Source organism: Rhinoderma darwinii, chromosome 4 (genome assembly GCF_050947455.1).
Source record: "Rhinoderma darwinii isolate aRhiDar2 chromosome 4, aRhiDar2.hap1, whole genome shotgun sequence".
Classification (NCBI taxonomy): Eukaryota; Metazoa; Chordata; class Amphibia; order Anura; family Rhinodermatidae; genus Rhinoderma; species Rhinoderma darwinii.
This window is the reverse complement of record NC_134690.1, coordinates 351,256,488-351,544,845: the sequence shown is the minus strand read 5'-3', so window position 1 is coordinate 351,544,845 and position 288,358 is coordinate 351,256,488. Positions and strand designations below refer to the sequence as shown.

The 288,358-nt window shown below is 42.1% G+C and overlaps 2 protein-coding genes across 4 annotated transcripts in view; both read right to left on the bottom strand.

Moving 5' to 3' along the window:
* Positions 1-60,917: 60,917 nt before the first annotated feature.
* On the bottom strand, positions 60,918-191,865 carry DTD1 (D-aminoacyl-tRNA deacylase 1). Of its 3 annotated transcripts, none has more exons than XM_075864493.1 (6): positions 191,750-191,865; positions 181,870-181,960; positions 178,428-178,663; positions 158,815-158,912; positions 62,765-62,942; positions 60,918-61,836 (listed from the first exon to the last, which is right to left on the bottom strand). In XM_075864493.1, the coding sequence occupies exons 1-5, from the start codon at positions 191,790-191,792 to the stop codon at positions 62,787-62,789; spliced, it is 624 nt and encodes a 207-aa protein (XP_075720608.1). In that variant the 5' UTR covers positions 191,793-191,865; the 3' UTR covers positions 60,918-61,836; positions 62,765-62,786. The 3 variants fall into 3 exon arrangements, 1 of the variants encoding a protein (XP_075720608.1); XR_012883601.1 differs by lacking the exon at positions 60,918-61,836 and adding an exon at positions 69,791-69,929 and having other exon boundaries at positions 62,869-62,942; XR_012883600.1 differs by lacking the exon at positions 60,918-61,836 and adding an exon at positions 102,020-102,214 and having other exon boundaries at positions 62,875-62,942.
* Positions 191,866-286,646: 94,781 nt separating this feature from the next.
* Positions 286,647-288,358, bottom strand: part of LOC142760058 (heme-binding protein 2-like) — a 3,617-nt gene continuing 1,905 nt past the window's right edge. Inside the window, exons 3-4 of the mRNA XM_075862963.1 lie at positions 288,355-288,358; positions 286,647-287,145 (exon numbers count right to left, since the gene is read on the bottom strand). The exon at positions 288,355-288,358 is cut by the window's right edge and continues 168 nt beyond it. Coding sequence (XP_075719078.1) covers positions 286,971-287,145; positions 288,355-288,358 — 179 coding nt within the window. The 3' untranslated portion in view covers positions 286,647-286,970. The remainder of the gene's footprint in view (positions 287,146-288,354) is intronic.

Sequence of the window (288,358 nt, the reverse complement as noted above, 5' to 3'; positions counted from 1 at the left end):
GTTAAAACACTTTCTGAATGCTGTTTTGAATACTTTGAGGGGTGCAGTTTTTAAAATGGGGTGACTTTTTGGGGGTTTCTAATATATAAGGCCCTCAAAGCCACTTCAGAACTGAACTGGCCCCTGTAAAAATAGCCTTTTGAAATTTTCTTGAAAATGTGAGAAATTGCTGCTAAAGTTCTAAGCCTTGTAACGTCCTAGAAAAATAAAAGGATGTTCAAAAAACGATGCCAAACTAAAGTAGACACATGGGGGATGTTAATTAGCAACAATTTTGTGTGTTATAACTGCCTGTCTTACAAGCAGATACATTTAAATTGATAAAAATGCTATTTTTTGCAATTTTTCACTATATTTTGGTGTTTTTCACAATTAAATACTGAATGTATCGGGCAAATTTTGCCAGTAACATAAAGTCCAATGTGTCACGAGAAAACAATCTCAGAATCGCTTGGATAGGTACAAGCATTCCGACGTTATTACCACATAAAGTGAAACATGTCAGATTTGAAAAATGAGGCTTGGTCAGGAAGGTCAAAAGTGGCTAAAGAGGGAAGGGGTTAAAAAAGGACTTTTGGAACTAAAGGAGAACCTACTGGTGATCAGCTGCTCAGGGGGACCACCTCAGTTATGTCCACATGAACTAACAGGGCATATAGACAGGGGTTGGCCTAATAGGAGAACCCCTCTAAATCATCTTACAGTGTTTTTTTTTCCTAAATAGCCTCATACAGTTTTATTACAATCTGTATTAGAAAAAGAAATGAACTCTTGATTTAATTGTTTGCTATTGATTCCTTAATTCCATTTTGACCTATTTTGCTTGAGAGAAATATTTAAGATTGTCAGTAAATATTTTACTGTTTTACTATCAATGATTGCATTATGGTGTTGCATTACTAAGAAACTCAAGCTGCAACAAAGGACAAGAATAAAAGACTATACTTAGCACAACTTCCAATGTCACTTACGACAAGAGAAAAGAAAATGAGGACGTATAGCCTGCAACTGTACAGCTGCCCCCGAGGTAAAGGTTGCAAAAGATGGAATGTAAAGGGAAGATGTGAAATGAATGATGAGGTTTATTTTTAGAATACCAGGCTCTCATGAGATCTAATTTAAAGAAAAGATCCTTTAAACTGAGAAATAGGTGAAAGGGTAATAAAGAGCTCCCCAAACAGAAGCATTGTGTCATTTTTTAAAGCATGTGGGGCAGCTGCACATAAAATTATACTATACCACCAAATGTATTCCTGTATGTATGTCATGATGTCGCAGCAACCTCTTAAATTAGAAATCAACGCACGTGAAACTGGAGAATATTCGTTATATTTAGCTTTTTTCCCCTTTGTTTATTATGATGGTTCCAACCCCGTTGCTTCCCATTTCTATAAAACTGAAATGACCTAAATGAGCTAAATTAAAACTCAAATATCATAATGTAGAATATTTGTAATACAACTTTGGTTCATCAGTATATTTTTACTTTGTGCAGTTGGGAAAAAAATCTCCAGTTATCTGGGCACTAACAACAAGCTGTTGTTGATACGTCTATAATTTTTAAAGGGGTCAAGCGGACTGCATTTAAAGGGGTTTTCCAGACAGTAAAAATTGATGGCAAATCCTCAGGACAGTCCATCAATAGCTGATGGGTCGGGGTCCGACTCCCAGGACCTCCGCTGATCAGCTGTTTTGAAGGGGGTGCAGCGCTTGTGCGAGCGCTGCTTCCTCTTTACTTCTACTTGCTCACTGTAAATCTTTGACACGCATTTAGTGGCAATTCACAGCTATTACAACCTTCTTCTCTCTTTAACTTCAATTGGAAAAAAGGCTGCAATACCTGTGAATCGCCGCTACATCCGTGTCAAAGATTCACAGTGAGCAATTAGAAATGAAGGGCAAGCAGTGCTCGTAAGAGCGCTGCACCCCCTTTAAAGCAGCTGATTGGCGGGGGTCCTGGAAGATGGAACCCGACCCATCAGCTATTGATGGCCTATCCTGAGGATAGGCCATCAACTTTTACTGCGTTTCCGTCCCCATTAATTTCAATGGTGATGGATCCGGTGCTAATGGTTTCTGTTTGTCTCCGTTGTGCAAGGGTACCGTCGTTTTGACTTTGGCACCGGAACCTTTGGTTTTCGTTTGTGTCAGTCAGGGTCCCGTTCCGACAGAACGCTCCGACGTAACGTCGGAACTTCACCCTGGCGCGGATGTAAATGAAGCCTAAATAAGTAATAGTACTTGGTAATGAACTGTAAATTCATGAACCAATCAAGAAAGGTAAAAGGAAATAGTCAATTAAGATTAAGATCATATTAAGTAACGAGGACAGAATGCAGATAATTCAATTCAAGTATTATCTACAATTCAGACATAATGCAATTCAGACATAAATGTGTATAGTGCCATTGTAGATGAAAAAGTCTGCCAAATCAGGATTCATTAACCCCTTCCCTCTTTGGCCACTTTTGACCTTCAGGACAGAGCCTCATTTTTCAAATCTGATGTTTCACTTTATGTGGTAATAACTTCAGAATGCTTTTACCTATCCAAGCGATTCTGAGATTGTTTTCTCGTGACACATTGGACTTTATGTTACTGGCAAAATTTGCTCAATACCTTCAGTATTTAATTGTGAAAAACACCAAAATGTAGCAAAAAATTGCAAAACTTTGCATTTTTCTAAATTTAAATGTATCTGCTTGTAAGACAGGCAGTTATACCACACAAAATTGTTGCTTATTAACATCCCCCATATGTCTACTTTAGATTGGCATAGTTTTTTAACACAATTTTATTTTTCTAGGATGTTACAAAGCTTAGAACTTTAGCAGCAATTTCTCACATTTTCAAGAAAATGTGAAAAGGCTTTTTTTACACGGGCCACTTCAGTTGTGAAGCGGCTTTTAGGGCCTTATATATTAGAAACCCCAGATAAATCACCCCATTTTAAAAACTTCACCCCTCAAAGTATTCAAAACAGCATTTAGAAAGTTTCTTAACCCTTTAGACGTTTCACAGGAATGAAAGCAAAGTAGAGTTGAAATTTTCAAATTTCTTTTTTTTTTGCAAAAATTCATTTTTAATCTATTTCTTTTGTAACACAGAAAGTTTTAGGCGGGATTCACACGACCGGGTCGTTCCCGAGCGCGAGTGTCGGCCGGTAAAATCGGCCATTTTGCCCGGCCGGTTTGCATAAAGTTATGCATCCGTGCCGGGCCGGGCAGATCCGGACAGTGACATCAGCGGCAGCTCCTGAAGGGGAATCCCCATGTGTTCGGGGATTCCGCTTCAGGAGTTTCCCCTGATGTCACTGCCCAGATATGGACAGAGACATCAAGCGCTCTGTCCAGGAGCGGAATCCCCGAAAACACGGGGATTCCGCTCCTTCAAGGAGCTAAAGTGCGGCTAGCACATAGCAGAGCGGGGAGATACCTCCCCGCTCTGCTATAGTGGCGTCGCTACAGTAGTAGCAGCCGCAGCAGCAGCAGCAGCTGCTGCTACTACTACTAGCGGCGCCATCGAAGGTGTCGCCGAGCCAGGGTGCTTTTAACAAGCAGGGGAAGGGAGCCAGCGCAGCGCTCCCTCCACCTGCTGTACACCCCGGCCCTGCAACACAGTGTACAGCGATGCCAGAATGGCATCAACTCCTCCTCCTCACATGCACTCTGCGCTGTGAGGAGGAGGAGATAGAGCGCAAGCGCCGGGAAACCCGGCCATCACTCGGAACACATTCCGGTGATGGCCGTGTAATACCCGGCCCCATAGACTTGTATGGGAGCCGGGCGGCCCGGGTGCCCGGGCAAAGATAGAGCATGTCCTATTTTTTGACGGCCGGATTTTCCGGCCGTCAAAAAATCGGTCGTGTGAATAGCCCCATTAGGGGTCTATCATTCCTAATGCAGCCGGGTGCCGGCCGATTTATGAACGGCCGGCACCCGGCCGGGAAACCCTGCCGTGTGAATGAGGCCTTAATAGAGAAATGCAACTCATTATCTATTGCCCAGATTCTGCCGTTTTTAGAAATATCCCACATGTGGTCATAGTGTTGTAATGGACCGGAACACAGGCCTCAGAAGCAAAGGAGCACCTAGAAGATTTTGGGGCTTCTTTTTTTTAGAAAATATTTTAGGCACCATGTCAGGTTTGAAAGGTTCTTGGCGGTGCCAAAACAGTGGAAATCCCCCAAAAGGGACCCCATTTTGGAAATTACACCCCTTGAGGAAATTATCTAGAGGTATAGTGAGCATTTTAACACCGCAGATTTGTTGCAGAAATGATTGGAACTAGGCCGTGAAGATTAAAATCTACATTCTTTCAAAGAAAATGTAGGTTTAGCTAATTTTTTCTAATTTCCACAAGGACTAAAGGAGAAAAAGCACTGCAAAATTTGTAAAGCAATTTCTCCCGAGTAAACCAATACCCCACATGTGGTCATAAACGGCTGTTTGGACACACGGCAGGGCTCAGAACAGAAAGAGCGCTATTTGACATTTGGAGCTCAAATTTAGCAGGAATGGTTTGCGGAGGCCATGTCGCATTTCCAAAGCCCCTGAGGGACCAAAACAGTGAAAACGCCAAAAAAGTGACTCCATTTAGGCAAACTACACCTCATGAAGAATCCATCTAGGGGTGCAGTGAGCATTTTGACCCCACAGGGGTTTCATAGATTTTATTAGAATTGGGCAGTGAAAATAAAAAGCAATCCTTTTTCTTCAATAAGACGTAGATTTAGCTAAACAATTTTCATTTTTTCAACAAATAAAGGAAAAAAGGAACCCCAACACTTGTAAAGCAATTTCTCCCGAGAACGGCAATACCACATATGTGGTCATAAACTACTGTTTGGGCACACGCCAGGGCTCAGAAGGGAAGGAGCGCCATTTGCTTTTGGAGTACAGATTTTGCTGGATTGGTTTCTGGTCGCTATGTTGCATTTGCAAAGTCCCTGTGCGACCAAAACAGTGGATCCCCCCCAAAAGTGACCCCATTTTGGAAACAACATCCCTCAAGGTATTCACCTATGGGTGTAGTGAGCATAAATGGTGATTGGCAGAAATTGGTGTGCACTCGATGTTGCAGAGTGAAAATGGGATTTATTTCCATAGATATGCCAATATGTGGTTCTCAGCTTGTGCCACCATAACAAGACAGCTCTCTAATTATTATGCGGTGTTTCCCAGTTTTAGAATCACCCTACATGGGGCACAAATCTTTTGCCTGGACATTCGACCAGGCTCAGGAGTGAAAGAGTAGCATGTAAAATTGAGGCCTAATTTGACAGTTTACAAAGTATTGGTTCACAATTGCAGAGGCTCTGATATGAAGTAATAAAAGAAACCACTGGGAAGTGACCCCATTTTGGAAACTGCACCCCTCAAGGCATTTATTAAGAGGTGTAGTGAGCATCTTCACCCCACAGGTCTTTTCCATGAATGATTGCGCTGCGGAAGGTGCAAAGTAAAAATATATTTTTTCCCCTAGATATGCTATTTCAGTGGCAAAAATGTTGTGCCCAGCTTGTGCCACTGGAGATACACACCGCAAAAATTGTTAAAAGGGTATGGCGGTGCTATATATGTGGAAGGAAACTGCTGTTTGGGCACACTGTAGGGTTCAGAAGAGAGGTAGCGCCATTTAGCTTTTGGAGTGTGGATTTTGCTTGGTAGTAGTTTTGTTTGAATATTGCTGGTATTTTAGTTTATAATGTGGGGGTACATGTAAGCTGGGCAGAGTATATCAGTGGCATAGTCAGGTGGTATAATGATGGGGTAAAAAATAAATAAATCCATAGATGTGTGTTACGATTTGTGACACAATCCTTTCTGCACAGGCCAGTGTCGCACTGATAAATGGTGTCCTTTCTCATCCCCCTTTTGGTCCACACTCCGCACCTTTGCCGTTTGGGGAATTTTGCTGGGAAGTCTTGTCCTGGTGTCCTCGCTTCCAGCAGATATGTTTGGACCCTCCCTTTCCTGGTTCCCTAATTTTAGGTGCCTTGATAATTCGCCACTTGAAATAGAATAAATGTCCCCCTCGGGTTCAAAACTGCATATTTTTTCTTTCCCGACTTATTGGAGCCTTAACTAATTTTATTTTTTCATAGACGTAGTGACATGAGGGCTGTATTTTTGTGAGATGAGCTGTAGTTTTTATTGGTACCATTTTGGGGTACATGCGACTTTTTGATTACTTGTTATCCTTTTTTTTTGGGAGGCCAGGTGACAAAAAAACAGCAATTCTGGCATATATTTTTAGTTCTTTTTATATAGCGTTCACCACGCATCATAAATTACATGTTAACTTTATTCTGCGGGTCAGTACGATTCCAACGATACCTAATTTATACATATTTTTTATGTTTTACAACTTTTTGCACAATAAAATTACTTTTATAAAAAGAATGTATTTTTTCTGTTGCCAAGTTGTGAGAGCCATAACTTTTAAATTTTTTCGTCTACGGAGCTGTATGAGGGCTTGTTTTTTGCGAGACGAGCTATAGTTTTTATAGGTACCATTTTTGGATACATGCAACTTTTTGATAACTTTTTATTTCAATTTTTGGAAGACAAAGTGACCAAAAAAACTGAAATTATGGCAGTATTTTTTAGTTGTTTCTTTACGTAGTTCACTGTGCGGGATAAATAACGTAATATTTTTATAGTTCAGGTCGTTACGGTCGCAGCGATACCAAATATGTATGGCTTTATTATTTTTTTCAATAATAAATGACTTGATAAGGGAAAAAGGGCGATTGTGTTTTATGTTATTACTTGAAACTTTTATTGTATTTTTTACAACTTTTATTTTTACTTTTTTTACACTTTTCTTTAGTCCCATTAGGGGATTTGAAGCTCCAACTGTTTGTTTGATGTTCTAATACATTGCACTGCCTATGTAGTGCAATGTATTAGAACTGTCAGTTGTTCACTGACAGCAAGCCGAACAGGCTACGCCTACGGACGGGGCCTAATTGGCTTCCGTAATGGCAGACAGGAAGCCATTGTTAGGCTTCCTGTTGCTATAAATCCTATATGCAGGGCATGCATGCTGCATCATCTGGCACAAATTATGTATATCCTCCCTTATAACTTACGACTGTACTCCCAAAATATATTGCACCAAACAAAAGAAGAACCGAGGAGTCTCTAAGTCAAAAAATACATATCTTTTTATTTAACAATATTACACTGTTTACACAAAACGAGTTTCTAAAAATGAATCACAAATAAAAGCATGGCCGCCACATGGGTCAAATATAGATCAAATATAGTCATGTAGGTAAGGACATATTACGGTATACCTCAAAACAACAATATAGGTAGCATGATGTAGATAAGGTGAGGTATACAGGCTACAGGTAATATGTTAAACTGCTTCAAAAAACGGTGAGAGGGATGTTACTCCCATGCATGAAAGGTACAATTGAGAACAGGACTAAATGTACAATATGTTATAATGTCCAAAGAGGAGAGCTCATGTATGTATAGATACTGGGAAGTTAACCATGTATATGTGAGAGCCCAAATACCGAGAAGCAGCGAACAATAAACCAACGAGTATTATCAAAGTACTAACCCATGTAGCTGAGACTCCAAGAATGGCGGCCGGCCCCAACGCGTTTCGGCTTCCGCCTTCGTCTGGGGGTGGCATCTACAAATAAATCCCTCCTATTTATCTAGCCTAAGGACCAATCAGGGAATGATTGGCCAGGTGAAAATATTGTATAATACAATTACCTCAATCATCTGTGGCGTCATGTCCGCGTTTGTCAGTAAACAAACATCACATGGTGTGGGCATCATGTGATACGCGATGAGTGCGCCGCGTGATGATGTCACAGCGGCGCCCTTCATCCCGCGCACATCAAGATGCCGACTCCTAGTGAGTTGCTAAGGACGCCAGCACATGCGCACTAGATTGAGGCATGTTGATGATGAATCCACCAAGTGTAATATATACGTATAGGGAAAGATTACACACCGTGCAATGGAAATTAGATATTCAATGTTTATAAATGTTTATAAATATACCAAAACCCATAGCAATCTATGAAAATATATGGTTTCTAACGCAAGGAAAATACCTTTGTGATATATAGCACAAGATCTTCAAGAAAATGCATAATAGATTATATTAAAATATGTGACTTTATGTTAAGACATAGAGAAGAAATTAAATGAGAAATAAGCATGGATTAAGCCAAATTGACACAGAATATACTGTGTTTAAACAATACAAATTAGTGTATATACATATATCTTTTGTGGTGAAAAAAAGAGAAGAAAGGAAATGAATGAATAAGTGTTGTATATAACAGAGAAAAATTATTATATATATATATATATATATATATATACATATGCATGCAAATATATATCTCAAACGCATAACACCATATTATATAAAGTGAATATAGAAACAAATATATATATTGTATAGTGATGAGCGATTATTGTCATACTCATGTATATGTATGTACATAAATCATATGCACATATAGTCAGGTGAAAAAAAATATATATATATATATAAAAAAATTCTCTGTGTGCAAAGTACATAGGTGCTAATATAATAAATACATAAGGGTATAAAAATATACATTTCAATACTAAAGTGCAATAGTGCAAGAATTCATAAAATCTACAAAATTGTTAAAAATTATACATTTCATTATTTTATTATTATTCTACGCTGCCATATATAGATTACTATAGGAGTTAGACAACATCTGAAAAGCAAGTTGTTCTATATATATAAATCAATGTAACACAACGCTTCGGCATAATTTGTTGTCTTTCACTGCAGAAATAATGCATCACTGTATATCGATAGTATTTCATACACGTCTACGTCTGGTAAATTAGGGAAGAGAAACTAGGAGAGAAAAGGAACATATGTTAAAATCACAAAAGTATTATTACATCACAAAATTAAATTAAAAAATGATGCCACACAAACACATACACAGTGATCAGCGAAACGCGGCATACCCATGCGATTCGTTTAAGCCTCTCGGCTGCATGGTCTTCAAAGTCCAGATCCATTTACTTTCCAATCTCAATAATTTCTTCATCAAATCTCCACCTCTTATATTTAATTCCACATGGTCTATTCCTCGTACCTTTAATAGTCTGGAATTACAATTGTGATACTGTTTAAAATGGCGTGGAATCGTTTTCAATTTTTCTATTTTATCAGTATCATGGACCTCCTTTGCAGATTCAATATCCCGCACATGTTCACGTACTCTGATTCGAAATTCGCGTGTGGTCAGTCCTATGTATACTTTATTACATGGACACACTGCATAATATACCACCCCGCGTGTAGCACATGTAATGTGCCACACAATTTTGAATGTTTTACTTCTCTCAGAGTCAGTAAACTCTTCCGCACGTTCAATATTGGGACATGAAATGCATCCTCCACAAGGGGAACACCCCCATTTAGGGCCTTTGGTCCCAAAGAATCTAATTCCCTGTGGAACTGGGGTATAAAAACTTCGGACCAAATGGTCTTTCAAGTTTTTAGCACGACGATAAGTTACAGACGGCAGTGTAGGCAATATTTTATTGAGTATCGGATCGGCTTTCAGAATCGGCCAGTATCTCTTTAAATGATCTTTCATCTCTTCCCAACGGGAATGATATGGCGTGATAAATCTCACCTCGTTAATTTTATTTGCTCGAACCGCTGGTTGTAAGAGTTTGTTTCTCTCCGTTTCTTGAGCTCTTTTTTTCGCTTTCCTGATACACTGATTGCTGTAGCCCCGATCCATAAACCTATATTCTAAGTCCTTAGCCTGTTTTCTGAAATCTTCTTCTCTAGAACACGTACGCTTTAGTCTAAGAAATTGACCTGTGGGAATAGCAGCAATAGTTTGTTTCGGATGTGCAGAGGTAGCGTGTAAAAGAGAATTTACAGATGTCTCTTTCCTGAATAGATCAGTTTGGACCATTTTCATCACATTGGATTTTGATGTCCAAAAAATCTACTTGTTTTTTGTCACATTTGTATGTGAGTTTGATATTCTGATCATTCAGATTTAATTCTGCCATAAATTGCTGCAATTGTTCAAGAGTCCCCTGCCAGATCAAGAAGATATCGTCAATGAAGCGGGCCCAAAAAATGACTCGGTTCATTGACGTACCGTGATCTGACAGGAATAAATTTCTCTCCCACAGCCCCAGGAACAAATTGGCATACGAGGGGGCACACGATGCCCCCATTGCCGTTCCCTGGAGCTGTAGGTAGAATGACTCATTGAACGTGAACACATTGTGTGTCAAGGCAAAATCTAATAATGCACCAAGCAGTTTAATAAGCCCTTCCTCCAGATTACTCGTACTCAAGAAAAAATTGGTAGCTTTAATCCCATCGTGGTGTCTAATGCTGGTATAAAGCGATTCGACGTCGCAGGTGACTAACCACATGTCGACATCTAGATGGGTGCATTCCAATTTCTGTAGGAGATCTGATGAGTCCCTGATATAGGAGGGTAAACATTCCACTAGTGGCTTAAGATAATAATCTATAAATTTACAGATATTCTCTGTAAAGTTACCTTGGCCAGAGATGATCGGTCTTCCTGGTGGAGTCTTTATATTTTTATGGACTTTTGGCAAAAGATACAATGTCGCTACTACAGGTATTGGAACAAGGAGTGCATCATATAAATCTTTAGTCACAACTCCATCGTCCATAGCTTGTTTTAGAATTTTAGCCAGTTGTTCACTATAGGAAGAAATAGGGTCGAATGTTAATTTTTTGTAGCATTTTTTGTCCCTTAACTGACGATTCGCTTAGTTTTCGTACATCGTCCTCGGCCACACAACAATGTTTCCCCCTTTGTCGGCGGGATTGTAAATGACGTCTCTAAGATTTTTTAACTTATAAAGACTTTCTCTTTCATTTTTAGATAAATTGTCATTAACCAAAGTTGTTGATATTTTATCAAATTCTTTGGACACTGTTTTCACGAATGTATCAATTGCTGGGCATAGGAATAGAGGTGGAAATTTGGCCGATTTTCTTTTTATACAATCAGGAATGGCTCTTACCTGTATGTCATCTTGTTTGCCCATAAGTGTTTCTAGATCTCTTAATGTAGTCCTTTCCTCAACAGTGTCAAAGATCTGATCCTCTTCCTTATAGTGCCATCTCTTGAACATCAAGGTTCTGGCAAACAGGTTCAGATCTTTTATTGCTGTAAATGCGTCAAATGGTGCAGTTGGTGAGAAAGTCAAACCTCTGCTTAATACATTTATATCAGTTACAGAAAGTATATGTTCTGACAAGTTGATTACCTTGGGGTTTCGATCCAAGGACTCGGCAGGTCTGTTAGCTCTCCTTTTATTGTTGCCGCTATCTTTGTAATCAAATTTGCGTTTGGATCTAGTGGGTCTTTGACTAAGTGTGAGGGACTGTAGTGTTGTTACTTCATTCTCACTCTGAAGTGAAGTGGATGACATAGATGATGATCTGCTCAAATTTCCCTGACGTTCTTTTCGTCTCCAACGATACACTCTATGCTGAGATGCATCATTTTGATCTCTTGAAAGTTTTTTGGTCTTCTTGACTTGAATCTCCTTCTCCCAAATCTCAAACTGTTTATCCAAATCATGGCTGAACAGTGACGGGGCCTAATTGGCTTCCGTAATGGCAGACAGGAAGCCATTGTTAGGCTTCCTGTTGCTATAGTAGCAGTCGCTAGCCTTGCCATCGCATGGCAGGCTGCCGATTTGCTACATACCGCTAAGATGCAGTGATCGCATTGGATCGCTGCATTGAAGGGGTTAATGGCAGGAATCGGAGCTAGCTACATACAGCAACATACAGTAACATACAGCGGACACCCACTGCTGATGACGCCGGCTCAGTTTCTGAGCCAGAAGCTGAGCCGGCACCATCTTGCCGATGGTACAGGAAGCCTTTTAGGCCCCGCCGATGAGCGGGGCATAGGAGGCTTTCGTTGCTGACAGACCGGGAGGTAAGTATTAGGCCTCCGATCGCCTTTGCAGCCACCGGTAACCCAGCGATCACGTTGCTGAGGTGCCGGTGGCTAAAAACTCCTCACATGCTGCGATCTCTATTGAACTCAGCATGTGAGGGGTTAATCGGCCGGATCTGAGGCTAGCTCCGGTCCCGGCCGTTAAATCAGGGTGCCAGCTGTAACATACAGCTGGCACCCCGCGGTGATGGCACTGGCTCAGCTCCTGAGCCAGCTCCATCTCCTTCACGTACTGTTACGTGGAATTGCGTTAAAACACCAGTCCCCATCACGTAACTGTACGTGATTTTGCGGGAAGTGGTTAAACAGTGAAGCTCAAAATATGGATCAAAATTGCATAATTAAATGCCCTTTTACACCGCTCGAGAATCGTCCGATGCAGCGAGTGCAGATCAACGAGACATCATTGATCGACACTCGATTTATCATGTCACACGGAGCTATGGATGGGGACGTTACTCTGAACGCTCGTCCCCATACGTTATTATTGTGTCGGCAGCGCGTCTCCTTGTTTACATAGGGAGATGTGCTGCCGACAATGATAAAATTTGACTTTTTTAAAACTATGCGATCAGCAGATGATCGAGCATTTGCTTGTTCATCTGCTGATCGCCCAGTGTAAAACCCCTTTAATTTTTGTTTTTACACAATTACAAATGCCAAATAGCTCTCCTCCAGGAGGAAAAAACGGTCTCTCAGGTGCTTACTATAGGTGACTATCCTGTAAGGCAATGTCTGACCCTTTATAGAGTCTTTAAATATGACTTGGATTAATAGCCAAACCAGAGCCACCCATCTGTAGACACCACTGTTTCAGAGTTGTGGCTCCTGGTCAGTACAGTACATAAAGGTGCTTTATTTTTAGGCCTCATGCACATGGCCAAATTACGTCTCTATGTTGTACGTGTCCATAAAAGGACAGATATCCATGGAGCCTCACCAGTTTCATACGGGGGCATCCAGAAGTTTTTCTGACGGGTTTCGTATGATTTCGACAGAATAAAAAATCATAGCTTGAGGTATTGCTTCTAGGGAAGAAAATCTCCGACATTTGGCACCTGACGGAGTATCATACAGCGGCACATACATTCCATGTGGTTTTGTACTATGGAGCAGTAGAGGACGCTCTGTACCGCTGTACAGCCTCCTGCTGGTGTGCATGAGGCAGTAGAGCCATTTACTGTTTCTCGGGACCAGCACTGGTATCAGTGGCAGGTATCAGTGATAGGAGCTCTTTACTATCACCAGAGAACAGTCTTATGAATGAAGAACGGTTATTTACCTATGACTATTCTCTTTTATGAAATATACTGTATACCCAAACTGAATGGGATTTTTTAAAATTTAATTTACAAGTTGTTTTTAAAGGGGTTTTCCTGGATTAGGGTTTTTTCCAGAAACAGCTCCACTCTTGCCCATGGGCTGTGTCTGGTATTGAATCTCACCCTCTTTTATTTAAATGCTGCATTACCAGACACAACTCATGAACCTCAATCCTTAATAACAAAATAGAAAGTATTTCACAGGTCTATTGTATAATAAAAAAAATAATAAGTTTAGAAATGGCATAAAAGCTCTCCCAGGGTCAGTCAAGGGCATAACTTCTAGACACAAATGTCTGGTATAGTACATGGAAACTGCAAACGAGTAGCATTTACTCTGTCTATAACGTGATTGTCAGGCTTATCTTCTCTATCTTATATCTTTTCTTGGGCTGTTTTGGTTAAGCCCTTATCTAAATTTGTGCTGACTTTCAGCTTGTGATATCCATGACATACATTCCATTCAGTCAATATAATTTAGTCAATTATTTTTAGCCACTGAATTGAAAAAAGATTAATGGCATGTTAACAGCCGCTTCATTGTAGCTTAAAGGGTGCTGTTGTGCAGAAAGGAACCTATAAGCTGGTCTAAAAAGGAATGACAGAGACTGAGATATTAGATGCATATTTGAAACACTCAAAGCCAGAGTGACTTTTTTTTAAATCTGTCATGGAACCAAGGCAATTTAAATAAACAGATCTATAAGATAACCATAGATTAGGGGTCAGCAGCCTGTGGCATGGGTGCCACAGCCAGCATGTAGGGCATGGTTGGCTAGCACACTTCCCTCTCCTGGTGTATAGCACTGTTGTGCGGAGTCTCTCCTATATGCCCCCCCAAATCTGGTCAGTAGCCGCAGTCTCTCCTATGTTCAGTAGTCGCTCTCCCTCCTGTGTTCAACTGCCCCCAAGCTGGTGTTCAGTAGCCACGGTCTCTCCTGTGTGCAGTTCCCCCTATCTGATGTTCAGTAGCCGCGGTCTCTCCTATGTGTGACCTCCCCCTAGCTGATGTACAGCAGCCTCGTATGCACCACAATTCAGTAGCCGTGGTCTCTCCTATGTGTGACTTCCCCCAGCTGGTGTTCAGCAGCCTCGTATGCACCACAGTTAGATTGTCTTTGCAAAGAAAGTCATGGTCAAGGGTTACACTGAAATGTAAGTTTAATTAGATAATTACTTGGTTTATGTCACATGCATGGTAAAAGTTTGTCTTATATGACTTTCATGTTTGCATGGTACACTGAGTACTTCATTACTGATTTATTTTTTATCGGCACACCTTACAAAAAATATTGCCTACCCCTGCCATAGATAGTTAAACCAGTGGGGGCTTAGAGCCTGGCATCCATCTGAAAAGTACATTTAGGAAGAACAATATGAAGAAACCCCATATGCCATTTCAACTGAAAGCCACCAGTTTGGTTCACACTAGTTGTCAGTGGAACAAAAGGTGATCCACTCCACTGTCCGTTAAAAGAAGCATACAACTACTAAGTATGAACAGGGCCAAGTACACAACATTCCTGTCTATATCCGAACTGATTCTATCCCCAGTCCGGCAGTCTCCATGGGGAAAATCCTCTTATGAGGAGAACAGAATTACAACACAATCATGTGGTGGCAGCAAGACAATACAAGGTTTATATTCCTTGCAAAGTATTTTTAGAAAGCACAAGAAATACATTCAGGGGTCAGAATAAACAAAGAGACAATTGTTTTAATTTCACTTCAATCCAAGTAAAAGTTTAATATAACACTGGGGTAAGCATGATTAACCCAGAGCCTGACATAGAAAGCTTTTACATTTCTGAATAATCTTTAAGGGAGGAGGACTTTGGTTCATTTTGGGTAATATTTGATTATTTTGTATGTTCTATTGTTCCTGCTTTTCATTTTTCACTTACATTACTATTGGTTCTACAATTTAAACATATCTGGATTAGAAGAACTAATTACCCAAGATGTAACATTGTATACATTGAATTACCTGTGTAAACGCCATAGTATGATGGTGACTTATCATATGAATTATCATAACGTAGAAAGTGTTGCGGTAGCCACACATTACAATATTTTAGAAAATAATTCATGTGAAATTAATCGGAAATCAATCTTCTATGCAATTGCACTTCTACTGTGCCTTATCATTGACTCCTTAGGATTGGACACCAATATTTGATCTGTGAAAGTCCAACAACTCACACCTGCTTCGATCAGATGAATGAAGGGCCCCCGTCTTTGTTTACCCAGGCACCGTACATAAAGGTGTGGATGTGCCTGGTGAAGCTCACTGCATCTCCGTCCCATTCAAGTTCATGGGACTGAGTGGCAATACCAAACACAGTCACAACCATATGCACGGCACTGTGCGTGGATAAAATTAATTCAGTTGATCAGAAGAGGTGCTGGTAGTCTGACGCCACTAACCAAATGTTGATGGCTTATCCTAAGGATAGGACATCAATATAAAATAAAACCCCTTTAAATATTATAAAATAGTGCACTATTGTAATGGCCACCACCGGCACCCTTTGATGTATAATTAACAGTCCACTGTGTCTTCTAGCTCCTGGCTGGTGCCGTATCTCTCTTTCACTCCACTCTGTTATCGGGCCTCCCACGCTGCCGGCGCTCTCCTCCTGGCTCTGCCACTGCTGCTTCTAGGGTGCGTACAGGCTCTCCTCTTGAGGGGCAAGTGTGCCTCATATTCCACCAAGCTTTCCATACTCTAGCTTGCTAGCTTTATTACCTCGTGACTCGTATTTGGATTATCTGTTATCGACAGTGCCTAAACTTCACCTTGACGACCGCCTGCCCTAAGCTAACTTACAGTTCTGACCTTGCATTTAGATTCCATCTTTGTACCATGCCGTTGCCAACAGAGACTACACTGGGGGAAGCGACATGGCAATCCACATATCCATAAGGGTGAAAACTTTGTTAGCCCTTAGACTCCGTTCCCCGATTTAGCCCTACGCCACCTCCACCAACACAGCAGGTTCACTATAAATATTTTTTTTCTTTTTGAAGAGAATATTTTTGGGGAAGTTTCATCCTGAAGTTAGTGTAGGAGACAATTATTTGCCTTAATGAGTTTTCTCTTATTCAGAGATATTATATTTAGGGCTCATGCCCATGACCATATTACAAGTCTGTGTGGTAATGATCTGTAATATCTGTAATATAATGCACATAGTAATCTATGGGCCCATACTGTTCCTCTGTATGCTTTCAAACTTGCGAGAATTACATGAGATAATATGGAGGTATTTTCTCCTGAAAGCATTGCTGCTTGGTATTCAACTGTATATTATGAACCTGTAGGGATTCTGTGTGCCACTATTCAGGGTCCATGCACAACACATTGCCACATGCATGAGCCATTATATTGACTTGATGTCGGATGTCATTTAGCTGCTGATTGGTGAAATTATGCTGTGACTTTTTGTTGTGAGAGGAAGACAGGGAATTGCATTCTGTGTTTGGGCACAGAACAGTTTACATGACTGCTGCAAAGACTAAACTCTGAAATACTGATAAAATAAAAAGAAAATATAGATGATTTTGCACAAGACTAAAAGTAGTTCTAAAATGTGTTTTGGGGGTCAGCCGTTTTTATATATACATCGCCCTTCATCTATAACTCAATTGGATATGTTTTTGAGTTTAGTTTTCAATTTTCAGCAAACCATGAAACATAAATTCAATAAACAAAGATTCTTTATAGCTTTGGCTTTAGACAGTGTTTCTCTTCAGCAACAAAGAAAATTTCTATTTTTAAGACTATAGTCATGATGATTTTATGTCTACATGGTGAAAAGCAGAACAATAGCTCGATATTCTTCAGGCGAAGATCCTTATCAGTATATATTTGACTGCTTCAGAAATAATACCACAATTGCATAATAATGGGTGGTCTTGGCTTTGAAGCCAGAAATATTATTTTATATTTACAAATATTTTAAAAAACTATTCAGGATTCTATAAAATCTGACGTTTTTGGCAGAATTCAGACTGATTTGTAAATGCTATGCCAACATTTTGGTCTACAGTATGTTCAAAATAGAGACTTTTGTCTGAATTTTTATTATTTTCAGATTGAGTGAAAATGTTCAAACATATGTTAATGACTAACAGTCCCTATATATAGAACGGGAAAATGTAAATAGTTTTGAGATAAGGAACATCAAAGGATACTGTGATGCAAATTAGTAGACAGAGCAGCACACCACAGTGACAAGGTCAGAGGATGGATACAAGAAAATGTCCTCGCCACTGGCCACGTATTAAAAAATGGAAATACTAAAGACCCCCAGTAAATAAGCTAGAGCAGGCTGTTTTCAAAAACGGAGTGTCTCTTAAAGCAGAGAAAATATGATGGAAGCCACCTATGATATGAGAATGAACAAGCTTTGGAGCATTAGATTGGAGATAATATACACAGTGCAGCCATTGGCTGCGTGCTTCATGCGTCATAGCTTTTTGGGAGAGTGGCTAAGAAATTTGCATGATTTCTCGACTAAAGTTTTTCAAAAGGCTCTTGGGAGACTGAAGTGGAAAGTTCTACAATCTAAGCTTTCGCTCCATCAAAAATACAAGAATTCATTTTGTTGCCATTTCAAGTTACCAATGGCAAAGTCTCCGGAGGGGCGAACAGGCCAGAAGAAGTAAGTTTGACCAGAGCTTTTTTTTTTAAATAAGTGGCTAGATGTGTTAAACCTGACAGTCAATGCTGAAATATCAGCCAGTCACCTTCTTGTGTGAATGTCTGCTGAGACAAGATAAGCCTAATGTCTGATAGCCATGTCATATTGGTAAAGTGTCCACGCCATATGATTTATGGTGTATGAGATGCAGGAAGACTAACTCTGTGGAGGACAAGAGTTATACTTGAGTCTGATAACTGCCAATTAGATACATTTGATAACATATTCCTTAGGGCTGGTTCACATATCTTCGGCCAAGCCAGTTTCATTTCCGTTCAGATTTTTTGTACTACGAAACTGATGACAAAGTTTCCTGCTGGACAGTTTTGCTGCCGGACGTCTCCCTGAGCCGTACAGAGAAATATTGCGTGCAACATTTCTCTGTGGAAGCCAGACAGGTGATAAGTCCTTACTGTATATTATAAACATACTAAAGGTTACTAAAGAAGAGTTACATGATTATTTAAAAGCATCAGATCACTGTCCATATTTAGACAGGTTGTGGAACAGTAACTTTTAACATAGAAGTTAGGAGGACATTAGCGAACACTTTATATTACACATCCTAGCTATTATAAAACATCTTGAGAAGAGAAAGAAAAACAATAGTTACGAAATTGATGGTTACAAAAACTGACATGAAACTGTTCCCCTTCCCAGATGTTCTGCAGCCACTAGAGTACTTTTAAGAATGTAACATATTGTATTGTACACACATCAATCAATCAACATGAGGGTCGATAAACCCCCCCCCCCCACACACACACACACACACACACACACACACACATACACATACAGACACACACACACACACACACACACACACACATACAGACACACACACACACACACACCTCATTCTTCTCAAAGGTGCAAGAAAATGCCGTCTTGCCATGGTGCGGTGTAGAGCTCTAGGTGAACCCACCTTAATAATTGATGGTTAACATATTTTATCATGGCAAGGTTGTTGGTTTAAATTGTAAAAATTAGTCAATTATTTTCAGCCGGTGTTTGTACAAACAATTCCTGTTTTCTAATTTTATAACTCAATGTTTTAGCTTTTCAAGATGGTGTGAACTGAGTAATTGAAAAATGTTGTACCTCGCGGTGTAAGTTTGTTTCTTAATAAGTATAAGCAAGTCTCATACGAAGACCAGTTAAGTTGGGTTACATGTTCTAAGGAGTGCAGTTGGCCCAGGAAGCCATAGAGCATTTTACCCCAATATTTTCAATAGAATACCATCTACATCATCCAGTTATATATGGGATAATCACCGCACTTCTGTAAATCACATGAATATTAGCGGCCGCAGGCCGTGTGCATTTTTACAGGACATGGAACTCTAAGCGGACTTCTAATATTTGTTATAATTTATAGTAAAGCGTACATTATTCCTATAATACACTCCTTAAGTGCTGTGGTACCCCTTTTTGAAGGGCGAGTTTCCTGCCAACTTTGAAGCTTCTCATTCTTTTGAGTGAGGTGTATATTATATTCTTCTGCAGCAGCAGGTACACAGAACTATATAATACACAATGCAACTGCTGAAGAACCTCTTTTGAAATAGAATCGGAGCATTACATGTCACTCAATCAGTAGTTGATAAAGAAGAATGAATTTTCTACAAAAGTGATCTGGGACAGACTTCTACAGGAAGAGATAAGTAGTATTTATGTACCGCTACTCATCTCTGTATAACCGTCAGGTATTCCATCAGAATGTGATGTTTATACAAATATTATTTACAGACGTCAATTCCATTGATGTGTATTGTAAACAAATAACTTGAAATTATACTACAACACAATTTTTTTTGTATTTTTTTTTTGCAATTATACTACAACACAAGACTATTGATAAATTTACAAGCAGAAAAAATAACATCCATGTTCCCAAGACAATTGTTGACCTCGATTAAATGAAATAATTTGGAAATGTGTTCTGCTTTTCTTGGTATCCGTCTCCTCTGAAGTTAATAATTGTTTTTGTAATGGTTACGTTAACGCAACCACAAAACATCGTCCCTGGCTTACTGAGAAGTTGTGATTTAGAGCGAGATGATTGATTTACATAACCTGAACCATTATTTTTAGAGTCTTCTTAATTGTAAGGAAAGGAAATGAAGCCAACTGGAGTGCCCAACAACAAGCCACCGTGCGGGTTCCTCTGATATTATTATAAGAGTGTTTATAATAAAGACTCAGTGCTGGTGCAGGTCTGGCTGTGTTCACCAGATATGAGATACTTCACTGTTTACAGTATCTGTTACACTTGATATGCACATAGAACGACTTAATGGAACCCAGATAACTAGGGAAAGATATAAGTTTATTTACACGCCAGCGCCTGCCATTTAGTAATGGAGATAAACCAGATCTACCTAAAGCTGGAGATGACTTTATATGGTCTACGTTTAGTGCTGTGGCAATGAGCAGTCTCTAATAATGTAAATCACAGCAGACGGGATTAAATGAATCATCTTACTAGATGCTAGCTACTTAGTAATAGAATTTCTGCTAGAAGTGCTGCAGGTCCAGTGTCTGCCAAGTACCATACAAGGAAAAGTTCTCTCCTTCCCCTGTCTTCACAAAGAAATCATGTTTTTCTTGATAATAAACAGGAACATACAGATTAAAACAGCCAGAAGTCAGATTTTTGGAAGACTGGGACTAAAGAAGCATTAATTGCAGCATTTCTATAATATTATTCTACTCCAATTAATGGGGTATTCCACTTTAAAAACTGAAGGGTTAAACAAAAAAATAACTAGCTGTGCTCACTCTTTGAAATGTAAAATTTGTCACCTACAAACAAATGAGAAAAATTAGCAAAAAGCAAACAGTCATTTGTCAGTCTGGAATTTCTGCAAGCTTCTGAAATCGTCTATATATTTATATTGATTTGCGGCTCAATTTTTTTTTTTTTGTTACAGTGCTCAAAAGCCTCCAAAAAAATCCATGTTGCTTTCACAGTTCATAGGGAGACATATAAACACACAAGCAATGAGCTCCCCCTCGTGGTGGGTGCAGGAATCCAGAATTTTAACATGTCATTCTATTGAAGTGTGAAAGGGATTTTGAGTTCTTTTACAGAAAAACAGAGCTCCAAACATTATAAAGTTATATTGTCAAATTAATCTGCTCAAAATGTTAGACCTTTTAGATGAAACAAAAGAAAAAAAATGCATGTACACTTTAGCCCTTTATTGCCATAGATTTCACATAATATCATTAACCCCTTCACCATCCCTCACCACCAGGAATATTAGGAAAAAAAACCTCTAACTCGCCCAGCCCTCCAAGGATATTCAATAATAACCTAATACCATTATAAACCACTAGGTATATTATCAGAAAACACAAACCTGTTAAATACTTAACCAGTTAAACCACCCTATGTAAAAATGTATGATGTGTAGAAAGTAAGTATAGTGTAATGGTGTATAATATAATGGTTGGCATAATTGGGGAGGCCTGGCACCAGCAAATTTGTAAACCCCCTTTAAAAATCCTGCATTTGCCCTTGGGAATAGCCAAAGAGTGGATTTTATTTAAAGAGGCACTCTCTTATTCAGCCCCTTATCCTGAACTTTTCACATGTGCTAGCGCAAGGGGGGGTAGAATGAGGAGGACACAAAATGTGTGCGACCTACAACGCATATTGAATACGTTTTCTCATTTTCATTCTTTGGATTGTGTTACGGGACGGAATCTTAGCAGTGAATACGGGCAATGTTTCTTTACACACTCCTGTCTGTTGGGACACAATGCTTACTGATCTTTATGAAGATGTAGTAATATTTATATTGCTAAGATTTAGCCTATTTATTGCTATTTGCCTATATTCTGTATGTTTAAAGTGGAATTCCCTGTTTCCTTAGAAATTTCCACATCAAATAATGGCAGTACTACATTGAATAGATGCAAATGCTGAGAATGTAAAGGTTCAGTCAACAACAACTTACTCCAGGGACAGGGGCTAAAATATTACAATACGTTATTGAGACAATACAGCTTGACATGAAAGTGCATTTTCTTTAACATTTGCTGAAGTGAAATGTGCACCCATTTTGCCTCAGGGGGATGCTAAAGATGATGATATCGACAAAGGACGCTCTGGCGGGAGGAGATCAGTTGCTAAGAAGTATGTTGTTTTGACACACAATTCATTAACTCATGCTCTGTTAAAATCCAGAAAGATCCGGGGACAATAGCAAATGTCAGCTCAACCAGAAATCCTTCTGAGATCTCAGACGTTACAAGAAACTGACAGAAGGAAGCCTTCTTCTTTCTATATACGTCTGTGGATGACATTTACCATAGTGTGGAACGCAAACGGCATACAATTTATATATAGAACATCGATCATCTGCTGGTCATATAGCTTTAGAAAAGTAAAAGATTATCGTTGTCGGCAGCATATCTGCCTTTAAGTAGTTGCATAAGTTGTAATCCATTATTATGGGGTTATTGGAATCCCTTTCTTTATAGGCAGGAGCAGTATGATATAAGAACATGGAATATACATATGGCAGAGTGTATTATGTTGATTTTACTGCAGGGCAAAGGTGGAGGATATGAATGCCTGGAGCTGCCGCCCTGCTCTATTATCAGAAACCCCCACTTGTGAAGAGGGTGGCCTCAATAATAAGTATAAATTAGTCAGTTTTTGTAAACTTATTTCCATGAATCAATCATACAGGGACACATCTCCCCCAATATCAACAGTTAGTGACACTTCTGCCTCTTAGGCTGTGTTCACACTGGCGTCATGTCTTCTGCATAACGGATCATAATGGATCCTGTTGACATATAATGAGTTTGTGAGGTTTTCTTTTTTTTTTTTTTTTTAGGAAAGAATAGGGCAGCTGCGTTATTAGTTCCACAATGTGCCATCGGCACCTAGCGTATCTGAACCCTGCCTAAGAAAAAATGTAAGTAAATGAATAGGCATGAATGAATGCAGAATGCACATGTAATTCAAAAGCCATTGATCAACAAAAGCGTGTTTATGCAAGTAAACTGCAATGCGGTCTTTTTTTCTATGTTAATGCAGATTTAAGGGATTATTCTATAAAGTCCCAAAACTCTCACTGAGTTCAGTAATAGTTTCTGACCTATTGTAGCTTCAAAGCTTAGACAATAAGCCTCTTAAAGTGGAGCAAAGATGTTAACTGCAAATCTCTAGAGTACAAAGATTTATGTATCTACGCATTTACTTATTTGTAGGAAAAAATGACAGTTTTCTTGACCTTTTGGTCTATAACTTGCACTTTAAGCAGAAGAAAAAGTATAATGTATTGTACATGTATGATAAACATGACAACAGAGGTTGGAGGATGACAGGACACTTTATCTCCTCAGATGCTCATCCTGATTGAGTACTCCCTGCTATTTTAATCCATGTCATTGTAAGTGGTTCTTCCCCTTTAAAAAAAAAACAACATATAAATAAGTTCCTGAGTTGTGCTATTTTGTAAATTCTTCTAATATCTTATTCAGGGTCTGTGTTAACTTGTTCACTTATGTGACTAACCGACGCTGAATGACAACCAGTCATAGCAGCCGATAGCGTATCTCGGCAATATCATTCCGCTTCCTAGAGGCTTTGAATGGAAAATGAAATCTGCATTCTTACATCTTATGGCGTATGCTGCATTTTTATAGGATAAAATACCACCACAAGAAAACATGGCTGATGCATAATTCCATAGGCAAACATGAGCACCATATTCAAGATCTGTCTACACAGATCTGATATGGATCCTCAATACACTCATGTGTGTTAGCTCTTCTGCAGTGTGCACAGATGTGGAATCTCCAACTTCCCAAATGTCTAAACTCTACATCCATATCAGCACAAGGGGTGGAATCTTGGATGTTCCCACCAAAAATGAAAAGTTCTGCTTTAACCTGTATCCTGGTTCTCACACTTATCTTCCCATCTGAGCATTTGCCCCTTGAATCCCAGTTCATATACAGTAGGGACATCATGCATTGACTACTGTGACATCATGCATTGACTACTGTGACATCATGCCTTGAGGTCACAATGGCCTCCTGTGCTTGAGCAGATGATGTCACATAAGAACGCACATGTGTGACATTGTCTACTCAAGTACAGGGCCATCCTAATAGCAAATAATCACAGTACCACAGCAACCTTTAGTTAGCATTGCTGGCTTGCAGAGAAGAGGCCTTGAAGGAAAACGGAGACATAGTGTACTTGGCTACTCTGTCTAATTGTCTGGGGGGCTGACGAAAGAGGGGAGAGCTCCTAGACTTCTGGCAGCCAGCACGATTAGGGGATGCTTACTGCATGGAGGGTTGCCACCACGCTGATGAATTACCGGCCCAGACAGTATTTACATTGGGAGGCCGGTAAAAGTGAAATATTTTGGCATAATAAAACGGGAGTACACAATCGGGTTACTTCTTACACTGTGTTAACATCTGCGTTGAGGGCGCTGTTAGGAGCCACTGTTGTAGGTTCCAGCAAACATTCCAGACAAAATAGAGATAACAGATACCATGGCGGAAATCTGTCAAACACCGTTATAGTGAAAAGGGTTAGTCAGGCACCATTGGTGTCCGTCATGCAACGGATCCGTTGCTGCCATCATTTTAGTTTTTCTGCATCTATGACGGAACAGAACAATGAAAATGAAGAACACACTTGTGAACATAGCCTTATTTGGATTGGAAACTACTTTACAAGACTGCCAAGCCCTCTATAAGTCAGCAGGGTCAGGACTAGATCGATTGGGAGATTGGTCAGGGGCGTAGCTAGGGGGGGCAAGCGGGGCATGTGCCCCGGGCGCAGTTCAGAGGGGGGCGCCAGCGCCCCCTCCTCCTGCACTATAATTGTACCTGTGTCGCAAGGACACAGGTACAATTAGAAGCAATGAATGACCGGGCACGGAACGTGCCCGGCCATTCAGCGCCTCTCCACGAATGAAGCGACTGGTACCTTTTGTACCAGTGACGCTTCCGTCGATGAAAGGCGCTGACTGACTGGCAGGGAAAGTCATCCTGCCCAGCCAATCAGCGCCTTTCATAGACGCTGTGTTCAACCCCCTGGAGACCTGCGCAGAAGAGAGCAGGTCTCCATGGCTGCCGGACGGCGTGGGAGCGGGAATAAGGTGAGTTTGAAATTTTTTTTTTTTTTAATTGTAATAGAAGTGTGGCTGTATCTGCGGGGGGGACTTTGTTTACACGGGGGACTTTATCTACGGGGGTGTCTATCTACAGGGGGACTATATCTACAGGGGGACTATATCTACAGGGCTCGGCTATATACAGGGGGACTATATCTACAGGGCTGGGTTATATACAGGGGGACTATATCTGCTGGGCTATATACAGGGGGACTATATCTACAGGGCTGGGCTATATACAGGGGGACTATATCTGCTGGGCTATATACAGGGGGACTATATCTACAGGGCTGGGCTATATACAGGGGGACTATATCTACAGGGCTGGGCTATATACAGGGGGACTAGATCTGCTGGGCTATATACAGGGGGACTATATTTACAGGGGGACTATATCTACAGGGCTGGGCTATATACAGGGGGACTATATCTGCTGGGCTATATACAGGGGGACTATATCTACAGGGGGACTATATCTACAGGGCTGGGCTATATACAGCTGGACTATATCTGCTGGGCTATATACAGGGGGACTATATCTACAGGGGGACTATATCTACAGGGCTGGGCTATATACAGGGGGACTATATCTGCTGGGCTATATACAGGGGGACTATATCTACAGGGGGACTATATCTACAGGGCTGGGCTATATACAGGGGGACTATATCTGTTGGGCTATATACAGGGGGACTATATCTACAGGGGGACTATATCTACAGGGCTGGGCTATATACAGGGGGACTATATACTGGGGTGGGCTGTCTATAGAGCACCATATACAGGGGTGGGCTATATAGTATATAGCCCCCTGTAGATATAGCCCACCCCTGTATATGGTGCTCCATAGATAGCCCACCCCAGTATATAGCCCCCCCCCCTGTAGATATAGTCGCCCTGTATATAGCCCAGCCCTGTAGATATAGCCCAGCCCTGTAGATATAGCCCAGCCCTGTAGATATAGCCCCCTGTAGATATAGCCCCCTGTAGATATATTCCCCCTGTAGATATATTCCCCCTGTAGATATATTCCCCCTGTATATAGCCCACCCCTGTATATAGCCCACCCCTGTAGATATAGCCCCCCTGTGTATAGCCCCCTGTGTATAGCCCCCCTGTGTATAGCCCCCCTCTGTAGATATAACACCCCTGTATATATAGCCCCCTGTGTAAATCCCAGCCCTGTAGATATAGCCCAGCCCTGTAGATATAGCCCAGCCCTGTAGATATAGCCCAGCCCTGTAGATATAGCCCAGCCCTGTAGATATAGCCCACCCCTGTATATAGTCCCCCTGTAGATAGTATCCCACAAATAGCTCCCCCCTATAGTGCTCCACAGAAAGCCCACCCCTGTATATAGCCCCCTTGTACATATAGTCCACCTCTGTATATAGTGCTCCACAGATAGCCCACCCTTGTATATAGTATATACAGGGGTGGGCTATCTGTGGAGCACTATATACAGGGGTGGACTATCTAGTGGAGCACTATATACAGGGGTGGACTATATGTACAAGGGGGGGGCTATATACAGGGGTGGGCTATCTGTGAAACACTATATACAGGGGTGGACTATATGTGGAGCACTATATACAGGGGTGGGCTATATCTACAGGGGGCTATATACAGGGGTGGGCTATCTGTAGAGCACTATAGGGGGAGTTATTTGTGGGACACTATATACAGGGGTGGTCTATATGGGGGCACTATCTACAGGGGCTCTATGGCAGGCACTATCTACAGGGGGCTCTATGGCAGGCACTATCTACAGGGGGCTCTATGGCAGGCACTATCTACAGGGGGCACAGTGTGTGTGTGGGACACGGTGTATGGTGCTATTATAATTAGAGGTGCAGTGTATGGCGCTATTATATTTAGGGGTGTAGTGTGTGGTATAATGATAACTTTATCTTTATTTATAGGTGCAGAAATGTTGGTAAAGTGAGAAGCTGAAGACATCTGAGTGGCAAACTGCAGAAATGGGCTGTGACCGGGAGAATTCATCATAGAGGTCTGGACCGGATGGAGAAAAAGAACTAGAATCTGAGACGTCACCGGTAAGTCACTTAATGTAAATGTTTATTCTGCCTCTAATCAGCACAGTAGTCACTGTATGATCTGCAGCGAGATGATGGGTGGTATGATTATGATAGGATTTATTTTTTGTGAAACAGCATCTCCCAGCATATCCTTACCATTGTTCGGGCCATGCTGGGAGCTGTAGTTTTACGCCGTACAAACCTATACGGCAGGGGTTGCACTAAATTGAGCTGTATTTGTTCTGGGGCTGTATATATGTACTGAGCTTGGTTCTGGTGTTGTGTATATGTACTGAGCTTGGTTCTGGTGTTGTGTATAGAACCATATTGCTTGTGAAATGTACAAATAATTTTATGCTCGCGTTACATAAAAAGAAATGACACGTCGATTGGTAGAGAAAACAAACACGGCGAGGGGGAAGGAGATGTCGGGAAAGAGGTTGGGGGGGGCGCCAAACTGAAACTTTGCCCCGGGTGCTGGAGAACCTAGCTACGCCTCTGGATTGGTGCCCGCGGGAGATTGAAGAGAGTAAGGGAGCAGAGAGCCAGAGACACTTAGACACAGAGACTAAGCTTCCAGACCTAAGTCACCCCCCCCCCAAAACCACACCCACATTTTACCAGTTTTTGGGTGTATTTACATTGCTGATTTTGTGATGTTTTTTATCTTGATTTGCTCAAAATTGCTGCAAAATGCCACAAAACTGGCAAGTGTAAGTATATTCTAAACCTGGCAGGTAGTTTTAGGTGGAAAAGGTGGCAACCCTAGCTGCATATCTATTAATATTGCTCAAATTTTACATTTCCACATCCTAGCTGACGTTAAGGACGTCATAGGGATTCCAAGTGCAGAGAGAGCTTGGAAGTGTGTGGAGAAGATGCGATCTGCATCTTCTCTGCATGTCTGTGTATACAGATCACTGATAACAGTGATCGAATTGGCTGTTACCATTAGATCACTGTTTTAAGTGATTTGTATAAGGGGATAGCAGGAATTAATGAATAAATAAATTAAACCAAATGTAAAAATAATAATACTAAAAATAAATAAATAAAATTAAAATAATTGTGTACACAACTTTCTGAAACCCCACACACCAATTTTAGACATTCTGCATGACACTAATGCATTTTTCATGGGCGTCAGATGTTCAGAAATTAATACATTCATGTTAGAATATACGTTATCCCCAACAAAACATAATTATCCCCAGCCACCATTTTTAGTCTGTTCTACCCCAGCCATATCTGCTTTTGTGCCTTTACTAAAAAAAAAACTGCGCTTCTTATTATTATTCATTTACAGATGCTGCATCTAAGGGAGGGAGATACAGTACAACTAAAATAGGGTCTTTATTCTTGGTGCTATAGCAACGTTACACAATGTACGCATATTTGGCATTGCTATATATACCCGCAGTTTTTTGGAACAACTGTATTTTATTTCCTGTTTCTGTTAATTTTTTCCTTAAATAATAGATAGATAGATAGATAGATAGATAGATAGATAGATAGATAGATAGATAGATAGATAGATAGATAGATAGATAGATAGATAGATAGATAGATGTTCAGTTATGTATAGAGCATGTACACCAGCGCTACATTCTCATGGAGCACTTCGGGGGAACTTTCAGTCCCTCGTTCTCCTCATCACCAAGGTCCCAGCGGTCGGACCCCCAGCGATCATACATGTGTCCCCTTATCCTGTGCATAGGGGCTACATGTGTTTTGTGAGAAAACCCTTTTAAAGGCCCAAACAGGCTGGTCCTTAAAATGATTAAAATAGGAATAACAACAACTAATGTAATATACTGTATGTGTGGATCACAAGTGACACAATAAATGACTGACAAGGCCTATAAATTGCATTGTAAAATGCAGGATCGGATCGGACTACACAAAGTTTATTTCTAGTCTGAAACCATGGAGACACATTCGTCTGCAAAGATGCTGTATACACAAATATATTTTTAATCAAGCAGTAAAAAAAATGGTTGCAAAAATGGACACAGCCTTTAGGGTTTTTCTAGGAGTAAAACATTGATAGCTCATCCTTAGGACCATTTGTTGTTTACACAGGCACAGGGGCTTTGTTCATACAAGAAGTGGTGCTTGATACTGCAGCTCAGTCCTATTCACTTCATGAGGACCCTTAATTCTGCTAAATGATAGATGATTGTGATTAATGGCCTATTCTAAGAGTGATACATCACTTTTATTGCTTGTAGAACTATTACATTTGATCCAAAATATTCCAATAAAGGAAAAGATGTAGACCCAGTCACAACTGGACTTTTAAGAAAAATGTATTCAGCAGATTGTGTGTGAAAGTTAATAACTGGAAGCTTTGTGTAGACCGCATTAAATAACTTGGTATTCACAGTCCAGTAGCTAAAGATAAATGCAGCACAGAGAACTACCATACAACTGGAAGCATGACTGCTCGTGAATAATAATGAACGACTGTCCCAAGAGGGCAGTTTTTGGATCTTTTGCACTTTCATCCTTCCTACATGCTTATGGTATCAATGAAGACACCATCACGATGTGTGATCCGGTCTGCTTGGCCCTGTATCTAAGCCTACCACATGATAGGCTTAGATAAATGGCCCATGTGTGATCCTGTCTGATTGGCCCTGTATCTAAGCCTACCACATGGTAGGCTTAGATACAGGGCCCATGTGTGATTCTGTCTGTTTGACCCTGTATCTAAGTTTATCCGGTAAGGTTTGAACTGTATAGATTGTTGCACAGATTGTTATTTTTCAATGTTTAGCCCAAATTGCTAGATTTTATAAACCCCATTTAAGACCTACTGTACATATGATAAAGAAAATGGTGGTGACTAAAAGAAATTAAGAAATAAACCTACGATGATAGTTTCAACCATCGGTTGCCAATATCTGATGGCTCATGTTACATGTAAAAAGAATTATATCCTATATAGTCTTGTAAACTCCCATGTGAATGGTCAAATCTACTCAATTTTATTTTCTTCTTTTTACATAAGTGTATGCATTACTGATTTTCTCAATCATAATGTGAGCCACATGTCAAAATATAATATTTCCAAATGTGTGATGTTACAAAAGTCTGTGCACAAGCCGGGGCTTCATCATTGTCCTTAAATATATAAAATGGTCGGCACCCCGTTGTGTTTTATATCACCTCTGTAAGATTAGGAAACATTAACGCACAGTATAAGAAACACATGGAAAATATTTCTTACGAAAATAAGTGTTCTCAAAATCTGCCAAAAGAGATTATTAGATGTTATTTGAAGAAAAATAATGAGTGATAAAAAAAACAGTACGCTAGAAAATGGCACAGAATAAAAAGTCATTCAGCTGAATAGAGATAAGAGACCCTTTACACAAATATGAAAGCAGACCCAATCATTCCGATACAGGAAATATTCAACATTATGTATTGTATAAGGTAAATGTGTCGATTCGATTATCAGTAATAGTTTTACACTCTGTGATAAAGTGATCTAAAAGGGTTGACGCAGTACAAACATTAATGGAATATCACTAGGATATGCCATCAATTCTTGATTGACAATGGTCTGACCATTGTGACCACTACTGAGTGCTAGAACACGGTGGCAGCGACACTAAAAAGGCGTTTTACCAGTTCGTCTCTAGTCAGCTCGGCTATGATTTTTCTGGTTGCCTCAGGGTTGCCCATTGAATCTACTGGGGAAACTTCATGCTACTCCCACTTTATTCTTGTGATAGCCCATGTTTATACTAAGACATCCCTTTTAAATTAGATGCTTTAGCCACACAAAGTAAGGAAAGACACACAAGGTAACAATTATCCCTTTAAGCAAATATGTTAAAAGCAGTTGTCATCACCCTTCCAATACTCATTGGAAACCATTATGGTGCTAGATTTCTGGCCCATGACACCATAACCAAAAATCAACTTTAATTCCCACTCCTTTTAGTGAAAGTACTTTAACATGCACTGGCGGGAGCACAGAAGCCCTAGGCTCCCTACACCACTATTCAGCGCCTTCTGACAAGCTACAAGTGGTGCGATGATGACGTAATTCCGCAGTAATGTGTTGTTCCACAAGAGCAGGGCTTGGACAGAAGTGGTCAGGCCTTGCATGCACCGCTTGATGATGATGGGGACAACTATATTTTTAGTTTTTAACTTAGAATGGCTACTATGTTTTTGTGGGCACAGTGTGGGCACAGTGTGTAAAAATATTAAATGCATGGGTTCACAGTACGTAGTACTATTATTTTCAGGGGGTACAGTGTGTAGCACATATATATTCAGGGAGCACAGCATATAGCACTATTATATTCAGGGACACAGTGTGTGGCAGTATTATATTTAGGGGCATAATGTATGGCACTATTACATTCAGGGGGCAGAGTGTGTGTAGCACTATTATATTCAGGGGGGCACCAGTATGGCCAGCAATCGGCCACCATCGTCATCTGAAGTGTCATCAAGATAGACATCATGTCAACAAACACTAATTATATATGGCACTATTATATTCAGGGAGCACAGTGTGCGGAACTATTATATTCCGGAGGCACCATGTGTGGTACTATTATATTCAGGGGACACAGTGTCTAGCACTATTATACTCAGAAGCACAATGTGTGGAACGATGGTCTTCAGGGACAAAGTGTGTTTAGCACTATTATATTCAGGGGGAACAATGTGTGTGTGCAGCACTATTATATTCAGGGACACAACGTATAGCATTATTATATTTAGGGCATAGTGTGTGGCAGTATTATATTCAGTGGGTACCGTGTGTGGCAGTACTATATTAAGGGGGTACAGAGTGTGGTAGTATTATATTCAGAAGGCACAATGTGTTGCATTATTATGTTCAGGTGAAAATGTGTGGCACTAATATATTCAGGGGCACAATGTGCGTAGCACTATTATATTCATGAGCACAGTGTGTGGCACTAGCGCGTAGAAATGTTCTGCAAAAGTAAGTAGCCAAAGAAATCGGTGGCAAACTCTGCAAAGACGAGTGAAAGCCAGGAGAATTCGTCATCGCGGTTTCGGCCGGATAGAGAAGAAGGAGGACGATTCCAATCAGAGATGACATCACCTGAGAGTCACTGAAAGTAAATGTTTATTTTCCCTCTGACTGTTTCGCCTCAGCTTTGGATTCACTGTATGGTCTGCAGCGATGATGTGCCGGACTGAACTAGTTTGTGAAAAATCAACATCTCCCATCATACATTACCATTGTTCAGGCCATACTGGAATCTGTACTTACACATGGTAGAAACACATATAGCAAGGGTTAACCTAACTTTGCAATTAATCTTTATACTGAGCATTGTTTTGGTACTGTATTTATGTACTGAGTTTGGGTCTGTTGCTGTATTTATGTACTGAGTTTTGTTCTGGTACTGTATACATGTACTGAGCTTTGTTCTGGTACTGTACTGTATATATGTAGTGAGCTTTGTTCTGGTGCTGTATTTATGTACTAAGCTTGTAACTGTATTTATGTACTGTTTTTGTGTACTGAGCTTAGCAGTGTATTTATTTTCTGGGCTTGGTTCTGGTGCTGTATTTATGTACTGAGCTTGGTTCTAGCGCCATATTTATATAATCACCTTGGTTCTGGTAGAGTATATATGTACTGAGCTTGGTACTGGTACCATATTTATGTAGTGAGCTTGAATCTGGTACCGTGTTTGTGTACTGAGCTTGGTACTTGTGCGATATTTATGTACTAAGCTTGTTACTGTATTTATGTACCGAGCTTGGATTTGGTGCTGTATATATGTACTGAGCTTGGTTCTGGTGCTGTATATATGTACTGAGCTTGGATATGGTGCTGTATATATCTACTGTGCTTGCTTTTGGGGCTCTATGTAATAGAAATATTTATTTATATTCCAGATTAATTTATAATTTATAATGTATTTTGAATATTGTAATCTTTGGATGTGTGCGACAGAGCACACAACGTCTTCACTCTGTCCAGTATCAGGACTCTGGGTGCGGCAGTATTCAGAGCCGAAGAGAAGCTGGAGCTGCCATAGAGAAACCAGGAGCAATAAAAGGAGAGTAATCTGGTGTCTGAATATTGGGGTCTGTATTTTCGGTCTGGTCTGAGGTCTCAATTATGGAGTCTGATCTAGGGTCTAAATTATGGTTGTTAGAATATTGTGGTCTAAATCATAGGAGTCTGAATATTTCTGTCTGAATTATGAGGTTTGATCTGGGGTATAAATACTGGGGTCTGAGTTTTGGGGTCTGGTCTGGAGTTTGGAATTATTTTGGGGTCTGGATTAAAAAAAGTTATCCAGGCTTTATAAACTGTGACAGCAAATGTCAGAGATCACTGTTGTGGGCAGTCCCCTCCCTCTATAAAGTCCACTGTAAGGTCCTTATAGTGAGGACAATATAAAGGGATTATTTTGAAAACATTTTTACATTTTGGCAAATTCCGCCCCATGACAAGCCTCGCCTTGACAAACCCCCCATAACAAGCCATTCCCAATAAACCACACTCTGTCAAAGCCAAAGTTTCCCTAGAATTTTTTTTATATGTTGCCAACTATGGAAGCAAAGATCAGTAGCTTAGAGTAACTCAAACACTACAAACATCACTTGGAATAGGTGGAAGTGGTTAACCCCTTAGTGACCACCAATACGCGTTTTTACGTGATTCACTAATGGGCTTTAGGCTAGGCTGACGCCTTTTCACGTCAGCCTAGTCTAAGTCCTGCACGGGTCTCCCGTGCAGGTAGGAGCCGGGGCTCTGCTGTCTGATGACAGCTGAGCTCCTGCTCCAACGCCCGCGATCGAAGTTTACTTCGATCGCGGCCGTTTAACCCGTTAAATGCCGCCGTCAATAGCGACCGCTGCATTTAACTTTGTTTACAGAGGGAGTGAGCTCCCTCTGTCACCCATCGGCGGCCCGCGAATGAAATCGCGGGTCTCCGATGGGGTGTCATGGCAGCCGGGGGCCTGATAAAAGCCCCCAGGTCTGCCCTGGACATATTCCTGTTAGGACGCGCCGGAGGCAAGTCCTAACAGATTGCCTGTCAGATTTACACTGACAGGCAATAATGCTCTGGTATACGAAGTATACCAAAGCATTATAGCAGCGATCGGAACATCGCACAGTCAAGTCCCCTAGTGGGACTAATAAAATCAGTCATCAAAGTGAAATAAATATTATTAATAAAAAGTACAGTAAAAAAATAAATAAAACCATTTTTTTCCATAAAAAGTGGTTTTATTTAGTAAAAGTGTAAAAAAAAAAAAAAAGTACACATATGTGGTATCGCCGCAACCGTAATGACTCCATTAATAAAGTTAATATGTAATTTAAACCGCAAAGTGAACACCATAAAAAAAAAACGCAAAAAACCATGGCGAAATTGCAATTTTTTTCCATTGCCCCCCAAAAAAGTCATAATAAAAATGAATCAATAAGTCCCATGCACCCCAAAACAGTACCAATCAAAAGTACGTCTCGTCCCGCAAAAAACAAGCCCAAAAAATCACTACATTGATGGAAAAATAAAAAAATTACGGCTCTTGGAAAGCGACGATGCAGAAACAAATAATTTTAGTTCAAAAGTGTTTTTATTGTGCAAAAGTCGTAAAACATAAAAAAACCTCTACATATGTGGTATCGCCGTAATCGTACCGACCCATAGAATAAAGGTAACATGTTATTTACGTCGCATAGTGAACGGCGTCAATTTAAAAACGCATAGAACAATGGCGGAATTTCAGGTTTTTTTTATAATCCCCCCCAAAAAGGTTAATAAAAGTTAATATAAAAATTATATGTACCCAAAAATGGTGCCATTAAAAAGCACAACTAATCCCGCAAAAAACAAGTCCTCATACAGCTATGTAGACGAAAAAATAAAAACGTTATAGCTCTTTGAATGCGACTATAGAAAAACGAATAAAATAGCTTGGTCATTAGGGCCTAAAATGGGCTGGTCACTAAGGGGTTAAAATCCCTTAGATGTCCATCTAATGTATATGGTAATTTTCACACTATTTCCAGAGCTCTTACTATCCAGTAATACAGCGAGAGGATGGTTTGTTGCTAGGATACAGTTAGGTACACAGTCTGCAATTCATAGAAGAGGTCAGAGCAAGGGGCTGTGTTTAACATCACATGTGTATATGAACAGTGTCACTGAGAACACAACATAAACAAACCTGTGATGTCATGACCAGAAATGATGCAATAAACCAACACACAGGATGATACTATTTAATGAGCAGTAAAGCAGAACATATATTTTGTTCCATTGCTCGATCAAGTGTGGCTGCACTGAAAAACAATATTCCTATGTGTTAATGTCCCAGTTATTCCTGCATTAAATTAGTATAATAAAACTCATATGTCATATAAAAATCAAGATATTTTTTTTTATATACTGGGATTCGCAGTGGGAGTATATAGATTAGTATAGAATAAAATAAAGATACAGGACCAAGTTTTCATGAAAACATAAACCAGCGTATGAGACATATGCCGTTTCTCTGAAATATCATTTCTCTGCTAGCTTTCTAGCAAATAAAACGCAATCAACAACTGCCTGATGTGCATTGCATTCCAATTATGCATCATTTCTTTACCCGGGGGTTACATCAGGAGATATAAATAAAACAATGTTCTTTTTACGTCAGTGGGATGCCTATGCATGACACAGCAGTCATCATTATAAGTAAATCATAGAAAATAGGATCTAAATCTACTCAAATTCACAGAAAAAGGCCATAAATAACATTTCAGTTCAGGTGCGGTTCTTGCTGTTTTAATGAGCTTTACCTGTGGTAGCTGCAGAACTGTTGAAATTTGCGATAAAACCGTTTGCAGTTTTTGCCATGTAGTTCCCAGATGTGCGGTATGAACCACACCTCTACTTTAGCTCAACTGCAACATCTGAATCCCCCCTAACTGATACACAGGCAAGTTGAAAACGTTCCCAGCAGGATGCAGACAGGCCACAATTCTATATAGGGAGATAGCACAGGTGCGAAATACTGAAGATAAGTCACTCCCACACCTATCATCCATGAGGACGGTGGCTGATTAGTATTACAACTGCACACAGTTAAGAATTCCATAGGGTGCCAGTCACACGGTTACGTGTAGTGCACTATGCTGGCTTATAGCCTATTAGTCACAAGCATACTATCAGATCATGTGCACCACACAAATTACTGACACCCCATTCTCCTCCAACATCACAAAGCCAGGCTGCATCCCGCAAAAATGTTAAAAATGAGGTATTAGTTGATATTAGGCCAAAATACGCAAGCTCGCAACCAGCGACAAGAGTCCTAATTGTCTTGTGTGGAAGCTGGTCGGGTGGAAGCTGGTCTTCAGCAGCGCTGTGTGCGCCTATCAGCGGGGGCTATAAAAAATTTGCGCTACTGCTCACCCACAGACACTGCTCCCAACACAGAAGACTGGTAAGTAAATGACCCAGAATAGCTCCAAAAATATTATTTAAACAGGGATTTTTGGGGAAAAAACTACTTGGTTAACATAATACTAAAAACTTTTATTTTTAGGAGTTTTGTGGGATGACCCCTTTAAGAGACATCAAACTGGTTTACACATTAAAGGGAACCCGTCACCAGCATTTCACCTATTGAACTTTACTTATCCCTCACTGGCCGCTGCTATCAAAAGTTCATTGCCGTTATCCCCTCTCCTAAACTCCTCCTCCGACTGTAAATAACGGTCTGCAAACATTTTGCGCCTGTTATCGTAATAATCCGGAGTCCCTTTGTGCGCACACACCAGAATAGGACATCAATGCACAAGCGCATGATTTTGTGTGCTGGGGGAAGGCGAGGAGCTGCCAATCAAAAGTAAGGCGGTGGGGTAAACTCGGAAAGACTTGAGGAATGAAGATATGACTCTTTCCAAACGAAGATTTGACTCTTTTCTGCTCATTAGCATACGGTGTGGGAACACCAAAAAGCCGAATACTAAAGCTACAGAGCCGACTAAGAAGACAATTATAGGTTATATAGAAATGATTTTTCACCCACTACCACCAGGTATAGTCGGTTTAATAGGTGAAATGTTGGTGACAGATTCCGTTTAAGCTCACTAATAACAAAATATACAGTAGGCTCCTCACTAGTGGCAGCTGTGGGCTCTTTATATTTATTAAAGGGATTTGGAGCTTCGTATCGGAGCATTTTTTTTTATATATCGACTGAACATATTTTGTTTGACCACCAACATAAGGCTGCATTCACACGGCAGTACTTTGCTCAGTATTTGATCAGTATTTTGCATCAGTATTTGTAAGTCAAAACTAGGAGTGGGTCCAATTCATAGAAGTGGTACAAATCTTTCCATTATATTTTATTTTTGTGTAGGTTCCACTCCTGGTTTTGGCTTCCAAATACTGCTGCAAAATACTGATAAAATACTGACCAAAATACTGTCGTGTGAAAGTGGCCTTAGTGTATGTTCACATGTAAAACTAAAAACGGCTGTAAAATACGGAGCTGTTTTCATGGGAATTTTTAAGCATCAAACTTTTTTGCGGCCATTTTTAGAGCTGTTTTTCTATTGACACAATGAAAAACGGCTCCAAAAATGGCTCAAGACGTGACATGCTACTTCCTTTTCTGGGGCGTTTTTATGACGCGCCATTTTTTTCAAACGGCCGCATTATAAAAACCCTGTCTGAACTAAATGCTGTTTTTCCCATTGAAATCAATGGCCAGATGTTTGGAGGCGTTCAGCTTCCGTATTTTCAACCGTTTTTCAGGGCGTTAAAGGCCTGAAAAACGGCTGAAAATAAGCCGTGTGCACATACCCTCAGTCAGTAAGACATATATCCGTCCTCAGACGTGAAAGAAGAGAACACCATCCATCCCTTATTACTCCTGTCCATAGAGTGGAGATTTTAAGCAAGTTGGAGTGTTATAATATAAAATGTTTGTAATTATAGAGTTCTTTATAAAACCAGACATGTATGGCTAGCTTAAAGACACAGTCCTTTTGTTCTATGCATCATTTATTAAAACTGGAAAATTCCCTAACGTCACAAATCAAGACAGATAGTTACACTTACTATAACTATTTAATGACACCGCTATCATGTAGGTGACATACAGTACATTTAGATCACACGACATTTCAGTAGTCCATGTTTAACATGTCTTATGTCCAATAATCCCCTATATCTAAGTGGTCCAAGTCATAAAACCCATTAGCTCTTTTTATTCCTGCACATTTTAAAAGTTTAGAACTTTACAGCCTGCTATTTTAAACACTGGCTTAGAATTTCAACACCTAAAAGTGTTTAAGAGTTTCCCATCACTTCAGAAGATGTGTATACTTGTCTGGGAGTGCTAGACTCTTTTCCTAAAATATTCAACTCAGTGTTCCTTAAGGTCCTCTTGAAGTAGTGGACTCAAATACTAAATACTTTTTGCGGTGACCAGGATAGGCCTCTTTCCATTAGTTACATCTGAACTATTCAATAATGATGAATTAACTGTTGCAACTGGTACCGCGTGAAAAATAATGTAATGTAAAAAGTAATGTCTACAGTTAGTCAACCAAGGACAAAGATCCCTGCCTTCTTTGAGGTCACTGTATTTGCAGTGAACTGGTGTATAAGGACACACATCTGCACCTGACTTCGACCTGTTTAGGGTATGCGCCAGGGAAGTACATAGAACAAAGTGTGGCTTAATTTTTGGTACCTAGGATATAAGGACCCCCTGCTTGTCCACCCTTGCTGTTCCCCATTCCTTGTAGGAGAGAAAGGTGGCATGACCCTTACAATAGTTCCGAATGCATTTCTTTGAAAACATTTCTTATAAGGAGAACAGCTAACCTTAGCCAGTGTCTCCACAGGTTACACAGCAAATTCCAGAGCCACATCTTTGCATGTGCACATGCATGATTGCGAACTACCCATGATTCATTCATGAAATGCTACATCCGAAAGCTTAAAAAATATATATCTTGAGAAAATCATCTACTGATTAATCAAGTTTTAGAAAAGATCTTGTAGACCTCTATTTTTAGTGCAGGATTACACTGGTAATGGTAGGTAAAATAACACAGGATCTACCATTAACAATAGTTAGTGGACACATCTCACCTCCTCCCTCTTCATGCATAGTGACTTCTGCACATGCCACAGAGCATGCCCACAACACTCCCCTATAGAAGTTGCTGGGGGTCCCAGCCAAGGGGAAATTTAGGATTAGCTTATTGTCAAGAGTCCCTTCTAGGGATCATCCAAAACGGAGTAGCTGCAACCTATGCAAGTGAGAACATCTCATTCCATTAGTTTACTTAAAGTAAATGCTCTTTATAAGGCTGGGTTCACACGACCATGTTACGTCCGTAATGTACGGAACGTATTTCGGCCGGAAGACCCGGACCGAACACACTGCAGGGAGCCGGGCTCCTAGTATCATAGTTATGTACAATGCTAGGAGTCCCTGCCTCGCTGCAGGACAACTGTCCCGTACTGTAATCATGATTACAGTACGGGACAGTAGTTCCACGCAGAGGCAGGGACTCCTAGCGTCGTACATCACTATGATGCTAGGAGCCCGGCCCCCTGCAGTGTGTTCGGTCCGGGTCTTCCGGCCGAAATACGTTCCGTACATTACGGACGTAACATGGTCGTGTGAACCCAGCCTAACATATTTTACAGTCCCAGAATTATTGCTTTTTAGGGAGGGTTTGTCCTCACTCAAGAGAACCTTTTGGGGAGTCCATAACAGTGGAGGTGATGCAACAATAGCTATGTAATATTCTTCAAATAATGATAGTGTTGTCATTCCATCTAACAGATCCCATGAATTCAGGACTAAAATAATTCTACAGAACATTGTATGATTTTATTATTATTGATTATTCAGCAATGAAGTAGCTAGTACTGTAATTTTTATTTAACTTTAAGCAAGTTTATAAACTTTTGACTATTTGATCACATGCTCCACCACGGAAGGTGAGAAGGAACTTGTTCTACATATTGATAGTGAACTTCTCATCCAACTGGTGGAGGCAAGACCACTATTGTGGGACCAGACAGATTCCTAACATTCTGACCACATGACACACTATGATTCTTTGAGAAAATGCCGTTTAGAAGTCTGCTCAGGGATAAATAACATGCTGTGTGTAAATAACACTAATCTGAAGTGGCCACAGATGCCTCTCCAGTGCTTAGGAATGGGTTAACAAGGTGCGGGGGAGTATTATATAATTGTAGGATAAAAGTACACACAGGGATTGTTTATAATCTGGTGCACATAGGTCTGCCCAGGAGCTGTATATAGAAAACTAGAAGAATATTTTTAAGAATTACTATTTGCAAAGTTGTTTAACTTTTTATTTTAGATGCACTTGAAAAAGAAAAAAGTGATTGTGAGCCTACCGTTTAACTCATAATTTTAAGCCTAGACAATTTGATAACACGTGTGGCTGCAGATTTGATCTCACAATCTCTTCAGCCAAAAAGCCTGCGTGATTTCATCAGCCTGTTCCTTGGGTTTCATTCCACCGTAATCCCTTCATGTCCCTTCCTGTTGGGTGCAGCGAAAGAGCAAAGCAGAGCGTATACTTTACAGGAATTACCCCATCCCCACAACGTTATGGTTTCTGTTCGTGGGCTTCCCTGACGGAAAGGTCTGACGGAACCCACGAACGGAACCCTGACGCAGATGTGAACAAAGTCTTAGACACAGGATTTTCTCTTAACAAGCACTTGTATAATATCTAAATCACTGGAACTCTGCTTTTACTAGTGTATACAACTCTGGTCAGCATAAGTGAAGTGAATTGACTCATTCCCATTGATAAAATGAAATGAGTAAGTACCTTACATTTGGTAGAGACTGTACAAGCAGTTTTTACACAATATCACATCTTTCATGACAAAGCAGTCAGAAGATGCGGCAAATTCATCAAAGTGGTGCATGCTGTATTACACTCTTCTCTTCCTTATAGCACCTCTTGGTTGACCTAGTTTACACCAGTTTTTTTGCACCACTGTGTCACATTTTAAACCATGCTCCCTTTTACTAAGCCACAATGCATTTTCTAGACACATTTCAATAGTGTCTACTAAGGCCCAAAAATATGTTCCTTTTGTGCAAATCAAAAATAAATTTGTCTAAAAGGCGTAACTTAGGTCAAAATTCTGCTGCAACAATAGTAAATCTGCCCCAAAGAGCCAAAGGAAAAGTATGTGAACAAAAACTGCCCCTTGCAACTGCAGTCCTTAGTTCGGCATTCAACAACCAAATTAAAACTCAAATTATATGAGAAAGTCTGAGAACACGGTGTGTAAGCGTAAGGATCTGAGAGACTTTGACAAGGAAAAAATAGTGTGGCTAGACGAGTTGGTCACAGCATCTCAAAAACAGTAGGTCTTTTAGGTTGTTCCCTGTATGCAGTGGTTAGTACTTACAAAAAGTGGTCCAAGGAAGGATAACAAGTAAGCCAGCGACAGGGTCCTGTGTGCCCAAGGCTCTTTGATGCAAAGGATAGTCCGTGTTGTCCGATCCAACAGAAGAGCGACTGTAGCACAAACTGCTGCAAACGTTAATACTGCCCATGATAGAAAGGTGTCAGAACACACAGTGCATTGCAGCTTGTTGAATTTGGAGCTGCGTAGCCACAGACCAGTCAGTGTGCGCATTCATACCAGTCAAAATGCAACCAACAACGGGCACATGAGCATCAGAACTGAACCATGGAGCAATGGAAGGAGGCCTGGTCTGACCGGGCCGCCATCAGGGCAGTACTGGCGGTACTGCCGTCAGGGGCTCGGCCATACATTTGAAAAAACGGAGGCCAGCTCTCTCCTCTGGTTGAATTAATTTGCTCACAGCGGTGGGGCCCTTATGATTTCATTTTGGTGAACAGGTGACATTATGGAGCCGATGCACGTTCTTTACACCAAAGTAAAATCATAAGGGCCCACTGTTCACATAGTGCCCGTCCCCTTCTCCTCCTCCACAGCGGCGTGACATCATGTGGTTAAGACAAGGAGTGGAGACGTCATAAAGGCAGCGGGAGTTTTGAGTCCAGTGGAGGCGTCATGCAGCAGCAGCAGAAGACTTCTGACACAGTGAGTATGTAATGTCTGCGGTCTGTGTCGGGGTGCTGCTGCACGGAGCCTCCTCACATCATACCCCCCCCCCCCCCCAAAAAAGCAATGACTTACCCATGTCTGTACTATACCCTCTCAGCTCTGCTTCATATTCTTGTATCACTAGTAGCAATTCTTACCTCTTATCTCCTGTGCTGTGTAACCAGAGGGAGAAGACAGGTTTATTGTCCAGTTACACAGTACAGGAGATAGGATCCTTCGCTGCTAGTGATACAATGCGGTGCTTCAGTGTTAAGAGGATGTCATACAGACATAGGTAAGACATTTGCTTTCCATGGGGTAGGTGGTGGGGTTAGATGACAATGGGGGCAGGGAGATGTTATTGGGTGGGGAGGGAAAATATGGTGTAGTGGGAAGGAGAAAATAATGGGAGTGGATGACACTGAAGGAGGCATTATACTAAGGGGTGATAACTGGTGGAAAAGAGAGGATATCTGAAGGGAGAGGATTAATTATACATGGGGAGGTGTAGAGGAAGGAGAGAGGATACCTGGGGGAAGGAGAGAGATCTTAAAAGGGGTTGTCCACTTCCTGAAAACCGATGACCTATATACCGGATAGGTCATCAGTATACGATCGGTGCGTGTCCGACATCTGGACCCCGCATTGATCCGCAACTCCGACTGCCTCCGTGCACCGGATGTTTGGAACGGGATGCAGTAGTTGGAGCCGGAAGCAGATGGCTCCGACCACTGCATAGCGGCCGTTAGGCGGTACTGCAGCTCTGCTCCTATTCACTTGAATACTGCATCTCGGTCGCTATTCTTTGACTGGAGCCATCTGGTTCCGGTAACATCGGCTGGCGCCCAGAGGCAGCTGGATCGGTGCGGGGTCCAGGTGTCGGACTCATACCGATCATATACTAATCAGATTTCAGAAAGTGGAAAACCCTTTTAAAGGCCATCTACACCTCTGAAAATTTTTTTTCTTTTTTTTTTAATAAAATGTTTTAGTGTGTTTTATGAAACTTTGTTAATACTTTTTATTAAAAAATATTTCTACTTTTTGAGATACAGCTGCTTTGTATCCTGTAGACAGAACAGCTGTATCTTTTGCTAAGACCCGAATCAGTCAGTTCCGCGGACCTGACTGGTTCAGTGTCGGCGGGTCCTGCGTGTCTCTGACATCCACCTGTTATCGATCACATCTGAGTTATGAACAGAGACACGCAAGACCTGCTGACACTGAACCCGTCAGGTCCGCGGGACTAACGGATTCAGGTCTTAGCAAAAGATACATCTGTTGTGTCTACAGGATACAAAGCAGCTGTATCTCAAAAAGTAAAAATCATTTTTAATAAAAAGTATTTACAATGTAGCACCAAACAGACTGGTAAACTTTATTTAACAAAACACATTCAAAGGTATACATAGCCTTTAAACCTGAGGTGGGTAGTGAGATAATACTTAAGGGGGTGGAGAAGATATTATCCACATAATTTTTGTAATGTAAACTTATCATTTTTGACCCGGCCTCCCTCCGCACACAGCCCAGGCAAGTTCTCTTACCTTAACAAAGCCCCTGTCACTTACTGTGTGCCACCTGCCCCCCACAAAGCCCGTCACCTACTGTGTGCCACCTGCCCCCCCACAAAGCCCGTCACCTACTGTGTGCCTACTGCCCCCCCCCCCCCCACAAAGTCCCTGTCACCTAGTATGCCACCTGCCCCCCCACAAAGCCCTTGTCAAGGTGTCTCCTCAATTCCCCCTCACCTACAGAGCCCCTTAATGTGTGCCCCCTGCTCATGCCACGTAGTGTCTACTCCCTGCCACATGGCATCTTCCCCCTTGCTACAGGCTTCTTCCCCTTACAGGGGCCATGTTACCTCACACTTCCTCCCTGCCTCCAACATATAGCCACCTACTACCACTCCTCGCTTACCATAGAGACGTTATCCCATGTAGTTATATAGAGGCACCCATAGAAAATTGGACATCTCCCCCACAGAGCCTCAGCAGATAATCCCCACCAATAAATGTTTTGTTATCGATTCCCATATCCACTAGATAGACCATAAAAGCCGGAATGCTAAACTGTGGCGGCAGGTAGGGGTATGGTCGAAAGGTGTCTAACTTAAGAGGTCTGAATTTTTTTCTGTCTTGGGGTCTGAAATTATTTAGAGGTCTGGTGTCTGAATTAATGTTGCCGTGTGTCTACACAGATGACGTGTGTGCTGCGTGAGAAGAGAAGGTGAAAAACATCATAAAGGTGTGCCGCGGCAGTGGGAGATCTTAGGGACTGCAGCAGCCAGAACTACATCTTGGTGAGTGACTCTGCTGTGTACAGGCAGCAGCTTCAGTGCAATATTTTTTGTTTATGTTGCCCCCCCCCTGGAACCAGATTCTTTGCACACACACGCTTTCCATTTTTTTTCCCCCAAGGAGTCTTTATCTCTTCCCTGTCCCTCCAGAGTCCCTGACAGGTTGTGTCTACCCCTGGCCCCTTTCCCATCCATGCCACTTTCTGTTCTCCCAGAAATCGCCTCCTCCCTCCCCCACCGAGCCCTGGCACATAGTCTCTCCACCTTGCCCCGTTACTCCCGAGCTGTCTCTGCCCTGCCCCTCCAAAGAGACCCTACTAGTTTCACCACTGCCCTATCACCCCTTTACGTTGAGCCCGCCCAAATAGTGAGGGGGGAGCTGAATCCTTGGCTGTATGGGGCCCAAAAATTTCTGAAGGCGGCCCTGTGGTCTGATATATCACATTTTCTTTTATTATATCATGTGGACGGCTGGGTGCCTTGCTTACCTGGAGAAGAGATGGCACCAGGATGCACTATTGGGAAGAAGGCAAGCCGGTGGAGGCAGTATGATGTCCTGAGCAATGTTCTGCTGGGTATCCTTGGGTCCTGGCATTCATATTGATGTTACCTTAATAAGTACCACTTACCTAAATATTGTTGCAGACTAAGTACATCCATTCATGGCAACGGTATTCCCTAATGGCAGTGTCCTCTTTCAGCAAGATAATGCTCCTGGCCACACTGCAAAAATTGTTCAGGAATGGTTTAAGGAACATGACAAAGAGCAGAAGCTGTTGACTTGGCTTCTATGTTCCCCAGAACTCAATCCAATTAAGCATCTGTGGGATCTGTGGAAAAACAAGTCTGATCCATGGAGGCCAACCTCACAACTTACGGGACTTAAAAGATCTGCAAAACGTCTTGGTGCCAGATACCACAGGACACCTTGAGAGATCTTGTGGAGTCCATGCCTCGACAGGTCAGAGGTTGACGGCATGAGGCGGACATACACAATATTAGGCCCCATGCACACGACCGTGCCCGCAATCACGGCCCGCGATTGCGGGCACGGCCGGCCGCTGACTGACAGCCGCATTTTCGGGCCGTGCTCGCATACAAAGTATGGGAGCACGGCCCGCAAAATGCGAAAGAACGGACATGTTCCATAATTCCCGGAACATTTCCACGGCACTGACACCCTTCCGTAGTGCTACGGAAAGGTGTCCGTGTTCAATGAAAGTGAATGGCTCCGTTTTTGCGGACCGCAATTGCGGTCCGCAAAAACGGAGGTTTTTTGCTGTCGTGTGCATGGGGCCTTAGCCATGTGGTTTTAATGTTATGGCTGAACAATCTATATAACACAGCAGTGAAGCAATTGCAGCCATTAAAAAGAATGGAATTGAAAGGTTACACATGTTTAAACAGAACACACAGTTAGGGTATGTTCACACGCAGTGAGCAAAAACTTCGGAAAATTCCGAGCTGTTTTCAGTTGAAAACAGCTCGCGTTTTTCACAGCCATTTTTGGAGCTGTTTTTCAATGGAGTCAATGAAAAACGCCTTCAAAAATGTCCCAAGGAGTGTCCTGCACTTCTTTTGACGAGCCGTCATTTTACGCGCCGTATTTTGGCTGCGATACGTAAAATAAAGGCTCGTGGGAACAGAACATGGTAATTCCCATTGAAAGCAATGGGAAGATGTTTGTAGGCATATTAGGGGCGTTTTTTCAGCTGAAATTCGAGTCGTAAAATGCCCGAATTACGTTTGAAAATGGGCCGTGTGAACATACCCTTCGAGTCAGTTCACACATTGTGGAAAATCCGCACCAAATACAGTGGCAGCAAAGTGGAGGAGATAAAACAAATCTCACACACGCTGTGTAAATATGGAGCTGAAAAAACGCTCAGAAATTTACTTGCGCTGCAGTATTTTTTTTCCGCAGCATGTCAATTGTATTTGCGTAAACGCTGCTTATTTGTTGCAGGTTTCCCCCATTGAAAACCCATATTTACAGCGATTAGAGAGAAGGGCTGGCGATTAGTGCAGTGCAATTTTGCAGCGAAAACGCGCCCGTAAATACGGGTGGAATACTGGTGACACCGGACTCGTATTTACGGGCACGGGTCCGTAAATACTGGTCCAATACGGGTCGAGTACGTGTGACCAAGGACCCTTATTTACACCAGTATTTAAGGGAGGACAAAAATACGTTTGTGTGCATGAGGCCTTAATGAGAGAAATAACAAGGTGGAACAACTGGAAATTGTGAGGGTTTCTGTGAAAGTCAAGGCAAAGGAGAAAGTAAAGCTAGTAACAAGAGTTGAAGAGGGCATATTGGTCACAAAAGACTTGCGCAACAAAAGATGAAGCTATACAAACAGATCTGCTACCATAGGCAGCAGCTACAATGCCAGAGGGACTTGTGATAAGGTCAGACTAATAGGCTAAGGAATAAAAGGCTTTGCAATTTAGACAATGCACACTCCTTTGAAAGTAGGAAAATATATTACGGTCTAATAAAAAAATAAAATGCATAATGCATTTAAATGCAAATGAAAAATGAAGATAGACTTTCCAGACGCAGATATGAGATCTCACTGCAACGTTACATTAAAAACCTTGAACAATTGAATTTCGCAAAATTGTCCAGTGTCAGGGAAATTACTACATTTGCCTTTATGCGCTGAGCTGCACAGCAGGTGTTTTGTCACAGTTGACTCTCTTCTTTCTACAGCCAGCATGTCTGTGGGCAGGGAGGATCCGTTAACAGGTGAATTGGTGCGAACAGTTTCTAAATATTAGGAAAATAATTAATAATCAGTGCTTTACTAACTATATTGGAAATATTCATTTTAGAGGAGTATTTTGTTACTGTACCAATGTTGTGTTTTACTAATAACTGCATGCAGAATATTATACAGAACGCTACTGTATGTTATAAAAAAACTGTGTGAAGAATGAGGGGGTTTATCTTTCAGACTAGAAGGGGAAATCCAGTCAAAATGGTCTTCTGATAAAAGGTAAGGACACCGCATGTAAAGTTTAACATTTTCAACATAAGTGGATAAATCAATATTTGATCTTTATTAAAATAGCATATGAAGATAAAGGTGATGTAATTGAACAAAACCAACAATAACAAATTGACCTTGCACTAATTTATTATACAAAAATAATTCTCTGATATTACATTCTGTGGAAATACCTGGTATTGCAACTTTATGTTTTTTTTATAACAGTCTACCAGTCTCTTTTATCTGTGAGACATTTATCCCCTCTCATCCATGGAGAATTTGTTTAGCTGTGCAATGTTTGAGGGGTTTCTTGTATGCTCAGCCCATTTCAAATCCCCCTAAGCATCTCAATGGGATTTTGATTGGGGATTGACTTAGCCATTCAAGAACACACCATTTCTTTGATTTCATCATTTCCTGTAGGGTAAATGGGGTGAATTTATTACACACTCTATGCATAGAAAAGTGGAAAATTACACCAAAATAGTTTGAACTTTTTTTATTTTCCAAAAAGTGGGTATGGCATAGCGGGAGGGGACATGTCAGCCCACAGCCGACACATTTACTATAGATTATACCAGAAACTGACGGAAATGTTGACAGAAATCTACGTCAGCTCATAGCTGCCATAGATTTCCCTATCTGGCACACTGACAACCAAGAATGCCACAAATCTGTTAAGAGGCGGCCGCCTCTTAAGTTTATCGCATCTTACTCAATCAGTATTCATTCCAAATCTACCCCATTGTCATGTTGAATGGTCAATGTTCAGCTGTGCTTAACCCCTTAGTGACCAGCCCATTTTAGGCCTTAATGACCAAGCTATTTTATTCGTTTTTCTATAGTCGCATTCAAAGAGCTATAAAGTTTTTATTTTTTCGTCTACATAGCTGTATGAGGACTTGTTTTTTGCGGGATTAGTTGTGCTTTTTAATAGCACCATTTTTGGGTACATATAATTTTTATGTTAACTTTTATTAACCTTTTTGGGGGGGATTATAAAAAAAACTGAAATTCCGCCATTGTTCTATGCGTTTTTAAATTGACGCCGTTCACTATGCGACGTAAATAACATGTTACCTTTATTCTATGGGTCGGTACGATTACGGCGATACCACATATGTGGAGTTTTTTTTATGTTTTACGACTTTTGCACAATAAAAACACTTTTGAACTAAAATTATTTGTTTTTGCATCGTCGCTTTCCAAGAGCCGTAATTTTTTTATTTTTCCATCAATGTAGTTATTTTTTGGGCTTGTTTTCTGCGGGACAAGACATAGTTTTGAATGGTACTGTTTTGGGGTACATGGGACTTATTAATTCATTTTTATTATGACTTTTTTGGGGGGCAATGGAAAAAAATTGCAATTTCGCCATAGTTTTTTGCGTTTTTTTTTTTACGGTGTTCACTTTGCGGTTTAAATTACATATTAACTTTATTAATGGAGTCATTACGGTCGCGGCGATACCACATATGTGTACTTTTTTTTTTTTTTTTTACACTTTTACTAAATAAAACCATTTTTTATGGAAAAAAATTGATTTATTTTTTTACTGTACTTTTTATTAATAATCTTTATTTCACTTCGATGACTTATTTTATTAGTCCCACTAGGGGACTTTACTGTGCGATGTTCCGATCGCTGCTATAATGCTCTGGTATACTTCGTATACCAGAGCATTATTGCCTGTCAGTGTAAATCTGACAGGCAATCTGTTAGGACGTGCCTCCGGAGCGTCCTAACAGGCATATGTCCAGGGCAGACCTGGGGGCTTTTATCAGTCCCCCGGCTGCCATGACACCCCATTGGAGACCCGCGATTGCATTCGCGGGCCGCCGATGGGTGACAGAGGGAGCGCACTCCCTCTGTAAACAAAGTTAAATGCCGCGGTCGCTATTGACGGCGGCATTTAACGGGTTAAACGGCCGCGATCGAAGTAAACTTCGATCGCGGGCGTTGGAGCAGGAGCTCAGCTGTCATCAGACAGCAGAGCCCCGGCTCCTGCCTGCACGGGAGACCCGTGCAGGACTTAGACTAGGCTGACGTGAAAAGGCGTCAGCCTAGCCTAAAGCCCATTAGTGAATCACGTAAAAAGGCGTATTAGTGGTCACTAAGGGGTTAAAGGGATTTTCCCATCTTGGACATTTATGGCATATCCACAGGATATGCTATACATGTCGGATAGATGTGGGTCCCACCTCTGTGACCCACTCCTATCTCTAGAACGGGGCCCACTTAAACCCGTTCTAGCTTACTCAGCTCCCGCTGCATCCCCACATCCTAGTTGGGTGGTCAGGAGTTAGGGAAAAAGTCGAGCTCAGTGGGCTACCCTGTGTCCGTAACTGCTATAGAAGTGACTGGGAGTCACGGAAACAGCGTAGCATGGCGAGCTACGTTGTTTCCGTAGCTACCGAGTTCCGGAAACAGCTATTCTGTTTCAGTAACTCCAATTCACTTCTATGGAAGCTACGGACAGTGTAGCTTAGTGAGCACTCGGCTATTTCCGTAACTCCCGACCACCTAACCAGGAAGTGGCCGGGAGGCAGCAGGAGCAGAGTAAGCTAGAACAGGGTTTAGGGGGCCCCGTCTAGAGATAGGTGCATGTAATGGCAGGAAGGAGGTGAAGGGAAAGTGAGCCCTAATCTACCCACCGCCCTGTCCCTGCCTACTTGCAACGACCCGCCCTAGGCGACGGGGTACAACTGGGCGGCGGTCCCTACGCTGTCTAAGTGCACGGGAGAACAAACAGGGAACATGCAAGGGAAGGGGCAGTAGCCACGGAACGCCGCGAGGAAACGGAGCGGTGAATGAGTAGTCAGGACCAGGATGAAGTGGAGTATACCAAAGTGAGCACGGAGAAGGAAGCAAGCCAGGGGCAAAGCAAAGCAGGTTAAGCGGAACTGCAGCAAGGCAGAAGCACGGCAGAAGCAGGCTGGAGCAAGCAGCAGTGAGGCCAGGAATCCAGAAGAATTACAAGCACTGAGGAAGAGAACACGGCAGGTAATAAAGGACAGGGGGCGGAGCTAACTCCGACTGACCAGGCCGCGATAGGCTCTCCCACTCCTGAGCCTGCCACCCTGGTTGGTGGGAGATGGTGTCAGTCGAACAGGTCTGGCCTCAGGTGTGGATTGATTAATCCCAGGAGTATACCTAGACGTAGTACCTGGCAGATCCCTAACATTGCAGGTCCCAGAGCTGGGACGCGCATCTATCGGACATTTATGGCATATCCTGTGGATGCCATAAACGTTCAAGATGGGAAACCCCTTTAAATCTTCTGACAGATCTACTCACTTTATCTTTAAAATGGGTTTTCCACTTTTCAATAACTATTAACATCCACATAGCAAATAAATGCTAAACAAACTTTGTAATATATTTACCTTTTTAAAGATCTTGATTTGTGCTCATCGCAAATCCGGCCACATAACGCCGCCCTCCTCAGAATTCTGGACTTCCGATGACGTCCCGTTCGTTCAGCGCTCTTCTGCACTTCCGGACTAATGCCTCTTCCGGCCAGCTTCCTGAACAACGCGTCATCAATGACGCTTGTTCAGTGGGATGTCCCAGTAAACAATGCTTCAACCACACGCATGCGCGGTTCAAAGAATCTCTCTTTGAACCACGCATGCTCTGGACGATGAGCATCCATTGCGCCGGCGTTCTTCTTTGCTACTCAGTGATATACTGAGAGCAGTAAAATAGTGATGGGGAGATGGGAGTATGGACATGAGGGTGTAGTGGGCAGCAAATTGCATGCTGGGAGAGAAGCCATGCATGCCGGGAGCGGACCGGAAGCCATCATAGAAGCAACGGAGGCATGTCAGCAAAGCACAGCATGTCAACAAATAAAGTTTACAGCACTGAAATTACTGAAAAAGTAATAAAACGTATTAGGGGAGCTCATGTGTGGGAAAATAAAGCGACTGACCATAAATCAAAATATATATTAGATCTCGGAAAACCCCTTTAAGCACCCCCTGATAGAATTAAGTTTTCATATTAGATTCTAGGATAGCCCAGGGAGCCCAGGCCCTGATGCAAAAAAACAGCAGTAAACCAAACATTTCCACAATGGGGCTTTAGGCTGGGTTCCCAGGGGGCGGATACGCTGCGCAAAAATCACACAGCGTCTCCGACCTGGAACCCATAGTATATTCCGTCCGAAAAATCACGTCATTATGGTGCCGTTTCTCAAACGGAAAATCTGCTGCGGAAGAAAGACGTTCATACTTACCCCCTCCCTCCTATGACGTCCGCTCCAGCCTCCCTGGATGATGTAGCAGGCCAAGTAATGCTGCAGCGGTCAAATGGGATGCAACATCATCCCAGTAGGCCGGACCGCAGAAAGAAGGAGGGAGTTCTGGGTATGATTTTTTTATTTTTCCGGAGTTGCGATTTTTGCAGCATAATCGCTGCTATTACGGCGCAAAAGTCGCAACACTTGGCTTTCTGTTGCAGGTTTAGCGCTATTGATTCCGTCAAAACAACAGAATCCTGTCAGAACGGTCACAAACGGAAACCTTTAGCAACATTTCCGTCACCATTGAGATCAATGGTGTTGCAAATGGAAGTTAACTCAGATGGAACCCCTCAACGGAAAACTAATGTGAACAGGCCCTTCGAAAAATTTGTTTGTAACTGCACTAAAAACGGTTTCAAGGACCGTATCCGTAGAGTTGTGGTCGATTCCTTCTCTGAATGGTGCCCAGGTGTACCAAGTTTCAGTGCTGGAACCGCTATTATTCAGCGGATTGGATTAATAATACGCTTTCTATTTTTGCAGATGATACCAAACTATGTAGTATAGCAGTCTATGGATGATGTTCATAAATTACAAGATGACTTGGACACATTGGGGGAGATTTCTTAAAAATGGTGCACAGGAAAAGTGGAGTAGTTGCCCATTGCTTCTTTCACTTTGAAAAATAAGAGCTTGAACCGAATTACCAGTTTGATAAATCTCCCCCATTGAATGTTTCGGCGTCAACTTGGCAAATGAGGTTGAATGTGGATAAATATAAAATTATGCTTCTGGGTACAAATAATCTGCACAAACCATACAGTGTGTCCTAGGAGGATTAAAACTGGATGAGTTACGTGTTGAGAAGGATCCGAGCGTACTAGTAGATCATAGACTACATAACAGCATGTAATATCAAGGACTGGCATGGATTTATGGGACAGGGACTTAATATTACCGCTTTACAAAGTATTAGTGTGGCCTCAGCTGGAATATGCAGTTCAGTTCTGAGCACCAATTCATTAAAATGAGGCACTGCAGTTGGAAAAGGTACAACCAAGTACAACTAAATTGATAAAGGACATGGAGGATCTTAGTTAAGTTTAAAATAATTTAATTTATTTAGTCTTGAGTAGAGATGTCTAAGGGGGACTTGATTAACTTGTATAAATACATGACTGGCCCATACAAGAAATATATTGAAAGCCTGTTCCGTGTACAATTCCCTCAAAAGACAACGGGGCACTCCCTCCATCTGAAGAAAAAAGATTCAATCTCGAGGGACAAAAAGGATTCTTTACCATAGGAAATGTGAAATAACTTACCTCAAGAGTTGGTCACAGCAGGAACAGTAGATGTCTTAAAAAAAAAGAAGAGCTTAGATAATTTCCTAGAACAAAATAACATCATCATTTATGTAAATGTATAGAATTATTGTTTCAATGTTGATTCAGTCTGATCGCCACTTGGGATGAGGAGGGAAATGTATCCACATTTAGGGCAGATTGGCTCTTGCGTTAGTTTTTTTTTTACCTACCTCTGGATCAGTAGGGGGAAACAAAGTTCTAAAAGTTTGCCCATACCCCTTCCATTCATCCAAAGCCTCTCCCATCCCTTAATTGAACTTGATAGACATATGGCTTTTTTTTTTTAAATCATACTTAGTGACTATGTAACTTAGTATCAACATCCTAATTTCTTTTAGAGTGTAAGATTTCTCTCCTTTTGCTTTTGTTCTGCAACTGCTTGGTCTTTACTTGTAAGTTAATGTACTTAATCACTGCAGAATATGCTGGCAATGTCAATAATCATAATACATATTAATTGGTAAGTTGTTGAAATGGAATGCATAGTATATATAATGTGCTTTCACATTAAAGGGGTTTTCCAGAGAGAGAAAATTGATTGCTTATCCTCTGTATAGGCCATCATTATCTGATCAGTGGGGGTCCGACTCTCAGCAATCCCGCCAATCAGCTGCTTCCCCTACATTGTTCACGATACTCAATACTGTCAAACGTCCACAGACTTGCCGAGAGTCAGACTCCCACTGATCAGATATTGACGGCCTATCCTTTCTCTCTCTGGAAAACACTTTTGAATGTGATTCAATATTTTACCAAGTACTGCCTTATTTTGCTAATGGCACTCAACTGATTCATTCTGCTAAAAACTGAATTTACCATACATTAGGGCAGGGGTCTCAATCATCATCAACTGGCCCATGATTTTTACTGAACTATAAGAAGGGCCCTGCCCCTTTGCTCATTGCCTGAGCGTTGTTCGTTTTCCCATGTCAGTCTTGCAAACGGTCCCTTAATGTTATCCTGTTCCTGTTGCAACCCGTATCCTCTTACCTGTGCTGTGTTCTCGTTCCTGAGCCTGTTAATGTTGGAGTCATGTCCTATTGCACCTGCTGTCGTCCGCCACGTCCTGTCTTCTGCCACGTCCAGTGTCATCTGCCACGTTCAATGTTATCCTCCTCGTCTGGAGCAACCTACTGCACCTGCTGTCATCTGCCACGTCTGGCGTAACCTGCTGCACCCACCTCCATCCGAGCTAAAGGCCCCGGCCACTGTATGGACTATTCAGGTACCCTAGTGCGGGACTTTGTATTGCTTGGGTGCGGTTGTTTGGCCAGCTGCCTTCCGCTTGATATTGTGGGTTACATTAGCAGTCACACTTAGAAACAGCAAAAGATTAAGAAGCGAACAGGAGAAAAATATAAATGTGTGGAAAGCAGAGGGGAAAGAAAGATAATTTTATATGCACATCATTTTTAAATCACACATTTGTTTAAACAAGAATATAATATTGGGGGTGACCTGGAATAATACAAGATTCATGCCAATATTCATGTATCATCATAGATTTTTTAAATGAAACCTTATAAATTTAGTAATATTAAACTATTGCTTGAATTGTTAAAGGGTATGTGGACCGTGAAACGGCTGATGATTTTATCGGTTGGGATCCTTGAGCCTAGACCCCACCTGACTGTTCGAGCAAAGGGGCTGCTCTGACTGTAATTTTCCATGGGATCGTTCTTGCTTGGCGCCAAGTTTAAACACAAAACAACAGCGCCTGCACATGGTGTAGGTGGTCGTCAAATCTAATATGAAGTTGTAGACCACGAGATTATAATTTCTCAATAAACTCATACCGGTTGCAGTGACCAACTACATATTATATTTGTTTTGTGACTATGAGTTTCTGTGACAATTGTACTTTTTGTCATTTCTGCCTATCCATTGACAGTCTGGTGCTATGATAACATTGCTTCTTTTTGCCTGCTCATGTTTATTGGTACAGTACGTATCCATTGCCAGCTATGTGCTACAACTAGAGTTGTACGTATGTCTGTTCCACTGCCAGCTGTGCACTGACTAGAGTGCCTTACTGCTGCCAGCTCCGTGCTATGGCTACCATGTCTGTTCACTGCCAGCTCTGAGCTCAATCTCTAGATTATTTAGAGCAGAACAACCTATCTAATCAGATCATTGATGAATGTAGATCTTGTGATCTTGCTATTCAAAGCTCTAAAAATAGCTCATTAACGCCCCGAGATCGCTGCTTTCAGTTCTCTAGAGGGACTAAAAAATAAAAATTATAAAAAATATAATTTTTTTTTAAATAGTTTACCATAAAAAAGCTACACATTTGGTACCACCACAATTGACCTGTAAAATAAAGTTAACTTATTATTTATGGCGCATGGTGTTTTTTTTTGCATTCTCCCCAAGAAAATTAATAAAGACTAATCAAATTATATGTACCATCAAACGTGTGATTAGTAAGGTCTGACTGCTCAGTCAACCACCGATCACGATCATCGTTGAGTCCCCAATGTGAATGGAGTGGTACTGCACATGCTCGGCCACTGGTACATTCACTTTCTAGGGTTGTACTAGACATTGAAAGGCGTGGCAGCCGAGAATTCGCAGTACCGCTACAATCACATAGGGGGATTCGGGGGAAGCGCGTGATCGGTGGGGGTCCCAGCAGTCGGACCCCAACAATCAGACATGTATCACCTATCCTGTGAGTAGGTGATAAATGTTGTTTATAAGAAAACACTTTTAAAGAGTTAACCTTTGTGACATCGTTTCTGAGTTTTGATATGCTTCAGGTTACCCAACAATAACTTTTTAACCACTCTGAATATCTAAATGATGTTCTCACTGTTTTTTTTTTAAGAACAAATGATGCTATCTTTTAGTATACTGTTTTAATAAATAGAATATAAATGTTTGAAAAATGTGAAAAAAAACGTTTTTTTTAACCAGTACTATCAAAATTATTTCAATGAACTATTTTTTTTTATGCTGATCACAGTGACGCTACACATCAAGAAGTTTTGATATGCGTGACCATGGAATATTATTAGACAAAATGTGTGCATTTTTGGATTTCCAAATTGTATTTTTCTAATTTTATGCTCAGTTTTCTATGACTCTGTCTTACTTCGGATTTAAAACTACTTAAACAATTACCCCATCTAAAAAGTATTATTAGTGTAAAGCAATTAATTGCATTATTTTCAGTTTTTTGACTAAAATGCTACTTTGTAGAAATCTGCTCCATTAGGATCTTACAGAGTCCAAAACGAATGATGTCCATTTTGGCTTTCAGCTTCCATTTTTTGTTTGTCAAGGTTCAATCTTGGGCACGTAGATTTGATGCTATGTTTGCAAACATGAAACATGTCACTGAGGAAAATAGATGAGTTATTAAATCAGCTACTTGTGCGGATAGTAGAAATACCCTTGAGGAAGCCACAGTCTGTGGCGATACTAGTGGGCCTCTACATGTTCTTCCCTCTTGCCACTTTACTCATCGGTAACAAATATATTCACCAGCATTTTATTCATGGCACTCTTTGAGGTTGTATCATTGTAACAATGTGATATGCTTCCTATCAGTTCTTGCACATCTTATGCACTAGCATGTTTATATTTATTTACTTTTTGTATGTCTATGGACTATACGCCTTGATAGTACTGTATATCTCCTGTTATAGTACTTTGCTTACTGACAATGGTGTATATATTTTAAGAGGGTTGACCTGTTTGAGAATAGTTTTTCAAGGTTTTCTCCCCTTTGACTCTATCACTGTGTACTTTTGTGATACTTTTTTAATTGCTTTTAACTCAGTTTTTTTCTGAGTTAAAAGCAATTAAATATTAAACAATAAAATATTAGATTTTTGTCTTCTGTGTGCATGACTGCATTTTCTCACATGCCACTGTTCTTTGCTACATATTGTTGTCCTTTTGGGTGTTTGTTTGTTTTGGGGATACCCCATAAATACACTTCTTAGTCATCTCATAGGGTCTAAAACTAATGCTGTCTAATTTGGCTTCCAGCTTGCCCTTATGCCAAGGTTATATTATAGAAGTGGCATTTGCTTTTTATTCTTGGATACATTAGACGTTACACTAAGGCTCTGTGAGGAGCCTATGTCACAGATTCTGTCATATTTAATGGGAAGAATAGGACAGCATGCAGTGCAAATCTTTCCATTAAAACAAGATACACAACGACATAAACCAGCAGACCCCAATATATGTCAAAGGGGTCTATTGGGTGAATCTGGTGTTAATCATACAGCAGATCCGGAACTGTATAGTTTGTAACTAAACTCATGATGCAGATCTAATACCGTCCATTTAGCTCTCAGCTTGCATTTGTGTCAAAGTTCATTTTTGGATTGTGTTATATTTGGTTTAAAATTGTACATTAGAAAGCAATGAAAACAGTAGATATATGGGGCCAAAATAAGAAAAGAGAAGCTCGAGCTCATCGATGACCTTTTCCTGATAATCAAGAAGTGTCATGGTTATCGTGGTAGTTTTGCAGCATGGGATTGTCCAGACAGGCAATGACATTAACTAGCAGCATCTGGTCTGGGTGCGGCCATTGGGACCTGATTGGTTCAAGCCTCGATGGTGGTGACCAGACCAAAGAATGTGTGCAACATCCAGAGCTGGACACTCCTGTGCTGCTGGTACCTGGCAATTAATGTATTTCTAAAGTATTGGGGTGTCCAGGTCTGACATTAACTAATAACCTCTGGTCCGAAAGCCATTATCAGGAGTTGAACCAATCAGGTCCCGATCATGGCATCCAGGCCAGAGATTTATATGTCACCCCAGTACATTACTGCTGTATAATGTCCTCCATGCTGATACAGTTTCTTTATATACGTGATAGAGATATAAGAGCAGAATTCTACTCCTCTTTGTGTGCTGTGTATAGAAGACATGATAGCAGTTAGGCTTCACCCACTAGCTCAGAGACAACTTAGAATTAGAGAAAGAGCCGAAAGCGGGGAAAACTGCTAAAAAATGCAGAATACAAATTCTATAATGGTTAGAAATAGTGTTATTCCTCACGTACACACATATGACAGCATATTCTGAAAAGTCATCTAAAAAAATTAGGTATGCTTTAAGTTTCTGGATATTCTATTGTACAAAAATTGTTGTAAGAATTTGCTGACATTACCAAACCGGAAAAAAGTGAATACACTTAGCGTTTGATTCCGATAAATAGCACAAAGCTTATTGGTTTGGCACTTACTGTATGTGGCTTTTGCCATGTACTTTAAGTCAAAAGCTGTTTTAGATTTTCTCATGGAAACCTAAAAGTAATTTTGTAATAGTATAAGCATTCAACAGTACCTCCGATTTAGAGATACCTGTGCTCATTTATTAAAGGGGATGCGTAATGACAGACATTTATGGAATATCCACAGGAATTGCCGTAAATGTCTGATCGTTAAGAGTCCCACCTCTGAGACCCACACCTATCTCTCGAACGGGGGTCCCGTGACCCCCTCCAGGCTCACCTCCAGACTCTGCATCAGTGCACAGTAGGATGGGTTTTTGAAAACTGCCGAGCTTGCTGAGCTACACCGTTACCGTAACTCCCATAGAAGTGAATGGGAGTTACAGAAACAGCCTAGCACAGCAAGCTATGCAGTTTCCGTAACACCCAAGTAACAGAAACAAAGTAGTTTTCGGCGCGATTTCTGTAACTCCTATTCAATTTTATGGGTAGCGCAGCGAGCTCAGTCGTCTTTGGAAACCCGTCCTGCTGTGCCCTGATTGTGTTTAACATCCTGGATGCGGCAGCCAGTGGCAATTCTGGTAGTGAAAGTGCAATTTCCTAATATATAAGGCCTTTTAGATTAGTAATAATAATACTTTTATCGTAAAATAAAATAAAAATATCAACCGTAAATATTCTTGAGTTGTCTTTCTGAAAAATTGTTAAAAAGTCAGTTCATTCCTTGGTTCATGCTATAATTCAGGGCTTACAAATGTTACAAATTGTGTAGAATGTGTAAATGTACAGAATTACAAATTGGGTAATTAAGTAATTGTGTCAAATGTAATAATGGAAAAAATTACTTTCCCTTCAACTAATCATTATTCTGTATTCTATGCAATGCACTCTTTTTACATTTTGTAAATGCAGATAAATGTCTCACTATAATGCAGTGGTACTTTCATGTGTTTGTAAGAGAGGTCACCCATTTCCACTGCTTTGCAGCTTGAGAGAGCTCTTCCCCTATCTGTCATATCGCTGACACAAAGAGACCTCCGCTAATGCCTACAGCGGTCAGTGGAGGGGATGCGGAGCACCAATCTGGAGGCTAGCTGTCAAGAAATCTACACAGTAAATGTGTTTTTCTAGAGCCATTAAAAAAGAAAAAAAACGGCCTAGTTTCACCTGCAAAACATATTTACTTTCACATAAAATTCAGCTTTTTGTTGCAAAAAAGAGCCTTTAATCAAGGCCTAATTCTAGAAAGATTCACATACATTGGATATTATTTACAATATACATCATTTTCATATTTGTACAAATGTAAGTATTTCTCCATCAAGATATTCGATTATGTCGTTTTGTTTCTTATTTCTGATGGTCCCATAAACTCCACATACCCTCACTAAATGTGCAGGTGTTTTAGTGGGTACATCTTACTAGGACATCCACCCTTTGTTGAATAAAAAGACAAATGAGCTATTCTTTAGCAATTATCTGGCTTTGCCATCCCACGAAGTAGGGTTAAAAAACTTTTGTCACCTGCAGTTTCCCACGTTAGCTTATTAAAGAGGTTGTACCAGAATAGACAATTATCACCTATCCACAGGATAGGTGATAAATGTCTGATCGCTGGGACCCCCACTGATTGCCAGAATGGGGGGGCCGTTCCTCTTTACTGCTTGACCACAATAGGATGACTTTGAATGTAGTGGTGGTCGAGCATGCACGCTGCTGTTCCTTTTAAAGTCTTATAGTACTGACATAAACAGTCGAGTACAGAGCTTAGCTGTATACGTCAGTCCTATAGACATTGAATGAAGCAGCAGGCGCATGCTCAGCTACCGCTCTATTAAAGGTTCTTTTTGTGATCTGTGTGGGTCATAGCGGTAGGGCTCCCAGCAATACGACAGTTATGGCCTTTTCAATGCATAGGTCATAATGGTCAATTCTGGCACAACACATTTAAGCACACTGAACATCAAACCTACAGGAGGAGGTCAATAATTGTTGGATGGGGGCAGCGCCAGCCTTAGGTGTGTGCGACCTGTGTGGTGTTACAGGGCACATCACCTGTCACTGAAGGGGGCACCACTGGCTATGTATGGTATTTCCCATTGGTCCACCTATATTGGAACAGGACACTCTTGAATTTCTAATTATATCTGAAGCAGGCCGATCTTGTGCATTTTGTTAGATAGATCAATAACTGTAAAAATAGGCTCATCAATTCACTTGGAGCCAACAATTCTTCTTTCAAGCATTAGACTGGTTTTATATGGCCATAATGCGGCCATATTTTAGGGTTACGGCTGTAACACAAGGACTAACCACGTTCTTCTAAACCAAACTATGATCCCCATGAGTGACATCATAAATTACACCTGTTTTACCATTAGAACATATACTTTTTTCACACTAAGGGCCTATTCATATAATTCATAAAAACCAAAGCAAGGCCATCATTCAAAATATTACACATTTTATTACACAGTCCACTGCACACAAGCTATAGCTTCACAAATTCTAAGAGAAATAGAACTCCATTATACAATAAAATTCTTGTCGTCGCGGTCTTGTATTCTTCACCTCCCGGGAATAAAACCTAATTGAATTATATGTTAAACAATGAAAGTAGAGCAAGTACAACACATCTTTTTGGTCATAACCTGTCACATCCTGTGTATAAACCAATACTCCCTGAGTAGATATTTAACTGGATGCAGAGGAAGTATTGATATAGTAAGAGGATGACTTGAATCACAATAACAATGTGGAGGCGCTAAAGGTTTCATGATCAGTAGAAAAAAAGCAAGATGACCCTCCTGAGATATCTGTATCATATGACCCCGGGTGAGTAAGAGCTTAGGAAATTAAAAATTACACTGATCTATGAACACAACAAAATTCTCAATTTAAACTAGGGGTTACATGTGACATCTAATAGATGTCAGCGATCAGAACCCACCTCCATAAGACAAAATAGAAAACCCCAGCGAAGAGAAGGAGAGTTGATACGACCATGAAAATGTGGACACGCTCACAACTACCCCTAGGCAATTTCTAGATGATTCCCTCAATGAACTGTTATTGTGGGGGGCCCTAGTAGCAAAACGCTGTTATAGTTGGGAATTCCAGCAGTCATACTCCCAATAGTGGATCTTGAAGTGGTTGGAGCTAATTTTAGAGGACAGAATGCAGTTGAGCACGACTGACTAAGCATATAACACACCTAATAGACTACAATGGACAAATTGCTACTTGTACAGTCTCTAAAAAGATAGCAAGCAAAAAAAATACAGATATTGCATATACTGTGCTGTATTCCATAAGAACACCAATGCTTTGGTCCCCTAAGGAAATTTTCTTCAGGTTGCTGGACTCCTAGGAAAAGAAATAAAAACGTTATATTGAAAGGTCTAAAAAAACTTAAGATGGCTTTAATGAGGAGAAATATTTAGTCTGGATGACCATTTATCTATATGCTTCCCATAAGGAACTTGACCCACTGAAAATTTATTTTCAAACTCTCCTAGATCAAAAACATGAACTCGGTGTGTTGTATGTCCTTATTTATCGGATTTTTCTACCTCTTGGCAAATGTAGACGGAGTATTTTTACACCAGGAAATCGGTTACTGAGATGTAGAAGCAAAAAAAAAATTGTTGAACATGCGAGCAGCGTCAAATATACTATGCTATGTGCACTATTTTGATCAATTTGGTGCAATTTGCTACATTTTCGTAGGCTTCATAATTCATGCATTCTACAACTCTATTAATAAATCTATCTCGCTATATTTTTAATATGGCATCGTGAACGATGTTATAGGTTTCCCTCATTTACGTCCATGGGTAAAAACCTTTGCATACAAGCTTTACACTCCCTACCCATCAGAAAAAGGTATTTACAATGCAAGTGTCTATATTGATGGACAGTCCACTACACCTATTACTGTCCTATTACTCTGTGGTTTACAATCCCTTTAAATGATCAAACTTCCCTCACTTACTATAAATATGTATGAAAATATCTTTTCACCTTCAAGTGACCTTTACAAATTTACTTTTCTATCTCTGTAGATAATGGTCTTTCTTTTCTTACGATCTTACTGTGACCTCCATTTTTCTCCACCCCTTTCATTCATTGTTTCTTACAAAAGCATGTTTGCATTTTCGCCATCACAACATTTTTCCTAATTAAAACGGTTTATTACACACCTACATGATCCAAACATGCACCAAAACATCGATCTAATTTTGAAATACAATACAGTATACATCCAGGTGTTGGGAGAAATCTGGTGTTTTACCGGATGCTTCCTTCCGTGAAGTCTACGGCTCTCTTTCAGAGGACACATCACCCTCTGCTCCACTGCTTGCGCTTGGGTCATCCTTACTCCGAGGGACACTCTTCTCTCGGCTGGATTCTGAGGGTCCTTTGGCTCTTGTCTTCTCTTTTCTTTGTTGCTGTTTTTCAAGCTTTGAAAGCTGTTTGAAAGTAAAGTAATATACACCAAATGAAGAATGCACCCAAGTGAAAACTATGCACAAAGTGAGAGGCCATAGGGTTGGACTGGAAATGAAACTCAACCTGGCACACAAACCATAACAGCCCGCAAACATATCAGTCAGGCCTGGAGAAGCCAGCGACTAAAAGTTATATAAATTACAGAATTTTGGTTACTGGGCTTATAAATATATATGCTATTTTCAAGTTTTGGGCGGATGCCCTCACTTAACCAAACTTGTAAGTTTTATACTTATTTCTAACCATCCTGATAATCCCATGGATAATGGCCTGCTATCCTCAAGAAGTAGTCATGTAGGACCGTTTTCCCAGGATTTCCCCTTTAAAATGTTATGCTATGAGCTGGGTAGTAATTGAATATTGCCAACAACAGTAGCAACAATGGGGCACACGCATTAAAGCTGCTAAGCATTTAGTCATATAGTCTGTTTCGTTCATAGACTTGGTGATATTTAATCTAGTGATTTATTTATTAATAAAGTTACTTATCCTAATTACTATATTTGGGTGCGTAGACCTTCTTGAGTAATTGGCAGTCTGTAAATTGGAAGGTATACATGCATTATATTACTGATGATCATATATAGGTCTTGTGTGTATTAAAGCCCAGAGCTGCATTTACAATTCTGCTGATTTGGCTTAATATCTGCATAGAGCTTGCTTTGGTGATTTGTATTCTGGGAAGTGTTACCTTCACACCTGGCACTGTAGAGTAAACTGATTTAGGTTAAACTAACTGTCCTACTCCATTATAGGAGTTCAGCTAAACTGTTAACGGTGTGTCTGATGACAAGCTTTCTGACTGTTTCCAGTGATTGTGACTATAGCTCTGGGATATAATTTAGGATGTAGCTCAGGTTCAATAAGTATATTAAGATAATTAAAGCAACATTAGGCTAATATACCAGTTTAATAATAAAGTGACTGGGTTGCTAAATCCCTAAATCATTCACAGTCCCCTCAGATAAAGCTCAACTTTACTTAGGCTATGCTCAAACTCTGTTTTGCCGTTCCATTGTTCTTATCCGACAGAGTAGCAGAACAAGGGAATAACGGAACCAACAGTTCCGTTGCACAACGGACACCGCCGGTTGCCGACAGAATCTATGGACTTTAATGGGTTCTGTCGGCGTTCTCTCAGGGTGTCCGTGATTTAACCGTAAACAATAGAGCAGCATTCTGCGCTATTGTCTCCGGTAAACCCTGCCGTAACTGCGACGGAGGCCCCTAACGGAGCCTCCAATGCAGGTGTGAACATAGCCTTATCTGTATGATATCTAAAATAGTACTAGCGCAAGCAGTTAACTTGGTGCAATGTTTTTGGGCTCTCTTTTCCCAGTTTTTATACTTGTCCTCAAGTGTGTTAGAAAAGCACAATCTTCCAAACCCATCACCATTTAATATGTACAGTACATCTTAACAGTGACTTTAAATAATATATGATAAGTAATGCCAGGAATCTAACTAGGAGCGTACATTATGTATCCTTGTAGTTTAGCTGCCGACCAATGTCCTTTTTTGCTCATCATATACTCTTGTACTTTAATCAATTTTTAACATGCATTTCCGCTTCCCTACTCCCACATAATCAAGAGCCGGAATTAAATGTACAGATGCAGTCTGAATCTCCCATACAAATGGGAATTTAGTGCCAGTAATTGTGCTTCTCCATGTGTAAAAATAAGATATTTAACCTGTTCACCGTACCAACAGTGAATATACGATCTAAATACATATAATGTGAAAATAACAGCAAAACTATTCTCTGTCAGCACATTAAAAGTTAGAAGCAAAGAAGAGTAAAGTATGCAGTACTTAGTCTAATGTATTATTCTCCTGTATTCCTGAAACTGCTGGCCCTCCATAATAATTTTTGTTACTCTCAAACTACACACAGAATTAATGTAATCGGAATCCATGACAATCTAATATGTAGGGGGCATGCCAACTGTCCCCTGATGGCAAATGTCAAAGGTTTCCACCAATATTAACCTAATGTGTATGGCCAGTATGGAATCCAACATACTCTATCCTTTTTTCTGCTAGGAGATAAGCCGTTGTCAGAAGCGTCTTACTCTCCCTAATAAAATAACATGCACGCTTACCCAAGCTAAGCAGGCATGTGTATTGCGGTTTTTGAGCAGGTTTCCATTTTTCTGATGGGACTATTACATTATGCTACCGAAAAACTTTCATGCCTTGACGCCACTGTAAACAGGCATGAAGGCATCAAAGGCAATGAAACTTTTATCTTGAACGGTTAGTTTTTTATTGGCTTAAAAACTCATTTATACTGTAAAGTACAATATAAACAGCTAATGCGAAAGAAACGTTGTCAACAATCTTTTCGAAACAGTGCTGTAAAAAAATGAAAGCTTGACATACATCATGGAGAGAGCAAAGAATTAACAAGAAGGTCCTTCATTAAAAGCAGTGTGAGATACATCAGGAGCTAATGCATGAATAGGACAATCTAAATATTTAACTGGCCTGGTAAAAATGTCTTTCTATATTTATATATTTTTCCCAATCAAAAGTTTTTCCACTTTATGGTTACATTAGCAGAAGCTTAAAGTGAGGCCTTCTGCGTAGTCTAGGAGCCGTTTTCCAGATGAGATGTAAAATAGTTGGGCTGATCAAAATATAGACCTGAAATTGTAAAGGACGGGCCGTTATACCAATTATTTGTAGATCTTGTTGTACAGGGTGGGCCATTTATATGGATACACCTAAATAAAATGGGAATGGTTGGTGATATTAACTTCCTGTTTGTGGCACATTAGTATATGGGAGGGGGAAAACTTTTCAAGCTGGGTGTTGACCATGGTGGCCATTTTGAAGTTGGCCATTTTGTATCCAACTTTAGTTTTTTCAATGGTAAGAGGGTCATGTGACACATCAAACTTATCGAGAATTTCACAAGAAAAACAATGGTGTGCTTGGTTTTAACATTACTTTATTCTTTCATGAGTTATTTACAAGTTTCTGACCACTTATAAAATGTGTTAAAAGTGCTGCCCATTGTGTTGGATTGTCAATGCAACCCTCTTCTCCCACTCTTCACACACTGATAGCAACACCGCAGAAGAAATGCTAGCACAGGCTTCCAGTATCCGTAGTTTCAGTTGCTGCACATCTCATATCTTCACAGCATAGACAATTGCCTTCAGATGACCCCAAAGATAAAAGTCTAAGGGGGTCAGATCGGAAGGCATTTCTTCTGCGCTGTTGCTATCAGTGTGTGAAGAGTGGGAGAAGAGGGTTGCATTGACAATCCAACACAATGGGCAGAACTTTGAAAACATTTTATAAGTGGTCAGAAACTTGTAAATAACTCATGAAAGAAGAAAGTAACGTTAAAACCAAGCACACCATTGTTTTTCTTGTGAAATTCTCGATAAGTTTGATGTGTCACATGACCCTCTTCCCATTGAAAAAACTAAAGTTGGATACAAAATGGCTGACTCCAAAATGACCACCATGGTCAACAACCAACTTGAAAAGTTTCCCCCCTCCCATATACTAATGTGCCACAAACAGGAAGTTAATATCACCTACCATTCCCATTTTATTTAGGTGTATCCATATAAATGGCCCACCCTGTACATTACTTTTATGTTAGTACTTTAGTATTCTTATGTACTTGTAGTCAATGATCATGTCATTCTAAAAATGTGCAACTCCATACAAAATATAAAAAGTCAGTAAGACGTTATATTCCACCCCACAACATCGTTCTTATCTGGGGTCCATCAACATGGAGATCTCCCGGACTGAGGGTTACATGGTCTTAAGGATACAGGGCAGGAAAACTACTAAAACCCCCTGTCATGGGACCAGTAACATTTCAGAGGGTGGGGATTGATCGGAATTTTCACTTTAAGCTTCCATGAACCTTGAATTATTTTGCTTCTAAGAGTTAATTTATTTGTCTAGGTAAAGCAATACTTCCAAGAAATGCTTTCTAACAGTTTAGCACTTACTAAAAATAAGCATCCTTCATCAATAATACATCTAAAATGCGTTCAATGGTAAACGTAAAGAACAATATATGCGCAGTTTACTTCGATCCAAACAGAAAAAATACCTTCTGTGTTATCCCTGTAACTAGGGCACTACAGTACAAATCTCCATCATGTTGAAAGGTGTGCCTGAACGAGCATAATAAAAAAGGCAGCCTGGAAACAATGAGACACTAAAACGGCTCAATCAATTATATGCGGAAATACATGTTGTACGGCATAAAAGATGTTAGGCTGCCTTAATGCATTATTATAACACATGCCGATTCTTTCTGGTAATTTGTTACGCACTTTACAACAGTGTAGTTGTTGAAATATTTACGTTTCCTCTAAAATAGACGTAAAATATACGCAAGCCTGAAACTGGGACTGCAAAAGTTTTAAAGCTTACATAAAAACTAATTTTAGACTAGACAACAGCATAAGCAGCATTACACAGAGCATTATGAATATGAAATCTTATAGATTTAATCAGAAACTGAACTGAATTCTGAAACACAGTAAGCAAAGGAATATTGCTAGTAAGCAATATTAAGCAAAGGAATATTACTAGGGTATGCCATCACTATCGGATCGACCCTTTAATTGGTCTAGGCTGTAGTTCTCTGCTCAACGCATAGTTGGAATCAGAGCTGAGCAGAGAAAAAGCCTAAGAGGCTGCAGTCCCTTTGTTCTTGGGATCTTTGGTGGACTCAGCATCTCTCTGGTGGATCTGGCATTAATTTCAATGAGCATCGCGTAATACTACATTTATCCTCAGGAAGCGCTGCAGGGGAAAAGAGCACTTGCCACCGGGTTGATTCCCCTACAGATCACAACTTGAAGCTTTTTTTTACGGATCGGTTTACCGGATCCGTCAAAAAACGGACTCTTTTCTTTCCGTTTGGGTCAGTTCGTCATCAGTTATACTCTGCTTTTAACAGATCCGATTTGATCTTTGCATCTTTCTTGCTTTCATTTTTAGTCTGCGCATGTGCAGAAAAATAACGCATCCGTTAAACGTAATGCAAAACTGATACAAACGGATGGCATATTGTAGCCGTCATCCATTGACTTCAATGTTAAAAAAAAATTGAAAGGTCCTTTCCATCAAAAATTACAGAAACCTGACGGTAACAATAGCGCAGCAGACTACGCTATTGCTTCAGTAAAAAAAAACGGACGGAACGGAGCCTAAGGTTTCATTCACATCTGCGTCAGGACTCATGGGTTCCGTCAGAGCTTTCCATGAGGGTAACCAGCCTTACTGAGCACAACTGATACAAAAACAAAACTTCCGTTCTTGTGGTCCTCTGACGTATCCGCTAGAACGAAAGGCACAACGCAGATGTGAACGAAGCTTAACAAACAAGATATGTAACAAGAGTTATGTTGCAACTGCTTTACACTATGCAGCAGTTTTCAGGGGGAGAAAACTGATGACATAATCCCTTTAAGGCTATGTTCACACGGAGTATTTTGGGGGAGGAATATCTGCCTCAAAATTCCGTTTGGAACTTTGAGGCAGATTTTCCTCTCCCTGCACGACGATTTTCGCGCCGTTTTTCGCCCGCGGCCATTGAGCGCCGCGGGCATAAAACAGCACGAAATACGCTTTCTCTGCCTCCCATTGAAGTCAATGGGAGGTCAGAGGCGGAAGCGCCCGAAGATAGGGCATGTCGCTTCTTTTTCCCGCGAGGCAGTTTTACTGCTCGCGGGAAAAAGACGCCGACGCCTCCCATTGAAATCAATGGAAGGCGTTCTCGGGCCGTTTTTGCCGAGCTTTGCGACGCGGTTTCCGCGTCGAAAAAGTCGGCAAAATACTCCGTGTGAACATAGCCTAAATGTATCAGAACTCTATCGTGAATGGCAATGTCATGTAAACCACCCAATCATCTATCTGCAGGATTATGTAATATTCAGTTTCTGCCCAGAAAATAGATTTTGAGTGAAATTCTTTATACTCTATTCAAAATCATTTTCCAGTTTAGATGTTATGTTGTCTAGGTTGAATTAGTACTGGTCATTTTACGAAGCAATTGGAATGGTCTGTGCCTTTGATTCAAAGGTTTAGACTGACTTGGACTCTGGCTTATGTCACTGTTTTACAAGTGTTTATAATATGATCATTTTGTACATGACAAACATATTACTAATGTAAACCTCATCTATAATGTATATGTAAGACTGTTCTTGCTTACATATATATCTCCACTGCTAATGATATAATGTAAAGCAGAAGTTCTTCAAGGCAGCTATGGTGTTTCTATACAAGTACATGAAATCATTTTCTTTCTTAGCACAATCCCTGTCATTTAACAAAGTGACGGTTAAAAATTCTGAGGGAATCTGCAGGCTACTGGAAATACTGTACAACCCTTTTGAGAACAACTGTTGCTAGCTAGTGGTCGAACATTGTTTACCTTATTCATTAGAGAGATACACTTAATGGGATACCCACAGTGGCGGATTAAGTAGACCATGGGCCCTGGGCTGTTACCCATAGTTGGGCCCCCCTTCTCCACCGCCGCCCTGTAACTATTGTTAACACTTCCTTTTTGTCCAGACATTAACAAATTGGTGTTACTACTCCCCTTGTCAAAAGGCTGTGTCCCCACATACTGACAGTCTCCAACCATCGCTGACAGTATCGCACCGTGTAGGGACACATTCTCCTGACAAGGGGAATAGTAACACTTATTTGTCTATCAGTCCTGGACTGCACAAAGACTTTGTGAAATACAAGGATTTCCTATAATAAACATGTCAGAAGAGATGACAGATTGTCTATAAACCTAGTGACTCACAGGTGACGACGTAGTTTTTTTCCTCTTTTCTTCTCCATCCAGTCCAGACTTCATGACGACTTTTCCCGGCCATGACCCATTTCTGCAGAATTTGCCACTAAGATGTCTTTGGCTCCTCACTTTTCCAACATTTCCACACCTATAAACAAAGATAATATTATCATGGTGCCACACACTGTGCCCCTAAATATAATAGCACCAAACACTGTGCCCCTGAATAAAATAGTACAAACACTGTGCCCCTAAATATTATAGCACCATAGACTGCGCCCCTGAATATAATTGTGTCAAACACTGTAGATAGCACCACACACAGCCCCTTGTAAATAGCGCTACACAGTCCTCCCCCTCTGTAAATAGCGTCACATAGCCCTCCCCCTCTTGTATATAGTGCTACACAGCAATCCCCCTTAGATATAGTGATACACAGCACTCCCTTCTATATAGTGCTATACAACAATCCCCCCTCGTATATAGTGCTACACAGCGTCTCCCCCCTTGGACCTGCAGCTCTTGTAATTGCTCAGTATAATGTCCCCCGTAGCTGCCCCCACAGTATATTGCCACCCATAGCTGCCCCCACAGTATAATGCCCTTCATAGCTGCCTCTACACAGTATAATGCCCCCATAGCTGCGACACAGTATAATGCCCCCATAGCCGCGACACAGTATAATGCCCCCATAGCCGCGACACAGTATAATGCCTCCATAGCTGCTACACAGTATAATGCCTCCATAGCTGCGACACAGTATATTGCCTCCATAGCTGCGACACAGTATAATGCCCCCATAGCTGCGACACAGTATAATGCCCCCATAGCTGACACAGTATAATGCCCCATAGCTGACACAGTATAATGCCCCATAGCGGACACAGTATAATGCCCCCATAGCTGAAACAGTATAATGCCCCATAGCTGCGACACAGTATAATGCCCCCATAGCTGACACAGTATAATGCCCCCATAGCTGACACAGTATAATGCCCCATAGCGGACACAGTATAATGCCCCCATAGCTGACACAGTATAATGCCCCATAGCTGCGACACAGTATAATGCCTCCATAGCTGCGACACAGTATAATGCCTCCATAGCTGACACAGTATAATGCCCCATAGCTGACACAGCATAATGCCCCATAGCTGACACAGCATAATGCCCCATAGCTGACACAGCATAATGCCCCATAGCTGACACAGCATAATGCCCCAAAGCTGACACAGCATAATGCCCCATAGCGGACACAGTATAATGCCCCATAGCTGACACAGTATAATGCCCCATAGCGGACACAGTATAATGCCCCATAGCTGACACAGTATAATGCCCCATAGCTGACACAGTATAATGCCCCATAGCCGACACAGTATAATGCCCCATAGCTGACACAGTATAATGCCCCATAGCTGACACAGTATAATGCCCCATAGCTGACACAGTAGAATGCCCCATAGCTGACACAGTATAATGCCCCATAGCTGACACAGTATAATGCCCCATAGTCGACACAGCATAATGCCCCATAGCCGACACAGTATAATGCCCCATATGTACGTACCTAATAAATAAAAAAAACATAATTGCTTACCTATCCCGGTTCCCACGACGGTGGGGGATGCGATGCTTCTCCTCCTCTGCACTGTGCTGTGAGTGACTCCGTGCAGGCAGGCGCGATGACGTCACTACATCGCGCCTGCCTGCACCGAGCCGCTCATGGCAGAGTGAATGCTGGAGCGAGGCAGACTCAGATTCAGTTGGAAGCGGGCAGCGCGGCAGCTAGCAGCGCTGCATAGTTTTTTAAGATAGTGTGCGGTTCGGGCTGCGATGGGCCCCCTGGCAGCCTCGGGCCCCGGGCGACCGCCCGAAACGCCCATATTATAATCCGCCATTGGATACCCACATTGCTTTTTGACTGGCTTAAAATTTGATCACAGGGTTCCAATAGTCTGCAAGGCTAAAAGAATGAATGTACAGATCGAGGTAGCTGCCCCTTTAAAACACAGATAAATGATCGGTGGATTGAAAAATCTAGGCCTAGGATCTGATAGACATTTCCATCTTGACAATCCCTGATGCTGGCCAGGAGAAAGCACATCCCCTAAGGAACGAGGAAAATCATTGTTGCCTACAAACAGCTATTACAGTAGACAGCAATGCTTATTGTCAATTTAAATTAAAGTGGCATTCACAGATTGTGCCACCAATAACAATGATTTTAATGGTGGTGCGATCGATCATGATCGACAGTAAACAATATTTTTCTCTTTATTCTTTTTCTTAACCCCTTTACGATGAAGGACGGATATATCCTTCCTATGCAGGAGCTAGTTCCCGCATAAGGACGGATATATACTTTACGGACGTGATCAGCGGCAAGAGCACGGCTGTTATACACAGCCTGGCTCCTGCCCCAACTGCCGGAATCAAAGCGCTCTCCGATTCCAGCAGTTTAATCGATTAGATGCCGCTGTCAATAGTGACAGCGGATTCTAATGTGTTTTACAGAGGGCGGGAGCTCCCTCTGTCACCCCATCGGCGCCCCGCAAAGAAATTGCGGGGCGCCGTTGGGTTTCCATGGACAAAGGCCCTCAGGTCTGTCTTCATCAACTGCCTATTCGGATATACCAGAGGCATGGCCTAATAGATTGCCTGTCAGTTTTACACTGACAGGCAATAATGCTTTGGTATACCAAAGCATTATATCTGTGATCTAAAGATCACAAAGTGAAGTCCCCTAGTTGGACAAAAAAATAAATAAATCGTTAAATAAAGTTTATGGAAAAAATAATTACAGTAAAAATAAAACCAAACCACTTTTTTTCCCCAAAAAGTGGATTTAGTAAGTGTCAAAACAAATAACACACACACACACACACACACACACACACACACACACACACACACACACACACACACACACACACACACATATGGTATCTCCGCAATCGTAACGACTCGAACAATAAAATTAACACATTAATTAAACCGCAGGATGAACGATGTCCAACAAAAAACGGCAAAATAATAATTTTTTTCCCATTCCCCACATAAAAAATTAAATAAAAGTTAATCAATAAGTCCCATATACCCCAAAATAGCACTAATCAAAACTACACCTTTCCCTACAAAAATCAAGCCCACATACGGCCACATTGACAGAAAAATAAAAATGTTACGGCTCTTGGAATGCGGCGATGCAAAAACAACTAAATTTTTTCTAAAAGGGTTTTTATTGTGCAAACGTTGGAAAACATATAAAACCTTTATAACATTTGTATCCCCATAATCGTGCCGACCCATAGAATAAAGGTAACATGTTATTTACGCTGCATAGTAAACGGCGTAAATTTATAAGGTGAAAATCAATGCTGGAATGGCTGCTTATTTTCAATTCTCTACCAAAATAAAGTTAATAAAAGTTAATCGATATATTATATGCATCCAAAAATGGTGCAATTGAAAAGTACAATTCGTCCCGCAAAAAACAAGCCCAGATACGACTATGTCGAAGGAATGAAAAAAAAAGCTATGACGCTTGGAATGCGACCATGAGAAAACAAAAAATAATTCTTGTTCATTGATGCGCAAAAAGGCCTGGTCATTAAGGGGTTAAGACAGAGATGAAAATAGTATTTTTACATCAGTGATACAATATTTAAGACACTTATGGATTTGATATGAATTCTATTCTAACTAATGAAATATATATTCTACGTGCTAACAATTTAGTCTCTGATTGGATGATTTATAAGACCTATCACAAAAAAAGAGGGACGCAGCCGTCTGAATATGTAGGAATAATATTTATACAGAATAAAGATTACATTAGAAATGTAACGTATATTGAGACTTGTAAAATATAAGTACATTGTATACAGTGAAGGAAATAAGTATTTGATCCCTTGCTGATTTTGTAAGTTTGCCCACTGTCAAAGACATGAACAGTCTAGAATTTTTAGGCTAGGTTAATTTTACCAGTGAGAGATAGGTTATATAAAAATAAAAAAAACAGAAAATGACATAGTCAAAATTATATATATTTATTTGCATTGTGCACAGAGAAATAAGTATTTGATCCCCTACCAACCATTAAGAGTTCAGCCTCCTCCAGACCAGTTACACACTCCAAATCAACTTGGTGCCTGCATTAAAGACAGCTGTCTTAAATGGTCACCTCACCTGTATAAAAGACTCCTGTCCACAGACTCAATTAATCAGTCTGACTCTAACCTCTACAACATGGGCAAGACCAAAGAGCTTTCTAAGGATGTCAGGGACAAGATCATAGACCTGCACAAGGCTGGAATGCGCTACAAAACCATAAGTAAGATGCTGGGTGAGAAGGAGACAACTGTTGGTGCAATAGTAAGAAAATGGAAGACATACAAAATGACTGTCAATCGACATCGATCTGGGGCTCCATGCAAAATCTCACCTCGTGAGGTATCCTTGATCCTGAGGAAGGTGAGAGCTCAGCCGAAAACTACACGGGGGGAACTTGTTAATGATCTCAAGGCAGTTGGGACCACAGTCACCAAGAAAACCATTGGTAACACATTACGCCGTAATGGATTAAAATCCTGCAGTGCCCGCAAGGTCCCCCTGCTCAAGAAGGCACATGTACAGGCCCGTCTGAAGTTTGCAAATGAACATCTGGATGATTCTGAGAGTGATTCGGAGAAGGTGCTGTGGTCAGATGAGACTAAAATTGAGCTCTTTGGCATTAACTCAACTCGCCATGTTTGGAGGAAGAGAAATGCTGCCTATGACCCAAAGAACACCGTCCCCACTGTCAAGCATGGAGGTGGAAACATTATGTTTTGGGGGTGTTTCTCTGCTAAGGGCACAGGACTAGTTCACCGCATCAATGGGAGAATGGATGGAGCCATGTACCGTCAAATCCTGAGTGACAACCTCCTTCCCTCCACCAGGACATTAAAAATGGCTTGTGGCTGGGTCTTCCAGCACGACAATGACACGAAACATACAGCCAAGGCAACAAAGGAGTGGCTCAAAAAGAAGCACATTAAGGTCATGGAGTGGCTTAGCCAGTCTCCAGACCTTAATCCCATCGAAAACTTATGGAGGGAGATGAAGATCCGAGTTGCCAAGCGACAGCCTCGAAATCGTAATCATTTACAGATGATCTGCAAAGAGGAGTGGGCCAAAATTCCATCTAACATGTGTGCAAACCTCATCATCAACTACAAAAAACGTCTGACTGCTGTGCTTGCCAACAAGGGTTTTGCCACCAAGTATTAAGTCTTGTTTGCCAAAGGGATCAAATACTTATTTCTCTGTGCACAATGCAAATAAATATATATAATTGTGACAATGTGATTTTCTGTTTTTTTAAAAAAAATATAATCTATCTCTCACTGGTAAAATTAACCTAGCCTAAAAATTCTAGACTGTTCATGTCTTTGACAGTGGGCAAACGTACAAAATCAGCAAGGGATCAAATACTTATTTCCTTCACTGTAGATGTAAACAATATGTGACTGCAAGGAATTAGATCTCACCTAGTTTCAACTCTCCACCAAGGAAGGAACGGCAAATAAGGCAACACTTATAAAAGGAGAGACAAATAAAGCATGTAAAAAATTTTAAGTACGGGAGAAAAGGGGGTTTCAGGTAGTTACCTCGAGCCCTTTAGCCAATTTATGTAAGATAAGATTAGAATTCAGAAGGAGCCTTGAAGGATTGCCAGCTAGTCCCGGTTGTAATTCATTTAGAAGAATAACCAGAGTCTTCCGCTGACAATTCCTCCTATTTCATAAAATGCCCCATTTCTCTGAGCCATTCTTATATGGAAAAAGGTCCAATTTTACACTCGTGGTGCAGTTATGACTGCATAGGCAGCTGTTAAGTGTCGTAGGATCCTTTTTTTAGCTGATGAGATTGAATCAGGAAGCAGTGATAATAGAGCTACTTGTGGAGTATTCTGAACCCTAATATTACTTACTGTATGGTATATATCAAAGAGTTTGCTCTAAAAGGGTTCAAGTCCTGGACAACTCCACCAGATGTGATACATAGTACAAACCTAATCACATTCCCTCCCGAATTGAGAAGGCAATGATGGTAAAATGGAGTGAAGAAGGGATGGGCATCTATACGATCTGTTACGTTTTTTTTTAATCGTTTTTTTCTCTTGTGCATGCAGAAGGCAATCTGTGGGTCATGATGAAGGTCTTAGACCAATCATTACTACGGAGAGTCTCATCGAGTTCTTTCTCTAAGAACCAAGAAAAGAGGGAATAGATTTGTCTAAGGTAACCTAAAGGATCTTATGCAGTAAGGATAATGTCCTCATAGGCAGCTATGACAAAAATGTAGAGACCCTCAAAAGGGGAGAGAGAAGAGCTTAATTGACCTCTAGGTAAGCAAGTGAGAATAAAGGATCACATTTGAGTATATGCTAATCATGAAATTTGGTTCTCGGGCCTGTAGTGTCTGAAATGAAGGGATCACAGAGTCCTGTAAAACATTGTAGATTCTGGTGTCATCAGCAGCGTGGCATAAGAGGAACTGGTCTGTGGTCCTACCAGAGAAAAAGAGTGAATTAAAGAACAAAAGGGTAAAAAGACCCTTTATCCTACATAAGTAACCAGTGGATATTAGATCCGAGAAGATGGTCTAGCTAAGTAGTTGGACCAGATCCAGGGGGGGATCAAAGGCAGGATCAAAACCTATAAACAAATATATTATCTTGTAGGTGAAGGCACTACTTAGACTTTGCATGGAAGCCGTCTGGAGGTATATCTTTAGGTCTGCCAGACCTTTGCCACCAGAAGTTTTAGGTTTGAAGAGGACTTGGTAGCAGGCTCTAGGTTGTAAAGTAACACAGACAAATTTGGTAAAGGCCCTACAAATTCTAGTGAAAAAAGAGGCGAGTGTAATAATAATGAACTGCCTGAAACAAAAATAGGAAGCTTGGGAGAACATCCATAGTTGTTACGGTCCAGTAAAGTGCGTTCGAGGAGGGGAAGATAGTTCCATAATTTAATTTAACTATTCTTTCCAATTCAGGCCTTAAAGGATAACTAAACTTTCAGAAAACTTCTGACATGTCATAGTGACATGTCAGAAGTTTTGATCGGTTGGGGTCTGACAACTGAGACCCCCACTGATCGCTAAAACTAAGTGGCAGAAGCGCTCAGTTGAGCGCTGAGCCGCTTAGTTTCCGATCTGCTTTTCTCGGAAAGCCAAGCAGTTGGTGTACGGGCTCAATAGAGAGTCTATGGACCCGTTAACCAACTGCTCGGCTTTCCAAGAGAAGCAAAGCGGCTCAGCGCTCACCCAAGCGCTTCTGCCACTTAATTTAAGCGATCGGTTAGGGTCTCAATGCTCAGGCCCCCACTGATTAAAATTTTTGACATGTCACTATGACATGTCAGAAGTTTTCTGAAAGTTTAGTTACCTTTTAACATGAATTAAGGTAATGTATATAATTGTGTTTATTTTGTACTCGCACACAACTTCACTTGAGCAGAATTGACAAATTAGAAATGTTTTATCATGCATACATTATCTATCTAGCTAAGAACTAGATGATACTACTGCCAGCATTTGCATCATGGGAGTTTTGTATATTTATCGCTGCCAAATGTTTACTAGAGATCATGAAAACTGGAATCTATAAAAACATATTTTGTCTATATATTTTATTTGTATTGTATTACAAATCTGCTGCAAATATGTTACTATTACAAAGACTCAAGTCAGTGATCAACTACATGAATAAGGATTAATTATATACCATATGTAGCTGATCACAATGCTTTTCAATTATTTCAAATACATAAAAGGAGTCACCAGAACAGAGCCATTTACGTAAGAACATTTATTGGATGCCGTACAGGAAATGCATCCGCTTTTTAGATTGATTGCTGGGGGAAGCTGTGGCTCGCTATACATTTCCTCTACAAAATTCACTGTAGGAGAAATGTAGTATTACATGCTAGACATACAAATGAGTCACTCTGGCTAATTAGAGGGTGGCCCTGAACAGGGCAGCACCCTCTACAAAAATTTTACGCCCAAAGGGTATGTTCACACTGGGCGAATTAGCTGCAGATTTTCAAACCGGACGCGCTGCGGAAAAAATCTGCCAAGAAAACGCGCATAAACAGACCTCAGGTGCTGATTTTTAATCTGCAGCATGTGAATTATTTCTACAGAATCGTTGCATTTATGTTGCGGATTTTCCCTATTGAGTTTAATGAGGACGTTAAAATCTACAACAAATTTGAAATGTTGCGATTTTTGCTTCAAATCTGCAGCAAGAATCGCAAACAGAAAAAAATAAATAGGACATAATTCCTGTTGAATTTTTTTCTTTTTTTTAAAGTGCTACGGGTCCTTGTTTCCATAGCTGTTCTCCGTAATGCCGGCCTCCTGGGATGATATTTCATCCATGTGACTGCTGTAAATAATTGCAGTCTGCAGCAGTCACATTGAATGAGGCTGGCTGAACGGAGATTGGACGTGGGGGGCAAGGACGTGCCGCTATGGCAACGCCAGGAAGGCGAGTATAGACTTTTTATTCATCAGGACCCTTTTTAAGAACCCTGCATTGTGCCATTTCTCTGCTTTTCCTTCTAGAAATGTATGAATAAATTGAAACTGGGTGTTATTATTCCCTTCTCAAAGGGGCGTGTCCCTACAGTCTGAGACTCAGCATTAATTGGACAATGTCAGTCTGTGTAGAGACACACCCCCAACTACTAATGTCGAGTTGTCAATTTATTCATAAATTTGTAGGAGGAATAACAGAGGAACGGAACAACGCAGAGTTCTAAGAAAAGATGCTCCAGAATCAATATTCCATGGGGAATACAAGTATTTAGCAAAACATGTTAGGAGAGCCGACAGGCCCTCTTTATGTGATACAATTCTCTCTGCCTGAAGCCACCACAAAGAGATTCCTAGGAACTTTCTGCATACTGTTTTACATTGAACTAAATAATAAAACAATATGAAATAAACTACTTTGCTCCCCCTGGTGGTGGCTGCAAGCAGACAGAATTTTATTATTTCACTCTAAGTCTATGCAGGGGATTTGGAGCTTCATATGAAAAAAAACGAAGCTTCAACCGCCATAAAGATATTCTGAAATAAAATCAGCACAAATTTTTGGACGTATTTAGAAAAAAATTATTAAGGGTGGACATTCACTTTAAGCTGATCTGATTAATCCGAGACAGATTATATTTTTCCACAACATAATCTTTTATATGATGGAAACAAATAGAATTGAGGTGTGTAGGAGTTCTATGCTTTTTGAGTCTTTCAAATAGAATACTAATGAGAAAAATCTCAACAGGCAGCTTCATATTTCTAAGTACGTATGTTGTTAAGCACAGTGATTAGATTTCCCTAAACGTTAATGAATGGAAATGAGGTCTGTATTATATAAAGCACTGTGTGCATCACAGTGGCTTTGTTTTATATCACTAATAATAATGTATACTTACTAGGAGGTGAAACTGGTGAAGTGTATATGCTGCCTGGTGCTATAAATAAACTCCAAACTTATTTTTACTTTATGTACCTTTTCATCTGACTAATTCAAAAGGAATATCTATAAACAGACTTTATAAACTATGCGTCAAACGCAATGATTTCTCTCCCGCTCCCTCCTACAGCTGTAACATTCGCAGAAGCCTCTCATCTTCTTCACTTACTAACACAATGCTCTGGTTAAAGAACAGTGGTAATGGTAGGGAGAAAAATGGAGTCTTCAAGAGGCGCTGCTACACACGGGATAACATGCAAACCCGTGAACAATGATTAACAGGAAAAAAAACGCAAAAGAAACGGAGGTCAGAGGGCAATGATGACATCATTGCCCTCTGACCTCCGTTTCTTTGGCGTTTTTTTTCTGTTAACAAATTTAGTATTTAAGATCATACAAATCGAAGGTCTTATGGCCTGATGAAGATGCTGTTCCAGCATAGAAACGCGTTTCCATTTAATTCTGTAATAAACCTTTGTAACCTTCAATTGCATCACGGGTTCATCATTGTTCACGGGTTTGCATGTTATCCCGTGTGTAGCAGCGTGTCTTGAAGACTCCATTTTTCTCCCTACCATTACCACTATTCACTGCGGTCTCCCGAAGGATCACCGGCATCGAGTCTTGGCAGCAGCACACAAGTTATTCAGAGCCTATGTACATCCTCAACCAGGTTAGTAGTCTACTGTTCTGTTCTACTGTAATCCACCTGGGTAACCTGCACTATGTGGCGCCGTGTTTTTTGCTTTTTTCTTCCTGGTTAAAGAACGAGTACTACTTTTTTAACTGCAGTCCAAATCATATCTACAACAAGCTAACAAACTGGACAGCTCATTGTTCAACGCTAAACGTGCCCTAACTTTACGATCAATGTATATATTGTCCCATAAAGCAGTTTATATGGAGATACAAACATATCTGTTTAAGCAAATATTTCTATTCCCCAATAAACTATAATTTTGGAGAATGTTTTCTTAGAACTCTTTATCATGTCGTTTTCTCTGTTATTCCTCCTGGAAATGTATGAATAAAGTGACAATTCGGCATTACTATCCCCCTAGTCAATAGGGAACGTACCATCCTTACACAGTCTGACACTGTTAGGGCTTGTCCACACGTAGCGGAATTGCTGCGTATTTTCCATTCAAAATTGCGGACAGAAAATACGCAGCAGAATACAGTAGCAGCAAAGTCGGTGATATTTAACAAATCGCATCCACACGCTGCGTAAAAACTCTGACTGGAAATTGACTTGCAGTGTTTTTCAGAGGCGATGTTTTTCAGAGGCGATGTCACCTCCCAGCATTGAGAAAAACGCATCAAATTCCAAACCATTTTCTGCAGTAAAAAACGGTAGGAAATGGTGCGTTTTTTCCGCAGCGGAATTACTGCTAGTTTCTGTAGAATTACTGTAGAAAAGTTCTGCAGCAATTCCGTTACGTGTGGACAACCCCTTAGGGCTTGTTCACACGTAGCGGAATTTCTGTATTTTTCCCGTACGGAAAATACGCATCAGAATACAGTAGAAGCAAAGTGGGTGAGATTTACCAAATCTCATCCACACGCTGCGTATACATTTTCTTGCAGAAATTCTTCTGTGGTGCGTATTTTTCGTACCGCAGCATGTCAATACCTGCTGCGGAAAGTGGACTGCGTTTTTCAAAGGAGAGGTCACCTCCCAGCATTGAGAAAAACGCAACAAATTCCATACCATTTTCTGCAGTTAAAACCGCAGGAAATGGTGTGGTTTTTCCACAGCATAATTTCTGCTATTTTCTGCGTAATTGCTGCAGAAATTTTCTGCAGCAATTCCGTTACATGTGGACAGCCCTTAGTATGTAGTGTATAGCAGTCTATGGTAGCCATATTATGGATCCATACAACACACATTTGGAAAACCTATTCAGGGTATGTTCACACAAGGCGGATACGCTGAGGAAAAGTCTGCAGCGGATCCAACCTAGAATTCGCAGGGAATTTGGGCCGAAAGTCCACACCAAATTTGATGCAGAGTTTCGTCCGGATTAGGAAAAAAATGTAAACACCCACCTCCCTGGCGTTGCCACAGCAATGCTTTCCTGCTCCCCACATCTGGACTCTGGATGCAGTGTCATCATAGGAGTCCAGTTGCACAATGTGTCATCCAATGTGACGGCTGCAGCGGTCATTCCAGCATGGAGAATAGCCTGGGGAACTAGGAGCCGTCGCTATGGTGATGCCAGGGAGATAAGTATGGACTTTTTTTTAAATTTTAAATAGGAAATGTTTTTTTTATTTTTTTTCCTACTTGCGATTATTGCTGCAGATTTGCAGTATTTCCCGAGCAAAATTAGAAATCCGCACCGCAGGTAAATTTATGCCCGTATTCTCAGCTGATATTTTCCCCAGTGTGAGGATGAGATTTTGTTAAAATCTCATCTACTTAGCTGCTACTGTAATATGACGCTGATTTTCCGTCTGCTGCAAATCCAGACTGATAATCCGCAGCTAATCCGCCCTGTGTGAACATACTTTTAACTAGAGGAATGTATATTTATATACATGTTTTCAGATATCAGACCAGTACAGGTTTATAGTCTATGCATCTAACCTGACATATTTCAATTCTGGTCCATGCACAGCAGCTTGTTTGACTCATCTGGAACATATATTCCTCTTATGAACAGTGACCTTAAGCAGCAGGATCCATAAATATATTCCAAACAGCTGCCACTGCTTCATATTCATCTCTATTTGCTATGACACAATGGATTCACAATGCTTCATCAAACACAGGGGACATTTTGCATATTCTCGTAACCTGTAGGCTACAGCTGGTGTTCCTTCACCATCACAGACCGGCAACAGAATGGGCTTATAATGCAGTGTCTGACCCAATAAGTTGCTGATTTGTCATCTGTTGATATCATTTGATTAACAGATGAGAAGTGCTCAGACAGCCAATAAAACACAGTCTACAACATGACACCAGTCATCAGAGTTACACATTAGAATTCAGCGGGAGAAGCCAGAGAAACACATGCAGCATTCAACATCATGAATGGAAATATTCAAGAAATTGACACACAGGCTAAAAAAGAAAATACATACACATATATATATATATATATATATATATATATATACACACATACATACACACACTCACACGCACAATGGCCTAGATTGCAAGCTTAAAAAATGGTATATGTACATAGAGCAACTTTAGGCAACTATATAGACTTTAAAACTTGGTATATAGATCACAAAGCGTATACAGCCTTTAAATAGGGTTTCTGGCTTTATGGACTTGATACATTGTAGCAAACTACCTGACAGATTTGTGCAGCTGCCACTAAAGTATTTAGCTCAGGCCCCATGCACACGACCGTATTTTCCTCTCTCCGTAAATACGGTCCGTAAATATCCTTAACTTATCTGTATGTACGGAACGGCATTCGCAAATACGGTCCGCAGTGCATCCGTATTTGGTCCGTATATACGGATCCGTATAAAATAAAAAGGTAGGCTGAAAATGATGTCACCAACATGGTGCATAGCAACGCTTCCGAAAATACGGACGATTTACGGATGCACATCCGTAGCCGTCCATATTTACGGAAGCGCCCATAGGCTTCTATGGGAGACTTCGTGCCAAGAATATGACAGGCTCTATAATTTTTTCAGCACGGACACCAATATTCGGATGTATGGCGATTTAGTTATATGTACATAAAATCCTTGCAATATTGTGAATGTCAGTCCATGACATATTATCTGGGAAAAGTGATACTATGCAGTGATACATTAAGGGAACATTTACACTCTGTTCTTCTTTTTTTTTTTACGCATTAATAGCAACTCAAATGTGTAAAAATGCTTGGTTAAAAAGATTTATTCTAGGTTTACTTGAAATATTATCTTAAGTAAATTGGGAGTATAAAAAAATAAGACATTCGTACAGATATAAACACACAGACAAAAAAATATATACACAAATACATACATAGGTACATACACACAGTAGACATATACATATACACACACACACACACACACACACACACACACACACACACACACACAAAACACAGATACCACATAGCTAGAGAGACAGACAGGCATCACTATGAGTATTCAGATGACTGAAGAGCCAAGAGATTACTTGTTTTCAACGCAGAGCGTGAAATGTGGTGTTTGGTGAAGAGGGAAAATTATCTTTCAACTTTCAACGTCTGAGCTGGAGGGAATTAAGGGGGTTGTCTGGGCATGGACAACCGATGACCTATCCACCTATCCATGATAATGTTCCAAACACAAATGGAGGTTTACCCTGATAATAAACCCATCGCACACTTCAGGGATAAAATGGCATTTGGTTTGGCTGGCCCTCAGTTAAGAATAAATTTCTTGAATAAAGACAGCACTCCTAATTCTAGTGCTTATACAACCTGAGCCACCTCTCCCAGCTCCAGCAATGCCTGCTATAGTCAGCCGTGGCCCTACTGGTCATGACCTCTCCACTGCTGGCTGCATCTGTTCTCTATAGCAACTGGCGCTCTTGATTGACGTCATCCTGGCGGGCTATTTAATGGGGATCTCAGCCTTACCTTTAGACTGGTACCGGTCATCCTACTCCTGGTTCTGACTGTCAACCCGTTCGGACTACATTTTCTGTCTAATCTAATGGCTTGTTGCATCCTGATCGCTTCCCTGGTCATAACTATTGGCTCTTTTCCGGATTGTGCTACAGTCCCTTCAGAGCAACTGCTACCAGTCGGTGAATATTCTGGGGACCGAACCTGGGAATCCGGACATGAAAATTCATACCCCTTGCAGGGGTTAATGTTTGAGAACGGGGAGATTACTTCGATTTCGCACCCCAGTTTAGCCTGCACCAAAGCAGATTGTGGCTTAGAGGACCTACATCTCCAGTGAGAAGTGTAACACTTGCAGCAGCCGGCAGTAAGTACTCACTATACATGCATCCAGCCGACCATAGATGGTAGTAATACTATATGAGAATTATAAATGATTAAAGTAACTGTCCAGTTGGACACCCACTTTGCATAGGATGTCAGGACTGAATGGCTATATTCTTTCCTTTATAGGAACGGGCTACTGTCTAAAAGCAGCCAACATAATCCCAGCAGATGTCATGGAGGTTGACATGACTTTTAGACTACTGCTGTCACCAGTGACAATATGTTAAAAATGGTATTTTGACACCGGGCTGACACCTGTAATTAGAAGTCAGAAGTCTAGTGAACGTTGCAGGCTGGCACAGCTGGTGACATCATTTACCATTGTCTGCCCACCCACTCCTTCCTGGAGCAGCTGGGTGGAGGAAGAGCCATGGGAAATAAATACCAGTTGAAGTTGAGTATTGACAATTATTATAGTATATTGGGGGGTGGAGACAGATGGCAGCCAAGGGACTGGACAGTTGATGTATGCAGCTGATAGCTTTGACACTTTAAAATTTAGTTTAATGGCAGCATGTTCCAAGAGGGAAGGTGAGTCATTATTTTGTAACGAAACATCATGGATTCAAGTTTCTGTCAAACTGTTGGACCTAGCAAGTCACAGTGAAGAAATTAAAAGCATTCATTGTGTCCCATTTAACTTGCGAAGTTCTGAAAACCAGATCATCTTAAAGAGGTTGTCTATACTATACGCGCTATTATGAGAAAATAGACATCATAGAAGAGGTTATACTGCTCAAAACCCCCCATTATAAGAAATAGTGTAGAGCTATGTTAAAGTAAGTCCTGTTTTGGCAAATCAGGCCCATGCAAGCATTTATGGCCAAGTGCGACTTTTAAAAATGGGTTAGTCTTCGGGAAAAAACCCCTTTGATACATCAAAGCTTTCTGTGGTCAAATGCAAACAAATTTGGAGTGTTTTCTTATAAAATAAACACAAAAATATAACAAAATATTGCTCAATAGAATAAATTTTTTTATTATCTCTGTCTGGAATCGATACGGCCCACACAGGAGATAATACCCATATGTCCCAAACTCCAGAATGTCTAATCTGTCCAGTTAAGCAGCAATACCTGATGGAACAGAGCCAAACAGCACAAATGGGGCTGAAAAAAACAAACTGAAATCAATGGGTACTTTGACCGAGACATTTTTTATGTTTCTCGTTTTTCTGTTCCGATAACGGAAAACACAACGCAGATGTGAACAGAGCCTTACATTTCCAGGTATAGTTTTTTAGGTGAAAAGGAAATGCTCTCATGGCAAATAAAAGCTAACAAACTGGAAACTAAGCCTCAGATCAATAAATGTATCTATCTTTCTAATATCTATCGCATATCTATTTCACTCATATTTATTGATCTCATAACTAGTAAACAAAACTTTTATTTCTTTATACTAACTTTGTGTTTCAGACATTTTAGCTTGGCAAACCACACAGGAAGCGGAGTTTTAGACAAGCTAGCATGACTTCATCCAATCCCCAGCTGTCATAGACAGGAAGCCATGCTGTGAGGTAAATATGAATTATGCTAATACTTTCAATTTTCCGATTCAATGAGAGGAAGTAATCACAAATGGAGCAATTCCAGACTGAATAGGATATAAGAATGCAAGTCGGTACATTTTTTCCTCGAGAAGAATGTTGAGATTTAATACCTATAAAATGTATTTCCTATTGATGTTGCTGAAGGAATTGTTACGTTTTAAAAGCAAGTGATGATTTAAGAGCCATCTATTCAGGAACCTACATGTACATATATCTGGTTACCGCATATCCATTTACTATTGGTGACTTATCAGATCGCTCCATTTAACTATGGAAACAATCTGGCAATACAAATTCTCCACAGCTTATTAGGACCCTGCAGCATATAAAGGGAGCAATTCTGATATGGCCTACAACAGGGGATTGCTATTTATGCGATTTATGTTTGGGAATATTTTCAGTTAGCAACCTACTATAACTCCCCCCCCCCCCCCCCCCAGCCTCACTACCATGTGGGACAAGAAAATTAGCAGCTTGGTATTAAAGGAGTCTAGAGGTTTATTTAAATACTTACATAAACATAGTGATTGTTACATTTTACACTTTGAGCCCTGATCTTGTAACTCTAAGGCCCTGTTCACACAGAGTTTTTTGACGAGTTTTTTGGCGCGGAAACTGCTCCGCAAAACTCGTCAAAAAACTCCCGAAAATGCCTCCCATTGATTTCAATGGGAGTTGGACAAGTTCTTTTACCGCAAACAAAAAAACAGCGTCGCGGTAAAAAGAAGCGACATGAGCCATCTTGAGGCGGTTACCGCCTCCAAAACCCCATTTCAATCAGTCAGAAAGGGTAAAAAAAAACACCTCGACGAGTGTTTTGATGAGTTTTTGTCAATCCACTGTGCAAAAAACGTCTGGAGCAGTTTTTGCAGGAGGAATTTTCCTCCTGCAAAAAACTCTGTGTGAACACAGCCATACAGTGAGTTATAGAACACGTTGCATAAATAGATGTATGTGTGTATCACATCCACATACAGTAGCAGTGCATAAAGCCCTGTTCACATCTGCATCAGAGTCTCCATTAGGAGTCTGTCACAGATTCCCTCATTGTTGCTGAACAAAATAGCTCAGCCTTAGGCATCATTTACACGAGCATAATATATGCGCGTGCGAAGCGCGTGCTTTTCACGCGTGTCGTACGCACCTATATTACTCTATGGGGCAGTGCAGACAGTCCGTGGGTTTTGCGCAGCGTGATTGCGCTGCGTAAAACTCACGACATGTTCTATATTTCAGCGTTTTTCGCGCAACACGCACCCATTGAAGTCAATGGGTGCATGAAAACCACGCAGGTCGCACGGAAACACTTCCGTGTGAACAGCGTGATTCGCGCAACAGCTGTCAAAAGGATGAATGTAAACAGAAAAGCACCACGTGCTTTTCGGTTTACAAACATCCAAACGGAGTGTCATAATGATGGCGGCTGCGCGAAAATCACGCAGCCGCGCATCATACACTGATGACACACGCAGCTGTTAAGTGCATTTTGCGCACGCAAAACGCCGCGTTTTTTGCGTGCGCAAAACGCACATGCTCGTGTAAATCAGGCCTTAAGCCTCTAGAACCATTTAACCCCTTAAAGTTGCAACCTATTTTGGCTTTCAAGAGGCAGAGATTTTTTTTCGTTGTTCTTTATCGCATTCCGAAAGCCATAACTTTTATTTTTCCACCAATGTAGCTATATTAGGGCTTGATTTTTGTGGGACAATTTCAAATTTTTTTAATAGCACCATTTTAGTGTACATATAATGTATTTAAAATTGTTAAATAATTTTTTATTGTGGGAATGGAAACAAAACACCAATTTCGCCGTTTTTGTGGGGTTAACTTTTACCGAGCAGAAAAAATGACATGTTAATTTTTATTATGCAGGTCACTAAGATTACAGCAATACCAAATTTATAGTTTTTTTTTTCTTTTTGCGACTTTCAACAATAAAAAACCTTTTTAAGAGAAAAAATAAAATCTTTATCTCCATATTCTGATACACCAAACTTTTTTATTTTTCCATCGAAAAAGCAGTGTGAGGGATTGTTTTTGTTGTGGTTAGTTGATGTTTTCATTGACACCATTTTGGGGTACATAAGACTTTAAGGCTATGTTCACACATGTCTTTTGCCGAGTTTTTTGACGCGGAAACAGCGTCGCAAAACTCGGCAGAAACGGCCCGAGAACGCCTCCCATTGATTTCAATGGGAGGCGTCGGCGTCTTTTTCCCGCGAGCAGTAAAACTGCCTCGCGGGAAAAAGAAGCGACATGCCCTATCTTCGGGCGCTTCCGCCTCCGACCTCCCATTGACTTCAATGGGAGGCAGGAGAAAGCGTGTTTTATGCCCGCGGCGCTCAATGGCCGCGGGCGAAAAACGGCGCGATAATTGCTATTCACACGGAGTATTTTGGGGGAGGAATATCTGCCTCAAAATTCCGTTTGGAGCTTTGAGGCAGATATTCCTCCCCCAAAATACTCCGTGTGAACATAGCCTAAGATTGCTTTTTGTTCAGTTTTTAGGGAGGCCAGTTGAAAGAAAGCCAGCAATTCTGGTATTGTGTTTTCTTCTTTTCCAGCATTCACAATGCGGGTTGAATAACGTGATAATTATACAGGTCAGGTCATTATTGGGACGGCAATTCCAATTATGTACACTTTTTTTTCTATATTTTATTTTTTACAAAAATAGATTTTTGTTTTTCTAATAATTCTTTTTTCTCTAGATTTTTTTAAACATTTTATTTAACATTTTTTTCTATAGTACCACCTGGAGGCCATTGTTAGGGCCCTGGCTACCATAGCAAACCATCGGCAACATGTGATTGCCTGGCAGGGAGGGCCAATGAGATGACAGAGGGGGCACCCTTCCTCAGTCTAACCACTTAGATGGCGCGGTCGCTATTGAACGCGGCACCCAAGGGGTGAAACGGCCTGGATCCGAGCTAACTAGTACTGCAGCTCTTGAACCCGTGCCATATCTGCGACATAAACCTACAGCAGTTCGCATGAACGACCCACTAACTGCTTCATACATTTACAACACAGGGAATTAAGTAGTTAAAATGGTTGTTATGACAACCCCTTTCTATATGCATCTTTCTGACATTTTACAATTGCAGATTAGAAAATTACATATACATCTGCATTAGGACAGGAAAGTTCTAAAACTCTCAAAGTTATCCCTACGCGGCTCTTACTCAGCTTTGTTTTGTTGAAAAAGATGGGTTTAAAATAGAATCTAATTTATTTCCGATTGGACAGTAATGAAATAAAAAGGGACCAAAGAGATCAATTCAGTCCTCTATTACAGAAGGAACATTAAACATTAAAGCCGCTCTATTCTATCCTCTTGCAGAAATAATAAGCAGATCCAATTTAAAATTCTCATAATTAACTCTAATGCTTTCAAAGGGTTTTAATTTTTTATTCCCCATTACAATCTTGCACCCTGCATGGTTCACAGCTAGAATTGTGCTGTCCTCCTCCTGAAACACTGATGAATCTCCCACCCTTGGAAGTCCTTACATCCCTTCAGCAAATTGGTGGGGTTTTTTTAATTTTTTTTTTGTTTCAACCCTGACTTTCACCTTGTTGCAGTAAGTTAACAAGGAAGAATATCTATAACAACATACATCTGTTAACCTTAAAGTTATCCAAGCCGACTCACTGCAACGGTCTCTAATACCAGTCATGATGAGAAAGGAGATTGAAAAAAAATTATGAAAGAATTTACCGTAAATAAAGGCTATAAAGTAAGGCAATCATAGAAAGTATAACTACTCTAGGAGTACAATAGGGAGCAGGGTATTAAAGTGTAAATTAGTATGTATATGTTAGTAACACTGGGTTTTTCCATTACTGAAGTAGAAAAAATACAGGTGTAACAGAGCTAAATTTAAAGGGTTTGTGTGGGACTAAAGATTGATGGTATGTCCAATATAAGATAAGGTTGTCCCAACTGCTGGGAACCACCAACGAGAAAGATTTGGCTAACCCCATGGCCCCTTCATAGTGTTACCATACACAACACCACTCTTTTCCATGTGCCCGGTACTGTAGAACAGACCCATTAATGTCCCAACGCCTTTGTTCTGTCCAGTTGGGGTCCCTGTGGTTGAACCCACACCGTTTAACCCCTTCAAGACCAAGCTCATTTTGGCCTTCAGGACCAGCCCCATTTTTTCAAATCTGACATGTGTCACTTTATGTGGTAATAACTTTGGAATGCTTTTACCTATCCAAGCAATTCGGAGATTGTTTTCTCATGACATATTGTACTTATTGTAAAATTTGGTAGATAAATTCATTGCTTATTTGTGAAAAACACCAAAATGTCGAGAAAATTTGAAGAAAATATGATTTTTCAAATTTTTGGAATGTATCTGCTTGAAAAACAGATAGTAATCACACAAAATAGTTACGAATTAACATTTCGCATATGTCTACTTTATGTTGGCATTGTTTTTTGAACTGCCTTTTATTTTTCTAGGATGTTACAAGGCTTAGAAATTTAGCAGCAATTTCTCACATTTTTAAGAAAATTTCAAAAGACTATATTTTCAGGGACGAGTTAATAATAATAATAAACTTTATTTATATAGCGCCAACATATTACACAGCACTTTACAATTTAGAGGGAACATGAAACAAACAATATCAGACATTACATAGTGACAATTCAAACAGAGGAGTGAGGACCCTGTTCGCAAGAGTTTACAATCTATGAGGAAATAAGGGAGACACAAAGTGTAACAGTGTTTGTTCTGTACAATGGTCCAGCAATTTTTTTTTATACACATGCGGTGGTACACATAAAGCTGCATGAGCCGGTCACCAGCCAGTATCCGTGTATGACGGACATGAAGAGAAGGAGTGTGAGGGAATCTTTTTCTGATGACAAATCTAAAGCGGGGGCCATGGAAAGGAGTCAGATTAGGGAATGTTATGGGCCTGTCTAAAAAGATGTGTTTTCAGGGCACATTTAAAACTGTGGATATTGGGAATTAATCTGATTGTCCAGGGCAGCACATTCCAGAGGACTGTGGAGTTCAGTTCTGAAGTGGCTTTTAGGAGCCCATATATTTGAAACCCCCATAAAACACCCCATTTTGAAAACTGCACCACTCAAAGTATTTTAAAACAGCATTCAGAAAGTGTTTAAACCCTTTAGGCGTTTCACAGGAATTAAAGCAAAATAGAAGTGAAATGTACAACTTGACTTTTTTTTTTCTAAAATTAATTTGTAATACATTTTTTACTGTAACACAGAAGATTTTACTCGAGAAATGCATCTCAATATTTATTGCCCAGATTCTGCAGTTTTTAGAAATATCCCACATGTGACCCTAGTGTGCTAATGGACTGAAAAGTCGGCCTCAGAAACAAAGGAGCACCTAGTGGATTTTGTGGCCTTCTTTTTACTAGAATATATTTTAGGCACCATGTCAGGTTTGAAGAGGTCTTCTGCTGCCAAAACAGTGGAAACCCTCCAAAAGTGACCCCATTTTTTTAAACTACATCCCTCAGGGAATGTATCTAGGGGTATAGTTAGCATTTTGACCCCACAGGTTTTTTGCTAAATTTATTTGAATTAGGCCTCATGCACACGACCGTAAAAACTCCCGTTATTACGGGTCGTAATTACGACCCCTAATAACGGGCTCATAGACTTCTATTGGCGACGGGTGCCTTCCCGTTTTCTCACGGGAAGGTGCCCGTGCCGTTGAAAAAGATAGAACATGTCCTATTTCAGGCCGTAATAACGGCACGGACAGTCCATAGAAGTCTATGGAGCTTTCGTAATGACGGGTGGCTACATGTGTGCACCCGTCATTACGGCAGCGTTGCTAAGCGACGTCAGTAAATAGTCACTGTCCAGGGAGCTGAAAGAGTTAACTGATCGGCAGTAACTCTTTCAGCACCCTGGACAGTGACTACCGATCAGTATAAACCTGTAAAAAATAAAAATAAAAGACGTTCATACTTACCGACAACTTCCTGCTTCCTCCAGTCCGGTCTCCCGCCCGTTGCCTTGGTGACGCGTCTCTCTCGACATCCGGCCCGACGTCCTGGATGACGTTTCAGGCCATGTGACCGCTGCAGCCAATCACAGGTCAATCACAGGCTGCAGCGGTCACATGGACTGCCGCGTCATCCAGGGATGTCGGGCTGGATGTGAAGAGAGGGACGCGTCACCAAGACAACGGCCGGGTAAGTATGAATTTCTTTAACTTTTATTACAGAAAAGGCTGTCCCTTCTCTCTATCCTGCACTGATAGAGAGAAGGGGCTGCCGATTAGTGAAGTGCTATTTTGCCGCCAAAAACGTGCTCGTAAATACGGGTGGAATACGTGTGACACCGGACCCATATTTACGAGCACGGGTTCGTAAATACTGGTGCAAAACGGGTGGAATACGTGTGACACCGGACCCGTATTTACGCCAGTATTTACGGGTGGGAAAAAATACGGTCGTGTGCATGAGGCCTTAGTCTGTGAAAATAAAAATCTTTTTTTCTGGAAAAACAGAATTTTTTCAAGGAATAAAGGAGAAAAGCAAACCAACATTTGTAAAACAATTTCTCCCGATTACAGAAGTACCGCATACGTGGTAATAAACTGCTGTTTGGACCCACGGCAGTGCTCAGAAGGGAAGGAGCGCCATTTGGATTTTGGAGCGCAAATTTTACTGGAATGGTTTTTGGTACCATGTCGCGTTTGCAATGCACTGGAGGGACCTAAACAGTGGAAACCCCCCAAAAGTGACCCCATTTTGGAACTACACCCCTCAAGGAATTTTTCTAGAGGTATAGATAGCATTTTTACCCCATAGGTTTTTTACTAAATTTATTTGAATTAGTCTGTGAAAATGAAAATCTGCTTTTTTTCTGAAAAAACATAGAATTTTCTAATTTTTATAAGTAATAAAGGAGAAAAGCTAACCAACATTTCTAAAGCAATTTCTCCTCATTACGGCAATACCCCATATGTGGTAATAAACTGCGGTTTGGACCCATGGCAGGGTTCAGAAGGGAAGGAGCACAGTTTAGATTTTGCAGCGCAGATTTTGCGGATTTGACTTCTGTTGCATTTGCAGATCCCCTGAAGTACCAGTACAGAAGAACTCCCATTTTGGAGACTATTCCCCTCAAAGAATTCAATTAAAGGTGCAGTGAGCATTTTGATCACTTATTTTCTAGATTTTATTTAAATTGGGCCGTATAAGTGAAAAAAAAATTTTTTCCCAATAATATGTAGTTTTAGCTCAAAATTTTTCATTTCCACAAGGAATACGGGAGAAAAGACATCCAAAAATGTGTTACACAATTTCTCCTGAGTTGGGAAATACCCCATATGTGGTTGTTAACTGCCATTTGGACACACGGCAAGGGTCTAAAGGGAAAAAGCGCAATTTCGTTTTTGGACTGGAGATTTTACTAAATTGTTTTTTGGTGCCATGTTGCATTGCGCTGAGGTACCAGTACAGTGAAAATCCACCGAGAAGTTACCCCATTTAGGAAACTACTCCCCTCCAGGAATTCATCTAGAAATATAGTGAGCATTTTGACCCCAAAGGTTTTGTAGAAATTAGTACACAGTGGATGCTCCAGATTAAAAATTGCCATTTTCCACAGTTATGCTATTGCAGTGCCCAATGTGTTGTGCTCAGATCGTACCACTTTAGACACACACTCCATAAATTGTTAATCGGGTTCTCCAGAGTACAGTAATAACCCATATGTGGTTATAAACTGCTGTTTGGGCACACATCAGGCTCACAAGGACCGCCATTTGGCTTTTGGAGCGCAGATTTTTCTTGGTAGTAGTTTTGTTTGGTATTTCATCTTATAATGTGGGGACATATGTAATCTGTGCGGAGTACATCATTGTATATGTAAGCTGTGAGGAGTATATCAGGGTATATGTAATCTTGGCGGAGTGCATCAGGGTATATGTAAGCTGGGCGGAGTACATCGGTATATGTAAGCTGGGCGGAGTATATCAGGGTATATGTAAGCTGGGCAGAGTACATCAGGGTATATATGTAAGATAGGCAGAGTACATCAGGGTATATATGTAAGATAGGTAGAGTACATTAGGGTATATATGTAAGCTGGACGGAGTACATCAGGGTATATGTAAGCTGGGCGGAGTACATCAGGGTATATGTAAGCTGGGCGGAGTGCATCAGGTCATAATAGGATGATGTAATAATGGGGTAAATTAATAATAAAATTAATTATCCATGGATAGTGACGTACGCTGATTTTTGGGTGCAGGAGTCGCACTTCTAAAGGGTGTCCGTGGTATTGTATAAAATATCCGCACTACAGCATTGCCTAATCTTTGGCTTCTTCACTAGCCCCATATGTAGCACAGGCCCCAAAATGTCATAGTTTCCGCTGCATTTACAGGGTTTACCAGTGGGGGCTAGCAATTGATGACATGGGATTTTAGGTGAAGAACTGCTGCACATATAAAATTAGTCTGGGCTGTCGTTTTGCATTATTGCTTCCGATAGTCATAACTTTTTCCGTTGACGAGCTGTGTGATTTTCATGGGACGAGCTGTACTTTTTATCACTATAATTTTGGGGTACATGCGATTTTTTTGATCAGTTTTTATTCAATATTTTTTGGGAGGTGAGGAGACCAAAAAACTGTCAAACTTTTTGTTTTTACATTTTTAACGGCGTTCTCTGTGCAGCATAAACAACATGTATACTTTATTCTGCGGTTCGATACGATTATGGCAATACTAAATTTATATCGTTTTTATATGTTTTACTATTTTTAGACAATAAAAACACTTTTTTGTAAAGAAAATGTTTTCCTATCCTGAGAGCCATAACTTTTTTTTTTTTTGTCGACGGAGCTGTGTGAGGGCTTGTTTTTTGCGTGACGAACTGTAGTTTTTATTGGTACCATTTTGGGGTCATTGCAGCTTTTTGATCACTTTGTAATCCATTTTTTTGAAAACGTGACCAAAAAAGGAAATTCTGCCGTTGCTTTTTATTTTTATTTTTTTACGGTGTTCACCGTGCAGGATAAATAATATTTTTTTATAGGTCGGGCCGATACGAACGCAGCGATATCTATTATGTATAGTTTTTTTCTAGTTTTTTTTCTAATTATAAAGGACTTGATCAGGGAAAAATGGCGATTTATTGTTTTTATTACGTTAAAACTTTTATTCAAAACTTTTTTTCACTTTTTTTTTTTACACTTACTAGGGGACTTGAAGATCTGCTCTTCTGATCCCCAGTACAATACACTGCACTACTTATGTATGTACTTATATAGTGCAGTGTATTGTATTTTATTTTACAACTGACAGTTAAAGAGGTTCTGTCACCACATTATAAGGGCCCTATCTCCTACATAATCTGATTGGCGCTATAATGTAGGTAACAGTGGTTTTTATTTTGAAAAACGATCATTTTTGAGCAAGTTATGAGTAATTTTACATTTATGCTAATTCGTTTCTTAATGCCTAAGTGGGCGTTCTGAAGAGAAGTGTATGACGCTGACCAATCAGCGTCATATACTTATCTCCATTCATGTCCATTTGTACTCAGCACAGCGTCATCTTGCGAGATCACGCTGTGCTGCCACATACACCCACATTAACTTTACTGAAGTGTCTTGAGAGTGAATAGATATTGCCTCCAGCCAAGACGAGATGTCTAGTCACACTTCCGACACGTCGGTAAAGTTTGTGTGGGACTTACTTACTCATACAGCACAGCGAGATCACGACGTGCTGTCATTCACAGCGTGATCTCGCGAGATCACGCTGTCCAGTGATTAAGTCCCAGACAAACTTTATCGAAGTGTCCGAAGTGTGAAAAGACATCACGTCCTGGCTGGAGGCAATGTCTATTCACTCTCAAGACACTTCAGTAAAGTTAAAGTGGGTGTATTTGACAGCACAGAATGATCTCGAAAGATCACGCTGTGCTGAGTACAAATGGACATGGAGAGAAGTGTATGACGCTGATTGGTCAGCGTCATACACTTCTCTTTACAACGCACACTTGGTCAAAAGTTAAAAACCGCCCAGTTGGGCATTAAGAAACGAATTAGCATAAATCTAAAATTGCTCATTACGTGCTAAAAAATGATAGTTTTTCAAAATAAAAACCACTGTTATCTACATTACAGCGTCGATCACATTATGTAGGAGATAGGCACTTATAATGTGGTGACAGAGCCTCTTTAAGCCTATTACGTCCTGCCTTGGGCAGGACCTAATAGGCTTCCGTACCTGGCAACCAGGAAGCCGTTGCTAGGCTTCCTGGTTGCCATAGCAATTGACAGCGGCATTTAAGGGGTTAAACGGCGGTGATTGGAGAGAACTGTGATCGCCGCCGTTGCAGTGGGATGTTGGCTGTATATTACAGCCTACACCCACTGAAGATGAAGCGCGCACAGCTCCTGTGCCCGCTTCATCCTCAGGGCGTTATTTGCGGCAAGGGGTTAAAGCATACCTAACCTTTCAGGCATAGATGGTTTAACAACATCCCTCAATGTATATTAGAAAGTTCCATTACTTTTTACTTAAAAAGCGATTAAGCTTTATTAAACTAAAGCTGTAAAACCCTTTAATGCACTGAGCAATGGGGGTCAGAATAAATGGACGCCCACCAATTTCCTAAAAAAGGGGCGCTTGCTTGACAAATTGGCCGTTGAGTAGCAAGGAGCTCAAAAACCTTGCACAGGAAAAATGCCGGTCTTTCCCACTGTGACAAACTCACTATATCTGTAGTTTATAATTCGATTTTATTTTTGCTTTTGGACTAATTGTATTTTCTTTTATTATGGAGGCCAATGAGTAAGGTCCTGTTCACATCTGCGTCAGGGCATTCCCTTGTTCTGCTTCTTTAGAGGAGCAGAACAATGGAATGCCGGACGCAATGATTCCGTTGCAACACAGACACCACCGGCGGCCGACAGAATCCATTGACTTTAATAGGTGCCGGCGGCACTGTTACTGCGTTACTGTTTCCGGTAACCTCTGCCGGATCTGTGATGGAAGTCCCTAACGGAGCCTCCAACGTAGATGTGAACAGGTTGTATGTAGTTGTACGTAGTAAACTTTTAAGCTCCTCCTAGTGGTAGCTGGAGGTAGAAAAAATATTGTAATAGAACTCTATGGGGGAAAATTAACAACGTTTTTATGTCACTTTTCTGACGTAGAAATGTCACAAATGGCCCAAAAGTCGTAAACATTTTTTAACTTTCGGGCCATTTCCCCTGCTCTTGCTACTTTACAAAAATGGGTGGAGCTTAAAGGGGTTTTTCCATGAGGGGTCCGCAAATATCTCTAGAACGGGGCCCCTAAACCCTGTTCTACCTGTGTGTGTGTTGGCCGATTTCCAACCATGAAGGTGAAAACAGCCTAACTCGCTGAGCTACGCTGTTTTCGTAAGCCTCATATAATTGAATGGTAGTTATGGAAACCGCTACGCTGCTTTCGTAACTGCTATTCACTACTATGGGAGTAACGGAAACAGCATAGCTCCGCGAGCTGCGCTGTTTTCGTAACTCCCGACTATAAAGTCAGAAAGTGACCAGGAGTCAGCGATAGCAGACAAAGCTAGAATGGGGTTTAGGGGGGCCCGTTCTAGAGGTAGGTTCGTGTCCCAGAGGTGGGACCCGCATCTATCTGACATTTATGACATATCCAGTTACTGTAGGGGGCGTGGTCACCACGACCCAACGTATTTACTATTATTTACACCAAAAACTGGTATAAACTATAGTGGAAATTTAAACCAGCTATTGGCTGGTGTACCTTTCATTAGTGTCGTACGGACAACCAAAGATGTGACAAATTTATTAAGCGTCTTAATCCAGATGGCTTTTTAGTAGGACTGGCATAGTCGTAATAAATCTCCCCAAAAGTCTACGCAGCAAATTTGGAGCAAAGTTTTATATAAAAAAAACTCTTCTTAGTCTGCAGCATGTCAATTTCTCTTGCGAAAATGGAAATTATGCAGTATTTACTCTACCTGTGAACTTAGCCTAAGGGTGACAAACAGAAGAAATATGTAGACAGGACCGTGTCCATGTGCATGGTACCATACCTTTATAATGCAGACCATTTTCTTGATTCTAAACATAATCTACTACTCTTCATTGTGTTAGATATACTGATTAGGTGGCTAAGCTTTCCTGGCAGTCCATAAATGTAACCTCTATGTGTCATACAATGTTTGTTTCATTAGTGGAATTCCAATGTAAAGAGCCAACACTGACAAATGAATAGTTCCAGAATGACAAGGAAACATCATGCTAATGATACCTCAGACGTAAAGTGGCTGAATAACCCTGCCAGCAGACCACACTTACTATAAGGATATATAAATATCTGTACTTATGTCAGAAAGGTCTGTAATTAATCAGCGGATAAACATCATTCTTGGACTATTCCTGCAGCCATTTATTTCCTATGTAACATAAACATTCACTAGATAAGCACAGCTATTTGTGCCACTTTAACTGTCCTAGAATGTACACATTAAATCAGGTGAAAAAGGCAATGAGGGGAATATATAAACTTTTGTTCAGAATTATTCTGGCGTAGAAACGACACAAAAGTTGCAATTTGCAGTGAAAATTGTGACTTGTGCCATTTCTGCCGCTCGAAGGTTAGCGGAATTGGGCCGAGGCCATCCGCGGTCGAACACATCTGAAGCATATAAATTATCCACGTGACCGCCGCCATCTTACATAGTAGGGACACAGCAAGGTTCTTTACACAGCACAGACATTTGAACAGAAAGTGGACGATATCAAGATAAGTGATGATGATACAAGTTAATTTACAGTTTCTTGCGGTTTCAGAAACGCGGTTAGAACCACATCAGAAAACCACATGTATTGTTACAGCGATTTGAGGAGTCTTTCAGTGCGGATGCGGTAAAAACTCCAATGAAAAACGCACCAAAATGATGTCAAACTGCACGTCGTTTTCAGGTCCGGATTTTCTATTAGGTTCTAACAGCACCTCAACCGCAACGTGTGAATGGACCTTAAGGTTTTTATCTATTTAACGCCAAGAATAGCGGTGCATGCCACACTATTCTTGGTGTCAAAAGTGACAGAAACCTCAATAGAACCACCGACAAAAAGGCATGACGCAGATGTGAACAACACTGATATATTTCCCCTAAGCAAAAATCTTATGGGGGGGAATTTAGTAGACCATCTACGCCAGTTTTCTGGTGTAAAAAAAAAGAACTAAAAATAGAAGCCTGTCAGAAAGACGACATACTGCAATAAATTAGTATAGTATAGGACTATATCGACGGAAAAGAGAAAAAAAGTTATGGCTTTTGGAAGGTGGGGAGGAAAAAAATAAAATAAAAATCTGAAAGTGGTTTACGAAGGGAAGGAGTTAAGGCACATTCACTGCCATGCACCTCTATAGAGTGGGAGCACACACTACATGGTCACACTGAGCGCCCCTTATTATCGGCATCCGTCATATGCACATTGTACTACAGCATTTGACAATTACTGGTCAGCTTTTTATTACAATTCCATACAAAAATACAGAAAGATTTGCATTTGCTTGGAGAAACATCTGTTATGGGACGCCTCTAATCAACGTTTAGAACTCAATGCCAAGGATTTGTGTTTGTCAATGAAATATGGGACTCCGCTCAGAGTGACAATACTATATAGACATTGCACCACACACTCAAACAGCGAGCAATATTGATCTGATATAATGAAGGAATGGCAACGTATAATATCTATGCCAAGGTGTTTGCATAAAAACTGGCAGGATTATCTTTGTTTTTTTTTTACAAACATCCCAGCTGTTGAGCTTTATCCTTAGAAATGATTGCAACAGCAGCTTGAATACTCCCCCCCCCCCCTTCATGTTCTGTGAAGCCTAGACCTAAATTACAGGCTCACAACGACCTACTTTTATTTTTGATGTGCTACGTAAATGCAATAAATAAATGCATAACAAAATAAAATGACATCTTGGTATAAATTATCTTGTTAAAATAATTACATGCAGCACAAGACGAATTACAAGCTTGGAATAGACCACGTGTCTTGTCATAATGTATCTTGTAATAACAACAGAACAAAATATAGTAATGAATAGGTGTTTAAGGTCGCAGCATACTGGGGGAGATTTATTAGCACTGGCACACCGCATACTAGCGCCCAGTTGCGCATGTTGGAGAAAGTGGCACAGGATTCTGTAATTTTAGTTGCAAGAAGATATATGGTATAATAAAGGGGTAATTCCATCTCGTGCATTTTTGGGATATCCACCTTCATGTTCATCTTCGTGTGGCCAATTACATTTTTACGTAGAATATTGTAAAATGTCATTCAAGAGCAGAGTTTTGACTCCTAAATTGTAAAAAACAAACTAATGTAAAATAAAATTACCAAATTCTGCCGACTTCCTCTGTTCTGTTCCAAGGAGCCATGTTGTATATGGTTTTTAATAAAAACTTGGTAGTTCCTATGTTTAAAAAATATATTCATATCTATTTCTCGTTTTTTATTTATTTCCTGTTCCAGCATATTATGCAGCGTCGAACAGAGATTTTTAAAATGTCAATAAAAAAGAGAAACCGTACATACACCAATTGTAATAGCGGTCTGGTCTTGTATGTCTATAACAAAACCTATAAAGCTGTACAAGTAAGTATGCCGCCTAGTCATATACAAGATAGATATAAAATGCCTAGTGGGGTTTGGTTATGACAATCAAATATCAGGAGTGCAGGTAAAAATCAGGTAGGACTCACTCATTATATATCCTAGTGACTATCCCCAACATAGTTAAAGGGCTATTTTCAGAATAAAAAAATTGACTGATCGCTGGGGGCCCCACCGATTGTGAGAACGATGTTCTGAACCGAATGTTTCTCCTCACTGTGGTAGAGAATGCGCCGATCGAGCTTGCGTGCTGCTACTTTATTCAAAGTCTAGAGGACTGACGGAAACAGCCGAGTACAGTGGAAAGGTAATCATTTTAAAATTTTCACCGCAGAAGAAGCAACGGTGAAACGTGCGTTGTGCAAGTAAGTTATTCTGGTCCGTATGTCCCTTTGTAGTAAATGATTATTGATTCCGTCTTTTATCTGTAACTTGTACTATAACAACCTCTTGGGTTTTATGTGACTAGAATCACTGATGCACAACTATAATGGAGATAGTCACTAGACCGCGAGGCGCATGTCTGAGTCCTACCAATTTTTTACCCGCACTAATATGAGGTTGTATCTCCTGATATTTGATTGCCATAACCAAATCCCATTAGGCTTCTTATATCTATCCTATATATTATACTAGGCGGCATACTTACTTTGTTTAATCTTATAGGATTGGGTATATACATACGAGACCAGACAGCTATTCCAATTGGTGTTTGTACTGTTCCTCCTTTTTATTGATGTTTTAAAAATACATTACTTAAATAAATATTTTGTGTGAACATTCTTGTAGGTTGTGTGGATGCTTTATTGGTCACACCATTTGTTTGGATTTTACAGAGATTATATCACACGAATCCTTGTCCCCAATAGGGTTGACCAATCTAATTTCTCTTTTTCGTATGAACACACATGGACCGATTTCATAAGAAGCTAGTTTAACTTATCAGTGTGTTTTTGGAGTGTGTGAGGAAACCCACGCACACACTGGGAAAACATACATACTCCATGCAGATTTTAGTATACAAGACAACACTGCTGAGCCCCCTAGCTAGATGATGCTAATAATAATAATAATAATCATAGTGATAATATTATTTACAGGATATAGATTCTCTTTTTTTGTGTTACTGATGTCAATCTAATGTCTATGAGGCCCGTCAAACACCTTGGGGTTCCAATACTTCGAGGCGGAAGTGCGTGTGTGGTGGGGGTTGATGAAATGGAAAAGGTTGGATTTTTTTTACAGTCTGATTTTCCATTTAGATAATGGTCACAGGAGGTTTCTGGCATCTTCCCTTGCCTCCTCAGGAAGAAGCATACCTTCAGCCAACCCAAAGTCGTATGTCATCTAGAGAAGCACTGGCTATGTTTGGGCAAGGATTTTTATGATTATGGGAGAATCATTTTTTTTTTCACACACACTCAATATGTGTAAGATAAAATTGTTTATATGTACAGAAGTGACAAATCACATTTTAAAAGGCCAATACAACAGGGGTAACACTTACGTTATGCTTCACATTTTAAGCTGGACAAAGACCTAGAATATTTGCTAGCCAAAATATGGTTCATTTGACTAGTACGGCTCTGTTCACGTCTGTGTCGTAGTGTACATTCAGGACGAAAGCCATGACACTGGGCCGGGTTTGTCTTACACGGGTCCAAAGATAGTCTGTCAGGGATCCTTTATAGGGGTTGGTCACCTAATAGAAAAAAAATCATAAAACGTAATAACTAAGCAGCTAGATAGGGGGGGAGACCCCTCTGTCATCAGCCTCCATTGTTATGGCAGCCTCGGGGCCAAATACATGCCCCCAGCCTTGCCAACATTGTGCGATGTACTATTTGTGCTATTAACTTCTTTGGGAGTTACAGAAAAACCGTATCTTCGTAAGCTCGACTGTTTCCGTACTCTGGGCCACCTCATAACTCAGTAGCCAGGGACCAGTAACAGTGAGAGGACGGGGCCTCTCCTGTTAGAAAAGAGGATAGTCGGATATTACAACAGTGTTATAGGATAGTCTGGATTTTGTGGATACATCTGCAAAGCAACAATTGGGACAACCTGCAAGCACTTTGGCATTATCTGGAGTCCCACAGAAACAATTGGGGTTTGTCACAACCTAAACGACAATACAGCGACCCGACTGAAAATCAGTTGCACTTTTGCGACTGGAAGGCATGTTAATGATACAGATGAAAATTTTAATTTCAACGGTCAATAACAATGTCAACAGGCAGGCACTTTTATGATATTTAGGACGAACATTAATTTTAATACAATTATGCTGGAAACGGGCAGAAAAAATCCTGTTGTGTACCTGTCCTTTTGAGTAAGTATGGCTTTTCAGCGATATTAAATTAATATACCGTATTTTTCGGACTATAAGACGCACCTGACCATAAGACGCACCCAGGTTTTAGACAACAGAAAAAAAATGATTTGTTAAAAAATTATCTATTCTGTTTCACCACATTCTGAGAGCCAAAACGTTTTTTTATATTTTTTTAATCGATTGAGCGGTGTGAGGGCTTATTTTGTTGCAGGACGAAATTATTTTATTTTTTACATTGTGCTCGGGGGAAAAAAAGGTTTGTTTTTTTTACACTCCTAAAAATTTATCTAACAATTTTTTTTTTTTACACACACATTTTATCAGTTCCCCTAGGGGACTTGAACTAGCGGCCACTTGGTTACATGTGGAGTTACTGAAACAGCGTAACTACGCTGTTTCCCTAACTCGCGTAGTAGTGAATGGCAGTTACGGAAGCAGCGTAGCATGCGAGCTACGCTGTTTCCGTAACTACTGTTCTGTTCTACTGTTCAGTTCTATGGGAGTTACGGAAACAGCGTAGCTCAGCGAGTTACTCCACATGTATTCAAATGGTCGGGAGAGCACAGAAAGCTAGAACGGGGTTTAGAGGGCCCAGTTCTAGAGATATGTGCGGGTCCCAGAGGTGGGACCTGCATCTGACATTTATGACCTATCCTGTGGACATGTCATAAATGTCCTTCATAGAAAAACCCCTATAAATGCCACGGTCACTATTGACCATTGAATTTAACTAGTTAAAGGGGTTTGCCATAAAACACATGTATCCCCTATCCACAGAATAGGGGCTACATGTGAGATCGCTGGGAGTCCGACCGCTGGGACCCCCAGCAATAAGGAGAACAGGGGAGCGAAAGTCCCCCAAAGCGCTGCATGAGAAGCCTGGACTTCCGGGTTCTGTGTCCGGCTTATCTGTTCCGCAGCTCCATAGAGATCAATGGAGAGCCGCTCGCGCATGCGCAGAAGAATCCCATTGATCTCGATGAAGCTGCCGGACACAGAACGCGGAAGTTACATCTTCTCACGCAGTGCTCTTGGTAACTTTCGGTCCCCATTCTCCTTATCGATCACACATGTATCCCCTATCCTGTAAATAGGGGATACATGTGTTTTATGGCAAAAACCATTTAAACAGCCAGGAACAGCAACATTTCTGTCCCTGGCCGTTAGAGCGGCGTGTCAGATGCTGACACATGCAGTGTATGGAGCGGGTTCAGAGCGTGAGCCCGCTCCATACATCATCCACCTCCAGCTCCATGATGTGCCGGCACGTCATGTGTCGGGAAGGGGTTAAGTAATGAAGCGGTCATGGCGCCCGGTGATGCCAGGTCCCTTGACTGCGGACTAGAAGACGCAGGGACTTTTTAGCAAGATTTATCCTTGCTAAAAACTGCATCTTATAGTCCGAAAAATACGGTAGTTATTTTCTCTGTGATTTGTTTGTAATAGGAGTGTGAGAACACAAAAGACGATGAGGACACTTGACGCGAGTTGTGAGCTTGCGTATTTTGACCAAAACATCAACGAATACCTCATGTTTATCATGGATATTTATAATTTATCATGGATATCTTTTCAGGATTCAGCCAGGCCTTGTAATGTTGGGGGAGAATAGTGTTTCACACTTAGAAGGTACTGGGCAGCCCGTCTGATCTAATAGTATGGGCGTAACTAATAGGCTGTATCCCAGCATGGTGCACTACATGTAACTGGCCCACTTATAGAAGCTATATCTGTGTGCAATGAGAATACTAGGCAGCCACTCCCCTCATGAATAGGAGGCATGAGAGTGGCTGTTCATTAGAATATTGCGCCTGAGCAATATCCCTCTATGTAGCATTGTGGCTTGTCTGCATCCTGTTGGGAATCGGTGTGTGAACCTGTCATTTTGAGTAAGTATGGCCTTTTCAGGGATTTTAAATTAATATAGTTCTTTTCTCTGTGATTTGTTTGGAAACTGGCGTACTTTTACTAGTTAATGCGCTCCACTGTCTATGCAACCACTGTACAGGCCTATAGTCAACTGTATTTTGAAACCTTGATATTTTAACTTAATTGTAAACTTTTTCACCTGCTTAAAATAAGGGGACGAAAATATACTAGAGTGGCAGTCATATGGCAGTTCCGGAATAAAATTTGAATGTATAATTTTTTTGACATCTGCTAGTTTACATATTAAATTTGCATTTAAAATGGATCTAAAAAGTCAAAGAGGAAATGCTAATGCACAGGTATTGAAAGATGAGGAGTCTGGCGACATTTAAAGAGAAACTCTACCTTAGAAATACATTAAAGACTACATTAGGGAATTGCATAAACAGAACTTACGTAATACATCGCAGCGGCAGGAATCATTTCCTTCAGGCAAGGGAGTATTTATAGAATGACCTGAAGGCTGTGGTTAATAGTCAATTAAAAGCGGCAGTCCGAAATTCAATCAATACTCAAAATCACAGAATTCTGCACTACCCATCTGAGTAGTGTTCTTTCTCTCCACTAAGACGCCTTCCTACTTCCTGATGTGTAGACGGGCAATCACCTCAACTGCATGTGACTGAAAGGCAGAGGATCGCAACAGTCCTACATGGGCCAGACCAGCAGGTAGGGTTGTACGTCAGACCCCGTACTAGTCTTTCTACGCTAGCCAGATGTTTGCAAAATATATTCGTGATAAAATATTTGTATTCAATAGACAATCTATATAAACGCACTGCACGGAGTTGCTTTTCTAAGAACTATTTCATGTTAATAGTAGTCCCATAGCAGTTTTGATTTTTCATATAATAATAATAATGAAACAGTCACAACAAAATATGTAGGATGTCTTATGTGTCACGGTTTTGTTGCATTTTTTGCCATTCCGAATATTTGAAATTGCCGCAAAAGTAACGCCAGTTTTTCAAAGATAATCATATTTGACAAAGTTCATATTTTCAGGTACATTCAGAAGCGTCAGGATTCTGAATACACATGACGTCCAGGCTGGATGATCATGTGTATTCATTATCAGGACACTTCTGAATCTTTTCTGTGAGATTTCCAGCAAGAGAAACTAAATCTCGTTTACCTCCGTAATCTCTTGCTAGAAATCTCAAAGAAAAGAGTCAGAAGTGTCAGGATTCTGAATACACATGACGTCCAGGCTGGATTTCATGTGTATTCATTATCAGGACACTTGATTAACGTTAATCTCTGTTTATGTGGCTGCACATCGCTGCTGTGTAAATCAATGTAGAGGAGAGTATGATGCTGACTGGTCACTGATTGGTCAACGTCATACACGTAAACACGCCCAGTTAAAAACACAATACACGCCCAGTTGGACATAACGGAAAAAAAACGCCCAGTTGTCCATTTCAAACCTCATTTGCATATATATATAAAATAGCTCATAACTTGGCCAAAAATGAACGTTTTTAAAAAAAACAAAACTTTACTGTTATCTACATTGCAGCGCCGATCCCATGCAATAGGAGATAGGGGTTTGAGAATCTGGTGACAGAGCCTCTCTAAAGAATATCTGCATTTTCAAAAAACTTTTGGTATTTTGAAGAGACATATCAGAAGTTTTAAATCTGTGAGAGTCTGCTGCGGAGACCACCATGGCCGTCGCTGTAATGCTCAGCTAAGTGCTCTGCACCTTTGGATGTGATCAACGCTCCGTGTTAGGCTGAAGGCTCACATAAAATGTCTAGGAGACCGTTTTTAGCCTAAAAATGAGCGCCGATCACAGCCAAAATCAACGCTCTCAGCACTTGGCCCTCCACCGATTAAACTTCGTATATGTCTCAAAAGTTTTTTAAAAGTGCAGTTACTCTTTAATGGAAACTTGTCACAATGAAAATATATTCCAATCTGTAGGCAGCATGTTATAGAGCAAGGGGAGCTGAGCAGATTGATATATATTTTTGTGGGAAAAGATTCAGTAATTTAGAACTCTGCCCATTCTTGGCTTAAAAGTATAGTTGGGGGTCCTACAGTACAGGGAGGGCTGTCAATGACTGTGTAGGACCACCCACTGGACTCTTAAGCCCAGAATGCGAAGAGAGTTAAATTAATAAATTACTCAAACTTTTCCCACCAAAAAATAATAAAAACAAAAAAATCTCTCTCTCTCATATATATATATATATATATATATATATATATATATATATATATATATATATATATACACATAGTCAAGGAGGACACAGCACCACATATATACACCATATATATACACACACATGAACACACACACATACATACATATACAGTGGACATAAAAAGTCTACACACCCCTGTTAAAACGCCAGGTTTTTGTCATGTTACAAAGTCAGTACAAGATGAATCATTTAAAGAACTTTTTCCACCTTTAATGTTACCTATAATCTGTACAATTCCATTGAAAAACAAGATTGCGAGGGCATCTCCTGTGTACAGCCCTCTTCAGGTCACCCCACAGATTTTCAATGGGATTCAGGTCTGGGCTCTGGCTGGGCCATTTCAAAATTTTGATCTTCTTCTGGTGAAGCCATTCTTTTGTTGATTTGGAGGTATGTTTTGGGTCGTTGTCGTGCTGAAAGGTGAAATTCCTCTTCATCCCATTCATTTTAGCCGAGGCCTGCGGGTTTTGTGCCAATATTGACTGATATTTTGAACTGTTCATAATTCCCTTCACCTTGACTAAAGCCCCAGTTCCAGCTGCAGAAAAACAGCCCCAAATCATAATGCTGCTTTCACCATGCTTCACTGTGGGTATGGAATTATGGCCAAAAAGTTCAACCTTGGAATCATCAGACCATAACACATTTTCCCACATGCTTTTGGCAGACTTGATGTAGGTCTTTGCAAAACATAGCCAGGCTTGGATGTTTTTCTTTGTTAGAAAAGGCTTCCGTCTTGCTACCCGACCCCACAGCCCAGACATATGAAGAATACGGGAGATTGTTGTCACATGCACTACACAACCAGTACCTGCAAGAAAGTCCTGCAGCTCCTTTAATGTTGCTATAGGCCTCTTGGTAGCTTCCCGGACCAATTTTCGTCTTGTTTTTTCATCAAGTTTTGAGGGACGTCCAGTTCTTGGTAATGTCACTGTTGTGCCAAATGTAATCCACTTCTTGATGACCAGCTTCACGGTGTTCCATGGTATATCTAATGCCTTGTAAATGCTTTGGTACCCTTCTCCTGACTGATGCCTTTCAACACTTAGATCCCTTTGATGTTTTCTAAGCTCTTTACGAACCATGGCTTTTGCGGTCACATGCAACAAAGAAAATGTCTGGAAAATCCTAATAGAGCAGCTGAACTTTATATGGGGTTACTCATAATCACTTTAAATAATAGCAGCTGTGTACTGACCACTATTTAACATGAGTTTGAATGTGATTGGCTAATTCTGAACACAACCACATCCCCATTATAAGAGGGTGTTCACACTTATGCAACCACAATATTTTTGTTTTTTATTTTTCCCCTCTAAATGATTTCAGTTTGTTTTTCAATGGAATTCATAATGGGTCACAGGTTATAGATTATACAGATTATGAGTCCCATTAAAGGTGGGAAAAGTTCTGAAATGATTCATCTTGTACTGACTTTGTAACATGACAAAAACTGGCATTTTAACAGGGGTGTGTAGACTTTTTATATCCATATACATATTAATTATATATATTAATCTTCTCAGCTCCCTCCCCCTACTCTAAAACATGATGCCTGCAGATTTTACTGCATTTTCAATGTGACAGGTTCCCTTTAAAGGGTTATTTCCATCCTATAAAGTGATGGCATATCCCTAGGATAAACCATCTCTTTATAATTAGTGGCGGTCTGACAACTGGAACTCCCACCGATACTGAGAATAAAGATGCCAGCAACACTCCCAGGTTCACTTGAATGGGGCCTTGCCACAGTTCCCTACAAAGAGGGTATAGTGCCGTTGTGCAGGAAAAAACAGTGAAAGGGACACATTGCTAAATCAGCAATCAGTGATTTTAAGCCTTGCCTATTTCCACTAAGCTACACCCCTTTTCTAGACACTTATGAAAATTATCTATTGAGGTGCAAACATCAGTTCTTTTCTGCACATTCTTGTAATAAATATGTCTAAAGTGAAATGCAATATCATGCTCCAAAAATGTGCAATATTTGGCCGTGGAATATGCAACAAAAAACAGCAATAGCCACAATAGTAAATCTGACACACTATGTCTATATGAAAGGGAAATTGTCTGCTAGAAAGGGTATCTGTATCCACGGCTATACATTTTAGACTAACCATGAGTGGCAATAAAGAAGGAAGTTAGTCATACAGACTGTGTCACCAATAGTGGTAGCAAGAATTACCAAACTAGGACACAGAACCCTATCCATGGGTAATGCAGGATCAGAATCGTGAGACAGAGGTGAAGTCAAAAAAGTACTAAGAAACTATAGAAAGAGCAAGGTTAGGACAAAACTGTGTCGAAATCCAAAAGGTTGCAGGTCAAAGACAATAATGTATACTATAACTGGCACCAGACAAGTGACAGGAAGAAATTTAAAAAATAGTTGGACAAACCGTGCGTACTGTGACGGTCCTATAGCATGCCGCTGGAGCAAGGCCAGGTAAGTTTCTTACATTCACACACAAGATTACCACGGCGTGCCCGATGTAAAGATTACACTTCCTAGAATGAAGATCAATAAAGAAAGGTCTATAGAGAACTTGTGTCAGCAGGAAATACTGTGAGATTTCACTTCAGGATTGTAAATGCAGCTATTATGAACTATTATACAAACTGTAACTCAGTATCAGTACAAGATAAGTCATGAAATGTATTTACAACGTTACCCAACTCTTTCTAAAGATTTCTCAATTCTTCATTCCCACTAAGTCTCCTAAACCCAACACGTCGCAGTCATTTTTCTTTTTGTCCTCCCCGCATTCCAAGAGCCTAATTTTTCCATTGACATAGCTGTATGAGGGCTTGTATCGTATGGGACGGGTTGTAGGGGTGATATGGAAATAAAAACAGCAATTCCTCCACAGTTTTTTTTTTTTTTATATTACTGCGTTCTAAGTTCAGTAAATAATACATGTTAACTTTATTCTGCGGGTTATAAAAAAATACCAAATTTCTAAAAAATAAATAAATTTGTTTTCCAAAGAAAAAATTATTTAATAAAATTAAATTGTTTGTTGTCGTTATTTTCTGAGAGTCGTAACATTTTTTTATATCTTTCCCGATCAAGGCAAATGGAAGTCGTATCAGCTCTGGCAGACCCGTCCCACCTATGTATTACAAGGACATCCATTCATTTAAATAGTATGGCTGGCTGCAACTTTATAACCAGGAGTCTCAAAAGTCAGACCAAGGGCCGTCAGTTGATCGCCATGCTGGTTTTATTTCAAAAGGTGGTTTTCTTCATGAGACAACCCTGTTAACTTGGGGACGGAATTGGGTACAAATGTACAAAGTTTCATCATTTGTTCTGCTCATTTATATACTTACACCAATACTACACATTAACTTTACATGAAGCTTTACTTCTATGGAGTATAATAGGTACATAGGTAATTGATGCCTGTCTTTCATTACATGTTGTTGCTCATGATGTCCCTGGACTTTTTTTTATTGGGACCATAATGCTCATAAACCCAGTTATAAGAAGATAGCATGACTGTGTGCTGCATTGTAGGGTCATTTCAGCACAGTTCACCACATTTTTTTAAACAGTCTGAAGATTATTTTAGTTTTCTGTTTGAACAAACTATGATGTGAGTAATATTTCATGTATGAGTGTTTGTAGATCTCTTAGCTAGAAGATGTAAATCAAGCAACTTAAAGACATTTTAAAAACTTTAATATCTGTGTTTTTGTAATAAATAGACAAAACTTAAGGATAACTACCAGGAGTGTAGAAAAAAAGGATTAGAAATTAGAAATTTGAAAACCTTCAATAACTTTCTTCTTATCAGTGTTTTCAGTGCCTGAAGTTATATATCCAATGCATGGAGCTTCTCTGCCTTCTCTGCTTTTCTAATCCTGGACAACCCCTTTAAAATCACTGACAGGTGAACTAAATAACATTGATTTTCTCGCTATGACGGCTTTTATCAAGAAATTGAATATTTTAGGCAGAAAGTGAACAGTTCTCTCTTGAAATTGATGTGTTGGAAGCAGGAAAATGGGCAAGAGTAAAGATCTGAGCAACTTTAAATAGGGGCTGATGGCTACATGACTGGTTCAGAGAAGCTCCAAAATGGCAGGTCTTGTCGTGTGTTACAGGTATGCAGTGGTTAGTTCTTACCAAAATAGGTCTAACAAACAGACGACAGGATCATGGGCACTCAAGTCTCTAGCCAGTTTATTCCGATACCACAAAAAAGCTACTGAAGGACAAATTGCTGAAAAATAGAATGCTGGCTATCATAGAAAGGTATCAGAGCATATAGACCGGCCAGAGTGCCAATGATGACACCTGTCCATCGCCGAAAGAACCTACAATGGGCAGGTGAACTTAAGAACTGTACCACAGGGCAATGGAAAAAGGTGGCCAGGTCTGACGAATCACGTTACCTTTTAAAACGGACAGGTGTGTGTGTGTGTGTGTGTGTGTCGCTTACCTGGGGAAGAGATGGAACAAGGATGCACTATGGGGAAAAGGCAAGTCGGGATAGACAGTGTGATGTTCTGCTGGGAAACCTTGGGTCCAGGTATTAATGTGGACGTTGCTTTAACACGTACCCCCTACCTAAGCATTATTGAAGACCATTTACATCTCTTCATGACAACGATATTCCTTAATGGCAGTGGCCTCTTTCAGCAGGATTATGTGCCCTGCCACACTGCAAAAATTGTTCAGGAATGGTTTGAGGGACATGACAAAGAGTTCAAGGTGTTGACTTGGCCTACACATTTCCCAGATCTCAATCTGATTGAGTATCTGTGGAATGTGCTGGAAAAACAGTCCGATCCATGGAGGCCCCACCTGGTAACTTACAGGACTTAAAGAGGCTCTGTCACCAGATTATCAAATCCCTATCTCCTATTGAATGTGATGGGCGCTGCAATGTAGAGAACAGCAACGTTTTTCTTCTTGTTTTGTTTTTTAAAAACGATCATTTTTGCCCAAGTTATGAGCAATTTTATATTTATGCAAATGAGCTTTTCAATGGATAACTGGGCATGTTTTCTCGTTTTACCAACTGGGCGTGTATTGTGTTTTTACCAACTGGGCGTTGTGAATAGAAGTGTATGATGCTGACAAATCAGCATCATACACTTCTCATCGTTCCCACCCAGCTTCTTTCCCAGCAGACACAGCGTGACGTCACCCACAGGTCCTTCAACCTTGTCGTCGAACAAAGAAGATACATCGGCTCCAGGCGTCCAAAAGGTTAATATGCTCGTCTCTAGGGAGTTTGCTATGCTTACCTGCACATGGAGATGCTGCTGAAAAGTCAACTGTACTCTCTGACGCCTGGACGCGGATGTGTCTTCTCTCTTCCGACGCCAAGGTTGAAGGACCTGTGGGTGACGTCACGCTGTTTGTCTGCAGTGAAAGAAGCTGGCTGGGAATGATGACGTCACCCACAGGTCCTTCAACCTTGGCATCGGAAGAGAGAAGACACATCAGCTCAAGGCGTCAGAGTAGAGTTGAATCTGCAGCAGAATCACCATGTCAGGTAAGCATAGCAAACTCCCTAGAGATGTATCTTCTTTGTCCGACGACAATGTTGAAGGACCTGTGGGTGACGTCATGCTGTATTTCTGCAGTGAAAGAAGCTGGGTGGGAACGATGAGAAGTGTATGATGCTGATTCGTCAGCGTCATAAACTTGTATTCACAACGCCCAGTTGGTAAAAACACAATACACGACCAGTTGGTAAAACGAGAAAACACGCCCAGTTGTCCATTGCTCATTTGCATAAATATAAAATTGCTCATAACTTGGTCAAAAATTATTGTTTTTAAAAATAAAAAAAAACTTTGCTGTTATTTACATTGCAGCGCCCATCACACTCAATAGGAAATAGGGATTTGATAATCTGGTGACAGATCCTCTTTAAAGCATCTGATGCGAACATCTTAGTGCAAGATACCACAGGACACCTTCAGAGATCTTGTGGAGTCCATGGCTCAACAGGTCAGAGCTATTTTGGTGGAACGAGGGGGACCTAAACAATAATCAAACTTCACTTATTAAAGACTCACTTCAAGGAGTTCTCTGTGGCGATACCAAATTTATATGGATTTATTTATGTTTTCCTACTTTTACACAGTAAAAACACATTTTTTTCAAAGTTATTTGCTTTTGTGTCGCCATATTTTAAGAGCCATAAACTTTTTTATTTTTTGACAGTTGCAGCTGTATGAGGGCTTTTTTTGCAGGACGACTTGTAGTTTTTATTGGTACCATTTTGGAGTAGATGCGACGGTTTGATCACTTTTTATCAAATTCTTTTGAAGGCAGGATGAACAGAAAACAGCAATTCTGGTGTTGTTTTTTATTATATTTTTTACGGCGTTCACCGTGCGGGTTAAATAATGTAATCGTTTTTTAGTTGGGTTCATTACGGATGCGGCGATACCAAATATGAGTAACTTTTTACTTTTTTGTAAGGGGAAAAAGTGGGAGGTTTTATTTACTTGGGACATTTATTTATTTATTTCAAACTAACTTTTTTTTCTTTTATTTTAGTCCCACTAGGGAACTTTACTGTGCAAACTTTTAATCGCTATTATAATACACTGCAATACTTCTGTATTGCAGTGTATTATTACCAGTCAGTGTAATTACTAAAGGCAGACCTGGGGGCCTTTGTTAGGCCCCCAGGCTGCCATAGAACCCATTGGCACCACGCAATGCACTCGGGGATGCTAGTGGGATGAGAGAGGGAGCCCCCTTCCTCCAAAATCACTCAGATGCGGCGCTCGCTATTGAGTGCCGCAACTGAGGGGTTAAATATGATCGGAGACCACTGCTAGTGGTCTCCAATCATTGCCCTGAAGCCCGAGGCTGTTACTAACAGCCCGGGCTTCAGCAGCACCCCGCACGATTCGGGGAAAGTTCTTCTGAAGTGCCGACGTGAAAAGGCGGCGCTTCAGAAGAACTACCCTGAACGGCCGACATAAAAACACTATACGCCGGTCGTTAAGGGGTTAAAAGCTTATTCACACAAACGGGTGTCAAATCGGCAGTGACAAACTACAGTTTTTCAATACCTATTTGCACCCATATAGTACATGAATTCACAGATCCCTCATAGACTTGAGTCTATTAAGGGATCCGAGAAAACTGGAAAAATAAAAAATATCCAATTTTTCACAGGCCGTTCAAAAAAAAACGGCCATGTGAAAAGCCCCATAGAGGAACAGTGATTTTAATACAACAGTGTAACGGCCGCTAAAAAAATATCCGACACGCGGCCGATTATCCAGCTTGTGTGAATAAATCCTAAGGACAACTCAAGGACATGTCTACAGATGACTTATTTCCAATTATAAATATTCTTAAATGTATTGGAAATCAAAAATAAGAAGCTCTCTCTAAACATTTACATGGCTTAGTTTGCATGTTCCCCTTTGACCCCTTCCCGCCCCTTGACGTACTATTCCGTAATGATGAGCACATTGTTCGAGCTCCATGACGGAATAGTACGTCACGGGAGGATCAGCCGTCCTCCCGCCACATACGAGCTGTGACAACTGTTGTCTCGTACAGCAGTCGCCCCAGCTCCTTCAGCGAGGACCGATCATAATGGTCCCCGCTGATTAACCCCTTAGAAGTCGTGTTCGATAGAGATCGCAGCTTCTTAGGGGTTAAAGCACCATCGACGTCCCGCTATATGATAGCGGGTGCCGATGGTTGCTATGGCAACCGGAGGCCTAATAATGGCCTCCGGCTATGCCATCTACTGAAGTCTCGTGGATCCTGACAAAGCCAGTGTATTAGAATTGCGATCAGGGCCTCCTGCCCTCAAGTGAGACAAAATAATAAAGTTCAAAAAAGTTGTCTAAAAATAAAAAAAAGTTTGAAAGTAATTAAAGTTAAAAATCTCCCTTTTTCCCTTATCAGTCCTTTATTATTAAAAAAAATACATAAATAAATAAACTAAACATAGCATCCGTAACGGCCTGAACAACAAAAGCATTTCATTATTTATCCCGCGCGGTGAACACCATAAAAGAAAATAATAATAAACCATACCAGAATCACAATTTTTTGGTCACTTCACCTCTCACCAAATGGAATAAAAAGAGATCAAACAGTCGCATGTACCCTAAAATGGTACTAATCCTAACTACAACTCGTTACACAAAAAAAAAGCATGACTTTCTTGATGGAAAAATAAAAAAAGTTATGGCTCTTAGAATAAGGCAACACAAAAAGTAATAGATTTTTTATTAAAAAGTATTTTATTGTGCAAATGCCAGAAGACAAAAAATAAAAATAAACATATGGTATCGCCGTAATCGTATCACTACGCAGAATAAAGTGAATATGTTAATTATAGTGCACGGTGAACGCTGTAAAAAAGAAAAAAAGGAATTTTTTAAAAAAACAATAGAATTGCTGCCACGCTTCTTAAAAAATAGAATAAAAACTGATCCAAAAGACGCATGCACCCCATGAAAACTACAATGAATTCCTCAAGGGGTCTAGTTTCCAAAATGGGGTCACTTTTAAGGGGTTTCCCCTGTACTGGTACCTCAGAAGCTGCAAAATGCCACATGGCGCTCAGAAACCAATCCAGCAAACTCTACATGCCAAATAGCACTCCTGCCTTTCTGAGCCCTGCTGTTTGTCTAACCAGCAAACTAGTGTGCTTCAGTCCATTAGCACACTAGGGCTACATGTGGGATGTTTCTAAAAACTTCAGAATCTCGGAAATAAATATTGAGTTGCGTTTCTCTGGTAAGACCTTCTGTTTTACAGAAAAAAAATGGAATAAGGATTTTCTGACCAAAAATAAAATATTTGTCAATTTTACCTCTACTGCTTTAAATTCCTGTAAAACGCCTAAAGGCTTAAGAAACTTTCTAAATGCTGTTTTGAATACTTTGAGGGGGTCTAGGTTTTAACCCCTTCCCGCTTGGGCCACTTTTGACCTTCCTGACAGAGCCTCATTTTTCAAATCTGACATGTTTCACTTTATGTGGTAATAACTTTGGAATGCTGTTACTAATCAAAGCGTTTCTGAGATTGTTTTCTTGTGACACATTGGACTTTGTGTTAATGGCAAAATTTGCTCGATACATTCAGTATTTAAATTGTGAAAAACAACAAAATTTTGAGAAAAATTGCAAAAATTAGCAGTTTTCTAAATTTAAACTTATCTGCTTGTCTACTTTAGATCGGCATCGTTTTTTGAACATCCTTTTATTTTTCTAGGATTTTACAAGGCTTAGAACTTTAGCAGCAATTTCTCACATTTTCAAGAAAATTTCAAAAGGCTATTTTTTCATGGACCAGTTCAGTTGTGAGGTGGCTTTAGGGCCTTATATATTAGAAACCCCCAATACGTCACCCTATTTTAAAAACTTCACCCCTCAAAGTATTCAAAACAGCATTTAGACCGTTTCTTATGGAATTACAGAGATGTAGGTGAAATTTAAAAATTATTTTTTTTTTCTTTGCAGAAATTCATATTTAATACATTTTTTTTGTAACACAAAGTTTTACCAGAGAAATTCAACTTAATATTTATTGCCCAGATTCTGCAGTTTTTAGAAATATCCCACATGTAGTCCTAGTGTGCTTATGGACTGAAGAACAGGACTCTGAAGCAAAGGAGCACCTAGTGGATTTTGGGCCTCCTTTTTATTAGAATATATTTTAGGCACCATTTCAGGTTTCAAGGGCTCTTGCGGTGCCAAAACGGTGGAAATCCCCCAAAAGTGACCACATTTGGGAAACTACACCCCTCAAGGAAATTCTTTAGGGTTCTATTGAGCATCTTGACCCCACAGGTTTTTTGCAGAAATTATTGGAATTAGTCCGTGAAAATTAAAATCTATATTCTTTCAAAGAAAATGTAGGTTTAGTTAATTTTTTCTCATTTCCACAAGGACTAAAGGAGAAAAAGCACCACCACATATGTAAAGCAATTTGTGGTGTGGTGATCCCGAGTAAAACAATACCCCACATGTGGTCATAAACGGCTGTTTGGACACACAGCAGGACTTAGCAGGGAAAGAGCGCCATTTGGCTTTTGGAGCTCAAATTTAGCAGGAATTTGCGGAGGCCATGTCGCATTTGCAAAGCCCCTGAATGGCCAAAACAGAAAAACTCCCAAAGAGTGACTCCATTTAGGAAACTACACCCCTTAAGGAATTCATAAAGGGATGTAGTAAGCATTTTGACCACACAGGTGTTTCATAGATTTTATTAGAATTGGGCAGTGAAAATAAAAACAATCCCTTTTCTTCAATAAGATGTAGCTTTAGCTCAAAATGTTTCATTTTCTCAACAAATAAAGGAAAAAAGTAACCCCAACATTTGTAAAGCAACTTCTCAGGAGTACGGAAATACCCCATATGTGGTAATAAACTACTGTTTGGGCACACGGCAAGGATCAGAAGAGAAGGAGCGCCATTTGGCTTTAGGAGTACAGATTTTGCTGGATTGATTTCTTGGCACCATGTCGCTTTTGCCAAGCCCCTAAGGTACCAGTACAGTGGAAACTACTCAAAAGTGACTCCATTAACGAAACTACACCAATGGAAGACTTAATCTAGGGGTGTAGTGAGCATTTTGACCCTACAGGTGTTTTATAGATTTTATTAGAATTGGGCAGTGTAAATTTAAAAAAAATCCTTTTTCTTCAATAAGACGTAGCTTTAGCACAACATTTTTCATTTTCCCAACAAATAAAAAGGAAAAAAAAAGAACCACAACATTTGTAAAGCAATTTCTCCTGAGTACGGCAATACCCCATATGTGGTCATAAACTGCTGTTTGGGCACACAGTAGGGCTCTTAAAATGGAGTTTCTAATATAGGAGGCGCTTAAAGCCACTTTAGAACTAAACTGGTACCTAAAAAAAAATAAGAGGCTTTTGAAATTTTCTTCAAAATATGAGAAATTGCTGCTTATGCTTATGTCTTGTAACATCCTAGAAAAAGAAAAGAATGTTCAAAAAATTATGCCAACATAAAGTAGACATATGGGAAATATGAACTAGTAACGATTTTGTGTGGTATTACTATCTATCTTACAAGCAGATACATTTAAATTCAGAAAAAAATAATTTTTTCAAAATTTTCTCTACATTTTGCTATTTTTCACAAATAAACACTGGATATAAATCGATCAAATTTTACATTTTAAAATAAAGTCCAATGTTTCACGAGAAAACATTCTCAGAATCGCTTGGATAGGTATAGGCATTCCAGAGTTATTACTGCATAAATTGACAAGTCAGATTTGAAAAATGGGCTCTGAGCCTTAGGCGGGATTCACACGACCGGGTCGCATCCGAGCCCGAGTGCCGGCCAGTAAAATCGGCCATTCTGCCCGGCCGGTTTGCATAAAGTTATGCATCCGTGCCGGGCCGGGCAGATCCGGACAGTGACATCAGCGGCAACTCCTGAAGGGGAATCCCCATGTGTTCGGGGATTCCGCTTCAGGAGTTTCCCCTGATGTCACTGCCCAGATATGGACAGAGACATCAAGCGCTCTGTCCAGGAGCGGAATCCCCGAACACACGGGGATTCCGCTCCTTCAAGGAGCTAAAGTGCGGCTAGCACATAGCAGAGCGGGGAGATACCTCCCTGCTCTGCTATAGTGGCGTCGCTACAGTAGTAGCAGCAGCAGCAGCTGCTGCAGCTGCTAGCGGCGCCATCAAAGGTGTCGCCGGGCCAGGGCGCTTTTAAAACAAGCAGGAGAAGGGAGCCAGCGCAGTGCTCCCTTCCACCTGCTGTACACCCCGGCCCTGCCACACCGTGTACAACGATGCCATTCGTCAGAATGGCATCAACTCCTCCTCCTCACATGCACTCTGCGCTGTGAGGAGGAGGAGATAGAGCGCAAGAGCCGGAAAACCCGGCCGTCACTCGGGACACATCCCGGTGATGGCCGGGTATTACCCGGTCCCATAGACTTCTATGGGAGCCGGGCGGCCGGGTACCCGGGCGAAAATAGAGCATGTCGTGTGAATAGCCCCATTAGGGGTCTATTATTCCTAATGCAGCCGGGTGCCGGCCGATTTATGAACGGCCGGCACCCGGCCGGGAAACCCTGCCGTGTGAATGAGGCCTTAAGGCCCAAACTAGGCTCGGTCCTTAAGGGGTTAAGGCGACATTCAGTTGTGGTGGATTTGTTGTGGATTTGTTGTGGATTTTCGATGTGGATTCTACACCGGAAATCTGCAACAATTTACAGTACATTACCTGGGAGTGAAGTTTTCAAAACTTTATACGTAGCAGCAAATTTAAAAAGGCATGCTGCAGATTTCCAAATTCACTGTGGATTTGCACCAAAACCTGTGGCGTATTTTTCTAGTTGCGTTTGAACTCACCCTAATGCCTTCAAATATGCATACACCTTGTACTATATGTAGAGAGGAGACAATTCATCCTTTTATATGAAGGTAAAGAAGGAGATATCTAAAGGACTTCCGTAATTAAATAAAAATTGTGAAATACAAATAAGAACAGAGATCAGTTTAATCCCGTCATAAAAAGGCTGTAAAGCAATAATGAATTACATCAACGCACAGATGACTAATTCATTAATCACGCTCTGTCTTTCCATCTGCCTGATTAACCAATGCTTTTATTTATTTACCTTCTCGGAGGAACACTTAATCTGTTCTATGCGATCGCCACATCAACAACGTCCAAATTAATGATATGCTGAGAAAGAGGAATTAAGTGAAGGACAGAAAAGTAAAGTACACGAGATTTAGTAAGCACTGACAGAAGACTAGTGTTACTCATATATGGCCAGGAATTATATTTGACATGATTTGTTAGGAATTGTGTACTTTACAATTTCCATCATTGTCAAGATACAAGATGAAAGGTGTACAGTGGAGATCAAAACAATTAGGTAACACTGGTTACCGAATACCTGTGAACTGCTCCATTCTCAAGAGGACTACCACAACTTTTTTATATCTCCAAGGTTCTGATGGGTTTCCTATAGAAATCAATAGAACTAGAATGTGAATGCGGAATGGGGGGACTACTGTCTGGTTGAAGCAGGAAAGGTGACAGGTCATCTTTAAGTGGATCCCTGGAGGTTAATTTAAAAAAAACAAAGACTAACTATTAGCTTAATTCCATACTATTTATAAGGTTGCGATCACACGTGGCGTACTTGCATTGTATTTCCACAGCATAAACATACACTGCTGAAAAGTTTGCAATGTATGCATATGGCAAAAATATTCTGCGGCAGATCTTCCTAGTTCTTGCGTTTTGGAGCAATTGACATTTTTTTATGTTTTCCACAGCACATATTTACACAGCGGAAATCAAATGCAAGTATGCCACGTATGAGCTCACCATAATAACAAAATAGAATAAAGAATATTGTACTTGCTTCATCTTTCATTGCTCTTATAAACACCTGTTCCTTCAAAGCAAATACACCGTGATCAAAATTATTATGCACATTGGATTTAAGTGTCATAAACATTTAATTATGAGTTTTTCAATTAGACTCATGGATGGTATGGTGTCTTAGGGCTCTTTGGATCATTGTAATCAATCTCAGACACCTGTGATAATTAGTTTGCCAGGTGTGCCCAATCAAAGGAAAACTACTTAAGAAGGACGTTCCACATTATTAAGCAGGCCACAGGTTTCAAGCAATATGGGAAAGAAAAAGGATCTCTCTGCTGCCGAAAAGCGTGAAATAGTGCAATACCTTGGACAGGGTATGAAAAGATTGAATATTTCAAGAAAACTTAAGCGTGATCATCGTATTGTGAAAAGATTTGTGGCTGATTCAGAGCACAGACGGGTTCGTTCAGATAAAGGCATAATGAGGAAGGTTTCTGCCAGACAAATTAATAGGATTAGGAGAGCAGCTGCTAAAATGCCATTGCAAAGCAGCAAACAGGTATTTGAAGCCGCTGGTGCCTCTGGAGTCCCGCGAACCTCAAGGTGTAGGATCCTCCAGAGGTTTGCAATTGTGCATAAAGCTATTATTCGGCCACCCCTAAACAATTCTCACAAGCAGAAACGGTTGCAGTGGGCTCAGAATTACATGAAGACTAATTTTCAAACCGTGTTGTTTACTGATGAGTGCCGTGCAACCCTGGATGGTCCAGATGGATGGAGTAGTGGATGGTTGGTGAATGGCCACCATGTCCCAACAAGGCTGCGACGTAAGCAAGGAGGTGGCGGAGTCATGTTTTGGGCTGGAATCATGGGAAGAGAGCTGGTAGGCCCCTTTAGGGTCCCTGACGGTGTGAAAATGACCTCTGCAAAGTACGTAGAGTTTATAACTGACCACATTCTTCCATGGTACAAAAAGAAGAATCGTGCCTTCCGTAGCAAAATTATCTTCATGCATGACAATGCGCCATCTCATGCTGCAAAGAAGACCTCTGTGTCATTGGCTGCTATGGGCATAAAAAGAGAGAAACTCATGGTGTTGCCCCCATGTTCCCCTGACCTCAACCCTATTGAGAACCTTTGGAGCATCCTCAAGCAAAATATCTATGAGGGTGGGAGGCAGTTCACATCAAAACAGAAGCTCTGGGAGGCTATTCTGACATCCTGCAAAGATATTCAAGCAGAAACTGTCCAAATACTCACAAATTCAATGGATGCACGAATTGTGAAGGTGATATCAAAGAAGGGGTCCTATGTTAACATGTAACTTGGCCTGCTAAGTTTTTTTTTTATTGAAAGAGCTTTTGATTTCTGTAAATATGACCTCCTGATGCTGCAAATTCAACAAATTACCATTTTAGTTCGCTTTACAACCTTTAAAATGTTTTGATCTCTGTTGTGTTTTACTTCTAAAAAAAATCTGTTATCATTAGGAGATTTGTTCAATAAAATTCGTATTATACTCCAACGGTTGATGGTTTGAAGATTATACTGACTGTCATTTGCATCGACTATTTAGGAAAATCAGCAAAAAATAACATTTGCATAATAATTTGGAATGCGGTGTAGTGAGATTTGGTAATAGAAAGCTCTGGGCATAGCTAAAGTGCAAATTTAAGGCCCCATGCACACTGACGTGCTTTTGCGGATGCAATTACCCCGAAAATCCACAGGAGAATTACGGCCTCATTCATTCCTATGGGGCCATGCACACGACCATGGTTTCCACGGTCCGTGCATGGCCCAGGAGACGGACCGCAAAGAGAACGGGCATGTCTTATTACGGCGGTGTTCTGCGGTCCAGGCTCATAGAAAATAATGGACGCGGCCCGTGATTTACGAGTGGCTTGCGGGTGACACTCCGCCCCCAGCCGACCCGAAAATTACGGCCGTGCTCATGGCTACGGTCATGTGAATGAGGCCTAAGATGGTATTATATATTATAAGCTCTTTTGGGGGAGACAATCTTAAAGGAACAGTGTCATCACAAATTTTTTTTTAATATGTTAAAGATGTTAGTGCTTTATTAAAAACGTTTGGATTAATTTGTGTGTTTGTGTGTTACTTTTTCTTATTTTTACACTTTTTCTTCCCTATGGGGGCTGCCATTTTTTTGTCCATTTCTGTATGTGTCGATTAACGACACATCCAGACATGGAATACGGCAGCCACAGTCCCATAGGGACTGCGAACGGGTCCCGTCCCATCCACTTCTGTGTACGCCGTCTGTGTGGGAACTGCGCATGCGCCGCTCCCACACAGTCCAATTTGAAATGCGCGCCGTCCGGCGCCATTTTCCTGTGGACCGGAAGTCGCGGCCGGACAGTAAGATTACTACTTCCGGTCGCGGCTTCCGGACTTGTGCACTTGGACCAGCGGCAGCAGACGGAGCGGACGGGCCGGAGGGAGCCGCGGCGGCAGGAGCAGGTAAGAGATTTCTATGTATGTTTGTGTTTGTGTGTGTTTACTACTGTATGTAAACCTACTACACTGTGTGTTAGCTCAAAACATGGCGACACACAGTGTAGGAGGTTAGACCGTTCAATCCCCTCGTTTATCCCGGCACTAGCCAGGATAAAGGAGGGGGGGATTCTCAGAGCTCACTAGAGCGAGTGCTTTTTTCCCAATTTTGCAGCAAAAAGCAATGTGGTTGCTTTACCACAAGCAACCACATGCAATGCTGCAATTTTGGGAATAGCTCCATCTAGCGACCAGCAATGGGAAATATTATAAATTAGAATCTAATTTATAATATTTCCTGACTTGTGAAAAAAATAAAAAAAATTTGAACAATGTTTAATCACCTACACACTAAATGTTTAATTAAAAAAAAAACAAACATGTTTTGCTGGCAACACATTCCCTTTAAAGAGGCTCTGTCACCACATTATAAGTGCCATATCTCCTACATAAGGACATGGGCGCTATAATGTAGGTGACAGTAATGCTTTTTATTTTAAAAAAACAATCTATTTTCACCACTTTATTAGCGATTTTAGATTTATGCTAATGAGTTTCTTAATGCCCGAGTGGGCGTGTTTTTACTTTAGACCAAGTGGGCGTTGTACAGAGGAGTGTATGACGCTGACCAATCAGTGTCATGCACTCCTCTCCATTCATTTAATTAGCGAATAGGGATTCTTATAGATCGCTATGTGCTGTCTTATACTAACACATTAACAATACTGAAGTGTTTAGACAGTGAATAGACATTCCACGGGATGTCTATTCACAATCTGTGGTAGTTACAGCAGAGCACAGCGTAATCTCGTTCTAACCTGTCATCTACAGCGTAATCTCGCAACGGAAATATGTGGTCATCTGAAGAAATATAGGTTATAGGGTGTATATGATGGATGGATTATTACAGACCAAGGGAATGTGCACACGCAAACTCAAAAACGTCTGAAAATACTGAGCTGTTTTCAAGGGATTTTCCGAAGAAGTTTTTTAAGCCACTCGCGTTTTTCGCTGCTTTTTTACGCCCGTTTTTGGAGCTGTTTTTCGATAGAGTAAATGAAAAACTTTTTCACGGGCGTCTTTTTATGCGCCGTTTTTCGAAAATGAGCTGTACAAAAACGCCCCACCGGAACAGAACGCCGTATTTCCCATTGAAATCAATGGGCAGATGTTCGTAGGCGTTCTGCCTCCATTTTATCAGGCATTTTTCGAGGCGTAAACTCCCCGAAATACACCTGAAAACTCTACGTGTGCACATACCATAATGGTAACAGTATAACAATGAATAACATTTCAAAAGATTGTGCCTCATTTATATTACTTAGCACGCAGCATGTAATGTGTAGCATTGTATAAAAAATATTATTCTTTTTTTTATGTCTATCATAGCATCATAGGCCAATATTGTATCCACAGTGGTTTTTATAGAGGTTAATATAACAACAAAATCTAAAACGCTTTCTATTTTACAGACTGGTGACCGTATTGATTTTTGGACTCAATATATACATTTAATATAAAGCAAGTTGTTGGTATACAAAAATTCTTAAGCCTAAACCATACGGTACCTAAGTCTTAGGCCTCATGCACACATGCTTCACCGTTTTCACATCCGTTTAAAACGGATCCATGTGTCCGTTGTGACATCTGTGTTGTTTCCGTTGTCACTCCGCATATGTTCCGTTTTAAACGGACGTTGTGCTTCCGTTTGTCTCCTCTTTTAAACAGTCCGTTAAAATCCATCTTGTGTGTTGAATGCAGGGAACTTTGGCACGACCTGCCGTTGCTTAGGAATGGATCAGTGAAAAACGGACGGCACACGGATGCCTTCCGTGTGCCGTCCGTTGTGTTGACGGACCCATAGGCTTCAATGGGCGAGACGGACACTGAACAAACGGACAGATGTAGGACATGTTCTACTTTTGACAGGACGGACGCATGGAACCGTTAAAACAACGGAAGTGTGCATGGCCCCATAGGAAATAATGCGTCAGTGTGCTATCCGTTAAAAAAAACGGATAGCACCCTGAAGAAAATAACTGAAGTCGGCATGAGGACTTATCTGAACATCAATATGCTGACTTATTCTGAGTTCTCCGACGCTCGTCTAAATAGGGCCGAAATGACAGAGCAAATACACATATCATGAGACATCAATGTTTGCACTGCATGCAATGGGGAAACATGTGTAAACTCTTGGATCCTGTAAAGTTTGTTTAACAAAACAATTGAATGCTACGTATGATTTCAAATAAAATATCCCTAGGTCTATTATGCATAGAAATTTAGGTCAAACAGTGTTAGCCAAGCAGTAAAAATCATAAAATTGTACCCCATGGTCTTGCATTGGTTCATATAATGTTCAAACAAACAAACAAACAAACAAACAAACGCAGCCATTGTATAGCAACTATGCTTTGGCTCAGCAAACCAGCATTGTGTGGCATTTGCATGTCATGCAAAATCCTACGTAACAAAAAAATTACACAACTAAGGCTCAGATCCGACTATTATTATGACTTCCATTAATAACATAGCCAAGACTGATATTTTAGATCAGTTTTCAATAGGACCTGACAGATGCCATTACCTTATAATTGGTTCATCAGATTTTTGGAAGTTTTGATTCTTAAACATTTGTTTATGATAAAGTTTATCAATTATTAAGTCTGGAATAAAAATATATGTAAATTAAAAAAACAATTCTGAATCATGCTACTCCTGGATATTGTCAGTGGAACAGCCCAGGCTCACGCATCTAGAACCGGTACCATCAAAAATATTCAGAGGAGTCAAATGTGTGAAATAGCAGGAGTATGGAGAAAAAGAAGAATGTCTCTCTGGCGCAGCCGGTTGATGGATCATCCACGGTTAGAGTAGTTTATTCGTCTCGGTCATGAAGACAAGGTAGGTAAAAAAAGGGTTTTATTAAGTACAAAAACAACAGCAGAGTGTTTCGAAACCGGACTGGATTCTTCCTCAGGTAGCGTACAAATGAAAAAGGTAGGTGGGGTGCAGGTTAAATAACCGAACATCAGGTCGGTTGGATTAAAAGCTACCGGGTCAGGTTTGAACGTCAAGTTTACATTGGTATACATAAATACAAGATAGCTGAACAATATATGGTACAAAACATTAATAACAGTTTATAGTGGTCCCATTCGCGATAATGGAATAACTCTTTAATAAAAGAACTCCTTGATAAAAGTTTGCTTGCGATAGAAATGTACGTGATAAAAACATGTATCATAAAAACTGGAATTAAAATATTTTTTAAAAAAGTGTTTATATATGTTAAAAACTTGAACGGTGCTAGAGAAATGTGACTGCAATTTGGATCATCGCTATGTAGCGTCATGGGTCACATATTGGAGACCACACGCACAGTTGATGAGATATATAACATATTTTGATTGACAGTTCAATTGTGTTTCAATCTGGTATTTATTTTTGGTCTGGTTTAATTGGAAAAAATCTGTGCTAATAATAGTAAAGCAACAGACATCTCTTTTTTTAAAAAAAGATTGAGACACAATTGAACTGTCAATCAATATATGTTATATATCTCATCAACTGTGCGTGTGGTCTCCAATATGTGGGAAGAACAATACAACCCCTACATTGCCGTTTAAATAAACACCGATCGAACTGCAAAAATACATTTCTTTTACACAGTATTTCAAAACACTGTACTCTTGTTCACAATGAAAACTTCGAATGTTTTACCATTGTACCAATTGAACAAATAGACGAACTTAGAGTGGATCGGTTCGATTCGCTATGTAAAAGAGAAATCTTCTAGATTTACAAGCTAAAGACCCTAACATCTGAGGGACTCAATGAAATATCGGAGACAATCATTTGCTCTAAAGAATGAATCCAGTTTTATGTAAATTGGTGATATAAAAGTGAAAAATTTGTTATCTAGGTAATCAAGATAACAATGGAGACGGCAAAAAAGAAAAAAAATCACATATATTTAAAAACAAGCACAATTAAAGATCGAAACCACAATCTTCTTTCGCTATATACAAATATTGCTATAGGTTCTTGAAAATATTGGAATAACCCATATTAGAAAAAAGTATAATAATTTGATCAGTACTCTTCCAAAAAAAAGAGAATACCTTTATAAAGTTGCACAAGAAATTCTCTACTTACCATTTGAGGTGAACATCTACTAATGAATGTTAAAACAATAACGTCAAGACCTACATAAATAAGCCTACTTTAATTTGATCATAACAGCAGTAATAATGGAAGTGCAAGACCAAATCACATATGAATGCAGCGACATATCACTATGGCGACCCATGACGCTACATAGCGATGATCCAAATTGCAGTCACATTTCTCTAGCACCTTTCAAGTTTTTAACATATATCAACACTTTTTAAAAATATTTTAATTCCAGTTTTTATGATACATGTTTTTATCACGTACATTTCTATTGCAAACAAACTTTTATCAAGGAGTTATTTTATTAAAGAGTTATTCCGTTATCGCGAATGGGACCACTATAAACTGTTATTAATGTTTTGTACCATATATTGTTCAGCTATCTTATATTTATGTATACCAATGTAAACTTGACCTGCAAACCTGACCCGGTAGCTTCTAATCCAACCGACCTGATGTTCGGTTATGTAACCTGCACCCCACCTACCTTTTTCATTTGTACGCTACCTGAGGAAGAAACCAGTCCGGTTTCGAAACACTCTGCTGTTGTTTTTGTACTTAATAAAACCCTTTTTTTACCTACCTTGTCTTCATGACCGAAACGAATAAACTACTCTAACCGTGGATGATCCACCAACCGGCTGCGCAAGAGAGACATCCGTCTTTTTCTCCATACTCCTGCTATCCAAATATAGAGGCTTTTTCCAGCTTTCGAACCGGTTCTCAGGCTGCAACCAGACCCATACAACCACATCCTAGAGGATTATTGGAATCTGCTACACTGGATGTTATGCTCCTAGCATAACTGCACAAGGTCAGCCAAACTTGAACCCAGTACACACTCAACCTCTGTATCGTTTCATGGACTATGTGTGCTTTGTTGCTTTTTTTTTCCTATTTGTCTAAATGTGTGAAATAGACTTGTTACAATCCCTGTTATTACAGATTTGCAGCATACTAACTCAATAGATATATTATGGATGGTCTATTTAGCCCCATTACATCATGGAAACCCCAGATACCATACTTCTGCAGTCCTAACTATAAGGCATGTAAAGCATACTATAAATCAATAAAAAACTATATTAAAAAAGAAAAACTGAAGAATCCTCTGATGATTTCCTGGCAGATTTAGCCTTCTTTGATGGCCAAAAGGAGATTATTACTAAAGCAATTTCATCTTGGCAGATCCGCCATCAAGGGAATAAACATTAGTTACAATAAATTCATTATCTATATTATATTGTCTTCTGTGTTTATTCACACAAGAGCAAATGCTCTAACGATGAGCAATGCTAAAATATGGGAAAAACAACATGCAATATATTAATCGGCCCAGATCTTATTTAATGGCCATAATGAATTAATTACTTTCACATCAACATAACAAAAAAGTCTGTGAAGATATTATAAATTGTGATTCATGTATTCACTATTGCATATTGTTTTATACAAAAATACATTTTATACAAATGGATATTTAGTTTTATTGGCTTGTGTGATACAGGTTAATGTGGGTTCTTCATTCACGAATACTATAACGTAACCAAGAATAACATCTTGAATAACGTACAGACTATAGTGTAACAAGATCCTGGAGGTTCACTGGTTTCTCAATCCATGGTTATTCATTGTTTTGATGGAAGGTTTTGCAGTATTGCAGGGACTTAAATTTACACTCTAGTGAAATAGTGTAAGGGTATGTACACACTAGACGGATTAGCCGCGGATTTTCTGCAACAGATTTTATTGTGGAAAATCTGCAGCTTACTACAGTCGCAGCAAAGTGGGAAGCTGCGAAAATATTCAGCTGAGAAGACATGCAGAAATTGGCCTGCGGTGCGTTTTTTTTTAAAATCTTCAGCATATCAATGTATGCTGTAGAATTGTTGCACCTTTGTTGCGGTTTTTCAATGGAGAGGTAAAAGCTGCAACAAACAGAAAATGCTGTGATTTTTGCAGCAGAAAGGTTTGTGTTTCTTGTTTAAATTGAAAAAAAAAAGTCTATACTTAACCCCCTGGCGTTGTCATGGTGGCTGTTCTCCGTGCAGCCCAGCCTTCTGGGATTTCATTTCATTCCATGTGACCGCTGCAGCCAATCACAGGCTGTAATGGTCACATGGGCTGAGGCATCATAACAGGAGGCCAGGCTGCACGGAAACAAGAGGGAAGTGTTGCTATGGCAATGCTATTGAAGGTAAGTATTGTTTTCGTTCCCTGCTCTTCTTTCCTCCGGGCAATTACGGCTAAAAATCTGCACCATAATTTGGTGTCTTTTGACCGGAATTCCGGGTTCCAGGTCAGATACGCTGTGTACTTTTACACAGCGTATCCGACCTGTGTGAACATATCCTAAATGTGTTTTTGCCTTCATCTCCAGCAATCCAGTGTTTACTGTTCATCTTTGGTGATCTGGTGGCTTATTGGTAATCTCTGGTTAACCAGTAAATACTTACCTGCCTCATGTCACAGGCTCATCAAATTCAGTTTCCTACATGAATATTTACCATTATGGATGCAATGATCCTGCCCATAGATCACAGCTTACTCTTTTCTCTGCGGTTGGGTAGGAAAGGTTAACAGACACAATGACATGAAGGGTACTATGATTGCACTATGCAGTTGGTTTTTGCCAAGATTTGGTACCACCATCTGAGGTAAAGTCCAGTTCTAGTTGTTATCTCCTTGGTGGAAAGTATAACCCCCATGCACCACTGAAGTCAGGTGGTTGACGGGCTGGTATAGCTGAACTAGAACAACCATCTGGACACATCAATAAAGAGAAAATTGTAAGTTACATTTACGGAGTGTTTTAACAAAATAAACGTTGCATGCTTCACTGCTGAGATATGAAATTAGTCAGAAGTGAAATGTGATTACTTTCAATAGTCATGTTTGGGCATAGATACAGTTGCAAGAGCAAAAAAAAAAAAGTGGCACAATTATTCCTTTGATGGAAACAGAAAATGTAATTACTGGGGACCTCAGATTATTTAGAAGGGAACCCAAAGTCAAAAAGTACTGAGGACCGGCTTTCTGGTAAACAAGAATGTCTGACTATTAGCTCGATGTTAGAGCTAATTCACTAAACATTGCATTTCATGGCTTAATGGATTCACTGAAGTGATATATGAGTAAAATATAAGTTTATTTAGATAACTCTCTAAAAACAGCGGTACAATCACCACTGTGACAAAAGCCCCACCGTGTGTATTTAAAAACGTATTAAACAGTAAACTACTGAGTCCTAATACCATTGCGAACCCTCTATGACTCAGTATGTTTATAACAGATATCAAACCGGAATCAGCATATAACCATGGGCATAACAGTAGTATAAACCTTGAAACACACTAGAGCCCGCGATAACCGCACCTGGAACTCCCAGTGTTAAAGGATACAATAATTCACACTGTCCCCAATGCTACAATTCCTCACTAACCCGACCCTACGCGTTTCTTGTACTTATCATCAGGGGTCTGCACTTGGTCACTCTGGCCGGGATGCCAGCGATATTAATTCAACAGCAGGTATTCTGCTGTACACCACGGAAGCATGCTCGCATTGATATCAGCGGCATGCCTCACTCCGGGACTCTGAGTCATAATAAACAGTAAACTCCTCCCCCCGTTCTCGGCAGCGTTCTGAAAATCAGCCAATCCCACTCACTCCCCCGGAATTCGTGACACCTGTCCATGTGACCCCCGGCCATCAGCTGACAGCCAGGAATCAACATCGACCGCATCAGGCTGAACGCGCAGGCGCAGTGGAGCCCGCAGTCGCGTCACCCATGCTGCACAAGACCCTAGGTAAAGGAAGGAATCCAACGATTTTTTGATTAAATGGATAAATATTACGGATCAGCTCCTGCCCGCAATTGGACAGCCATAAACCACCTAGCCAAAAAAGTACATATTGTATAGAAAATTGAACAATAATATATGTCTACCATGCTTTACAATTTATGGAAAATCTCTTGAAAAGGACCATGTCTGTCAAACCTAGACTAGAAGGAGATGTAACTGAGACCACATGACACAATGACCACACATATGCAGCCCTAGCACGGATATCCTATTTAACCCCTTCCCGACATCCGCCGTATATATAAGGCGCACGCCGGGTGGGGGAATATGGAGCGGGCTCACGGGCTGAGTCCGCTCCATAGAGCGAATCTGTCGGCTGTGTGTTACAGCCGACACTTCCGGGTTACGAGCAGGATCGCGCTTTAGCGCGATCCCGCTTGTTTAACCCGTTACATGCCGCGTTCAATAGAGATCGCGGCATTTAAATTACTAAAAACAGGGGGGGCGACCCCCTGTAACGTCTCAACGGCCCCCCTGCGGCGAGATCGGGGGGAGCCGTTGGTTCACACGGCTGCCTGGGGGTCTGACGAAGTCCCCCAGGTCCGCCATCTTGGTACTCCTAAGAAGCTCTGCCTCCGGCAGGGCTTCATAGGAGACTGTCAGAATCACGATATACTGCATTACATTAGTATTGCAGTATATCGTGCAAGCGATCTAACGATCGCTGGTTGAAGTCCCCTAGGGGGACTAATAAAAAATGTAAAAATTAGTTAAATAAAGTTGTTTTTTTTGTGTAAAAAAAAATAAAATATTAAAAGTTCAAAAAACCCCCCTTTTCCCATTTTCCCCCTAGAGCATAGTAAAAAATTAAATAAATAAACATAATTGGTATCGCCGCGTCCGTAAAAGTCTGAACTATCACAATATATCATTATTTAACCCGCACGGTGAACGCCGTAAAAAAAACAAAATTGTAAACGCCAGAATCTCTATTTTTTGTTCACCTAATCTCCCACAAAAAATGAAATAAAAAGTGATCAAACCGTCACATTTACACCAAAATGGTATTATTAAAAACTACAGCTTATCCCGCAAAAAATAAGCCCTTATACCACTTAATCAACGGAAAAATAAAGACGTTACGGCTCTCGGAATTTGGCGAAACAAAATACATTTTCTTTTTTACACTTAGGTTTTTACTTGTAAAAGTAGTAAAATATAGAAAAACCTACACATATTTGGTATCGGCGTAATCGTATTGACCCATAGAATAAAATGAATATGTTGTTTTAATTGTACAATGGCGCGCAAAAAACCATGGCGGAATCAGTTTTTTTCATTTTCTACCCCACAAATAATTTTTTCCCCGTTTCCTAGTACATTATACTGCAAAATAAATGGTGCTACGAAAAACTACAACTTGTCCCGAAAAAATCAAGCCCTCATAGTACTATATAGACGGAAGAATAAAGGCGTTATGGCCTTTGGAAGGTGGGGAGGGAAAAACGAAAATCTGAAAAAGGGCTGCGGCGGGAAGGGGTTAAATGAAGCAGGCATAATTGGTCTGCTCATTTAAACCATCTGGTTGTACACATGACAATCTATAAATCCACTGGGCTTCTTTTCGCAGAATGAGGTTATCCCAGTCCCCCCCCCCCCCCCCCCCCCCCCCGTTTTGGAGGCCTTATGAGTTCAATAGCCTGGAATTTTAAACATTCTGCTTTACCCTGGTGTTTGGCATGTACATGTTTGGATATGGAAGTGTCTCTTGAGTGGACAATGTCACCAACATGCTCTCGAATCCGGCGCCTAAACTGCCGTATCGTTTTGCCCACATAGTTCAGGGGACATGGACATGTGATCAAATAAACCACCCCTGCTGTTTTGCAATTAACAAAATCTCGGATTTCATATTCCACCTTGTTGGTAAAACTTTGAAATTTGTTTCCGCTCTGAATGAAATCACAAGATTTGCAACTGCCACATCTATGTGTACCCGGTATCTGTCTATCCATCCATGTGCCTTTGGGTGTAATGGGGTCAAAATGGTTCGCAATGGTATCAGGTTTACTGTTTAATACGTTTTTAAATACACACGGTGGGGCTTTTGTCACAGTGGTGATTGTACCCCTGTTTTTAGAGAGTTATCTAAAATAAACTTATATTTTACTCATATATCACTTCAGTGAATCCATTAAAATTTTCCGATATTGTGGGAGCACAATTTTGTTGTATCAGTTATACAGTGAATCATTTCATGGCTTAACCCACATTAACCCCTCAACAACCAAGCCAGTTTGGGCCTTAGAGACGCAGTAATTCTTTTTCGTTTTGCCTCTCCACATTTCTGCGGTGGTCTGTATGACTGTATGAGGCCTTGTTTACATGGGAGGAATTGTAGGGGTTTTTTTTAGGCGCCATTTGAAGGTTCATATACATTACTGTGTAATTTATATAATTTCTCTGCGAGGCAGATATAGAAAAAGGTTTTGTCATTATATATTTTTTTGTTTTAAACGGTTTATGGTTCACACTAAATAACCTGTTTAATCAGTTCTTCAGGTTATTATGGTCGTTGGGATACCAAATACATGTAACTTTTTTTGCTTTTATGTAACAAAAAAGAAATATTTATTATATTCTAAAATTATAGCGCTTATTGTAATTTTGTGTGGACTTTTTGTTTTTTTACTACTTTTTTAATCCCATTAAAATGTAAAAAGTATTAGCATATTTCTGTATGCTAATACACTATCCACTGCGTTATTACGACATAAGCTGTTGCTAGGGCATCTCTTTGTGTGCCCTTACAGCAGGCTTTGTGTAAAGACAGCAATGACTGTACAGACCCCGATTGCATCTCTGGAAAGTCCTGTGACAATATCAAAGAGTTGAAGCAGCAGCAATTAACATGTTTAACAGCCGTGATCTGAGGAACAACTCCTCCGATCCCAGCCGTTAAAGCGGAAGCTAAACTGTCATTACATCAGAAAGTTACCTATTGTTTAATTTAAATTTCATGTTAGACATATGTTTTTTATTTTTAGTTTCCTTGTCACTATCTATATTAAAGAAAATCTCTGAAATATGCAGTTCACTCTGGCCATTGAGCCTCATCACAGGCTGGATTAGGGTGGATTCAGCAAATCAGTTCCATTTATCTGAATGGGATTGTTTCTGCAGCAGAAAATATGGATTTCTGCATCTTCCATTCAGAGTATTGGAATTGATTTTCAGTTACAAAAATGTTTGCAACAAAATCCGCCAAGTGTGAATCCACCATGACAATAAAGAGTAACACCTCTACTATACAGCTTGGGGCAGAATCACAGGATCACCACATTGATAGGTGATGGGGACACCTAAACTCCTCTTCCCTCATCACCCCCCCCCCCCCCCTGCACAGTGACCTCTGCAGCATGCTCACGATACGCTCTCATAGAAGTCAATAGGACTTAGAAGATTGTCCCCAAAATCCTGTAAAGAAAATAAGAATATATAGAAACAAAAAATTTAAAAAATAAATAATAAAATTATTATTGATTTTCAATAAATAAAACATGTAGGCGATACAGTATCGGTGAAAGTGAATTTTAAAATGTAGCCTTTTTTTTTTTTATTTATTACAAAATTCTATTCTGTGGAAGTGTAGCAAGTTAAGATTTTCTCTGCTGGTATGAGATATTTAACCCCAAGAGGTTGTCTGTGTTCCTCCCTTTTTTTATTTTATCTTTCAAAGAAAGAGGTTCAATTTTAACAATTTCACAGAGCTCCAGTTGTATGCCACACAGCTCTGATCCTCTTGTTGTTCCCCCAGGCATTTACTTTTTAAAAAATCTCTATATGTTTTATAGCAGATCAATCACTGTTTCAGTATGGTTTTGGCCATTGGGACCCTCACCAATCCCGGTGGGCCCAGACCATTCTAGGGGGAGAACTGGCCGCACATGCATGTTCACTCCCCACAGAAATAATGGAGAATTTCATTATTGAAAGACTTGTCAAAATTTCTCCTTCTATAAAATAAACCAATTCCTCTAGGAACTTCATAGTTTCCGCCAGTTTGTTCAAAAATCAATTTAATGGTTTTAGATAATTCTGATTCTGAAATGAAAATACATGGTCACGATAATAGCGCCTACAAAAGCTGCAATCCAGCTCTGCAAGACTTTTGAAAGGCAAATCTGCCAAATAATGCAATGATATGAAAGTGGAGATGTATCAGTGTATAACTAGGCAGGTTTCTAAAGAAGTCTGGGAAAACTAGATGTCAATACCTGTGGGAACTATTGTGCCATTTTATTTGTTACCCAGCTTTTCCAAAGATAGATGCAAAAGTGACATGGTTTTGGAAATTACACACCTCAAGGAATTTATCTAGGGGTATAGTTAGCATCTTGACCCCACAGGTCTTTTGCTATATTTATTGGAGTTTGTCTGTGAAAATGAAAATCTACTTTTTTTCTGAAAAAATGTAAACAGTTTTAAATTTACAAGGAATAAAGAATGAAAAGCACCTCAAAACTTGTAAAGCTATTTCTCCCAATTACAGCAATACCCCATATGTGGTAATAAACTGTTGTTTGGACCAAGGGCAGAGCTCAGAAGGGAAGGAGCACCATTTGGATTTTGGAGCGCAGAATTTGGTGGATTGGTTTTCGGTGCCATTTCGCGTTTGCAATGCCCTGAAGGGACCAAAACAGTGGAAACCCCGCAAAAGTGGCCCCATTTTGGAAACTACACCCCTCAAGGAATTTTTCTAGGGGTATAGTTAGCATTTTGACCACAGTTTTTTTGCTAAATTTAGTGGAATTCGACCGTGAAAATGAAAATCTACTTTTTTCTGAAAAAACAGAAATGTTTAATTTTTACAATGAATAAAGGAGAAAAACAACACCAACATTTGGAAAGCAATTTCTCCTGATTACGGCAATACGCCATATGAGGTAATAAACTGCTGTTTGGACCCATGGCAGGACTCAGAAGGGAAGGAGCAATATTTGGCTTTTGGAGCTCAAATTTAGCTGCAATAGTTTTTGGATGTCATGTTGCATTTGCAAAGCCCCTGAGGTACCAAAATAGTGAAAACACCCCCAAAACTGACCCCATTTGGGCAACTACACACCTTAAGGAATCTATCTAGGGGTATAGTGAGCATTTAGACCCCACAGGTCTTTTGCAGAATTTATTAGAATTAGGCCGTGAAAACGAATATCAATTTTTTCATTTTCACAAAGGATAAAAGGAGAAAAACCACCCAAACATTTTATAAAGCAATTTCTCCCAAGTACGGCAATACCCCACGTGGTCATAAATGGTTTTTCATTACATATTAATTAACCCTTTGAGGACTGATCCATTGTTTGCTTTTTCATTTTAGTTTTTCCCTTACCGCTTTCCAAGAGCCATAACTTATTTTTATTTTTCCAGTTAGTAGAGTGGTGTGAGGGCTTATCTCTTGCAGGAGGAGTTGTAGCTTCCAGTGACACCATTTAAAGTACTGTATAATGTACTGGGAAACTGAAAAGAAAATTCTTTGCAGGCTGAAATTGGAAAAAGCTGCGATTCCTCCATTGTTTTTTGGGTTTCATTTTTACGGCTTTCACCCTGCGGTAAAAACGACAAATTTTTCTGAGACTTAATACGATTAAGGCGATACCAAATTTATACAGTTTTTCTTTTATATTTTACTACTTTTACAAAGTAAAATCTATTTGTAAAAAAATATATATATTTTTTTAAATTCTTTATTATTTACGGCGTTCACTGTGCGAGTTAAATAATGGTATATTGTAATAGTTCGGACTTTTACGGATGCGAGACCAGTTTTGTTTTTTTTTTACATTACTTTAGAGGAAAAATGGGAAAGGGTTTTTTTTTTGGACTTTAAATATATTATATATATTTTTTCACTAATAATAACTTTATTAACTTTTTCTTGTACACATTTTATTAGTCCCCCGAGGGGGCTTGAACCAGCGATCATTAGATCGCTGGTACAATACACTGCAATACTAATGTATTGCAGTATAATGTCATTTTTACAGGCTCCTGTAACAGCGCGATCGCTGTTCCTGTCCGTTAGTCCCGGGTATCTGCTGTAATACACAGCCGACACCTGCAGTGTATGGCGCGGGCTCAGCGCGTCAGCCCGCTCCATATATAACCCCCCGCACCACGACATGCTATTAAGTCGTGGTACGCGAAGGGGTTAATGCGCAGCGGATGGTGCAAAGTCAAAATTTTAATTTTCCACTGAAATGCCATTTTAATACACAATATGTTGTGCCCAGTTTGTTCCACTGGAGACAAAAACCTCATACAATGTTAAGCGGGTTCTCCCGAGTATAAAATGTCATATATGTGGACGTAAGCTGGTGTTTGGGCATGCTGTAGGGCTCTGAAGCAAGGGAGCGCCATTTGGCTTTTGGAGCGCAGATTTTGCTTGGTAATAATTCCGTTTGGCTTTTTGCTGGTATTTCAATTTATAATGTGGGGACGTATGCAAGCTGGGCGGAGTACATCAGGGCATAATAAGAAGGTATAATAAATAATAATTCATAGATATGTGGCCAGTGTTGCACTGATAAATGGTGCCCGATCTTATCCGCTCTGCACAATATCTGTCGCTATATTCTGAGAGCCAGAACTTTTTTATTTTATCTCCTCTGGAGCTGTGTTAGGGCTTGTTTGTTGCAATACAATCTGTAGTTTTTATTGGTACAATTTCAGGGTACATGTGATTTTTTTATGACATTTTATTCGATTTTTTGGAAAGCAAGGTGACAAAAAAATTAATTCTGACAATGTATTTTGTCCTTTTTTTTTTCTCTTAGGCCCCATGCACACGACCGTAGCCATGTGCACGGCCGTGATTTTTGGGTCGGCCGGCCACGGAGTGCCAGCCGCGAGCCACCCGCAAATCACGGGCCATGCACATGGCCGCGGCCATTATTTTCAATGAGCCCGGACCACAGAACACAGTCCTAATAAGACATGCACGGACCGTGAAAACGCCACAAAGGTAAAACCTTCATTAACCCCTTAAGGACGCAGCCTAGTTTTGGCCTTAAGGCTCAGAGCCCATTTTTCAAATCTGACATATTTCACTTTATGTGGTAATAACGTCGGAATGCTTAAACCTACCCAAGCGATTCTGAGATTGTTTTCTCGTGACACATTGGGCTTCATGTTCGTGGTAAAATTTGGTCGATATATTCAGTGTTTATTGGTGAAAAATTGCAAAATGTAGAGAAAATTTTGAAAAAATTGCATTTTTCAGAATTTAAATGCATCTGCTTGTAAAACAGACGGTTATACCACCCAAAATAGTTACTAGTTCACATTTCCCATATGTCTACTTTAGATTGGCATCGTTTTTTGAAAATTTTTTTATTTTTCTTGGACGTTACAAGGCTTAGAACATAAACAGCAATTTCTCATATTTTTAAGAAAATTTCAAAAGCCTTTTTTTTAAGGTACCTCTTGAGTTCTGAAGTGGCTTTGTGGGGCCTATGTATTAGAAACCCTGATAAAACACCCCATTTTAAAAACTAGACCCCTCAAAGTATTCAAAACAGCAGTTAGAAAGTTTTTTAACCCTTCAGGCATTTCACAGGAATTAAAGCAAAGTGGAGGTGAAATTTGCAAATTTCATTTTTCTTGCTGAATTTCAATTTTATTCATTTTTTTTTCTGTAACACAGAAGGTTTTACCAGAGAAACACTACTAAATATGTATTGTCCAGATTCTGCAGTTTTTAGAAATGTCCCACATGTGGCCCTACTGCGCTCGTGGACTAAAACACAAGCCCTAGAAGCAAAGAAGCACCTAGTGGATTTTGAGTCCTCTTTTTTATTAGAATATATTTTAGGCAGCATGCCAGGTTTGAAGAGGTGTTGAGGTGTCAAAACAGTAGGAATCCCCCAATAGTGACCCCATTTTGGAAACTACACCCCTCAAGGAATTCATTTAGGGTTGTTGTTACCATTTTGACCGCACAGTTTTTTCACAGCACGTATTTGAATTGGGCTCTGAAATGAAAAAAATGTCATTTTTTCCAATAAAATGTCATTTGTGATCAAAATTTCTTATTTTCACAAGGAACAAAATACCCCATTTTGTTGCCCAATTTGTCCTTAGTGTGGCAATACCCCATTTGTGGTGATAAACTGCCGTTTGGGCCCATGGGAGGGCTCAGAAGGAAAGGAGCGCTATATGTTTGTTGGAGTCCAGATTTTGTTGGATTGGTTTTCGGGTGCCATGTCGCATTTGCAGAGCCTCAGAGGTATCAAAGCAATGGAAACCCACCAAAAGTGACCCCATTTTGGAAACTACACCCCTCAAGGAATTCATTTATGGTTGTTGTTAGCATTTTGACCACACAGTTTTTTCACAGCACCTATTTCAATTGGGCTGTGACATTAAAAAAATGACATTTTTTCCAATAAGATGTAATTTTTTACCAAAATTTCTTATTTTCACAGGGAACAAAATACTCAATTTTGTTGCCCAATTTCTCCTGAGTGCATCAATACCCCATTTGTGGCAATAAACTGCCGATTGGGCCCATGGGAGGCCTCAGAAGGGAAGGAGCGCTGTGTGTTCTTTGGAGTACAGATTTTGCTGGTTTGGTTTTCGGATGCCATGTCGCATTTGCAGAGCCCCAGAGGTATCAAAGCAATGGAAACCCACCAGAAGTGACCCCATTTTGGAAACTACACCCCTCAAGGAATTCATTTATGGGTAATGTGACCATTTAGACTCCATAGTTTCTTCACAGAACTAATTTGAAATTGGGCTGGGAATTAAAAAAATATATATTTTTTCCAATAATATGTCATTTTAGCTCAAAAATTCTTATTTTCACAAGAAATAAAATACTCCATTCTGTTGCCCAATTTGTCCTGAGTGCGGCAATACCCCATTTGTGGTGATAAACTGCCGTTTGGGCCCATGGGAGGGCTCAGAAGGAAAGGAGCGCTGTGTGTTCTTTGGAGTCCAGATTTTGCTGGATTGGTTTTCAAGTGCCATGTCGCATTTGCAGAGCCCCAGAGGTATCAAAGCAATCGAAACCAACCACAAATGACCCCATTTTGGAAACTACACCCCTCAAGGAATTCATTTATGGGTGTTGTGACCATTTTGACCCCATAGTTTTTTCACAGAACTTATTTGAATTGGGCTGGGAATGAAAACAAAATTATTTTTTTCAAATAATATGTAGTTTTGGCTGAAAATTTCTTATTTTCACAAGAAACAAAATACCCCATTCTGTTGCGCAATTTGTTCTGAGGGCCGCAATACCCCATTTGTTGTGATAAACTGCCATTTGGGCCCATGGGAGGGCTCAGAAGGAAAGGACCACCATTTGGCCTACTGGGGATTTTCTAGTGCGAAGTCATGTATGCAGAAGCCCCTGAGGTACCAGAACAGTTGAAACCCCCAAGAAGTGACCCCGTTTTAAAAACTACACCCTTAAGGCATTCATCTACATGTGTAGTGAGCATTTTGACCGGAGACCTACACCCCATAAACTGTAATGTGGGTTCTCCCGGATATGGCAATACCCTACATGTGGCTGTTATCAGCTGCCTGGACACACAGCAGGGCCCAGAGGGGAAAGACGAGGGGGGATAAGCTGTGTGGAGTGCATCAGGGTAAGTAAAATTGGGGTAAATTCTAAAACAAGGGATGTATGATAAATTTTAAAACACTTTCATACAGAGCTCTGGTTATTCGGGACACGTGTCACATTGATATATTGTGTCCTCCCTTACCCCCTCTTATAGCAGACTTTGCACCTCTTTTGACTTTTTCCCTTCTTGCCAGTTTGGGGAACTTCTCCTGGAAAGTGTTGCCCTGGTACGATGCGTGTGGGCTCGCTTCCAGAAGTACTGGGTGCCCCCCCTTCTTGGTCCCTAAAGATTAGGTTCTTGATAATCACCTCTTGAAATTCCAGGAAAGTTCCCGTCTGGCCTGCACATCGACGTAGCATGTACGCATTGTACAATGCCATCTGTATGATGTGCCCGGCCAGCTTCTTATACCACACCGCATGGCGCTGTAGGGCTTCAGGGCTTGATCTTACAAGTCCATCCCTCCCATGTACCTATTGTAGTCCAGGATGCAGTCTGGTTTGGGGGTGGCCTTTCTTTCATATATCCTAAACCTGTAGGTATACCCTGATGCACTCTCACAGCTTATACATCTTCACGCCATACCTTGCCCTCTTACCCGGCAGGTACTGGCGGAATTGAACCCTCCCTTTAAAATGTACCAGGGACTCATCAATAGAAATACACTTCTCAGGGGTGTATGCTGGGGAAAACCGGGCACTGGAACGGTCTAATAGGGGTCTCCGTTTATACAAACGGTCAAAACTGGGGTCATCTCGGGGTGGGCACGGCTCATTATCAGTATAATGTAAGAAGCGAAGTATTGCCTCATTTATTTATTTTTTTAGGTTCCAGCTCAGTTCTGAAGTTGCTTTGAGGGGCCCATATATTAGAAACCCCTATCAAACACCCCATTTTAGAAACTAGACCCCTCAAAGTATCCACAACAGCATTTAGAAAGTTTATGAACCCTTTAGGTGTTTCACGGGAATTTAGAGCAAAGTAGAGGTGAAATGTAAATTTTTTTTTTTGTCAGAAAATCCTCTTTATACCATTTTTTTTATAACACAAAAGGATTTATCAGAGAAACGCAACTTAATACGTATTGCCCAGATTCTGCAGTTTTGAGAAATATCCCACATGTGGCCCTAGTGCGGTAATGGACTGAAGCACCGGCCTCCGAAGCAAAGGAGCACCTAGTGGATTTTGAAGCATCTTTTTTATTAGGCACCATGTCCGGTTTGAAGAGGTCTTGTGGTGCCAAAACATTGGGAACCCCCCAAAAGTGACCCCAATTTGGAAACTAGACCCCTTGAGGAATCCATTGTAGTTTTCTTGGGGCGCATGCGGCTTTTTGATCAGTTTTTATTCTATTTTTAGGTGGCTTGGTGACTAAAAAACAGCAATTGTACGATTGTTTTTTTTTTCGTTTTTTTTTACAGCGTTCACCGTGCGCTATAAATGACATATTCACTTTATTCTGCGGGGCGATACGATTACGGCGATACCAGATGTTTATAGTTTTTTTTTATGTCTTATGGCGTTTGCACAATAAAATACGTTTTGTAAACAATCATTCACTTTTTGTGTTGCCTTATTCTAAGAGCCATAACGTTTTTATTTTTCAATCAATAAAGCCGTGCGAGGACTTATTTTTTGCGTAACGAACTGTAGTTTCGATCAGTACCATTTTTCGGTACATGCGACTTTTTGATCTCTTTTTATTCCATTTTTTGTGAGGTGAAGTGACCAAAGAATTGTGATTGTGGTTCGGTTTATTATTTATTTTTTTTACGGCGTTCACCGTGCGGGATAAATAATGAAATAATTTTGTAGTTCAGGCCGTTACGGACGCGGCGATACCAATTATGTATAGTTAATTTGGTTGTTTATATATTTTTATTAATAATAAATGACTGATAAGGGAAAAAGGGGGATTTTTACTTTTAATACTTTTAAATCTTTTATTTTCTTATTTTTACACAACTTTTTTTAACTTTTTTTTTACTTTATTACTTTGTCCCACTAGGGGACATGAGGGCAGGAGGCCCTGATCGCTATTCTAATACACTGCACTACATGCGTAGTGCAGTGTATTAGAACTGTCAGCTACTCACTGACAGCAAGCATAGTGGGTCCTGAAGTTGTCAGGACCCACTAGGCTTCCGTCTATGGCATCGCCGGACGCCATTGTTTGGTGTCCGGTTGCCATAGTCACCATCGCCGGCCGCTATCGCGTAGCAGGCCGGCGATGGCAGCTTAACCCCTAAAAAGCCGCGATCTCTATAGAACGCGGCTTTTAAGGGGTTAATCAGCGGGGACACAGCGATCGGTCCCCGCTGTAGGAGCTGTGACAGCTGCTGAACAAGACAGCAGCGTCACAGCTCCTGTATGTGTCGGGAGGACGGCCGAAACGGCCGTTACTCCCGAGACGTACTATTACGGCATGGAGCGCGAACGATACAGCTGCCATGACGTAATAGTACGTCAAGGAGCGGGAAGGGGTTAAGGCCATTGGGCTACGGAGACAATGGATCCAGCATGCTTCTTCCTGTAAAAGTTTCCGATCAAGGTCATCCTCTCTTGGTCCCAATTTCAATTGTGCAATACCCCAGATTTGGAGGGATTTAATATTTCCCTCATGTACCACTCTAACATGTCACGACAGAGGAGTATCTTCTTTCTTATTAATTGAACTAAAATGTTTAGAGATGCGCCTTCTGAGTTGCTGAATGGTTTTCCCTATATATAATTTTGGACAAGGACAGTTGCTGCATATATTACTCCACTACTTAATAAATTGCCTGATCTGATACATTTTACTATCAAAAGGATTAGTGAATTTTTTAGTAGTGGGCATGAAGGGACAGAAGGAACATCTCCCACAGTCCCCCACAAGACTGTCTTGTGAAAGGACTATGAACAAGGCATTCTCTAAGGTTTTTACCCCTCCGATAAGTAATGCTTGGTACCTTGTAGATAACATCTCGTAAGTCCGGATCAGCAGAGAGAATCGGCCAGTATCTATGTAATATATCCACTACCTGGGAGGAACATGCATCATATGTGCCAATACATCTGATTCACGCCTCCTGAGGAAAACCAAATTAGAAAAGTGCGTAGAGGCGAGCAGACACACTAGTGACTTCCATCCAGGTGAGCTTTGAGTTTATATTGTATAACATCGTTTGGTAGAAAAACACGTAATCATTATCTTGTTAGCTGCATCATCTAGTTGGCTTCAGCTTCCCACATAGATTAAAATTCATCTGCATACTATTATGCTGCATTTATATTGAATTACGTCACATGCAACATTGTGGGTGATACACTACATCATTTATTCATACATTCAACTTGGTAGCTATACAAATTCCTTTTTTTCAGAACATATTCCAGTGGTATTTGTATTTCAATAAAATTCATATTGTGTTTGGTAAAATAGTCATGGTTGTAGGACTTTTTTTTCGATGTTGATTTTCTGAGCGGAGTTTGAACCACAATATATTGTTGTTGGGACTACAAATAAGTATAATCTGAATCCAATGGAGCAGATAGCTTTAGAGGAGTAAAGAGGCTCTGTCACCAGTTTATAAGTGCCCTATTTCCTACCTAATCTTATCGGTGCTGTAACGTAGATAACAACAGTGGTTTTTATTTTAAAAAACGATCATTTTTGAGGAAGTTATGAACAATTTTCGATTTATGCTAATGAACTTTTTACCACGTGGGCGTTGTAAAGAGAAGTCTATGACGCTGACCAATCAGCGTCATACGCTTCTCTTCACTCCAGCCCAGCTTGTTTCACTGCACAGTGTGATCTCGCGAGATCACGTTGTGACGGGACTTCCTCCCAGAGGTCCTGTACCGGAGCGATGGAAGAGTCAACAGACATCTCCTCCAGCCGTGCCAGGACGTTTATCCGAATCTGCAGTGGCTGGAGGAGATGTCTGTTTAGTCTTCCATGGCTCCGATGCAGAACCTGTGGATAGAAGTCCCATCACAGCGTAATCTCTCGAGATCACGCTGTGCAGTGAAACAAGCTCGGCATGAATGAAGAGAAGTGTATGACGCCGATTGGTCAGCGACATACACTTCTCATTACAACGCCCACTTGGTGGTAAGTTAAAAAACACCCAGTTGGTCATTAAGAACTATGTGGTAGTTCAGAGCGCACAAGACGAGGGTAGGTGCACGAATAGGGTCCCAACCCAATCACGTAGCAAATGAAGTATTTGGCACACAAATTCGTGATCTTAGCAAATCTTTAAATTTTATTTTATCATTAGTCGATGCCACAGGTTTAGCACTAAACCTCTGCCATCGACTAATTCTAAAATAAAATTGTAAGATTTGCTAAAATCATGAATTTGTGTGCCAAATACTTCTTTTGCTAGGTCATTAAGAACTAATTAGCATAAATCTAAAATTGTTCATAACGTGCTCAAAAATGAACGTTTTTCAAAATAAAACCACTGTTATCTACATTACAGCGCCTATCAGATTAGGTAGGAGATAGGGCACTTATAAACGGGTGACAGAGCCTCTAAGTCAGAATGATAAATTGGTCCTAAAACCTTCGGATAAAAGGGGGGAATATTGTCGCTATGGACCACACCGATTATGCGGATATGGTCCATAGACTATTGGATGATACTTCCACTTATTCCATCTTGGGAAAAAATTCCCACTGATCACTTTCTTCCTCAGTTACATGCTTTGTTGACTGAAGCAAAGATGAACAACTTGATCACACAGGATGAATTCAAATGGATTTATAACCCTAATCCTACCTTGGCAACCTTTTATGCACTCCCATAAATTCATAAGACTTCTTGCCCAGTCCCTGGCAGACCAATACTCTGCAGGAATAATAGATAACCTGTCACAAGGAATCAGCACATATGTAGATGAAATTCTTTCACCTTTTGTGACATCGCCCTTCTTCCTGAGGGATACTAAAGACACTGTCACCAGAATTCATGAGATCAATGTCACTCCTACCACTATGGTGGCTAGTAGCGATGTGGAATCATTGTACACTAATATTTAACACCACTTAGGACTTTTCAGGCAATTCAGTATTTTTTTTTAATACGAAGGGGACACAGTTTTATCCACATATTAAGTTCCTTTTATCACTTTTGGCATTTTTGTTACCACACAATTATTTCACATTTGATGGTGAGTTACCATCAATTAAAAGGCACAGAGATGGGGACAGTCTATGCCCTCACATATGCTAATTATTTTTTTAGGGTGGTGGGAAGATACACTTGTCTTCACCGAGGATCTACTTTATTTTACTTGTCGCATTTTATTTTGGGGTCTGTACATTGATAATATTTTGATTTTATGGGATGGAGAAAACAGTCTTTCTTGACTTCATATCCATACTTAATAATAATAACAACAACACTATAGGTATGAGGTTTACTCATGAAATACTCGATAATGAAATTAATTTTTTGGACTTAAAGATCTCCTTGGATTCTGGTGGCAGTATCCATACAGATATTTCTAAAAAGGCTACTGCTACAAATCGCTTTCTGCATTGGAAGAGTCACCATCCTCCTGCTTTAAAAAGGGAAATTCCTATCGGCCAATATTTGTGAGCGAAAAGAAATTGCTCAGATGAACATACCTTTCAACGAGAGTGCGATAGTCTTTATCACAAATTTCTGGCTCGTGGATACCCTAAAATAAGCCTACATAGGGCCTATGCCAGGGCAAAAGCGACTAATAGAAGGGAGCTTTTATGTAGTCAAAGTAATAAAATTAAGGAATCTTCAACTAGCATCAGATGTATTGGCACATATGATGCATGTTCCTCCCAGGTAGTGGATAGATTACATAGATACTGGCCGATTCTCTCTGCTGATCCGGACTTACGAGATGTTATCTCCAAGGTACCAACCATTACTTATCTGAGGGGTAAATTCCTTAGAGAATTCCTTGCTCAGTTATTTCACAAGACAGTCTTTTCCACGATCAAATTAGTTGCAATCTTCCATTAAGGGATCCCATCCTTGTGGGAGATGTTCCTTTTGTCCCTTCATGCCCACTACTAAAAAAATTCACTAATCCTTTTGATAGTAAAATGTATCAGATCAGGCAATTTATTAATTGCCAAAGTAGTGGAGTAATATATGCAGCAAAATGTCCTTGTCCAAACTTATATATAGGGAAAACCATTCAGCAACTCAGAAGGCGCATCTCTAAACATTTTAGTTCAATTAATAAGAAAGAAGATACTCCTCTGTCGTGACATGTTAGAGCGGTACATGAGGAAAATATTAAATCCCTCCAATTCTGGGGTATTGCACAATTGAAAATGGGACCAAGAGGGGGTGATCTTGATCGGAAACCTTTACAGGAAGAAGCACGCTGGATCCATCATCTCAGTAGCCTGAATCCCAATGGCCTTAATGAAGGTTTTACCTTTGTGGCCTTCCTTTGAAATATTCTTCCCTAGCAATGCCTCTATTTATCATAATTAATCCATACTTACCTTCAAGTTTTTAACAAGATGTTATCCTCTTCATTTTTAAAATTTACATAAGGGCAACTCATAACATTATAATTCTTGGTATCTACCTTTCCTCTTCCTACATATGAATTGTAGTAGGAATATTATTATATATTCCCTATCTACTGGTTTACTGTAATGTCCGTGGCTGCGGGCTGTCAGCTCCAGCCTCCCGCTGACAGCCGCAGCCACAAGTCGGCAAGCGCTGACCCCAGCCTCCTCCTCAGGAGACGCCAGCGCTTGCATCCACTCACCTCCGCCGGAGCCCGCAGGGTCGTCCCCGCTCTTAAAGGGGCAGCGCGCGCACTGGACATCTTGAACGACCTTTGACCCGTGAGTACCCTGGGCTATAAGAGGGGTCCAGCCCCCTAGTTCGATGCCTGAGCGTTGTTAGTTTTCCCAGTCTGTCTTGCAAATGGTCCCTTAGTGTTTCCCGTTCCTGTTGTTACCCGTACCTTGTTACCCGTTCCTGTTTCCCGTGCTTTGCCCTAGTATCAAGTCGTGCCATGTCCTGTGTCATCTGCCACGTCCAGAGGAATCTGCCACGTCCAGAGGAATCCGCCACGTCCGGAGGAATCCGCCACGTCCGGAGGAATCCGCCACGTCCGGAGGAATTCGCCACGTCCTGTGTCCTCTGCCACGTCCGGAGGAATCCGCCACGGCCTGTGTCCTCTGCCACGTCCGGAGGAATCCGCCACGTCTGGCGCAACTTGTGTCATCCGTCACGTTTGGCGCCATCTGCTGCACCCATCTCATCTGTGCCAGAGCTGCGGCCACCATCTGGACTATTCAGGTACCCTTGTGCGGGACATTGTATTTCTGGGGTGCCCTGTTGTTTGGCCAGCTGCCTCCCCGCTGCGGCGGTACGGCCTAGTGGGTCCACTAACCCGCTTCGTGACATTTACCAGACATTTTCTATAGGAATTTATTTCCACTTGACCATATGCCTCTTCAATATTATCGCTCCTTAATAGGGCATTCTAATATCCGTGAGCTCTTTCCCCTCTCCGTGCTCTCACAGGCAAACCTTGGTCTTCCCAAGTTCAACAATATAACCAATGAATACATGCTGTATACTTAGTACAACTTCGCTTGCTTTGCTTCTTCAAAACGGGAGAACCTAAGCGTTCAGGCACGTGCAGTGTGGCCACCCATAATTCTTTCAAAGTCCTGTGACATGCGCACTGAGAATAAACGTCTACTTAGTCTCAGTATGTACTTTATGCACAAGTGCGCAGGTGCGGGCGTCAGTCTTTGTTTGGCCGCATTGGGTTTTTACCTAATTTCAATGATATATATGATTGGCAGTACACTTACCTTGCCAGCACGCATTGTAATTTTAAAATTTATGCTGTATGTCCTTTGGTAAGCAATAAAGTTATCAAATATATTCAAACTAGTTCTATCAGTCAAAAGTAGTTGGGGAAAAAAACCACGCTGCTATTGCCATTGAAATTCTCTTTGCATATACTGTGTAGGGGCACTATAAGGGCATTATACTCTAGGGGCAATATGGGAGCATTATACTGTGTGGGGAAGCCTTTTTAGGGGCACTAAACTGTGTGGGGCACTATAGGGGCATTATACTGTGGGGGCAATATTATGTAAGGGAGGCACTATGGCTGCATAATACTGTGTGTGGGGAGGCACTATGGAGGGAATATACTGTGGAGGGGAGAATAGTGTGAGTGTGTGAGTGTGTGTGTGTGTGTGTGTGTGTGTGTGTGTGTGTGTGTGTGTGTGTGTGTGTGTGTGTGTGTGTGTGTGTGTGTGTGTGTGTGTCCACTATGGATGCATTATACTGTGTGTGGGCAAAATAAGGGCATTATACGGTGTGGGAAGGCACTATGGGGCATGATACTGTGGAGGGTGTAATATTGTGTCGGGGCACTATGGGGGCATGATATTCTGTGGGTGGCACTACTGGGACATAATAATGTGTGAGGGACACTACTGGGGTATGATACTGTATGTGGGCACAAAGGGAACTGGATGTGTATGGACAGGGAATGGGCAGGGTTAGAGGCATGGCTTAGTTTTATAAAAAATTGGCCGCATGAACAGGAGTTGTCCCGCTTTCCGATCATTGAAAGTTGGGAGGTATGATATCCTCTACAGAGACGGCTGTTAGTTCTAGCTTTGACTCAGGCTGGGTACATACGTCGTGGTCCAAATGTGTTTTTGTCCGTGAATAAATAGAAAACCTCACAATTTTGCTGTGACTTTACAAAAATCATAGCATAATGTCACGGTTTTGATGTGATCTGCTGGATAAAACACATTTTGACCGCGTTGTGAGAACCCAGCCTAAGTAAATACTGCGATTGTCCATGCATTTACATATAAAGCCACTGAACCATCTCCCCATGCAGTTATCAGCGGATTCGGATTACACCAGGTAGTGCTGGCAAGCCGGCGGTCTCAGACTATGCCCCCTGCTATGGAGATAACTGAAAACTGCAGAACAGTGTGAACGGGGCTGATAAAATCGGAAAAATAAGTTTTGAGATTTTCAAAACATGTCAGAACACTCTATACTATAGATTAGTATATGAACCTTTACCAATTTGTTATTTTTTGCAAAGTGCTGGTATGCTTTATACTTTCTTTCCATTTCTGTAAACGTTCCGTTTTAAATTCGCTCCAAGTCAGAGGCAGGTTTATCAGTATGCTCGTCGTCTGCTGCTCTCAGTAATTTGAGGCCACCCTCACCTCTGCTACCTTGTTTGTCCTGTCATAGCATTTTGTATAAACATCTCTCTTAAGCCTTGGCAATTTAATAATCAGCATGTGAACGTTTGGTATTTCATCTGTGCATTCACAGGAGGTTAAGATCAGAGGTCTGTTTGTTTATATATTCAAAATGTTTATCCAGGACGGGTTTGATAGAAATTTTATCTTTATTTAGCAGCGTAGTTGGTTGTTGCTTTCAAAAATAGCTGACATTCCAGAAGCAGCACAAACCTGAAATACTGAGGTCTTCTTGCTAAAAAATAATTCAAGTGGTAGTATGAAAGTCTGTCTTTGGGATTTAAATGATAGCTTTTAGCCACAAGCACAGTCCTACCGGAGAAAGGAGGTCATGCGTGAACATAGCGGAGAACATTTATGCCGACAACTAAAAGAAAGAGAGGAAGACCACTTTATCACTCATTATTGAACTGTAGGACAAGCTGGAATAATTCAAGACCACTGAAATGGTCGGACCTGCATCTTATATTCAGCACTTGTCCCAAATCTACAAGCTTGTTAAATTGCATTATTTTAATTTGCATAAACCATTTGTTTCACAGCTCCAGTACCAAATGTAAATGTTATTTTGATTTCCTTCAAAATGTATTTGTTAAAACATCTGAGTACCAAAAGGATTTTGGAAGAAAACATGTTACTTCGATATTTGTAACCGCAAGATCAAAGGAGAGCTTCCAAAAAAAAATGCACGGAAAAGCCCCTTAAGTGATTTCTGTAAATGGGAGGGGAGAAATATCGGACTTCTGTAAGGAGACAATGCAATATATCTTGCATTAGAAGCAGGGGCGTAGCTAAAGGCTCATGGGCCCCGATGCAAAAGTTCTTATTGGGCCCCCCCCCGCAAACGCCTCATGGCCGACGGTCCGCAGCTTTCAGCTGCATCGCTGGGTCTCCTAAGTGACACAACAATGCAGCACTAGCAGCTGGGGCGTCACTAAGGCTGGGTTCACACACACTATTTACGGACGTAATTCGGGCGTTTTAGCATTGAATTACGTCCGAAAATTCGGCTCAAAAGCGTTGGCAAACATCTGCCCATTCATTTGAATGAGTCCTATGATGTTCCCTGCCGACGGTCATTTTTTTTACGCGCCGCTGTCAAAAGGCGGCGCGTAAAACAGACGCCCGCGTCAAAGAAGTGCCTGTCACTTCTTCAGACGTAAATGGAGCCGTTTTCCATGGACTCCATGGAAAAACAGCTCCAATTACATCCGTACACAGCGAAAAGACACCTGCACATGCCTTTACGGCTGAAATTCCGGAGCTGTTTTCTCCTGAAAACAGCACCGTAATTTCAGCCGTAACAGACGCTGCCGTGTGAACATACCCTCAGGGCTTAAAATGTCAGGGGAAATAGCCCCAATACATATGTGTCCGCCCAAAAAAAAATGTGTGTATAGGAGACAGCATATCTATAGCACTACGACCCTATAAACTATGGATAGGATTAGATACATTGGCTCAGCAGACAGTATCACACATGATAGGATTAGATACAGTGGCTCAGCAGACAGTATCACACATGATAGGATTAGATACAGTGGCTGAGCAGACAGTATCACACATGATAGGATTAGATACACAGATCAGCAGACAGTATCACACATGATAGGATTAGATACAGTGGCTCAGCAGACAGTATCACACATGATAGGATCAGATACAATGACTCAGCAGACAGTATCACACGATAGGATTAGATACATTGGCTCAGCCGACAGTATCACACATGATAGTATTAGATACAGTGGCTCAGAAGGCAGTATCACACCTGATAGGATTAGATACAGTGGCTCAGCAGACAGTATCACACATGATCGGATTAGATACTGTGGCTCGGAAGGCAGTATCACACATGATAGGATTAGATATAGGGCCCAGCAGACAGTATCACACATGATAGGATTAGATACAGTGGCTCAGCAGACAGTATCACACATGATAGGATTAGATACAGTGGCTCAGCAGACAGTATTACAAATGATAGGATTAGATATAGTACCCAGCAGACAGTATCACACATGATAAGATTAGATACAGTGGCCCAGCAGACAGTATCACACATGATAGGATTAGATATAGGGCCCAGCAGACAGTATCACACATGATCGGATTAGATACAGGGCCCAGCACGCTGACATTGCGGCTCCAGCGCTGGACCCAGGAAAGGTAAGAATAATAATTTTGCTTCTTTATGTGTTACTGATTATTTTTGTGTGTTTGTGTTTTTTTTACAGGTTCGGTTGTTGGACTTCGGATTCGAGGACTTCAATGACGGCGGTTTTTTTATTCTCAATAAAATGGTTAATGAGGGTTGTGGTTTTTTATTTCAATAAAATATTTTTTCTATGTGCTTGTATCTTTTTAAACTTTATTATCACCGCCTTAGTAATGGCCGCTGGCTGATTGACAACCTCCATTACTAAGGCGGGGCTTAATGTTAGCAGGTGCAGAGGCAAACACTAACCCCCATTATTACCCCGGTACCCACCGCCACCAGGGGTGCTGGGAAGAGTCGGGTACGAACCAGTACCCGTCCATCTGTAGTGACTGGTAAGCACCGGGGCGGCCGCAGGCTGGTAGTATTAGGCTGGGGAAGGCCAAAACCAGTGGCCCCCTACCACCCTGGTAATGCTGCCTGCTGCTGCTGCTGTGTTGTATCTGGCTGGTTATGAAAATTGGGGGGGACCCGACATTGTTCTTTCCAATTATTTTTTATTTAATTTTTTTTTAAATGACGTGGGGACCCCCCCATTTTTCATAACCAGCCAGATACAATAAAGCAGCAGCAGCCAAGCATCACCAGGGTGGGAAGGGCCACTGTTTCTGGGCTTTCCCCTGATAATACCAGCCTGCGGCCACCCCAGTGGCCGACCATCACTACAGATGGTCAAGTACTGGATGGTACCTGGCTCTTCCCAGCACCCCTAGTGGCGGTGGGTACCGGGGTAATAAAGGGGGTTAGTGTTAGCCTCTGCACCGGCTAACACTAAGCCCCGCCTTAGCAATGGATACTGTCAATCAGCCGGCGGCCATTACTAAGGCGGTAGTAATATAGTTTTAAAAAAAAACAGACATAGAAAAAATATTTTATTGAAATAAAAAAAAAAAAAAAAACACACAACCATCATTAACCATTTTATTGATAATAAAAAAAAAAAGCAGTCATCGAAGTAGTCCTGGAATCCGCCGTAGTCCAACGACCGAACCTGTAAGAAAACACACAAGAAAAACGATTAGTAACACATGTGTTAGGGTTAGGTACAGGGCCCATGTGTGATACTGTCTGTGGGACCCTGTATCTAAGCCTACCACAACGTAGGCTTAGATACAGAGTCCAGCAGACAGTAATCTTATACAGTATAAGATTACTGTCTGCTGGACCCTGTATCTAAACCTACAGTGTGGTAGGCTTATATACAGGGCCCATCAGACAGGATCACACATGGGCCATGTATCTAAGCCTACCATGTGATTGGCTTAGATACAGGGCCCAGTAGACAGAATCACACAATCTGTGATCCTGTCTCATGGGCCCCCCTAAGCCTGCTACATCGTAGGCTTAGGGGTTGTGCAGTCCCTAAACATTGATGGCCTATCCACAGGATAGGCCATCATTAGCTGATGTGTCTCCCGGGACCCGCCAATCAGCTGTTTTGAAGGGGCCGCAGCACTCGTACGAGAGCTGCTTCCCCTTCATTTCACTACTCGCTCACACTGTGAATCGCCGACACCGATTCACAGTGTGACCGGAATGAAGTGACCGGAATGAAGGGGAGCAGCTCTCGTACGAGTGCTGCGGCCCCTTCAAAACAGCTGATTGGCGGGTCCCGGGAGTCGGACTTCGACAGTCAGAACTAATCTTACCTTACTCTTCAGCCGCGGCGGTAGTTCTGTCGTCTCGATACTGTGCGCGGCGCATAGCGCTGTGCTGTCATGCGCTGCGCACAGCGCTTGACGTCAGGACCTCCGCTGCGATCCGGAACCAGGAAGGTAAGTAAAGTCTGTTACTATAGTAACAGGGGCCCGCGGCCCGAGTTACTATAGTAACTTTTTATTGATGTGGTGTGGGGGGCTGTGGGCCCCCCTGGCTTCGGGGGCCCGGTTGCAATTGCGACCGCTGCGACCCCTATAGCTTCGCCAGTGATTAGAAGGCTCTCAGTGAGAAGCCATGAATCCAATGACAACTCAAAATGCTTGATCCTTACGTTAACTACAGGTGTTCGTTTTTTGGGATACAGGCACTGATGTAAATCATCAAATGGATAAACACAACGTTCCCTATGACAATGAGGATTTTCAGGTGCATAGCTGCAGAGGACTTGTCACTGGGGCAATCCGCTTTATAATATGCTATCCACTCCCAGATCTCTACAAACTAAACTAAAGGGCCTTTCAAATGTCTCTCTTAGCAGTTCTAATTTAACGTGTACAATATTCATGTACATATAGTGTAGTTCAAGGTTTGACAGTGGAAAGAAACTCCAGGGAACCTCATACTGGTCTGCACTGGTTAATCGCCTAGTTCAGCAGAAGAGAAAGAGAATTACAATTAACACATTTTTGTGGCTACAGGGGATGGTCCAGACTACCAGACTACATATCCTTACTGCTGTTATAGTTAATGGTCCAGACTACTCGTATAGACGGCTGTTATAGGGGGTGGTCCAGACTGTTGTCATAGGGGGTTGGACAAATTACATAGACTAAGTGCTGTTATAGGGGGTGGTCCAGATTACATAGCAAAACTGCTGATATAGGGAGTTGCCCAGACTACAGAGCCAGACTGCTATATAGGGGTGGCCGAGACAACAGAGCAAGACCGCTGATTAAGGGGGTAGTCCAGGCTACTCAGGAAGACTGGGGTTATAGAGGGTGGTCCGGACTACATAGCCAGACTGCTGTTATAGGGAACAGTCCAGACTGCTGTTATAGGGAATGATCCAAACTACACGTGCAGACTGCTGTTATAGGGGGTGGTCCAGATTACAGAGCAAGACTGCTGTTATAGGGAACGTTCCAGACTGCGGTTATAGGTGGGTGTCTAGATTACACAGCAAGACTGATGTTGACTTATTTTACATCAAACACATGGTATTCTCAGTTATGGCCCAACGTATCTGAATCCATGATGGGGTTAAGTACAAATCCATATTTTTATGAATCCAAAATCATAACTTTATAATGACAGAAAATACAGCAATACATGGGTCTGTAATGAGGAGCATTAGCATCCGACATCTGACCAAGGTACTATAAAAGAAGCAGATGGGTCACATACCAAAGCACATTAATAAGGGGATTATGCAAAGCTGAACAGAATCAATGAGCAACAAAACAGTGTTGATGACAGGGACAATTTCATTACTTTTTCATCCACTCCACATTTAAGCATTTCCCAATGGTACAGTCTGGGTACAAACCTAATTGCATCGTACAATTCATCAGTATGAGTAACACTTGATCACACGCAAGCTGTAACCTTACGTGGCACTTCCATCTCTGTGCCATCATGTATTATGTATATTAGCCGTAAGTGTGCTCACCTAAACCACATTTACACACTTCATTATTTTACAAGCAAGCTTGATGTTATATATAACATGTATATGCCCCAATAAGTTATATTGGAAGGGGTTGTCTAAAGCTTTACGCTAAGGCTACATGATAACATGTCATCTGCAGCACAGTTAACAGTATTGCTGTAGTAGCATGGCTGGTATGTGACGCTGGCAAAGAAACAGGACCGTCATCTTGTCGTTTTTACTTGTCGTACCTATAATTCAGATGGGTAATGAAACAGGACTACAGTGTCACATTGTGCCACAGCCAGATTGCATCCTCCTCCATGAAAACATGTAAACTATACAATTTCAGCTACTTTAAGTAGTATAGTCAGACAATTTTACGAAAGTCATTTAAATTGGTCATAGGACAAATGTTCAAGTGGATTTTCCTGTGGTCAGAAGAATACGATACATAGGGCTTCAGAACATTAAAAAACTATGTGCACCCCTAATACCCTCTGCTGGTAACTATATTGAAATACATGTAAAAAAAAAAACATTGCCACATTAATACTAAATACAAATATAAAAGTTCGAATTCCATGAACATTCAGTACATGCTCCTACTGAAACCACCACAAATTGTTTAAAGATCCGCAGGACAGAATACTATAAAGACTGAGCAGAGGTGAATTTTCCACACATTCAAACCCTATGACAGCATTTTCTAAATACACAGTTTATGCCGTTAAAATAAATATGGAAAGAGTCTTAATTAAAACAATGGAGGCTAAAGCGGAACTGTACAGTCTTGTTTCAGACACTAAATATTTGGAAGTACTCAATGTAAAATAAGCCACAATATGGAAGCTTAAGCGCCTAATATTTAATACATATTTACCCACAGGGCCATATAAATGTAGACTAACTACCCCTGAGTCCCAGGCACCGGATTACCAAAATAAATAAAGCTAGACATCATATTTTATTTGGAAGACTAGGATAAGACATAGACGCAGTAATATTTATTAGTAAGGATTACTGCTGAGACACAGAATCTCAATCAGTTAATGAAGATGAAAGACACTAAAGTAATACAAGGACACGTCTGCTGCTTCCAACCGAGCCAATGACGATCCCTTGTAATGCAATTATACTTGTAACTGCTCTTCTCTGTCTCAGAAATTCCCAGTTCATTTAGGTCATTCTGTCTGTTATTTCTTATATTGTTGAGCAATAAGTACAAAAAAAAATTATTCATAGCCAAAAAATAAATAGAAAAATGTATTTTCACTTCTATTTTAACACACAGATAACAGGTTGAACGTGTAGTGTTGCATTTAACAGCAGTGAGTGCACACAAGTATGGCATGAGTACCGTACTGCTGCCACTTCTACTACAGTACCAGGCACTCCATTGCAGCTTCCAAATTTCCCGATTCCTTATGACACTGCCTCGAATATCCGTTGATATGTTCCGCCTGAGCTTTCCGTCGGAGGAACCCATCAAAGGAAAGGCAAACGGAAACCATAGTTTCCGTTTGCATTACCATTGATTTAAATGGTAATGCTTCCTTCCATTGCCAATGGTTTCCTTTTGTCTCCGTTCCGTAAGGTTTCCGTTATTTTGACTGAATCAATAGCGCAGTCCTTACGGGACGGAGACAAATGGAAACCGTTAGCAACGAAAGCATTATCATTGAAATCAATGGAAATACAAACGGAAGCTAGGGTTTCCGTTTACCTTTCCGTTGATGGGTTCCTCCGGCGGAACCCTTCAAGTAAGCGCTGATGGGAACAGGCCCTTTGTGTCCCCTGTTTTTCACCGTACCATTGTAGTAATTATGGTGATGGAATCACAGCTCAAATAATGATTGAGTCCAGTCATTAAAGAGGCTCTGTCACCACATTATAAGTGGCCTATCTCCTACATAAGGAGATGGGCGCTATAATGTAGGTGAAGGCAGTGCTTTTTATTTAGAAAAACTATCTATTTTTACCAAATTAGGAGCGATTTTAGATTTATGCGAATTAGTTTCTTAATGCCCAAGTGGGCGTGTTTTCACTTTAGACCAAGTGGGCGTTGTACAGAGGAGTGTATGACGCTGACCAATCAGTGACCAATCATCGTCATGCACTCCTCCCCATTCATTTAGACAGCGCATAGTGACACTGGGTTGTTCACGATGTGCTGTCTTATACGGACATATTAACGTTACTGACGTGTTTAGACAGTGAATAGACATTCCTTCCAGCCAGGACGGGATGTCTATTCACAATCCCTGCACTTCGTTAACGTTTGTTTGGTACTTACAGCAGAGGAAGCGTAATCTCGCGAGATCTCTCTGTAAATGACAGTTTACAGCGAGATTATGCTTTGCTCTGCTGTACGTACCAAACAAACGTTAACGAAGTGCAGGGATTGTGAATAGACATCCTGTCCTGGCTGGAAGGAATGTCTATTCACTGTGTAAAAACTTCAGTAACGTTAATATGTCAGTATAAGACAGCACATCGTGAACAACCCAGTGTCAATATGCGCTGTCTGAATGAATGGAGAGAAGTGTAGGACGCTGATTGGTCACTGATTGGTCAGCGTCATACACTCCTCTGTACAACGTCCACTTGGTTTAAATTAAAAGCACGCCCACTTGGGCATTAAGAAACTAATTAGCATAAAGCTAAAAATCGCTCCTAATGTGGCGAAAATAGATCGCTTTTCTAAATAAAAAGCACTGCTGTCACCTACATTACAGCGCCCATCTCCTTATGTAGGAGATAGGGCACTTATAATGTGGTGACAGAGCCTCTTTAAGGCCATTCACACACAGCGTTTTTGCTATGATCAGACATTATTGATTATATCATACCAATAACCATAACATGTAAATCTAGTCTTAGTGTTTTGAAAACCTAACCACTTATCTGAATACAGGTATTTGTTTTTTCACACCAGTAGCAAACCAATGGGACTTTGGCGATGGTCACATCACATTCAGTGTGCACCTTCAGCATGTGTGCCATGAAATACCTCCAGTGCACACGATGAAGATGTCCATAGATCCCTATAGACCGGACGAATGTACTGTGCAGAATATATATTTTTTGAACACAACAGCCTATGCATGACATGTGCAAATGTATCGAGAACAGGCACAAACGTCAGAAGTAGAAGTTCGGCGCACAAGTCAGGAGATTTTTCCAGTGAGTGCGCAGAACACAAAACTTTTATCATGCTGTTGAACAGAACCTAACAAATAGGAAGCACAACATATAATAGACTGCTTAGTACACCTGCCGATCTCAGTTTTCATTGTATTGGTTTTGCCACCTCATTGAATGTCACAAGATTTTATCTACAATCTTAAAGACCAAGCTGACCGTAGTTTTTATACACCACTACCCACCCGCACCACACTTTATATACTGGCTCCTTTATCATTTCAATTAGTCAAACGGTTTGTTAAGTTATCAATTGTGTGCGGCAAAGGTGATTTTCTTTTCCGATGGTCTGGTGAATAAATGATACCTGCTTTAGATTAACATTTGTTTACTTTTACTCCTTGCTAGTTACTTACATGTTTTGGATCAGCTGTTGAGGCTGGGGGCACCAACTCTATTGTAACCGGGCCGTCATTTTGTATGTGTACTTGCATATAAGCTCCAAACTTGCCATCTGAAAAAAAAAAAAAGTTAAAAAACCTGTTATATCTTCCCAGGTAATCAAATATTATAATATATTTTTAATCAGAATTTCATTAGAAAAGTGTAGAATTGGCTCATGTATGACAGTTGAATTATCAGAAAGTTAAAGGGAACCTGTCACCAGCATTCCACCTATTGAACTCTACCCATCCCTCTCTTTCCGCTGCTGTCAAAAGTTCATTGCCGTTATCCCCTCTCCTAAACTCCTCCTCTGACCTTAAATAATGGTCTGCAAATATTTTGCGCCTTTTATGGTAATAATCCATCAGTCTAATTCGTTCCTCCAACCCACCGCTGAAAACTGGCCCACCCTGAATGTCTCAAATCCAGTTACTGCGCATGCGCCGCTATGGTGTCCCGTGGTCCACACGCTCCAGAATAAAACATTGATGCGCAAGCGTGGAATTTCGTGTGTGCTGGGGGAAGGCGAGGAACGGTCAATCAAAAGTAAGGAGGTGGGATTAACTCAGAAGGCTTGAGTAATAAAGAGGACTCTTTTTCAACGAATATATGACTTATGCTCATTAGCATACGGCGCAGGAACACTAAAAACTGAATACAAAATAAAGTTACAGAGCCTACTTAGAAGATAATTATAGGTTACATAAACACTACCAGCAGGTATTGCTGGTTTAATAGGTAAAATGCTGGTGACAGGTTCCCTTTAAGAATTCTCAAATGTAATAATACAAAAATGACTTATCTACAGGTGATTAAAGTGTTCATTTTAAATATAGTAACAAAAATGACTGATTTCTAATTTTTGGTCAGCACCAAGACCTGTGTGACTTTCATGGAACTGAAGAAAATATATATATTTTTTAACGTTTTCTTTTGTTCTGTATCACCATCTTGTGTCAAAAGATTGTACTGTCCTATAATGTGGAAAATGTGGTCACGGATGAAGAGCTTGGCACCCAGTGGCGTAACTACCGCCGTAGCAGCAGTAGCGGCTGCTACGGGGCCCGCGACATGAGTTGGCCCGTGTCGCCCGCCAGCACGGGCCCCCACCATGGCCGGAGGCTCCGCTAGCAGCCGCTATGGCTGCTACAGCGCGACGCCACTGAACAGTACGGCAGAGCAGGGAGGTATCTCCCCGCTCTGCCATTAAACACAAGACATGTATCACCTATCCACAGGATAGGGGATACATGTGTGATCGCTGGCAGCGATAGGGAGAACGGGGGACTGAAAGTCCCCTGAAGTTCTCCATCACAAACCTCGGACTTCCGGGGTCTGTGTCGGCAGCTCCGTAGAAATGAATGGAGCGCCGGTCTCGCTTGTGCGCATGCGTGACCAGCGCTCCTTTCATTTTTAGTGAGCTGCGCAGACTCCGGAAGATAGCGCCATACAGCCCCCCTGTAGATAGCGCCATACAGCCCCCCTGTAGATAGCGCCATACAGCCCCCCTGTAGATAGCGCCATACAGCCCCCCTGTAGATAGCGCCATACAGCCCCCCTGTAGATAGCGCCATACAGCCCCCCTGTAGATAGCGCCATACAGCCCCCCTGTAGATAGCGCCATACAGTCCCCCCCTGTAGATAGCGCCATACAGTCCCCCCCTGTAGATAGCGCCATACAGTCCCCCCCTGTAGGGAACGCCATACAGTCCCCCCCTGTAGGGAACGCCATAAAGTCCCCCCCTGTAGGGAACGCCATAAAGTCCCCCCCTGTAGGGAACGCCATAAAGTCCCCCCCTGTAGGGAACGCCATACAGTCCCCCCCTGTAGGGAACGCCATACAGTCCCCCCCTGTAGGGAACGCCATAAAGTCCCCCCCTGTAGGGAACGCCATACAGCCCCCCCCTGTAGGGAACGCCATACAGCCCCCCCCTGTAGGGAACGCCATACAGCCCCCCCCTGTAGGGAACGCCATACAGCCCCCACCTGTAGGGAACGCCATACAGCCCCCACCTGTAGGGAACGCCATACAGCCCCCCCCTGTAGGGAACGCCATACAGCCCCCCCCTGTAGGGAACGCCATACAGCCCCCACCTGTAGGGAACGCCATACAGCCCCCACCTGTAGGGAACGCCATACAGCCCCCACCTGTAGGGAACGCCATACAGCCCCCACCTGTAGGGAACGCCATACAGCCCCCACCTGTAGGGAACGCCATACAGTCCCCACCTGTAGGGAACGCCATACAGCCCCCTCTGTAGATCGCGCCATACAGCCCCCTCTGTAGATATCTACAAAGGGGGCTGTATGGCGTTATCTACAGGGGGGCTGTATGGCGTTATCAAAAGGGGGTTTGTAAAAAAAGGCACTATCTACAAGGGGGGGGGGGGTTGTGTGACACCCGGGGGAGGGGGGGCCCCAGTCAAAAGTTTGCTATGGGGCCCAGTCTTTCCTAGTTACGCCCCTGATGGCACCTGTTCTTGAACATAAAATGTCATAGATAGGATGTGCGTCACAACCATAATACTTAAATGGAGAGAAATATCAAAGCCCATTTAGATTTTTTCAATAATGTGAAAAATTTTAGAAAGTGTATTTCACCTCGCGTCACCACCACCGATCTGCTGTTTTGAAGGGGTTGTGGCGCTCATGCAAGCGCTGCTTCCCCTTTACCTGCTCATACTCCAGTGAATGAGAAAAGGCTGTAATACTGTGAACTGCTGCTACAAGTGTGTCGGCGATTAAGAGTATGTGCACACGGTAGCAGGCTTTTACGTCTGAAAAGACAGACTGTTTTCAGGAGAAAACAGCTGCCTCGTTTCAGACGTAAATGCTCCTCCTCGCATTTTGCGAGGCTTCTCTAACAGCCGTAAATTTTGAGCTGTGCTTCATTGAGTTCAATGAAGAACGGCTCAAATTACGTCTGAAAGAATTGTCCTGCACTTCTTTTGACGAGGCTGTATTTTTACGTGTCGTCGTTTGACAGCTGTCAAACGACGACGCGTAAATGACAGGTCGTCTGCACAGTACGTCGGCAAACCCATTCAAATGAATGGGCAGATGTTTGCCGACGTATTGTAGCCCTATTTTCAGACGTAAAATGAGGCATAATACGCCTCGCTTACGTCTGAAAATAGGTAGTGTGAACCCAGCCTCACAGTAAGAGCAGCGACAAGGATGATGGGGAAGCAGCGCTCACACAAGCGCCGCGGCCCCATCAAAACAGCTGATCTGCCGGGGTGCCAAGAGTTGGACCCCCAATGATGAGATATTGATGACCTAGCCTGAGCATAGGCAATAATCTTCTCATTGAAAAAACTCTTTAATCTAAAAAAGTAATATGATCTTATACTTATTCTAAGTTACAGCCTGTATTATACTGCAGAGACGCAGTATTCTACCGGCTTCAGAGCTGAAATTTCCCATAATTGCTTGCTGACACAATGGAGCAGATTTATTATTACGGTCTTAAACTTAGCTTTCAACTAGAGCAGGCAGACAGGAGATGCGCCAAAATGTATCTGGTGCATTCTGTATGATTAATTTACCTCATCTTGCTAGACACGTTAGACACTTATTTTTCTTACGCCACATCTTGGTTCGCTTATTTTAGACCAATATTTTGCGTTATAATTTTGGACCACTTTGGCGCACTTTAAGCCATGCCACATTTTCTAGACACTTTTCAAAACTATCTAGTGAGGCACAAAAAGTGTCTAAAACATGCTAGAAATCTGGCGCAAGGCATGTACGGCAGTTTTTTTTTTGCACAATTTGAACCAGACTTCTGGAGATTTAAACCAGAAACTATACATACCGTAATCTGATAAGGATAAAATAGCTCTCCTATTGCATTATAGGAGCCAAGTTATATGGAATGTGTCTGACATGACAACAAGCTTGTCAACTGTTTCCCATGGCAACCAGCAGAACTGAGAATGCAGCTCTGAGTTATAAGCAATGTTTTGTCATGTTGATACTTGTCCTAAAGCCTTCAAATCCAGACTTTGGAAATACATTTTAAATAGTATCTGTCCTTATGTGACAAAACAATATACTATTTTTTTATGGTTTACATTATTTTATGTTTTTTATTTAATGTGTTATATATCATGAAAATTGTATTAAACTCATGTAACACAGGTACTAAGATGGCAGACCTGGAGCTCTCATTAGGCCCCAGCTGCCATGACAAAACATCAGCATAGGGGAGTGATGGGTCTATAGGGTGACAGAGGGGGCCCCCCCCTCTGTCTAACCACTTATAGCGACATCTTACTGTGGCATCTAAATGATAAAACGACTGGAATCTGAGTTATCTCCGATCCCGGTCATTATAAAAGGGTGTCAGCTGTGATATTCCCGCCAACACCCGCTGCGTATGGAGCAGGCTCAACTCCTGAGCCTACTCCATACATTCCCCTGCGACATCCGCCATACATATACAGCGGATGTCACCAAGGGGTTAAAAAAAACAACAGTTGGGCTATGTTCATACAGGGCAGATATGCTGCATAAACACGCAGGTAATTCTGGTTGATAAACCGCACAAAATTGTTTAAAAAAAGAAATAAATAGTTTTACAAAAAAAAGCGTTTAAAAAAATTTGAAAAGCTTATGTCAGGGATCATTACCATGTATATTGTTTGAAAAATATTATCCTTACATATATATATATATATATATATATATATATATATATATATATATATATATATATTCAGTATATTACACAAAGAGATTGGATTCATGGAGCACAAAGAGCCTGCATAGCACGCCTATGGAAGACACCGCCCCCTGGAATGCAAAGAGGAGTGTGCAGAAGAATGTACAGGAAAACTTACAGCAGAGGAGCCAATGGGACTTAAGCAAGTCCCACATCTCGAGGGAGGGGCATGTGTCTCTTTCTGTGTTTCTTTGTTCTGAATAAAAAGTTTTTCAGTCTTCCTCCTGACTGAGAAAGGGAAGCTGTACCAAACATCTGTGTGGTGTACTTCTCTCCAGGCATGCCTTCAGCTTTCAATTTACAGAGGTGGTTATTCGGTGTGAAATACGGACTTGACACTTATACTTACCCCGGTCTTCGTAGTCATGGCGAGGCGTCCCCCTGTTGTCCATGCAGCCCCGCCTTCTGTGATGACGTTTCATCCCATGTGAATGCTGGAGCCTGGGAATACCAGGAGGCCGGATTGGACGGAGAAGCATAGAGAACGGAGAAAGTAAAATCTTTATTTTTAGGAGTTGTGATTTTTACGGCGGAATTGCAGCTTTTCCACCGCAAAAATAGCAACATTTGTTATTTGTTGCAGGATTTACCTCCCCATCGAAATCAATGGGGAAAACCTGCAGCAGACAAGCAGCGATTCCACAGCATAAATTACCATGCTACGGATTTAAAAAAATCGCACCACAGGCCAATTTATAAATAGTTTTTCGGCTGATTTTTTCAAAATCTTATCCACTCTGCTGATACTGTATTATGCTGTAGCTTTTTTGCAATGAAATCCGTTGCAGAAAACGTGCAGTTTTAAAGAAGCAGTCTGTGACTGTGCCAGCCAAGACAGACAAATCCAAACACAGTGACAGCATGGTTTACGGCATTTGGAAGAGAGTACTCAACTGACGAATGCAACCGGCTGGAAATACACCAGACCACCATGGACAATTTCTCATGTTTTTAACATTCTTCTGCTCATCTGATTTAAAAGAATTCTAATTGGTGACTTTTTTTTCTCCAGCTTGTGTTGCATAAATCTCTAGTCTGCAATTTATTAACAGAAAAAGAAAACTAAATGTCCATGTATGCGTCTGAACAGCACCTGGTTCAATAGGGTTTTAGTTCAGCGTGAAAATGTTCTTCGCTAATCAGCCATCCAGCCATCACAAAGCCTTCTCATCAGCAATCAACGGGAATTGGCTGTATGAATAGAAACTCCGCTAACAAAAATTAGACTCAAGTGCATCGAGAGCAGAAATACAGTAATCCCGGGGAAAATTGCAATCAGTGAAATACTAGATAAATCCAAAAGACAAGATGTTCCTGTGGCAAATAATACACAGTGTTTTTCCTGCAACCTAAATCTAAATGATTGTGCATCTTATTATGGACGTCGATTGAATCCAGGTGCAACGATATCCTCTAGATCAGTTACTAATTATTAGATAGTAAGCAGTCATAAGATTGGGCTACAGATACCAGCACTATGGGCTCAGGCATTCACATCTTTTTGGCCGTTATTGTAAGCCATTGTTAATGTTACTATTGCATTCATCACATTTTTCACAATGGTTAAAAGTTAGGTTACAATTATGACTTGTGTACAACAGATTTATATCATCTGCACTGGCATACATGAGTGACCGTATTCTACACAATAAAAATGCTTTCCCTAAAACGCCTTGGCAGTCATTTTAACTTTGTCCTAAGAAAAAAAATCCTCTGGTGAACAGAAGTCCTTTAATTGTGGTTTTCTTTGAAAATTTTATCAATTCTATGCAGCTGTTTTCTTGTGATATCCATTCGGGTTATACGTTGGAGGTCAGAGGTTTCTCTGATCTGTACCATTAGAGTGGGGTAGTGGCTATATATTACAGCCATTCCCCACTCCTGATCATGTGGGCACAGTAGCAGTGCTCCTGCCTGCTGCTCATGATTAGCATACTCTTCATAGGACATCAAGTAGTTAAAGCATACCTCCAGTCAAAAACATACATTTTACATTGCTCCTGAACACACATGTAAAATTTAGCACGCACGCACGCACGCACACCTTTCAATATCTATCTCCCCTTTTTTTCCTGTGAGTGCCACAACAGATTGCAGGGGTTTTCCCAGAATCATTATCACCTATCCAAAGTATAGGTGACCATGTTCTATTCGCTGGGGGCCCCACCAGTTGTGAGAAAGGGGGTACCAAAACCCCCCCTGTTCCTCCTCACTGCTCAACCGCAAGAGGAGCTTGAATATAGCGGCGGTCGAGCATGCGTGCTGCCGCTCCATTCAAAAGCTTTGGGATTGAAATAGTGGAAACAGCCGAGTACAGTGCTTGGCTGTTTCCCTCATTTTTATAGATATTGAATGGAGTGGCGGGCGCATGCTCGACTGTCACTCCATTCAAGCTCCTCCTCACTGTGGGGGGGGGTTACAGTGAAGAGGATCTGGGGGTTCGAAACCCCAATCTTCAAGATCAGTGCGGGTCCCAGCGATGGGGCCCCCCGGCATTTAGAATATTATCACCTACCCTGTGGATAGGTGATAATTTATGATTCTGGGAAAACCCCTTTAATAAAAGGGGTATGTTTGTTATACACACTGAAACAATCCTCCTGTGTTTTATTCTGTTGTTCGAAGCCTATGGACAAGAGTGGCGCTGTTTCTAATCTCAGACAATCTCTTTAGGAGAACTGAAAGATATTTATTTCTTGCCATACATTCAGGTCTGTACCAATAGGTACACGATAATGGAGGTCACAATGTATTACTAGGGAAGAAGAAGGATTATTACACTTTGATTTGTACATAGATTGTGGTTTGTAAATTGTGTGTTAACCTCATCTCTTACAATTCATTACCCCCCAGTCTGATTTAATGCAGTCAATATCCACATGTGGTTACAAGTATAAATTGTAACTAAATCCGCCTGATGTATTGTACTCAAGTTTCAGAAATCAATATCCTATTATCTTTACTTTTAAACTCGTTATTTGCTTTTATAATAAAACCTATGCCAAAAAGTCTCCGTTTTTTTCTATGCTGGTTTTCATTTTTAACACTACATATTCTGTAGCCTATCCCAGCTATATTACTGTAAGTAATGTTTTTTTTTGGGGGGGGGAAATAGGGAAAAAAAGCAATTTTTTGTCGTTTTTTTTTACATCTTTCACTGTGCAGTTTATAGAACGTATTTATTTTATTATAAGGGTTATCACGATTGCGGCGCTACCAAATATGTAGTTTTTTTTGTTACACTTTTGCAAAATAAAACCAATTTTTATGTAAAAAATGTATTGTTATTTCTTTTTTTTACTCTGAACACTTTTTTTAATTTATTTATTTTAAACAAACTTAATTTCATTTATTTTTTAGTCCCACTAGGGGACTTTATATTGTGGTCTGCTTATCGCTTATGTCATAATTTAGTATATTCAGTATACCAAAGCATTATTGCCAGTCACTAATGTACTAACAGGTAACCTATTGGAAACTCTTGAAGTTTATAACTATTCTCTCATTACTGTAACAGAAGTCAGCTCCATACAGCAGAGCTAAACTAGTTGAGCTACAGTGTAAAGAATGGGGGAGGGACAAAGAAGAGTACAATTTAACTTTTAGGACCACAACTACAATTTCTCTATAAGACATGCCTGAAAATAACTTTCTAATAAATAAAAATAGTTACTAACTTAATTAGTGGTGTTGCTTGATGATGTGGGGCCCATCTTCAGGGTCGCTTTCGGGAAGGAGTCTTCGGCAATTGCCTGGTTTGAAAACAACTTTCTTTATGTCAGCTCTGCAGTTATCTGATACAAAAAAAATCTAGTCCCACTGCATTATAGGAGCTCAGCTAAGCGGTCAGGAGTGTGTCTGTTGATAAGCTTGTCGACTGTTTCCAATAGCAACGAGCACACTTGTGAATGCAGCTTTAGACTACGATATGAAGTTTTTGGTCCTTAATTCAGAAATACCTAATAAAGTGGTGTTTTCCTGTGGTGACTTTAGGGTTGGAGTTGGCAGAATCACTACTTTATTAACTTTTGTCTCAAACTAGTACATATATGAGTAGTCCGTATTTTATCAGTACGTTGCAAAGTCTTATTTCAGATATTCATTAAATGTACAGCTGCAAGTGACAGCAGTAAGAAAGATCACGGTCTGTTACTGTCATCTCTCCCCCTGTACAGCCCTTTAGTGACACCCAGAGGGGTGATTCAGGAACATTTCCTCATGTTATCATATCTCACCAATAGTTACATAGTTGAGAAGATTAAAAAAATACATAGGTCCATCAAGTCAAACATATAATATTACAGTGTTGATCCAGAGCAAGGCAAACAACCCCATGAGGAAGTCTCCAATTTCCCCATATTAGGGGGAAAAGTTCCCAACTCCAAATATGGCAATCAGAATAAATCCCTACATCAACGTCCCATCTCCAGAATATAGTACATCTAACCGGTTATGCTATACTGTATCTTTAAAGAAAGGCATTCAGGCCAGTCTTGAACTTGCTCAATAAAATCAACCATCACAACAATCTGTGGCAAAAAGTTCCATAGTCTCACTGCTTTTACAGTAAAGAATCCGGTCTTTGATTATAGTGTAACTTTCCTCTAAACTTAGAGGATGCCCCCTTGTCATGGTTACAGGCCAAGGAATAGAAAGATGTTCCACCTCTGGGAGAACGGAATTCACCTAATTCCTGCCAACACCTGTGAAAATTCCATAAATGTTTCAAGTGGGAATATATTAATTGTTTTTACACAAGTGATAACCAAAATGGTGGACAACCCCGAGAGACAATGGCAGCCAGACAGATGAAAGTTTCTAAGTATATCTTCAGAAGGTCAGTGTGGATTGCTAACAAACAGGGATATTTTGTCTTTAATATTTCTGTAAAAATCACTTATTTTGTATGCTGTATTGGGAGATGTTTAGCTAATAAAGTGGAGATCCACTAACATCCTAAACCGCTTTTTTAGTTAAAAATAATATGCAGATGGATATATAAAATGTACCATTAATATCCTATATTTATACGGTTATGACGTCCTATTTTGACTTTGGCATTTCTGGCATTTAGGACATTTCCTGAGGCATTTTACATGTATAGAAAGCAGATAAGAGACCTGTATATCCCAGTGGTTGCCACTTACACAAATAAATTGGGCATCTATTTTTACAGAGCGTCTGAAACCTATACCACAAAAATACCCTAGAAAATAATGAGCACATGAATTTCACATTACACTCACAGCATCAGCACATTTCGAGTACCATGTACAGATAGTGATGGATGAGCCGGCTTATTTCATTGACCTCTTAGGTAAACATGCTATTTAACCCCTTAATGACCAGCCTATTATAAACCTTAATGACCAGGCCATTTTTTAAGTTTTTCCATCGTCGCATTCCAAGAGCTATAACCTTTTTATTTTTGCGTCGACATAGCTGTATAAGGTCTTGTTTTTTTGCGGGACAAGTTGTATTTTTTAATAGCACCATTTTGGGGGACATATTATTTATTGATTAACTTTTATTAACTTTTATTTGGGGGGAAATAGAAAAAAATCTGACATTTCGCCACTCTTTTTCGCGTCTTAAATCTACGCCGTTTACCGTGTGATATAAATAACACAATAACTTTATTCAGCGGGTTGTTACGAGTGCAACGATACCAAATTTGTATAGTTTTTGTATGTTTTACTACTTTTACACAGTAAAAACGCTTTTTTTTCAAAATTATTTGTTTTTGTGTCTCCATATTTGAAGAGCCGTAACGTTTTTATTTTTTCGCCGATGCGGTTGTATGAGGGCTTTTTTTTTGCGGGAAGACTTGTAGTTTTTATTGGTACCATTTTGGTGTAGATGCGACTTTTTGATCACTTATCACATTTTTTTAACCCCTTAAGGACGCAGCCTAGTTTTGGCCTTAAGGCTCAGAGCCCATTTTTCAAATCTGACATATTTCACTTTATGTGGTAATAACGTGGGAATGCTTAAACCTACCCAAGCGATTCTGAGATTGTTTTCTCGTGACACATTGGGCTTCATGTTCGTGGTAAAATTTGGTCGATATATTCAGTGTTTATTGGTGAAAAATTGCAAAATTTAGAGAAAATTTTGAAAAAAATTGCATTTTTCAGAATTTGAATGCATCTGCTTGTAAAACAGACGGTTATACCACCCACAATAGTCACTAGTTCACATTTCCCATATGTCTACTTTAGATTGGCATCGTTTTTTGAACATTCTTTTATTTTTCTTGGACGTTACAAGGCTTAGAACATAAACAGCAATTTCTCATATTTTTAAGAAAATGTCAAATGCCTTTTATTTAAGGTACCAGTTCAGTTCTGAAGTGGCTTTGAGGGGCCTATGTATTAGAAACCCTGATAAAACACCCCATTTTAAAAACTAGACCCCTCAAAGTATTCAAAACAGCATTTAGAAAGTTTTTTAACCCTTCAGGCATTTCACAAGAATTAAAGCAAAGTGGAGGTGAACTTTGCAAATTTCATTTTTCTTGCGGAATTTCAATTTTATTCATTTTTTTTCTGTAACACAGAAGGTTTTACCAGAGAAACACTACTAAATATGTATTGTCCAGATTCTGCAGTTTTTAGAAATGTCCCACATGTGGCCCTACTGCGCTCGTGGACTAAAACACAAGCCCTAGAAGCAAAGAAGCACCTAGTGCATTTTGAGTCCTCTTTTTTTATTAGAATATATTTTAGGCAGCATGCCGGGTTTGAAGAGGTGTTGAGGTGCCAAAACAGTAGGAATCCCCCAATAGTGACCCCATTTTGGAAACTACACCCCTCAAGGAATTCATTTATGGTTGTTGTTAGCATTTTGAGCACACAGTTTTTTCACAGCACCTATTTCAATTGGGCTGTGACATTAAAAAAAATGACATTTTTTCCAATAAGATGTAATTTTTTATCAAAATTTCTTATTTTCACAGGGAACAAAATGCTCAATTTTGTTGCCCAATTTGTCCTGAGTGCAGCAATACCCCATTTGTGGCAATAAACTGCCGTTTGGGCCCATGGGAGGCCTCAGAAGGGAAGGAGCGCTGTGTGTTCTTTGGAGTCCAGATTTTGCTGGATTGGTTTTCGGCTGCCATGTCGCATTTGCAGAGCCCCAGAGGTATCAAAGCAATGGAAACCCACCAGAAGTGACCCCATTTTGGAAACTACACCCCTCAAGGAATTCATTTATGGGTAATGTGACCATTTAGACCCCATAGTTTCTTCACAGAACTTATTTGAATTGGGTTGGGAATTAAATAAATATATATTTTTTCCAATAATATGTCATTTTAGCTCAAAAATTCTTATTTTCACAAGAAACAAAATACCCCATTCTGTTGCGCAATTTGTTCTGAGTGCCGCAATACCCCATTTGTTGTGATAAACTGCCGTTTGGACCCATGGGAGGGCTCAGAAGGAAAGGACCACCATTTGGCCTACTGGGGATTTTCTAGTGTGAAGTCATGTATGCAGAAGCACCTGAGGTACCAGTACAGTTGAAACCCGCAAAAAGTGACCGTTTTAAAAACTACACCCTTAAGGCATTCATCTAGAGGTGTAGTGAGCATTTTGACCGGAGACCTACACCCCATAAACTGTAATGTGGGTTCTCCCGGGCATGGCAATACCCTACATGTGGCTGTTATCAGCTGCCTGGGCACACAGCAGTGCTCAGAGGGGAAAGACGAGGGGGGATAAGCTGTGCGGAGTGCATCAGGGTAAGTAAAATTGGGGTAAATTATAAACCAAGGGATGTATGATAAATTTTAAAACACTCTTTCATACAGAGCTCTGGTTATTCGGGACACGTGTCACATTGATATATTGTGTCATCCCTTATCGCCCTCTTACAGCAGACTTTGCACCTCTTTTGACTTTTTCCCTTCTTGCCAGTTTGGGGAACTTCCCCTGGAAAGTGTTGCCGCCCCGGTAGGATGCGTGTGGCCCCACTTCCAGAAGTACTGGGTGCCCCCCCTTCTTGGTCCCTAAAGATTAGGTTCTTGAGAATCACCTCTTGAAATTCCAGGAAAGTTCCCGTCTGGCCTGCACATCGACGTAGCACGTACGCATTGTACAAAGCCATCTGTATGATGTGCCCGGCCAGCTTCTTATACCACACCGCATGGCGCTGTAGGGCTTCAGGGCTTGATCTTACAAGTCCATCCCTCCCATGTACCTATTGTAGTCCAGGATGCAGTCTGGTTTGGGGGTGGCCTTTCCTTCATATATCCTAAACCTGTAGGTATACCCTGATGCACTCTCGCAGCTTATACATCTTCACGCCATACCTTGCCCTCTTACCCGGCAGGTACTCGCGGAATTGAACCCTCCCTTTAAAATGTACCAGGGACTCATCAATAGAAATACACTTCTCGGGGGTGTATGCTGGGGAAAACCGGGCACTGGAACGGTCTAATAGGGGTCTCTGTTTATACAAACGGTCAAAACTGGGGTCATCTCGGGGTGGGCACGGCTCATTATCAGTATAATGTAAGAAGCGAAGTATTGCCTCATTTATTTATTTTTTTAGGTTCCAGTTCAGTTCTGAAGTTGCTTTGAGGGGCCCATATATTAGAAACCCCTATGAAATACCCCATTTTAGAAACTAGACCCCTCAAAGTATTCACAACAGCATTTAGAAAGTTTATGAACCCTTTAGGTGTTTCACAAAAATTTAGAGCAAAGTAGAGGTGAAATTTACATTTTTTTTTGTTGTCAGAAAATCCTCTTTATACCATTTTTTTTATAACACAAAAGGATTTATCAGAGAAACCCAAATTAATACGTATTGCCCAGATTCTGCCGTTTTTAGAAATATCCCACATGTGGCCCTAGTGCGGTAATGGACTGAAGCACCGGCCTCCGAAGCTAAGGAGCACCTAGTGGATTTTTAGGCCTCTTTTTTATTAGGCACCATGTCCGGTTTGAAGAGGTCTTGTGGTGCCAAAACATTGGGAACCCCCCAAAAGTGACCCCAATTTGGAAACTAGACCCCTTGAGGAATCCATTGTAGTTTTCTTGGGGTGCATGCGGCTTTTTGATCAGTTTTTATTCTATTTTTAGGTGGCGTGGTGACTAAAAAACAGCAATTCTACTATTGTTTTTTTATTCTTTTTTTTTTACAGCGTTCACCGTGCGCTATAAATAAAATATTCACTTTATTCTGCGGGGCGAAACGATTACGGCGATACCAGATGTTTATAGTTTTTTTTTATGTCTTATGGCGTTTGCACAATAAAATACGTTTTGTAAACAATCATTCACTTTTTGTGTTACCTTATTCTAAGAGCCATAACGTTTTTATTTTTCAATCAATAAAGCCGTGCGAGGACTTATTTTTTGCGTAACGAACTGTAGTTTCGATCAGTACCATTTTTAGCTACATGCGACTTTTTGATCTCTTTTTATTCCATTTTTTGGGAGGTGAAGTGACCAAAGAATTGTGATTGTGGTACGGTTTATTATTATTTTACGGCGTTCATCGTGCGGGATAAATAATGAAATAATTTTGTAGTTCAGGCCGTTACGGACGCGGCGATACCAATTATGTATAGTTTATTTGTTTGTTTATATATTTTTATTAATAATAAAGGACTGATAAGGGAAAAGGGGGGATTTTTACTTTTATTACTTTTAAATCTTTTATTTTCACACATCTTTTTTTTACTTTTTTTTTACTTTATTACTTTGTCCCACTAGGGGACTTGAAGGCAGGAGGCCCTGATCGCTATTCTAATACACTGCACTACATGCGTAGTGCAGTGTATTAGAACTGTCAGCTACTCACTGACAGCAAGCATAGTGGGTCCTGACGTTGTCAGGACCCACTAGGCTTCCGTCTATGGCATAGCCGAACGCCATTGTTTGGTGTCCGGTTGCCATAGTCACCATCGCCGGCCGCTATCGCGTAGCAGGCCGGCGATGGCAGCTTAACCCCTAAAAAGCTGCGATCTCTATAGAACGCGGCTTTTAAGGGGTTAATCAGCGGGGACACAGCGATCGGTCCCCGCTGTAGGAGCTGTGACAGCTGCTGAACAAGACAGCAGCGTCACAGCTCCTGTATGTGTCGGGAGGACGGCCGAAACGGCCGTTACTCCCGTGACGTACTATTACGGCATGGAGCGCGAACGATATAGCTGGGGTTAAAGTCAGTATTCACAGAAAACAGCAATTTTTCCATAGTTTTTTATTACATTTTTTACGGCGTTCACCGTGCGGGTTAAATAATGTCATAGATTTATAGTCGGGGTCGTTACGGACGCGGCGATACCAAATATGTGTAACTTTTTAACTTTATTTTGTTTTTTTAATAGTAAAGCATTTTGTAAGGGGAAAAGCTGGGTTTTTCATTTTTTTTCACTTTTTTTTTTTTTTTAATTAACTTTATTAAACTTTTTTTTCACTTTTTGACTAGTCCCACTAGGGGACTATAATATGCGATTCTGCGATTGCATTTATAATACACGGCAATACTTTTGTATTGCAGTGTATTACTGCCTGTCCGTTTAACACGGACAGGCATCTGCTTGGTCATGCCTGCGGCATGATCTAGCAGGCATTCACTCCAGGCAGACCTGGGGGCCTTTATTAGACCCCCGGCTGCCATGGGAGACACTGACACTCGGCAATCGTATCGCGGGGGGGCGGTGGGAGAGAGAGGGAGCTCCCTCCCTCTCTCCAAAACCACTCAGATGCGGAGCACGCTATTGTGCACCGCATCTGAGGGGTTAAACGGGTGAGATCGATACTAATATCGATCTCACCCGGCAGAGCAGGGACGCTCTCAGCCCTCAGCTGCCTCTGGCAGCTGAGAGCAGGGAGATTTGACAGCTCCCTGCTCTGTTTACTTATTCCGATGCCGCAACGTAAAAAGTCTATGGCATCGGAATAAGGCCCGTTAGTGACCGACGTAGAAACACGATGGGCCGGTCACTAACGGGTTAAGAATGGGTAAAGAATTACATCAGAAGTGAGCACAAATTCTCCCCTGGCAAAGCTATAAAAATTCTGGTAAGACAGGGTCCAGTGCACAGCTAAGAAATGAGGCCAGCCAATAGCATCAATACAAACAAGTCATCTTCATTTTCTATATTTTTAACATTTTTGACGTTGCAAGAACTGTAGAGCGCAGCGGAGAATGTTCCTGGTTTAAACAGCCTACGGAATTTGCGACACAAATTTTTTTAATTAATTAGAATACAAAAATAATTTAATCAATATCCGGCTGTGAAGACCTCATAATAGACTTTATAGATATAGACCCAGCTGCAATATTTCCCCAATAACATTGGTGGCATTCACGCTGTCCCCAAGAGATCTGTCACATAAGGATGCAGCACGACGTGTCTCCAATTTACAGTGAGGGTGATGCTGCTGCAGATCGGTCATGTAGCCTGACTAATAGGCTAATCCCTTAGAACCGCAACCTATTTTTTTTTCCCCGTCTTCTAAAAGACATAACTTATTTATTTCTCTGTCAATATAGCCGTAGGTGGGCTGGCGTTTTGTGGGAAGAGTTGTTATTTTTAATGCCACCATTTAATGTACCATATAATGTACAGGGTGGGCCATTTATATGGATACACCTAAATAAAATGGGAATGGTTGGTGATATTAACTTCCTGTTTGTGGCACATTAGTATATGGGAGGGGGGAAACTTTTCAAGCTGGGTGTTGACCATGGCGGCCATTTTGAAGTTGCCCATTTTGTATCCAACTTTAGTTTTTTCAATGGGAAGAGGGTCATGTGACACATCAAACTTATCGAGAATTTCACAAGAAAAACAATGGTGTGCTTGGTTTTAACGTTACTTTATTCTTTCATGAGTTATTTACAAGTTTCTGACCACTTATAAAATGTGTTCAAAGTGCTGCCCATTGTGTTGGATTGTCAATGCAACCCTCTTCTCCCACTCTTCACACACTGATAGCAACACCGCAGAAGAAATGCCTCCCAATCTGACCCCCTTAGACTTTTATCTTTGGGGTCATCTGAAGGCAATTGTCTATGCTGTGAAGTTACGAGATGTGCAGCAACTGAAACTACGGATACTGGAAGCCTGTGCTAGCATTTCTTCTGCGGTGTTGCTATCAGTGTGTGAAGAGTGGGAGAAGAGGGTTGCATTGACAATCCAACACAATGGGCAGCACTTTGAACACATTTTAGAAGTGGTCAGAAACTTGTAAATAACTCATGAAAGAATAAAGTAACGTTAAAACCAAGCACACCATTGAATTTCTTGTGAAATTATCGATACGTTTGATGTGTCACATGACCCTCTTCCCATTGAAAAAACTAAAGTTGGATACAAAATGGCCGACTTCAAAATGGCCGCCATGGTCAACACCCAGCTTGAAAAGTTTCCCCCCTCCCATATACTAATGTTCCACAAACAGGAAGTTAATATCACCAACCATTCCCATTTTATTTAGGTGTATCCATATAAATGGCCCACCCTGTACTGTGAAATAAAAAATAAAAAATTGTGAGTTGCAATGGGAAAAAACAGCAATTTCTCCAGTTTTTTGTGTTTCGTTTCACACCATTCACCATGCGGTAAAACTACATATTAACTTTATTCTGCATGTCGATACAATTATAGCAATACCAAATTTCAGGTTTTGTTTATTTCATTTACAAAGAAAAAACTATTTGTTAAAAAAAAAAAAATTTTTAAAATGTGTCACCATATTCAGAGACACATTACTTTTTTGCTTTTCCGTCGATTGAGCAAACATAGTTACATAGTTCGTACGGTTGAAAAAAAGATATGTCCATCAAGTTTAACCAAGGGATGGGAAAAGGGAAGGTAAAAATTTCTACACATAGGAGCTTATATTTTTTTGTTCTAGGAAATTATCTAAGCCTTTTTTAAAGCCATCCACTGTCCCTGCTGTGACGGCTCCTGCGGTGACTATTCCATAGATTCACAGTTCTCACAGTAAAGAACGCTTGTCGCCTCTGCAGGTTGAACCTTTTTTTCTCCAGACGGAGGGAGTGTCCCCTTGTTTTTTTAGGGGGTTTTACATGGAACAGGATTTAACCATATTTTTTGTATGTGCCATTAATATATTGCTATAAATTAATCATGTCCCCCTTTAGTCGTCTTTTTTCATGGCTAAATAGGTTTAATTCTTTTAATCTTTCCTTATAACTTAGATTCTCCATGCCTCTTATTAGCTTCGTTGCTCTTCTTTGTATTTTTTCCAACTCCAGGACATCCTTTCTATGAACTGGAGCCCAGAACTGGACTGCATATTCTAGATGAGGCCTCACTAATGCTTTGTAAAGTGGAAATATTATATCCCTGTCCCGCGAGTCCATGCCTCTTTTAATACATGACAATATCTTGCTGGCCTTTGAAGCAGCTGATTGACACTGCATGCTGTTATTTAGTTTATGATATACAAGTACACCCAGATCCTTCTCAACAAGTGACTCCCCCAGTGTAGCGCCCCCTAGGACATATGATGCATGCAGGTTGTTGGTACCCAGATGCATAACTTTACATTTACCTACAGTAAACTTCATTTGCCAAATGGACGCCCAAACACTTAGTTTGTTTAAATCAGAATGAGGACTAGTTTCTAGCGGAACAAGCTCTAGTTTTAACTTGTGCAATTTTGGGGTACATTCGAGTTTTTGATCACTTTTTATTCTATTTATTTAGGGAGCTAAGATGACCAAAAAAACAGAAATTCTGGCGGTTTAAATTTTTACAGCTTTTGCCGTGTGAGTTAAAATAGTTTGGACTTTATGGATGCAGCAATATCAATTATGTTATTATTTATTTTTTTACATTACTTTACGGCAAAATAGTTTAAAGGGATGTTTTCTGTACTTTTAATTTGTTTTTGCACAATAATTTTTTTTTAACAGTTTTTAACTTTTTTGCAACCCCCCTAGAGGACTTGAACAAGTGATCATTTGATCAATTGCACAATATACTACAATACTTATGCATAGCAGCATATAGTATTTTTTTTATTAAGCCCTTGATAGGAGCACAAAGATGGCAGACCTGGGGGCCTACATTAGGCCCTCATGCTGCAATGACAAACATCAGCACTGCACGAACCTTAGCGGCTTTCACATAAAGTTACATCACATGTCGCCAAGGGATTAAAGACCAATACGTTACAATGGAACCCTTCATTTATTAATATAAAGTAAGCTTGACCATCACTTGTGAGAATGAATAAAAAAATAAATGTTTATCTGCTGCCATACCGGCATTGCTCCCTTCCCCCGATCCCAGGACCGTTTATATCTTGTTTGTAGCGGCCTCTGAGATCAGCCTCAGCCCCCTGCATTTAGCCCGCTCATGTCAGCGACTGATATACGGATTTACAAATAAATTGAGAACTGGGCTGTCTCCACCGCACAGCATCAACGGGGCAAGAACCTAGGTCGTTATATGCCAACGGAGTATGCTCATCCTGATGCTGCAACCTCCTGCCGCTCATGACAAGCATACTCGTCATTTGTCAGCAGCCAGTTAACCTTAGAAATAATAGAGCCTGTATTATAGATCAGAGCGGTTTACAAAATTCTTCTTGGTGACAGTCAGCAATTTCGGAGACAAAAACATGAGAAATAATTGGGTTACTGGATTATATCTCTAAATTGTGAAATGGCACTCAAAGGTGGATTTAAAAAAATAGTAAAAAAGCCAAAATTTCCCTTTTTTAATCAATGGGATCACTGACACTTTCGAACCAGAACATCTGACAGTTCAAATCTTATTGGTCACCATTGATCTTACTTGCACAGGTTTTATAAATCTCCACCATTATATTCACAATTGTGCAACTTAATATTCATGGATTTTACCTTTGATGAGCTCTGGTTTGTAGGCCTTTCGCATTTGCTGCAAAAAGTTATTATAAAATAGTTCTGCTTGCTCAGAAGGCATGGCCATGTGATAGTCTGGCTTGTTTCCCTTTAAGACACATTGCAAGGTAAACTGGCTGACACACAGCACTTCATACTGCTTGTCCATGACACTTTTAGACCAGTGTTTACCGTTATCATCCTCAAATATCCGGAGGTTCAGAATCTTTCGGATCCTGCAAGGAACATACAGATAGCAATTCATTTGCAGGATTAAAATAGCAATTTATTTCTTAGAACTGAAATCAAACTTTCATTTTATAAGAACTGCAGTTAGTTTTGCCGTAATAAATAGAAACTTGATCATCATAGATACAAACGGGAAAAAGGTGCGGACCAGGGTGAAGGTGCAAACCAGCAGAGCTCCAGTCAGTGCCCACACACCTCATCTGTAAGCTTAGAACTAAGGCTGGGTTCACACAGAGTTTTTTGCAGGAGGAAGATCTGCCTCAAAATTCCGTTTGGAATTTTGAGGCAGATTTTCCTCTGCCTGCACGCCGATTTTCGCTGTGTTTTTCGCCCGCGGCTATTGAGCGACGCGGGCATAAAACAACGCAAAATACGCTTTCTCTGCCTCCCATTGATGTCAATGGGAGGTCAGAGGCGTAATCGCCCAAATATAGGCATTTTTGGACGTTTTTTGGCGCATTTTGCGGCGCACTTTCCGTGTCGAAAAACTCTGTGTGAACTCCCCCTAAAGGTATTTTGCATCAGTATATGTAAGTCAAAACCAGAAGTGGGTCCAAAACATGGAAGAGATACAAATCTTTCCATTATACTTTTTCTCTGTTTATGTTCCAGTCCAAGTTTTGGCTTACAAACACAGATGCAAAATACTGACCGAAATATGAAAAAAAATATCATGAAAAACTTTACTAATAAACAGTTACCTAAATATCTATAATTCTGACAGTTTGTTTGGTAACAGGATATTGTTAAATCACTTAAGTTCACCATCTTAATTTACTTTTAGAAAAATGTGGTTAATAATGCAGGCTGATATAATTAACTGATGCCAAATTGCGTTTCCTTCTCTCTGCTCTCAGCTACCTCAATTGTAATTTTTTTATGGATAACTTAGTAAAAAATCACAGACAGCCAATTATTTCTTATGAACAAATAATAAAAAACAAAAATTAAGCTTAAAGTGCAACTATCGTTTCAAGTGACTTTTCAGAATAAGCTGTCATATGTGTGTACATAAGAAATAATATTTCTGGCCATTATATGACTTTTTTATTAGATTTCCCCTTTGCAGGCTCCATATCTAAATTGTCAGTTTTCCCAGAACAGCTCTAGGAGAGAGAGAGACTAACTGCTATAATGTCTCCCATACACAGCACAAAGAGCAAATAAGGTCCTGCTCCTCTATTGTTCTCTCACACACACAGAAGCAGCAGAATGGAGGACATTATACAGAAGTAATAAGAAGATTAGCTGTTAATAGAGCTCTGGAGTGAGACAGAACACTTACTAGAAGCTACAGCCGTGTCTGTGTATGTGTCTCTAGTAACTGCTTATAAAGGCCAAAAAAACACATATGGCCATCCAGTTCAGCTTTTGTCTCTCCACAACACCCACTTGGTCAAAAAGTAAAGCACGCCCAGTTGTCCATTGAGAAACTCATTAGCATAAAGATAAAATAGGTCATAACTCCATCAAAAATGATTGTTTTACTAAATATAAAACACTGTTGTAATCTACATTACGATAATATTATGTACAAGATAGGCCACTTATAATGTGGTGACAGAGCCTCTTTAGTGAAGCTAAGGGTATGTTCACACGGCCATAAACGCCCCAAAAAACGGATGAAAATACGGGTCTGAATACCTCCAAACATCTGCCCATTGATCTCAATGGGAAAAACAGCGTTCCGCTCTAACGGGGCGTTTTTTATGCGGCTGTTTTTAAAAACGTCACGTAAAAAAACGCCCCATAAAAAGAAGTGCATGTCATTTTTGTAGCCGTTTTTCATTGGGTCAATAGAAAAGCAGCTCCAAAAACGGCAGTAAAAAACGCATCAAAAAATGCTTGATGCTTAAAAAACGGCTGAAAATCAGAGGCCGTTTTCCCTTGAAAACAGCTCCGTATTGTACAGCCGTTTTTTGTTAAGCGTGTGAGCATACCCTAACAGTGCCCATATACTATGCTTCTGAGAGAACTGCGTTGCAAAAACAGCCTGTGATTTACCAAATTTTTCACACTGTTAGGCTGGGTTCACACGACCATGTTACGTCCGTAATGTACGGAACGTATTTCGGCCGGAAGACCCGGACCGAACACACTGCAGGGGGCCGGGCTCCTAGCATCATAGTGATGTACGACGCTAGGAGTCCCTGCCTCTGCGTGGAACTACTGTCCCGTACTGTAATCATGATTACAGTACGGGAAAGTTGTCCTGCAGTGAGGCAGGGACTCCTAGCATCGTACATCACTATGATGCTAGGAGCCCGGCTCCCTGCACTGTGTTCGGTCCGGGTCTTCCGGCCGAAATACGTTCCGTACATTACGGACGTAACATGGTCGTGTGAACCCAGCCTAACTCGCTACAGAACCGTGGCAATTTGGTGTAGACCGCTTCCGTTTAGCCACGGCTCGGCCGCATCGTGTACAAGCCCCATGAAAATACGGCTCCTCTCTGCCCCAAATGCACAGATTTTATTTGTGAATTCAGAGTGAGTGTTAAGTGCAGGAAACAGAGAGGAGAAGAGTCTGATTAGTGGAGAGGCTTTTTTTTTCTGTACTATTGATTTTTATAGTTAAATTATTTTCATAGTTACTTTTTAAAGATTCTAAATAAGTCTCTGCTCACATCTATGTAATTACTACCATTTGTAACAGAAGCCACAACACTGCCGGATCTGTTGTACAACGGAACTAAATGGTGACCACTGTACTACATTAAATTATAAGATGGTCCGTAGTTTTGACAGAAAGAATAGCGCTACATGCAGCGCTACTCTCACCATCAAGAGTGACGGAACTGCTGAGGGAACCTTGAATGGCAGTGTGAACATAGGTCTTCAATTGAGATACTAATTTGAACAAATTATGGCCTCTTGTATACGGGACAGAGAAAAATCCCTGAATCACATGGAAAATCCACAGCAGATTACAGTACCAGCCATGTGAATGAGATTTGAACAAATCTCATCCACATGCTGTGGAACATTTTCTGCACGAAAAACAGAGCAGGCTGCAGATTTTTTAAATCCACAACGTGCTTATTCTGTTACAGATGTTCACCGCAGATTTTACCCTTTTCAATATAGGAGTTAAATCCGCTGGGAATTTGCACATAACACATGCAGAATTTGTGGCGGGGAAACAAGAAGCAACATTCTAATTAAATAAAGATACAATAGTATAATATACTTACATATGATCAATATCTTTCTGTGTGTCTTCCACGGAAATTCCCAACAATACACAGATGCCACGTCCAATGGAACTAATCTGTTCTTCTCCAACTAAAAGAAATAAGCTAGTTATAAGCAGAGCCAACCTAAAGCTTCACTTTTACCTATCCAGTGACACCTCATTCAGACCTGTCAAAGGGTGGTATTAGTGTGATAAGGAACCCCACTGAATACTACAAGGAATAATTTAGGCAAAAATGGTCATAATGGGCATTTTTCCACCACTTCCAACACTTTAAGGAGGTATTCACACGAGCGTGTATTCGGTCCGTGCGGGCCGCGTGGTTTTCACGCGGCACGCATGGACCAATACAAGTCTATGGGGCAGTACAGACAGTCCGTGCTTTTTGCGCAGCGTTTGTCTGCTGCGCAAAAAGCGCGACAGGTTCAATAACTCTGCGTATTTCGCGCATCACGCACCCATTGAAGTCAATGGGTGCGTGAAAACCACGCAGGTTGCACGGAAGCACTTCCGTGCGAACCGACTGAAACAGCGCACCAGCTGTCAAAAGGATGAATGTAAACAGAAAAGCACCACGTGCTTTTCTGTTTCCGAACATCCAAACGGAGTGTCTTTGCGATGAGCGAAGCCGGACAAGCGAACCGAACTTCACCGGGTTCGGCCGAACTCGTTTTGGCCGAACCCGGCAAAAAAATTATCGGTACGCGACGTCAGGAGATAGTCACTGTCCATGGTGCTGAAAGAGTTCAACTGTTTCAGCACCATGGACAGTGACTTCCGATCCCAATATACATTAACCTGTAGAAAAAAAAATGAAGTTCTGACTTACCGAGAACTCCCTGCTTCTTCCTCCAGTCTGACCTCCCGGGATGACAATTCAGTCCAAGTGACAGCTCCAGGCAATCACAGGCCAAGCACAGGGTGCAGCGGTCACATGGACTGGCGCGTCATCCAGGGAGGTGGGACCCGATGTCGAGAGGCGCGTCACCAAGGACGCGTCACCAAGGACGCGTCACCAAGGCAACGGCCGGGAAGTTCTCGGTAAGTACGAACTGTTTCTTTTTTTTCAACAGGTTTTTCGATATTGTGTTCGGCATTCACTGTCGAGGGTGCTGAAAGAGTTAGCTCTTTCAGCACCTTGGACAGTGGCGGGCGTCGACTAGCCTCATCTCTATGATGGCAGCTGCGCGAAAATCACGCAGCCGCGCATCATACACGGATGACACACGCAGCTGTCAAATGGTTTTTGCGCGCGCAAAACGCCGCGTTGTTTGCGCGCACAAAAACGCAACGTCCGTCTGTATCTGCCCTAAAAAAAAAAAAAAAAAAAAAAACAAAAAAAAAAAGTTGGTGGGGCTTCGCAAAAGGGACGTCAATTATAGCAGAAATCTATTTCATTATACTTTTTTCTCTGTTTATGTTCCAGTCCTAGTTTTGGCTTACAAATACTGATGAAAAATACTGACCGAAATGTGCTCATGAAAAACCGGCTTTACAGCCACTTAAATATCTAGAATGCCAGCAGTCTGTTTGGTAACAGGATATTGTTAATAATTTACTTTTAGAAAAATCTGGTTATTAATGCAGGCGGAAATAAGTAACTGATGCCAAATTACGTTTCCCTCTCTCTGCTTTCAGCTACCTCAATTTTCAGTTTTCATAGCTGGCGTAAACTTCTCTTTCTGGCGCACAGACATCCAGTGATGCGCCTAAGTTAGTAAAGGGGTTGTCCACTACCGGACAACTGATGGCCTATCCATTGGATAACTCATCAGTATATCAGTGCAGGTCCGACACCCAGACCCCACACCGATCAGCCGATCTGGCGCCAACTGCTTTTGGCATGTATGTCCGGTGCCTGGAGGGAGCCGTCGTGGCTTAACGGTGCGGGGTCCGGGTGTCGGACCTCCACAGATTATGTACTGATGACCATTCCGGTGGATAGGTCATCAGTTGCCCGGTAGTGGACAACCCCTTTAAGTACAGAAATGTTTAGTGAACACACAAAAAGCAAATAGGGCCGATTTAGAACAATCATGTGAATAAGTAACTGCCCCCTAAACATAATAACTGGTTGTGCCACCTTTGACAGTAACAACTACAATCAAACATTTGTGATTACTTGTGATGAGTCTTTTACATTTCTGTAGAGGAATTTTGGCTCCCTCTTCTTTGCAGAATTGTTATATTTCGGCTACATTGGAGGGTTTTCGAACATGGATTGCCCTTTTAAGGTTTTGTCAAATACAGCTCAGTATAGAGATAATTTGCAAATTCAGTTTAACCCCTGTGATATAAGTTTGTACGGCATAAAATTACAGCTCCCAGTATAGCCAGAACGATGGTTAGGATATGCTGGCAGTTGCTGTTTCACAAAAAAGAACGATAGACCCATCATCTCGCTGCAGATCATACAGGGACTACAGCACTGATCAGTCACATGGAGAATAAACATTTACATTTAAAAATGTTCTATTTAAAGTGTAGCTAAATGTTCGACAAACTTCTGACATGTCATAGTGACATCTCAGAAGTTTGTATTGGTGGGGGTCCGAGCACGGAGTATGAGCGCTCAGCTGCTTCATTTCTGTTTGGCTTTTTCCGGAAAGCCGATGTATCGGAGTACGGGCTTATAGACTTTCTATTGAGTCCGTACACCGATACATTTATTTACGGAAATAGCCGAGCAGACAAGAAGCAGCTGAGCGCTCACACGAGTGCTTCAGCTGCTTCGTTCTAGCGATTGGTGGGGGTCTCCGTGCACGGACCCCCACCAATACAAACTTCTGACATGTCACTATGACATATCAGAAGTTTGTCAAACATTTAGCTACACTTTAAGTGATGTTTAGATGCAACAGGTCTGGCAGCAGTCATGCCTGGGTGTGACTAGTGATATTGAACCCAAGTGTCAATTGAATTTGGTTAACCCCTTAAGGACGCAGCCTAGTTTGGGCCTTAAGGCTCAGAGCCCATTTTTCAAATCTGACATATTTCACTTTATGTGGTAATAACGTCGGAATGCTTAAACCTATCCAAGCGATTCTGAGATTGTTTTCTCGTGACACTTTGGGCTTCATGTTCGTGGTAAAATTTGGTCGATATATTCAGTCTTTATTTGTGAAAAATTGCAAAATTTTGAGAAAATTTACAAAAAATAGCATTTTTCAGAATTTAAATGCATCTGCTTGAAAAACAGACGGTTATACCACCCAAAATAGTTACTAGTTCACATTTCCCATATGTCTACTTTAGATTGGCATCGTTTTTTGAACATTCTTTTATTTTTCTTGGATGTTACAAGGCTTAGAACATAAACAGCAATTTCTCATATTCTTAAGAAAATTTCAAAAGCCTTTTTTTGAAGGTGCCAGTTCAGTTCTGAAGTGGATTTGAGGGGCCTATGTATTAGAAACCCCCATAAAACACCCCATTTTAAAAACTAGACCCCTCAAAGTATTCAAAACAGCATATAGAAAGTTTTTTAACCCTTCAGGCATTTCACAGGAATTAAAGCAAAGTGGAAATTAAATTTGCAAATTTCATTTTTTCTGCTGAATTTCAATTTTATTCAATTTTTTTTAGTAACAGAGAAGGTTTTACCAGAGAAACACTACTAAATATGTATTGTCCAGATTCTGCAGTTTTTAGAAATGTCCCACATGTGGCCCTACTGCGCTCGTGGACTAAAACACAAGCCCTAGAAGCAAAGAAGCACCTAGTGCATTTTGAGGCCTCTTTTTTATTAGAATATATTTTAGGCAGCATGCCAGGTTTGAAGAGGCGTTGAGGTATCAAAACAATGGAAACCCACCAGAAGTGACCCCATTTTGGAAATTACACCCCTCAAGGAATTCATTTATGGTTTTTGTTATCATTTTGACCGCACAGTTTTTTCACAGCACCTATTTGAATTGGGCTGTGAAATGAAAAAAATGATATTTTTTCCAATAAAATGTCATTTTTGATCAAATTTTCTTATTTTCACAGGGAACAACATACCCCATTTTGTTGCCCAATTTGTCCTTAGTGCGGCAATACCCCATTTGTGGTGATAAACTGCCGTTTGGGCCCATGGGAGGGCTCAGACGGAAAGGAGCGCTATGTGTTTGTTGGAGTCCAGATTTTGCTGGATTGGTTTTCGGGTGCCATGTTGCATTTGCAGAGCCCCAGAGGTATCAAAGCAATGGAAACCCACCAGAAGTGACCCCATTTTGGAAACTACACCCCTCAAGGAATTCATTTATGGTTTTTGTTATCATTTTGACCGCACAGTTTTTTCACAGCACCTATTTGAATTGGGCTGTGAAATGAAAAAAATGATATTTTTTCCAATAAGATGTCATTTTTGATCAAAATTTCTTATTTTCACAAGGAACAACATACCCCATTTTGTTGCCCAATTTGTCCTTAGTGCGGCAATACCCCATTTGTGGTGATAAACTGCCCTTTGGGCCCATGGGAGGGCTCAGAAGGAAAGGACCACCATTTGGCCTACTGGAGCTTTTCTGGTGCTAAGTCATGTGTGCAGAAGCCCCTGAGGTACCAGTACAGTTGAAACCCCCGAGAAGTGACCCCATTTTAAAAACTACACCCCTTAAGACATTCATCTAGAGGTGTAGTGAGCATTTTGACCCCACAGGTACTGTGTAAAAGATAATGCGCAGCAGATGGTGCAGTGTGAGATTTGCAATTTTATATATGTATATGCCATTTCAGTGTCCAATAGTGTGCCCAGCATGCGCCACCGGAGATATACACCCCTTAAATTGTAATGTGGGTTCTCCTGGGTACGACAATACCCTACATGTGGCTGTTATCAGCTGCCTGGGCATACGGCAGGGCTCAGAAGGGAAAGATGAGGGGGGTAAGCTGTGCGGAGTGCATCAGGGTAAATTGAAAATCAAGGGATGTATGATACATTTTAAAACAATCTTTTATACAGAGCCCTGGTTTTTCGGGACACGTGTCACATTGGTATATTGTGTTCTTCCTTATCCCCCTCTTATAGCAGACTCTGCACCTCTTTTGACTCTTTCCCTTTCCACCGGTTTGGGGACCTTCTCCTGGAAAGTGTTGCCCTGGTACGATGCGCCCCCCCTTCCTGGTCCCTAAAGATTAGATCTTGAAATTCCAGGAAAGTTCCCCTCTGGCCTGCACATCGACGTAGCACATACGCATTGTACAAAGCCATCTGTATGATGTGCCCGGCCAGCTTCTTATACTACACCGCATGGCGCTGTAGGGCTTCAGGACTTGATTTGACAAGTCCATCCCTCCCATGTACCTATTGTAGTCCAGGATGCAGTCTGGTTTGGGGGTGGCCTTTCCTTCATATATCCTAAACCTGTAGGTATACCCTGATGCACTCTCGCACAGCTTATACATCTTCACGCCATACCTTGCCCTCTTACCTGGCAGGTACTGGCGGAATTGAACCCTCCCTTTAAAATGTACCAGGGACTCATCAATAGAAAAACACTTCTCGGGGGTGTATGCTTGGGAAAACCGGGCACTGGAACGGTCTAATAGGGGTCTCCGTTTATACAAACGGTCAAAACTGGGGTCATCTCGGAGTGGGCACGGCTCATTATCAGTATAATGTAAGAAGCGAAGTATTGCCTCATTTATTTATTTTTTTAGGTTCCAGTTCATTTCTGAAGTTGCTTTGAGGGGCCCATATATTAGAAACCCCTATCAAACACCCCATTTTAGAAACTAGACCCCTCAAAGTATTCACAACAGCATTTAGAAAGTTTATGAACCCTTTAGGTGTTTCACAGAAATTTAGAGCAAAGTAGAGGTGAAATTTACTCTTTTTATACCATTTTTTTTATAACACAAAAGGATTTATCAGAGAAACGCAACTCAATACTTATTGCCCAGATTCTGCAGTTTAGAGAAATATCCCACATGTTGCCCTCGGGCGGTAATGGACTGAAGCACCGGCCTCCGAAGCAAAGGAGCACCTAGCGGATTTTGAGCCCTCTTTTTTATTAGGCACCATGTCCGGTTTGAAGAGGTCTTGTGGTGCCAAAACATTGGAAACCCCCCAAAAGTGACCCCAATTTGGAAACTAGACCCCTTGAGGAATCCATTGTAGTTTTCATGGGGTGCATGCGGCTTTTTGATCAGTTTTTATTCCATTTTTAGGTGGCGTGGTGACTAATAAACAGCAATTCTACTATTGTTTTTGTATACTTTTTTTTTTACAGCGTTCACCGTGCGCTATAAATGATATATTAACTTTATTCTGCGGGGCGATACGATTACGGCGATACCAGATGTTTATAGTTTTTTTTGATGTCTTATGGCGTTTGCACAATAAAATACGTTTTGTAAACAATCATTCACTTTTTGTGTTACCTTATTCTAAGAGCCAGAACGTTTTTATTTTTCAATCAATAAAGCCGTGCGAGGACTTATTTTTTGCGTAACGAACTGTATTTTCCATCAGTACCATTTTTAGGTACATGCGACTTTTTGATCTCTTTTTATTCCATTTTTTGGGAGGTGAAGTGACCAAACAATTGTGATTGTGGTACGGTTTATTAATATTTTTTTTTACGGCGTTCACCGTGCGGGATAAATAACAAAATAATTTTGTAGTTCAGGCCGTTACGGACGCGGCGATACCAATTATGTATAGTTTATTTGTTTGTTTATATATTTTTATTAATAATAAAGGCCTGATAAGGGAAAAAGTGGGACTTTTACTTTTATTACTTTTAAAACTTTTATTTTCTTATTTTTACACATCTTTTTTTAACTTTTTTTTTACTTTATTACTTTGTCCCACTAGGGGACATGAGGGCAGGAGGCCCTGATCGCTATTCTAATACACTGCACTACATGCGTAGTGCAGTGTATTAGAACTGTCAGCTACTCACTGACAGCAAGCATAGTGGGTCCTGACGTTGTCAGGACCCACTAGGCTTCCGTCTATGGCATAGCCGGACGCCATTGTTTGGTGTCCGGTTGCCATAGTCACCATCGCCGGCCGCTATCGCGTAGCAGGCCGGCGATGGCAGCTTAACCCCTAAAAAGCCGCGATCTCTATAGAACGCGGCTTTTAAGGGGTTAATCAGCGGGGACACAGCGATCGGTCCCCGCTGTAGGAGCTGTGACAGCTGCTGAACAAGACAGCAGCGTCACAGCTCCTGTATGTGTCGGGAGGACGGCCGAAACGGCCGTTACTCCCGAGACGTACTATTACGGCATGGAGCGCGAACGATACAGCTGCCATGACGTAATAGTACGTCAAGGAGCGGGAAGGGGTTAACTGGTTGATTTAATAGCTAAGGGGCAATTACTATTTCACAAAGGGCCAGGTAGGGCTGAACTGCATTTCTCCTTCAATGCATAAAAATAACATTTTGTATATCTTTGTCTAGTTTTAAAAGTAGTTTGACAAATATGCAAAAAAAATTGGGAAATTATTTTTTTACAGCAGTATGACACGCATTTGAATGGGTGCCATGTAATACTACATTCCTGTTGCAGTTTAAGGCCCAGCTCACACAGCATTTTTTGGCACAGATTTTGAGGCGGAAACCGCGTTGGAATCAGTGTCAAAAGTACCCCTGGGAAGTTTTTGACCGCATACAGTGAAAAAATAAAAAAAGTGTCATGCCCTATCTTAGAGCAGTTTCCACCACTAAGGGTATGTTCACACGCTTAACAAAAAACGTCTCAAAAATACGGAGCTGATTTCAGAGAAAACAGCCTCTGATTTTCAGGTGTTTTTGAAGCTGAGAATGAAATTTGGAGCTTCTTTTGAGGCTTCTTTTCAGACATTTTTTGAGGCGTTTTTCTAAGGCTGGGTTCACACGAGCACGTTACGTCCGTAATGAATAGAACGTATTTCGGCCGCAAGTCCCGGACCGAACACACTGCAGGGAGCCGGGCTCCTAGCATCATAGTTATGTACGATGCTAGGAGTCCCTGCCTCTCCGTGAAACTACTGTCCCGTACTGAAAACCTGATTACAGTACGGGACAGTTGTCCTGCAGCGAGGCAGGGACTCCTAGCGTCGTACATAACTATGATGCTAGGAGCCCGGCTCCCTGCAGTGTGTTCGGTCCTGGACTTGCGGCCGAAATACGTTCCGTCCATTACGGACGTAACATGCTCGTGTGAACCCAGCCATAGTGTTCAATGGAAAATCAGCTCCAAAAAACGCCTCAAGAAGTGACATGCTACTTCTTTTTACGCTCCGTTTTTTGACAGCGAAGCGTAAAATAAAGGCTCGTGGGAACAGAACATCGTAATTCCCATTGAAAGCAATGAGCAGATGTTTGTAGGCGTATTAGGGGCGTTTTTTCAGGCGTAAAAAGCCTCCATTACGTCTGAAAAGAGGTCATGTGCACATTCCCTAAACCTACATTGAAATCAATGGGAGGCAGAAAAATAACACGCCGTTCATTTGGAGCATTTTTTTTTTACCAAAAACCGCCCGCGATTTTTGCATTTGCTCGATTAAAGAGCCACCTAAAGAAAAAAATGTAAAGAAGGCCTAAAAGAAAACGTGACAAAAAGGCGTAAAATAAAGATTGCAATTCAAAATCTGCTTCCAAAAATTCCTGAAGGAATTTTGAGGCAGATTTTTTCTGCTTGGCGAAAAATGGTGTCAACTTGTTCGTCTGAATAAGCCCTAAAGGTGAGGGCCCTCGGAAGCTTCCCACGGCAAGAACCGATAATTGCTATTGGTTTCCAATTAGGACAACCCCATTGACAGCTGTGCGGTTAGGATCCCTTCTCTGTCCCCCAAAATCTAGGATGCAGTGATGTATTGTCTAAACGTTCTTGTGTGACATTACCTCACTACGGACAAAACGTCACTGTAGCCGAGACATAACACGGGGTTGTTGGATACCGGCAGCGGGGCAGCAATTCTACCAGTATATTACCACAGAGAAGCAACCTGCCCCAAAATTCTTTAGTCATCCACCTTGTCACAAGTTCTGTTCTTGTTGTAAAAGCTGGACGACAACCAAGATGGCTAACAGTACAGCTCCCTTAGGACTTATTCACACAAGCATTAAATAACTGACAGCACACTGACCAATTCAATGAGACTTATCACACAGCGTGTCCTTCGTGTGAAACTCACCACGTGACCTATTCTGGTCTGTTTTTGCAGACTTCGACGCCCATTGAAGTCAATGGGTGCGTGAAAACACGGACAGCGCATGGACGACATCAGTTGCTTGCAGAGAAACACGAACAAGAAAAACGGATGCCACACTGACGCTATACAGAGTCATATGCGTGAGACACAGCCCGTTTTTTGCACACGCAAATCGGACACGCTCGTGTGAATGAGGCCTTAAGTTCCATTGCAACATGTGCACGTAGCCTATTACTTCTCACCCAGCATTCCCAAACTCCTGAAAGGCAAATCTGCTCGGTTGTCACTGCACAATTAGTCACATACTGCATGTTGTTTAAAACTGCAGGAGAGATGGGGACAACCTCTGTGGGTCCAATAATGGTGTTCATGTGGGAGTTTACACAGCTTTCCCAGGAGCAGAAATAGCTTGTGGTTGAAAAAAACAGGTGATTATTTTTTTTATGTTAGAGGGAAATGCAATGCTTGAATGAAAGAATGACATCAGTGCTCTGCACGGGAAAAGGCTCCACATTTGTGGGGACATGGCTCCACATTTGTGGGGACATAGGCTGCCACCGGCACACAGCCTCCATATCACTGTGACTGCCGGAAGTTCCGTGCAGAGCCGGTTCCTACCGCACTGCATTGGGAGGAGACTCTATGATGACTTCTTGTAGTAACTGAACTCTTCCCTGTGCTCGTCTCCAGCAGGCAGCAGCCATCACGTCAACGTGCCGTATCTCCCAGGCTAGTACCCAGCACTTACCAGTGACACTTGCTTTAGTCACCCTTTGGATTACCGCCCTCATTGTGCTCTTCTGGGGGAGTAGAAAGGAGCAGTCGGTTCGAGCTATCAACGCTGCAGCGCCTGTTTTCTTAACTTGGTGTTATGGCGCCCCCTGGTGGCCTAAAGTGATTGTAACAGCGTCGTAGCAGTTGTATAATGTCACACTGCCGGTGTGAGACTAGTGAAACCTTACCAGTATAGGAAATATGGGGAATTGTGTTAATAACATGACATATTATCAATGTATTTACATTGTTTTCCGGCCATAAGAACATTGAAAATATGGAGTTCACGCTGAACACAGTCCTAAAGCCCATGTGCAACGCATTCCAACACCTACAAACCTCGTGAAGTTCATCTACGACCTAGTTTTTGGAATGTTAACGCATTGTGAATTCTGACAGGATTTAGGCTTGGATTTCGTACCTAAATCCTGACAGAATCTGCTACCATTCCACCAGCAATGTATATGAATTGGAATGTTATACCATGTTCACATGCTTCGAAAAAAATGAACATGCCAGGCAGTGGCGTAACTACCACCGTAGCGGGTGCTACGGGGCCCGCGTCATGAGGGGGCCCATGTCGCCCGCTGGCACGGGCCCCCACCATGGCCGGAGGCTCCGCTAGCAGCCGTTATGGCTGCTACAGCGCGACGCCACTGAACACTACGGCAGAGCAGGGAGGTATCTCCCCGCTCTGCCATTAAACAAAAGACATGTATCCCCTATCCACAGGATACGGGATTCATGTGTGATCGCTGGCATTTATAGGGAGAACGGGGGACCGAAAGTCCCCTGAAGTTCTCCATCACAAACCTCGGACTTCCTGGGTCTGTGTCGGCAGCTCCGTAGAAATGAATGGAGCGCCGGTCGTGCTTGTGCGCATGCGTGACCAGCGCTCCTTTCATTTTTATTGAGCTGCGCAGACGCCGGAAGTCAGAGGTTAGTCATGGAGAACTTCGGGGGACTTTCCCTATCAATGCCAGCGATCACACATGTATCCACAGGATAGGATAGGGGATACATGTCTTTTGTAGGACACACTGTAGGTCTGATTTTTTGGGGGGTTGGGGCTGCATAGCGTTACCTACAGGGGGGGGGCTGTATAGCGTTACCTACAGGGGGGCTGTATAGCGTTACCTACGCCGTTCTCTACAGGGCGGGCTTTATGGCGTTCTCTACAGGGGGGGGCTGTATGGCGTTCTCTACAGTGTGGGCTGTATGGCGTTCTCTACAGTGGGGGCTGTATGGCGTTAGTACCATACAGCCCCCTCTGTAGATAACGCCATACTGCCCCCTTTGTAGATAACGCCATACAGCCCCCTCTGTAGATATCTACAAAGGGGGCTGTATGGCGTTATCTACAGGGGGGACTCTGTATGGCGTTATCTACAGGGGGCTGTATGCCGTTATCTACAGGGTGGGCTGTATGGCGTTATCTACAGGGGGCTGTATGGCGTTATCTACAGGGGGGCTGTATGGCTTAATCTACAGGGGGCTGTATGGCGTTATCTACAGAGGGGGATGTATGGCGTTATCTACAGGGGGGTCTGTAAAAAAGGCACTATCTACAAGGGGGGGTTGTGTGACACCCTGGGGAGGGGGGGCCCAGTCAAAAGTTTGCTATGGAGCCCAGTCTTTCCTAGTTACGCCCCTGATGCCAGGGATATCAAAGTCTTCAGCATGTTCATTATTGGAGCTGATCCCGCACTGAATATAATGGAGCTCCATCGAGAATTATTTTACAAATCCACAGAGTATTAGCTAAGGGTATATTCACACATACGTAAGATTTGTTGCAGAAATTTCGGAGACTGTCCGATTCATCTAAATAGGCCGTGCAGAAATCTGCAGAGTGTGAATATACCCTAAAGCCAGGTTCCCACTGTGAAAGTGATTAAAATAATGTTTCAATGATTTCATTTTTTGCAGCAGCCTTGTCTGGAGTCCCCATCTTGTTTCTTTTGTAATGAATAAGAAAGTCATTGCTCCTTTAAGACAGGTGTTTATGTTTCTAAGTTGAGCTATCTTTGACTTTAGTTCCCATACGAGGCTTGTGAGGAAGGAACAGGGAGTGAGATGGGAGGAGGGCAAATATGCATGTGAAAATGTCTCCCCCCATCTAGGGCTCTGTTCACATCTGCGTTGGGTTCCCGTTCTGACGTTCCGTCTGAGATTTCCGTCAGAACGGGACCCTGAGCAGACACAAACTGTGTTTCCATCACCATTGATTTCAATGGTGACGGAGCCAGCGCCCGTGGTTTCCGTTTGGTTACTTTGTGCACCGGATCCGTCGTTTTGCCGGAAGCAAAAAAAAAACACAAATGTACAGAATGGAACTTTTTTTTTTTTGGGGTAGGTAGAAATTTTGACCAGTGGTGTCAATGGAGAAAAAAACACCAAGGTGTACTCACACAGTAGGGTAGTGATGGAACACAAAGTTGCACCCCTACCACACAGAAGTTCTTTAAAGAAGCCTTTTTTAGGAAATCCTAGATATCCTCCTGTTATCGATCACATCTAAGTTCATAATGTAGGACCCACTGTCACTGAACCCGAAAGTGACGTCGACCTGACAGATACAGGTTTCAGCACTAGATACAGCTGCTCTGTATACAGGATACTGTAACATCCAGTCGACACCCTTCTCTCCAGAGATGTCTGCACATACGGCCGTCCTGTTCCACAGTGACCATCAGGGTGCGCTCGCACGCTCAGTCCAGACTTAAGAAGCCAAAGCGCACGCATGTGGGAGATTGAACTGATTGCTCCCAGAGCTCCCTGGGCTATAAGAAGGTCCCAGCCCCATCCTCCAATGCCTAAGTATTGTTTGTCATATCCTAGTTTGTCTAGCAAATGGTCTCCCAGTGGTTTCCAGTTCCAGTGTTCCTGTATCCTGTGCTATCCTGTTCTAGTGCCGTGCTGTTCTGTAGTCATGCTGTGCTGTACCTACGCCTGTCCTGCTTCTCCACGCCTGACGTCTACCCGCTGCCTAGTCCCAGCCGAGCCTGCCTTGCTACTGTCCGAGCTGCCACAGGTACCGTATACGAACTGTGAACTGCAACCTACACCCTGTTGGCCTGCTGCCATACCGCCAAGGTGGTACAGCCCAGTGAGTCCACGAACCCAACGTGACAGTACGCTCAGGCCATGGACCCCGCTGGTCGATCCAAGACCATGACGACGTCACAAGAGATGCGGGCGGATATGCTAGACCTCCAGTCTCGACAGGACCAACTCCTACAGGCCTTGAACATCCTCGCACGTCGGCAAGAGGCACGAGCTGCCGTTCCTCCTACTACACCTCCTGGCAGTACTGTTCCTCAGACTACACCTCCTGTCAGTCTTGATCCTTGTTTTTCTTTGCCACTTCCTGACCGCTTTGATGGAGACGCAAGTACCTGTCATGGATTTTTGAACCAGTGCCAGATCCACTTCAGCCTGTATTCAAGGGCATTTTCGTCTGATGGCGCAAGGGTCGCTTTCATCATCTCTCTTCTTACTGGCAAGGCCCTTGCATGGGTGAACCCTATTTCGGAGAGACAAGGACCAGAGACCCGTGACTTCCAGGGGTTCCTCCGGACATTTCGCACGGTGTTTGAGGAGCCTGGACGAGTCTTCTCTGCTGCGGCTTCCTTGCTGAACCTACGCCAAGGAGACATCTCTCTGGGCGAGTACACCATCCACTTCCGCACCCTGGCGGGAGAACTGTTGTGGAACAGTGAGGCCCTGGTGGCTACATTCTGGCATGGACTGTCTGCTAAGATTAAAGACGAACTTGCCGCTCGAGACCTTCCGTCTACCCTGGATGACCTCATCCTCCTAGCTGCCCGGATTGATAGAAGGCTCAGAGAACGACTCCAAGAGGTTTGTCGGGAAGGAGCCCTTCCTAGTCTGGCCCCTACCTTGCAGCAACCCCTGCCGTCCTCAGATGCCGATCCCCCTCAGGAGTCTGTGAGGATGGACCAATGTAAGCTATCTACCCAGGAGAGACAACGCAGACGCACTTCGGGACTCTGTCTTTATTGCGGTCTCGGAGGCCATCTTATGAGTCTGTGCCCCCAAAAGCCCCAAAGCCTAGGGTTGGTAGGAAAGACAACCTTGGGTAAAGAAGGACTCCCGTCTAAGTTGTTCATACCCGTGACCATAGTGTCCGGTGAGAAAATGCATCAGGTCTCTGCGTATCTGGACTCTGGATCCGCTGCTAATTTCATTTGTAGAGACGTGGTGGACCTTCTCCAATTACCCACTAGCCCTCTAGAGAGACAGTTGATGGTTGCATCAGTAAATGGACTACCTCTGCCAGACCCAGTTATAGCTGTGACCAAGCCGCTGAGGCTCCAAGTAGGGGCACTCCACTCTGAACTTCTACAGTTCTATGTCCTGTCCAAGGCCGTTAACCCTGTGCTGCTGGGTCTGCCTTGGATGTCTGCACATACGGCCGTCCTGTTCCACAGTGACCACCAGGGTGCGCTCACGAGCTCCGTCCAGACTTAAAGGAACAGTGTCATCAGAATTTTTTTTTTAATATGTTAAAGATGTTAGTGCTTTATTAAAAACGTTTATATTTATTTGTGTGTTTGTGTTTTACTTTTTCTTATTTTTACACTTTTTCTTCCCTATGGGGGCTGCCATTTTTTTTTCCATTTCTGTATGTGTCGATTAACGACACATACAGACATGGAATACGGCAGCCACAGTCCCATAGGGACTGCGAACGGGGCCCGTTCCATCCACTAACATGTACGCCGTCTGTGTGGGAACTGCGCATGCGCCGCTCCCACACAGTCCAATTTAAAATTGGCGCCGTCCGGCGCCATTTTCCTGTGGACCGGAAGTCGCAGCCGGACAGTAAGATTATTACTTCCGGTCGCGGCTTCCGGACTTGTGCACTTGGACCAGCGGCATCAGACGGAGCGGACGGGCCGGAGGGAGCCGCAGCGGCAGGAGCAGGTAAGAGATTTCAATGTATGTTCGTGTTTGTGTACGTTTACTACTGTATGTAAACCTACTACACTGTGTGTTAGCTCAAAAAATGGCGACACACAGTGTAGGAGGTTAGACCGTTCAAACCCCTCGTTTATCCCGGCACTAGCCAGGATAAAGGAGGGGGGGATGCTGAGAGCTCACTAGAGCGAGGGCTTTTTACCCAATTTTGCAATGCTGCAATTTTGGGAATAGCTCCATCTAGTGACCAGCGATGGGAAATATTACAAATTAGAATCTAATTTATAATATTTCCTGACTCGTGAAAAAAAATAAAAAAATGTGAACAATTTTTAATCACCTACACACTAAATGTTTAATTAAAAAAAAAACAACATGTTTTTCTGGCAACACATTCCCTTTAACCCCTTAATGACCGGGCATGTTTGTACCTTAATGACCAAGCCAGATTTGTCAAATCTGGTATGTTTGACTATCAGAGAATAACTCTGTGAAAGTTTTGAATATCCAAGTAATTCTGACATTGTTTTTTCGTCACATGTTGTACTTTATTTTAGTGGTAAAAGTAGACTGATACGATTTGCGGAAATTAATTAAAAAATAGAAAAATGGAAGAAATTTTGTAAAAATTACCATTTTCCCCTATTTTTAACTGCAATATGTCACATATGTACACACATACTGTACAATTTTTTTAATTAAATATATATTTCTATCTCTTTACTCCATTTTGGCAGCACTTTTGAAAAAATAAAATACATTTTCAGCAATTTAGAGGACTTACAAATTGAATAATAATTTTATCAATTTTGAAGTACATTTTGTTTTCCTGCACCAAGCCAGGTTTTCAGAGGCTCATAGGTCTCAGAGTGATGGAAACCCCCACAAATGACCCCATTTAGAAAACTAGACCCCTTAAGGTATTTACCTAAGGGTATAGTAAGTATTTTGACCCCACAGTTTTTTGCTAAATTTAATACATAGCAGGTGAAAAAAAAATAATTTCACTTTTTTTCATAAAAGTATCAGTTTGAAGACCAATTTCTTTGTAAAGCGACCATGAGAATGAAGAAACACACCACAAAATCTATCACCCTGTTTCTCCTGTTTTCAAAAATACCAACATTGTGGCCCTAATGTGCTGCCTGGACACACGGCAGGACCCAAAAGGAAGGGAGCACCCGGAGGCTTTCAGGACTCATATTTTGCTTGAAAATGTTTTAGGCCCCACTGTACATTTGGAGAGGCTTTGAGCTGCCAGAACGATAGAAACTCCCCATAAACGACCCCATTTAGAAAACTAGACCCCATAAGGTATTTATCTAGGGGTATAGTTAGCATTTTGACCACACAGGTTTTTCGCTAAATATATTGAAATTAGTCTGTAAGAATTAAAATGTACTTTTTTTCTGAAACAACATAGAAATGTTTATTATTTACAAGGAATAACGAAGAAAATGCACCCCAACATTTGTAAAGCAATGTCTCCCGATTACGACAATACCCCATATGTGGTAATAAACTGCTGTTTGGACCCACAGCAGGGCTCAGAAGGGAAGGAGCGCCATTTGGATTTATGATTTTGCTGGAATGGTTTTCGGTGCCATGTCGCATTTGCAATGCACTGGAGGGACCAAAACAGTGGAAACCCACCAAAAGTGACCCCATTTTGGAAAAACCTTCAAGGAATTTTTCTAGGGGTATAGTGAGCATTTAGACCCCACGGGTCTTTTGCAGAGTCTATTAGAATTAGGGCGCGAAAATTAATATCAACATTTTTTCCACTAAAATGTTGCATTTTCTCATTTTCACAAGGAATAAAGGAGGAAAAAAACAACCATTTTTTTATAAAGCATTTCTCCCGAGTACGGAAATACCCCACATGTGGTCAAAAGTTTTTTCATTAGAAATTAATTAACCCTTTCAGGACTGATCCATTTTTTGCTTTCATATTTTAGATTTTCACTCCCCGCTTTCCAAGAGCCATAACTTTTTTATTTTTCCATCAATAGAGTGGTGTGAAGGCTTATTTGTTGCGGGACAATCTGTCGTTTTCATTGGTACCATTTTGGGGTACATGCGATTTTTTTTTTTATCACTTTTTATTCAATTTTTTTGCAATCCTGAGCAAAAAACAGGAATTCTGACACCGTTTTTTAGGTTGTTTTTTTTGCGGCGCTCACCGTACGCTATAAATGACATTTTTACTTTATTCTGCGGGTTGGTACGATTACGGCGATACCATATGTATATAGGTTTGGTCCTTTTTTTTAGCGTTTGCGCAATAAAATGACTTATTCATAAAATAAAAAAATTCTGTGTCACCATATTCTGAGGGCCATAATTTTTTTATTTTTTAGTCAAAAATGCTGTGTAAGAGCTTGTTTTTTGCGGGACGGATAGAAGTTTTTATTGGTACTATTTTCGGGTACATGCGACTTTTTGATCACTTTTTATTCTTTATTTAGGGAGCGGTGGTGACCCAAAAAATTGCGATTCTGTCGTAGTTTTTTATTGATTTTTTTTTGGGGTGTTCATCGTGCGGGAAAAATAACATTACAGTTTTATAGTTGGGGTTGTTACGAACGCGGTGATACCAAATATGTGTACTTTTTTAACGTGTTCATTTTTTTTCTATAATAAGTCTTATTATAGGAAAAAAAGCATTTAGTGTTTATATCACTTATAACTTTTATTTTTACACTTTTTTTAAAACATTTTTATTACTTTTTTTTACTTTTTTAACTTGTCCCACTAGGGGACACTTAGTCTTGCAGCTTTGATCGCTGCTAGAGTACATTACACTACACACGTAGTGTAATGTACTCTAACTGTCATTGTGACGTGACTGTCACACTGACAGGAAGCAGAGGAGGAACGGCCGGAGGCTGTTCCTCCGAGGCTTCCGTGCATGGCAACCCGGAGGTCATTATCTGACCTCCGATTGCCGTGACAAGCATCGGTAGCCCCCACGATCACTTCGTGGGGGCTGCTGATGTGCTTCAAACCACTTAAATGCGGCGACGGCAATCCGTCGCCGCACTTAAGGGGTTAACTGCCGAAATCAGCGGCGATGGTCCGCTGTCCGGCAAGACTGATGTCTCAGCTGTCGGGGACAACTGTCAGCGCGCGTCTGTCACTCTGTGTTTACACAGAGTGACAGTTTGAAATGCGGACGAAAATGAACGTCATGGTGCGGGAACTAGCAGCCGACCAGGACGTGCATTTTCGTCCTTGGTCGTTAAGGGGTTAAAGAGGCTCTGTCACCAGATTCTCAAATCCCTATCTCCTATTGCATGTGATCAGTGCTGCAATGTTGATAACAGTAACGGTTTTTTTTTGTTTTTTTTAAAACGTTCATTTTTGGCCAACGTTTTTTTTTCGTTCTGTCCAACTGGGCGTGTATTGTGTTTTTAACTGGGCGTGTTTACGTGTATGACGCTGACCAATCAGTGACCAGTCAACATCATACACTCATCTCCATTGATTTACACAGCAGCGATGTGCAGCCACATAAACAGAGATTAACGTTAACCCCTTCACGACCACCCCACGTAGATTAACGGGTTGCAAAGCTGGTTGTTGTGCCTGCAGCCCGTTAATCCACGTGTGCTCCTAACAGAGCACACAGACGCTCCCCGCAGCCTGGCATCTCCCAGTACAGGCTGCTACTAGCAGCCTTAGTACTGGGGGAAAACATCGGGTCGGATCACAGCGGTGATCCGAACCGATTAACCCCTTAATTGCGGCAGTCAATAGTGACCGCCGCATTTAAGTTCTTATAGCAACATCGGCACCCCGCTACGCGATTGCGGGGGCCGATTGTTGCGGGGGGGGGGCGATTGCTATGGCAAATGGAAGCCTAACAAAGTCTTCCTATCTGCCATTACGTTAGCCGATTAGGCCCCGCCCGGAGGCGGAGCCTGATCGGCTTGCTGTCAGTGAACAACTGACAGTTCTAATACATTGCACTACATGGGTAGTGCAATGTATTAGAACATCAAACAAACAGTTGGACCTTCAAGTCCCCTAGTGGGACTAAAGAAAAGTGTAAAAAAAAAGTGTAAAAAAAGTAAAAATAAAAGTTGTAAAAATACAATAAAAGTTTCAAATAATAACACAAAACACAATCGCCCTTTTTCCTTTATCAAGTCATTTATTATTGAAAAAAATAATAAAGCCATACATATTTGGTATCGCTGCAACCGTAACGACCGTAACTATAAAAATATTATGTTATTTATTCCGCACAGTAACTAAAAAATACTGACATAATTGCTATTTTTTGGTCACTTTGTCTTCCAAAAATTGAAATAAAAAGTGATCAAAAAGTCGCATGTACCCAAAAATGGTACCTATAAAAACTATAACTCGTCTCGCTAAAAATAAGCCCTCATACAGCTCCGTCAACGAAAAAATTAAAACCGTTATGGCTCTCACAACTTGGCGACAGAAAAAATCCATTCTCTTTACAAAGGTTATTTTATTGTGCAAAAAGTTGTAAAACATAAAAAAGTTCTATAAATTAGGTATCACCGGAATCGGACTGACCCGCAGAATAAAGGTAACGTGTAATTTATAACGCGTGGTGAACGCTGTATAAAAAGAATTTAAAAAATAATGTCAGATTTGCTGTTTTTTGGTCACCTTGCCTCCCAAAAAAAAAAGGATAACGTGATCAAAAAGTTGCATGTACCCCAAAATGGTACCAATAAAAGCTACAGCTCGTCCTGCAAAAAAAACAGCCCTCATACCACTACGTCTATGAAAAAATAAAATTAGTTAAGGCTCCAATAAGCCAGGAAATAAAAATATGCAGTTGTGCCGGCCCGAGGGAAACATTTCTTCTGTTTCAAGTGGCGAATTATCAAGGCCCCTAAAATTAGGGAACCAGGAAGGGGAGGGCCCAAACATATCTGCTGAAAGCGAGGGTGCCCGTATTATACCAGGACAACACTTCTCAGCAAAATTCCTCAAACTGCAAAGGTGCGGAGTGTGGACCAAAAGGGGGATAAGAAAGGACACAGTTTATCAGTGCGACACCGGCCTGTGCAGAAAGGATTGTGTCACAGCGTAACACACATCTATGGATTATTTTATTGTTTTTGTTTACCCCATTATTATACCACCTGACTATGCCCCTTATATACTCCGCCCGGCTTACATGTACCCCCACATTATAAACGGAAACACCAGTAAGACTCAATACAAGACTACTACAAGCAAAATCCACACTCCAAAAGCCAAATGGCGCTACCTCCCTTCTGAACCCTACAGTGTGCCCAAACAGCAGTTTACTTCCACATATATGGCATCGCCATACCCGGGAGAACCCTTTTAACAATTTTTGGGGTGTGTGTCTCCAGTGGCACAAGCTGGGCACCACATATTGGCATATCTATAGAAAAAAATCCCATTTTCACTCTGCAACATCGAGTGCACACCAATTTCTGCCAATCACCTGTGGTGTTAATATGCTCACTACACCCCTAAGTGAATACCTTGAGGGGTGTAGTTTCCAAAATGGGGTTGTAATGGCGGAAGGAGGTGAAGGGAACAAGTGAGCCCTAATCTACCCACCGCCATGTCCCTGCCTACTTGCAACGACCCGCCCTAGGCGACGGGGTACAACTGGGCGGCGGTCCCTACGCTGTCTACGTGCAAGGGGGTACAAACAGGGAACACGCAAGGGAATACAGTAGCCCACGGAACGCCGCGAGGAAACGGAGCGGGAAAGAGCCAGTCAGGATCAGGAAGTAGTGGAGTATACAAACGGAGCACGGAGCAGAAGCAAGCCAGGGGCAGAGCAACGCAGGAAAAACGGAACTGAAGCAAGGCAGAAGCACGGCAGAAGCAGGCTGGAGCAAGGCAGCAGTGGGGCCAGGAATCCAAGAGAATAACAAGCAAGGAGGAAGAGAAAACGGCAGGTATAAATGGACAGGGGGCGGAGCTAACTCTGACTGACCAGGCCGCGATAGGCTCTCCCACTCCTGAGCCTGCCACCCTGATTGGTGGGAGCAGGTGTCAGTCTCAGAGGTCTGGCCTCAGGTGTCGACTGATTAATCCTGGGAGTATACCCAGACATAGTGCCTGGCAGATCCTTTACAGTACTCCCCCCTTTATGAGGGGCCACCGGACCCTTACTAAGAGGACCCGGTTTAGTGGGGAAGAGAAGGTGGAACCTCCTGATCAATACCCCAGCGTGAACATCTCGAGCAGGAACCCAAGTCCTCTCCTCCGGCCCGTATCCTCTCCAATGGACCAGGTACTGGAGCGAGCCCTGGATCCTCCTACTGTCCACAATCTTGGCCACCTCGAATTCCACCCCCTCAGGGGTGAGAACATGAACAGGAGGTTTCCTCGAGGGGGACCAGGACGGGGAGCAGCGTTTCAGGAGGGAGGCATGGAAGACGTCGTGTATACGAAAGGATGGGGGCAGCTCCAGACGGAAGGATACAGGGTTGAGGACTTCAATGACCTTATAAGGTCCAATAAATCGGGGAGCAAACTTCCTGGACGGGACCTTAAGGCGCAAGTTCCTCGACGACAACCACACAAGATCCCCGACGACAAACCGGGGGTTAGCAGAACGTCTACAATCAGCCTGAATCTTTTGTACGCTCTGGGACGCCTCTAGGTTCTTCTGAACCTGGGCTCAGACTGTGCACAGTTCCCGATGAACGTCCTCTACCTCGGGATTATTGGAACCACCAGGGGAAACGGAGGAGAACCTAGGATTAAACCCGAAATTACAGAAAAACGGGGAGACCCCTGACGAGTTACTGACCCGGTTATTCAGGGAAAATTCGGCGAGGGGAAGGAATGAGACCCAATCAAATTGACAGTCAGAAATGAAACACCTTAAATATTGTTCCAGGGATTGGTTAGTCCTTTCCGTTTGGCCATTAGTTTCGGGATGGAAGGCGGAGGAGAAGGACAGATCAATCACCAATTTTTTACAAAAAGCTCTCCAAAATAAGGAAACAAATTGTACCCCTCTGTCCGAAACGATATTGACTGGGGCCCCATGGAGACGCAAAATGTGTTTCACAAACAAAGAAGCTAACGTCTTGGCGTTAGGTAGTTTCTTAAGGGGCACAAAGTGGCACATCTTGCTGAAGCGGTCTACTACCACCCACACCACCGACTTGCCCTGAGATGGAGGCAAATCGGTGATAAAATCCATGGAGATATGGGTCCAAGGTCTCTGGGGAATGGGCAAGGAACGTAGTAAGCCCGCAGGTCGGGACCTAGGGGTCTTGGACCTAGCACAGACCTCACAAGCGGCGACGTAAGCCCTAAAGTCTTTAGGCAACCCAGGCCACCAATAGTTTCTGGTAATGAGGTGTTTGGTACCCAAGATGCCAGGATGACCAGATAGAGCGGAGTCATGGTTTTCCCTGAGCACCCTTAGCCGGTATTGCAGGGGGACAAACAGTTTGTCCCCAGGGAGGTTCCCGGGAGCTGAACCTTGATCAGCCGCGATGTCAGAGGCTAAGTCAGAATCAGTGGCAGAAACAATTATACCAGGGGGTAAAATACAAGCAGGATCCTTCTCAGAAGGAGGATTAGCCATGAAACTACGTGACAGTGCGTCAGCCTTAATATTTTTGGACCCAGCCCTATAGGTAACCAAGAAATTAAATCTGGTAAAGAATAGTGCCCAACGAGCTTGTCTAGGATTAAGCCTCCGGGCAGATTCTAGGAAAACCAGATTCTTGTGGTCAGTAAGGACCGTTACCTGGTGTCTGGCCCCCTCCAAGAAGTGACGCCACTCTTCAAAAGCCCATTTAATGGCTAAAAGTTCGCGGTTGCCAATATCATAGTTACACTCCGTGGACGAAAACTTCCTAGAGAAGTAAGCACAGGGGCGGAGATGGGTGAGGGAGCTGGTACCCTGGGACAAGACGGCCCCCACTCCCACCTAGGACGCGTCAACCTCCACAATAAATGGCTCCCTTTGGTTGGGCTGAACCAGCACGGGGGCCGAGATAAAGCACTTCTTGAGGGTCTCAAAAGCCTGGACGGCCTCAGGGGGCCAATGGAGGACATCAGCACCCTTGCGAGTGAGGTCCGTAAGAGGCTTAGCGACGACCGAGAAGTTGGCAATAAATCTCCTGTAATAGTTAGCGAATCCCAAAAAACACTGTAGCGCCTTCAGGGAGGCAGGTTGGACCCATTCCGCCACAGCCTGAACCTTGGCAGGGTCCATGCGGAATTCATGAGGAGTGAGGATTTGACCTAAAAATTGTATTTCCTGTACCCCAAACACACATTTTTCGGTCTTCGCAAACAGATTATTTTCCCGAAGGACCTGGAGGACCTTCCTGACATGCTCCACGTGCGAGGACCAGTCCTTGGAAAACACCAGTATGTCATCAAGGTACACTACAAGAAAATTACCCAGGTAATCTCTCAGGATTTCATTAATAAAATTCTGGAAGACGGCAGGGGCATTACACAACCCAAAGGGCATGACTAGGTATTCGAAATGACCTTCGGGCGTGTTGAACGCAGTTTTCCACTCATCCCCCTCTTTGATGCGGATAAGGTTATACGCCCCCCGTAGATCGAACTTAGAGAACCATTGGGCCCCCTGAACCTGATTAAAAAGATCCGGAATCAAAGGCAGGGGATACTGGTTCCTTACTGTGACCTTATTCAAGTTCCGATAATCAATGCACGGCCTAAGACCACCATCCTTCTTCCCCACGAAGAAGAAGCCAGCACCTACAGGAGAAGTCGAGGGGCGAATGAAACCCTTGGCCAGGCATTCTTGGATATACTCCCTCATAGCTTTACGTTCAGGACATGAAAGATTAAATATCCTCCCCTTAGGAAGCTTGGCATCAGGCACCAAATCGATGGCGCAATCGTAATCTCTATGAGGGGGCAACACCTCGGAGGCCTCCTTAGAAAACACATCAGCGAAGTCCTGAACAAACTCAGGAAGCGTGTTTACCTCCTCCCGGGGAGAAATAGAGTTAACCGAAAGACATGACATCAGGCATTCACTACCCCATTTGGTGAGATCCCCAGTATTCCAATCAAACGTGGGATTATGCAGCTGCAACCAGGGAAGACCTAATACCAGATCGGACGATAATCCCTGCATCACCAGTACAGAGCACTGCTCCAAATGCATGGAGCCAACACGGAGTTCAAAAACAGGAGTATGCTGAGTAAAATAACCATTAGCAAGAGGAGTGGAGTCGATACCCACTACGGGAATAGGATAAGGTAAATCAATAAAAGGCATCTCTAGAGACATAGCAAATTCCACAGACATGATATTAGCAGATGAGCCCGAATCCACGAAGGCACTGCCAGTGGCAGACCGGCCAGCAAACGAGACCTGAAAGGGAAGCAAAATCTTATTGCGTTTAGTATTAACGGGAAATACCTGTGCGCCCAAGTGACCTCCCCGATGATCACTTAGGCGCGGAAGTTTTCCGGCTGCTTATTCTTGCGCCTGGGACAGGTGTTCAGTAGATGCTTGTCGTCCCCACAATAGAAGCAGAGACCATTCTTCCTGCGAAACTCTCTACGTTGTCGAGGGGACATGGAGGCCCCGAGTTGCATAGGTACCTCCGAGTCCTCCGTGGAAGAGCGAGGAGACGGGACCTCGGGGAGAATCGCAGGGCAGTCAGAGGGGAAAACATTGAAACGTTCAAGCTGACGTTCCCTGAGACGTCGGTCAAGTCGTACTGCTAGGGCCATAATCTGGTCTAGGGAGTCAGAAGAGGGGTAGCTAACCAGCAGATCCTTCAGGGCGTCAGATAATCCTAACCTAAACTGGCACTTTAGGGCCGGGTCGTTCCACCGGGAAGCTACGCACCACTTTCTAAAATCAGCACAGTATTCCTCAACAGGTCTCCTACCCTGACGTAAGGTCACCAGCTGACTCTCGGCTAAGGCAGTCCTGTCAGTCTCGTCGTAAATGAGACCGAGGGCAGAGAAAAACCGATCAACGGAGGAAAGTTCAGGGGCGTCAGGAGCCAAGGAGAAGGCCCACTCTTGGGGCCCTTCCTGGAGTCGGGATATAATGATACCCACCCGCTGGTTCTCGGAACCTGAGGAGTGAGGTCTTAGGCGGAAATAAAGTCTGCAACTCTCCCGGAAGGAGAGAAAAGTCTTACGGTCCCCTGAGAACCGGTCAGGTAACTGGAGGTTGGGTTCTAAAGGTGAGGTGAGGGGTACTACAAAGGCAGCGTCAGACTGATTGACTCTCTGAGCCAGGGCCTGGACCTGTAGGGAGAGGCCCTGCATCTGCTGGGTTAGGGTCTCAAGGGGGTCCATTATAGCGTCAGCGTAGAAGAAATGGTAGACTAGGTAAGGGCTTGTTATTATGTACTGGCGGAAGGAGGTGAAGGGAACAAGTGAGCCCTAATCTACCCACCGCCCTGTCCCTGCCTACTTGCAACGACCCGCCCTAGGCGACGGGGTACAACTGGGCGGCGGTCCCTACGCTGTCTACGTGCAAGGGGGTACAAACAGGGAACACGCAAGGGAATACAGTAGCCCACGGAACGCCGCGAGGAAACGGAGCGGGAAAGAGCCAGTCAGGATCAGGAAGTAGTGGAGTATACAAACGGAGCACGGAGCAGAAGCAAGCCAGGGGCAGAGCAACGCAGGAAAAACGGAACTGAAGCAAGGCAGAAGCACGGCAGAAGCAGGCTGGAGCAAGGCAGCAGTGGGGCCAGGAATCCAAGAGAATAACAAGCAAGGAGGAAGAGAAAACGGCAGGTATAAATGGACAGGGGGCGGAGCTAACTCTGACTGACCAGGCCGCGATAGGCTCTCCCACTCCTGAGCCTGCCACCCTGATTGGTGGGAGCAGGTGTCAGTCTCAGAGGTCTGGCCTCAGGTGTCGACTGATTAATCCTGGGAGTATACCCAGACATAGTGCCTGGCAGATCCTTTACAGGGGTCACTTCTGGGGGGGATCCACTGTTTTGGTCCCACAGGGACTTTGCAAATGCGACATAGCGCCCAGAAACCAATCCAGCAAAATCTGTACTCCAAAAGCCAAATGGCGCTCCTTCCCTTCTGAGCCCTACTCTGTGCCCAAACAGCAGTTTATGACCACATATGTGGAATTGCCATACACAGGAGAAGTTGCTTTACAAGTGTTGTGGTGCTTTTTTTCATTTATTTGTTGAGAAAATGAAACATTTTCAGCTAAAACTACGTCTTATTGAAGAAAAAGGATTTTTTTTAATTTTCACTGCCCAATTCTAATAAAATCTATGAAACACCTGTGGGGTCAAAATGCTCACTACACCCCTAGATGAATTCCTCAAGGGGTGTAGTTTTGTGAATGGAATCACTTTTGGGGAGTTTCCACTGTACTGACACCTTAGCAGCTTTGCAATAGTGACATGGTGTCAAGAAACCAATCCAGCAAAATCTGTGCTCCAAAAGCCAAATGGCGCTCCTTCTCTTCAGATCCTTGCCGTGTGCCCAAACAGCAGTTTATGACCACAAATGGGGTATTGCCGTACTCCAGAGAAGTTGCTTTACAAATGTTGTTTTTTTTTTATTCCTTTATTTGTTGAGAAAATGAAAAATTTTGAGCTAAAGCTACGTCTTATTGGAAAAAAAGGATTTTTTTTATCTTCACTGCCCAATTCTAATAAAATCTATGAAACCCCTGTGGGTTCAAAATGCTCACTACACCCCTAGATGGATTCTTCAAGGGGTGTAGTTTCCTAAATGGAGTCACTTTTTTGGTGTTTTCACTGTTTTGGTCCCTTAGGGGCTTTGCAAATGCGACGTGGTCTCCGCAAACCATTCCTGCTAAATTTGAGCTGCAAAAACCAAATGTCGCTCTTTCCCTTCTAAGCCCTGCCGTGTGTCCAAAAAACCGTTTATTACCACATGTGGGGTACTGTTTTACTCGGGATAAATTGCTTTACAAATGTAGTGGTGCATTTTCTCCTTTTAGCCCTTGTGGAAATTAGAAAAAATTAGCTAAACCTACATTTTCTTTGAAAGAATGTAGATTTTCATTTTCACGGCCTACTTCCAATAATTTCTCCAAAAAACCTGCGGGGTCAAAATGCTCACTATACCCCTAGATAATTTCCGCAAGGGGTATAGTTTCCGAAATGGGGTCACTTTTGGGGGATTTCCACTGTTTTGGCGCAGCAAGAGCCTTTCAGACCCGACATGGTGCCTAAAATATTTTCTAATAAAAAAGGAGGCCCCAAAATCCTCTAGGTGCTCCTTTGCTTCTGAGGCTGGTGCTGCAGTCAATAAGTGCACTAGGGCCACATGTGGGGTATTTCTAAAAACTGCAGAATCTGGGCAATAGATATTGAGTTGCGTTTCTCTGGTAAAACTTTCTGTGTTACAAAAAAACTAGATGAAAAATTAATTTCTGCAAAAAAAAAAAGAAATTTGAAAATTTCACATCTACTTTGCCTTAATTCCTGTGAAACATCTAAAGGGTTAAGAAACTTTCTAAATGCTGTTTTGAATACTTTGAGGGGTGAAGTTTTTAAAATGGGGTGACTTATTGAGGGTTTCTAATATATAAGGCCCTAAAATCCACTTCACAACTGAACTGGCCCCTGTAAAAATAGCCTTTTGAAATTTTCTTGAAAATGTGAGAAATTGCTGCTAAAGTTCTATGCCTTGTGATGTCATAGAAAAATAAAAGGATGTTCAAAAAACAATGCCAATCTAAAGTAAACATGTGGGGGATGTTAATTAGCAACAATTTTGTGTGGTATTACCATCTGTCTTACAAGCAGATACATATAAATTTAGAAAAATGCTAATTTTTGCAATTTTTCGCTAAATTTTGGTGTTTTTCACAATTAAATACTTAATGTATCGAGCAAATTTTGCCAGTAACATAAAGTCCAATGTGTCACGAGAAAACAATCTCAGAATCGCTTGGATAGGTAAAAGCATTCCGAAGTTATTACCACATAAAGTGAAACATGTCAGATTTGAAAAAATTGGCTGCGTCCTGAAGGCCAAAACAGGCTGTGTCCTGAAGGGGTTAATCAAGTGTCCTGATAATGAATACACATGATCATCCAGCCTGGACGTCATGTGTATTCAGAATCCTCACACTTCTGAATCTTTTCTGTGAGACTCCGGCAAGGGAAGCAAAATCTCGCGAGATTACGGAGGTAAACGGGATTTCGTTTCACTTGCTAGAAATCTCAAAGAAAAGAGTCAGAAGTGTCAGGATTCTGAATGATGTTTGATGTCACGATACCAGAATTTGGACTTCGATACCGATTACTTTGTGTATTATTGCGATTTCGATACCAAAACGATACTTTGCCAACTGTAATAAAAAAAAATGTTCTTCCATTTTCTGATGTGAGGTATGAGATGTGATGAATTTTGAATGTGCCTCACATTAATAGTAATTAACCCCATCATGTTTCATGTCATAATGGGTTAATGTGTAAGGTACATGATGGGGTTAATTACTATTAATGTGAGGCACATGGAGGTTAAATTCATCATCGCACCTTGTGCCTCACAATAAGTGAAAGAAAGCAGTTTTTATTTATTTTTTTTATAGCGTACACATCATAAATGACGCACAAAAATTGTGCAGGTTATTACGGCCGCGCCAATACCGAATGTGTATATTTTATGTATTGAGACTTAATGTTTATTGTGAAAAAGGTGTATGTGTATTTTTTTAAATTTAACATCACTTTATGTTTTTACTTTATTTTTAAACTTTAATGTACTGGCATACACTACCGATCAAAAGTTTAGGGTCACTTAGAAATTTCCTTATTTTTGAAAGAAAAGCACAGTTTTCTTCAATGAAGATAACATTAAATTAATCAGAAATACACTCTATACATTGCTAATGTGGTAAATGACTATTCTAGCTGGAAAACGTCTGGTTTTTAATGCAATATCTACATAGGTGTATAGAGGCCCATTTCCAGCAACCATCACTCCAGTGTTCTAATGGTACATTGTGTTTGCTAACTGTGTTAGAAGGCTAATGGATGATTAGAAAACACTTGAAAACCCTTGTGCAGTTATGTTAGCACCGCTGTAAACAGTTTTGCTGTTTAGAGGAGCTATAAAACTGACCTACCTTTGAGCTAGTTGAGAATCTGGAGCATTACATTTGTGGGTTCAATTAAACTCTCCAAATGGCTAGAAAAAGAGAGCTTTCATGTGAACTGTATTCTTGTTCTTAGAAATGAAGGCTATTCCATGCGAGATATTGCCAATAAACTGAAGATTTCCTACAACGGTGTGTACTACTCCCTTCAGAGGACAGCACAAACAGGCTCTAACCGGAGTAGAAAGAGAAGTGGGAGGCCCCGCTGCACAACTGAGCAACAAGACAAGTATATTAGAGTCTCTAGTTTGAGAAATAGACGCCTCACAGGTCCTCAACTGGCAGCTTCATTAAATAGTACCCGCAAAACGCCAGTGTCAACGTCTACAGTGAAGAGGCGACTCCGGGATGCTGGCCTTCAGGGCAGAGTGGCAAAGAAAAAGCCATATCTGAGACTGGCTAATAAAAGGAAAAGATTAATATGGGCAAAAGCACACAGACATTGGACAGAGGAAGATTGGAAAAAGTGTTATGGACAGACTAATCGAAGTTTGAGGTGTTTGGATCACACAGAAGAACATTTGTGAGACGCAGAACAACTGAAAAGATGCTGGAAGAGTGCCTGACACCATCTGTCAAGCATGGTGGAGGTAATGTGATGGTCTGGGGTTGCTTTGGTGCTGGTAAAGTGGGAGATTTGTACAAGGTAAAAGGAATTTTGAATAAGGAAGGCTATCACTCCATTTTGCAACGCCATGCCATACCCTGTGGACAGCGCTTGATTGGAGCCAATTTCATCCTACAACAGGACAATGACCCAAAGCACACCTTCAAATTATGCAAGAACTATTTAGGGAAGAAGCAGGCAGCTGGTATTCTATCTGTAATGGAGTGGCCAGCGCAGTCACCAGATCTCAACCCCATAGAGCTGTTGTGGGAGCAGCTTGACCGTATGGTACGCAAGAAGTGCCCATCAAGCCAATCCAACTTGTGAGAGGGCCTTCTGGAAGCATGGGGCAAAATTTCTCCCGATTACCTCAGCAAATTAACAGCTTGAATGCCAAAGGTCTGCAATGCTGTAATTGCTGCAAATGGAGCATTCTTTGACGAAAGCAAAGTTTGAAGGAGAAAATTATTATTTGAAAAAAAAAATCATTATTTCTAACCTTGTCAATGTCTTGACTATATTTTCTAGTCATTTTGCAACTCATTTGATAAATATAAGTGTGAGTTTTCATGGAAAACACAAAATTGTCTGGGTGACCCCAAACTTTTGAACGGTAGTGTATATCTATATGCCAGTACATTAGCCTGTGTACGGATAGTACACAGGCAGTTGTTAGGACATACCTAAGTATGCCCTAACAAGAGGAAATATGGTCAGACAGCCCTGGGGTCCTTCAAAGGACCCTGGGCTGTCTGCCCATATATGGTCGCGTCACAGGGATTCTTGTGATGCGATCCAAGGGGCATCCCCCTTCTCATTTTCCCCTGAATGCTGCAGTCAACTTTGAACGCAGCATTCAGGGGAATAACGGCGGAGATGAGAGGTTTCTCTAATCTCCGCCGTTATAGAGCAGGGCTGCGGCTGTGTAATACAGCTATTGCCCCGCTTCTGACAATAAGTGCTTGCACGGTCAACCTGAGGTGATGCGGCCGGAGCTGCACTAATGAGCGGCGGTTCAGGTGCTGAAGACAGAACATGGGGGAGTTTTGCAGTCCGCCCGCCATGTTCGGTCTTCAGTGCGGCAGCTCATTAGTGCAGCGCTGGCCGCATCGCATCATCCTGACGGTGAGTACTTGTCAGGAGCGGGGCGACGGCTGTATTACACAGCCGCAGCCCCGCTCTCATACATTCATGCAATGTGTTACTATACTTGGCTTGGCGGCCGCACATCTTAGTATCGAAATACATGAAATAACGGTATGGAACCGTTTGGGGGTGCACGGTATCGAAACAGTATCGAAGTTTCGATGCATCGTGCATCCCTAGATACAAGCTCTGTTAATACTTTGCTTTACTCATGGAAATTAGCCATAACAGAAAAAGTGGTATAAATGTGGGCAACTGCAGCAGCGATACATACAGTGAAGGAAATAAGTATTTGATCCCTTGCTGATTTTGTACGTTTGCCCACTGTCAAAGACATGAACAGTCTAGAATTTTTAGGCTAGGTTAATTTTACCAGTGAGAGATAGATTATATTTAAAAAAAAAACAGAAAATCACATTGTAAAAATTATATATATTTATTTGCATTGTGCACAGAGAAATAAGTATTTGATCCCTTTGGCAAACAAGACTTAATACTTGGTGGCCGAACCCTTGTTGGCAAGCACAGCAGCCAGACATTTTTTATAGTTGATGATGAGGTTTGCACACATGTTAGGTGGAATTTTGGCCCACTCCTCTTTGCAGATCATCTGTAAATCATTAAGATTTCGAGGCTGGGGCATTTGGGAGTTGGTTGGGAGTTTCCTTCTTCCATACTCCAGTCAAACCCACACTTAGGGCGTGTTCGGTTGAACACTTTACTTTAATTTCTTTCCCCTAATCAGAGTAGTTTTGGGGCCGGATCACTGTCTGTAGTGAATCCATTAGTTCATTTATTCTTTCTTTTTCTGTCTCCTCTTACCCTTCCTCCTCTTTCCCAGATGGAGCCTTTAAAATGTTGCTCATTAAATGTTCGGGGATTCAATACCCCGCAAAAACGCACGCAAATTCTACATCATATGCATAAACAACGTGTTCAGATTTTACTTTTGCAGGAGACTCATTTCAGGACCGACCATGTGCCCACTCTGAAACATCGATACTATACGTAGTGGTTCCATAGTACCAACCCTGACGCGAAATCCAGAGGAGTGAGTATAGTTATACATAAATCTCTTCCGGTCTCGGTTGTTGCTACCCAATACGATACTCAGGGGCGTTATGTATTTTTGAAGCTTCGAATATGTGAGCGACTGTTCACTGTGGCGAACTTGTATCTTCCTAATCATGACCAGGTGCGCGTATGCAGGAGTTACTTAACGGAACTCTCCAAATTTGCAGAAGGCCTATTGGTAACTGCAGGAGACTTTAATTTCACAATGGACAGGGTTGCAGACTCCTCCTCGGGCAGATCCTCGGTTCCCGCTTCTCAGTTGGCTTCCCTTAAATCTAAACTGTTTGGTATGCAAATGGTGGACATTTGGCGGATCCTCAACCCCCAAACACGGGATGGATTACACTTTCTATTCTCCAGTACATGACATGTACAGCAGGATAGATTTGTTTCTTATTAGTCACCATCTACTTTCCTGGTCCCCGAAGTCTCAGATTGGAACTATGATTTGGGCGGATCATGCGCCGGTTTACTTGTCTCTTATCTTCCCAGATACTAAACAGCGGGAATGGCACTGGTGGTTGAACCCCCATCTTTTACGGGATGCGGTTTGCCAAACGGCAATTAACAAATCCATCTCGGAGTTTCTGGAGCATCATGAGGAAGACTCCACCCCTCTGCCGGTTCAGTGGGAGGCATTGAAAAGTGTATTAAGACGTATATTTATACAGCAAGGCTCGAGATTGAAGAGGGAACGGGCTTTCAAAATTGATAAGCTCTTGTCCCAGATACAGACATTAGAGACCACTCACAAGCAGTCCCAGCACCCCCAGACTTTGGCAGAGCTACTAGAAGCGCGAAATTCGTTGAGGAATTTATTAGATCAGGCGCATGCGTCGTTTCGAGACCGGATGAGGCGTTTCGCATATGAACATTCTAACAAATGCGGGAAGGCATTAGCTAATTCATTACACCCACGGGCCCCTCAATCCTTTATACCGGCGATTAAAACAACACAGGGTGAGGTCAAACATAAGCCAGAAGACATTGTTAACACATTTAAGGACTACTATCAGGCCCTATACAACCTCAGGGGGCCTTTGGCGGACATGTCTCCAAGTACCCTTCAACAGAGGATTGATTCCTATATTGAACAGACGGCGCTGCCGACTTTGGAGGAGACCGAGACGGCCTCACTAGGGGAGGCCTTCTCGGAATCTGAAATACAGGCAATCATAAAGTCAGCTCCAGCGGGTAAAAGTCCGGGTCCGGATGGATTCCCGGCATCCTTTTACAAAACCTTTGTTAATAAACTTCTCCCCTATATGACTAAGGTTTATAATGCAGTTACAACCTCCGTGCCATTCACTCCACAAACGTTGGCGGCAACCATCACTGTGATCCCCAAACCAGGGAAAGATCCCTCGGCATGTTCTAATTACCGTCCAATCTCCCTGATAAATGTAGATGTAAAACATTATTCTAAGGCTATTGCAAATAGACTAGCCCCACTTCTACCACGTTGTATTCACGGAGATCAGGCGGGATTTGTTCGACATAGAGAGGCTAGGGATAACACCAATAAAACTACTCTTTTAATCTCCTACGTCCAGAAAAAGTCGCTACCCACATGTTTAATATCGGTTGATGCGGAAAAAGCCTTCGATCGGGTACACTGGGGTTTCCTGAAGTCGGCGTTGAGCCAGGTTGGGATCGGTCCCATTATGCTAGATAAGATACTGTCCCTATACCAGACACCTACTGCAAGGGTTAGGGCAAACGGAATACTTTCCACAACATTCTCGATTGCTAACGGCACTAGACAGGGATGCCCCCTGTCACCATTACTCCATCACGATGGTGCACCTAGCTGTGGCTATACGTAATTCCCCAGACATAACAGGGATAGGAATAGGTAGAGATTGTCATAAATTGGCCCTATATGCGGATGATCTCTTGCTCTTCGTGACAAACCTGGTGATCTCCCTACCAGTACTTATTAGAGAATTTGAAGTATTTGGCCAGGTCAGCAACTTTAAAGTAAATTATACGAAAACTGAAGCACTCAACATCTCCTTATCTGCTGAGACACTAGAGCTACTAAAGTCATCCTTTAATTTTAAATGGCAGGCGAGGTCAATCAAATATTTGGGAGTTCAGATTCCCAGGGATCTGGTGGATCTATTCACTCTCAATTATCAGCCGTTACTACAAGCCACTCTCAAAAATTTACTGTCATATGATCGAGCGCAGCTCTCATGGTTTGGCCGCATCAATGCAATCAAAATGGACATCCTCCCTCGGTTTTTATATCTGTTTCAGGCTCTCCCAGTATTAATCCCCGGAACATTTTTTAAGGCATTGGAGAAAGCTTTTCGGAAATTTGTGTGGGGCACATTGAGGCCACGCCTTAATATGAAGTCACTATCCCGTCCAAAACTGAAGGGGGGAGCAGGACTCCCGGACTTGGTCACTTACCATCAGGCCGCAGTACTAGCAAGGGTGGTGGACTGGTTCCATAATGGACCCAAGAAACAATGGGTAGGGATTGAACAATCCATAGTCGCGCTCTCACTTAGATCACTGCCATGGATTCTTCCTGATTATAGACCGGCACTTATGACCCTGCCCCTGCTGACCCAGCACTGCCTCACTCTATGGGACAGACTGATGGTTAGAAAGGGCCTTTCACATAGACCCGGACTCCTTAGCCCGCTGTTTGATAACCCAGAATTTTTACCAGCCGTCAATAAGAAAGAGTTTATGATTTGGTCCTCTTCTGAAAACACGAGATTATGTCAGGTAATGTCGGAGGGGGGGAAGCTCCCTTCCTGGTCTGAGTTGCAAGGGACTTGCCCGGGGAGGAAGCTTTCCTGGATGGAGCATGCCCAATTGTCCACCTTTTTACACTCGGCGCTACCGGGTGGGATACATATCGACACTAGCACTGCGTTTGAGTCGTTGTTGCTTCAAACTGAGCCTCCGGATCGGGTGATATCTAACCTGTATACCTTACTTTCAGAGGCCGGTGACAACCAGCCTCCTGCATACGTCAGCACATGGGAGCGAGAACTAGGAGTAGTCCTGTCACAGGCTGAGTGGGATCGAATATTTTTTCTGACTCACAAAATGCCGGTGGCATGTCAGGCACAGGAAAAAAACTTCAAAATCCTGACTAGATGGTACCGTTGCCCACAGAGTCTGAACAGAATGTACCCTGAGGTGTCAGATTTGTGTTGGAGATGCGGGACCGAGACCGGAACAATGTTGCACATCTGGTGGTCATGTCACGTTTTGCAGACCTTCTGGAAAGCGATTTTTGAAAGCTATACAGAAGTAGAAGGTACACAGCTGGTACCCACTCCTCAAATGGCTTTTCTATCTCTAATTCCGGGCCCTCTGCCGAGTATTAGAAAGGGGCTGCTGAGGCATTTCCTGACTGCGGCACGAACAGTCATTCCTAGACATTGGAAGTCCACCGTGCCGCCCTCGGTTGTGGAATGGGTAGTGGAGATGGACTCTTTATGTCGAATGGAATCTCTGGTTGCAGAGGACAGTGATCGCATTGGTGCGGTTCTTTCTCTGTGGAGTACATGGTCGTCCTTCAAATCTGGTCCACACGTTGCTAAATGGCTAGGCGGAACCCCCCCCCCCCCCCCATAGAGGGGTCGGTCAGATGCAGTCTGCTGAATTGGGGGCTCCTGTCTGGGAGAAGGGAACTTTCTCTTTCTATTTCTTTCTATTTCCGGGTTTTTTCCCTATCTCTTTTCTTCCCTTTCTCCTTCCTCCCTCTAGTGGGAATGGAAGGATAACACACACCTTACGCAAAGCTTTAATTATATTTTTTATAAAGAAACTTTATCAAATAGAGATAATGCATATATTCTGAGAAGTGAATTTGGGGGTAAGGTGTGTGGGTAATATGTGGAAACATGTTAACATCTTACCTGAGAGAAATATAGATAATGTAAAATAACATGTATGTATACTGAAATGTTTTTCTTGAGTTTGTTTGCTTTGTACTTGTTGAAATTCTTAATAAAAATTCAGATTATGAAAAAAAAAAAGATTTCGAGGCTGTCGCTTGGCAACTCGGATCTTCAGCTCCCTCCATAAGTTTTCGATGGGATTAAGGTCTGGAGACTGGCTAGGCCACTCCATGACCTTAATGTGCTTCTTTTTGAGCCACTCCTTTGTTGCCTTGGCTGTACGTTTCAGGTCATTGTCGTGCTGGAAGACCCAGCCACGAGCCATTTTTAATGTCCTGGTGGAGGGAAGGAGGTTGTCACTCAGGATTTGACGGTACATGGCTCCATCCATTCTCCCATTGATGCGGTGAAGTAGTCCTGTGCCCTTAGCAGAGAAACACCCCCAAAACATAATGTTTCCACCTCCATGCTTGACAGTGGGGACGGTGTTCTTTGGGTCATAGGCAGCATTTCTCTTCCTCCAAACACGGCGAGTTGAGTTAATGCCAAAGAGCTAAATTTTAGTCTCATCTGACCACAGCACCTTCTCCCAATCACTCTCAGAATCATCCAGATGTTCATTTGCAAACTTCAGACGGGCCTGTACATGTGCCTTCTTGAGCAGGGGGACCTTGCGGGCACTGCAGGATTTGAATCCATTACGGCGTAATGTGTTACCAATGGTTTTCTTGGTGACTGTGGTCCCAGCTGCCTTGAGATCATTAACAAGTTCCCCCCGTGTAGTTTTCGGCTGAGCTCTCACCTTCCTCAGGATCAAGGATACCCCACGAGGTGAAATTTTGCATGGAGCCCCAGATCGATGTCGATTGACAGTCATTTTGTATGTCTTCCATTTTCTTCCTATTGCACCAACAGTTGTCTCCTTCTCACCCAGCGTCTTACTTATGGTTTTATAGCCCATTCCAGCCTTGTGCAGGTCTATGATCTTGTCCCTGACATCCTTAGAAAGCTCTTTGGTCTTGCCCATGTTGTAGAGGTTAGAGTCAGACTGATTAATTGAGTCTGTGGACAGGAGTGTTTTATACAGGTGACCATTTAAGACAGCTGTCTTTAATGCAGGCACCAAGTTGATTTGGAGCGTGTAACTGGTCTGGAGGAGGCTGAACTCTTAGGCCCCATGCACACGACCGTAAAAAACCTCAGTTTTTGCGGACCGCAAGCGCGGTCCGCAAAAACGGAGCCATTCACTTTCATTGAACGCTGACACCTTTCCGTAGCACTACGGAAGGGTGTCCGTGCCGTGGAAATGTTCCGGGAATTATGGAACATGTCCGTTCTTTTGCATTTTGCGGGGCGTGCTCCCATACTTTGTATGGGAGCACGGCCCGAAAATGCGGCTGTCAGTCGCCGGCCGGCCGTGCCCGCAATCGCGGGCCGTGATTGCGGGCACGGTCGTGTGCATGGGGCCTTAATGGTTGGTAGGGGATCAAATACTTATTTCTCTGTGCACAATGCAAATAAATATATATAATTATGACTATGTGATTTTCTTTTTTTTTTTTTAATATAATCTATCTCTCACTGGTAAAATTAACCTAGCCTAAAAATTCTAGACTGTTCATGTCTTTGACAGTGCGCAAACTTACGAAATCAGCAAGGGATCAAATACTTATTTCCTTCACTGTATATTTATTCAATACTCATAGAACAGTGTACTGCAGGGAATATTTTATTGAATTGCTGTAATATTTAAAGGTTCCTGTATTCGAAAACCAATAATCCTCCTGAATCAAACTATTCACAGCATATACAGGAAGCATTAGACCTCTTCTCAATAACTGCCCCCAAGAAAATCTTATGAGCCTAATGTTTTTTAATCCTGGGCTGCAAGGAACCATACTTCAACGTGTCTGTTACTAAGTTTGTTGGGAGAATCATAGATGTTGCAGGCACAGAAAGACTGATCGTAATCAAGGCATAGATCCATCAGTTCCCTTGCCAAGGCTCTAGCGTTTTCTTGAAAGTCCTCTTCTTTACCATTCCCACTGAAAGATCTATAAAACAATAGAAGACAAAGGTTTTTCTTAGGTGAAGTATTAGCCAAATCTGTCAAATCATATTTTTTCTACATACTGAAAACTCTATCACAATGAGTTTATAATATATTATATAATATATCTAAAGGGGCTTTCGGTTTTGTGTAAATTGTATAATAAAAAGTTACGCAATTTTCTTTTAAACTTCAGTTTTATTGAAGTTTTCGGTCCACATTTCAAGATCTCTGCTTTCTGTCAGCAAACATGAATGGAAATCTTCATGTTTACTTTCAGAGGCTGAAACCCTGTCCTGATCATGTCCAACATAGACGCTCAACCTATTAAAGCCTTCAGGACTGAGACTGTTTTGGCCTTGAGGACCAGTCCAAGTTTTTTTCAGCTCTGACGTGTTACTTTATGTGGTAATAACTGTTGAATGATTTTACCTATCCAAGCGATTTTGAGATTTTTTTGTGACATATTGTACTTCATGTTTGTGGAAAAATTTGGTCGATAAATTCAGTATTTATTTGTAAAAAACAGCAAAATTTTGAGAAAATTTGCAAAAATTAGCATTTTTCTAAATTTATATGTATCTGCTTATAAAACAGATATAGATGCAAAAGAAAACACAGAGTCTTGAAGCCAGTATATATCCAAAGGTATCAAAAAGATTCTTTATTAAATATGCATAACAATAAACATTTTTAAAATCGTATATGACAGGAGAAACTCAATCTAAAGTCAACACAGAGATACATCAAGGGAACCAAAGTAACACATAGTGAGCCCTTTTATAACAATGGGTTACAGGCAAGATTATCACCAGTTTTAGAGTATGGCGATTGAACTCAAAACATATCAACATGTTAATGCAGGACAAGATTAATCCAAACAGACACCATGATCAATAAAGAAGGTAGAAATAAACCATACCCTCGGAGCTTGAAAATATGCAGGATAATCTTACCCATAAAATGTCTCTGTGTGGTCCCTGGTGATCGCTGTGTACGCCCCGACGCGCGTTTCGCGAATGTTCGCTTCCTCAAGGGGGTGTGGTGTACATGTCCGTCAGCTCCCTATTTATGCCCCTTCTATTAATAGCCCAGGTGTGTGTTGGATGCGTTCTACCCTGTCCAAGAGTATGCGGCGCACATCCGACGGCGCAGCCGGAAGTGTGGCACGCCCCACTTCCGCCCTCCAGTGCTGCGGCGCACATCCGGACCCTCGACGCGTACCAAGAGATCCGGACATGCGCACCACACTGACAGAGGAGCGGGCGTGGCCAGCCCCAGTCCCGGCCGCGTACGCCAGAAGCGCGCACCCCATTGGACAGCGCAGAACAGATGGGCAGGTAAATATATGACAGGATATCTAGTGATTACTTGTGTTAGGATACGTTCACTCTAACCAGGTTTGTGTCAATAAAGTGCTTAGTGCTGGCTCAAATATATGTGTAAATCGTAAAGGTTATTTTTATGCATAGGCAGCGAACAATCTCGTTGTCTCCATGGTACAGTGTTTAAAGAAAGGAAAAAAAGAAAAAGGGAAAAGGGAAAAATAAGAAACACTTTTATAGGGATGGCAGTTACGTCTAATGGCTTGATGTATTTAAAAAGAAAAACACACCAAACACCAGATGCAACTCAATGGAAAAATTATATAATTTTTATATACCGTATCAAATAATAAAACATTACAGGTGTAACAGTGCTTGATGAGTAATGGCAATAAAACCAGAAATATAGGAGATACATACAACTCCAAATTAGACCATGCGAACATAGTCACCATCATTGAAACAGTGTTATTAAATCTATATGTGTATATATATTTAAGAGACATATTACTCTTAAGGTAACAGTCATATACGGTCGTCTGTAGAAAAATTCAGACAACATTAAGTGCTAATACAAGTACATGAAAAAGGAAAAAAAAAACAAAAAAACACAACAAAAACACAAGAAAAAAAAAACAAACAAAAAAACAAAACAAAAAAACACACACAACAGTGCAACTAGATTCCATATATAGAGTCCCAAATATGTAGACTCCACATCAGGGTCCGCAATCCAGAGAGTCATCGGGCTTCAAAACAACATATTCTGGGGGTACATAGGCGCCTCACTAAACATCAGCCGCTATGTCACATACCTACTAAGAAAATAGTAGTTAAAAACTAGACAAACATACAATCCACAATTTAAAATAATAAAAATTACATTATACTGGTAATCGAATATTTCCAACATCCTCATAAGAAGGGTGCAAAGCTTAATTTTTCGTTCAGTCCGGCCGGTGCCATGGAGCCCAATTGCACAATCCACCTACATTCCTTCTGTGCCAGAACCTTCTTCACATTACCCCCCCTGATGCCGCAACGTATACGTTCGATCCCCCGAACTTTGAGGGATCTTGGGTTACAACCATGAAACATTTTAAAGTGTCTGGGTATGGTCTTGAGTTCTGTGGGGTCATCAATAGCCCCGGCTCCAATGATATCCCGCACGTGCTCTCTAGTGCGTACACGCAACTCCCTTGATGTCAGGCCCACATAGATCTTTGGGCATCCACATACCGCATAGTACACTACATGTGTAGTACTGCACGATATGTAGTCTTTAATCTCAAAAGACTTGGTACCATCCACTGACTCAAATTTGTTTGTTCTACAAATATTGGGGCACGCGACACAGTTGCCACACGGATAACACCCTTTTCTTTGTCCCTGAGATCCGAAAAAATTGACCTTTTTAGGGGTATAGTGACTATGGACCAAAATATCCCGGAGGTTCCTACTCCGCCTGGCCGTCATTGTTGGTTTGTCACTAAGACAGAGGGCCAGGCTGGGTTCAGACCTTAGAATTGGCCAATGTCGTCCCAGAATCGTCCTTAGTTCACCCCATCTACTGTTGTAGGTGGAGATGAACCTGACGGCTGTTTTTCCTACTTCAGGGGTTTTGCCAACCAACAAATTGGCACGAGGGGTCTTTTTTGCTCTCCTATATCCTGCTTTGATGGATCTTTTACTATACCCCCTATTTTCGAATCTGTATCTAAGATCTTCGGATTGTCGTTCGAAGAGATGGTCAGTGGAGCAGATCCGCCTCATCCTGAGGAATTGGCCAACTGGGATGGCTTTAACAGTAGATGGGGTGTGAGAAGAGGATGCATGCAGTAATGAGTTAACGGAGGTCGACTTCCGATAGACATCCGTCTGAAGGAAACCACCTGTATCCGTAAATATCAATAGGTCCAGGAACTCAATCCTGGACGTATGAAATACATATGTCAGTTTGACATTCACCTGGTTTGTATTAAGTTGCTGCATAAAGCTCCTCAACTCACACTCCGAGCCCTGCCACACGAACAAAATATCGTCAATGTAGCGGAGCCAGCACTGCACATGGTCAGCGGCGCGAGCGCCATCCCCATGGAAAACCTGCCTCTCCCAAAACCCGAGAAACAGGTTCGCATAGGATGGCGCACACGCCGCACCCATGGCAGTGCCTTGAGTTTGCAGATAAAAAGTGTCTTTGAACACAAAGATGTTGTGGCTCAAAACAAACTGCAACAATTCCACGATAAGTTCGCATAGTTCGTCATCCCAGTTGCTAGTCCCCAGGAAGAAGCGGACCGCCTCTAAAACAGATAGTAATACCACACAAAATAGTTACTAGTTAACATTTCCCATATGTTTACTTTATGTTTGCATCGTTTTTTGAACATCCTTTTATTTTTCTAAGACATTACAAGGCTTACGCCTCATGCACAAAACCGTTGTGCCACTCAGGCCGTTTATGACGGCATCCGAGTGACACCCGATAATCTTCACGGACCCATTCACTTTAGCGGGTGAATCGGGTCCGTAAAAAATGATCCGAGTCTCCGATCCGAGTAAAGGACATATTCTATCTTTCCTCGGACCACTGTCGAGGCTCGGCCCGGACACACAGTCATATGAATGAGGCGTTAGAACTTTAGCAGCAGTTTCTCACGTTTTCAAGAAAATTTCAAAAAGCTATTCTTTTAGGACCAGTTCAGTTCTGAAGTGGCTTTGAGGGCCTTATATATTAGATAGACCCCATATATCACCCCAAAAACTGCACCCCTCAAAGTGTTTAAAACAGCATTCAGAACGTTTTTTTTAACCCTTTAGGTGTTTCACAGGAATTAAAGCAAGGTAGAGGGGAAATTTATATATTAAATTTTTTTGCCGAAATTCATTTGTAATACTTTTCTTTCTATAACATTGAAAGTTTTACCAGAGAAACGCAACTCAATATTTATTGCCCAGATTCTGCAGTTTTAAGAAATATCCCACATGTGGCCCTAGTGTGCTAATGGGCTGAAACGCAGGCCTCAGAAGCAAAGGAGCACCAAGAGGATTTTGGGCCCTCCATTTTTTAGAATATATTTTGGGCACCATGTCAGGTTTGAAGAGGTTTTGGGTTGCCAAAACAGTGGAAAGTCCCCAAAAGTAACACTGTTTTGGAAACTACACCCCTCAAGGAAATTATCTAGGGGTATAATTAACATCTTGACTCCTCAGGCCCTTTGCTATATTTATTGGAGTTAGTCTGGGAAAATGAAAATCTATTATTTTTTTTTTAAATAAAAAGCACCCCAAAACGTGTACAGCAATTTCTTCTGATTATGGCAATACCCCATATGTAGTAATAAACTGTTGTTTGGACCCACGGCAGAGCTCAGAAGGGAAGGAGCGCCGTTTGGATTTTGTAGCACAGATTTTGCTGGATTGGTTTTCAGTGCCATGTCGCGTTTGCAACGCCCTGGATGGACCAAAATAGTGGAAACCCCCCAAAAGTGACCCCATTTTGGAAACTACACCCCTCAAGGAATTTTTCTAGGGATATAGTTAGCATTTTGACCCCACAGGTTTTTTGCTGAATTTAGTGGAATAAGACTGTGAAAATGAAAATCGACTTTTTTCTGAAAAAAATCTAGAAATTTTTAAAAGGAATAAAGAATAAACAACACCCCAAAATTTGTAAAGTACTTTCTCCTGATTACGGCAATACCCCATATGTGGTAATAAACTGCTGTTTGGATCCACGCTAAGAAGGAAGGAGCGCTATTTGGCTTTTGGAGCTCAAATTTAGCTGGAATGGTTTTCGGGTGCCATGTCGCATTTGCAAAGCCCCTGAGGTGACAAAACCGTGGAAACACCCCAAAAGTGACCCCATTTGGGAAACTACACCCCTTAAGGAATCTTTCTAAGGGTATAGTGAGCATTTAGACCACACAGGTCTTTTACAGAATTTATTGGAATTCGGCTGTGAAAATGAATATCTAAATTTTTTTCCACTAAAATGTTGAATTTTTTCATTTTCATAAAAAAGGAAAAAGCACCCAAACGTTTGTAAAGCTATTTCTCCTGAGTACGGCAATACTCCACATGTGGTAATAAATGTTTTTTCCCCCCATTGGAAATTAACCCTTTCAGAACTGATCCATTTTTTGTTTTTTCATTTTAGTTTTTCTCTCCCCGAATTCCAAGAGCCATAACTTTTTTATTTTTCCGTCAATAGTAGTGTGAGGGCTTATCCCTTGCGGCAGGAGTTGTAGTTTCTAATGACACCATTTAAAGTACTAATTAATGTACTGGGAAACTGAAAATAAAATTCTTTGCAGGTTGAAATTGAAAAAAGCTGTGATTCCTCCATTTGTTTTTAGTTTTTAAATTAAATTTTTTCAGCGACTTAATACGATTATGGTGATACCAAATGTATACAGTTTTATATTGTATTTTACTACTTTTACAAAGTAAAAACTATTTGTTAAAAAAAAAATAGTTTTGTTTTCACCATATTCCGAGAGCCATAACTTTTTTTATTCTTTGGTCGATTTGAGAGGTGTAAGAGCTTATTTTTTGCGCGATAAGCTGTAGTTTTTACTGGTACAGTCTTTTGATAAATACAACCATTTGGTCACTTTTTATTAAAAAAAATGTAAAAACTAAGGTGACCAAAAAAGTGTGAGTTAAATAATGGTATATTGTAATACTTTTAGCTTTTACAAACGCAGCGATACCAATTTTGTTTATATTTTGTATTTTTTACATTACTTTAGAGGAAAAATAGGAAAGGGGTTTCTTTTTGGACTTTAAATTTATTTTATTTTTTTCACTAAATAACTTTATTTCCTTTTTTTTTTTTTTTTACATATTTTATTAGTCCCCCTTGGGGACTTGAACCAGCGATCATTAATCACTAATGTATTGCAGTGTATTGTCATTTTTACAGTGCGATCACTATTCCTGTCCGTTAGTCCCAGGTGTCAGTTGTAATACGTAGCTGACACCCACAGGGTATGGGGTATGGGTAACATTTTCCACTGATATGCCATTTTAGTGCACAATAGTTGTGCCTAGTTTATGCCACTGAAGAGAAATACCTCATAAAATGTTAAGCGGGTTCTCCCGCTTATTGCTATGCCATATCTGTGGACGTAAACTGCTGCTTGGGCACGCTGCAGGGCTCAGAAGGGAGGGAGCACCATTTGGCTGTTAGAGTGCAGATTTTGTGTGGTCGTAGATCTGTTTGGCATTTGCTGGTATTTCAGGTTATAATGTGGGGGCATATGTAAGCTGTGCAGAGTACATCAGGCATAATAAGAGGGTATAATAATGGGGTAAATATTAATTCATAGGCATGTGGCCAGTGTCGCACTGATAAGTGGTGCCCAATCATATCCGCTTTTGGAACGCTCTGCACAATTTGTGTCGGTCGTTATATTCTGAGAGCCAGAACTTTTATATTTTTACCCTACCGGAGCTGTGTGAGGGCTTAATTGTTGCGGGACAATCTGAAGTTTTCATTGATACAATTTTTGGGGTACATGTGATTTTTTTTTTATTTTTTTTTAGCAGTTTTCATTCAATTTTTTTGGCAAGCAAGGTGACCAAAAACCATAAATTCTGACAAGGTTTTTTATTCTTTTTTTTGTTTTTACACTGTTTACCGTGCGCTATAAATGACATTTTGCTTTATTTTGCGGGTCGATGTGATTACGGCGATACCATATGTATATAGTTTTTTTATTTTTTGTAAAGTTTGCATGTTTTTTATAAAATTTATTTTTTGTGTCCCTATATTTTGAGATCCATAACTTTTTTATTCTTCAGTCAAAAAAGCTATGTTAGGCTCAGACACAGTTACGTTCAGACGTGGCGGAAATGCTGTTGAATTTCACTGTGGACAGTCCGCAGTGGAATTCTGCAGCAGCTGTTTTTTTACAATTGTTTCTATAAATTTTTAGGAAACTTAGTTCAGACGGTGCGAAAAATAACTGTGTGGAAATTAGACTGCGGTGCAGAATTTTCCCTCTGCAGCATGCACATTATGTTGTGGAGAAGAAGCGGAATTTCACTGCGGATTTCAGCCTTTGCAATGCAAAAACTGAAATCTGTGGCAAGTCCGTTGTGATATCTGCAACGTCCGAATTACCTGTCAAATATGCAAATGTTGGTGCAGATTCGTTGCGTAATTGCCCCCAATCTGCACCAACATTTGCAGCGGAAAAATTCTGCCACGTCTGAACGTAGCCTTAGGGATTGTTTTTTGCGGGACAAGTTGTAGTTTTATTGGTACTATTTTGGGGTATATGCGACTTTTTGATCCTTTTTTATTCTATGTTTTGTGAGGCTGGTGACCAAAAAAAACAGGGATTCTGCAATGGTTCTTTACTTTCTTTTTTTGCAGTGTTCACCGTGCAGGAAAAATAATATAATAGTTTTATAGTTGGGGTCATTACGAATGCGGTGATACCAAATATATGTACTTTTATGAACGTTTACATTTTTAATAATAAATAATAAAAGACTTATTATAGGGGAAAAAAGCATTTTTTTGTTTGTTTTTGTAACTTATTACTTTTATTTTTACACTTATAAAACATTTTTTTTTATTTTTTTTGTCCCACTAGGGGACTTGAAGAACTGCAGCACTGATAGCTGCTATAATACATTACACTACGCTTGACGCTGACAATCACACTGACAGGAAGCCTATAGGCTTCCGTGCATGGCAGACCCATGACAACCAACGGCAACACCCGCACACGGTCCCCGGGAAAAATTGTTGCTAGAACAAACTTTCCCTGCAGTGTCACATGATCGGGACCTGAACTAATCGGTGACACCCGATCGCTCTGTTAACACTCACCGGGAATTCAACCGCCGACGTGAATTTACAGTAAGCGGTCGGCAACCGGTTAAAGGGACGCTAAACTTGCCGTCTATCAATTACTTTTTTCTGTACAGCTGACCAAACCATTTTGGGCAGGGTTGACTGTATTGTTCCTCAATGGAATTAATGATAGAAGGTCCAGAGAAATATTTGCCCCCATGATCACTACTTTACAGATCTTCAGTTCCAAGAACCTCTAAAAACATTTATATACATATGTGAATATTATAGTAGCAGTCCTTTCTTTAACCCCCTTCCCGACATTTGAAGTATCCATACGTCATAACCGGGTAGGGGGAAGTATGGAACGGGCTCACGGAGTGAACCTGTTCCATACGATGCGTGTATCGGCTGTATGTTACCGCCGACACTTCACAGTAACGAGCGGGATCGCGCTCGAGCGCGATCCCACTCGTTTAACCCGTTAAATGCCGCGGTCAATAGCGACCGCACCATTTAAATAGTTAGAAAGTGGGGACGACCCCCTCTAGCAGCTCATCGGGGTGGCGATGGTTGCTATGGCTGCCGGGGGCCTAATGAAGTGCTCCTACTAAAATGTAAAAAAATAATAATAATTAAAAGTTAAAAAAAACAACCTTTTTCCATTATCTCCATAGAGCAAAGTAAAACATAATTGGTATCGCTGCATCCATAAAAGTCTTAACTACTACAATATATCGTTATTTAACCTGCACGTTGTACGCCGTAGAAAAAAAAATTGTAAACGCCAGAATCGCTATTTTTTGTCACCACATCTCCCACAAAAAAACGCTACATCTTATCCCGCAAAAAATAAGCCCTCATACCACTTAATCGATGGAAAAAATAAAAAACGTATGGCTCTGTAATCATGTTTTCAGTACGGGACAGTTGTCCTGCAGCGAGGCAGGGACTCCTAACATCGTACATAACTATGATTCTAGGAGCCCGGCTCCCTGCACTGTGTTCAGTCCGGGACTTCCAGCCGAAATACGTTCCGTCCATTACGGACGTAACATGGTCATGTGAACCCAGCCTTAGGCTGCACCAGTTGAGTATGATCAGTACAGATTTTAAGCCGTTGGATAAAAATAAGAATTTTTCAATTCACTACTTATTCATAACCCACTTGTCTAAGCAGCTGTATAGTGTACTGCAAATCCCAATTACTTAAATGGGGCAAAGCTGCAGTCTCATGGTACCCACTATGTCAGCACTACAGTGGTGAGGGAGACACACCTATCACACCATTATTTGAAATCTTAAAATGCCCCTTTAATGTATGGTCAATCAATTTGCCTAAGGCCCCATGGACACAGCAGAGCCATGTACACGAAGCCTGTACAGCAATGTTTGGAGGCTGTGTGGCTCACTAATACAGAACTTAATGGCCTCTGTGTGCCTTAGTTTTCTTTAGGTGTTGTATGTACAGAACTATTCTCAACTAGAATCATTCTGATGCATGCCTGTAAAGGATCTGCCAGACACAGCTTCTGTGTCGACGCCCGTGGTTAGTCAGTCTGCACCTGCTCCTAAGTCTGATCGAGTGACCCCTCCTTCTACCAATCAGGCTGGGAGGCTGAGGAGTGGGAGAGCCTATCACAGCCTGGCCAGACGGAGCTAGCTCCCGCCCTCTGTCTATTTATACCTTCACTTCCTGCTCCTCCTTTGCCTTTGATTCTCCTGTTTCCTGGCTCTGCTACTGCTGCTTGAACGATTTGTCCCTGCTTCATATTGACCCTGGCTTACTGACTACTCTCCTGCTCTGCGTTTGGTACCTCGTACACTCCTGGTTTGACTCGGCTCGTTCACTACTCTCCTGCTCTGCGTTTGGTACCTCGTACACTCCTGGTTTGACTCGGCTTGTTCACTACTCTTGTTGCTCACGGTGTTGCCGTGGGCAACTGCCCTATTTCCCTTAGCTTCTGTGTACCCGTGTCTGTTTGTCTGTCGTGCACTTATTGAGCGTAGGGACCGTCGCCCAGTTGTACGCCGTCGCCTAGGACGGGCCATTGCAAGTAGGCAGGGACTGAGTGGCGGGTAGATTAGGGCTCACCTGTCTGTCTCCCTTCCCCGTCATTACATAATCACAGGCCCATATACCTTTTCTACCCTGGTCCCTGACACAACTATGGACCCCCTTAAGACCCTGGCTCAGCAAATGCAGGGCCTCTCCCTACAGGTCCAAGCCCTGGCTCAGAGGGGCAACCAGCATGATGCTACCTACTGTGGGGATGACAAGCATCAAGTGAACAACTGTCCTAGGTGTAAGAATAAGCAGCCAGAAAACTTCCACGCCTAAGTGATCATCGGGGAGGTCACTTGGGCGCACAGGTATTTCCCGTAAATATGAAACCTAATAAAATCTTGCTTCCCTTTCAGGTCTCTTTTGGTGGTAGGTCTGCTACCGGCAGTGTCTTCGTGGATTCAGGGTCTTCTGCTAATATTATGTCTGTGGAATTTGCTATGTCTCTAGCTATGCCATTGATTGACTTGCCTAAACCTGTCCCGGTAGTGGGTATCGACTCCACTCCTCTTGCTAATGGTTATTTTACGCAGCGTACCCCTGTTTTTGAACTCCTTGTTGGCTCCATGCATTTGGAGCAGTGCTCTGTACTGGTGATGCAGGGATTATCGTCCAATTTGGTTTTAGGCCTTCCCTGGTTGCAGATGCATAATCCACGGTTTTCCTCCGTTTCTCCTGGTGGTTCCAACAATCCTGAGGTAGATGTCGTTCATCGGGAACTGTGCACAGTCTGGGCCCAGGTTCAGAAGAACCTAGAGGCGTCCCAGAGCATACTCAGGCAGATAGTAGACGTTCTGCTAACTCCTTGTTTGTGGTTGGGGATCTGGTGTGGCTGTCTTCAAAAAATTTTTTGCCTTAAAGTCCCGTCAAAGAAGTTTGCTCCCCGGTATATGGGGCCGTACAAGGTCATTGAAGTCCTTAACCCTGTCTCCTTCCGACTGGAGTTACCCCCGTCTTTTCGAATACACAACGTGTTTCATGCCTCCCTCCTGAAACGCTGCTCCCCGTCCTTGGCTCCCTTGAGGAAACCTCCGGTCCCTGTTCTCACCCCTGAAGGGGTAGCATTCGAGGTGGCCAAGATTGTGGACAGCAGGATGGTCCAAGGCTCTCTCCAGTACCTGGTCCATTGGAGAGGATACGGGGCCTGAGGAGAGGACTTGGGTGGCCGCCCGGGATGTTCACGCTGCAGTATTGCTCAGGAGGTTCCATCTTCGGTTCCCCAATAAGCCAGGTCCACGTAGAAAGGGTCCAGTGGCCCCTCATAAAAGGGGGGCACTGTAAAGGATCTGCCAGACACAGCTTCTGTGTCGACGCCCGTGGTTAGTCAGTCTGCACCTGCTCCTAAGTCTGATCGAGTGACCCCTCCTTTTACCAATCAGGCTGGGAGGCTGAGGAGTGGGAGAGCCTATCACAGCCTGGCCAGACAGAGCTAGCTCCCGCCCTCTGTCTATTTATACCTTCACTTCCTGCTCCTCCTTTGCCTGTGATTCTCCTGTTTCCTGGCACTGCTGCTGCTGCTTGAACGATTTGTCCCTGCTTCATATTGACCCTGGCTTACTGACTACTCTCCTGCTCTGCGTTTGGTACCTTGTACACTCCTGGTTTGACTCGGCTCGTTCACTACTCTCCTGTTCTGTGTTTCACTAATACCCCAGGTATTTTTCATTATTACTTATATTCGCTTCTTTTGGACACAGCCGGGTCTTTGATGCTGGGAGAGCATGGTGTGTTGTTGTTTGGCCTAGCAAGCAGGGTAGCCCGCTCTATGAATTATCAAGGCGTCACAAATAGGCTTCTACCTGGCTACACACGTTGCGCCTCATGACTTACACACTATCCCTCCATGTTTCACACACTTGCATCCCATTATTCATTTATTTTTTAGGCACTTTACTCATTACTGCCCCCTATATTTCACTTACATTATTACACTTGCACATACACTATTCTTTTATTATTTCTTACTACACATCCCATGCACCACATACCACTCCCCTCAAGACTAGTGGGAGTGGCTATTATTATTTAAAGCACCTGCTCACTCGCCTTCATCAGCGTTTCTGACCTGGCTGTGTCCATTTGTAAGTATGGCCTTTTTCGGTGTTTTTGATACCTCGTACACTCCTGGTTTGACTCAGCTTGTTCACTACTCTTGTTGCTCACGGTGTTGCCGTGGGCAACTGCCCCATTTCCCTTAGCTTCTGTGTACCCTTGTCTGTTTGTCTGTCGTACACTTATTGAGTGTATGGACCATCGCCCAGTTGTACGCCGTCGCCTAGGACGGGCCATTGCAAGTGGGCAGGGACTGAGTGGCGGGTAGATTAGGGCTCACCTGTCTGTCTCCCTTCCCTGTCATTACAATGCCACAATTTTTTGGTGTCTGATGTTTGCGCCTCACTTCAAAAGTGTCTAGAAAAGAAGGGGGGCTTAGCAGAAAGGGAGGGGCCTTATAATGCACTGACATGCACCAAAATTGCGCCAAAAAAAATGCCGGAAAATAAGCCAACCTAGAATGTATAAAGACAGAGAAAAGTGTCTAACATGTGCTGCCGACAGGAAGGAAATGTATGGGGACAAACGATCGTAGTAAAGATTGTTCATCCCCATACATTACAGATCATAGCTCCTTGTAAAAGGAGAAAACGGGCGCCGATCGACGAGCTGTCCTGTCGATTTGCGTTTGATTTCATGGATAGTATCGGGTCATGTAAAGGATCTTAAAGAGGCTCTGTCACCACATTATAAGGGCGCTATCTTCTGCATAGTGTGATCGGCGCTGTAATATAGATTACAGCAGTGTTTTTTTATTTAGAAAAAGCATCATTTTTGACGGAGTTATGACCTATTTTAGCTTTATGCAGCAACATACACACACTAACGTTACTCAAGTGTCCTGACAGTGAATATACATCACTACCAGCCAGTACGTGATGTCTATTCAGAATCCTGACACTTCGCTAACATCTGTGTGATATTTACAGCAAGGCAAGCGTAATCTCGCGAGATTATGCTGCAAACTGTCATTTACAACAAGATTACACTTGCTGTGCTGTAAATCAACCACAAACGTTAGCGAAGTGTCAGGATTCTGAATAGACATCACGTCCTGGCTGGTAGTGATGTCTATTCACTGTCAGGACACTTCAGTAACGTTAATGTGTGTGTTTGTGGCTGCACATAGGGATCTAGTAAGATCTCTATGTGCTGTGTAAATGAATGGAGAGAAGTGTATGACGCTGATTGGTCACTGATTGGTCAGCGTCATACACTTCTCTCCACAACGCCCACTTGATCAAAAAGTAAAACAAGCCCAGCTGTCCATTAAGAAAGTCATTAGCATAAAGCTAAAATAAGTCATAACTCCGTAAAAAATTATCGTTTTTCTAAATAAAAAACACTGCTGTAATCTACATTACAGCGCCGATCACATTATGTACAATATAGGCCACTTATAATGTGGTGACAGAGCCTCTTTAAACCAGCATTATTCTTCCCTAGTGTGTAGCTTTAAGCAGAGGAAAATAACATGACAGATACCAATTAATAACCTGTGTCCGATGACACTAGCAGTATAGTATCAGTGTAGAATTATCAGTGTAGTAGACTTCATTAGATACTTACTTAACATAAAGTGATGCTTTAGGATAACTCTGAAGAGAATGGTTAGGCTTTAAAGGCATTGGTGGATTCCTCAGGTTTGCGGACAGGAACATAGACATGGTACCTTTTTCAGGCTCTCCATTACCCAATGGAATAAGTAGTACTAGAGGAGTAGTTATACTCAAGTGCTTACCTTAAAAATAAGAAATTTAAATGAGAGCTTCAAATATGTTCTTCATATGGATAAAAGTATTGGGACACCTACACATTACACCTACAGGAGCTTTTATGACATCCTATTCTAAATACATAAGCATTAATATGGAGTTGCATGAAGGCTTTCTAGAAGATTTTGGAGTGTGTCTGTGGGAATTTTTGCCCAGTCATCCAGAAGAGCATTTTTGAGGTTAGACACTGATGTTGGACGAGGGGGCCTGGCTCGCAGTCTTTGTTCTAGTTCATCCCAGTACAGTTCTTCCATACCAAACTCACCCAACCATGCCTTTATGGACCTCACTTTGTGCACTGGGGCACAGTCATGCTGGAAAAGTAAGGTGCTTTCCCCAAACTGTTCCCAAAAAGTTGGAAGCATATAATTGACCAAAATGTCTTGGTATGCTGAAGCATTAAGATTTCCCTTTGCCGGAACTAAGGTGCCTAGTTAACCCCTGAAAAACCCCATAGCATTATCCCTCCTGCACCAAACTTTACAGTTGGCACAATGCAGTCAGGCAGGTAACATTCTCTTGGCTTTCGCCAAACCCAGACTTGTCCATCAGACTGCCAGATAGAGAAGTATAATTCATCACTCCACAGAACATGTTTCCACAGCTCCAGAGTCCAGTGGTGGCGTGCTTTACACCACTCTATCCGATGCTTGGCACTGTGCTTGGTGATGTAAGGCTTGCAGGCTGCTGCTTAGCCATGCAAACTCATGTCATGAAGCTCCCAGCGCACAGTTTTTGTGCGGATGTTTATGCCAGAGGAGGTTTCAAACTTCAGTGCCATTTACTACGGTTCCTAAATGCTTCCACTTTGCAATAATAATACTCACAGTTGATCAGGGAAGATCTGAGGGAAGAAATTTCACGAACTGACTTGTTGCAACGGTGGCATCTTATTACATTACCAGGCTGGAATTCAGTGAGCTCTTTAGAACGACCCATTCTTTCACAAATGTTTGTAGAGGCAGACTGCATGGCTAGGTTCTTGATTTTATGAGGGACTGAATGAAACACTTGAATTCAATGAATAAGAGGTGTGTCCTAATACTTTTATCTACATATATAGTGTATGTTCTCCAATTAAACCAAGCCTTTAAACATGTTTTCTATCACATATAAGAATATAATAAAGCTTTTCTGCAAAGAAAAATTTTACTATGGTAAATATTGAAAACGTAAACCCCCTTATACTACTAGTCCTTCTCAATGAATTAGAATGTCATCAAAAAGTTAATTTCAGTAATTCAATTCAAAAAGTAAAACTCATATATTATATAGATTCATTACACACAGAGTGATCTATTTCCAGCATTTTTTTATTTTAATGTTGATGATTATGGCTAACAGTTAATGAAAACCCAAAATGTTGTGTCTCAGAAAATTAGAATATTATATAAGCCCAATTTCAAAAATTATTTTTAATACCAAAATGTTGGCCTACTGAAAAGTATGTATAGTATATGCCCTCAATACTTGGTCGGGCTCCTTTGGCATGAATTACTGTATCAATGCGGCATCACATGGAGGCGATCAGCCTGTGGCACTGCTGAGGTGTTATGGAAGCCCAGGTTGCTTTGATAGTGGCCTTCAGCTCGTCTGCATTGTTGGGTCTGGTGTATCTCCTCTTACTCTTGACAATACCCCATAGATTCTCTATGAAGTTTAGGTCAGGCAAGTTTGCTGGCCAATCAAGCACAGTGATACATTGGCTATTAATCCAGGTATTGGTACTTTTGGCAGTGTGGGCAGGTGCCAATTCATGCTGGAAAATGAAATCAGCATCTCCATGAAGAGGGAAGCATGAAGTGCTGTCAAATTTCCAAGTAAATGGCTGCGTTGACTCTGGACTTGATATAACACAGTGGACTAACACCAGCAGATGACATGGGTCCCCAAACCATCACTGACTGTGGAAACTTCACACTGGACCGCAAGCAACTCGGATTGAGTGCCCGTTCCACTCTTCCTCCAGACTCTGGGACCTTGGTTTGCAAATAAAATGCAACATTTACTTTCATCTGAAAACAGGACTTTTGACCACTGAGCAACAGACCAGTACTTTTTCTCCTTAGCCCATGTAAGACGCTTCTGACGTCTCAAGGAATGCAACAGTTGTAGTCCATGTCCTGGATACGTCTGTGTGTGGTGGCTCTTGATGCACTGACTCCAGCCACAGTCCACTCCTTGTAAATCTCCATCAGATTCTTGAATGGCCTTTTCTTGAAAATCCTTTCAGGACTGCGGTTATCCCTGTTGCTTGTGCACCTTTTTCTACCACACTTTTTCCTTCCTCTCAATTTTCCATCAATATGCTTGTATACGGCACTCTGTAAACAGCCAGCTTCTTTAGCAATGTCCTTTTGTGGCTTACCCTCCTTGTCTCCAGAGGGTGTCAATGACTGTCTTTTGGACAACTGTCAAGTCAGCAGTCTTCCCCATGATTGTATAGCCTACTGAACCTGACTGTTGGGCCATTTAAAGGCTTAGGAAACCTTTGCAGGTGTTTTGTGTTTATTCGCTGATTAGAGCATGACACCGTGAGTCTACAATCTTGAACTTTTACCCAATATTCTAATTTTCTGAGAGACTAAATTTGGGGTTTTCATTAACTGTTAGCCATAATCATCAACATTAAAATAAACAAATGCTGGAAATAGATCACTCTGTGTGTAAAGAATCTATATAATATTTGAGTTTCACTTTTTGAATTGAATTACTGAATTTATTGAAATTTTTGATGATATAATTCATTGCGAAGGTACTAGTACATATTTTCTTAAAGGCCATGTGAATGTTTGAAAGTGTTTATATATATATATATATATATATACACTACCGTTCAAAAGTTTAGGGTCACTTAGAAATGTCCTTATTTTTGCAAGAAAAGCACAGTTTTTTTCAATGAAGATAACATTAAATTAATCAGAAATACACTCTATACATTGTTAGTGTGCTAAATGACTATTCTAGCTGCAAACGTCTGGTTTTTAATGCAATATCTACATAGGTGTATAGAGGCCCATTTCCAGCAACCATCACTCCAGTGTTCTAATGGTACATTGTGTTTGCTAACTGTGTTAGAAGGCTAATGGATGATTAGAAAACACTTGAAACCCCTTGTGCAATTATGTTTGCACTGCTGTAAACAGTTTTGCTGTTTAGAGGAGCTATAAAACTGACCTTCCTTTGAGCTAGTTGAGAATCTGGAGCATTACATTTGTGGGTTCGATTAAACTCTCACAATGGCTAGAAAAAGAGAGCTTTCATGTGAAACTCGACACTCTATTCTTGTTCTTAGAAATGAAGGCTATTCCATGCGAGAAATTGCCAAGAAACTGAAGATTTCCTACAACGGTGTGTACTACTCCCTTCAGAGGATAGCACAAACAGGCTCTAACCAGAGTAGAAAGAGAAGTGGGAGGCCCTGCTGCACAACTGAGCAACAAGACAAGTACATTAGAGTCTCTAGTTTGAGAAATAGATGCCTCACAGGTCCTCAACTGGCAGCTTCATTAAATAGTACCCGCAAAACGCCAGTGTCAACGTCTACAGTGAAGAGGCAACTCCGGGATGCTGGCCTTCAGGGCAGAGTGGCAAATAAAAAGCCATATCTGAGACTGGCTAATAAAAGGAAAAGATTAATATGGGCAAAAGCACACAGACATTGGACATAGGAAGATTGGAAAAAAGTGTTATGGACAGACGAATCGAAGTTTGAGGTGTTTGGATCACACAGAAGAACATTTGTGAGACGCAGAACAACTGAAAAGATGCTGGAAGAGTGCCTGACGCCATCTGTCAAGCATGGTGGAGGTAATGTGATGGTCTGGGGTTGCTTTGGTGCTGGTAAAGTGGGAGATTTGTACAAGGTAAAAGGGATTTTGAATAAGGAAGCCTATCACTCCATTTTGCAACGCCATGCCATACCCTGTGGACAGCGCTTGATTGGAGCCAATTTCATCCTACAACAGGACCCAAAGCACACCTCCAAATTATGCAAGAACTATTTAGGGAAGAAGCAGGCAGCTGGTATTCTATCTGTAATGGAGTGGCCAGCGCAGTCATCAGATCTCAACCCCATAGAGCTGTTGTGGGAGCAGCTTGACCGTATGGTACGCAAGAAGTGCCCATCAATGCCAATCCAACTTGTGGGAGGGCCTTCTGGAAGCATGGGGTGAAATTTCTCCCGATTACCTCAGCAAATTAACAGCTAGAATGCCAAAGGTCTGCAATGCTGTAATTGCTGCAAATGGAGCATTCTTTGACGAAAGCAAAGTTTGAAGGAGAAAATTATTATTTCAAATAAAAATCATTATTTCTAACCTTGGCAATGTCTTGACTATATTTCCTAGTCATTTTGCAACTAATTTGATAAATATAAGTGTGAGTTTTCATGGAATACACAAAATTGTCTGGGTGACCCCAAACTTTTGAACGGTAGTGTGTATATATATATATATATATATATATATATATATATATGCACAAATGTGTATCAGTATGTGTTAATAAATTTTGTAAATACATTCTATTAAAAATTCTGTTTAATTTTTTAGATAGAGCTGCTCTGTATTCTCTATACAAGTCCGCTATATCTAGTGCTATCCACTGATTCCATCAGTCCCGCTGACCTGACGGGTTTAGTGACAGCAGGTCACCTGTAATCTATCACATCTAAGTTAATAACATGTACCATGGTCTAGGGCAATGAGTGTGAAGGTCAGACAGAGTTTTAGCCAAACATGGCTAAAGGCTCATTCAGACTAGCGTAAAACTCGTCCATGTGTTGTGCTTGAAAATCACGCACAGCACACAGACCCAATGATTTCAATGGGGCTATTCACACATGCAGGAGTTTTCACGCAGCGTTTGTCCATTGGTGAGTTTCTCACGCACCTACGCGCCCATTGAAGTCAATGGGTGCATGAAAATCACGCACAGGACATGGATGCACATCCGTGTGCTGTGTGTGATTTACGTATGAATTCCATTGAAAAAAAAAGTTGTGCTTTGCGAGTGCGTGAAAAACATGCCACTCGCAAAGCACAGATGCAATAATGCAACGCACACGGACCAGATTTACGAGTGTATTTTACACGCATAAATCTGTCACGCTCGTGTGAATGTAGCCTAAGGCTAACCTTCGTGCCAGAAATCATCAACCAAAAAAAAAAAAAGATTCTAGGCCCAAAAATCAAACTTCTGGACCCCACTAATGTATCTAATGGCATTGTGACATGTAGAAGATATGCTAAGCTAGACCTTCCCTTTAACATCTTGATGTTGGTGATGAATATAGTAGACCATGTGGTTTTACATTCTCATAGGAGTATAATGCTTATAAGAACCAACCATTTATTTTCAGTGATCAAATTCGGGCACATGGGTGTCACTATCATTGCAGTTGTGACTGCCACATTACATATTATCATGTGGTATTCTACCATGTTCCAATAGGCATCCCATCAACATGCATCTTCTATGTTATTTCATTGACACATTTGGTGTCAAATTAAAAACATTTCTACTATTCCAATTAATACAGAATTTATCCGTCTGAAGATTATGTCTGTCTTCAATATAAATACAAAATAAACTGGTGCACAACACAAAAGTGTACCTGCTGAGTTTGATCCATTAATATATTGAAATAAGTTAGTGTAACTAGCACCGATCCCCTCCTCATTGAAGGTCACTGGAGTTGATACCCATTTAGTTGCATCATATTCTCTGTGCTCAAATCCCTGCAAAAAAAAAAAAAAAAAAAGGTAACATTTTATAGATTTATTCTTTTCTCCATTATGCTAAAATAACTTTTACTCACAGAAAAAACAATAAACATAAAATTTAAGTAGCTGTTTATAATGATTCATCATATGGTTTCTTCAAAAATCAAGGCAAAACAGAGCTGGATCTAGGATCAACAAGGCAACTGAGTTACTGACAAAGCAACAAACTTCCTCTTTCCCGGCTTGTTGTACATTTTCTCATAGAAAATAGATTTGTGTAACACTTATTTATTTTAATGGGGATGAGGTAATCTCTCCATTTCAATCAATGAAGGCCCTCATTGTTCTCTTTTTTAAATTGAGGATCCCTACTGCCCGACTCCCATCAATGTGAACCTAAGCATATGTCTGATTAACACGTTATTGAGGTCGGTTTCGGGACATCCACTGTAATCGTATTTTACAAAATCATTGGCAAGTAGGACAATTTACAATGCCGTAGAAATTTTTTGACTAAAGATTCTTCTAGTTCATGCAATAAAAAAACAAAAACATATCTTATATTCATAAAGTGAACCATATCTTACTGGATATTTTTTCAATAGACGATATTTTGGACATTCCAACCCATTACAAAAGGATGGAGGCTGGTACTCCTCAGGGATACGCTGCTTGGCTTTGGTAGGAGGTCCATTCTTTCCTATGTTCTTATTGACTTTAGAAGGCTCTGCAGACCCATAAGCCACGATGAAACTCAGCAGTATGAAACATCTAAGAAACATCATCTTACTCAGCAAGAGAAAGTCTGAATGAGATCTGCCTTCCTGTTATATATACAGAGAGAATATCACAAAGTACAACCCATTCTTTTCTAAATGTAGTGAACATTGCATCACCATCTACGGATAATGCTAAAAGAGAATGTTCCACAAAAGAATAATATAATGGCAAGAAAACATAATATGTTAAGTACATGTTCTCTAAGAAATATGTTTTCCAGGTTAAACAATACATCATGGATTTACTCTCTGCACACAATGGTGATTATTCATAGGCTTAAATGTCAAAAGGAGCCAGAAAGAAATCTGACTTAGCCACCATGTCTTGCTATGCCCGAAAGGTCAAGCTTTTATCTGATATAATAGTATTTCTGGTTATGCCATTGCCATAGGTATTCTCTCCTATGGACTGCAGTAGGAGTTTGAAATAGTTACTATTAAAACCTAAGTAAATAAACTATACTAGTAGCTAAAATGTACTGTAGTAAGAATAATAATAATAATAATAATAAAAGGCAAATAAAAAATGGAATTGACTAATCAAATGTCAGATTTCTTGTTCAATAAGGCTATATTCACACGACAGTGTAAAAAAATGTCCATTAAAAACTGATCAACTGTCAGTTTTTCATGGCCGTTTTGCATCCGTGTCTCTAAATTTTCATCTATTTCCAGTCCGTCTGTCCGTTTTTAATGGCTGTTTGACATCGGTTTTGCATACGTTTTTCATGGCCGTTAAAAAAACTGATGAATTTCATTGGTCAGGCACACCCAGATGAAGGTCACATGTTCACCTAGACACTATTTACAGCCTCCCTGTAAATGATGCCACACACCTCCCTGTATATGATGCCACACAGCCCCCTGTATGTGATGCCACACACCTGTATATGATGCCACACACCTCCCTGTATATGAGGCCACACACCTCCCTGTATATGATGCCACACAGCCTCCGTGTATATCATTCCACATAGCCTGCCTGTATATCATGCCACACAGCCTCCCTGTATACATGGCCGCCATCAGGGCAGTACTACTAGTACTCCCGTTAGGGGCCTGGCCACATGGCTGAAGAAAAGGGTTGCCCCCCCCCCCTTTGCGACGCTCGCGGCCCCCCCCTGCATACCTGTTGCTTCACGAACTGGACGGGAAAGATGCAGCATGAGATGCAGAAGCTCGGTGTAGAGATCCAGCCCCCCAGCCAGCTCCTCTACACAGCTGACTGGACCTGCGGGCTGGTGAGTTTTTCTCCCCTCCATCCTGCTTCCCATTCCTCATGACCCCACTTGTAGAATATACATAGTATGTTAAAATGTTTTTTTTAATAAATTTTTTTCATTTTCCTAGCGTTTGTTTTGCCGCGATTTTTGCAATCGCGGCAAAAATGGCGCAAAACCGCGTGATTTGTGCCGTGATTACGAAAATTGCATAAAAAAATTGATACAAAACATGAAAAAATAGTGCTGTTATATTCTCACAGTGCGGTCAAATCACATTTTTGCCGCGATTTTGCAAAAATTTGGGCCAAAAAATGGGATTTCAGACGTATTGTGTAACTAGACTAAGGCCTTATTCAGACAGCCGTGTTTGGTCTGTGATATACGGAGCGTGTGTCGGCCGTATTTTCCAGGCCAACCACAATTCATGGATCCAGACTCCTAGCATCACAGTTATCAATGCTACTAGGAGTCCCTGTCTCTCCGCGGGAATACTGCCCCATACTGTAATGATGCTTTCAGTACGGGACCAGGGAAAGTATTCCCACGGGAAGGGAGGGACTCCTATGATTATAGATAACTGTGATTCTAGAAAACCGGCTCCCTGAACTGTGGTCGGTCCGGGAAATATGGCGGATACACGCGCCGTATATCACACACCGAACATGGACGTCTGAATAAGGCCACTTACTTGTCTCCTATTTTTGGTGCGGATTGCACACTGAATATTCACTACAAATTACAATATAAGGCAGTATTCAGACCAACATGTGTGAAATCAGACGTGAAGAACGGACGTTTTTCACGGCCGATTTGCACCCGTGCGAGCCCCTTTTTCACAGATCCCTCATAGACTTGAGTCTATTGAGGGATGCGTGAAAATGCACAAAAATAGGACATGTCTTATTTTTTTTACAGGCCCTTCACACGTTCCGTTAAAGCACCGACCATGTGAATAACCCCATAGAAATACAGGCAGCCGTGTAACGGGCATTAAAAAAAACGTCCTTCACACGGACTAATAACACGTTAGTCTGAATCTACATGGAATTTAGGACGTGCTGCTGATTTATAACCCCTTAACGCAATATCACGTAACTGTACGTGGCAAGGGTTAGTTATGTATGGGAAGTATAGAGCGAGCTCACGGGCTGAGCTCGCTGAATACACAGCGGGTGATGACTGTGTTACGCAGCTGACACCTCACTATAACAGGCGGAATCAAAGATCACTTTTATTCCGCCGTTTAACACCTTAAATGCCGCAGGCAATCGCGACCGCGGCATTTAAAGTGTTAGAATCAGGGGGGCGCCTCCTGAAACAAGCCATCCCGCCCCCCCCTCCCGCGGCACGATCGGCTGTTAACAATGGTTGTTATAGCAGCCTGGGGGTCTGCCATCTTTGAACTCCTTTGAAGCTCTGCCTCCGTCAGGGCTTCAAAGGAGACTGTCAGTATCACGATATACTGCAATACATTAATATTGCAGTATGTCATGCAGTCGATGATCATTGCAGTGGATCGCTGCTTCAAGTCCCCTAGGGGGACTAATAAAAAACAGTTAAATGAAGTTTTTTTTTTATGTTCCAAAAAATAAAGTAATAAAATAATAAAGTATTTAAAGTTCAAAAAGAAACCCTTTTCTAATTTTTTCCCTAAATCAATGTTAAAAAAAATAAAAGTTAACATAACTACTATCACCCCGTCCTTAAAAGTCCGAGCTATCACAATATAGCGTTGTTTAACCGCTGGGTGAATGGCGTAAAAAAATATATATAAAACACGCAAATTGCTGGTTTTTCGTCACCTTAGCGCTCAAAAAAAGTGATCAACATGTCGCATATACCCCAAAATGGTATCGGTGAACACTATAGCTCGCCCTGCAAAATTTAAGACCTAACATCGCTAAATTGATGGAAAAATGAAAAAGTTCTGGCTCTCAGAATATGGCGACACAAGACTTTTTTTTAATTTAGCAAATAGTTTTATTTTGTAAAAGTGGTAAAACATAAAACAAAACATATAAATTTGGTATCACCGTAATTGTATCAACCTGTAGAATAAGGTGAATATGTAGTTTTAACCGCCTGATGGATGCCGTAAAAACAAAACCCCCACAAAAATGGCGTAATCGCTGTTTTTTGCCCATTTCACCCCTCAAATAAGGTTTTTTTCAGCTTCCCAGTACATTATGCGGTACAATAAATGGTGCCATCAAAAACTACAACTTGCCCCGCAGAAAACAAGCCCTCATATGGCTATATAGGCGGAAAAATAAAACAATTAAAGCTTTTGGATAGTGGGGAGAAAAAAACAAAAGTGAAAATTCCAGAAATGGCTGAGGTGGGAGGGGGTTAAATCAGCTGCATGACTATTATGTTGCAGAATTGTAACGTATTTCATCCTTTACAATATAAAGGGTTAATTTGCTGTAAATTCCAAATTCTGTAACGCACACATTGAGGAATTTGGTGCACAAAATCCGCATCAAAACCGCAGGTATTTCCGCAGGTAAAATCTGCACCTAATGGTGCGTTTTTTGATACATTTTTAGGTGCGGTTTTTACATTTTGATGCGGAAATAGGTGCAGGTTTTATGCTGCAGATTTTTAAAAAATGTTTAAACTAGTCGCAAGCGGAAACGCAAGATAAATTGACATGTAGCATATTTTCAAATAGGCACCACAGATCAATTTTTGTGCAGAAAATGCGACATGTAGATGAGATTTCTTGATCTCATTTACTTTGTTGGTACTGTATTAGACTGCGGATTTTCTGCACGAAAATACCTGCGACAAATTTGGATGTAATAAGTATCGTGTGCATTTGGCCTAACAGAGTTTTTTTCTAACTCACTCTAAGGCCCCGTTCACACATGTTGGATTTGATACGGATTCCGATGACATGCCAATGATTCTGCATCCCATGCATATGAGGTTTCCGCAACCCAGGTCACATGCTGCGAAAAATTTTCCACGTGTATTTTTGCCATCACCATGATAAGAAATCCACCACAGCAATAAGTAGCATGCGACTTATATTACATGGAAAAGCCGAGGATGAGCAACTTTGAATGATAATGGGACTTAGGCCTTGTTCACGCAGTTTTTTGCAGGCAGAAAAATCTGCCTCGAAATTCCTTTAGGCTTTCTCTGCCTACCATTGATGTCAATGGGAGGTCAGAGATGGAAAGGCCCGAAGAAAGGGCATGTCTCTTCTCTTTCTCGCGAGCATTTTTTCCGCTCGCGGGAAAAAAAACGCCTTTGCCTCCCGTTGAAACGATTTCGGCAGTTTTTTGCCGCAGTTTCCAATATGGTTTCCGCTGAAAAAAATGCGGAAAAAAACTCTGTGTGAACAGGGCCTTATTCTTGTGCGGATATGCGGATCTTGTGCGGACGCTTGTGGCATCTGCGGCAAAAATCAAAGGGTAAGCCTCATATTTTTGCAGTGGAAAAACACATTGAACTTTAATGGCAACGTAAGAACGGAGTATTAGCGCTCCTTACATCCTCACAAGTGCTTCCCCTCCCTTAAGGCCCCCTTCACATCATGTTGTTGCCCTAAGTTTATCGTGTACGTCAGAAAATCTCACGTACACTATAAACAACATAGACGATAATTCACAGGGCTCCATTATGTCCCTTTTAGCCTATGTCGGGCAGGTAGCTGCCAGTATACCTTATTTTTGAAGGATGGAATAGCGTAGTAGACTTTGCTATTCCGGAGTCCCCTGGCAGAGAATCACAAGTGCTCTACCCGCGGACTCTGTCCCTGCGAAAGCTCCTGACATCACTGTCCATATATGTAAAGTGACGTCAGAGGATTCTCCATGGCCTGAATCCCTGGACAGAGCATTGCCGACGCTCCGGACGTGTACTCAGGCTTTGCAAAGCTTTGGACGTCACTTTACGTATATGGATATCAGGAACAGCGCCATAGTCCCTGGGCAGAGGGATCCAACCCTGTTCGTGGACAGTGACTTCAGGAGTTTGCTCTGGGCCATTCCCCGGGCGACGTAACCCACTGTAAGCCTTACAGTCAGATACGTTTTGGCTAAATAAATCAAAATCCAGAGCATTGACCGGTCACTGCCTGCTCCATGGTTTCCTTCACTGTAATTGACATCAGCACCAAAATCAGTTAATGCGTAAACCGAACAAACGTGAGTGCCACACTTTCCCTTGCCCACCCCCGGTAATGGAGGGGGGGCCCAGACATCTTAGCTGTGTGGGGCCCAGAAATTCCTGATGGCGGCCCTTCCTGCATATGATGCCACACAGTCTCCCTGTATATGCCACACAGCCTCCCTGTATATGCCACACACCTCCCTGTATATGCCACACAGCCTCCCTGTATATGCCACACAACCTCCCTGGATATGCCACACAGCCTCCCTGTATATGCCACACAGCCTCCCTGTATATGCCACACACCTCCCTGTATATGCCACATACCCTCCCTGTATATGCCACACAGCCTCTCTGTTTATGCCACACAGCCTCCCTGTATATGCCACACACCTCCCTGTTATGCCACAAAGCCTCCCTGTATATGCCACACAGCCTCCCTGTATATGCCACACACCTCCCTGTAAATGATGCCACACAGCCCCGATGTAGAGGATGCCACACAGCCCGACATGAATGCCCCACATACTCACCGATGCAGTGCTGTCTTCTTCAGGTAAGGCCTCTCGTCTTCACGGGATCTGCGGCGATGCGATGATACTCACCGATGCAGCTCGTCTTCACGTGTGGTCTCTCGTCTTTACGCGTGGTCTCTCATCTTCACGGGATCTGCGAAGATGGGGCAGTCGCAGAACCGGTGAAGACGAGAGACAACTCGTGAAGAGGTCAGCTCTGCATCGGTGAGTGTCATTGCCAATCCCCATGTCACAGATCCGTTTTTAATGGTTGTTACATGTATTGACAGCCGTTAAAAACTGATCCATTTACTTCTATGGGGGCCGTCAGGCCGTGAAAACGGGCAAAAATAGGACATGTCCTATTTTTTGACGTCCATTATTGACAGGCCGTTAAAATAACGGCCGTGTGAATACACACATAGAACATCATTGTTCTGAAAACGGCCGTCACACTGCCGTTTTTCACTGTCGTGTGAATAAGGCCTAAGGAGTCAATAATCAAAAATTTTGATAATACACTCACAAAGAATCTTTTCATAGTATATTTATATATTTTTAACAGAAGGGAAACATAATTCTACACTATTGTATAATTATCACCTGGGAAAGGTCAACCTTTTCTTGTTTAGTGGTGGATTAAAAATCAAAAATTGTTGGAAAACTGATCTGACAATGGCATTATGGTACTTATATTACTATGAGCATTTTGGAGACATTGGGGGTTAATTAACATTCTATGCAAAAGTTAACCTTTAAAGTTTAGCTAAACATTTGACAAACTTCTGACATGTCAGTAACATGTCAGAAGTTTGGATTGGTTGGGGTCCGAGCAGTGAGACCCCCACCAATCGCTAGAACGAAGCAGCTGAAGCGTTCGTGTGAGTGCTCAGCCGCTTCGTGTCTGTTCGGCTTTTTCTGGAGATAAATGTATCGGTGTACGGACTCAATAGAAAGTCTATAAGCCCGTACTCCGATACATCGGCTTTCCGTAAAAAGCCAAACAGACACGAAGCGGCTGAGCGCTCACACAAGCGCTACTTCTGCATCGTTCTAGCGCTTGGTGGGGGTCTCAGTGCTCGGACCCCCACCAATCCAAACTTCTGACATGTCACTATGACATGTCAGAAGTTTGTCAAACGTTTAGCTACACTTTAAGCACCATTTTACAGTATATGCATACATTCAATCTGAAAAGTTTAGTCATTTTACAATGATCTAGAGAAGGGATGAGTGAATCTTTGCCAGTGTTTCAGTAAATCCAGACAAGTAATTTACAGCCAAAAGTCAACTGACGAAACACAAAATATATGTGGATTTTGGTGGTGTTTTTTTTAATTGGTTGATAGGGAGCCTTAAATCCTGAGATTACCCTGGTGTACTAAGCAAAGTAGCATCCAGGTAAGCTATTGCAAATTGATCCACAAAGGTTACTGGGCCGATGTTGATGTCACACCAGGCTGCAGTTTGCAAATGAACACTTCTCACATTTGAGAGACACAGTTTTCACAAGTTGACGCTTCAGACTGATGATTGGCTGGCTGTCTCACTCTTTCATCAGACAGAGTCTAGGGCACCCTTCACTGATGCAGGCAATGGCCAATAAACTCAGGCCTACTAGGCTGCAACAGGCTGTATTGGCTGCACTTGATGCTCTGCTCTACTGTTCCACGTGGGGAGACTCTTGCCTGTCACCTATTGACCACAGCTTCACACATACAGGGAGGCTCTTGGACCCTCAGACTCAGGCCCAGACGCAGAACGCAGCTTTTTTTAGCAACTTAGTGGTTCCACTCCTCAGCGGTTGCCACACACTGAGCACTGTTGGAGGTACCTGCAGCCGATTTATACAAGAAGCGCAACCCTCAGCATCAGGTCGAAGCGTAGCCACACTGCAATGTCCTCGCAATGTTATGGTGCGGAAGAACATTGCCAAATTGTGGAAATTTTTTAATAGGGGCTGGAAATGAAATTAATAAACCAAAAAAGCAGTACTTTCCTCTCTTTGCCCCCAGCACTTAGGCTCGGCGGCACTCCCAGTGGTTGTTTACATGCACGTAGCATGCGACCACTACAGCCAATCAGAGGGCTCACCGGTCATGTGTTGTATTTCTGTCATTATACCAGAAATACGATTCGTCACCACTGTGTTCCGCTGAGCCCTCTGATTAGCTGCAGCGTTTTCATGCTACGTGAATGTAAACAAGCACCAGGAGTGCCACCGTAGCCTCAGTGCTCGGTCGCTGAAGGCAAGGATAGGTAAGTATTGCTTTTTGGGTTTATTTCATTTCCAGTCATTATTGAAAAATATTCCCAACCCGGATAACCCCTTTAAAGGCACAGTTCATAAATAAACTAACCATATTCTAGCATATAAATAAATATACAGTATGTACTTAAGTCCTCTTAGGAGTTGTGAATTTTTTCACATACTCTTACACGCTCCTCTTAGATCAAGCATAGTAAATATTTTAGCTGTACAAAGTCTTTTAAGTAAGTCTTGAATTAAAGGGAGAGGATATCTGTTTTTAACTGTGACGTTATTAGGCTCCCTATAGTTAATGCAGGGATGTACGGTGGAATAGTTCTTCACAACAAGGAACAAAGGTGCTCTAGCAGCAGATGTAGACAACCGGATAAAGCTTTTTATTTCATTCTTATCCAAATTTTCCTGTAAAACTTTCCGTTCTGGTACAGAAAGAGAGCAGATATAACCAAAGGGTATTTTGTCTACATGTAACCGTTCTATTGGGCAATAATATGAATGATGTGGAGGAAGCTTAGCTACAATCTTTTATCACAGACATCCTGAAATTCTTCATATCGTGACGGTAATGAGACTTTAACCCCTTAAAGAACATGTCACGTACATGCAGGGGCGTAACTATTAAAGACTGGGTCCAATTGCACACTTTTGACTGAGGCCCCTCCTCCCCTGGGTGCACACAGCCCCACCTTGTAGATAGTGCCCCCCTGTAGATTATTCCATACAGCCCACCCCCTGTAGATTGTGCCATACAGCCCCCCTGTAGATAACTACCTCCACTTCCCCTTGCAGATTGTGCCATACAGCCCCCACCTCCTCCTTGTAGATAGTGCCATATAGCCCCCACTGTAGATAGCGCCCCCCCCAAACAAATAAAACAAAAAAATATCCTCACCTAGTCCTGCGACGAACGGCTAATAAAGAATATTTTGTTATAGTATATTGAAATACCTTTTTTATTTGTGGTTTAGACATAGTTTTGGATATATTTATGTCTCAATCTTTTATTTGATGCTTGGGATATATATAGGTATATAATCCTGCGACGAACAGAGCTGCTCCAAAGCATCAACGCTGACGGGATCCTTGCGTAGGCCGGCATGATCCAGTGACGTCATCACACCGGCCTGCGCAGGTAGCCTGTCCCTGCAATTGATAGGCTGCTGGCCGAACATGGCCTGTAGCCTAGTAAATGGCAGAGCAGGGAGATACCTCCCTGTTCTGCCGTAGTTTTTAACAGTAACTGCTTCCTAAAGAGGCAGCTACTATTGAATGTTGCGTTGCCACCGCTGTGGCAGCCATAGTGGCTGCTAGGGCCGCCACCAGGCATGCTGCGGGCCCCCGTAGCAGCTGCTGCTATGGGAGGAATTGCGAACACGGCATTTAAATAGATAGAATCAAAGGAATGGCCTCCTCCGACGTGTCGTCACCAACCCCCCCCCGCGCGACGCATTCATTGCAGCCTGTAGGCCTAATGAAGGTCCCTAGCTCTGCCAGGGCTTTAAAGAAGACTGTCAACATAGCGATATACCAATACTCATGAAGGTGATCTAATGTTTGCTGGTTCAAGTCCCCTAGGAGAACTAATAAAAAACAGTTACATTTTTATTTTTTTTAAAGTTCTGGAAAAAAGTACGTAAACCTCACTTTTCCAATTTTTTGCTTAAAGCAATGTTAAAAAAACTGGTATTGCCATGTACGTAAAAGTCTGATCTATTACCATATACACCTTGTTCCAAAGTATTATGCACATTGGACTTAAGTGTCATAAACATTTAATTATTAGTTTTTCAATTAAACTCATGGATGGTATTGTGTCTTAGGGCTCTTTGGATCATTGTAATCAATCGAAGACACGTGATAATTAGTTTGCCAGGTGTGCCCAATCAAAGGAAAACTACTTAAAGGGAATGTGTTGCCAGCAAAACATGTTTGTTTTTTTTAGTTAAACAGTTCGTGTATAGGTGATTAAACATTGTTCTAATTTTTTTATTTTTTTTTCACGAGTCAGGAAATATTATAAATTGGATTCAATTTATAATATTTCCCAGCACTGGTCACTAGATGGAGCCATTCCCAAAATTGCTGCATTGCATGTGGTAAAGCAACCACATTGCTTTATGCTGCAAAATTGGGTAAAAATTGCTCGCTCTAGTGAGCTCTCAGAATCCCCCCCCCTCCTTTATCCTGGCTAGTGCCGGGAGAAACGAGGGGTTTGAACGGTCTAACCTCCTACACTGTGTGTCGCCATTTTTTGAGCTAACACACAGTGTAGAAGGTTAACATACAGTAGTAAAACACACTTAAACACGAACATACATAGAAATAACTTACCTGCTCCAGTCGCCGCCGCTCCCTCCGGTCCATCCGCTCCGTCTGCTGCACAAGTCCGGAAGCCGCGACCGGAAGTAGTAATCTTACTGTCCGGCCGCGACTTCCGGTCCACAGGAAAATGGCGCCGGACGGCGCGCATTTCAAATTGAACTCTGTGGGAGCGGCGCATGCGCCGTTCCCACACAGCGGCGTACACGATAGTGGATGGAACGGGCCCCGTTCTCAGTCCCTATGGGACTGGAGCTGCAGTATTCCATGTCTGTATGTGTCGTTAATCGACACATACAGAAATGGAAAAAAAAATGGCAGCCCCCATAGGGTAGAAAAAGTGTAAAAATAAAAAAAAGTAACACACAAACACACAAATTAATCCAAACATTTTTAATAAAGCACTAACATCTTTAACATATTTAAAAAAAAATTGTGGTGACACTGTTCCTTTAAGAAGGACGTTCCACATTATTAAGCAGGCCACAGGTTTCAAGCAATATGGGAAAGAAAAAGGATCTCTGCTGCCGAAAAGCATGAAATAGTGCAATACCTTGGACAAGGTATGAAAACATTGGATATTTCAAGAAAACTTAAGCATGATCATCGTACTGTGAAAAGATTTGTGGCTGATTCAGAGCACAGACGGGTTCGTTCAGATAAAGGCATAATGAGGAAGGTTTCTGCCAGACAAATTAATAGGATTAGGAGAGCAGCTGCTAAAATGCCATTGCAAAGCAGTAAACAGGTATTTGAAGCCGCTGGTGCCTCTGGAGTCCCGCGAACCTCAAGGTGTAGGATCCTCCAGAGGTTTGCAAGTGTGCATAAAGCTATTATTCGGCCACCCCTAAACAATGCTCACAAGCAGAAACGGTTGCAGTGAGCTCAGAAATACATGAAGACTAATTTTCAAACCGTGTTGTTTACTGATGAGTGCCGTGCAACCCTGGATGGTCCAGATGGATGGAGTAGGGGATGGTTGGTGAATGGCCACCATGTCCCAACAAGGCTGCGACGTCAGCAAGGAGGTGGCGGAGTCATGTTTTTGGCTGGAATCATGGGGAGAGAGCTGGTAGGCCCCTTTAGGGTCCCTGATGGTGTGAAAATGACCTCTGCAAAGTATGTAGAGTTTATGACTGACCACTTTCTTCCGTGGTACAAAAAGAAGAACTGTGCCTTCCGTAGCAAAATTATCTTCATACATGACAATGCACCATCTCATGCTACAAAGAATACCTCTGTGTCATTGGCTGCTATGGGCATAAAAGGAGAGAAACTCATGGTGTGGCCCCCATGTTCCCCTGACCTCAACCCTATTGAGAAACTTTGGAGCATCCTCAAGCAAAATATCTATGAGGGTGGGAGGCAGTTCACATCAAAACAGAAGCTCTGGGAGCCTATTCTGACATTCTGCAAAGATATTCAAGCAGAAACTGTCCAAATACTCACAAATTCAATGGATGCAAGAATTGTGAAGGTGATATCAAAGAAGGGGTCCTATGTTAACATGTAACTTGGCCTGTTAAGTTTTTTTTTTATTGAAAGAGCTTTTGATTTCTGTAAATATGACCTCCTGATGCTGCAAATTCAACAAATTACCATTTTAGTTCTCTTTACAACCTTTAAAATGTTTTGATCTCTGTTGTGCATAATAATTTGAAACAGTGCATTTTGAGTTTTTTACTTCTAGAAAAAAAATCTGCTATCATTAGGAGATTTGTTCAATAAAATTCGCATTATACTCCAACGGTTGATGGCTTGAAGATTATACTGACTGTCATTTGCATCTACTATTTAGGAAAATCAGCGAAAAATAACATTTGCATAATAATTTGGAACGCGGTGTAGTATTATTTAACCAGCTCGGTGAATGCCGTAAAAAAAAACAAAAGAACATACCGTATTTTTCAGACTATAAGACGCAATTTTTAGCAAGAATAAATCTTTCTAAAAAGTGCCTGTGTCTTATAGTCGGCAGTCAAGGGACTTAACCCCTTCCCGACCCGTGATGTGCCGAAACATCATGGAGCGGGGAGGGGATGATGATGCAGCGGCGGGCCCCCTGTTCGCTCATTACTTAACCCCTTCCCAAACCGTGATGTGCTGGCACATCATGGAGCGGGGAGGGGATGATATATAGAGCGGGCTCATGCGCTGAGCCCGCTCCATACACTGAAGGTGTCAGCTTCTGACACGCTGCCCTAACGACCTTTTCCTGGCCGTTTAACTAGTTAAATGCTGCGGTCAATAGCAACCGCGGCATTTATAGTGGTTTTCCCATGAAGGACATTTATGACATATCCACAGGATATGTCATAAATGTCAGATAGATGCGGGTCCCACCTCTGGGACCCGCATCTATCTCTAGAATGGGGCCCCATAAACCCCGTTCTATCTACCCGACTTCACTGTCTTCCGGCCACTTCCTGGTTACATGGTCGCGTTACGGAAACAGCGTAACTCGCTTAGCTACGCAGTTTCCGTAACTCCCATAGAACTAAATAGCAGTTACGGAAACAGCGTAGCATGCTACGCTGCTTCTGTAACTGCCATTCACTACTATGGGAGTTATGGAAACAGTGTAGCTCAGCGAGTTACACTGTTTTCGTAACTCATCCGTGTATTGCAGTGTATTGTACCAGCGATCTAATGATCGCTGGTACAAGTCCCCTAGGGGAAATAATAAGATGTGTAAAAAAAAAAAGTTAGATACATTTTCAGGAGTGTAAAAAAAATTTGAAAGTAAAAAAAATAACCCTTTTCCCATTTTCCCCAAGCACAATATAAAAATAAAAAAATTGGTATCGCTGCGTTCGTAAAAGTCCGAAACTTTTACAATATAGCATTATTTGACTCACACAAGTGATTGTCGTAAAAAAAATTACATTTAAGACCCCAGAATCCTTGTTTTTTGGTCACCATAGCAATAAGAAGAATGAAATAAAAAGTGATAGAAAAATCACCAAAAAAATGGTGCTAATAAAAACTACAGCTCGTCAGAATGTGGTGAAACTGAACAGATTATTTTTTTTAATCAATAGTTTTTTCTTTGTAAAAGAAGTAAAATATGAAATTTTTTCCTATTTTCTGTAAAACCTGGGTGCGTCTTATAGTCAGGTGCGTTTTATAGTCCGAAAAATATGGTATATGTATATATATATATATATATATATATATATATATATATATATATATATATATATAGCAGATATAAAAATAAAAAAAATGGCGACAGCACCCTGCAACACTAATGCCACCTAAACCACTAAATATAAATAGATATGCACTAAAGCTCAATCTACCTACAAATAGGGAGGTTCTTAGTGCACATTTTGATCAAAAAGTGTTAGCCCACCTGCCACGACAAGGCGACCTCTGTAAGGTGGGAACCTACGCTGCACATACACCCAGAACTGGGACTAAGCCTACATATATATCTGGGGATGGTAGGATCCAGCATTGAACTGATTAAAATCACCCAGGGCAGAGTGGGAGGAGTGCAAGAACAACAAGTGGAGGCAGTCACTAACCCCACATATATGGATACCATAAACACAACAAAAATTGAACAGCACATTCCAACTAAATGATACAAAATACGCAGGTGCAAGAACACCTATGACTGCAGATATACAGCAGATATAAAAAAATGGCGACAGCACCCTGCAACACTAATGCCACCTAAACCACTAAATATAAATAGATATGCACTAAAGCTCAATCTACCTACAAATAGGGAGGTTCTTAGTGCACATTTTGATCAAAAAGTGTTAGCCCACCTGCCACGACAAGGCGACCTCTGTAAGGTGGGAACCTACGCTGCACATACACCCAGAACTGGGACTAAGCCTACATATATACCTGGGGATGGTAGGATCCAGCATTGAACTGATTATATATATATAAAACACCCAAATTGCTGGAATTTTTTTTTACCTTAGCTCTCCAAAAAATGGAATAAAAAGTGTGATCTTCGCATGTACCCCAAAATTGTATCAATAAAAATGTCAGCTCGCCCAGCAAAAAATAAGGCCCACATTGCTCAATCGACGAAAAAATTAAAAAGTTGTGGCTCTCAGAATGTGGTGACAAAACAAATAATTTAGCAAAAGTTGTAAATGGTGCCATGACAAATAGCAACATGTCCCGCAAAAACAAGCCCTCGTACGGCTATGTTGATGAAAAATTTAAAAGTTATGGCTTTTGGAAGGTGAGGAGGAAAAACTAACATTGTCCTTAACCCTTTTAGGACACAACCTATTTTGGCCTTGACGTGTCACTTTATGTGGTAATAACTTGGGAATGCTTTTACCTATCCAAGTGATTCTGAGATTGTTTTCTCTTGACATTGTAAAGGATCTGCCAGACACAACTTCTGTGTCGACGCCCATAGGTAATCAGTCTGCACCTGCTTCTATGTCTGTGAGACTGACTCCATCTTCCACCACCCAGGATGGCAGGCTTAGGAGTGGAAGAGCCTATCACAGCCTGGCCAGACGGAGCTAGCTCCCGCGCTCTGTCTATTTATACCTGCCTTTCCTGTTCCTCCTTTGCTTGTGATTCTTCTCTGTTGGTTTCCTGGCCCTGCTGCAGCTTCTTGAACTACTGATCCTCTGCTTGTGATTGACCTTGGCTTTTCTGACCACTCTTCTGCTCTGCGTTTTTGTACCTTGCTCATCTCCTGGTTTGACTCGGCTCGTTCACCTCGCTTGTTGCTCACGGTGTTCCCGTGGGCAACTTCCCCATTTCCCTGGCTTCTTTGTACCCTTGTCTGTTTGTCTGTCGTGCACCTATTGAGTGTAGGGACCGTCGCCCAGTTGTACCCCGTCGCCTAGGGCGGGTCGTTGCAAGTAGGCAGGGACTGAGTGGCGGGTAGATTAGGGCTCACTTGTCTGTTTCCCTACCCCGACATTACAGACATATTGTACTTTATGTTAGTGTAAAACTTTTTTTTTTAAACTCGTGTTATTCAAAAGTAAACAAAGTTTATCCCAGTATGGACATAAAAAAAGGAATGGACAACAATGTCCTATAAATTTGTGACAAAGCACTCGCAGGTGCTGAAAATATAATTACAGTATTTTCACATATTACAAACAGTACCATGTAAACAATGGTACCAGAGACATGAAACGTAACAATCTAAGCATACATATCAAAAGACTTTTACAAGTGTGTATTTATGCAAGAGGCCCGGGACAGCCACTTCACCCACAACTATTCGCAGTAATCAATTAAACCGTCCCCCCCCCCCCCACCAACGCATTCACTGCCAGCCCCAGCTCTCTGGAGGATCAATTAGTGTCTGAAGAGCCGCACCACAAGTCCCAGATTTTATGAAATTTGTCAGGGCGATTTCTGTGTTTGAATATGACACGTTCATACGATATCGTTGAGTTAACCATATTTTTCCAAACTGTAACTGTAGGAGGCCGCCTATCCATCCATAGCATTGAGATACCTTTACGAGATAAAAATAGAGTCTCTTGTATTAAGATTCAGGTATAATATGGCCACTGTTCTTCCTCTATTATGCCAAACAAACAAAGTTCTGGAGAGCTTATGATAGGGGAAGGTAATATCAAGTTAAGGAAGCCAACAACTTCTGTCCAATATGTTTTGATGCGAGGACACATCCACACCATATGCCAAAAATCTGCAGGAGCGTACGAACATTTAGGGCAGGAAGGTTCAGATATACAGTAAATAGAAAAGTTAGTTAACTGAATTAACCATAAATAAATAATACTCCTATTATTTATTAACAAAACATTAATAAATCAATAATACACAAACAATAAATTATAACCCAAACACGTCAGACACCACTGACAAACAAACATTGACACATAGACTAGGAGAAGTCCTTGGAGCTATCATTACACTTTTTATGTTACCGGCTATCTGCCCCACCATTTTACTTCCAGCCGTAAAAACCCGGCTCAGAGGCACCAATATTCCTGGCAGATGCCGTAAGGTAACTTCCACCTCTTCCAAGGGATAACACCCTAAGGAGTCCACACTATCCAACCGCCAGACAGTGTCCTTTCATCTTTAAAACCCGTGGGGATCCATACCCACGATGCACCCCCCCCCATAATTATTTGTCTGAGGCCTCATTTACACGAGCGTGTGCGTTTTGCACGCGCAAAAAACGCAGCGTTTTGCGTGCGCAAAAGGCACTTGACAGCTCCGTGTGTCATCCGTGTATGATGTGCGGCTGCGTGATTTTCGCGCAGCCGCCATCATAGAGATGAGGCTAGTCCACGTCAGTCACTGTCCATGGTGCTGAAAGAGTTAACTGATCGGCAGTAACACTTTCAGCACCCTCGACAGTGCATTCCGATCACCATATCGAGTAACCTGTTTAAAAAAAAAGAGGTTCGTACTTACCGAGAACTTCCCGGCCGTTGCCTTGGTGACGCGTCCTTGGTGACGCGCCTCTCTTGACATCTGGCCCCACCTCCCTGGATGACGCGGCAGTCCATGTGACCGCTGCAGCCTGTGCTTGGCTTGTGATTGGCTGCAGCTGTCACTTGGACTGAATTGTCATCCCGGGAGGTCAGACTGGAGGAAGAAGCCGGGAGTTATCGGTAAGTCAGAACTTTTTTCTTTTTTTACACGTTCACGTATATTGGAATCGAAAGTCACTGTCCAGGGTGCTGAACCAGTTTAACTCTTTCAGCACCCTGCACAGTGACTGTCTCCTGCCGGGTTCGGTCAAAACTAGTTCGACCGAACCCGGTAAAGTTCGGTACGCTCATGTCTAAGACACTCCGTTCGGATGTTTGTAAACAGAAAAGCACGTGGTGCTTTTCTGTTTACATTCAGTTTGACAGCTCTTGCGCGAATCACGCAGTTCGCACAGAAGTGCTTCCGTGCGACCTTCGTGGTTTTCACGCACCCATTGACTTCAATGGGTGCGTGATGCGCGAAAAACGCACGATTATAGAACATGTCATGAGTTTTACGCAACGCACTCGCGCTGCGCAAAATTCACGCATCGTCTGCACTGCCCCATAGAGTAATATAGGTGCGTACGACACGCGTGAAAAGCACGCGCGTCGCACGCGCGTATATTACGCTCGTGTAAATGAGGCCTAACTCCAAGGACTCCCCAGCAAGCTGCCATGACAAAACAAAAAACACCCAAAGTGATTCACCACACAGGTCCTCCTAATTCCATGACCAAATGCTCCAATACTCAAAAAAGGGGCGGGCGGGGATGTCTTTACAGTGTGCTGCTCCCGTCCAAAAGACCAGGAAATCAGCAGCACGTCCCAATAACCCCCAACGGATCCCTCCCTTCTCTTGGACCCACCCCCTCTACTAACCCTCCCCTTCATGCTGTGACTGCGATCCTCCCTCCTATCCCCGTCATGTCTGGCCTCTCCTCCACTGTGTCAGGGTCAGTCCGGCCTGTGCTTGACTTGGGGTAAGTCGAGTGATGTATGTTTATGCAAATTACACTTACCTAATACCTGTTACCCATTCATAACCCACACCTTTCTCTCAAGAAGACTCGACACCGAGGGTTTGGATAAAGTGGCGACAGCAGCCATTTTATTAAGAAATAAATAGAAAAGTTAGTTAACGCAATTAACCATAAATAAATAATACTTCTGTTATTTATTAACAAAACATTAATAAATCAATAATACACAAACAATAAATTATAACCCAAACACGTCAGACACCACTGACAAACAAACATTGACACATAGACTAGGAGAAGTCCTTGGAGCTATCATTACAGTTTTTATGTTACCGGTTATCTGCCCCACTATTTTACTCCCAGCCATAAAAACCCGGCTCAGAGGCACCAATATTCCTGGGAGATGCCGTAAAGTAACTGCCACCTCTCCCAAGGGATAACACCCTAAGGAATCCACACTATCCAACCGCCAGACAGTGTCCTTTCATCTTTAAAACCCAGGGGGATCCATACCCACGATGCATCCCCCCCCCCCCCATAATTATTTGTCTAACTCCAAGGACTCCCCAGCCACAGCTAACAGGCCTTGAACCCCTTAAGCCTGAGAGTCCCGCCACAACAAAATAGACCTCTCAATGCCATCCTGCAAGCCCAAGCACCACAAATCCATTCCCACATCATTCAGGTGAACACCATCAGTACTCCAAAACGCTCCAACTCCAGCGTCCAAGTCCCAATGCCGAACACATATGCCACCATTCCGAGCAACAAATGCAGACACCGCCCTATTAACTTTTATCCTGGCTTTATTGATACGTTCCACTGACTGTGCCAAGCGCCATGACTTCCTAGGCACAATGTCCGACCATACCGTGATCAAGTTCGGGTACAACGACCACAGGTGCAACAGATCGTGTTTTATGTCCCGAACCAACTCACGGAATGGGCGGGCCCCAAGATCATTGCCCCTAACATGGAGAAAAAGGACATCTGGAGTGCGGTCCAATTCCGCATAGATGTGGAACTCATGCAATACCCGGCACCATGGCATTCCACGGAAACCGAGCCAATTTATAGCCGCGGTGTCCCGTGGAATCCCCAGCTGCCTGCCATTTGGCCTAACATCAGCCCTGCGAGCACCCCAATAAACATAAGAATGCCCCAGGATCCAACTAAGGCCAGGTCTGTTACCTAGAATAAGACAACAAACAAACCAGTGGTTATGAACGCGCACACCCAAACAGACACAGACAACCATACATCAAGATAAGAGCATTATACCCCTAAACAGTCAACAACAGGTGAGGACGCACGTACGAGCGAAACCGCACCGATTCCCAGCGACCAGTCCGCCTCACGTCAGCCTCATCAAGGCCCCACCTGCTTGCTTCCGTCGCCGCCCCGATCCGAAACGAGTGAGATGAAAAATCTTTCATGTCAACACCCCCAACCGCTAAACATTTTCTAAAGACGACAGTGAACTGGAATTTTGACAAAAAGGAACCATCCCTGTGACATAACAGGTGTGCCCATTGATCCCCCGCAGACTCACCAAATACCCGTAAACAACGCACTGGACAGACCTCACTCACCGGGACCGCAAAAAGGACCACCCGCCTCCCCCTGCCAAACTGATCCGTCTTAGAACAACGAAGTCTAAACTCAATTCTGTCCTCAAACAAATCAACATCCTCCCGCAAAAGCCCCCCAGGGCGCCGTGAGCTGGGAGAAACGAGTTCCCCAATCCGAAGCGCCCCAAAAAACGCCAGCAAGAACGCGAGGAAAAAAAACAAGACTCATGAGCCAAACTGCAAACTAAACCGACCCATCCGCCCAATTGTACTAACATATGAAAGGAAACCGGACGCCTGGCGTCTCGTGTTCTGGACCCTTTGCGAAAACCTCTCAGCGTCTGCCGCACTAAAAACTCCTTAGTCACGTCCTTCCAACCCAGTAATTTAAACCCAAAAGCGAGAGCTGCCATCAGGTTATTGACACGAGCAACCGACCACCGCGATTCCGCCGCATGCCCTAACAGGAAAGGCAAAGCCACTAACCTGTCCTCCTCGGACCAGACGTCACCCAAAGATTCCAACCACTCCTCCCAATACCTCCAATTAACCATGTATGCCGTCCACGTGCTGTCCGCCACCGAACGCATAATCTACTCTCCCGCCGCTCGAACACCAACTCCCATAGATGGCCCGGACAAGCGATACCCACTTCCTCCGCATCTGGAGCCAATGACTGGAACCGATCCCACTGCAAACGAGAGAGAGCGTCAGCAACGGAATTATCAACACCCGGCACATGCACTGCCTCAACCCAAGCATTTAATTCCAAACAAACCATCACCAGGTGCCATAACAGGAGAAGAGGCTGTAATATTGTTAATCGCCAAGACCACCCCCAAATTATAACAAATTATCACAATGGACCTCACTTTCTTGTCCCCGAGCCTGTCCCCCCAAATGGTAACTGCTACCACGATGGGAAACAGCTCGAGCAGGGCCAAATTTCTCGTGAGTCCCGATTCCACTCATCTAACTGGCCAAGACCCGGTACACCACTGCCCATGACAAAAAGCCCCGAAACCCAACGCCCCGGACGCATCCGTGAACAAATCCACATCCACGTTCTCCAGCACAGAACTCATCAAATAGGAACGGCCATTATAGCGTTCCAGAAAATCCCCCCAAACACTCAAATCCGCCTTAAGCTCGGCCGCCAGACGTATAAAATCATGCGGTTCACGCACACCAGCCGTAGCCGCCGCCAGCCGACGACAAAAAACCCTGCCCATCGGCATAATGTGACATGCAAAGTTCAATTTCCCCAGAAGGGACTGCAGTTCCTTCAAAGTAATTTTTTTAAGACGACACGCCCGAGCAACTTCTAACCGCAACGCCAATAACTTGTCAATCGGGAGCCTGCATTCCATTACCACCGAGTCAATTGTAATGCCTAAAAACTCAATGGTAGTCGTTGGACCCACCGTCTTATCTGGAGCCAACGGTACCCCAAAATCGCACGCCACTCTGTGCACTACCTGTAACAAATTAGCACACACCTTGGATTGTCCCGGCCCCACGCACAAGAAATCATCTAAATAATGAATGATCGAATCCACCCCCGCCACCAATTTGACCACCCATTCTAAAAATTAGCTAAACGCCTCAAAGTACGCATAAGAAATGGAACAACACACAGGGAGGCACCGATCCGCATATAACCCGCCCCCCCAAAAACAACCCAATAAACGCTGAGTATCCGCATGCACCGGCAACAGCCGGAAAGCCGCCTCGATATCAGTCTTGGCCATTAACGCCCCCTTACCATGGAAACGTACCCACTGCACCGCCGCGTCAAATGACGTATACACGACCGAGCAAAGATCACGATCTATCCCGTCATTAACCGATGAACCCTTCGGATAAGACAAATGGTGAATCAAACGGTATATGTTAGCCTCCTTCTTTGGGACAACCCCCAGCGGGGAAACGACCAAACCCAGGATGGGGATAGAACTGAATGGCCCCGCCATGCGCCCCAATTCCACCTCCTTAGCCAATTTTACCCCAACCACGTCAGGATGTTGGTAAGATTTTTTATTAAAAAGGGGACCCTGTGAGGAGGGGAGGGGATACAAAAACCCACGTTAAATCCGTCAAACAACAACTGCGCTTTAGCCCTGTCCGGATAACTACTTAGAAACCTGACCATCCTTTCCAGCTTCAACGGCGTCACCCCCATGACTGGAGTTAAAACCCCCTCCTCGTTTCCCTTTGCGCAAGCATTTAGATGCCCCGTGCGACGCCCCATTACATTGAGAGCAAAGGTGCTTGAACTTGCAACCCTCACCGAATTTACACTGCCCCTCAATGCATGCTAACCCCCCCCCCCCGCTCCCGGGAAAGGACTGGCCCGGTGGCTCCGGAGCCGTAACTCATAACCAGAGGGCAATGTCCTTGTGATCCCACCTAATATTGGCTCGAACCGCCTTCCATTGTCTAAATTGCTCATCATAGCGCAGCCAAGCTACCCCCCCCCCCCCCCGTAAACCCTATGGGCCTCCCCGATGGCATCCATATAGCAAAAAAGGGGGGAACAATGTTCCGGCGCCTTTTCACCAATAACACTGGCCAAAATGGCAAACGCTTGCAACCAGTTAACAAACGTCTTAGGTATAAGGCGATAACGACGCTTATCCTCCTCCTCCTTCTTACTCTCATCCCGCTTTCCCTTCTCCAGATTACATTTTTCAAGGGACAATAATGAAAAGATTTCCACATACTCATCCTTCCAATTTTTTTCCCGAACTTCCGGCTTTAAATGCGCCCCCAAAGGTCCTTCAAAACACACATAAACCTCCCCCTGGCTTTATCCCCCTGGCTTCGCCAATGCCGAATTGGTCTGAACTGATACCGCCACTGATTCCGTATTTCCCCCTACACTCCCAGCGACCGCCACCGGGGCAGCAAGCCCCCCGCCATCTGCCCCAGACGCCCCCACCCACGCCGCCAAAGGAGACCGCGTAGGAGGCGCGGCGCCCCCCGTCCTGTCGAGCCAGCCTAACAATTCCTTTACGCAACCGACCAGATCTCGCAGACTATCACCCCCTCCGCCAACATTCAAAAGCCCAGACCCCACATCACGTACAAGTTCCCCAGGACCCCCAACCCCGGAACCCACCCTGGAGACAGGAGACATAAGAATAGCAGGAAAAGGTAAAGACGGTGAAAACGACTCACCTAGCTGCACAGGCGCTGTGGACCCATCAGCTGGAATGTCCTGTTCACGAAGCTCCACATCCTTGTGCAGATCTGGTCCCCGATCCATGGCAGCACCCAAATGCACGACGGCCGGAACTGATGTGGGGGAGGGGTGGACTCCCAAGCTCCCACTCAGGCAGTCAACAGGCACAGGAGGGCTGGCAGCTCACCGCCCGGAAGTCACCAATGACACAAACGACCTAGGCCTGCGGCCTAATGCAGGTCCCTTGCTTCTCCCTGATCTCCGTGGGGCTTCACCCCCAGCCGGCACATCACCAGGGGCGGCCGTCCGGACCGTTGAACCTGGCGTGGAACTGGAGAGTGGAGGGGTAACCGGAAGTAGAGGCCTCAACCCCTCCACCTCCGCTGGACTCCGCCGCGCAGCGGGATTCCTCCCGACCCTGGCACCGGCCGCAGTAGCAGAGCTGCCAGAATCCCGAGCCGGAAGGTCCCTTGCAGGGCTCCCTCTGTACACAGGTACAATTATAGTGCAGGAGGAGGTGGCGCTGGCGCCCCCTCTAAGTTGCGCCCGGGGCACATGCCCCGCCTGCTCCCCCCATCTACGCCCCTGCTGCTGCCTACATTCGCAGCATCTCCGCTCTTTATTCGGCGCATGCGCAGTAGTGCCGATTAGAAAGTCGACCAGAAAGATCATACTGCGCATGCGCCGAGTAAAGAGCAGGGGCGCATTACAGACCGTACGGGGCCAGGCATGAACGCACCAATTACGCTGCCTGGCTCCTGCCAATCAATGTGAGAAGGGAGGGAGGGGGGTTGAACTGGGGAGCGACGTAAGAGCATTTAGGTGCAACGGTGACACCCACATTGCACCTAAATTCTCATTAGCATAAACTTAATAAAACTTATTTCTCTACAAAGGAGGCAGTAAGCAGAAATTAAAAATAAATGCTAGAAACACGTTAGTCTCATCTACAATACACTGGTACTAGTTTAATACGGACATTCTGGTGACAGACTCCCCTTAAGGCTCAGAGCACATTTTTCAAATCTGACATGTGTCACTTTATGAGGTAATAACTCTGGAATGCTTATACCTATCCAAGCGATTTGAAGAATGTTTTCTTGTGACACATTGGACTTTGTTAGTGGTAAAATTTGGCCGACATGCGGACCGAATATCACGGACCAAACACGCTCATTGGAATCTGGCCTAAGGGTGTTATTTTTTTTTTCTTAAATGAGATGTACACTTTAAAAAAAATGGACGAGAAGTAACCACCCTAGCACAGACGATGCCCCCAACCGGTGTTTCAAACCTAGATGCCCACTTGAGTGCGAGCCACAGATGCCCCCTGAGTGCATAAAACTGATACATTGCTTCCCTGCACTATCCCTGTAGAGTTGGTGGCTGATGGGTTGTCCATGATCAAGAACGAGGCTTCATGTCAATCTAAGGTTGAGAGGGCATCGCCACCAGTCACACATGTGTAGGGATCTACACAATCTGCTGTGGCTCTTCGGAGGAGGCTTGAAATATTCATGCTGTGGCAGGGCCAGGTGAGCGCTCTGTTGGTATAAAACAGAGACTAACCCAATAAGAGATGTAAAATAATGGGGGGCGAGCTAGGCATGTGAGTGGCAGCACATAACCTCAGCTCCCACCCATATTGCCAGAACAGCACGACTTCGGGCGCTCAAACTCGCTCCGAAACTCCTCTGACCTGTGCCCCAAACCAGCGTGTACAGTCAGGAACTGTTGTGTAGCGGTGGCTTGGCTGGAGGTGGCTGTAAAAAGACCCGGGATGCGGCTGTGGTTGGCGGCAGTCAAAATCAAGATGGCGCCGGCACGCCTGCAGTAGGGTCCCGCACTCCTGAACCTATAGTCGCTGAGACTGCTTCCAAACCGGCAGGGTTTGTCAGACAGGGGGAAAGCTCAGCAGACTACTCACTCTCCAGGGGACATCAGGGGAAGGCAGCCTAAATTATGTCACATTGCCTTTGGAGGAACCTGGCACGCCTGAAGTAATCTTTTATCCTTTTATGGTGGGACGCCATCAGCTGGGTGTTCTGAAGATTTGTAGTCTGGTTTAATAGACGACTGGTGCCTTAATCTAACAGCTATGAGGGAGAACTCACTAATGTTTTATGTTTCACATGTTTTGTTTTTTTACAGGTTACTTGGATACTTACGTTCCGTGCACTACTTTGTACTGTTCTTCTGTCTAAGGTATCGCTGTCCTGTACTGCCTTCCAGTGGCATGATGGGGCTATGTTTCTCTGCTCATTATTTCTAATGTGTGATAATGGCTAGTACCATAACTTTTTTAAGCTGGAATGTCAGGGGCTTGGGGGATCCTGTCAAGCGACTTGCTATGTTTGAGTGACTGCGTACTTACCTGCCGGCTATAGTGTGTCTCCAGGAGTCACATTTGGAAACAGAGAAAACGACCAAATTATCTCGTTCTTGAGGAAGCCACAGTTTTCATTCTATCTATACTGGCTACTCTAGAGGCGTCAGTGTTTGAATACATTTAGCCATTCCTTTTGAATGCCTTTTGTCTAAGGTTGATGATGCCGGCGGATATGTATGCCTATATTGCAAATTATTTTCTAGGGAGTACTTAAGGCCTTTTTAAACTGGCCAATTATCGGGCAAACGAGCGTTTACAGAACGCTCATTCTTGATAATTGCCCTGTGTAAACAGTGCAACGATTAGCTGATGAACGAACAAGCACTTGTTCATCAGCTGATGGTATCGTTTTAAATGCCCAAAACATCATCGTTGTCGGCAACACATCTCCCTGTGTAAACAGGGAGGCGTGCTGCTGACATGATAGAAATGTATGGGGACGAGCGAATGGAGTAACGAGCGCTTGTCCCGATACTAGCTTCTTGTGACAGGAGCAAACAAGCGCCGATTAACGAGCTGTCTAGTTGATCAGCGCTCGTTGTACCAGCCAAAATGTGCCGATGTAAAAGTACCTTTACTGGTGGCTTTCTATGTTCCCCCACTTAAAAAAATGCAGTTATGAGAGAGGTTATGACTTTTGTCGATAAGAGTCCCAGGAGTTCCTATTTTGTTTATGGGCAATTTTAACCCCTTCAAGTCCAAGCCATTTTTTGATTTTTCATTTTAATTTTTCACTTCCCACCTTCTATCAACCATAACTATTTTTTTTTCTGTCAATGGAGTGATGTGAAAGCTTATTTTTTGTGGAAGGAGTTGTAGTTCTATTGGCACCATTTAAAGTACCATATAATGTACTGGGAAACTGGAAAAAATTCTATGTGTAAATCTATGAATTGAAAAAAATGGAGATTCCTCCATTTTCTTTTTGGTTTAGTTTTTACGTCTTTCATGATAAATCTCTGGGCTCTGATAGGCTTCCTATGGAGCTTTATAAACGCTATGGGAATATTCTGCTTTCACAGCTATTACAAGTTTTTCAGGATGCCATGGCTTTTCACTCTTTGCCCAGATCCATGCATGAGGCCATCATCAAAGTTTTGTTGAAACCAGGGAAGTATCCCCTATTGGCTGATTCATACAGGCCTATTTCTCTCTTACCCACTGATATTAAGATTTTGAAGAAGGTGCTAGCCACGAGACTGTCGAAGTTCATTCTGTGTTTAATACATATGGGTCAATCTGGCTTTATGACAGAAAGATCTGGCTATTGATGTCTGCCTTTATACCTTAATCTTCAAGTGGCCATGGCTAACCCAGGAGATAATCTGCTCATTGGATGCCACTAAGGCATTTGACAGCATTTACTGGGAATACCTGTGGGTGGTAATAGAAAAGTTTGCCTTGGAACTGCAGTTTATTGCTTGGGTTAAGCTTTTATATACTGAGCCGACGGCCAGAATGAGAGTCAATGGTTGTCTCACGGAAGTTAATTTGATCAAGATGATAAGGATGACCCAACTGTTATACCTGCTGCATAATTCACCTATATGCGATTCCTCTATAGAATACATATGCTTTATAGGAAACTGGTATGGAGAGGTGGTTTTGCCCAGATGTACAGGGGGCATTATATACAGGGGGCACTATAGGGGGGCACTATCTTCAGGGGGCTCTATGGGGCACTATCTACATGGGGCACTGTATATGTGGTGCATTACTTTACAGTGTTTGACATAATTTTATTCATGGGCACAGTGTATGGTACTATTATATTCAGGGTCACATTGTATGGTACTATTATATTCAGGGCACAGTGTGTAGCACTATTATATTCAGGGGCACAGTGTATGATACTATTATTTTCAGGGGCATAGAGTGTGGCACAATGAGAATTTTATCTTCGTTTATAGGTGCAGAAATGTTGGAAAAGTAAGCTTCCAAAGACATCTGAGCAGCAAACTGTGTATAAATGTGTCATGGCCAAGAGGCATCATCATAGAGGTCTTGACCGGATGGAAAAGAAAAGAGAAAAAGAACAACTCCAATCTGAGAAGATGTCACCTGTGAGTCACTAAATGTAAATGTTTATTTTCCCTGTGGCTGATCAGTACTGTAGTCACTGTATGATCTGCAGTGAGATGATGGGTTTATCGTTCTTTTTTGTGAAACAGCAACTCCTATCATATCCTTAACATTGTTAAGGCTCAGGGCCGGCCTTAGGATAGATGGCGCCCCTTGCAAAATTTTCTTTTCGGCGCTCCATCCCATCATAAAAAAATGCCCATAAAAAAGTATAAAACCCCCCACAGTATAATGCCCTTTTTAGTCCCCCCACAGTATAATGCCCTTTTTAGTCCCCCCACAATATAATGCCCTTTATAGTGCCCCCATGCAGTATAATGCCCCCTTAGTGCCCCCTACACAGTATAATGTCCCCTTAGTGGCCCCACACAGTATATTGTCCCCCACACAGTATAATGCCCCCTAAGTGCCACACACAGTATATTGCCCCTGTAGTGCCCCTACACTGTATAATGTCCCCTTAGTGGCCCCACACAGTGTAATGCCTCCTTAGTGCCCCCCACAGTATAATGTCCCCCTCCCATGGGTGCCACACACAGCCCCCTCTTGTAGATAGTGCCCCCTGTAGATTCTGCCATACAGCCCCCTGTAGATAGTACCCCCTAAACAAATAAAGCAAAAAAATGATACTCACCTTGGCCCCGTTCCCATGACGAATGGAGATGCTCCACAATGCTGACGGGATCTATGCATAGGCCGGCGTGATCCAGTGACGTCATCACGCCGGCCTGCGCAGGGATCCTGTCCCTGCACTTGACAAGCTGCAGGCCGAACAGCCTGTAGCCTAGTAGGTGGCAGAGCAAGGAAATACCTCCCAGCTCTGCCATAGTGTTCAATAGTATCTGTGTCCTCATGCCGCGGGCCCCGTAGCAGCCGCTATGACTGCTACAGCGGTACTTACGCCACTGAGCAGAGAAGGAGCGCCAGGGGGGAAAGGCAGCTGCAGAGTCGCCGAGCCCGGGCACTTCAGAAACACAAGTAGGGGAAGGGAGCCAGCGCAGCGCCCCCTTCCATCTGCTGGAGTGGTGCGCCCTGTGCGATGGCACAGGTCACACACCCCAAAGGCTGGCCCTGTTCAGGCTATACTGGAAGCCGTAGTTTGTATTCCGTACAAACTTATATGGCAGGGGTTAAACTGAATTTGCAAATGATCTCTGTACTGAGCTGTATTTGTGCTTGTGCTGTATATATGTACTGAGTTTGCTTCTGGTGCTGTATATATGTACTGAGCTTGCTTCTGGAGTTATATACATCATAACAACCAAGCTCTATACATATATACAGCACCAAAGAGAAGCTCAATGCACATATACAGCACCAAGGAGAAGCTCAGTACATATATACCAGAACCAAGCCCAGAATATAAATACAGCCCCAGAACCAAGCACAGTATATATATATGTATGTATATATATATATATATATATATATATATATATATGTGTGTGTGGAAAAGATCAAGAGAATCACCCACCCCCATAAAATTCTTATTGCAGGTATAGGGATTATTGCTGTAGTCATGATCTTATCTTCTCATGTGTTATTGTTCAGTACATGTTATTGCAGTCAGCTATGTAAGTAATGTGTGAGGATTGTGAAGAACTACTACTATGTTAGGCCTCATGCACACGATCGTAGTGGTGTGCACGGCCGTGATTTGCGGCACGGACGGCGGCAGAGTGTCACCCGCGAGCCGTCTGCAAATCGAGGGCCATGCATGGCCGCTTGCATTGATTTCTATGAGCCTGGACCGCAAAGCACGGGTGTAATACGATATGTCCATTCTTTTTGCGGTCCAGGCTCCTTGGCCATGCACGGACCGTGGAAACCACGGTCGTATGCATAGGCCCATTGAAATGAATGAGGCCGCAATTCACCCGCAGATTTGCAGGTTAATTGCGGCCACAAAAATACGTACATGTGCATGGGGCCTTAGTATGATGGGACACTAATTGTAGTGCACACCAGGTTGCAAGGAGAAGGAAGGTCCTATACTCCATGTTTGATTCATGTTCATTACTTATTGCAGATTAATATGTGAATAAAGAATATAAATCCCTACCGCACCAGTGTTATCTTATTAGTTGTGCAACAAAAATGGTGATGAGGATGGGATTGAGTGACCATTCATAGACGATACAGAGCAGAATTCATTCAATAAGAGACAGAAAACAACCTAAAGTGCAGCTATCTAAGTGAGATCCTGCGCAGCACTAGCAGAGTCTTCCTCAGACTGACCATGGACGTGGAGAGCTGGATAAATGACATCAGTAAGTCCTTGCTGCAATTAACATTTGATGAATTGAGGGCTGTCAGCAAGTTTATTAAAGTGCCAGAGGAGGAAATCTCCAGAGCCAGAACCCGTAGGCACCTCCTGAATGCTATCAACAGGCTGCTTGATGAGGAGGGAGAAACAGAGGAAGAAGATGTTACCTGTCTGTTCCTCCAAAAGTTAAAACAGTTTATTAGGGATCTACATTCAGAGAGGCAAGAGGGTGCACAAGCTGAAGAAAGTGAGACCCTCAGTGTTCAGGCTCAGTTGGAAGATTTAACGGTACAGTACCTTGCTCTACAAAATGCATTCCAGGAATACAGCAAACTGCTAGAAGAAGGTCTATGTTCTAATAAGACACCAAGTCAAGTAAAACAAGAGGTGGCAGACAAACAAACTAACTGTAGGACTTCACCACAAAAAATACTGCCGGAAATGACGATCCAGAAAGACTTTAAAATCAGTGGCCAAAATGGTGAAAGAGGACAGAAGGACAAACTGTCTTATACAAATCTCATGCATCAAATAGACATGGGACTGCAAAAAGGTTACAGTGAAGTAGAAGAGATTGAGGCAGTAGTTAAAGCAATAAGCCCTGGCCTGAATATAAGTAATATGTTAGCGATGAAAAATGACATAACACTGCCACAGCTTAAGACAATCATAAAAGGATACTAGAAGGAGGAGAGTACCTCTGACTTGTACCACCGACTAATAAATATCTCTCAAGATAGCAAAGAATCTCCTCAAAATTTCCTTTTCGGGGCAATCTAACTAAAGGACAGACTTCTCTTTGCCTCTAGAGAAGTGGGAGCAGAGGAGAAATTTGGAGCTGATTTGATTCAAAGGAAATTTCTGAGGTCAGTGGGAGCAGGACTACTTAGTGAACACGTTAAATTCCAACTGAAACACTATTTGGATGATCCCACTGTCACTGATGATGTATTAATTGAGAAAATGAATGAAGCTGCAGTTTAGAACTAGAGAGAGAACAGAAATTAGAGAAGCGCTCCTCCAACAAGATCACCAAACTGAATTAAATGCAGGCTGGTACTCAGACCAAAAATTACACAAAAGTATTTCTAAATTTAGAAAAATACAAATCTTTATTGTCCCGTTAATATTTTTGTGTTAAATATGTTTCGCAATTTTGAATATATGCACAAATGTGTCATTTGTACTAGTATTAGTATTAATAATAATCTTTTCATATAATAATTTTCTCATGTATTTATATAATATATATGGGGGGTTTATTGCATTGCATAAATGCACGCGCATATGGGCTGGTCCTTAAAGATAGTTTTGGAGCTGGTTTATCTACGGGAATAAACAATAAATGGACATCTTATAGATTATAATTTTTTGCAAGGACATATTGACTATATATTTGATCCATAATATGTCATGCAATATAAACCGCGTAATCTGCAGACTGAGATGCTCTTTTCCTCTGGATAATATGACAGATGACAGCTTCCGATAGTTTTTTCGAAATAATTAATAAACATTTAATAACATAGTATTGACCAGGGTTGTGACCAGTGCGCATATCGGTCATGTGATCCTCCGACGTCAGACCAGAAGTTGTCAAACCAATACTCATAGTGAGTCTAGACACGCAAACGCGATGTGACGCGGAAGGTCTGACGTGTGGAGATGGGCGTGACGGGATATGCGCCATTGGACATCACGGCTCCAGGTATAATATTTAAAGGTGCATAGGGACTAGCATAATCACCTCCTGACGAAGGTAGCGAAACGCTCATCGTGGGTGTTTCTTCGGATCTGAGACTGTCATCTGCCATCATGTCCACCATAGGTAAATCATCCTGATATTGGGGGTATTTCCCGAAACGGGACAATAAAGATTTGTATTTTTCTAAATTTAGAAATACTTTTGTGTCATTTTTTGTTTAGACATTGTTTTGGTCTTTCTTGATATATTTATGTCTTGACTATTTATTATAGCTTGGAATACATTTTGGTGGATGGTAATCAGACCATCCAACAAGGAGTGCCCACAAAAGTGGATTTGTCTGATACTCAAGTCGCTTCACATGCGCCGAAAACAAAGCAAGTTCCGCCTGTAGAGAATACAGCAGGGACAAGCTGGGAGGAGGCTGTGAAAGAACTGAGGAATGAGATGGCAAAAATTCAAAAACTACTCATTACTTCTCAAGTGCCAAGGCCTGCCACATCCCAAGTAACTTCAAGTAAACGGAAACCATGTGAGGCCTATAAAGCATCAAACCAAAGTAACGCTTGATGTCATTGCTACAAGTGTGGCAAAGAAGGAAATTATGCTAGAGGATGTTGTGCACCCAGATCTACACAGTTAAAAGACAGGAGGTTGCTGGTGAGGGACAACTAGTAACCTGTGCCAAGCTCCAGTCCCAACCACATTAAGTGACATCCTCAGGTATGGAAGCCAGAGACAATGTATTACACACTCATTTTAAAAATGTGTGCAAGTGCATCAAACAACTGGAGCTTCAACAGAGCAACACACAGCAATTTACAAATAGCAAGAGCACAACAAGTAACTTACAGATATGCAAAAATGTATCAAGAGGTTAAAGAAAGCTCATCATTCTAAAAGGAAAAAATGTTTCAACCTATGTAAACTGAATGATGTTCCAGTCCAGGTATTATGGGACACTGGTGCTCAAGCAAGTATCATCAATGAAAGACGGAGGCAGCACTGCCTTGCTAAAACAAAAGTCAGGCAAGGAGGAAGAATTATTAGGTCCTGAACCTCTATGTAGAAGAGCAGTAAATCAGACAGAAATTCCCTTCATTGGATGGATTGAAGTGACTTTCCAACTAAACTCTCATAAAGACAACATAGTAGAACGTTTGGTGCCTTTCCTAGTATCTAGTGACATCAATGTCGCCGAAGAGCCAATTATTGGATATAATGTGATTGCGGAAGTGGTCCTTAGAACAACGCCTTCAGAAACTTTAGTGGATTCAATTGCTATATAATTTTCTCTGCCAGCAAGAAAAGCAGAGATGGTCGTGAAACTTGTCTAAGTGAGTCAAACAGAGACATTTTCTAAGGAAGTAAGAACTGGAGGACAGCATACCATTATTCAAGCAGGCATTATAACGAGAGTGAAGTGTGGTGTTCAATTGGGACCTCATTAAAAAAAAAACAGAAAATGCTCTTTGTGCCAACTGACACTGCACAACTACCTGAGGGAATTATTTCAGGTGAGATTATTGTGACTGTACCACATGACAAATTTGCTTGGGTAACCATTCCGGTAATATACCCCACTAAACATGATATTGCATTGAATAAAAAAACTGTGTTGGGTCACATTGAAACAGTCAAAACAGTATACCCAGCCAGTATAAACCTGTTCAGGTTGTCACGAGGCGGGGTGGGGTCCCACTGGGCCGTACCGGGTAGCGGGATGGCAGCTGGCCAAACAGGTATGATACAGAGTCTATAGTCCAGAAAAGGGTACCTGAGGCAATGTAGACAGTAAAGGCAGGCTCGGCTGGGACCAGGCAGCAGGTAGACGTCAGGCGTGGTGTAGTAGAACAGGCATGGAGATGCAGCAAAACACGACAACAGTTTAGCACAGCAGTAGACCAGGATGGTACTGATAGCACGGGATACAGGTACGGGGAACACTGGGAAGCTGGAAAACACTTAGGAGACCAAGACAGACTAAGGAAAACAACAACAACGCTCAGGCGAGGACAAGAAGGGTGTTGACCCTATTATAGTCCAGGAATTCAGGAGTTGATTATGATGATTTTCAGGTGAGCACGCTGGCCCTTTAAGAGCGGGCACGAGCGCTCGCACCCTCCGGTAGACAGGCTCGATACCCGGAAGTAAGTGCCGGTGCCTCACAGGGGGACGACGCAGCACAGCAGCAGGACGTCCATGGCCGCGGTCGTCGAGGGGTAAGTTAGAATGACAGACCACGGCCATAGACGTTACAGCACTGGCGTAGCTATAGGGGTCGCAGCAGTCGCAATTGCGACCGGGCCCCAAAGCCAGGGGGCCCACAGCCCCCCGCACCACATCAATAAAAAGTTACTATAGTAACTCGGGCCGCGGGCCCCTGTTACTATAGTAACAGACTGTACTTACCTTCCTGGTTCCGGATCGCAGCGGAGGTCCTGACGTCAAGCGTTGTGCGCAGCGCATGACGTCACAGCGCTATGCGCCGCGCACAGCATCGAGACGACAGAACTACCGCGCGGCTGAAGAGGAAGGTAAGATTAGCCCTGACTGGCGGGGTCCGACTCCCAGGACCCACCAATCAACTGTTTTGAAGGGGCCGGAGCACTCGTACGAGAGCTGCTCCCCTTCATTCCGGTCACTTCATTCCGGTCACACTGAATCGGTGTCGGCGATTCACAGTGTGAGCGAGTAGTGAAATGAAGGGGAAGCAGCTCTCGTACGAGTGCTGCGGCCCCTTCAAAACAGCTGATTTTCGGGTCCCGGGAGACACATCAGCTATTGATGGCCTATCCTGTGGATAGGCCATCAATGTTTAGAGACTGCACAACGATGTAGCAGGCTTAGGGGGCCCATGAGACAGGATCACAGATTGTGTGATCCTGTCTGCTGGGCCCTGTATCTAAGCCAATCACATGGTAGGCTTAGATAGATGGCCCATGCGTGATCCTGTCTGCTGGGCCCTGTATCTAAGCCAATCACATGGTAGGCTTAGATACATGGCCCATGTGTGATCCTGTCTGATGGGCCCTGTATCTAAGCCAATCACATAGTAGGCTTAGATACATGGCCCATGTGTGATCCTGTCTGATGGGCCCTGTATATAAGCCTACCACACTAGGTTTAGATACAGGGCCCCAGCACACAGTAATCTTATACTGTATAAGATTACTGTCTGCTGGACCCTGTATCTAAGCCTACGTTGTGGTAGGCTTAGATACAGGGTCCCACAGACAGTATCACACATGGGCCCTGTATCTAAGCCTAACACGTGTTACTAATCGTTTTTCTTGTGTGTTTTCTTACAGGTTCGGTCGTTGGACTACGTCGGATTCCAGGACTACTTCGATGACGGCTTTTTTTTTTTTATTATCAATAAAATGGTTAATGAGGGTTGTGTGGTTTTTTTTTTTATTTCAATAAAATATTTTTTCTATGTCTTTGTGGTTTTTTTTTAAACTATATTACTACCGCCTTAGTAATGGCCGCCGGCTGATTGACAGTATCCATTGCTAAGGCAAGGCTTAGTGTTAGCCGGTGCAGAGGCTAACACTAACCCCCTTTATTACCCCGGTTCCCACCGCCACCAGGGGTGTTGGGAAGAGCCGGGTACGATCCAGTACCTGACCATCTGTAGTGATGGTCGGCCACTGGGGTGGCCGCAGGCTGGTATTATCAGAAGGGGAAAGGCCAGATACACTGGCCCTTCCCACCCTGGTAATGCTAGGCTGCTGCTGCTTTATTGTATCTGGCTGGTTATGAAAAATGGGGGGGACCCCACGTCATTTAAAAAAATATATATATAATTGGAAAGAACGATGTCGGGTCCCCCCCAATTTTCATAACCAGCCAGATACAACACAGCAGCAGCAGGCAGCATTACCAGGGTGGTAGGTGCCACTGTTTTTGGCCTTCCCCAGCCTAATACTACCAGCCTGCGGCCACCCCGGTGCCTGCCTGTCACTACAGATGGTCGGGTACTGGTTCGTACCCGGCTCTTCCCAGTACCCCTGGTGGCGGTGGGTGCCGGGGTAATAATGGGGGGTTAGTGTTATCCTCTGCACCTGCTAACATTAAGCCCCGCCTTAGTAATGGAGGTTGTCAATCAGCCAGCGGCCATTACTAAGGCGGTGATAATAAAGTTTAAAAAGATACAAGCACATAGAAAAAATATATTATTGAAATAAAAAAACACAACCCTCATTAACCATTTTATTGAGAATAAAAAAACGCCGTCATTGAAGTCCTCGAATCCGAAGTCCAACAACCGAACCTGTAAAAAAACACAAACACACAAAAATAATCCGTAACACATAAAGAAGCAAAATTATTCTTACCTTTCCTGGGTCCAGCGCTGGAGCCGCAATGTCAGCGAGCTGAGCCCTGTATCTAATCCAATCATGTGTGATACTGTCTGCTGGGCCCTGTATCTAATCGTATTATGTGTGATACTGTCTGCTGGGCCCTATATCTAATCCTATCATGTGTGATACTGTCTGCTGAGCCACTGTAATCCTATCATGTGTGATACTGTCTGCTGGGCCTCTGTATCTAATCCTATCATGTGTGATACTGTCTGCTGAGCCACTGTATCTAATCCTATCATGTGTGATACTGTCTGCTGAGCCACTGTATCTAATCCTATCATGTGTGGTACTGTCTGCTGAGCCACTGTATCTAATCCTATCATGTGTGATACTGTCTGCTGAGCCACTGTATCTAATCCTATCATGTGTGGTACTGTCTGCTGAGCCACTGTATCTAATCCAATCATGTGTGATACTGTCTGCTGAGCCACTGTATCGAATCCTATCATGTGTGATACTGTCTGCTGTGCCCTATATCTAATTCAATCATGTGTGATACTGTCTGCTGAGCCGCTGTATCTAATCCTATCATGTGTGATACTGTCTGCTGAGCCACTGTATCTAATCCTATCATGTGTGATACTGTCTGCTGGGCCCTATATCTAATCCAATCATGTGTGATACTGTCTGCTGAGCCGCTGTATCTAATCCTATCATGTGTGATACTGTCTGCTCAGCCACTGTATCTAATCCTATCATGTGTGATACTGTCTGCTGAGCTACTGTATCTAATCCTATCATGTGTGATACTGCCTTCTGAGCCACTGTATCTAATCCTATCATGTGTGTTACTATCTGCTCAGCCACTGTATCTAATCCTATCATGTGTGATACTGTCTGCTGAGTCATTGTATCTAATCCTATCATGTGTGATACTGTCTGCTCAGCCACTGTATCTAATCCTATCATGTGTGATACTTTCTGCTGAGCCAATGTATCTAATCCTATCCATAGTTTATAGGGTCGTAGTGCTATAGATATGCTATGCTGTCTCCTATACACACATTTTTTTTTGGGCGGACACATATGTATTGGGGCTATTTCCCCTGACATTTTAAGCCCTATGGGTATGTTCACACGTACACGTCCGTAACGGCTGAAATCACGGAGCTGTTTTCAGGAGAAAATAGCACCGTAATTTCAACCGTAATGGCATGTGCAGGCGTCTTTCGCTGCGTTCATTACGGACGTAATTGGAGCTGTTTTTCCATGGAGTCCATTGAAAACGGCTCCATTTACGTCTGAAGAAGTGACAGGCACTTCTTTGACGCGGGCGTCTTTTTTACTCGCCACCTTTTGACAGCGGCGCGTAAAAAAAATGACCGTCGCCACAGAACATCGTAAGACCCATTCAAATGAATGGGCAGATGTTTGCCAATGCTTTTGGGCCGCATTTTCGGACGTAATTCAATGCTAAAACGCCCGAATTACGTCCGTAAATAGGGTGTGTGAACCCAGCCTTAGTGACGCACTGGCTGCTGGTGCTGCATTTTTTGGTCACTTAGGAGACCCAGCGATGCAGCTGAAAGCTGCGGACCGTCCGCCATGAGAAGTTTGCGGGGGGGGGGCCCAATGAGAACTTTTGCATCGGGGCCCATGAGCCTTTAGCTACGCCCCTACAGTATCCCCCCTCTTCTTGGGACCAGAACGGGAGAGAAACTTCCTTATGAGGACAGGGGCATCGATGTTCTCCTCTGGCTCCCAAGACCTCTCTTCTGGGCCGAATCCCCTCCAATCCACCAAATAAAATGTCCTTCCTCCCACCTTTTTGGTGGCTAGAATCTCCCTTACCTCGAAAGTCCCTGACGAACTGCCATGAGCCACTGCGGAACTAGGAGTCCTAGAGTAGCGGTTCAGAACCACGGGCTTCAGCAAGGATACATGGAAGGAGTTAGGGTTCTTGAGTGTAGGAGGCAGCCGCAGCTTGTAAGACACTGGGTTAATTTGTAGCAGGACCTCGAAGGGTTCGAAGAACCTAGGAGCAAATTTGTAGGACGGCACCCTCAGCCGGATATTCTTTGAGGACAACCAGACCCTCGTACCTGGAAGAAACTGAGGAGGATCTTCTAGTATCTTCTAACCGGTGAAGAACAGCGACTACCTGGCTTGACGGGGATTTAGTCGTTGAGCGGACTGAAGATAGGTAAGGTTCTTGTGGTCGGTGTAAACCAAGATGCGGTGAGCTGCGCCCTCTAGAAGATGTCTCCACTCCTCCAGAGCCAATTTGATGGCCAGTAGCTCCTGATCCCCAATAGAGTAATTGAGCTCTGCAGAAGAAAAAAGTCTTGAGTAATAGCCACATACTACTGCCTTTTCTTTGGAGCTCCTCTGGAACAGAAGTGCACCTGCACCAACAGAGGAAGCATCCACCTCCAATGAGAACTGCCGAGACACGCCAGAATGATGGAAGATCGAGGCTGAAGTGAAGGCTTTCTTGAGGCTAATAAACGCAGACTCTGCCTCTGGAGTCCACACCTTGGCGTTCACACACTTCTTGGTAAGGTTAGAGATGGGAGCCGTCAGAGATGAGAAATTTGGAATAAACTGCCGGTAGAAATTGGCGAATCCCAGGAACCGCTGTATGGCCCTCAGGCCTTGAGGATGAGGCCATTCCAGGACAGACTTTAGTTTCTCAGGATCCATCTTAAGACCTTGATCCGAGATGATGTAGCCCAGAAAGGGCAAAGACCTCTTTTCAAAGACGCACTTCTCCAACTTGGCATATAAGCGATTCTCCCTTAGTCGCAGAACCTGACGGTCATCAGATCTGGGGAGAAAATCAAAATATCATTGAGATATAGAGGAGATCTCGGAAGATATAATTGACAAATTCCTGAAAGACTGCGGGAGCATTACACAGTCCGAAGGGCATCACTAGGTATTCGTAATGCCCGTCATGGGTGTTAAATGCTGTCTTCCATTCGTCACCCCGGCTAATCCGGATTAGGTTATAAGCCCCCCGCAGGTCTAGCTTAGAAAAAATGTTGGCTCCTCGTATGCGATCAAACAGCTCGGATATAAGTGGCAATGGGTATTTGTTCTTGACCGTGATCTGGTTGACACCACGGTACTCAACGCAGGGTCGAAAAGATCCGTCGTGACGAAGAAGAAGCCGGCCCCAGACGGAGAGGAAGATTTTCGTATAAAATCCCTCTCCAAATTCTCCTTGATATAGGGTAACATGGATAAAGTCTCTGGCAAGGAGAGAGGATATACCCGTCCACGGGGAAGAGAAGCATGTGGAACCAATTCAATGGGACAGTCATAATTTCCGATGTGGAGGCAATGTCTCAGCCTCCCGCTTGCAGAAGACATCCGCAAAACTGGCATACTGAGATGGTAGATCGGAGAGTGACTGAGGCAGACGGGGCATAACAGGACGAATTTGTGACAGGCAATGGCTCTGGCATCTGGAACCCCATTGCAGAATCTCTCCAGAACTCCAGTCAAGAACCAGGGCCTGTAGGCGAAGCCATGGCAGACCCAGCAGGATAAGATTGATAGCCTTAGGTAGTACAAGGAAGGCGATCTGCTCTGAGTGAAGAGCTCCGACCCGTAATGTCAACGGCTCTGTGATGAACACAATCGGATCGGGCAATGGTAGACCATTCACAGAGGCAACAGCCAGGGGTCTCTCCAGAAGAACTGTGGGTAGATGTAAACGATCCACTAGATCATGCTGGATGAAATTAGCAGCTGCTCCGGAGTTAAGATAGGCGGAGGAGGGATGTGACGTCTCTCCGGAGACGATGGCCACAGGAATCGATCATTTGGAAGAGGTTTTAACGTTTAGAGACGTCCCACCTAGAATTGCCTCTCCAACCAACCCTAGGTACTGGAGTTTCACGGTTTCTGTGCGCATTGGCACACAAAATTACCTTTAAGGCTACAATACATACATAGTCCAGAGGAGCGTCTGCGCTGCTTCTCTTGTTCAGACAACCGGACTCTGTTTACCTGCATGGGTTCTTCAGGTAGTACACTAGGGGAAGGCAATAGTGGTCTATGGACCGAGGGTGCTGGTCTGTGGACCCGGCTCTCCTGTCGAACCTCTTGAGTGCGCTCCCGGATTCTCATGTCAACCCGAGTGGCTAACAGAATGAGGGCATCCAAGGTAGAAGGAAGGCCGCGGGCCGCCAGTTCGTCCTTGATGTGAGAAGACAGTCCCTGCCAGAAGGTCGCCACCAGTGCCTCATTGTTCCATGCCAGCTCGGCTGCTAGGGTACGGAAGGAGATCGCATACTCCCCTACTGTGGAACCTTCTTGCTTGAGGGTCAACAGAGTGGCTGCGGCAGAGGATGTTCGACCCGGCTCCTCGAACACGGCACGAAAGGACTGCAAGAACAAGGCTAGGTCCGAGGATACAGGTCCTTGTTGCTCCAAGATTGGGTTTGCCCATGCGAGGGCCTTGCCAGCAAGAAGTGAGATGATAAATGCTACTTTGGCCTCCTCTGAGGGGGAAGAGATGAGCCCGTAGCCTAAAATGAACCGTGCATTATTTAATAAATCCTCCACATGCTCTGGGATCATCATCATAGCGAGGAGGAAGAGGCAGAGGAACTGTGGATCCGGAACAAACAGGAGGAGCAATGGGCAGTGGTACAGCAACAGCCTCAGGAGGAAGAACCGGAGGTGGCATAGTGAGTAGATCCAAACGGACCACGATAAAATTTACAGCCTCAAACAGTTGATCCTGACGTGTGCGAAGGTCATGCATCTCCGACTGTATCTTCTGGACTGCGGTCTTGGGCTGGCCAGCGGGTTCCATGGCCTGAGCATACTGTCACAGACACAGGGTATGTGGACCTACTAGGCCGCTCCGCCGTAGCGGAGAGGCAGCTGACGAGGTCACAGTCTATATAAAAGTCTATAGCAGTTTGTAACACTCAGGTACCTGAACTAGTCCAGACAGTGGCTGTGGCTTCAGCACGGATGGAGGTCGGTGCAGCAGGTTGTGCCAGACGTGGCGGGCAGTACAAGACATGGCAGATGACACTGGACATGGCAGAAGACACTGGACGTGGCAGAAGACGCTGGACGTGGCAGAAGACACTAGACGTGGCAAACCACAGCAGGTGCAGTAGGACACGACTCAGAATACAGGAACAGGTAACAGGGCACGGGTAACATCTGGAACGGGAAACACTAAGGGACCATTTGCAAGACAGACTTGGGATAAACTAACAACGCTCAGGCAAGGATCAGGAAATCATGTGGGTTGATGATGATGATGATTTTCATCTGCGCGCGCTGGCCCTTTAAGAGCGGGCATGAGCGTGCACGCACACACTATGAGGCACAGCAGACCGGAGCGGAAGTGAGTGCTAGCGTCTCCTAGGAAGGAGATGGGGACCAGCACTCACAAATCCATGGCTGCAGGCGTTGAGAGGTGAGTGAACCCGACGGCCCGCGGTCATGGACGCTACAGTTATACTATGGACCCAGCAGAAATTGCCCTAGTAATTGCGTTGAAAAGCAAACCACCATCTACAATGGGAGAGCTTAGAAAAATTCTAGGTTTTGTGTCCTACTACCACACATATAATTTTTCTCGGATTGCAGCTCCACTATATGGTCTACTGTCTGTAGGATCAACTTCACCATCAACCGCAGAAAAGCAAGCAAATCGAGACAGATCTAAACAGAAAAGCAAAGGTCAACTTCCTGCCCAACAGCCCATCAATTGGACTGCTCATCATCAAGAAATACTGGAGCAACTAATTGATTCTTTGGTTCAGCCACCAGTGATTGGGTACTCTAATTTTAACAGCCCATTTATATTTCACTGTGACGCATCCCAGGAAGGACTCGGGGCTGTACTATATCAGAGGCAAAATGCCAAATTGGGAGTGATTGGGTATGGCTCAAGAAGTCTAACAGCAGCAGAGGAAAACTATCACTTGCATTAGAAGTGATAGTGCACTGGGAAACTTGAGTTCTTAGCAATGAAATGGGCAATATGTGAGCGTTTTAGAGACTACTTATACTACAGTCCATCATTTGTGGTATATACAGACAGCAATCCACTTACCAATGTTCTCACTACAGCAAAATTAAATGCAACTGGCCATAGGTGGGTGTCAGATTTTAACTTTACCATCAAATTCCGTCCAGGAAAGGTTAGTGGAGATGCTGATGGATTGTCTAGGATGCCACTGGATCCTGAGAAGGACATGCAACAATGTTCCCGAGATGTTAGCATGGAAGCTATTGCTAGCACAGTGCAAGCAGTTCAAATACAACAGGAAGAGTGTACGCCATGGTGGTGTCCTCTAACAGTAGATATTGCAGCTATAGAAGCTGAACACTGCTCTACAACAACAGTTAACCAGCTCCCAAAAGAAACAATCAGAAAAGCACAAGAAGACGACAAGATCATTGGGAGAATGTTACACTACAAAGGTCAAAACAGATTTCCAGTATCATGGAAGTCAATGGCTCAAAATATATAATAGACTGAAATTTAGACGAGTGTTCCAACAGACACTCATGCCAGGATCTTTATCCAGCATCCTAATCTGGAGATTTCATACTGATATATATCGAGAGAGGAGAAATAACACACAGACGCTGCTGGTATGCTTTAAATACTCTTCTGTTAATTGCCAACCTATCAGAGGCAATGTGACAATAATTCTTATTCAGCCAATAGCAGACCATAAGAATATTTCAAGTACATAATTATAATTCTTCATTAAAATGCTGACATCAGGTAACACCTGAAGACAAGCATACAATGGGGTGGTATTAACTGTTCTTTCCCATGAGAGAGTTTGTTGCGATAACGACAAATAGTTGAATTTTTATGTCTGGGCATTCAGTCAACCCGCTAGCATGGATGTATGAAGGCCATAAGATGAACACATAGAGATAATACATTTCTTTGAGACTCGAGCAGAACTATGTAGAGGAAAGGTCATTAAAATAATGGAGAATACATATCTTAGTAATTCGGACTCCTGCTTGATAATTCATAATGTAATTTAATACAGAGACTATAAGCAAATGGACCATCCTTCACACTAGGTAAAAAGGAGAGAAAAACAGAACCACCTGCTGTAGTTGCATTATTCAGAGAATGGCCTAAATTGTACTTGAACTCTGATGGTATTCTGTATAGAAAGACTAGGCATAATTCACAATTAGTCTTGCCAAAAGTATATCGCCGGACAGTATTCAGAGAACTGCATGAGCAAATGGGACATATGGGAGTAGAAAGAACTGTAAATCTTGTAAGACAAAGTCTTCTGGCCATATATGCAGAAGGACATTGAGCATTATGTCACCAGAGAATGCAGCTATTTAAAAGATAAACAAACCAACTAGAGCACCATTAACCCCTTAATGACCAGCCTATTTTAGACCTTAATGACCAAGCTATTTTTTACGTTTTTGAATCGTCGCATTCCAAGAGCTATAAAGTTTTTATTTTTGCATCGACATAGCTGTATAAGGTCTTGTTTTTTGCGTGACAAGTTGTATTTTTTAATAGCACCATTTTGGGGGACATATTATTTATTGATTAACTTTTATTAACTTTTTTCGGGGGGGAATAGAAAAAAATCTGACATTTTGCCACTCTTTTTTGCGTCCTAAATCTACGCCGTTTACCGTGTGGTATAAATAACACAATAACTTTATTCAGCGGGTTGTTACGATTGCAACGATACCAAATTTGTATAGTTTTTGTATGTTTTACTACTTTTACACAGTAAAAACGCTTTTTTTTCAAAATTATTTGTTTTTGTGTCTCCATATTTGAAGAGCCGTAACGTTTTTATTTTTTCGCCGATGCAGTTGTATGAGGGCTTTTTTTTGCGGGAAGACTTGTAGTTTTTATTGGTACCATTTTGGAGTAGATGCGACTTTTTGATCACTTTTTAATCACATTTTTGTAAAGTCTGGATTCACAGAAAACAGCAATTTTTCCGTCGTTTTTTATTTAATTTTTTACGACATTCACCGTGCGGGTTAAGTAATGTAATAGATTTGTAGTCGGGGTCGTTGCGGACGCGGCGATAGCAAATATGTGTAACTTTTTAACTTTATTTTGTTTTTTTAATACTAAAGCAGTTTGTAAGGGGAAAAAGTGGGTTTTTCATTTGTTTTTCAAATTTTTTTTAAATTAATTTTATTAAACTTTTTTTTTTCACTTTTTTACTAGTCCCATTAGGGGACTTCACTATGCGATGGTCTGATCGCATTTATAATACACTGCAATACTTTTGTATTGCAGTGTATTACTGCCTGTCCGTTTAAACCGGACAGGCATCTGCTAGGTCATGCCTGCGGCATGATCTAGCAGGCATTCGCTCCAGGCAGACCTGGGGGCCTTTATTAGGCCCCCGGCTGCCATTGGAGACACAGACACTCGGCGATCGTATCGCCGGGTGTCGGTGGGAGAGAGAGGGAGCTCCCTCCCTCTCTCCAAAACCACTCAGATGCGGCGTTCGCTATTAAGGGATCATTAAGGGGTTAAACATTCTGGACAGGAAATTTCTTTATCTAGAGTCCACTTTAATATAGGGTGTATTTGGAATATTGTAATTGTTTTATTTGATTATTAGAATAATTTTCCATGGCGTGATATACCGCGAGCTCCCCCCGGCGCGTATGTCTTTGTCGGCAAAACAGAGAACCTGTTAAAAATTTGAATTCCACCCCTGGGCATACCCTGTGGTTACCACACTTTTTAGAGGGATTTGAGCAGCAGAGGCAGAAGGGTGTGAGAATGATCCAACAGGTATTGAGGGAGGATGTTTCTATGACCAGCTAAAGGAGGTATTTGCAATTCCTCAAACAGAATTTTATAAATACCTCCAACATGCTTGGCAAACTGAATTGAGTACCACAGGGGCTTGGTTTACCTCTAACAAAAGTAGATGTCTGAGGGAGCGGAAACTTCTGCTGGGATTATCTCCTATGTATATAATGCTTTATTAGAAGTTGTTTTGTCCAAACATCTGAAAAGTAAAGAAAGATTGGAGGGGAATATTGGGCTTTTAGAGGAGGATCATTGGTGTAACATTCTGAGATGGGTGCCTCCGCTCCCACTGGGTGAAGCTCACAGGTTGTCACATATTTATTTCATAGAGTGTATAAGTCGCCTAAATTACTCTTTAACAGTGGGGTGCGCCTGAATGCCTTTTGCCCAAGCTGGCAGACCCAATCGGCTGATTTGCTACATATATTATGGACATGCTTGGAACTAGCGCAGTTTTGGAGATACGTGGTAGAGACAGTGAACATAGTTTACAAGGTCAATATTGTTCCTTCCCCATTTCTATGCTTACTGGGCTATGTTGAGGACCTGCCTACCAGGGAAGCTGGTAAAAATAGCAGTGGCTAGGATGCTTTATATGGCCCATAAGCTCTTTGCCCAGCATTGGTTAGATAGCACAGGTCCCACTGTGAGAGTAGATGTGGACAAGATTAACTGGTTATTTGGTATGGAGAAAGCGGTGTACAGAAAAAGGGAGACTAGTCACAAATTTGACAAGCTCTGGGTGCGCTGGATAGATACCCCGGGTTTGACATCCAGGGAATTAACTAAATATAGGCCGGGTCTTATTTGAGCGATGCAGGCTTCTGATTTACCATGGATAGTCTGAGTAGGATAGATGACCATTCTGCCTATTTATGGGGGCCAATTTTTGTCTGCCTTAGCTTCGTTATTGTACATGATTGTCTTTTACTATATGTTGAGCAACACCATCTGCAGATGGGGATATGTTTATATCTGATACCTGTGATGTAATCACTTATATTGTGGTGCACATTTTTCTGTGGTTGGGTGGGTATTGGGATTTTTGTATGTTAAAAACCTTTTGTACCTACAAAAACATAGAAAAATGTTAAGTGAAATAAACCATTGGATGATTTAAATTTCAGCGTGGTACCCATGACTGCAATAAAAATAGAATTTTAAATGTGACGGTGGAAGGTAGGATGGTCTGACCACCTATGCAACCGCACAACACGGGAATTCTGCCCTGGAAAGCTTCTTTGTAAGAGAGGCTTCCGCATTAAGTGTGGATGGGAGACTCTGAAAAGGAGAGTGGGCAATCTGGTTGCAAAATCAACCAGACTGCCTACTCTCCCATCCACACTAAGGGCTTATTCAGACGAACGTGATATACGTCCGTGCAACGCGCATGATTTTCACGCGCCTCGCATGGACCTATGTTAGACAATGGGGCCGTTCAGACAGTCAGTGATTTTTACACAGTGTGTGTCCGCTGCGTAAAACTCATGACATGTCCTATATTTGTGCGTTTCTCGCGCATCACGCACCCATTGAAGTCAATGGGTGCGTGAAAATCACGCACAGAAGCACTTCCGTGTGACGCGCGTGATTCGCGCAACAGCAGTAAAAACTATGAATGAAAACAGAAAAGTACCATGCCATGTGCTTTTCTGTTTACAAACATACAAACAGAGTGTCATAATGATAGCGGCTGCGCGAAAATCACACAGCCACGCATCATACGCTGCTGACACATGGAGCTATTATGTACCTTTTGCACATGCAAACCGCTGCATTTTTTTGCGCGCATAAAACGCACACGCTCGTGTGAATCCGGCCTTAATTTGTTAGTGGGAGGTGCGATTGCATTAACTGGATTTTTATAAAACAACTTCCTCACCATTTTAAATATGTCTGGTTGCTGGCAGTGAATAGGAAAATTAATGGTTTACATTTGGAAGCATAGAACTTGTCCTGGTTGTGTCAATAACAGCTGGATAGTTCGTTTAATAATTTTCATAACACATTCTATGCAAGTGGACGTAAACCTGAATAGAACGGGACTGAACAGGTGTGTAACACAGCCCCTTGCCTACTCTCTTGGGTGAGTGACCCCTGTCAGCCATACTATTTGTGCATGCCTAGTGACATCACCCACTCAATGTATAAATACATGCAATAAGCTTCTATAGTGGCAGCTGCAGGCAACCAAAATCTATTTGCCTATGCAAGGGTTTTACTATTTTTTTAATCATGTATATAAATAGATGTGATCAATTACATGTAGACAAAATATATAATCCAGACAGGTACATAAACAGAAAAGAGCCACACTCTACAATCAAATACTTTAATGTTACAAAAAAAAAACTAAAAAAGTGCTATGAGATCATGCTACATAAACAAGGAAATCTAAAGAGACTTAAAGGGGTTCTCCTGGACTCTGAAATTGGAGCCATTTGTTACAGCCCTAAATGTTTAGCCACCGAGCAGTGATGGCTACTGTTTACTGGTATGTCCCAATTACCAAATATTACAACAGAAAGCATGGATGTTACTTTCAGGGCTGACACAAAAAAGCAACAAAGGCATGGAGGAGTATTGATCACATTTGGCTACTGGCTAAATGAGGACTCATTGGGATGACCCTACTGCTGAATTTACTTTGCTATGTACCACACTTCATTGTGGCGGTTGAGAAATGTAAAAGGATCATTGTAGCCAACACGTAAAAAGTATGTGTCATCAAACGTCAGACCATGGGCCCTCAGCTCTTCCGCAAGGGTTTTGGCTTGCTTGGCATACATAAAGTCCAAGGCATATCCTCCAAAAGTCCTAAAAGGAATGGAAGATCCGCATGAGCAACAGGCAAAAGAGAAAATATATAATATACTCTTACAGAACAGGCCTTCAAAGATATACTGATAATGAGTAATGTAAGCAACAGTGGTGGGGCTGAGCATTCTGTAAAGCGGTTGTCTTATTAAGAGACCCCCTTTTCATATGCCCGATTAGTGCGTATCGATATCATTCAGGGGCATCCGCTGGTCAGGACTCCCCTCTGAGCCAGAGAGTTGTTGACAACTGGCTCCAGGGGACTCTACCCGCCAACGTATTACATGTTTGGCAATTCATTTGATGTCTGCATGTAATACTGCATTTCACATGCAGTGGCTGCTGCTTGGGAAATGTATAGCAGACAGCAACTCTCCCCAGCAAAATTAGCCATTTGCCAGGGGAGCGATTAGTCAGACCCGCCACATTCAGGTAATAGACACGGAGATCTGTAAGTGCAGTTGCACACGACCGAGATCGGTCCGAGTGTCGGCCGCGTTTCCCGGCCCGATCATGGTACAGGTGAATGGGACTCCTGGCATCGTAGACATTATATAATGCTAGGAGTCGGACTCCCCACGGAACTGCTGTTCCATACTGTATAATTTTGTTCAGTATGGAACAGAAGTTCCGTGGGGAGGCGGAGACTCCTAGCATCATAAATGTCTATGATGGTAGGAGTCCCGTTCACCTGTACCGCGGTCGAGCAGGGAAATACGGCCGACACGGACCGTTTTTCACAGCCCCAACTCAGTCGTGTGCAAGAGGTGTTCTTCTTTTAGGCTACATTCACACACAGTGGTTTGCATGGCGTTTCTACAATGTGTTTTAGTGCAGCCAGATGTTGCATTAAAGTCTATAGTGAAATATAAAATCATAAATACAACTGCATTTTGGTTTGTGGCATTTTTATGGTCAGTGGGTTTTTTTTTTCCCCAAACGCAGCATGTTCTGGGCATGGCATTTCTCCTATAAGCTTTTCTGTAGGATTTCAAAAAATGCCAGAAAAAATAAAAAAAAAATACCAAAATACGCACAAACATATCTGTGGGAAATAGGCCTTAGTTTTGTTTTGTTTTTTGTTAAACTTAATCAGGATCTGCTTTTTATCATGTTACGTGGTAAACATTGCTAAAGAAGTCAGTTTTTTTAGTTTTCTCTTCAATAACCATTTCCTAAAATAGGACACTGGGACTAGAAAGGACTTACTTGA

Bases quoted from the DNA above. Each gene is read 5' to 3' on its own strand.
- DTD1 (XM_075864493.1), bottom strand. From the start codon at position 191,792: ATGAGGGCGGTAATCCAAAGGGTGACTAAAGCAAGTGTCACTG. The intron at 181,961-191,749 runs GTAAGTGCTGGG...TATTTCTTTTAG, and splicing joins GACTAAAGCAAGTGTCACTG to TTGGAGAAGAACAGATTAGT. The intron at 62,943-158,814 runs GTAAGTAACTAG...ACTTTCAAACAG, and splicing joins CAACAGCTGATCCAAAACAT to CTTTCAAAGCTTGAAAAACA.